The sequence below is a fragment of the Lissotriton vulgaris genome, chromosome 12, assembly GCF_964263255.1.
Source record: "Lissotriton vulgaris chromosome 12, aLisVul1.2, whole genome shotgun sequence".
NCBI lineage: Eukaryota > Metazoa > Chordata > Amphibia > Caudata > Salamandridae > Lissotriton > Lissotriton vulgaris.
In genome coordinates, this window is record NC_141700.1 from 729,727,911 (window position 1) to 729,970,090 (window position 242,180).

At 46.0% G+C, this 242,180-nt stretch overlaps 1 protein-coding gene across 4 annotated transcripts; it reads left to right on the forward strand.

Annotated features, from left to right (window-relative positions):
- Window positions 1–53,147: 53,147 nt before the first annotated feature.
- GAL3ST4 (galactose-3-O-sulfotransferase 4) lies at window positions 53,148–150,310 on the forward strand. Of its 4 annotated transcripts, none has more exons than XM_086945996.1 (4): window positions 53,148–54,004; window positions 116,676–116,786; window positions 124,961–125,279; window positions 147,448–150,310. In XM_086945996.1, the coding sequence occupies exons 2-4, from the start codon at window positions 116,680–116,682 to the stop codon at window positions 148,384–148,386; spliced, it is 1,365 nt and encodes a 454-aa protein (XP_086802122.1). In that variant the 5' UTR covers window positions 53,148–54,004; window positions 116,676–116,679; the 3' UTR covers window positions 148,387–150,310. The 4 variants fall into 4 exon arrangements, with proteins under 4 accessions (XP_086802122.1, XP_086802124.1, XP_086802123.1 ...); XM_086945998.1 differs by lacking the exon at window positions 53,148–54,004 and adding an exon at window positions 54,347–54,411; XM_086945997.1 differs by lacking the exon at window positions 53,148–54,004 and adding an exon at window positions 89,812–90,021.
- The last annotated feature ends 91,870 nt before the right edge of the window (window positions 150,311–242,180 follow it).

Sequence of the window (242,180 nt, forward strand, 5' to 3'; positions counted from 1 at the left end):
CATATTATCAAGCCCATTATCGCCGCTTTAGCGGCAGTTTCCTGCTGATAAAAGCGGCGATAATGTATCGCCCTTTCTTGATAATATGGCCCTTAGTTTCTTAGAGCCTGAAGGACTTGAGATACACACACTCCCTGTACCTCTAGACCATCCCCGCCTCATATCACACACAGACAGCACCGGACAAGGCGGCACAAAAAGAGTGACTTATGGAAGCTAATACATTGATGCTGGGTTATGAGGAGCTACAACAGTCTTTGAAGCCTTTCCTTCTTTACATATGTACGCTGTTCTAGAGCTCCTTTGATTTTGGGAGCAAGTGTGTGGCGAAATGGAAGAGCAGCTGAAAAGTACAGGTATCTCCTAGTCTTCTTATGTTTTTGAAGGAGGATGTGAATGTGCTTACAGAGTTCCATATATCTGTTCATAAGTTCCAGTTGTTTCTCTTTAGCAAGGCAAATGTGCATTTGAGGCCAAATATTCTGCAACTACGCACACGTTTTATGTAGTTTTATGCTTAAAAAGTTATTCTTATGAATATTGAAAGGTCCATTTATACTTACTGTCACATGCAGTTATTTATCTCATGCATGCATCATGTACAAAAACAAATATTTAGGCCTGGTGTTAGTTAAGTGCTTTCAGGTTTTCGAAAATATGTATAATAAGCTTGAGGTAATATGAATTTTATGGTCAATTGTGTCCCCTAACGTGAACCCCACCGTCTCCATGTACGTGCTTCAAGTACATGTAACTTCCCTCCATGACCAGATATGATGACGCAAATACATTTGCGTCCAACGTTAACTTGTCCTCTTTCAGATCCACCATGAATGGATCGATAATTCCAATCCTAAGTATGCCTTGCCAACGTCTTTTCATGGTGCACTTCCACGTTTTCCTAGCCCTGCAGAGCTAGGCCCTGATTTCTGCCATCGAGCCCTTTCTGTTCTCTACCTGAAAGCTGCAACGTGGGATGCATCCCTGACCTCTGTCCCACTCCCTGCGTGGCGAGCGGTGCCCGGCTCGGCCTGCTTGCCTGCCAAAGACAGTATTTTGCCTTCAAGTTATCGGTATAGCCGAGTTCAGCTCCTTGAAAACACATTCCAGTCTAGCAGAATAGATAAACACTTCCCCGGCTGCAGAGCAAAGGGCCCGGCCTTCCTGTCTCTGTGCAAGTAATTCACTGCTCCTGTTACCATGGTAGGCCCATGGCCCCTCGCATTATACGCAGACACGTAGACACATATGCACGCACTAGCAGTCAGTATAGAATAGCCTCTGCCCGAGAGACCTTTCCCTCTAGATAATACAGTTCCTCAAACACATGATACCAGATATGATTTGGGATTAGGTTGTTCTGACATGCCAGACTTCTGTCTCCCTTTGCAATGCTAAATGTCAAGTCCCCTTCACCCTACAGCTCCACGTCAATCACACGTCATGCTGCTGCGCGCGCATCCTTGCTAACGATTTCTGCTGACACTGCAAGATTCCGCTATGTAACCACCCACTTGTGACACTTTCATGTGACGTTTCTAGCACACACCTCTGTGTACGCCCTCGTGCACGCCTTTCTGTTACGCACATGTGTTCTTATCTCGTTTCTCTCAGCTGTTACGCCTTCTGTATCCATCACCATTATATGCATTTACTATAAATGATGTACTCTGTCAATAAAGTATTGCTCTATCCCTTCCTGATCCTTGATGGTGACAGGAACATGATACCCTGGTTCGAACCATTCCATTTTATGGAATAAAACCCTTTTAAAACTCAGATATCACGGATTTTGCCTCTTATTTACGATTGAGTTATTTTATTGAACTTTACTGCATAGAAATTCCGACGGTAAATATTTATTTACCACATTAATTTGGCGCCCGAATAGGGACCCCTCCCCCACCTTACGCGCCGGCGGTGCGTTGCAAGCCTAGCCCCCTGCCACAGTCAAGACGGACAATTACGCGTACCCGCAGGATTTCCTGTATCTCCCTCTGGCCCACGGAGGTGACTGAGACTGCGATCGACACCCAGACGAGGCGGTAAGGAGTGCGGAGGATCCCGACCAGAGCCCAGCCAAGAGCGCAAGATCCGAGGTGTTTCGAGGCCCACCAGTATCGACGTGCCAGTGACGTCACGAGTCCCGAATCGAGTCCAGTCCGGTCCAGTCCAGACGAATTTTCCGAGGCCTTCCGTTCCGTGCTTCCCGGTGAGTACCGTTGCTGGGGACGCATCTAGACGGGTGCATTACTATGTACCCGGTCAAGACGGGTTTGGGTACGCAGACCCGGTCTGCACTGTTTTAGCAGTGTATCTGTACTGTTTAGCAGTATATCAAGTATTCAAGAGTCCGATTTTATGTTTTCGTTTTAGAATTCAAGTATAGTTAATATGTGTTCGAAATGTTTCTATGTGTTTAATGTCGTGGTGTGAGTGACTGTTTGATATTCATTACCGTGATTCTGTGTCAAAAGTGTGTTCAGGTTCAAGTAGGTATCAAGTATCAAATATCAAGATGCCATTGTTTTCCAAATTAAGACAGATAGGAACTAGGAAAGGGATACTAGAGGAAGCGATTCCTGTCCCACCCAGGGACACTCCTGGAAATTTTATGTACCATAAGCATGGCTTAGATGCCATAGTATATCTAGATTTATGGGCCGATTATACCAAGAACCTAGACGAGAAATATAGATGGCCCGTTACAGGGACATGGGATGCAGATTGCATCATGAGAGTAGAAGAAGCGCTATGGAAAAAGAAAGCCAGACAATCTCAGAAAGACGCCATAGAATTGTGGCGTAAAGAATCGCATAGACGTACAGAGAAAGAACTTAGAAAAGCAGAGAAACATAGAGAAGATTCAGACAAAGCCCGAGAAAATGCATTAGTTGAAGAAGGAATACGAGTTAAAGCAGAACAAGTAGACCGACAACGAAACACCCTTATGAATGGTATGTATCCTCTTTTGGCCGAGGGTTTACCTAAGGCCACCCCGGAAATACTGAAAGATCTGCCCGCTCCATTGGTTCCGACTAAATTACGTCACAAAACGGCAGCAGACATTTTCCTTTCTTCCTATTTAGACGATGTAGCTCCTACATATACTACTGCACCTGCTCATGTACCCGTACCACCTGTACCTGCTGATGGTCTCCCACCCCATGATCATCTGCCCCCAGGTCCGCAACAGCAGATCCTTCCAGGTCCGCTACCCGCACCCGTTCCCGTTGTCTCCCCCGGTATCCAACAACCGCATCCATTGAATCCTTTCGGGACTGGCATGATCCAGGTCCCAGCTCAGCCACAGCATGTACCGACCCTACAGCCAGGTTATGCTCAAGCCTCCGGTTCAGGAGGTGCTATAGGAGGTTATCAAACACCCCCACAGATACACCGAATTACAATGAGAGATCTAGCAAAGGCTCGGACGCCGAAAGGCGTTTCGACCGAACAACTTAGAAGAGAACTTACAGACTGCAGATATGACACAGTACCTGGTACATCAGGACCCATGTTGTTAGCGTCCATACGTTTGAGACGCGTTACAGATTATTTGATGCTATTCCCAGAAATGCCAGAACATCTAGACAAATTGTACTTCTTCATTAGAACAGGAGAAGGACCGGAGTCGGTTGCTGAAGCCATGTCACATCAGAAAGTTGAGACTAAAGGTTTACTAATGCGATTTATGGTTAATTGTTTAATAAGAGAACAAGATCAGGCAGGCTTTCAGCAAAGTGAGATGAAAAGACTGATTAGATGGAGTCAGAATATGGCGGAGGGTAAACATGATAAGGAGAATAGTATACATATTATGGTTAAAAAGATCCGTAAAGAAGTAATAGAAATACATGCCCAGCGAGCACCTGAAGAAGAACTTGATTTAGAAGACCCACCTACCTCGCAAGAGGAGGAGGAACCAGAGGATCTAGCAGAAACTTCACAAGAGTCAGACAAAGACCTGATAGCATATGTAGGAAAGGGAAAATACCTTAAGAAAACAATACGTCCAGAAAGCAAAAGACTTTTTCTCTCTGCTATGTCAAATCCGAGTACTCCCGAACATATGTTTCAGGCAACCGATAAAATACTTCAAAATCGAATGGGGTACCATGTACTCAATTCCATGGATGAACAAGAACTAGCTCGGTCCGCAGTACAATGGGCTGACAATTCAAGTATATATAATGATGATGCGGTAGCACAGACGTTTTTGAACCTTTCCCCTGATGAACAAAAATTAGCTGGTATATACATGATTCAGCATCTCATTACGTTGTTTAAAGGCCAACATTCTGATCCAGGTCCCTTACCGGATATATTAGTAGAACTGCTCTCTAATAGATGGAGAGGCCTAGGTACTGATTTAATTAAAGAGATTCTAGAACATAGGCACAAGTATAGTGCTTTCCTGAAACCTCAGTTTATGTTAGCTCCACCACCCCCAGTAAGAAAAATGTTTTACTTTGACAGACAGAATCCCTTACGAGAAGTACACCCGGTCAGAAAAGACGATAACTCACTAGAACGTGTATTCGTATACACGCCCATCACTAAAATGGAATTACTGGAAATGAAGAAAATAGTGCCCAGTCATGATAAAGACCCTGCAGGTTTTCACCGAGAGATTAAAGATATGTTACTCATGGGCGATTATACGTATACAGATATCATGAAAATGTTAAAAGTACTGTTGCCTGCTGGAATTTACGAGAAACTAAAGGAAAAAGAATGGGAGGTGGGAGATACCAAGATTGATTGGGCTGCATTAGAAGTTGAAGAAAATGGACGTACCGCAGGTTTAGGCCTTGGGGATAAAGCTAAAGCATTACCAGGTTTATTAGTACAGGTTTTGCCTAGACTGTTAGCGACCAAAAAGGAAGACTGGGACGCAATCTCAGCCTGTAAACAGAAACACGATGAAGACACTAGTGATTTTTACTCTCGATTCGAGAAATGTTTTATTATTAACAGTGGCCTGAAAACAAGTAGCGAGTCATACCCACACCTCTTTGTATCAAAATTAGTCGAGAATTCCCTGCCTCAAGTTAAGAACCGTGTTTTGAAAGTAGAAAGTACATGGCAAGCAAATACGCCGTCACAAATGTTACAGATGTTACAGTACCACCAGAATAGAATTAGGGAAGAACAAGACCACGAACATAGACGTATGAAAGACACGAAAATGAAAATGTTAGTTGCTCAGTCAGTTCCAGCTGACGGTCAGAAAAAGGGTATGACGCAGCCAAATAATACGGCGGCTCCTGTTAAAGGGACCTGCAACTATTGTAAACAGCCAGGTCACTATGTGAATGAATGTACGGTTCTGAAGCACAATATAGCAACAGGAAAAACTAAAGAAAGACCACGTCAGCCTAGACAGGACCAGGTCCAACACCAAGTTCAGCAACATATCCCACAGAACGTACAGTCACCGCCTGCTACACAACAGACAGGACAGACAGTAGCGGTACCACATCCACAGGCCATTGCCGCGACACAGCAAGTTTCACAGCAGATGTACCAGTATGCACAATCCGATTATCCCGATTATCAGCGATACTCATGAAACAGCCTAGAGAGGGAGGTTGGCTTGCCTCTCATTGAAGTTCCTGTAGATCAAGAGGGTCCATATGTACATAGTCAAGTATTAGGCAAAGATAGAAAGTTTTTGATTGACACAGGGGAAAGTCGAACAACAATAAGTCACGACGAGGTTCCAGGGGCACCCCTCTCAGGCTCACAGAATGTTTCCCTTGGATTTTCAGGGCAGCCTATTGTTAACGAAGTATCGAAACCTGTTCCCTTAGCAGTTGGTCCATTGTCACGTACTACAGACTTATTGCTCACGAAGTCATGTCCAGAAAACTTGTTAGGTATCAAGACACTGAAAGCTCTAGGAGCAGTAATATGTTGTTCTCCGGAAGGCGTTAGACTGTTTTTGCGTGACTTTAAAGGTCACTATGTATTACGAGATTTTGATGTCAGATTGAAAAATGTTCCAGAACATTTGTGGGCGAAAGGCCCAACTGATGTAGGTTGTATGCACATTACACCATACCGAGTTACACTCAAGCCAGGAGTTGTACTGCCCCGGATCCGACAATACAAGTTACCACCAGATGCTGTAGTAGCTTTACTGAAAATCATTGAAGAGCTCATTACACAAGGAGTGGTTGTAGAAACCGACTCCAATCTATGTAATTCCCCTATCATTCCGATTCTTAAACGTACTGACCCGAATGCACCACCAGTTTATCGGTTGGTGATCGATTTACGAGAATTAAATAAATGTATTGTACCACAGTATCCTGTGGTCCCCGACATCTCATCATTACTGACTGCTATTGATTCGGAGGCGACGTTCTTTACTGTAATTGACCTCAAGAACGCCTTCTTTAGTGTCCCCATTGATCCGGAAAGCCAATATCTCTTCGGAGTCTGTTTAAATGGCCGTAGCTTCAAATTTGCACGCGCACCTCAAGGATTCACAGAAAGCCCCAGCATCTACAGCCAAGCATTGAAAAGACAACTTGACCGTATTCACATGCCAGTTAACACTTCCCTACTCCAGTATGTCGATGATCTATTGATCACCGCCCGAAGCGAACCTGAATGTGAACATGCATCACTGACGGTTTTGCATTTTTTGGCTGACAAGGGACACAAGGTGTCCCCTTCAAAGTTACAATTCTGTGTTCAGCAAGTGGTGTACCTTGGGCACTTGCTGTCCAAGAGGGGGAGACAGCTAACACCTGACCGCATTCAGTTAATTGCACACTTACCGCAACCCAAGACACAAAAGGAAGTGCGGGCCTTCATTGGCCTCACCTCTTACTGCAGACAATGGATTCCCCAGTACGCATTTCTAGCCAAACCACTGATACAGTTGACAACACAGGAGGCAGCGTCTTCGACTGTCCTCCCCTGGACTCAGGAACACACAGGCTTTTGATGAATTAAAGAAAGCATTATGTCAAGCACCAGTTTTGGCAACACCATGTTATAGCAAACCTTTTACACTTTTTGTTACAGAACGTGATGGCACAGCATTATCTGTCCTCACACAAGACCAAGCAGGTTCACATAAGCCGTGTGCTTATTTTTCGAGTACATTAGACCCAGTAGCCCAGGCCCTGTCTGCGTGCTTAAAATCAGTTGCAGCAACAGCCTTAGCAATCCGACAAAGTGATTCTATAGTGTTAGGACATCCCATGACAGTACAAGTTCCACACGCTGTGGAAGTTCTTTTAAACAGAACGCAGACTCAACACTTGACTATAGCACGACTGACAGGTTATGAATTGACATTGCTCCAGCCACACATAGAAATCAGACGTTGTAATATACTCAATCCTGCCACATTGTTACCTTCGAACATTACAGATCCAGTTCCACATGACTGTATAGAGATCATTAATGCAGTAACAAAGCCCCGACGAGACTTGACAGATGTCGCACTGACTAACCCAGACCTGACACTTTACGTAGACGGTTCATGTATGAGAACAAGCACAGGAGAATTAGTGGCCGCATATGCAGTGACCACTGAAACTGAAGTCAAAGAAACACACCGTATTGATACACTGTCTGCTCAAGCTGCAGAGCTCATTGCTCTGACCCGAGCCTGTATAGTAGCCAAGAACAGGAATGTTAACATATACACAGATTCGCGTTATGCATTTGGAGTCGTACACGACTTTGGTGTACTCTGGCAGGAAAGAGGTTTCTTGACCTCTCACGGAGCCAAGATCCAGCATGGTCCCCTCATTCAAGAATTATTGGAAGCAATACATTCGCCATCAGCCATAGCTATCATGAAGTGCAAGGCACATACTAAAGTTACAGATTCTATTTCCCAGGGTAACGACCTGGCCGATCGAACCGCGAAACACACAGCACTGACTCATACACATACAGCTGATATGACAAAGACAATAGTTCCGACACCAACACATTGCATGACAGTTAAGGATCCCGCACTAGATGTAATTGACATACAGACACATGCTACTCCAGACGAAATAAAGAAATGGACTGAACTAGGAGGGATCCAGACAGATCAGGGATGGATGACGAAGGGAAAAGCCACATGGTTTCTCCCCGACTCTATGGTTCAAGTTATGATCAATACTGCACACAGTCCAGCACACTTAGGAGAAAAAGCCATGTTAGACAGTTTACAGAATCTCTGGTACAATAAACATTTACGAGCAGCAGCAAAACAGAAAGTGCGTACTTGCATGATCTGTTGCCAGTTCAACCCAGGTAAAAGCATTCCTGTGGAGCAAGGTGGATTCAATCCTCCCGATCACCCTTTTGAAGTCCTCCAGATGGATTATATCCAGATGGAACGTTGTAGAGGATTCAAATACGTCCTCGTAGTTGTATGTGCACTTTCCCGTTGGACAGAAGCATATCCAGTCCCAGATTACACTGCTCCGACCACTGCCAAACAGTTGGTTCGTGAATTCTTCCCACGGTACGGTTTGCCTCGTGTCGTGTATTCAGATAACGGCCAGCCATTCTCGTCCGAGCTAATGAAGCAGGTATCACTCCTGCTAGGATATCAGTGGAAGTTCCACTGCGTCCGACATCCCGAGGCAGCAGGTCTCGTGGAACGCCACAATCAGACACTGAAAACACGTCTTGCTAAGATTTGTGCCGAGAAAGGGGTAGACTGGATAGTCGCCCTGCCAGTTGCATTGTTTTACATGAGAATGGTTGCACACTCTAGAACAGGGCTATCCCCGTACGAGGTGGTCTTTGGTAGGCCACCGAATATGTGGGGGACGCCTCTGCCTCGTAAAATCACAGATGTTGACTGTAATATGCTGACAGATTACCTTGCCTCCTTGATGTCTGCACTACAATCTTGTCGTTCACAGGTGGCTGCAGCTTTTCCCGACAACACCGAGGTGAAGCCACACCAGATTGTACCAGGCGACCACGTCTTTGTGAGGAACTTCGACAGGAGGAGTCCGCTGGAGCCCCGCTGGCAGGAGCCGAAGCTTGTTTTATTAACTACAAGGACAGCTGTTAAGGTGGAGGGCCGCAAGGGCTGGCTCCACTCGAGTCATATAAAAAAGTATCATGGACTGCCGCCAGAGACAGACTCCCAGCCCGGCCCCATTCCAGAACTTGATACGAAACTCCCCCTGGTAGAGAAAACTCCTCAGCAGGAGTATCGTTCAAAGTTGAGGTCTAGCAAGTCAGACAGTTTAATTGTTTAAGTCCTCCCCTAGGTGAAGCGGTTAGACAGGTTCCTGACATGTACAAGCTAGACCCCAATAGAGAGAGAGATAGACAGAGACAGCTCAAGAAACGGGAATATTGTAAATCTCTTCGTAGTCACTGTATTGTGACATTATTGATTATGTTTTTTCTGAGTCTTACGATTATTGCTGCAAGTTTACTGTTACACATGTATTTCCCTATCCCCATACATGCACATTTCTTTCCAAATAGCACTGTCGAGCATACTTTCAGTGAACTACCCCCGCACGAGTTATCGTACCGGCTTGCGCTGCGCAACAATACTTTCATCAGTATGTTACACCATTCACATCAGACCAGCAATGCTACGAATTGTTGGATATGTGGCCGACTCCCTCCCTATCAGAAATACAAGGGAGTTCTGCCCCTCTTCCCGTATCCGTTCACACATAATGGTTCCTGTGGTGCCTGGTTTAGTTTAATAAATTCTTTAGACTCCGATTCTGTAGTCTACCAAGGCAACTGGGTATGGGGAAATCTGAACACAGTTCTGCATAAAGTATGTTATCCTGACAAGGAGGGTCTTCCACAAAGGACAGGGACCGATCTAGAAAATGAAGTATATGGATTAGGTAATTATAATCTTAACCTCATGATTCTGAATGTCCAGTCCGATACAGGTCCAGACTTACCCTCTATGTCGGTGTTACCAGTTAAAGGCGAATTATGTGTCAGAAAGAATGGTTCGGTACCCCTAGGTCATAGTAAATGTACTACTGTGATCGATTTCAGTGATAAAGGCAAGTCTACATTCAAAGCTACCCGCCATTCCTATTTCGTTTGTGGTCATACAGCCTATATACGTCTGCCACTAGATTGGGATGGGACATGTTACATTGCATTCCTTCTGCCACCTGTTTTTCTAGCTCCATCTGATTATCATAAGAACTCCCGGCTAGTACCTAATAGATCCAAGAGAGAACTCCCGATTGTCGACTATACTGAAACGGCATGGGAACGATATACAGATCTCAATAAAGGTTTCTTTCCCTATTTAGGAGCTGTCTTCAATAGTAAATCAATACGTCACTTGACCAGAACCCTTGAAGCAGTGGTAAATGAAACTACTTCCGCCCTAGGCAACTTAACAGAGGAACAGTCTGCTATGAGACTTGTTGTCCTTCAAAATCGTCTTGTTCTTGACGTCATCCTGGCCGATAGGGGCGGAGCCTGTATATTCATCGGATCGAGTTGCTGTGTTTTCATTCCAGAAAACGCACCGTCAGTATATAAAGCCATAACGCGTCTCCATAAGATTGCAAGTCAGATACACCAGAATCCAGGAACCTGGACTTGGTCCGGTTGGTTCTGGAGCGTGTTATCAGCCTGGGGTTGGAAAGTCCTATCCTTCCTCGGAATAGCCCTTCTCATAGTATTCAGTTGTTGCCTATGTATGCAATGTGGGCCAGCGATTTGCGGCTTGTGCGCCACATCATGTATTCCTCATTCAAGTCCACGTTCTAAATCCCGCCTGAAATAGGAAGAGCAAATGGTGTTATATGAACAAATAGATGGACTAATGAAGATTGATATATCATGAAGGGTCCGTAGGGGACAAGGAGGGAATGAGGTAATATGAATTTTATGGTCAATTGTGTCCCCTAACGTGAACCCCACCGTCTCCATGTACGTGCTTCAAGTACATGTAAATTCCCTCCATGACCAGATATGATGACGCAAATACATTTGCGTCCAACGTTAACTTGTCCTCTTTCAGATCCACCATGAATGGATCGATAATTCCGTTCCTAAGTATGCCTTGCCAACGTCTTTTCATGGTGCACTTCCACGTTTTCCTAGCCCTGCAGAGCTAGGCCCTGATTTCTGCCATCGAGCCCTTTCTGTTCTCTACCTGAAAGCTGCAACGTGGGATGCATCCCTGACCTCTGTCCCACTCCCTGCGTGGCGAGCGGTGCCCGGCTCGGCCTGCTTGCCTGCCAAAGACAGTATTTTGCCTTCAAGTTATCGGTATAGCCGAGTTCAGTTCCTTGAAAACACATTCCAGTCTAGCAGAATAGATAAACACTTCCCCGGCTGCAGAGCAAAGGGCCCGGCCTTCCTGTCTCTGTGCAAGTAATTCACTGCTCCTGTTACCATGGTAGGCCCATGGCCCCTCGCATTATACGCAGACACGTAGACACATATGCACGCACTAGCAGTCAGTATAGAATAGCCTCTGCCCGAGAGACCTTTCCCTCTAGATAATACAGTTCCTCAAACACATGATACCAGATATGATTTGGGATTAGGTTGTTCTGACATGCCAGACTTCTGTCTCCCTTTGCAATGCTAAATGTCAAGTCCCCTTCACCCTACAGTTCCACGTCAATCACACGTCATGCTGCTGCGCGCGCATCCTTGCTACCGATTTCTGCTGACACTGCAAGATTCCGCTATGTAACCACCCACTTGTGACACTTTCATGTGACGTTTCTAGCACACACCTCTGTGTATGCCCTCGTGCACGCCTTTCTGTTACGCACATGTGTTCTTATCTCGTTTCTCTCAGCTGTTACGCCTTCTGTATCCATCACCATTATATGCATTTACTATAAATGATGTACTCTGTCAATAAAGTATGGCTCTATCCCTTCCTGATCCTTGATGGTGACAGGAACATGATACCCTGGTTCGAACCATTCCATTTTATGGAATAAAACCCTTTTAAAACTCAGATATCACGGATTTTGCCTCTTATTTACGATTGAGTTATTTTATTGAACTTTACTGCATAGAAATTCCGACGGTAAATATTTATTTACCACAAGCTTATATGGGCTTTCAGCCACCTCTCTACATCCATTGGTCTGTTGTTGTGTCATTCACATTTTGCTTCCTCCCACTACTGCATTTAGGATGGGGCAGAGGGCAAGCCTACTTAAGCCACTAGTTGACTTTGCTTTGAGGGACTGCATTTTGCTCTTTCACAAGGAGCACATTGGCGCAAAAGCTAGTTCTCGTCAACACCATTGGTTTTGTTTTACTTTATAATTACTTTAGTGTTGCTTTTGTGTTTAGAGCCTGATTTGATAGCAGGACACTTCTGATGCACATTCCATCTTTATCAGATCCCATCTCTTGCCAATGCTGTTGTAAATTCCTTTTGTGGTGTTTTGCTTTTCTACCTGCTGCTATTTCACAGCATACCAGATCAGACTGTATCCATTTAAACCTTTACTTTTTTATTTCTATTCTTTCGTCTTCTCCTTTCCTTTCCATTTCCTTCTTTCATTCTTGACTTGTTTCATTCTTTTTTCTTTCTCTTTCCTTCCACCTCTTTCCTTTATTTTTCTTTCCCTTATCTTCTTTCTTTCCTCATTCCCTTCTCTCTTTCTTTCTTTTTCTTCCCCTCTCTCTTTACTTCTTTCTTTCTCTTTTCCTTCCTTCTTCCCACCCTTCCCCCCCTTCCCTTCTCCTTCTCATCCCTGGCTTTTAGGTCTGTGTTAGCCAAAACCTTTCGATTTTACTAAATTATGCATATAACACAATTGCCTTTAGGGATTTCAGCCAGACTTCATCCGTTGGTGTCATTTGCATTTTCTTCCACGCTCTCCAATATACATTAAGGGGCAATGTATCAGCCCACTTCAGCCATTGGCTGACTTTACTACGGTTTATTGCACACTGCTCTTTCACAAGGAACACATCCTCATGCAGAGTAGTTCCTTTCAGTGCCAGGGAGTACTGTGGAAATGTGTTTTTTTTTAACCCCCACAGAAAATTTCTGTAGCAATTAATTTTTTTATTGATGATGGCCTAGCATATTCCCAAAGTTTTGCAAAAACAATGACAAAACAAGAATTGCCAGAAATCTGGTGGCCCTAATAGAACTATTGGCTTTGCAAATGCTTGTTTATCATGTGGCTACCAGACAGCTTTATATATCATTGTTCACCCATACAGGCTTCTGGCATATCGCCCATGGTTACAAGTTTAGCATTATGGCTCTGTTGTGACATAAAATTGTGCCTATACCACTGGGCGGCACACTATGTATATTACTGGCATTCAACTGGAATGCAAATGGGTCACGTTACTTTTTCACTACAATACCGATGGAGAACTTAAGGGCACAAATAAAATGCTCGGAATGAATGCCAAAGCGCCACTCCTCTAATGGTTTCAGCTGCCAAGCTTCTGATAATATTCTGCAAACCCACAGGTCTTTTGCTCCTGAAACCAGGCAGCTTTGGCAAAGCCAATAGGTCTGGCTTATAACTGCAAATGAAAGCCAGACCTGTTGGCTTAAATTTAGCGCGTTGTTTCTTTTTTGTCCTCGTAGCACTCTCAGACGCTCTTTTTCCTAAACGTGTCCTCCAACGCGATAATGCAGACTTGGCCCCACCTTGTATGGAAAGCTCTATTGGGATATGACGTGGTGGTGATCCATTAGAGGTAGGGCATTATCATGAGACCTCATTAGCTAAAACTCTACCATTGGTTATATTCAAGCAAGTCGGCGCAAAGTTTCAACATTTCGAGAGTTATTTGAAAATAAGTCAAGTAGATAGATATGATTAACTTATTCTGTCCAGTCCCCAGCTGTCAGTGGAGATTTCTTTATTCAAAATCTACATATGTTTTCTCACCAATGATATCATATGAAATACAAATTCCTTCTGTTTATTGTCATATAAAGATATTGATTTGACAAGTCAAAACCAGCTGCTTTTTGCCTTAGATTTATATTACGGACATGGGTGTCTTCAGGGGTATCCAGCTTTAGGTAAGGTGATCTCTCGAGAATATTGATATAACACGCTGCTGCCTTTCCCTTCTATGGCTAAATGGTGTTCCCCCTGACTTTTGCCCCCCAGGTACCGCAACTCGATAGCCTCGAAGTCATTTGCACACGTTATAACTTATGCAGAGGTGCCCCCATCGCCACTGCGATTTGTTCATGCCGGCGTTCCCATTGAAAGAGGCCAACCGGATATGTAGATGGGTAAGATTCTTCTCTTACCACCCGATATTCCCATGGCAGCAGACCATTTTTCACTCAGCGCTAACCCCGCTCTTTATCCCTGTTTTTGGTTTTTTAGATAAAAATTATTCGAGACCGAGTTCCCGCTCGTTTCCACTTCCCCCTTTTTGAACAGCGGAACTATTTTCCCTGGTACCCCAAATAAAATTAGGTAAGGACGCCTGGTTTAACTTAGTCCTTTCCTGAGAATTTTACAAACATGATATCACAGTGGCAACCATGGTTTTCTTCGACTTTCTCCATTTTTTAGAATCATTGGACCACCAAGGCAGCTTTTTAATACTAAATCCGTAACCTTCCACAACTGTGTACCTCGTCCGCCTGATGGGCAGGTGAGCGATATCATTCACGTGGTCTTCTTTTTATAAATATGGACATATTTCTTGATATCTACTCTCAAACCAGAACTATGTATCTTTTTTAGGAACGCCAACCTAAGACGCCGCAGTTTTTAGATTTCTAATCTAACCTTCCCCCGTCCTTGAAAACGCAGACGGCTAGGTAAGCTGTCTTTTTCTAAATTGTCCCCTTTTTTAGGTAAATTGATAAAATGCATTGTGCTGGTGTGCACTATATATTGGGTCTCCGTTTTGAGCAGGCGACAACAACAATTTTGATTTGTATGGTTGACCCCCACGAGGATGCTTGTTCGTCCAGAAGGGCCTAGACATAGGCTCCTGCTGGGCTGATATGCCCTTAAGTTCAAGACTGTGATTTAAACTATGTATATACTTTACTCCACTGAAGGCAACACTGTCCTTTTTCCACAAACCCTCTGGTTTTCTGTTATGTGAGTTTCTCCAAAATCTGACTATTTGCTATGAGGTATACCCACAATGTCGAGTGATCTCTGTTGAGACCTCCCCGTTAAGTGACTGCATCTCTTCTCCTTATCCCTAGGAGGATCACCCTCTCCTTCCTTTCCCTTCCTGTCCTGAAGAAGACCCTCCCAGCAAGGGGTAATTTCCCTGCACCTCATATTGGCTCGAAACGTAGACTTCTACTCCACTCCACCAGCCTTTACCGCTAGCATGATGCCTACAGCTGTCTTAAGAGCATGGTGCTCACAAAGTCTACTGAACTGATTGATACTGTGTTTGTGACCCTGGGATCAGGGGATCACACAAATAATTTTTTGTTGGGAAATTTAAAATAATTGTATAAATCGCTTTTCCCCTCTTGTTTCATTGAAAATTGTAAAGATTGTATGCACACTTTGTCATTTACATGTTCCTTTTTTCCCTGCCCCCCTTTTCCCCTCCTTCTGTGTATGGGCGCTCAATCGAAAAAATGTATTCTAATGTTTAGCCATTGAATATGGTCTTCAGTACATTGTGAATAAAAACTCTGTACATCATCCTTTTTTGGTTTTATGTATGTACATATAGTGTGTCACTATTTGCTATAGATCTTTTTCTCTCAGTCCGGGACCACTCTGTCTATAACGTTCATTCAACCAGGTCCCAGTGACTTATATGGGTCTAACCCTGTCTCTTGTAATATACCTTCATCTCTTGGCAGAGATTATCAGTGATAATGTTACTCACAGTTTGCCAGCTGGACAACACAAGAGAATATGCACATCAGTTATGCCTCCTGTATTGCACGTTGGGCATACAGGTGCTTGAGTTTCTCGATAAATGTCTCCACCTTCTGTGGAGTCCGATCATGTGGACTATGAAAAAGTGGGACCTTCTCAGTGGCTCAGCTTTCATAACTTTGGACTAAATCTGAGATTTTTGCGGATGCTGACAGACTGTCAAAAACAATGTTTGCCCATTCGCTGCCATTGTAGTCCATCCGTCACATTTAGAGCATGGCAGTTTGATGGATGAAGGTCTGTCAACCATCTTCCACCTCCGCTGCATTTTCCTTCCCCTGTTAACGGCAGTATACCCTAAATACAATGGGTGAAGCGACGGAAAGATACCACTCTGCCGTATTTAGAGTATCATTTGCGTCAACAAAGAAAATGGCGGTTCATGCTCCATACTTGTGTTGGATGTGGAAGAGAATGCATAGACAATTGCCTTAAACTCTAAATAGCAATACTGGAGGAACAACATCCTCCTCAACCAAATAGAAGGCAAGTACAACTTTTTCAACTTTTGTAAATGTACTATGTTAACTATCAGTGACAACAATTTTAGCTTTATGCACTCCAAACCATATCTAACATCAATTCACCTGCATACCTGTCTGACCATATGCAGCACACTCCATACCCATAGTAAATGTTCACCAAATACAATTTGACTACCCCCTCACCTCAAGTCATTAAGTCAATGCACATTTCTTATAAGTCCAAAAGGCCAGGCAACTATAGTGCTAAAACTGAATACATTTAAATGTTTTAGAAAATACATGTATAATAATATCTCCAAATAGGAGTATTTACCATAAATATAACAACTATTCTCAACCTAACATTCATTCCACTTTACCCACTTATCACACACCCCACAGTCCTATGGTTCAACCAGGTACCCCAAGTACATGTTTTCACTACCCATTGACTGATATTTTATCTCCGTAAAGCTGGTACATAGCATCAAGGGCTAGGCACACTCACATGCCAGACACTACACTCACATTCTTAACTGTAGTGTAGGCATACATAGTGTACTCCTGGAATTATAATGGAACCCCAGTAGCCTGAATTTATCCCATCATGTAATCACCAAAAGCATAGAGTTAAATGTAGTCACACAGACTAAGCCCACACAACAACACAACCACTTTCTTTAACACACATGAGAAAGGGAATGAACTAAATCTCCCACAGTACAACACATAGGAAATTCCAAGGTCTTGACATGGAAGCCTAGGCAACATATTGGAATATGCAATCACATAAGGCCATCATTATTACTTCTTTATAGTTTCCTCCTTATGGGGCACTCCATTCTCCAGGATCTGATTGGTGTCTGGCAACCATTTATTGGGATAGGATTGGGTGGGGGTTTTGAATTTTTTTTTGTGGGGCAGTGCCAGGTGTTTCCGAGGAAGGATGGCTATGAGAATGGTGAGGTTTGGGGGTATGAGAAAGTTTGGGGAGATGGGGGTAAGTGGGGGTTTCGGGACAGGTGGATTGGTGGAGGGATTGGGTCTGAAGGAGAAATTGGAGTGGGCTGTTGAACTAGGCCAGGACTTTGAATTGTGCCAGGTGATGTAATCGGATATGGGGTTGGGATTGGGTCAGGGGAAGAATTAGGGGTAGGTATGCTGTAAGCACTGGTGTTAACTGAGGCACTAGGAGAGAGAGAACCTCCCTATAAGACAGTCAGGGCAGAGCATATCACCCATAGATGTCAATCACGTATGTGAATTGATGCCTGACACCCTAGATAGCATGGAACAGTGCTATATGTCCCACAAAAAGATTCTTAAGAACTTCAGGTGCCTGCTCCGATGCCAGTGCTGGTGGAACGCCGAGAGGGGGAGATGTGACCTGGGCAAAAGAAACCTCGGCCCATTTACGGACAGGGTGTTGGCTTTGTACTTAGGAGAGGAGTAAGGGTACTGCTGGTGGTAGTGGCAACAACAGCAACAGATGATACAATGTGTGGTTTCACCTGCCTCCACAAGGGGATGGCTTGAGTCAGAGGATCAGATTTAGATGTTGTTCATTGCTACTGGGTCCCTTGTCTGTGACTCCACCTTCGGACTCCCAATAACTCTCCTGCGTCTCTCCACAGTCTGGCAACCTTCTCCCGGCTTGCCCTGGAGGAAGCTGAAAGCACTCACATGCACACAATGAGGTTCCACAGTGACCAATAGCAAAGCGTACACACATCAAAGAGAGCCAAGTATAAGTTATTTTACAAACACGTATTTGATATTTGATATTTCAACAGGGGACTTTCTCAGGGTAGCAACAAATTCTTGACTGCATAAATATTGAATTCTCCAATTGTGCGCCCGGTAACATTACAGTTTTTAGAATTCCCTTATGATAGAAGATTGTATTCCACTTTATTGATGTTAGCATATGCGGACGCATGAAGTAGTTAAGTAGGATTAAACATATAATATTGATAGGTGGCCCCTCACTCCTTCTCTCTCACTCTCGGGTGGTAAAATCGGCAAATGGTATATCCTTTGCTGTGCTTAGGGGTTTTTCCCTGTAGTGATTCACTCAATTAATCATAGAATTTATAAAGCGCTCTACGTACCCGTGAGGGTTTCAAGGCGCTGATTTCGTTTCATTCCAAGTTTTGCATGCTAAAATGAGGGCTAACACCCAGAATCGTTGTTAACCCTCCTCCAAATTCTGCAAATTTTCTCTTGGTCTGGCATGATCCCCCTGTCTAAATTTCAGCTGGCATTAAAAGTTAAATTTGCACAAATAAATATTGACAGCTACTCTAGGGTCTCTGGCTACACTCTGAATCCAAGATAGGACTTACCACGCGACTCGCCACGCACTCCCTTATGGAAGATGGCGTTGGTCTAAAAATAGCAAAATACGACCTTAAGGTTTTTGGACCTTCTGTTTCCCACATGTGTAGAGGAGGCATTGATGATGAAAGCAGTATGCTTGAGAAAATGGAGATGTTAACGCATCCCTGAAATATATCTCCGGAGGGAGAGAGTTGAGTTTACGAAAAGTATGTTGTTTCCGATAATGAATCTCCTCAAGAAGGTTATTCCATTTAACATAACATGTGGACTTGTAAAGTGCACATATCACCAAAGGATCTCAAGGCGCTGAATAACAGATGTATATTGTTACCCAACTCAATGGTACTCATTTTATCAACCTCAGATGGGTGAAAGGCTGAGTGGATCCACCAGGATTGGAACCTGTGACCATGCAATCAAACACAGACTGCTACAGTGGATGCATTAGTCCACTGCACCACCTGCCCGCTATGTTGTCTAAGTACGGATTCAGGCAATTAGACAACATTACAGAAGTCTTCTGCCACACAAGAGACTGAAAATAGTGCTATGGAAATGATTAAGAAAAAAGAGGCACTAGGCTATCACATTTTTTCAACTTAGAGACTGGTAGTTTTATAAAATATGTTCCAGTTACTGACTGCGTTATAAGAAGAATTGCTGAGGCAGAATAAAAATAGTTAGTGAGCCTCTTAACATTATTGCTCTGCACCTCATTCCTTTCTCTTTTTAAGATTGAGACTAGCCAGATTTTTAAAGCTACTGCTCATGCTTTTTTAATTCTTAATAAAAACATCCAGCTCTGAAACTTCTAAAAATCAAGGACGAGTACACTATGGAATTTTTCCTGAATTATACTCAACCTGCCATTTCGAATAAATGGTCCAAAACTCTATCTGAAGGGTTCCCTGTCTGTAATTATAAAGAAGAGACAACCTTACATGTTTTTTTTCTGCCCTGGCTATAAATTACCCAGACAGCGTTGGCGAAATCGACTCTGCAGGATCCTAGACTTCGTACACTGTGCTGAGGCATTTAGAGTCTTAAAGTACGACACAAATGCCTCCATTGTCTTTGCCATATCTCGTTTCTTAATTTCAATGTGCGGTACGTTGGATGTGCGGTACGTTGGATTTTTTTCAACCAGCCATTACGGACCTAGAAATTTGCATTCTTTGAATGTTTTTTTATCATTGTATCGATTCGTTCGTTTTTAACACTTTTAATGATAATATCACTTAATGTAATACGTTTTTAAATCTCTGATTGCACTGTCCTATATATCTTCCTCTCCCAGTGACTCCCAGGCAGCTTGTTTTGGGAGGATTGAGATATGATTGGCCTAGGCTCATTTCTTGCAAGATTCTAAAATGCACTTTATTATCGCCAAATGTGTCAAACTGTATAGTTTTTACTGTATCGTTTTTATTGGGTCTCTTTTTAGCATATTTTCCTCTATATGAATTAATTGCATGGTTATGTATTATCTATGGTTCATTTGTGTATACTCCCTCGGGAGAAATGTTATGAATATGTACTGTTATGGTCCATGAGACCGAAATAAAGTTGTGGAATGGAATGGAAACTCTGAGTACATACCTTTATGACAAAACAAAGGAATTGACATTTAAGACTCTCCCCTGGATAGGAACCCAGAAAAAAACTGTAGAGTTAAACACATTTAGCGACAAGAATCAATCAAAGAGCATTTGCAGAGCGCAGCACTGTCACCCCATGGGGTATCTGGGCACTGTGTCTCCATCGAGGAGCCATGTATTGAGTCTCTTTCTGAAGTCTGCCAGCGAGGGGGCTGTACGGAGCTGGATAGGAAGGTCGTTCCAGGTCTTGGCTGCGATGTAGGAGAAGGAGCAGCCACTCTGCGGCTGCGACGGATGCGGTGGGTGTGTGCAAGGGCGAATAAAGAGAAGCTAAATTGTGGCGCTTGTCCTTTCATCATAAAATAAGGGCTGCAATAGCAGAGTCCAGATATTCAGACATAGGATATACAATCTGGGACTGAAAGCTGACCCATTATGCAGGAATTATAAGGCTGAGTAAAGGGACTTTGACAGATGATAAGCAAATGCAACATGGTTCGCCTTCACACTCCCTCACCACAGGCACATGTAGGATTGGCAGGTCCACAGCACTGGCACGCAGCTCTCCACACCACTGCAGTGGTGGGCATTGGGATGCAGAGACAACTAAAGGGAAGTGGGTGCGATGGAGGTCTTTCATTCTCATGCACCTTGGCATTCATGAACACCTACATTCAGGAACATCCAAGGTGGAGAGTTTGCAGCTGAAAGATAGCTACCTTTACCTTTTGACTTTCAGCAAAGTGTGGATATAACTGTAGGGATAAACGTCAAAATTGCTGAGAAATATGAATATTTAAAAGGAAAGGACCTCTTTCCTAAACTGGGGAAATTGGTACATTAATTACTAGCTCCACTTCCAGTGCTGGCAGTATGCAAGGCGGTCGAAGAATGAACCCATTTTAGAAGGACCAGAACCAGCCCTCTCTCCATCAGAAGATTCTTGCAGCTTTGTATTGTTGCTTCGTCACAGGAAAAGGTTCCTTACTGAATAAGTGAGGCAACCGTGCAGCAACTTGGGGCCAGATGTACAAAGGCAATGTGCAATTCCAAAGTTTGCTCTACTCAAAAGTCTACCCACTCTTTTCACAGGGTGAACGCCAGTGTAATTTTTTGATAATTTTCAGACCTTTGGACACATGCAAGAGCGCCTGCATATTGTCTGCTTTTGTTCAGAGCAGCAACATGGAGCCAGGAGGGGGCTTCTCAGATTTCAGGGTCCATCTGGCCACCTTTTGTTGGAGTATCCTGGCTGGGAGCTATCTGGAGCCTCCACCTAAATGCAATGGAGGGGAATCAAAGGTACACAACTTATCACTTCACAGGCACGTAAGAGAGGCATGCTTTTGACTTTGTTCAGTCCCTGTGTATGAGATATGCATGCACTTTTAAAATGTCCGGTGTATTGGTCTGTCCCAGTGTTTACATTAATAACAATTGAAATACCACTATTTTATTTTATTTCTTTTATAGTGCTATAGTGCTACTCATCCCATTGCAGGATGTCAGAGTGCTTTACATCCCATGTACACATTATACGTTGACAATAAATCATATGTGTGTACATCCATGTACAGGGTGTGTTACATAAGACAGTGAGGGTTACAAGGTGTGGGAGCCACATGTCCTTCATAGCTCACTGTGCTATATTAGAACGTTTACAATTTATGAAATGCGAGTGACAAAAGGATCTCTGTGTTAAAGCAGGAACCCACTGACCCATTTACATAAAATACAAATCTGTCATCTGCGTATTACATATTGTGCTTTGTAGAAAATATATTAACCCTCTATGCTACTTTGATTCAAAACACAGACAAGACAAAACACAGACCTCTCCAGCAAATAGTTATCTTACCATTATTATTATTCCCTGAGATTTACTGGGCACACAAAGATCTCTGCAGCAAGTGCCTTAACCCCATAAGATATTGTAAAATGTAAACTTTGCAACCAATTAAGCAGAACATATTTACTGATGCGTTTCTCCTTGTTGCCAATTTCTTTGATGCGAAGGTTTTAAAAAATAAATGTATAAGTTGACGACCAGATTTTGCTTTGGGGCTGCATCGCTTTTTTGGCACAACCCTGGCTCAAAAATCTTATTTATTAAATATTGTAATGCACTCAAATGTACTCATGATGGACCTGCTAAACATATGTGTGAGGTCTTAAGATCTGATGTCACTTCTTGTTATGCCATGTGCGATGTCACGTGCCGTGATGTAATTTGCATACTGCCTAACTTGGTTAGTCCCCCCCCCACTTCTTTCTTTTATGACTTGTGCCCTGATAGAAATCAATTGTGGATACACAGATACAGGCGACAATAAGTACTATAAAGGGGAGGATGCTGAGGACCCCTCGCAACCAATGCTCCAAAAACAAAATCAGCAGTGGTTAGACAATGACAAGGTGTTAAAGCCTCACTCGATAAAGGTGGCAAGGGGGCAAGGCAAGGCTTTATAAATAAATAAAATCAATAAACCCTACAATACAAAATACAACTTAATCATCACTGTTGCAATGAAGTATGAATGTCCAGCTAATGTTGTGTGTTAAACTCTTTAAATAATAGATCAAACACATTCACAGTATAAAAAGCACTCTGCAAATAGTAAGTACAGGACATACAATAGATATTTGTAAGATGATAACTACTGTACATATCATGGTCAGGGAATAAAGAAAAGAGCAAAAGGGTGAGAGGTAAACTTTGGAAGGGGAGGTCAATGGCAACTCGCCTCGGTTTACTATGCAACCAAAAATCATTGAATACGTTGCCACCAGAAATTGCATAAGCAGGGGGGTTACTGGGGTTGTCCCGCGAGACTACAAGGAGAGAGACCATTCAAGATTCTCCCCATTCTCAGGGCACACCAAGGGTCTGCTGAGATGCCCCATATCTGCAATTTAAGGAGTTTCTAAGGATTAAATGCTCCACAAATTCTGCCAAAAAGCAAAAATCCAGGAGAACAGCTGTAGGCTGTCAGGGATAACACAGCAGTTATCTTGGTGTCAGGCTTTCGTCCCTTCATCTTGCTAATTGCAAGGAAAAGCGGGTGCGAAAGGGGCATGTCCTCTTCCTAGTAACTTGCAAGGAGACGTATCAATGGTTTGGGACCACTCTTGTAGTCTCAAACCATTGAAAGGTCATGTCAGCCAGAGAAGTAGGTATGCTTTCGGGGCGTGGGAGCTATCTGGTTTTGACACCTTCCAAAATGAAAATGGCAGCTGTGAGGATCAGGGAAGCAGACAGTAGTGTCAGGATTCAGGTAAGGTGACAGACCCACGAGGGATGGAGGTGCTGGAGAACAGATGGATGGAGGCTGAGACAGGAACAATAGACCACTGACTGTTGGTGATTTTCGTATTCTCCGTGGGTTGGAGTCATTTCGAGGTTATGGATGGTAGAGCCCTATCTAGCCCTGGTAGGACCTCAGTTCTGTGCCTGGCGGCATGTTGCATGGATGTATTGGATATTTGTTTACTATTTGTTGTTTTTCCCTTTGTGTCCCTTGGTCCCTTTCCCACCTAGTAATGTCACTTGTGCTGTCCCTTGTCCAGTTTCTTGTAGAGTCTTACCTGCATGTGCTCAGCAGGATCCAGGAGCCTGGATCTGATCCTGGCACGCTGCCGGCTCGCCATAGGACCATCCACTGCTGAAACACGTACGCCTTGTTTCAGGTGTCAATTGTTCTTGCCATCCATTCGTATATAATACTTACCACAGTCCCTGTCGCCAGTTGGTCCGATCTACTTGTTATCGTAAAATCCAGAAAAAGTGTTGCAGTGCCTTGAACGAAATTAAACCGCAGAAAGTGGGTGCACAGACTAGACTTTCTCTCCCACTGCCTTTCCTCTTTCTCCACAGGTATCTGGTGATCTGTTCCATCTTGTTCACAAACACAGAGCTTCAGAGACAGCAGGGACTTTCAGCAGCTCTGCAATACCAACACCTGAAAAGCAGTCCTATGGAGAGTTGCACACTCTACCATTGTCATTTTGAGTGTACCACATCTTTTTGTCATTGCAACCTAAGAGGCAGGTGTTGCAATGATGGCACCTAGGGCATGTGGATACACAGAGGGGGAGGCCCCTGCATGCCTTGAGCTCTGCATTCTCAGGTACTCACCAGGACTGGCAGAGGAAATTCTGCTTCTTAAGCACTAGTGAAGCAGGATTTCTGCAAATCCTTACGAGGGAGCTTTTTTTGTCTGCTTTATTACGAGATATTACAAAGACCCCAGAAAAGTGCCAGGTCACATCATCAATTCAGCATCTACGATTCAACCCGAATCTGGAAATTTGGAAGTGGCTTTGTGAACTTTAGTAAACAAGAAGTAGACCCTAACTAGGGTCCTTCTTTATTTACTACACCACAGCTACATTACAGCCAACATAGGAAGCATGCCTTAAACATCCTTTAAACACCCAATTTTGAAAGTGCATTTACAGCTACAGCCATGTTCTGCTAATGCTAACCATGCCTTCACGTTGTGCCTTTCTCTGACGTGTGAAGTCTCAGAGCCAAACTTGGCATTTCAGGTGAGAAATATTTGTATTTGTTTGCTCAGTAGCTACCTTTAGTAATCTGCTTCTTATGTAATGCATCTCCCTGGTTCTCTGCCTGATGCTCTAGATATATGATGTCATTTGGAATGTTATGGATGTTTGTACTTGAAGGTGGAGCTGTTGGAGAAGATGGGCTGAGCAGCCAGGAGGCTGATCCTGGTGGGGCTTATATTAAGACATACATTGGAATTTACCAAGCTGTAACTTGAAGAATAAACTACAACTACAAGAGCTGTCCACCAGACTTCATAGATTTCTACACTACTGTTCACATTTCTGTACCTTTTCGTAGGTTTTCTGCATACTTTCCCATCATGACTCTAGAATCCTGCTTCTGTGTAACTGCCTTAATTTCTATGATTTATCACATGATCTTCACTGGAGCCCTGTGAATGAAAACCTATACATTTGTGTCTTACCTTTGTAACTTATCATCTTTTAGGGGGAGTTGCCTTGTCATCTGTTCCTGTGATGCACATAAATATTTTCTTTTCTTAATAAACATTTGTATACTTCAGATCTGTGTGTGGGTGAGCTCTTGTTGGTGAGATCTTGGTCATCCCTTCACACCTTCGCCAAGCACTACTGCCTGGATTTGGAGTTGAAGGAGGGATGGGCATTTCGCTGGATCTGTGCTACAGGACTTCCTGGAATAACTGTCCATCAGAGTGCCAGGCACGGCCCGTGCAAGTAAGAGCGGTGAGGCTGGGTGGGGGAAATTTCAACAGAGGATGTCTAGAGAAAAATAAATATTTATTTAATTTTCCCTCATCATTGTCCATCGAACCCCCACCCGGCCCCACTGCTCTTACCTGCACGGGCCGCGGCTGCAGAGTGCCTACCCCATAAGTCTGAATTGGTTGTGAATCTATTCAAGAGGTAAGGATTTTGCATTAAAAAAGTTCCTTACCCTCATTAACGATGCTTGTGGTAGATACTCCATCTGCGTTCAGATTCCTCACTAATTCCTCACACTTCCTCTTTTGGTGGATGGTTTTTGATCCAAAATGATATGGTTTCAATTTTCTGATGTTGTACTACACACCTTATCTGATGTCAGTGTCGTACTACTGAGTCGGTAATATAAAAAAAATGAATCGGAAACTGATGACAATGGCGGTACTTCAAGGGGTTGGTGACTTCACGAGGACTTCGCTGCTGGTGTTGAATGGAGTGTGCACTCCCTAAAGTTGGGGAAGAGCCACCGAGAAAGGTTTTCCGGACCAGTCTGGCGCCTGGCGGAGTATTCAAAAGGTTAGGAATCTGTAGGTAGATAGTCTCCACCAGGAACATTGTTACTTGAGGTAAGTAACTTTTTATTGCACACAATAAAAACCACCACTTTTTGTATTGTGTGTGATAAATATTGTACAAGGTTGGCCCTGAAAATGGGGTGGGGGGGATTTTGGTGCTTCTCACACCAGTATCTGGATATGCTGGTATTTACCAGGAATTTTCCTCTAATGAATAGCGAGAATATTGACCTTGTGAAAGTTGTGTGGGTGTTGCGTTTTTAGCCCACCAAGTATGTAGCTATCAAGCCACCAGTAAAAGGGCCTAAATCCAAAACCATCTGAACTGCAGGATTCAAAAGGGGGGGGGGGGGTCATTTAGATTATGGATGGTCAGACGTGTTCGTGTGTTTTTTGCAAAAGTAGCTCATGGGCATTTAAGAATTTCTCTTCTCCAGGACTGTCCTGGTTTACATGATGGGCCCTGAGATAAAAAAATAAAAAAAACAGGGGGACCAGCAGAGCAGCCACACTAGCAGGGGTATAGCTTGGGGGGGGGGGCGTTTTTGGGGTGTTACACCCCTCTAATAAATGTATTATTTAGTAAATAGATGGGTACTGAAGCTTTCATGCGGTTTAGTAAGATGCCAGTTCAATTTCACCTGGGATTTTTAAACAAAAACACAGACACACACATTTTCATCTGTTTTGAAGGTCTTAAAACATGGTTATTTTAGAAAATACTGTATTTTAAGTACCCCTCACAATCCGCACTCCATTCTCTTTCTACTGGCCCTGATATGCCAGCGGGACTGTTGGAAAATCACCCCCTTCAGTCTTACCAACCAAGCCGCACCCCTGCCCCCTAGTAATGGCATTTGCCCTTGTGGCTGCTCTATCTCATGGTTTCCTCTTAACCGAGGCAGCGACAACTCCACTCTGATGAAGTCCACCTTTACCTGTCCTCTAAATTCAACAGTGGGTGCAAAATGCTGGTGGGTGGCCCATCCACCAGTTTTTGGTGTCTGCCCTCTTAGTTGCTACCTAAGGCCCTAAATCAAAGTTGTGTGGAATGGGATGTGGTACTTCCGAGGAGTGAGGTATGTATCAGGTGTAGGAAATTGATCCTATTCCTCGTTTCAGCTTGAAAATGAGACACAACATGAAATCTTGGTATTTAGCACACTGGATTCTGCAGTTTTGCCTTTCTTCTGTGCCTTTTCACCCCAGATGGTTTTCCCTGCCAGAATCTATCAAGGGAAAAAGGGCAAACCTATGAGAGTTTGATTGCCATACAACTCGTAATTACAATGCCGTTGAAACTTTTTTTTTACATAGGGGTTAGAATTTTGCCTCAAACTTGTCAAGAGGCCCTAAGACTGAGGAGATCGGTATAACCCTTAAGCGCTACAATGAGGGCATTTCCACCAGGTCCTGCTGCAGTTAGTGGTTACAGGATGTTATGCGTAGGTGGATTTGTCATTTAAGTCCCAGTGGCCTATGTACTACCGATGTCCCTTTTAACTCCTGACCATTCACAGTAGCAGTTGAGGCGAGGACAAACAAAGGATAGCAGGAGATTGGGAACTGGGGTACAGTCATTGCACCATGAAGATCAGTGTCCAGTCAGGGCTGTGGCTTTTGAAAAAGAATAGATCTTTATTTTCGTCCAGAGTAGGTGAGCAATTACAATAATATACAACTTAAATCTAGAGGACAATGACTCAAATGGACAGCTCCATGGCTATTTCAGGTTAGTAAACAAAGAATCAAAAGGGGGAGTGAAGAGGTAGTGCTAAAAAAGCACTTTGGTGGAAGCATCCTCCTCCAGTTAATGGTATAAGTAAACAACAAGGTCCACCTCTAGAAGGTATTCTGTGAGCAAGAGTATATTAGGCATACACAGTATTTGTTAAAATACCCCTCATACACCAAAAGGGCCCTTGGTGTCACGCTTCATCATCGGGGTCTTCCCGCCCCGCTGCGGTACGGGGCGTGCTGCGACTAGTGACTACGCTGGAGCACTTAGATATTGTAAGTGCTATGTGAAGTGTATTGAGTGAGTGTGAGTAGGGTCAGGAGTGATATAGAAAAGTGAGATTTAAAGGAATACCTGGCCTTATGAAAGCAAAAAAATCTTTATTAGTCATAGGCTGGTACCATTAAAACTAGTGTGGCGGAGACAATCTAGCTTAACAATGGGCTAGTTCTCCTGGTGTTGTCAACATGTTTCGAGGCTGACTGCCTCTTCGTCAGGACGGGGTCTGTCCCTCTGTCACTCACTAAGGTTGGCAACAATGTGTGCTATGTGTATATACAGGTGAATGGAAAATAGATTATAATACAACTGCAAAATGACATTCAATATTGAACAGTTATAGCCCTGTCAGTATTTCTGGATCGTGGGCTGGAATAAATAGGAGTCAGTGCCCCATGAGCCGGACTGGAAGAGGGGTACATGGAACTTCCATTAGTTCAAGAGCAGTCCTCGCATTCTCCCTCATCCGCGGCTTCAGTGGTGTTTCAGGTTAGCTCTGGGTTTAAATTCCCATATTTTAATCAAAGTAGTGTTTGTACTAGCTTGGGTGGAAAAGGAGTAACAAAGACCTCCCCACACAATAGAGCCATTTGACAGTGCTTGACCCATTGCTTCTGGAAAGGAAATTTGCATTTAGTAATTAACTCTTCACACTGCATCTGGACCAAGCCCACAGACGTAAAGGTGTAAGCCAGACCTCTAGAACCAGAACACAGTTTGGTGTTTTGGTGGGAAGGGGTCATGCAGCGTTGTCATTTGCATGATTGCTGAAGCTCTCAGAGAAAATCTTTCCATAGATCACTTGGAGTCTCCATCCTAAAATGTCCCACAGTGCTGTGCAGGAGGGTTTTGGCAGGGGTGGAGTGATGATGTGGCATCCTCGAATTGGGACGAGGTGCCCACCTTCCCGAACTTTCCATCATGACTTAAAAGCCCTGCACAAGGTAGAGAGACGTGAGAAGGCGCACTTAACTTGGGGTTGTGATGCCAGATTATGGCTCTGCTGAAAGGAAGAAGTCTCCATAACTTCTGAAAGGATGGACTTTGGAACACTGATACTTAAGCGTGCAGCCAGAACTAGGATGGGTCTCTAAAGGAGGGGGGGCGCAGTGGTGCCAGCCACCTAAGGAAAAGTAGGGGGGTTGATGTGCTAGGGGGCCCTGGAATGTCCCCTTGGGGCTTTTGTGATCTGGCCCTTGACTCCGCTGCTGACACACAAGTGCTTTGCCAGACAGCCAAAGCCAGGGGGCCCGGGCAGTGCAGGAGTGTGGCTGTTTTGCTTGTTGGCTGTGGAAGGGGCTGTGGAAGTCACCTCTGCCACAAGCTGGAGAGAGCACCAGAAGCCAAGGCAGAGGACAGTTCTGGTGAAGGGAATCTTAAAAATCAAGCTCCTCAACAAAAGTACCCTTTAGAGGTCAGGAGGCCGGAATAATATGCTCCTTGAGGCTAGAGCTGGTCCCAGAAGCAACACAAATTAAGCAAATCGACCCAACATGGCTGGAGAAAACTGCATTCGAAACTTGGTCTCCTGGGGGAATAAGGCGGGAAATAGTGCGCATAGCACTGCACTCCCAGTTCTACAAGTTCTGCCAAGGTGACCAAGCCCCTGGGGGTCAGTTCATCCCCATTTATTTATTTTGTATGTGGAGGTTGCATGTGTAGGGCCCCACCCTAAGATAATATATGGCCCTGGAGACTGCCTCCTCCAGGGCTAAACTAAAGAATATTGTCGCCAAGGGCCCCTTACCCTACACGAAAATGAGTGCTGCCATGCTTCCAGCTGACAGTGTGCTGTCCCCGCTCCTAGTAACCATGGCTAGGGATAGGAGAGGGGCACTGTTGGACCCGGCCCGTTGGGCAGGTTCACCCCTAGACTTTTTGCTTTTTACTAGCCTGTTTATGGAACCTGGTGTTGGTGATTTTAGGCCTCTGCGCACTTTTTCACTGTGGTACAGTGTAAAGTGCTTGAGCTCTCTATGAATGAATGGTGAGTGACCTGCCCTCCCATAGGAATGAATGGGGAATATGTATGCCCATGGTAGTTCCTGATGCGTGGGGAGTGCAGGGGCGAGTTTGGTATGAGCGAACTCGTGAGAATGAATGCTGCAAAATGATGTATGCGGCATGACTGTGTCTAGTCTAGAAGTACTACTTTTGGAAGTTGGCATATTTGTGTAAGTTGGTGCTGGCGTGTGATTGGCTGGTGAGCCTGGCCCAGAGTGCCTGGGACTGCTTGTGGATTGACTGTCTGGTTTGAGGATGACAGGGGCTAGAGAGCCCAGGAGGTTGTCTGAAGCCAGCCCATGGATGAAAGGCAGCATCTGCTGCCAGGGAAGTGGGAGGAGATGGCTCCTGATAGTGAAGGGCTGTGCCTGCCTAACTACAAAGCTGGCTCCACCTCCCGCTGGGCGACTGACACCTCTGTCCCTGATACTGAAGGGGACTTCCCTCTAAACCAGTCTAGCTGGTTCTCACACTGCCTGCTTCAAAGGACTTCAAAGGACTTCAAAGGCTTTTCAGTGTATAAGAAGGGGCTGTGTCCCCTTCCAAAATGTTCTTGTTTCTGACTTGAATCTACCAGGGGCGGGCGCTGCCCAGCCCCTGGATGCCTGGAGGACTGCTGGGGGACTCTTCCTGCCTGTCCCCCTGCCTGGTGCACTTCCTGGAGGACTCTTGTGTGCTGGGGGCTATACAGCTCCCTCTTTTACTCCTGGACTGCCCTGGAGACCTTGCCCTGTGATGCTGGGACCCTTCTTGATGTAGGGGTCGTTCCTGTAGGGCTTGTCTATGCCCCTAGCGCCTGGGATCGCTTTTAGCGCTGGGAGCACTTTTATCAGTTTTATAGCGCTGGGAAGCGCTTCATTTTTGCCCATAGCGCCCTAGAGCGCTGTATTTTATCTATAGCGCTGAGAAGCGCTTTGCCTGCCCTTGCGAGTGCCCACCTTGCTTGGTTTACCTTTATTTCGGCTGCCCACGCCGGTATTGCCGATATTTTAAATGCCTCCCCGCCTGCCTAGCTAGAGAGGGGCCGCCGCGCTGCCCGCGGCGACCGAGAAGCGCTTGGCCGGCAGACCAATCCGGTCGCGGCCGGCCGGAAGTCCCGCCCCCGCAGCCCGGGTGCCGAGGAATGGCGACCGCGAGGGGAGAGAGAGGAGAAGAGTGATGGCGGCCGGCTTACAGGACTCCCGTGAGCGGAGGGAGCCCTGCAACGAGAGGAGCGGCATGAGGATAGAAGCGGAGGGGGCGCGAGGCACTTTGTCGGTGCCTGCCCCCACCGCGAGGCTCCCCGACTGGAGAGAGAGCCCCGTGTGCGCCCAGGAGATGGCGGCTGGTGGCGCCGGTGCAGGGCTCCCATGCTGAGGGAGCCCTGGAGGAGCGGAGGGGGCGCGAGGCACATTGTCGGTGCCTGCCCCCACCGCGAGCGAGGAAGAGCCGCCGCCCAGAGGAGCCCCGCCCCGGAGACAGCCCGTGAGTTGGAAGGGCTGAGGGGGCTCGATGCGGCTGTTGTTGGTGCCAGAGAGTGGCACCGGGGGCGAGAGCACTAGGGCGGCCCCAGCTGGCAGTGGGCCGCCCCAACGTTTCGGCGGAGCTTGATGCTCCAAAGGCCCCATCTGTGGACACGAGTCCTGAGAGGGCTCCGGGGGCATTTCCGTGTTCATGAGTCCGAGGGACTCCAACGAAGGGGGCATATCGGGGCAGATTGTCGTTGCCCGTCCCCAGCGGGCCCAGTTGTGTTTAGAGCCACGGAGGCTCTAAGGGGCCCCTAGTTAGTTAGAGCCTGAGAGCTCCAACGTTTGGCTACTTACAGTAGCAGAGCCTGTGTGGCTCAGGTGGCGCAGATTGTTCTAGGGGCTACTGAGAGCCCTGCCACAGCTTTCTGATTCCAGCTGTCCAGCACTTTGTGGGCAGCTGCCACGTTTAGGCTTTTTGGACTTGTGACTGGCGCTGCATGGCAGCGCACCCTGACATTGGACTCAGGGCATCTTTGCCCCACAAGGCCAGTTGGCCTAGGGACTGCCACAGGTAGTGGCTTATGTAGTGTTGGCGCATTGCGATTTCTATGCTTTTAATAGTAATTGCCTACTGTGTGTTTTTGCGCTATTGACTTATGTTATGGCACCTCTGAATGTTTATGCATTATGTGTCTTCCTTTCCATGCGCTGCACCTCTGAATGGTTAGTCATCATGTGTCTTCTTGGCTGCACCCCTGAATGTATTTTATTGCATCATGTGCTCTATTCTTAACACCTCTGAATGTTTATGGCGTCATGTGTTTCTCCTTATTACTCCTCTGAATGTGTTTATGCATCATGGGTAAGGTGTTCTGGTTTATGCCCCTAAATGTGTTTATTCTTAGGTGGTTGTCTTTTCTACTACTCTGAATGTAGGTTTATTGCATCATGAGTAATGTATTCTTTCTTAGACCCCTAATGCTGTGTGATACTTAGGTGGTTCTTCTTTCTTAGTACAGGTGGTCCTAGTAAGGTCCTGGTTCCTGTTACCAGTGGTTACTGGTTGTTATCTTTGATTTATTCTAGAAGTGATTTTACATTCTACATTTTATCTAGAAGTACTATATCTGATTCAGACAGGCGCCCATGTGGCCCTGTCTGGTGTACATAATCCCTGTGAATATTGCCCGTGCCAGTTGGCACAATGTATATGCGTGATTTTATCTGATATGTTTTTACAATACAAAAGTTATTTTTATAATAACCTTGTGTGGAGTCTCTTTTGTGGTGTGCCTAGGATGTTGTTGCTGTTGTGCGCTGACGCAAATGCTTTACACATTGCCTCCGAGTTTAGCCTTACTGCTTGAGCCAAGCTACCAAGGGGGTGAGCAGAGGTTATCTTGGCGTGTGACTTCCTTGCCCTGACTAGAATGGTGGTTTCTGCCTGGCTTTGGCGTCAGCCTTAGCCTACCAGAAATAGCCAGTTCTAACATTGGTGGCAGCGGTGGGATTTGGACTTGTGTTTGCGCAGTGCCATAGCGAAAACTGGCTACATTACAAAACTCTGCAATTGGTTTTTTTCAGATAGTCACATGTTTGGGATTATTGTTTTTGATTTTTTCCTCAAGAGTGTCATTTTCAAATGTGTTTCTGCGCTTTATGTTTATTGGCAGATGAGAGAAATTGACAGGGCGGGACACCATTAGAGGGGGAGGTTCCCATAGATTAGGAATCCCTTGCTGGGTCCCGTGTCCAATCCCAAATCCTGTCCCTGTGTGGGTAGATGGAAGAGAGGGAGTGTGAGGAGAGATGACTAGCTCAGGAGGGTGGTTGTTCCCTGAGTGTAGTGGGTGTGTCTGGATTCCCCAGTGTGGTAGGATCCAGTGGTGGCAGCTTTAATGTGTCCAGTGTGTTAATTCCCATTCCCCGCTCCCAGAGTTTGGTACCTGTGTCACGTGTGGTCAGGTTGAGTGATCAGGGGTGGTAGAAACTGCCTTACCAGTCCGAGGGGGGGGGTGTGCGAATGAATGATGTGCTGAACTGGAGGAGTTGGTGTGAGTTTTCTTTTTGTTAAAGAGCTTGCATGAGAGGTGTACCTCTGGTGGTGTGCAGGAGGTCCTGCAGAGGCACTGGACAGGAAGTTGGATGTCTGGCGGTGTGCTAGATGTCTTGCAGAGGCATTAGGAAGTGGTTCCAAAAGGAGTGGCTTGTGTATCTGATGATCCTGTGAAGGGGAAGAGGTTACTGTGTAACCCAGTTAGGTCCCAGTAGTATGGTAGGGGTGTAGGGGCTCACGCCCTGTCTCAGTGGAGGCGGAGTGAGTGTGGGACGGTGTGTCCCACGTTGGCCTGAAACCCTATCTCAGGGCCTGGAGGGTTCCCTAAGGGAGCGCCAGGTCAGGGGCCTAAGCTGTACATAGGTCATTTGAGGAGGATCTTCCTGTGTCTAGAGGACGGGGAGTGTCTGTAACCAGAACTCCGGCGGTCCTAGTGTTGGGCAGTACCGCTCCTAAGTGGAGGGTGCAGAAGTCCTGGCTCGCTGAGCATTTGACCGTCTAGAGTGCTTGACCATTTGTGGGGCCTCTGGAGGTCGTTCCCCGAGGAGGGGGGAAAGCCGGGTTGGGGTTGTGGCCTGACCTGGAAGGAGTTCTGGAGGAAAGTGTGTCACTGATACGCCGCTGGCATGTGCTCTGTCTAGCCTGGGACATACTGAGAATCACCCTGTGATAGGGAGTACTGGAGGAGAGTGTGTCGCTGATATGCCGCTGGCGTGTGCTCTGTCTAGCCTGAGACATACTGGAACTGGAAGGGGGTGCAGAGGGACGGTGTCCTTACTTCTGACCCCGGTGTAACCTGAGGGTTTAGATCTTAGGTTGGGAGATTAGGAAACTTCTAGGTCAAGAGGAATCTCTACCAAAGTGGATCAACTGAAGAGACTGAGGGGGCTGCCCTTGCTGTGTGTTCTGGGGCTCACCTGCAGTTTGTTGTTTCCACCAAGGTAGAGGAAAGGGGGCTTTGCTGTGTGCTGTGTCCCCCCACCTGCTTGAAGAGGGACTGTGCTGTGTGCTTTGTACCTCAGAAGTGGAATAGTTTCCAGGTGGTAGACCAGTCATGGAGTGAGGTCCTGATCTGGTAGGAGAATTGTGTTCTGGTGTATACCCCTAAATGTGTTTATTCTTAGGTGGTTGTCTTTATTACTCCTCTGAATGTAGGTTATTGCATCATGGGTAATGTGTCCTTTTCTTAGACCCCTAAATGCTGAGTGATACTTAGGTGGTTGTCTTTTCTACTCCTCTGAATGTAGGTTTATTGCATCATGAGTAATGTAATCTTTCTTAGACCCCTAATGCTGTGTGATACTTAGGTGGTTCTTCTTTCTTAGTACAGGTGGTCCTAGTAAGGTCCTGGTTCCTGTTACCAGTGGTTACTGGTTGTTATCTTTGATTATTATTTTATGTTACATTTATTCTAGAAGTGATTTTACATTCTACATTTTATCTAGAAGGACTATATCTGATTCAGACAGGCGCCCATGTGGCCCTGTCTGGTGTACATAATCCCTGTGAATATTGCCTGTGCCAGTTGGCACAATGTATATGTGTGATTTTATCTGATATGTTTTTACAATACAAAAGTTATTTTTATAATAACCTTGTGTGGATTCTCTTTTGTGGTGTGCCTAGTATGTTGTTGCTGTTGGCACACACTATACCACCATCCTGCCCCAAGGACAAGGGCAGGAGAAGAAAGATGCTGAATGCTGGCTTCTTCGCTGACACAAGAATTGGCAGGGCAGAGTGGCAATGGGATCCCTGCTCTGCCCCCACTGTGTCGACGCGCTGGGTGCCAAGAGGGACAGAGGGCACCCAGTCTCTTACAGAAGGAATGCAGTCCTTGTGAATGAAAAAAAGGGAGAAAAACATTTAGACATTTCAGAAAGTGAAAGCCATTATTCAAATAGTCATCACCCCAGGCCAAAGGAGTGCCCTGGAATCTTCTAGAGTGCTCAAAAATCTGCTTATCTATTTCTTGCGGTGCCCCAGGAAGAGAAGAAGCACCACCAACATGATATAGGGTGTATGTGGGGCTGGCTGGAGCCCACAGGAGCCCCCAAGCCTAATTTATTTTGTATGCACCCTAAGACTCCCAGGGCCTTATATCCCTGCCCCCGGAGAGGTGTTGTTTGTTTTCCAAGGTTGAGCTTTGGTACATGGGCTCTGGAGTTCAGGGACCCCTGTTGGTGGGTCCTACAGCAGCCTTTGTAGCATATTTAAAGTAGAAGAAAGATTCTTGCACCCATTTATTTATGTTGAATATGCTTTGATGACATTGACAATCAGTGGTCTACACATTCATCAGTCATAATAAGTCTTTATCAACAAGCAACAAGTTAATTTAATAATTACATGATTTAATTATGGTTATTGGCCTAATATGTATTGCTTTATTGGCAACCCCAAAGTTCGTATCGAGTTCGGTGGTGAAGCACTGGTTTATTATGCGAAGCTCCGGTGCTGTTAATGTTGTGACATCCTGACAAAGCCAGTAGGTCTGCCTTTTTTTATAATCTACCTTGTAGAGACTACTTTGATTGTGAGATAACTGCCCAAGAAAGGAATGGGACTCAATCCCTACTGGAGTTGGTTGCCTAAAACAGGTTGGATTAGTAGTTTATAATGTTAGAAGCATTTTCAAAGTAACAGCTAGCGATTGTAGCTGCCAATGCTTGATTGTAGTTTAAATGAAAAGCAGTGATTTATTATTTGGGTATTAATTTATATCTCCAGAACCATCAGGTGGATTTTTGATTTTGTCTGTTTTGCCATCTAAAAATTCACAGAAATAAGAGCTATTTTCATAAATTTGTGTTGAATTTGCTTTGTATCCTATTTATTTCTTATTCAACTGTTTTGGCACATATAAATGATTCAGTCTTTTTCCTTTGAGAAAGCCTGACTGTTCAAAGCCACAGCTACCCATGAATAGGCTATGGTTTAGTAATAAGCCTGACTGGACCTAAGATGGATTTGTGAGTTTATTACAATGTGGGTAACAGAACCACACCATATAATAACCATCTTTTCTCACATGTGGTGAGTGTACTTCGGTATTCCTAGATTCCTCTCACATCTAGCACCAACATCCAGTTTGAAGCAGTAGTCTGGTAGAACAAAGCAGGGTTTTCAAGCAACTAGACAGTGTATAGACAAGGACTGTGTTGGCATTCTTGTTCCGTTCCTTTCACATGTATCCACAGAGTTCTATGAAAAAACCCAGAGACTAAAGTCTGGTGGGACAAAGCAGGTCCTCAGTGACCAGACAGTTGATACACAAGAATTCTTTTGACATCTGTTTACCTGCCTTCCAAGTGCGCCCTCGATGTTACATGTAAAAACCCAGCAAATCTATAATCTGAGCTGATACTGAAGCAGGACTTGACACTTGTTAATAGTGATGTTGACACGTAACCAGCAGGACAAACGTGCGCACAGGAAAAACACAGATTAGTCCCAGAGATATGCAGCAACACCACAATGGTCCCAGGAGATTGGCCCCAATAATACGCACATGGCCGGAGGATCGTGCATTCCGAAAACACCAGAAAGTTAGATGCCACATAATGTTAGGAACACTCATTCAATCAGGACACAGCACACACTACACACCCAGTGAACACTCGCTCCCCTAGACATCTGGACACGTTACCCACAGCTCTCATTGTGTCCATGCAAGGTCAAGACCTTCCTGCATTTGTCATCAGGTGGGAGTCATTTATGGCTTCATGACAAGACCCACAATCCACTCCCAAAGCAGGATCTATGAATTGTTTTATGACGCGTCAAGAAACTTATAAAAAGACATTCAAATCGGTTGTACTTTGAGTCAGTCCTGAGACCTGTTTCTGTATGCTGAACTCCCAGATGTAGTGTTTGATTAAACCCACTGTTCCTGTTTTACCAAATGCCTCCTGGTAGATACCACAGACTCCTGTAAATACCGTGTACTATCCATATGCAGCAACACGACTCAACTGTGCAAACTGCACATCTTTTACCACTTCCCAGGCACAAATGACGCCTTTACTGACCACCTCATGAAACTCATCACAGCCAAGATTTCCTCCAACCCCAAAGACATTTTCCTTGGGGATTTTAACCTGCACTGGAACGACCCCAAGGATCCTCATGTCAATGCCATCAAAGATCTCTTGGCTGACCAAGTCCTAACTCAAGTCTGCTCGCTCCCTACACACTTGAAAGGTGCCACTCTAGACTGGATCATCGTAAGGAATCAGCACTCAAGCTTATCGCTACAGACCCTTGTGACTGGTCTGACCACCATGCTATCACTTTCCTACTACCTGGCACCCTCAAGACAAGAGCACCGTGACAGGTGATTCATAAACGCTGGGTTAGAGACACCAAGAACCTTGATCCCAGGGAACTGGCAGCTCGCTGCAAGTCGGACCTCCCCACCCTTCATAACGGTCAACAACCTCAATGATCATTACTCTGTGGCTATAACTAACATTCTTGATGACCTTGCCCCGCTAAAACTAAAAAGATCCCAAATCAAAGACAGAAACCCTTGGCTCAATAGGTCTCTCAACAGCGAGAGGAGATCCCTCCAGCAGTTAGAAAGAACCTGAAAACAGCACCCCTCAACCGTACATCTGAAACTCCTCCGCCAGGCCAGAAATGCCTAAAACAGAAACATCCTCAACTCAAAAAAGAATTCTTCAGATCAGAACTGGGGAACGCCAAGAACAGATCCCACAAACTGTTTGAACTGGTCAAACACCAATCAAACAAACTGGCCAAAACATCAAAAGAAACTCCCAAGTCACTTACTTCATTGGAGGAATTCTCCTCCTTTTTCTCTGACAAAATCACAGCCTTAGGAAACGAACATAGATCCGCTACTTAATCGCAACCCTTTCCAGATCTGCCTCCTCCCTCTGTGCCGCCTCCACAGGCTTCACCCAAAAACCAAGCACACTGGACCGACTTCAAAATCTATGACGAACACTCCGTCTCGAAAATCCTTTCTACCTTAAACCCTTACAACCACTTTAATGACCCACTCCCCTCTAACTGCCTAGCTGCCACCGTCCAATCCATCATTCCTACCTGGAATGCAATAATTAACGCCTCCCTTCTTCAGGGATCCATACCCGACTCTCTGAAAGCCGGCCAAGTCCTCCCTATTCTAAAAAAAAACGTCACTGGATCCTGCCTCCCCTGACAACTTTAGACCTATTTCTAACATCCCACTCTTAGCTAAAGTTCTGGAGAAGTGCGTGCAACAGCAGCTGAGCCAGCACATCAACAATTTCCACCTACTAGATGACTTCCAATCCGGCTTCAGGCCTGGGCACAGCACGGAAACCACCATTCTCCACATCATGGATGATGCCCTCCAAGCCCTTGCCACCTAATCCTCCTAGATCTTTCCTCTGCCTTCGACACAGTCAACCACAATATACTACTCGAACGCCTCAAATTCAGGATGGGAATGGATGGCTCTGTTCTTAAATGGTTTAGGTCTTTCCTCCACAACCAGTCACAGAGATTCCTAATTAACGGTAACCTGTCTCCTCCCTACCGGGTCATGGTTGGAGTCCCCCAAGGATCTACCCTGTCCCCCACCCTCTTCAACCTTTACCTAGAACCGCTCACCGAAGTACTACACAACCCGAATATTTCTTACCACATGTAAGCTGACAACACCCAGATCTACATCAAGATCTCCTCTCTCTCGAGGAGATTCTTTCCATGAATGAAGCCTTGAAATTGACTGTCCAATTGCTCTCCTCCAATCACCTGAAACTCAATGCACAGAAGACAGAATTTCTTCTAATTTCCCCACCCAAAACCAACCCTGAGAATCAGGTATGAATTAAGGCCATCACAGCCTTAAACTGCCCTCCGACCATCGCAGACTTGGCCAAATCTCTTGGAATAGCCATGGACTGCAACTTGACCATGTGGGACCACATCAACTCGATGGCCAAATCAGCCTGATTCCACCTGAGCTACCTAAGGAAACTGAAACCCTTCCTTGATACTCCCGACCTAAAAATGGCAGTCCAAGCACTAGTCATCTCTAAACTGGAATATGGCTGCTCCACCCTCTTGGGTTTACCCAAGATCTCCCTGGCACCTTTAAAAGCCTGCCTCAACGCTGCCGCCAGGCTACTAACAGGCTCAAGGAAGTTCAACCTCATCTCACCACATCTGAAAACTCCGAACTGCTTCCTCTACAGGACAGAATCCAACTCAAAATGGCATGTATCACGCACAAGCCATTATACTCAAACTCCCCTGCATATCTTGCCCAGAAACTCGTGATTTCTGGAGGAATAAGAAACTTGCGGTCCTTACTTACAATCAGGCTTTCTCTGGGGCCGTACCAAGAATATGGAACTCCCTCCCGCCTGCCATCAGAAGATAGTAAAGGATGCCAAAACCTTCCTAATGGGCAAATTCCTCTCCTAAATTTTGCCTTTTATTTCACCCAGAGACCTTGCTCTATTTCCTCGCTAATGCATCCCCTGGAATACACAGACACTATCCTTATCCTCCCGGCACCTCAGTGCATCCCTCCATTGACCTTGGGACCTTCGTTTCTCGCAAAATGTAAATTGTACTTTGCCCCTTTTATCCCTTTGTATCCAGCCAGCCCCCCCCCAAAGTCTTTTGTATAATACTGCGGAGTCCTGTAAAGCGCTCTGATACCCTAACTGGTCATGTTTGCGCTCTATAAAACTCAAAAATAAATAAATAAAATCTTGTCTTTGTTTTTTGAAGGTAAATTCATGTTCAAGCAACACACTGCAATATTTAAAAGGATGCTCACAGCCCCCACCCTGCACATTCCGGAAGGTTGAGAGGAGACACCTCTGCCCATTCATGTCAGCCTATTGTTTGCTCCTGGGACCTAGGAAACATTCCAGACCTTTTTCACACCTATTCATATGCCAATTATTGGATGGCAGAATTGGTTGAGAAAATGCAAATGTAGCGTCCAGGAACCGAAGGCAGGGAAAATGTAACTTTCTAAGAGTTACTTTCCATACTACTTACTACAAATCTGATATAACCATTAAATTGGATTTTGTAATAACTATTACTAATAGTTGTTGAATTATTTTTCTGGCTAGTTCCATTCCTGGAATACAGTATTATGATTTGTTTCTTTTGTACTCTGATTTCCTATATAAGAAGCTAAGCCTGCCACAGTGAAAAATAGCTTTTGGGTGATAATCACTGTAAGGACATGATAACATTAATTTTCTATGTGTCCTGCTTTTAAATACCATGCACTGTGTTTGTGGGCTAGAAGGCCTACATAGGGGTGACTTATTAATATTTGAAAGGAAGATTTTGATCTGTCAAAAGGGTTTATTTTGAGAATTAAAATTGCAGTTTTTAAACTGCCACAGTTAAGCTAAAATGGATTTACACTGTCACTGTAGTGTACAATAGTTGGTTCAGTTCACTGGGGACATTCAACTTACATGCCCTGGGTACATGTTATACCATATACTAGGAACATACATATAAGTTAAATATTTCAGTTAGGAGTATACCAATGTCATCATGTTGAAGGGAGTAGCAGAGGCACTTTTATACTAGTCAACAGAGGTAAAGAGTGCAAAGTTTTCAAGCCAGAAAAAAAATATAGGATTCATCAAAAGGGAAAATAAAATCTAGGGAGACTACTTGGAAAAGGTGGCTTTGCTACTGAGTGCACTACGGTAATTCTAGTGTCCTCCCACGTGTAACACTAAAATCAAGTTTGGAGCTGGTACTGCACCCACAACAAACCTGTTTTCTCCCTTTCAAATGCATCCTAAGTGTTAAATGTAAACACAGAACAGAAATCTGGAAGGATACAAGCAAGGTCCATTAGGAATTGTCATGGCATCCTGTACTGTTCCTTTGAAGTGTGCCCACGTGTTACATTTGTCTCAACAGACCTGCCAAGCAGGATTGGACTCTGTGCTGTCAAAAGGATGCCCACAACCCCCATCCAGCATATTCTGCTGAACTCAGAACCATCATCTCTGGCCATTCTGGTGGGCCTTTGCTCCTGGGAGGCATTTCACACCTTTTTCACATCATTCAAAGCTAACTACTGGCTGAGAGAAGTTGGTGAACCAAGGCAAATTAGCCTCCAGGAACCTCAGGCAGGTAAAAGTACCTTTCGTAAGGTTACTATTCCTTAATATGTATTAAACTACGACTTCACAGTTGAAATTGATTTGTAATTACTATTAGAAATAGTTGTTTAAATATTTTTGTAGCCGGTCCCATTCCTGAGGTACAGTGTTAGTATTTTAATATGAACTCTGGTTTTCTACATCGGACAGCTAGACCTGCCACAGTTAAAATAGCTTTTAGGGTCATGCTAAGATTAACTTTCTACTTGTCCCTCTTTTAAATACCATGCACAATACATTGTGGGATTCGAGGCTTACATAGGTGTGACTTACTAATATTTTAAAGGGATGTTTTTATCTGTTAAATGGGGTCTATTTTGACAGGTTGCAGTGCATGTTTTGCACTGTTACAGTCAGGCTACAGTGATAGGCCTAAAGTAATTTGCATTGACCCTCAGGTATATTTTGTACCATATACTATGAACATATAGGTAAGTTAAATATACCAATTTGAGTATGCCAATTCAACCATGTTTAAAGGGGAGCACCAGCACTTTACTACTTCAGTTTCAGTTTCAAGTTTATTGTACGACAAAAGAACGACAGGATTGCGTGATCTCAGCATTTGGAACCTAAATGTTAGATCATTGGTTAAACATCATCAGGAGATACATGATCTTATCAAGGACGAGTCCCCTGACTTGTTTTTCTTGACAGAAACTTGGCTGCAGGACACGGACACCTCCATCCTCAATCTGGCCTTCCCCCCGGAATATTGCATCTTCACGCTTAATCGTGCTACTAGAGGGGGAGGCATTGCGATGGCCATCAAGTCGTGCTATCCGTGCGAGTGGAAAGTCTTAAAACTCCCAGGATGTGAGAGCGCTCTCTTCAAAGTTTCGATCAGTCATCACTTTACCTTCTCTGGCATGCTGATTTATCGCCCTCCGGGCTGTGACTCTGCTTTCAGGGCAGCTCTCCCTGACTTAATTAGCACTGAGGCACTAGGATGTGGTAACTTCAATATTCTTGGAGACCTCAATCTCCATTTTGACTGCCCGACCTCCCCCTCTATCAGTAGTATTCTGGCCGATTTAGAGGCCTTGCAACTTACCCAGCTGGTCACATCTTCTACGCATAGGGGAGGGCATATTCTTGATCCTTTTTTTACCAACCTAGAGGGAGCTAGGGCCTTATGCCCTACTCAGATCGCCTGGACAGACCATATGCTGGTGAAAATGCTATGCCCCACTCACGAGCTTCCTTTTATACCTCAGGATAGAACAGTACTTAGGCGACACTGGAACAAACTGAGATTGGAGGATCTTTATCATCTGCTGGAGGAGGCTCCGTTGGGCCCCATAACTGATGTGGAACACGGATACGATCTCTTCTGTGAGTGGATCACTCACGCTCTTGATTCTTTGATCCCCTTGGTCTGGTCTAAGTGTCGTACGAAAGAGCCCAGCCCCTGGTATGATAGCTCTCTAGCGCTTCTTAAAAAAACCTGTAGACAGGCTGAGAGGGTGTGGTGGAAATCGTTTGATCCTAGAATGAAGGCATGCTACCTCGCCAAAATCAAATTTACCATAGGGCGGTGTGTAGAACACGAGCAGCCTTTTATGCCCAAGAATTTCAGAATAGCTCGAATCCATCGAAACTCATCTTTAAGGTGCTAAAGGACCTGATGGCTAAAAGGGCAACGGCGGCGGAAATCTGTTCGGATTCCCACTGCGAGGACCTGGCCTCCTTCTTTCTCGAGAAAGTTCAAGCCATCTATCGAACTTTTCCGAATGGCACTCATTTCTCGGAGCCGGTCAGCCGTAGCCTGGGTGGATGTGAGTCTCTCACTACTCTGCCCTCCTTATCAACTGAGGCCTTTAACACCTTGAGCCTCAAAATTAAATCAGGATCTCCTGCAGATCCGATGAAACCGGCTCAGCTCAGGAATATGTCCCCGCTATGCCGCACTCCGGTGCTTTCTTTGATCAACCTGTCTTTATCTTCAGGTGTAGTTCCCATTAGGTGGAAACAGGCCGTAGTTACACCCATCTTGAAGAAGGCTACCCTTGACCCCCTTAAACCCGAGAACTACCGCCCTATTTCCTTGCTCCCTTGGGCTGCGAAAGTTGCCGAGGCCCATGTGAACAGAATTCTTTCTGACCATCTCACCAGGGCTAACATCCTCGATTCCACCCAGAACGGTTTCCGTGCGGGTCACAGCACGGAGACGGCCCTACTCTCTATGGTCGAACACCTGCGTTCTGTGCTTGATGCGGGTCGGACGGCGGCACTATTGCTATTAGATCTTAGTGCCGCGTTCGACACGATCTCGCACAGGATTTTGCTCCAGCGCCTAGAAGAAGTAGGTGTCACGGGTTCCGCCCTATGCTGGTTTAGTTTGTTTCTTGCCGAACAGTCTTTTAAGGTTGCGATCCTGCCCGGCCAGTCTAAATCTTATCCGTTGGAACTGGGTGTCCCATAGGGCTCTTCGCTAAGTCCCACTCTATTCAACCTTTACGTGAGGCAGCTGGCTGCGGTCGTCAAGCAATGGGGCTTGACGATGGTCTCATATGCAAACGACACGCAGCTGGCGGTCACGTTGAGTGGGGACTCTGACATGGAGGCTCCCAGGTTCCGTGACGGACTACGGGCAGTGGCCAACTGGATGAATTCCAACTGTCTCCAGTTAAACGCCAAAAAGACCGAGGTCATGGTGGTCGGCAAGCAGGCGGAGCTATGGGGTGACCGGTGGTGGCCTCCTGAACTGGGTGTGACCCCCTCTCCAGCATCGGAGATAAAAAATCTAGGGGTTTGGCTGGATCCGACCCTTAGTTTCATCTGCCACACCAAGAAGGTGGCGGCTACCTGCTACGGCATTATCAGAGCTCTAAGACCTATCCTGAAATTTTTCGACGCACCCACCAGGCAACTAGTGGTCCAAGCGTCAGTGTTGTCCCGGCTGGATTATGCTAGCTCGCTTTTGGCAGGGATTAATCAGTCGGAACTCATCCGGCTGCAGCGAGTTCAAAATGCTGCAGCCAGAGTGCTGATCGGTCTGCCAAGGCAGTGTTCTGTCTCAAACATGCTGCACTCTCTCAATTGGCTCCCTGTGAACCAGAGGTTCAAATTCAAGGTATTATGCCTTGCTTTTAAAATCCTCAAGGGTTCATCTCCCCAAATATTGGAGAATTTGTTGGTACCATATGTACCCTCACGAACCCTCAGATCCCTGGGCCAAAACCTGGCAGCTGTTCCGCTCTTCAGGCTGAGTAGAGTCGGTGGTCGTTCTTTTCGGGTGTTAGCGGCGAAGTTGTGGAACTCTCTCCCCCTCACACCCGGGCTCTTGAAGACCTTTTGCAGTTTAGACGCGCCATCAAGACTATTTTATTTGTTTAGCTTTTATTAAATTGTATCACTGTTGTTCCCTCTCTCTGGCCTTTTAACTGAGTTGTGTTTTGTGTACCTTGCAAAGCGCCGGGACGCCCCTTTGCTGGGGCAGCTGAGCGCGGTATAAGTGCGAATAACATAACATAACATAACATAACAATTAAAATTGTTGCAAATATCCAAAACAATTAAATATCTTTGCATCCATGGTTAAAACCATACTACATTAAATACTATATCCTGTTAATTACAGTGTGGGGACTCTACCAACGCATAAAATATTAAAAATACAATAGTTAAAATGTTGTCCAACATCTATGTCACCTAACCAATTAAATTCTAAATAAATCTACTTTTCAGTCCATTTATTGCACAACTTATTCCAATTAAACAGTGTCCTGTTGGTCAGACATCTCTGACCTTCTCCTGATCAGCTTGGAGTAATAGTTTTTTTACTTCTGCCAGGTATTTTACTCCTCGGCAGGCCAGGATTATGGAGGAACCGTCCATCCAGCGTATAACGGCTTGACTACACATGCGGATTTTAAGTTCATTAAAAATAGCTCTTAAGTAGTATCTCCTCCAAGTCATAACAGCTGGATAAACGCAAAAAATATGGATTAGGGATTCCTTTTGATAGCCACACAGGCGACACTGAGGTACTTGTTTGGGTTGTTTCCAGGGCGGCTGTAGCTCTTTCGAATCGTGCAAGCCCAGCCTGTAGTTTATATAAGACTTTTTTAGCTGCCAGCTAAAGTGAGATGTTAGGTATGCTTGCGGTTTCAATCATTTATAAGAAGAAATGATCGTCCACCCGTGCCTGCGTTTAGAAGTTATCATTTTGTCCTCCAGAAAGGATTTCTTTTTACTGCGTCATTAATCACTTTACTAAAAGTTGCTTTGTCTAGGCTTTTCCCTGTCTGCTTGTATTTCCAGGTCAGCCAAACAAGTTCTCAGAAAGCTTCCCCATAAGCTTGTTAATTCTTGGCCCATCTGGAGCTTGATTTCTTCCGAACATAGGCTATCCATTGAGTCTGGTTCTGCGGAACGGAATTTGTGGCAAAGCTTTATAAACCCGCTCATGCTCCGAACTTTTTGATTTTGGAGGCCGAATTCAAGCCGGACTTGGGATGGAGAGGCTGACTTTGGCAAATTAAAAACGGCTTTATAGATCCTTGTCTGGAGATCATTGAGTAACTCCTCCTCCTTGCGACACCACACTTTACTACTTGTTAGCAAGGGTAAAGTGCACAGAGTTGTAAAGCCAGCAAAAATATACAGCAAAAGTCTGGGAAGAACAATATTCAAAATATGGTCATTTTCTTAGGGGAACATAAGCAAAAAATACAAAGCATGCATTAGTATTGCATGGGTGGAGATGTTCTGTCTAATTTGTTGTGTTGAAAGTTCTGTTAGTTGGTGGTTACTAGCGTGTCGACTTCAAACTGTGTTTGGGCTGTGGGTAAAGTGCATTCTAAACATGTGTTCTGGGCAAGGTTGTGTTGGTGTTGCTTGGTCTTGGGGACTCAGAACAACTATTTAAGGCAGTTGTATGCTGTATGGGTGCATGTGGTTTGTTCTGTTCTTAGAGTACTGTTGAGGTAGCCTACAGTGCAACTCATGTAAAGATGATGGAAGTCTGAACATTTAATGTAAACCGAGGACATGGCAATAAATTAAGAGGTGGGTTTGTATGATTAAAGGGAAGGTGGAAGGTATAGCAAAGTGAGTAGATGGGAGGCAGAAAGGGGAGCTGGGACCATTGCCTCTCCGAGCTGGTTTTTGCTGTTTTCGTTCTTTTTCTACCTCCACTTAGAAAAAGACCTGAACTTTCCTGGGTCCATCTCAATTCTCTGCTACCCCAGCGCCAAGACGCATCGGCAATCGAGCGCTTTATAAAGCTTTTACTTACTTACTTACTTACATACTGGCATACAGAATCAGATTTTTCAGCAGCATTTGCTGTTTACTTGAAGTTATCTAAAGATAAAGCCAGATTATGGCATTTCAAAAGTCCTTAAAAAAAGAAAAAGCTCTAATTGTGTGTCTTATCGTTCTATGGCAGAGTTTTTCAGTCTGTGGGGTGAGCCCCCCCCTGGGGCGCGCACTCCACCCTAAAACTTCTCTTTCATTGTTGTCCACTGCTACGTCGCAAGTACGTTTGCGTCCTGCATTTCTACTTTATTTTCAAATGGTGCTTTTCCATTGAAGCACTGCATCCAATAAGCACATATGGACGTCACCACTGACGCTCCACCAATGAGGGGACAGCATCGTCGATGGCAGGAAGTACCGCAAAATTTGCGGGCATAAAGCTCCTGAATACTACTACCTTTTGGTAGTATGGTGCTTTTTCACTCCTGTCGTTTCCCTTGTGTTTGCTGCCGAGGTTATCCTGTGTTTTACAGCTGAATAGAACAGAAAAACCCTGCCAAGGTAGATAGCTAGGTCCCTGGGAGGGGATCCTAAAGATAATGGGGGTGGTGACAGACAAGCTACATATCAGAGACAATAGTACATCACATAAATTCAGTACATCTTTGTTATGAAAAATAGAATTTATTTATTAATGAATCAGTGGCTCAAACATGAGTCCATGTGCAAAATCCAAGGCAAATGTGAGGAGATAAATAAAACATTAAGAATAAGACAGGTCAAGGTTGATCTACACAGAGAACAATCCAAGGTTCATGTCCCACACACATCCACAAACAGTCATTCAGCAGACACTCACTTTCACGCTATCTCACTATGGTCAAGCACTCATGCATATTAGTTCATCGAAGTATGCATTGGCCTGCAGAAAAAGAATGTATAGACTGCTAGGACTGGGGTAACATGGAGGCAAAGCACTGAGGGTAGAACGTTTTTCCTACGACTGCATTCGAGGCCATCCATGTAGATCACGCCAACGCGCGTTTCGATGCAGGGCCTATTTAGGCTGCATCTTCATCAGGGCGACGTGGACCAGGGGGTGGGAACATGTACACTGTAAATAAGAAAGGGGTTTTAATTGTAATCAGGTCTTACTAGTGGGTACATCTTTGATAATATTATCCTTCACTTTTCAGGGATACATTTAACAACTAGCACATAATAACTAAACATTTTTCAATATGAGGACATAGATAAATACTCCAGACTAAACTGAGAGTGACCTCATATTCAGAGCATAAACACACACTTAATGTATTTTAATATAGGAATGTCCTTGAACTAGTTTTTATACCATCTGTATCTGGAGTATTTATCTATGTCCTCATATTGAAAAATGTTTAGTTATTATGTGCTAGTTGTTAAATGTATCCCTGAAAAGTGAAGGATAATATTATCAAAGATGTACCCACTAGTAAGACCTGATTACAATTAAAACCCCTTTCTTATTTACAGTGTACATGCTCCCACCCCCTGGTCCACGTCGCCCTGATGAAGATGCAGCCTAAATAGGCCCTGCATCGAAACGCGCGTTGGCGTGATCTACATGGATGGCCTCGAATGCAGTCGTAGTAAAAACGTTCTACCCTCAGTGCTTTGCCTCCATGTTACCCCAGTCCTAGCAGTCTATACATTCTTTTTCTGCAGGCCAATGCATACTTCGATGAACTAATATGCATGAGTGCTTGACCATAGTGAGATAGCGTGAAAGTGAGTGTCTGCTGAATGACTGTTTGTGGATGTGTGTGTGACATGAACCTTGGATTGTTCTCTGTGTAGATCAACCTTGACCTGTCCTATTCTTAATGTTTTATTTATCTCCTCACATTTGCCTTGGATTTTGCACATGGACTCATGTTTGAGCCACTGATTTATTAATAAATAAATTCTATTTTTCATAACAAAGATGTACTGAATTTATGTGATGTACTATTGTCTCTGATATGTAGCTTGTCTGTCACCACCCCCATTATCTTTAGGATCCCCTCCCAGGGACCTAGCTATCTACCTTGGCAGGGTTTTTCTGTTCTATTCAGCTGCTTACTTCCCCTCCATTTTTCCTGCCTATATCAGAACTAGCCCACTGGGGAACCCCCTTCTATCTTGTTGTTATCCTGTGTTTTACAGCCTCACTGGGAAGGATTTCGCTTCTGAACATTTTACATCGTCAACAAGTAAGTGAAAAGGGCATTTTTACTAGAATGGTGCCCTGTTATTTACAGCCTTAGAGCACACATTCAGTGTTGCCCAGTTCTCGAACTCCGAAGGGGGGGGTGGAGGTGGAACCGATGGGGCACGATGTGCATACTTTAATAATTTAATGATAATTGTTGTCTCCTTTCTATGAATAGCAGTGCAGGTTCAGTTAACATTAAACTGCAGAATGCTGCCATCTAGTGTTTTCCTGACTAATGCCTGAATCATACCTTTATCATGCTCCTAGGCAGGTAGTGTTTTATTAATTGTGCTTTCTAGGAATGAGGCACATATTATTTGTCATGTAATGTCAAGTAATGTAATAGGTTTTTGTATAGCGCTACTATCGCCCTACGGGCATCTTGGCGCTCAGACAAACACGGAACAACTGTACCTGCGGCTCAAGTAATGCTAACATATTGACTAACTTCTAGGAAACAATGGGGTTTTCAAACCCTTTCTAAAATCCATCAAGGAATCGCCTAACCTAAGATTCTGTGGCAGCCCATTCCATAGTTGTGCAGCTATGCTAAAGGCTCTGCCCCCCATTCTAGATAGTTTAAATCTGGGAACCGACATTAAGGCTGTGTTGCAACTAAGCTATTTGAAGTTTACCGATGGTCTGTCAATTAAATTACAGAAACAACATAACTATTGTTTAAAAAAGAACACCACTGCAGCAGTGTGAATAGCGCTGGTGCAAATAGCGCCATTGTTCTTTGCAATAGCAAGAACTTCTCACATGGGATGCAACACAACTCCCACCTGCACCAGTGACTGTCAAGACTTTGAAAGTGTTGAAAATGGCTGTGCCTGAGATGTGGAAGGCTCAAAAGCGACAGCCTGCGGGCAACAGGAACTTATGTCTCGCAGAGTTTGAATTTTAGTGAAAGAGTTGCATGCCTCAGAAAATACTTGTCTAACAGAGTGAGGTCTGTGAGAGCGAGAATACCGGACTCTGCATTCTATGCACCTCTGCATTCATGATCTAAGCATGTTCTGGTCTGAGATTAAAAAGTGTCATACAGTGAGCTTGCAAACTGATGTAATGTATGTTCAGCCACCAAGGTGTGACAACCCCCCACAACACCCAGCTTACACGATTATTCTGTTAGGAGAAGATCAGTGACCTATCAATTTTTGAAACCTCATGTAAGGAGGAAAATGAAAACTTGTGGAATCCGAGCAACACAGGAGCGCATTCGTATCCAAGTAACATATTGAATGCACCTGCTCAGGGCACAAGTCCTAAAACAAGAAGTGGGGGGACTAACCTAGTTAGGCAGTATGCAAGTGACATCTCTGTGCACGACATCACACATGGCATCAGTGGAATTGGCATCACAGAAAATGGCATCACAAGCCACGACTTTACAGGAAGTGGCATCACAAGAAGTGACATCAGATCTAAAGCCCTCACATATATGTCTAGCAGGTCTGTCGTGTGTACGTTTGAGCGCAATGCGAGGCTAATAGCTCAGTGAGCTATGGAAGATGTTATGTGACTTCAACACCTTGCAATCCCCCAGTTTTATGTGACACCTCCTGTACATTCATTTACAAACGTATATAATGTATTGTATATGTAATATGCGCGTAAAGCACTCTGACACCCTGCATTGGGATGAATAGGGTGTTACAGGCAAAAATAGTGGTACTTAAATTATTTCAACGCCTCCTCAGGTGTAGTAAACTCTATATAAATGCAATTTGCTGCATGTAAATACTGGGAAAGACCAACACTTCTGACGTTCTTACAGTGCATGCATATCTCCTAAACATGGACTGAACAAAGTGAAAAGCTGCCTTTCTTAAGTATGTGTGAAGTGCTAACCTTTGTTTCCCCTCCGCTTCATTTGCATCTAGGTGTGAGGCTCCTGACTATTTTTAATGTATTTTAATACTGAGTTATTAATCACTTACACAAAGCAACTTTCCAAAGAATAGAGTGCCACGTTACATAGGTTCTGTATAATTCTGGAAACCTTTATTATTTGTCAAAACCAATTGTGCAATCGGCAGGGCGCGACTCACAGAAAAGCACAAGCAAAGGGCGGGGCCAGTGGAGGTCGGCAGGTTGTTTGTCCTATGCATAATCATTCAATGTTTTACAACTGCTGCTCACTGCCATATGTTCTGCATGCGCACTTGTGGACATGTTTGTGAACATTATCAGCTGTTTGTTCAGTGACTCCTTTCCATGATGCATAGCTCACAAATTACTGGCCATAAGCCTTGTGTTTATATAGCATTTACTGCCCCTGACGAGGCATTGCCTTGATAAATCACCAGTAGCCCATTCCACATTAATGGAAATGTGCATGCCTGTCCTTAATGTTGCGATTAAGAAGAGTAATCTTGGAAAATTGTGTTTTGAGCTGTGGAAACACCTCTGTCATTTAACCACGCCCACTCACAAATCTGCAGTTAACTAAACCCTCTTATTGTGTTGAACATTATTTGCTGGATATGGCCCGGGATATGCGTGTGGCGGTCGAGTATGTAGAGTACCAGATTCCAAAAATTTATGTCAGGAGGTGGGGGGCCGACATTTAAAAAAATTCAGCTGGGGGGGGGCTCAATCTACAAAAGTTTGAAGACCTCTGTTCTATGGTGTCAAAAAACGATGGATGGAGGGCGGGATTTCTGTACTGGGAGTGAGTGTTTGACATTGTTGTGCCACGGTCTTCCACTTCGGCTCTCTCCCTCCCTCCCCAGGCCTCCACTCCCGCTGGTGAATCACTCAGCACTCCATATGAATAGAACTGTTGTTGAGGGAAACGGGGACAGATGCAAAATGAGTGTCATGGAATGTCTGAGTACAGGAGGTCAAGTTTAGACTGAGGGGGGGGGGGGTGTAGATACAGGGCACAGAGAGATAGAAGGGGGGGGCGAGAGAAGCTTTAGAGGGGAGACTCGGGGCAATGAAGAGAGGGAGACCATGAAAAGGAAGAGGGTTAGAGAGATTAATGGAGGTGCGATATACAACGAAACGGAAATCTGGTAAAGACGGGTCGATAGTGATAAAGATGAACTCACTGAAAGGGGGAAAAATGGAAGGCAGAAAGAGAGTGAAGCGAGAGAAGGGGAAGAGAGTAGGAGGGCCGATATAATGAAGTACGGGAGCGGGGAGGCAATTAACGAAAGAGTGAAGAAAGCTTACGAAATAAAGGGGGGTTAAGGAAAGAATGTTTAACCTAGCAAAAGAGGCAGAGGGGGCTAGGGAGGTCGGGAGCGGGAGGGGTAACGCGGAGAAGGAGGAGATACGGGGAAAGGGGGAGAATGATGAGGGGGGCAAAGAGAGTAATAAAGAAATAAAAACAGGAGGAAGAAAAATAACAAAGGGGGTTAGGCGGCGCGCGAGACCTCCGAGCCCGAAGAAGGAGTGTACATGCGTGAGAGGGGAAGCTGCACGAGACGGCAGCGCGTGAGGCAGAGCGCGAGGCTGGGGTCCGGCGCGTGGATGGGAAACGCGCGAGGCTGGGGTCCGGCGCGAGGCTGGAGCCCTGAAGCGAGGGCGCGAGAGGGCCGCGCGGGGAGGACGAGGCTCGGGGACGGGCCGGAGACCCTGCGAGCCGGCACTCCGGAGCGGGGATAACGGGAGGGAGAGGAGGGCGGGAGAGACGTAGGTGGGGGTGGGGGAGGAGACAGCGGAGGCGTTGCGGTGATTTGGGGAAGAAGGGATGGTGAAGAGGGCACGGGAACTGTAGGGGCGGAGTGGGGGCGTAAAAGACAGTTTGGGGGCACACGGCCTATTTGTATGTAGGTGAGGCTAGCGCCGAGAGGGGGCGGCGCTGGAGCGGTGGGCGCAGAGGGTCAGAGGAGGAGGGCTCAATGAAGGCCACCCCCGTGGGGGGGGCAGCCTTGTGATGTAAATACGGAGGGATAGAGGAGAGAGGAGAGAGAAGGAGAGGGAGGTCGGGGCATGCAGAGGAGGAGGAGGGGGGAGAAGGAGGCGGGGCCAGGGAGAGGACAGGGAGTAGGAAGAGCAGGGCAGTGTGGAAGACCCAGGGGCAGCCGCGGAGACCAGGAGAGGGGTGGGCTGTTGAGGATAGGACTGGCAGAGACATGTAGGAGGGTGGAAGGTAGGAGCAGGGGTGGCAAGGAGGAGGAGGGCTGAAAGTTCAGGGGTAGAGGTCCGCCCTGAACAGGAGCTCCGTCTGGGAGACCCGGCAGCACATCTGGCCGTGATGCTGCACGGCTCATCCCTACAGCAGAGGACTCATCGGCACACCCGGCCATCAGGACCGTAGGGATTACTATAAAACCCTCCCACTCACCTGGGCATACCTTGGCATATCAGGGCGCCATGCAAGCCTTATCCGTGCAGCATAGGAAGCCCGAGACTCCTCAGGTATGCGGTTAGACGCGTCAGTAGCACCGCTCGGGCTCTAAGAGGCATTAGTGTATCAGTGGATGAAGTAAAACTCGTCAACACTCCCAGACTCATCAGCTGGCCCATCGGGCGCGCAGGACGGTAACCAGCACAGCAGGGACACTGCGCGACAGACCAGCACGTGCGCCAAGACTTCTTATTCACATTGTTAATGCAACTCAGCTTCCAGGAGAACTCATCAGCACATCTGGACACGCCGAGGACTCCTCAGCACATCAGACTCTGTTATAAATCACATCATCTGCACGACTGAACTGGGTTGTAAATCTCACCAGCACATGCCTTGGACCAGAAAACCAGCTGGAAAACCCCCGAGCAGAGCAACCAGAAGCCGCCTCCCATCCCACTTGTGACCGAGGTGAGCGCTGCCATGGGAGCCTTGAGCTTTTTTATGGGGGATGAAGTGCTGGAAGTTGTGTTCACTTTTGTCATAGTCAGAGAACAGTAAAAATAATATGTTCTTTCCAACAGAGAGAGAAGTAACAGAAAGAGAGAGAACAGAGGTGGAGACACTTATGGGGATGGGGGGGGGGGGGGGGGGGGGGCAACAGACAACAATAGAAATAGAGAGAGCGAGACGCCCCAGATGAGGAAATAGAGTGACAAGCAGACCGACCAATGGAGAGAGAGAATAGCGGGGGAGGGGTGGACACACGGAGAGACACACAGAGAGTGAGACAGTGGGAGTTACACCATAGTCTGGGGCTGAGGGAGGGTGGCTCTTAGAGGGTCGCAGTGTCCCCTGCTGTGGCTGCAGCTTGCCAGGTGAGTTCGACCTTGTTAGATGGGGCGCAGGATATCTCAGGGGCGCAGGTATCAGCAGTGCAGCATGTGCAGTGGCACCCGTGCCCAGTGGTGCGAGGAACCCTCTCCACCCTAGTTAGTACTGTTTTTAGTACCAAACCAAGGGATTGGGAGAGGAGTGCAATCTTCTCGCTGGCATGATGGCCCGTGGAGCCCTTGCTTCGCCACCCGACAGTGGAGTCGCGATATTTTGTGAAGTGTGGTAGTTTATGCGATGACCTGCAAACGCTCGTCAAGTGAGACGCAGTAGTTCGAAGGTGAGGTGCAATAAGTTGTGATGTGGTTGAAAAGGTTTGTGTGGTGAGTCGCAACACTTTGTCAGATGTCGAGTGACAGCTAGAGAAGTGAGTTGCAATAGCTTGCCAGGGAGCCGCGACATGAGGTGTGATGGCTTGTGAGGTGACATGAGGTGTGATGGCTTGTGAAGTGACATGAGGTGTGGTGGCTTGTGAAGTGACATGAGGTGTGATGGCTTGTGAAGGGAGTTGCAATAGCTTGCCAGGGAGCTGCGACATGGGGTGTGATGGCTTGTGAAGTGGCATGAGGTGTGATGGCTTGTGAGGTGACATGAGGTGTGATGGCTTGTGAAGGGATTTGCAATAGCTTGTCAGTGAGCTGTGACATGAGGTGTGATGGCTTGTGAAGTGACATGAGGTGTGATGGCTTGTGAAGGGAGTTGCAATAGCTTGTCAGGGAGCTACGACATGAGGTGGGATGGCTTGTGAAGGGAGTTGCAATAGCTTGTCAGGGAGCTACGACATGAGGTGTGATGGCTTGTGAGGTGACATGAGGTGTGATGGCTTGTGAAGGAGTTGCAATAGCTTGCCAGGGAGCTGCGACATGAGGTGGGATGGCTTGTGAAGTGAGTTGCAATAGCTTGTCAGGGAGCTGCGACATGAGGTGTGATGGCTTGTGAGGTGACATGAGGTGTGATGGCTTGTGAGGTGACATGAGGTGTGATGGCCTGTGAAGTGAGTTACAATAGCTTGCCAGGGAGCTGCGACATGAGGTGTGATGGCTTGTGAAGTGATGAGGTGTGATGGGTTGTGAAGGGAGTTGCAATAGCTTGTCAGGGAGCTGCGACATGAGGTGTGATGGCTTGTGAAGTGATGAGGTGTGATGGCTTGTGAAGTGAGTTACAATAGCTTGCCAGGGAGCTGCGACATGAGGTGTGATGGCTTGTGAAGTGATGAGGTGTGATGGCTTGTGAAGTGAGTTACAATAGCTTGCCAGGGAGCTGCGACATGAGGTGTGATGGCTTGTGAAGTGACATGAGGTGTGATGGCTTGTGAAGTGAGTTGCAATAGCTTGTCAGGGAGCTGCGACATGAGGTGTGATGGCTTGTGAGGTGACATGAGGTGTGATGGCTTGTGAGGTGACATGAGGTGTGATGGCTTGTGAAGTGAGTTACAATAGCTTGCCAGGGAGCTGCGACATGAGGTGTGATGGCTTGTGAAGTGATGAGGTGTGATGGCTTGTGAAGGAGTTACAATAGCTTGTCAGGGAGCTGCGACATGAGGTGTGATAGCTTGTGAAGTGATGAGGTGTGATGGCTTGTGAAGGGATTTGCAATAGCTTGTCAGTGAGCTGTGACATGAGGTGTGATGGCTTGTGAAGTGACATGAGGTGTGATGGCTTGTGAAGGGAGTTGCAATAACTTGTCAGGGAGCTACGACATGAGGTGTGATGGCTTGTGAGGTGACATGAGGTGTGATGGCTTGTGAAGGAGTTGCAATAGCTTGTCAGGGAGCTTCGACATGAGGTGTGATGGCTTGTGAAGGAGTTGCAATAGCTTGTCAGGGAGCTGCGACATGAGATGTGATGTCTTGAGAAGTGAGTTGTGATAGCTTGTCAGAGAGCCACGACATGAGGTGTGATGGCTTGTGAAGTGAGTTGCAATAGCTTGTCAGGGAGCTGCGACATGAGGTGTGATGGCTTGTGAGGTGACATGAGGTGTGATGGCTTGTGAGGTGACATGAGGTGTGATGGCTTGTGAAGTGAGTTACAATAGCTTGCCAGGGAGCTGCGACATGAGGTGTGATGGCTTGTGAAGTGATGAGGTGTGATGGCTTGTGAAGGGAGTTACAATAGCTTGTCAGGGAGCTGCGACATGAGGTGTGATGGCTTGTGAGGTGGCATGAGGTGTGATGGCTTGTGAAGGAGTTGCAATAGCTTGTCAGGGAGCTGCGACATAAGATGTCTTGAGAAGTGAGTTGTGATAGCTTGTCAGAGAGCCGCGACATGAGGTGTGATGGCTTGTGAAGTGACATGAGGTGGGGTGGCTTGTGAGGTGACATGAGGTGGGGTGGCTTGTGAGGTGATATGAGGTTTGATGGCTTGTGAAGGAGTTGCAATAGCTTGTCAGGGAGCTGCGACATGAGGTGTGATGGCTTGTGAAGTGAGTCCCGTTAGCCTTGAAGGTGGGTCGCGATGGCCTGGAATACGGGGTGGCTGGGCAGCGTGAAAGGCTGGCCTCGCTGACATTGGCTCTTTCTTCCCTTTAAAGGGCCTCTTCCGATAGCCCCCATGTGTCCTCGCAGATAACGCCCCGCCCCGCATTGGGCTCACAAAAGCTTTCAAAGTGAGTCGCGACAGTTGCTCGGTTTGCATGATAGAGTGCGAGCGGGGATGTGATAGTCTGCAGCGTGTCACGATAGTCCGTGAGCTGAGTCGCCATCCCATGCAGGCCCAGCCACAGTAGCCTTGAAGGCAGCATGGCATGGTAGCCCCCCAGAGCAGCCCCAGGTCACACAACGGCACTCTAGGCCTTTGACCAAGAGTGGCTTTTTAGGTCGAGGACTATCGGTTCTGCCGTAAGGCAGAAACCGGAAGTCGGAGATTTAATGATTCTTAGAGTGCTGCATTTATCCCTCCCTCTTTTTGCTCTTTCTCCATTGGCTGGCTTCCTAAATGGAGGCCAGCCATTGGAGGAGAGAGCCATCCCTCCAAAGAAGCCCCGTCTTTTTCGGATTTGGGGGCGTCATTTTTGCTGTTCTTTAGACAGTGACGTCCTCCGTCACTCAGAACAGCAAAATACGCCCCCAATTCCGAAAAAATTTCAAAAGCTTGTGGCCGCCATTTTAAGTCTTCTTGTGATGAGGTAGGCTGCTGTCCTCGTTTCCCGCTGTCTTTTTCCCGCCCCCCCTCCCGCTGTCCGTCTCTGTTTCCGCCCTCCTCCCGCTGAATCGGTCGGCCGTTGTATTCTTTCCCTGCCGTGGTCTTTTTCCCGCCCCCCCTCCCACTGTCCGTGTTTGTTCCCACCCTCCTCCCGCTGATTAGGTCGGCCGCTGTGGGATTCGGTAGCTGTTCCCGGCCCTTTTTTTTTTTTTGTTGCTGCGTGCGGTTTTTCTCTTTGTTGCCTCCTTCTCCTTGTTTGTTACACGCTCCATATCTAGCGCTGTTGCTGTGGGAGGCATTTGGGTTGAGGGCTTGCAGTCACCCCTCGCTCTGCTGGGTGGCAGCCGAGAGCCTGCGCTGGGCCCGAGGAGCTCTGCCCACAGCCTGGCGAGTGCACCCGGAGCTCCGGCACCGCACACGGCTGAGGAGAAAGAGGAGGACCAGAGGAGCTCAAGGCCGAGGTGCAAGCTCCCCTCGCACGGCATCGAGTGTGTGCTGACAGCCCGCGCCCCTGCCGCCCACCCCGGGCTCTGCCCCTGCTCTGCGCGGTGACCTCCAGGTAAGCAGGTACGAGTCTCTGGGGCGGCTGTGGCACTGGCGGTGCAACCAGGAAGAGCGCGGGGACTGGCAGGCACCGGGAGGGATTCCTCTGCGCACAAGCACGGTGTGACCCTCGGTGCCCCCCTGTCACCGTCCCCACCTGCCGTGCCCTGCCTCTGTAACTCACTCTCAAACCCTGCTTTTCCGTCTTGTCCAGCTACCCACCTACCCACCTAATATCCTAAGAGTCCCGAGCCCTGGTCCCGCTCTTCCCCTGAATCCCCCCGCCCTCATAGACACCCCCGTGCCACGTTAGTGCCCGTGCACACAGGCGGCAGCTAGTTCAGTGCCTCGGAAGCGCGGCCGCTCGGGAAAGGTTGCTTTGGAGGGAACCTGAGGCCAGTGGGACATTTATTCCTATGGACACATCAGCTACACCTAGTTAAGCTAGGAACCCCTCGGTCGGGGTATTTGAGACAAAATGGTAGACATGTCAGAGAGGACTGGAGGTGTGCAGGTCCCCTCACACATCCAGGTACGGTGGACATTACAGTGGTGGGGAGCGGGGGTTTGCGGCCAGTAACATTACACGTTTATAGTCTCGATTATACGGCATGTTATGTGGCGTGATGCACGGGTGGTGTGGAGAGTACCCAAACATGTCCATCATCTCTGGTCGTGGCTGATTTGCAGTTTATTGTATACACAGCACCGTTGTCCTCCCGCTGTGTCCTGTTGTACTGTACTCTACTGTATTGTATAGTTATTTATAAATATGTGTGTAGACTGTTTACTATGTTAATGTGTAAGAGGGTTGTGTTGTGTATTGTGTCGTGCTATGCGCCATGAGAGGCCAGTGTGTGTGGGGCGCTGCTATGCACGTTTAAGAAGCGCATGTGTGCAAAAGTGTCATATTTGTGTGCCTGTTCTAAGGGAGTTGTGTGTGTGATTGTGAAGGGGTTGCTATGTGTCCGAAGGTGTGTGGCCATGGAATAGGTGTGACTGTGTAAGGGATTGTGCAGGTGTGAAGGAGTGTGCAGGTACGATTATGTAATGGGGATCGAGCTGTCCTGGGGTATATTGTGTGCACGGGCACTGTAGGTCTGCACATGCGAGGGGTGCAGGTTGAGTAACAGAGGTATGTGCGCTTCTAAGAGGGGGTGCATTGTGTTTAAGCGTGTACTATGTGTGCAAGTGCTGCAGTGCGTATCAGCATTCTAGGTGTAAATGTATAAAGGTGTAGTGTGTGAAACAGCACAGGGCGTGTAATCTGTAGATGTTTTTATGCATATGGTGCAGTGTGGGCTAATGGAAGTGTAGATATTCGTATTCACTGACACAACGTTTACTTCAAGTACGCTGCAAAGGTGGAACATGCTCACATGTATATGTCTGAGTGGATTGCGGTGTTAAGTGACTACATGGATGGCGTGGAGGTAAAAGGCTGTACTCCGTCAGACGTGTACCGTGTTCAGTGAATTAACGGATGTTGTATGAAAGAGGCCGCGGTCCCATCACACCTGTGCAGTGCTCGGTGAATGATTGATGTTGAGTGACAGGCCGGGGTCCCATTTCCAGCCCCTGGAGGGCTGAACTATGCACACACCGACATACGTGTATGCATTTCCTTTCACCATGTACAGCGTCGACGACTCCTCAGCAGACTCCTCGCGCCCCTATTCTGCCCGTTTGTTTGAAGCCCCCGATATAAGGAATCGCATACACAAGCAGGCGTGATTCTATCCCTGTTTGTATATTTTCTGCTGCACAGCTTTTCCCGCCCCCTCCCCCCGCCCCAACAACCAATAAGACAATGTCTCTTCAGAATACATTGTCATTAGTTTGCTGACTTTCAGTTTGAATTTGTATTTGTTGAACCTGTACTCGGTGTTTGTAGTACTTTGTGACAGGGGAATCAGGTTCAGGTCTTGGCGTCGGCTCAACATTCTGTGATTCTGAGCAAATCACTTAATCTCCTCGTGCCTACCAAAAAGCTGAATGTGTCCTTCTGTAATTTAACTGGTGCTCGTGTAAAGCGCTCCAATAATTTCGTGTCGAGTTCGCGTTATATAAAACTGCAAAAACCAAAAACAAAGTGTTGTGAGATAGGATAGGCGTGTTGGGGATAGATAACATGAAGAGTGAGTGTGTGTAATGGCGTATGTGCCCCATGAAGTCACTGGTGAGAGGTTGCCCCTCATAGACCCCTGGTTATGTGGGCATGCTGGTTCCCTGTTCCTCTGCCCTGGCATTTGGCACTGATCTCCCTCTGCCCAACCTGTTTGATGTCTACCCATATGAAGCATGACTGGGCAGAAATTGCATCGTTTATCAATGAAGAATTCACGGAAAGTGGTGCTAGAGGTGATAAATGACCCACCCAGTGCCCATCAGTCGTTGTGCCAACCAGAATATCCAGCTGCCACTCCATGTGCCCAGTGGCTCTAGTAGGGTGCACCGAGAACCTCTTTTCTGTGGTAGCGGGCCATGGCTGTTTTACAGTTAGTAATAATGCACATGACCTTTGTCGTCTTCCCTGTTTTCTTGCCCACACCTAAAACACTGATGCCCAGCTACACCCGCAGACATCTCTGGAGAAGACATCACTCAGTGCCAAACTTACCCCTAGATGTGGGCAACCTGATGCAGGCTGAACAGCAGAAAGCAAGCTGTGCTGAGCCCACAAAGGAAGGCAAACTGCAAGGAGAGCTGCTCTCCATTCCAACTTTAGATGTTGCCTTGCTGGCCATCTCTGCGCTCAAACTTGTGTCTTGAAAAAAAGAACAAAAACAATTTTTGTTGCGAAGCTTTTACAGCTCACCCCCCGCAGTTCCCTTCATTCCATCGAGGGGGAGTGGCAGGGCCAATACTGCCAAGCTTTCAGTGCCCGGCACTTCCGGTCAAAGGCTTCGCACCTGCACTTCTAAGCAGATCTGCTGCACTAGACCCATCACTTCTCAGCAGGTCTTGCATACTAGTACCTGCACTTCTCAGCTTCATTGGTATGCTAGCTCCTGCATTTCTCAGCAGATCTGTGTACTGTCACGAGCACTTCTCAGCAGACCTCGCATACTAGCAGCCGCACTTCTCATTGCATTTGCTTTCCCTCTTTCGCACGTAAGCACTTCTCAAAACAGGGCTGCTGCTCTTCTAATGGACCATGTAAAGTACATTCTAAGCAGGGTTGCTTCTCTTCTAATGGGACAGTGTAAACATAATTCTAAGCAGGGCTGCTACTCTTCTATCGGGACTGTGTAAACAAGCTCATAAGCAGGGCTGCTAGTCTTCTAATGGGACTGTGTAAACAAGCTTCTAAGCACGGCTGCTGCAGTAGTAGTTTATACAGGGCTTCAAGAGGTGCGGGGCTCGCCATTCGCAGACCTGTTAAAAATTAAAAACCAGCGCTGAAATACCGCCCTTCTTGACACTATGACTATAGTCATGTGACCCGAGTCTAGGCCTGGCCCAGAAGACTCTCTGAGGAGGCTGTGTGATGCTGCGGTGGCTCGAGCTCCTGCAGCTTTGAGAAGTAAGTGGGAGTCGTGGGGTGCTGCAATGAAGCCTGTGCGTGTGTGATTATGTAATTCCAAAAGAGAGCGCACTATCGGCAGATGTCACAGTGGGTGCCGGTCGGGTACAAAAATCACTGTAATTCACAAGTTTTGTAGTGTCCTGGCATGCCTGCATGTTGCTCTATTGCTAATTTATTATTTACCATGTTTGAAACTGTTCTTGTCTGCCTAATTGGGGTGAAAGGTGAAGTGGGCCTCTTTCGATTAGAACGTAGCATTTTCCCTTCCATTTCTGCTTTTGGCCATCTCTCTCCTCCAATCTCAACCATACCCATTCTTTTTATTATCTCTTTCCCTCTCACCTCCTTTTGTCTACCTCCTCCACTCTCCCTGCTCCCATTGTCGCTCTCCTCCTCTCTCTCCATTTTTTCTCTTCTTCCTTCGCTTTTTCCTTCTGATCCCTTTACCTCCACCTTTTTTGTGCTAAAAGAATGATAATACCTGTAATCAAGTGTGTGTATCCGTGCCTTCCTTTAAGTTCGCTGTGCTGGCTCTCCTGCCCCCTGGCTGTGCTTGCTCCCCTGCCCCCTGGCTGAGCTTGCTCCCCTGCACACTGGCTGTGCTTGCTCCCCTGCCCCCTCGCTCTGCTTGCTCTCCTGTGTGTGTGGCTCTGGGTGTTTGTGTGGGCTCTGGGTGTGTGTGTGGGCTCTGGGTGTGTGTGTGGGCTCTGGGTGTGTGTGTGTGTGGGCTCTGGGTGTGTGTGTGTGGGCTCTGGGTGTGTGCGGGGGGCTCTGGGTGTGTGCGGGGGGCTCTGGGTGTGTGCGGGGGGCTCTGGGTGTGTGTGTGTGGGGCTCTGGGTGTGTGTGTGTGGGGCTCTGGGTGTGTGTGTGTGGGGCTCTGGGTGTGTGTGTGGGGCTCTGGGTGTGTGTGTGGGGGGTCTCTGGGTGTGTGTGGTGGTCTCTGGGTGTGTGTGGCTCTGGGTGGGTGTGTGTGGCTCTGGGTGTGTGTCTCTGGGTGTGGGTGTGTGTCTCTGGGTGTGTGGGTGTGTGTTACTCTGGGTGTGTGGGTGTGTGTGTGGCTCTTGGTGTGTGGGTGTGTGTGTGGCTCTGGGTGTGTGGGTGTGTGTGTGGGGCTCTGGGTGTGTGTGTGGTGGGCTCTGGGTGTGTGTGTGGTGGTCTCTGGGTGTGTGTGTGGTGGTCTCTGGGTGTGTGTGTGGGGCTCTGGGTGTGTGTGGGGCGTTGGTTGTGTGTGTGGGGCGTTGGGTGTGTGTGGGGGGGCGTTGGGTGTGTGTGGAGGCTCTGTGTGTGCGGCTCTGTATGTGTGTGTGGGTGGCTTTGTGTGTGTGGCTCTGTGTGGGTGTAAATGCAATAGGTCCTGCATTTGCGAGCGATTACGCTATTGGCATTGTAAATGACAATGCCATTTATTTAACGATTAAGCTATTGGCAATGTAAATGACAATGCCATTTATTTTTTGTAGGTGGCTCTATGTGTGGATAGCTTTTTTTGTAGGTGGCTCTATATGTGGGTGGCTCTGTTTGTGTGTGGGTGGCTCTGTGATAATGACTCTGGGTGGCTCTGTGTGGGTGGCTCTGTGTGGGTGGCTCTGTATATGTGTGGCTCTGTGTGGGTGTAAAGGCAATAGGTCATGCATTTGCGAGCAATTAAGCTATTGGCATTGTAAATGACAATGCCATTTGTTTATGATTTAAAAAAAAAGTCATGAGCAATGCCAATAGCTCTACCTTTAATAATGCCGAGACCATTGCATTGTAAATGCTTGTTATTACTTCTACCACCTACGCAAAGGTCAGGCGAAAACTTTGTAACTTCGTTTATTTTCTAAATCTTTTTGCTTCGGGACATAAACAATTGTGACTTTGCGACACTTTTATGATGTATGGTACTGTTGTAGTATCAGAAAACACAGTCCACGTCTCTGTTTCCACAATGACATTGTGCAAAGAAGAGCTCCGCAAAAGATAAACTATGACCCGTCACCATTTCCATTGCACGTAATCTCGTGTAATTTGAATTTACACTTGTTACGAGTAAATCCACCCCCATTATACTATTGTTGTGTAATTATTCCTTTTGCATAAAACGTGTTGCACATGCGCACAGAAGATTAGAATATTCCTAACGACGAGATTTAAGATGCTGCAGTTTGTGGGCTTATGTTTCTTGCGCTACTTTTTCTGACCTTAAGTGTGTTCTCACCTCCATTGCATTTTACGCTAATATATAGCATCAAATGCCATTTTGCATTTCACGAGATTAGATGTAATTACCCATCATTTTCTATTCTTCCTTGGTGTTATTGTACATGGTAATCTCCGCATATGCCGTCATTGCTACCAAATAACTGCACTTATGTGTTTAGAAAGCAAAACAGAGGGAGAGATGGACACAAGGGAGTAGCCAGAAAATGAAAATATCCTCCCCCCACTTCAAACCAATGCTCTTATGGCACCAAGCAAACAAAGCAAGTCATTGCAACCCTCCCTAGAAGACCTCTTTTGTCTCTTTCATTCAAGAATCTGTCCATTCATCCTTCCATCCACCTGCTGATATCTACCATTTTTCCTTTACATCTGTCGTTCATTCATTCATTGGTGGCCTTCCACTCTGGGACCATCTCCTGTCCCCAAAGAGGCTGTAAAAAACCTGGGTGTGATGTTGGACAACTCACTCTCCATGGAAACTCATGCTAAGAGAGTGGCAGGCACCTGTTATGGTCGCCTGCGTTCTCTTAAACCTATCCTTGGATTCTTTGAGCCTTGCATCCGCCAGACTATAATTCAGGCCTTAGTCTTATCCCATCTAGACTACTGCAATGTCCTGATGCTAGGCTCCAACTTGACGGTGATAAACAGACTTCAGAGAGCTCAGAATGCCGCGGCGCGCATCCTCTTCGCTCTGCCAAAAAGATGCCACACCTCCCCTATTCTCCATCGGTTACATTGGCTTCCCGTTAAACAACGTATCCAGTTCAAAAGCCTCTGCCTAATGCATAAAATCTTGTATAATACCGCCCCTCAAACCTTGCTGGGACTCTGCTCCTTCTATGTCCCCTCGCGCGCCCTTCGTTCAGCCGACCTGTCACTGGCACGCACGACTAAGATCCGTAGGTGCCGAGCGGGTGGTCGCTCTTTTAGGCATCTGGCGCCGAAGCTTTGGAATTCGATCCCCCTTGGGGCTCGGGCCACTTCCAACCACTTGCTGTTCCGCAAACAGATTAAAACGTGGCTGTTCTCTTCCATTTAGCTCCATCCTCTTCCATCTAGCTCCACTTTCTCTGTTGTGTTGCTCTGCTTCCAGGTATGTCCGCAGCGCTGGGACGCCCCATTGCTGGGGTAGCCATGCGCTATATAAGCAGAATTAACATAACATAACATAACATCCATCACTCAGTCTTTCTTCATTCTGTCTACTTGCCCATCTATATCCAAACCTATCCATTAAACCGAGCCACTCATCCATCCTTCATTTCTCTCATCATCTGTCCATTCTCAGTTTCACTCATCCATTCACCCTTCCGCCCATCCTCCCTTTCACTCATCCATCCTTACATCCAATCTTTCATTCATTCATCCATCTACCCATCCATCCTTTCACTCTCCCATCTATCCACCTATTCACTCACATCCATCCATCCTATCACTCGCACACCTTTGCCTGCCAAGCTGCAGACGGAAGAGACCCATCAAGAACATCACCCTGGCTGTAGCTGTTAAAGGTGCGGTTCATAATGCCCCAGCATCCACCCTTTTACTCACCCATCCATCCTTTCGTTCATCCATCCATTCAGTCATCCATCCATACTTTAACTCACTCATGCATCTATACTTTACATCAATTCACCCTTTCAATCATCCATCAATTCACCCTTTCAATCATCCATCCATCCACCCTTTCATCCATCCATCCACCCTCTCTTTCAGTCATCCATCCATCCATCATCCCTTCACTCATTCATCCATCCAACTATTCATATACCTTTTCACTCACCCTTCCATCCTTTCACTTACACACCCGTCTATCCATCCTTTCACACCCTCATTCACTCACCCACCCTTTAACGTTATTTATGAGAATTGTCTGCCGGGTTGCAAACAGAAGAGACCCTTCAAGAACTCCACCCCAGCTGTAGCTGCTGAAGCAAGGGGTCAACAGCACCCCTGGGTGGGCATGTTGTAGCACCCATCCTTATGGTAACTGGTTCCTGGTTCAGGCCGGTATCTTCCTGTATTCTGCATCATCCATATTTTAGGTCTGACTTGACACAGCTGCTGTCTACAAGACCTAGTCATGCAAAATCTTTAAAATATACACAGAGTGGGGGTTTGCTCTACACACAGGAGTATCCCTTACTGGCCTCATGTTATTTGATGTTTGGTAGAGCCACTGAAAGCTCGAGCCAAGCTCGAGCCTGAAGCCTAACTCTAGCTCAGTTGGCTGAAGGTCTTGTTGAAACCTCCTTAACTTCTACTGGGGTTCCTAATCCTGTGCCATGACTCCTGATCTCATCTCACTATACCATATCTGTCCCTTTAATATAGCTCCTTCTTACTGTAATCAAATGTACCTATATTACCAGTATGATACTGCTTCATCTCTTGCTTCATTTCTCCTTGATTTTGTAAATTTGATGTTTTTTACTTTGTTATTATGCTTTTTATAACACTTGTGGCCTTATCCTATCACGATCATGTAAAGCGCTCTAATATCTCTGGGTCTAGCCAGCGCTATATAAAACGTTTAAAATAAAAATAAACGACCAACGCTTTCTTTTGCGCCCCCCCTCCTTTGAAGGTTGAGGCGTCGGGGCCAATACTGCCGACTTTGTAACTGGAGAAGCAGGTTTCGGTCTCGGAATCGGCACAACATCCTGTAAATCGGGGCAAATCACTTAATTTCCCCATGCCTGTAAGCAATGAATATTACCATGTGCACTGTAACTAGTGTTCATGTAAAACATTGAGATTTGGAATTTGAAGCGAGTTGAGGCTATATAAAACTGCAAAAAAATGAACCAAGCCGTAAAAAATATCCTTAAAATAAGGATAGATTGTCATTTTCTTGCTGATTTGTACAAAGTGAACCAGAAATCCTGGATAAATCGCGGCTTCACTGCTTAAATTGTGAGATATTGGGGAAATATTATAATAAACTAAAACACTTTTTTCTTCATTATCATGTACGAAAGCACTTTCAAATATGTGAGTTAAGAATATCAGGTGCACAGAAACATTTTGTGCTTGAATTTATAGACTATAATGTTTTAATCTGGCCCCCATACAGGGTTTACATGACAATTGTCTAGCCTCTAAGTACTTCTCAGTTCAGTGCTATGATGTGACCAATTAAAGCCAAAGCTTCGCATGTTATAGAAATACTTATTTTTGAATTTTGAAGCATATATATATATATATATATATATATATATATATATATATATATATATCCACATCTCGACGCTCCTTCTGCAACTCAGGACCCTTGGGAAGTGGCGCGCATGCTGGCAGAGCATACCGGTTGCCCAAACATTCACCAAAAGTTAAATAGACGTGCTCCTAAGATGAGTACAATCCACACTAAATTGTTGCAGGAAACTGTTAAGTCACACAACGCGTTTTGGCTGCCCAGCAGCCTTGTCACATACCCGGGCTGCTGGGCAGCCGAAACGCGTTGCATGAATAAACAGTTTCCTGCAACAATTTGGTGTGGATTGTACTCGTCCTGGGAGCGCGCCTATTGAACTTTTGGTGAATATATATATATATATATATATATATATATATATATATATATATATATATATATATATATATATATATATATATATATGCTGTTGGTGCTGGATATTACCAGCTTATATACTTGTATTGAACACAAACACGGCCTGGAAGCGGTCCGGAATTTCCTAGACCAGCGCCAAATGCGATTTGCTAGGCCCAATGCAATGATCCTTGAATTTGTTGAGTTTTGTCAAACCCACAATATTTTTCTATTTGAAGACCAGTTGTATTTACAGAGCTCAGGTACAGCGATGGGTACCTGCTTTGCTCCCAGCTACGCGAACCTGTTTGTGGGCTGGTGTGAGGAGCAGGTGCCCAGTAGCTGCCTGGTTGGGCATGACAAGGGGGAGACAGTTTGTTGGCATCGTTACATTGATGATTTATTTATTGTCTGGAACGGTGGGATGAACACAGCACAGGAATACATCAGGGTATTGAAGGACAACAACCTTAACCTCAATCAGTCCGGTGGCAGCGGAGTACTTGGACCTGAGAGTGTTCATAGAAGGGGAACAACTACACACTGCATTGTTTAGAAAGGAGACTGTGGGCAATTCAACACTCTTTGCCAGCACCAGCCATCCCCCCCAGCTAATTAGGAGCATTCCTTACGGGGAACTATTGAGGCTCCGAAGAAATTGCTCCAGGGATTCTGACTTCGAGGCGGCTGCCTCGGAGTGCCTATCACGCTTCGCAATTAGGGGCTATGGTGGGGAACTACTGCAAAGGACATTGAGGAAGGTGAGAAAGATTCCAAGAGGGACTTTATTCACTGCCAAACCCACAAGAGGGGCTGTGAAAAGGATGAAGCCACAAGCAAAGGGAAATTCAGGCTGATCACTCCCTACTCATCATGGGCCAACGACCTCAGAGCGATGCTTAATAAAAACTGGCATATCCTGCAAACGGATAATGTGCTGAAGAAAGATCTACCTGCTTATCCACTACTAACCTTCAGCAAAGCAAGGTAACTAGGAGACATGCTTGTCACTAGTCACCTGGAGAGACCTATGTTGAAGACCAACATCCTTAAAGAACAGAAAGGGTTTTATCCCTGCGGTCGCTGCAAGGCCTGTGCGGGCAGTAAAAGGGTCCTATCGTATATGATACCCGAGACAGGGAAGAAAATGTACATTAAAATGTTTATCACCTGCAGCACTCAATATGCAGTCTATTGCTTGCTCTGCCCCTGTGGCCTTCGCTACATTGGTAGCACAATCAAGGAACTGAAATTGAGGATATTAGAACATCTCAGGGCCATCGACAAGGCGGATCCCGCCTATCCGGTGGCCCACCACTTTGCTGAGGTACACGGTCGGGACCGAAATAAACTGCAATATTTTGGTTTGGACATTGTCCCACCAAATGCCAGGGGCGGCGACCGCTTAAGACAACTCCGTAGATTGGAGTCGAGGTAAATTATAGACCTCTCTACCAAGTATCCAAGGGGTCTGAACAGTGGGGAGGAAATGGCGTTCCATTTGGGAAAGTAAAGCTGTAATTTGAGAACAAATAGGAATACCAACGTATTGGCTGCAACGTATGGAAAGCCAGATGCACCAATACGGAACTTACCATCAATGAATTTAAGCCTATCTCCGAGATGTCTGCTGTAAATTGTGATTTGTGATCTGTGATTTGTAATTTTTAATTAGAACACTTATTAGTTTGCCATGATCATGTATGTGAATTTGCCACTGAAGTTAAGATGGTTCTATTTTTTCTATAACATTCGATTGATGAATTTTTAATCTTGAATTTGAATCAATTGATTTATTAAAGGTATGGATTTGAACTGCCATATACATTAATTCTTTGAATGATGGAATTTGATGAAATTTTTATTGACACAGTGCGATACATGTGTATCTTGTTATAGTGGAGTAATCAAGACGGGATGGATTAACAGAGGACACTAGCCGATCCACGGCTTTAATAAATTGTTGAATATTTAAACTTTTTATATAATTAATACCCCCTGTCCATGGACAACAGCCCATTGGTGGGCAGAACAAGTGCTTTGCACGTGCCTAATGGTCTTGTATATACAGTCCAAGATGGCGCCCACGGTGACTCTAGGAGGGTTGAGTCCTTTGTTGATGCCTATGTTCATGAAAAACTTTATTAATATGTCGAATGTTGAAGTGTTACACACACTGACGAAGGCAGCACGCCGAAACGCGTCTGTGCAGGTCCCCCGCAAATAAATCATTTGTGGTTACCACGACCTCCTTGAGTGCTGTAAGAAAAGACTGAGCGCCATATATATATATATATATATATATATATATATATATATATATATATATATATATATATATATATATATATATATTACAATGTTTGTTGTGTGCAACCGGTTTCAGGTCTTGGATATAAGATTCGAGTCAGCCCCTTGGCTCGGCTCTCCTTGCAAATTTATTGGCTCACCCACCTCCAATGTTAAGTGTATCGTTCCGCTTCCTATTGAGTGCGTGCATTGCAATACTAGGGTCTATTTTACTTTTTAAAGGTACACTGGATCATTACATTTAGTTTGTAAGATATAAGTGCCAGGGGCCATGGCATTGCTAGGAGGCCACCAAACTTGCACCACCCATTGCGGCTGCCAAATGGCAGCACAAACACTAAGTACTAAGCATCACACTCCTATAGATTAGTCCATAAACTAGTACCATTACAATGGTGTACAAACATGTACAATAAATGTAATATCCTTAATATTATCCTCGAAAATAATACACCATTTACGATTGCTACATCAGGACAGAGAATAGGCATAGAGGAAGACAATAAATTACAAAAAATAAATCGAGACCAGATGTTTTCTAAAGTTATTTATATTTGAGATGACAACAATGGCAACGAGGGCCTATGGTACCCAGAAATTATTCTATGCTTTAACCGAAAAAACGTATACACAGAAAGGTTATGGGTCCTCACCACTGGCCAGCCTGGACCTCAACAATTGAAGAAACAGAACAAAAATGGCTTGCCAGGAAACTTTTGAATCCTAATTGTAACCCACACAGCCCAAAAGTACTGCGTGGCCAGGCTATTTATTTAGCAAAACATTTATTTGAATTTACAATCACATTTCAAAATTCATAAGCCTTTTGCTTATATGTTGAATGTTTTCTTTGATCTCAATTCATTTGAAATGTATGTAATGTATGCTAAGTTACATTTTGGTGTCATGTATTCATGTTTGTGTATTTTTGGACCTATTGTGCACACATTTGTTTGTTTTTGTATTTGACTTGGCTGTTTTGTGACAGTGTTTCCTTTTTGGGCGACATGTTTTTATGAATTTTGAAATGTGATTGTAAAATCAAATAAATGTTTTGCTAAATAAATAGCCTGGCCACGCAGTACTTTTGGGTTGTGTGGTATACAATTAGGATTCAAAAGTTTCCTGGCAAGCCATTTTTGTTCTGTTTCTTTAACCGAAACACAGCATGCATGTGCAGAATTTCCCTATATTATTAACTTTATTTTTAAAGCCTAGTATTTCAGGACTTCTGGGAAAGGTACCTTAAAGTTACTACGATGTGGCCCACTATCCCAATAAACAGTGTTCTTTTGTGCCTTATAATTATGACTGCTGGATGTTTGGTATTTATTTGTCAACATTTCCATCTGTATTTGTGCATATTTACTTTTGGTCCATCTTTTTGATATTTATCCATATTTATGTTGTGTTTTGAGAATAAATTAAGTTATAAAATCATATCTTTCCACATTTAACTTTTAAACATGCACTCATACTTTGATGCACATCGTGCTTTAGCAAGTTAAGCAGCCAAATATAATAAAAGAATACACCCACAGGTAAATATTAGCCTTAATCTACAACTATATGTTGACATATGCTTGTAGTGATGTAATCTCATCCTGTTTTTAACTTTCCATGCCGTCCATCTGCTCAGCTGTTGGCCTGGAATTCATGAAAGACAGTATGTTGAGTCACTCACGACGAGCCCACTTACTGTATTTTTCCGCTTTTAAAAATAAATACAGACAGGAAAACGCGTTGTTTTCTGTCTGTATTTATCTGTAAAAATCTGTGAAAATAGAAAACTGGAAGCCTTACTTACTTATAATTAAGCCAGCAGTAAAACTAGTTTTATAGAGTTGCGCAACACGATACCTCTCTGTTCACTATGAATATCAGGTGTATGTTATTCAGGTTAGCAACCTCAGGTGGATGGGAGGGTGACAAAGTCATGCCAGGATTCAAACTCGTAAATGTAGGTCTGACGTATAGGTTTCAAATGTATTCAGGAATATACCCCACAATTAGCCATCTTTCTGGCGAAACAAATTTATTCAGGGCAATTGATGTAATTCTATTTATAATCTGGAGTAGCGATTTTGCATCAACCACCACAGCAAAGAGCAAAGGCATTTAAAAGTTATTGGGGAGGGAGAGGGGAAGTGCAAGGGTTAATGTGTGATTAAAGTAGCCCTTAGCAGGACCGGGTTTCCTGCTGGGAGGAGGAACCCATATGATGAAGCATGTCACCCAAGGGTGAGTGAGGGTTCTAGTCCTCAAGGGATGATTCCCCCTTGTTGTAATATTATAATTTAATTCACTTCATACAATATTATAAAAGAGAATTTATATTTACACATAATCTCACGTACTTACAATACAGACCCGAGGTAGTATAGTGTTGTATATGAAAGGAGCACTACCACAAAATATTAGGAGGCTTGTATTGCATTCAGTTTCTTTGTAAACAAGGATGTCCAATATAGGCCCAGGAGGGTCTGGTCCCTGCGATATTTTCATGATAGTGATCCACCATCCAAGAGAGAGGCACATGCAATTAATTTATATGTAACTCTTTAGTCAGTTTTAGGTCTCGCCTGTCGATGCGGATGCGCATCGAGCAAGCGAGACTATGGGGGCTTATCCACTCTTTATCCAACTTGCAAGGAATCGTGGCGATTCCTTTGCAGTGCCCGTGACTTTTAAGCTCAATGCGCATGCGCATTGAGCTTAAAAGCACGTGCACATCAGTTCCCTCAGCCGCACTAGGCCCCCGCTCCGCCCCCTCCCCTGCCCGCCGTGTCGCATTTCTCCTCCCCCCTCCCCTTATCTGCCTTCCCTCCGTCTGTTCCCTCTCCCCGCTCCGCCCCCTCCCCTGCCCGCCGTGTCGCATTTCTCCTCCCCCCTCCCCTTATCAGCCTTCGCTCCATCTGTTCCCTCTCCCCGCTCCGCCCCCTCCCCTGCCCTAAGCTACCATGTTTGCCACCTGCCTAACATCAACATTTACGATCTTGTTGCAGTCAGTCACTCTTTCCGAATCACAGACCTGAATCAGTGCCTCTTTCCTCCCTGCCACATTAAGTATACATGTGCCCTGTATTGCTCTCTCTGCCGTGACTTCTCTACAACGCCTCCCCAACCTCTGCTGCAACTCTGCCTCCTGTTCCAAATTGGCACACTTTTCTATCCGACGTATGTCTTCGGTATTTCTAAATCCCTAGCTCTCCTGTACCTCACTTACCCTCCGTTTACTCAATCGGTTAGCGATAACATCCTACGCATTAACTTTCCGGATCCAGGCGGAATGTTCCTGCATGTAAGCCTTACCTGAAAACTTCAAAATGAAGATCACAAACATCCGGGCGTCTCTACTTTAAGTCCATTTCTATTAAACTTCAATTTCCAAAACAAGAGAAGATTATCGGAAAACTGGTGTTAAACAGATTGACAGGATGATAGGCGTAGCTTGGAGAGTCTTTGTGGCTGTATTTTCCAGTTTACCCTGCCATTGGTTAGAAAACACATAACCCGCCCCAAAAAAGGTGGGCCAGCCAACCTTTCTGCAGCGGAAGAGGTCTCTCTCTAGCTGCCCCGGAACTGACCCTTGATTATCAGGAAAGAACGACCCAGCCGCACAGGGCCGGCGCACGCTGAGGTTTGCGCTGCCACGCACCACTTCCTGACGAATGGCCCTGTGGACTCTGGCATGCGGGAGGGCATTGGGCGTTCTTGTATAGAGGTCGATTAACTCACCGCTGCGAGGCCTCCTGTAGTGCACTGGGAGCTGCTGGCTTCCCGGTGCTTCTCTCGTTCCCTCGCTGACATGGTAGCTGGGGCAATAATCCCGTAAGCTCCCAAAGCGTCAGTGATAGAGTGTCTGACTTGGGACTAAGAGCAGTGTTTAATTTATTTTAAAAACAAAGTGTCTATGCCCGAAGCTCTGCTCAGAAGCCCACGGTTGTACGAGTAAATCTCGTCTCGCCTGATATCGAGGCGGATGGTCTTAAATACAGGTCATGACTCATTAATCCACTGCCAGACACCTTACATTCCAACCCTCCCGGTTCAGATCGAAGACTACTGATTTCAAAGCTACCCCCCAAAAACCGATTTGAACCCTCACTCACCCTCACTCACCCTCAACCCCTCACCCTCACTCACCCTCACTCACCCTCACTCACCCTCAACCCCTCACTCACCCTCAACCCCTCACCCTCACCCTCAACCCCTCACTCACCCTCACTCTCACTCCTCACTCACCCTCACCCTCACCCCCTCACCCTCACTCACCCTCAACCCCTCACCCTCACTCACCCTCAACCCCTCACCCTCACTCACCCTCACTCACCCTCAACCCCTCACCCTCACTCACCCTCACCCTCTCACCCTCACTCACCCTCAACCCCTCACCCTCACTCACCCTCACCCACCCTCACTCACCCTCAACCCCTCACCCTCACCATCACTCACCCTCACTCACCCTCACTCACCCTCACCCTCACTCACCCTCACTCACCCTCAACCCCTCACCCTCAACCCCTCACTCACCCTCACTCTCACTCATCCTCACTCACCCTCAACCCCTCACCCTCACTCACCCTCAACCCCTCACCCTAACTCACCCTCAACCCCTCCCCCTAACTCACCCTCACTCACCCTCAACCCCTCACTCACCCTCAACCCCTCACCCTCAACATCAACCCCTCACCCACACTCACCCTCACCCTCACTCACCCTCACCCTCACTCACCCTCACTCTCACTCACCCTCAACCCCTCACCCTCACTCACCCTCAACCCCTCACTCACCCTCACTCACCCTCACTCACCCTCACCCACCCTCACCCTCACTCACCCTCAACCCCTCACCCTCACACAGTGCAATAGGTCTCGGAGCATTTGAGTTAGAGCTTTTAGAAATGTTTATGGCTTTTTTTATTTGTAATTCTTTAGCATTGGCTACAGGAAACAAAAATGCTAAAGATTTACAAAAAAAAACCATAAACAATTCTGAAAGCACTAACTCTAATGCTGCGAGACCTATTGCATTTCCAATGCTTGTTTGCACTTAAAATCAGGGTTGGATCAGTTAAGAACTAGCACGGAGAAGGACTGTTGAGTGTCCTTTTAGAGGGCTTGAGTTAAGGGTGCCTCCTCCCAGCAGTCACTGTGACCTCCTGCACAGGATGATATATGCGAGAGGTGACCTTTCCTTTAGACGGCTACTGTTCGAAGGGAAAACCCACACACAAAGGGGGAAAAAAACTCCAGCGGCAATCTTTGTAAATCTGGATTGATTTTAAAAAAACGGCATTAAACTCCTCATGTGGTAAGGAAGGAGAAAAGAACCAACAAGGAGAAGAGGTAGATATAAGTAAAGATTTGCAAAGAAAATGATCCGGAGTTTATCCACTACGCCATGCCATGCTGCACCCAGAAATGCCTGCTGCCATGCTCACGCGCCACACCACCCACGCACCACACCACCCACAACCCACAGGAAACCCTCCGGTGACCAGAGGTGCGGAAGTGGCGGACAGGGGCGGCCTTAGGCATGTGCAAGCTGTGCACCTGCACAGGGCCACCAAACCCCAGGGGCCACAATGCCAATATATCCTTAATATAATACATATTTGCATGGCGGCCCCTGGCAGGGATTTGGCGGGCTCCGGCTCTGTTCCACTTTCAAACACCCTGACCCCCCCTCTTCACTGGCCTCCGTGCTCCGCCCCGCCCGGACCCCCTCTTCCAGGGCCCCCTACCTACGCTCCCTGCACAGGGCCACCATGAGCCTAGAGCCGCCCCTGTGGCGGAGCAGCGCTGGCAGCCATGGAGTTCTCTTTCCGACTGAACATGGGATGAAGCAACGCACTTCGGTGCGTTGTTGTTGCTGTCCACCGCACCGCACGAATGTGAGCGGATCCTTCCCTCCTGGATCGTCTATGGACCATAGTGCACGAGTGTGCACGAATTATACAAATGCGAGTGCATGCACTAGCTATATTTATTTATTTACATGTAGCTCCCTTTAGTCTGACTAGGCCTCAGAGGGTGTCAGAGCTCTTTGGAGAGCCTCACATACTGTAGAGATAAGTACACTCAGAAAGAAGAGTATATGCACCCTTTAACATGTTTAAAAGGCGCAGCTGAGGGCACATCTAAGTTAAGATAGAAAACAGACGTACATAGAGTTGCATTGGGCAGCGAGTGTAACGGTCGCAAATATAACTGGCTTGCCAAGGCTTATTATTTATTTGTTTTTTTAATTGCTCGATAATACGGAGTGGGTTGGAAAATGACTCCTCCAACAAGGACAAACAAAGTCATCTAACGCATTTGGCTAGTTGAAAGAAGAAAAAAAATATCCTGTGTACAAAACATATTTATCAAGAGAAAATCAAATATTATTATGGTACACCAGTCAAAATATGATCTATTCCTAACATACAATAGAAGGGGCGCACATGAGTCGATGACGTGTGGGTGATGGAGGTCTCTGTGCTTTTATACGTGGTTTTAACAATTAAGAAAATGAAACATATTCAGGCTGAACATAGGCTTTGCTGAAAAAGAGCTCAATGCAACACGGTTTTAAACAGGAGATTCACTAATATATTGGGGTAACTATATAAGCACAATCAGTCTTTCGACTCTTTAAATGATATTACCAGCTCTTCATTAGGGCAAAGCCGATGTCTGGTAAGATGGACCATATCAATTAATGAAACGCAAACATTTGATACGTTTAGCAATATTAAACCAATTTTTTTTAATGTAATTTCATTTTAGAAAAAATGTGCAATCTGAAAAACACTTGGCGATAGCAAAAAATGATGTGGATTACTAACATATTTGTAGATAATCACAATTAAGGTGAACTAGCACATTCTCTAAGGGTATGTAAACAGGGAGAAAAATAATTACAAGAATTATAACCTCAAATTAGGGAACAGTGTAGTCTCTGAGCCTAGCAGGCATGGCTCACCAGGCAACAGGATGGACAAGCCATTGGGTTTTTGGAAAGAAGGAGAGGTAAGATTGCATTCACTAATATACCTTGAAACAAAGGCCTAAAAAATGTCCCTAATGAAATAGTGGTAAATGAATCACCTGATGAAACTGTGTACATGCTGTCAGACAGCAGCGGCCCATGTAGATAAGAGCAGTGGGGCCTGATGGGGGTGGATTTCGGCAGACTAGGGAGAATTCATTATTTATTTAATTTTCCCTCATGGTCGTCTGTCAAATCTCTCTCCCCCCCCCAAACTGGCACACCACTCTTACCTGCACGGGCCACTCCTCTTGTCGGAGGAACAGTAAATCAGTGGTTCTTCCAGTCGTAGTGATTTTGATGAAAATTCATATACAAATTAAGTCAAGAGGACAAGTCACTGGTCGCTAGTTGTTTACAAAATGGCTGTTTTTTAATTGACCAATCAGAGAAAGATTGGAAAATGAAGAAAAAAAACAGTGTAAAAGCGCTGTGTTGAAGCATGGCAAACGTTTTTTTTTTCTTAAAGGAATAGATAATTGAGTTGAGGAGTCGCTGGGTGGAAGCAGCAGAACGGGTGTCTGAAAGAAGCAATAAAGAGAGAGAACAGAGTGAAAGAAAGCCACATATAACATGGGAGCAGAAGCACACGAGTGATAGAGCGTAAAATGAGTGCAGGTGGGAGGAGAGAAGAACCGGAGCAGAGAGATTGAGGCCTGGAAGAAAAGACCACCAGAGAGACAGCAGGAAAGTGCGTACTGTTTCATGGAGTGCCTAAACAAAAAGAGAAAAGAAGGTCCCTAAAAGCGAGCAGAGGAAGCATAGAAGCCAACCAATCAAAGAGATGGTAAGGAGTATATGCTCCACGGGAGAGACAAACACAAGATGAACAATTTTATTTTAATAAGAAGCAGCCAATTGAGAATGACAGGAAGCCAACCAGTGGTAGGCAATGCGCAGGCCAGTAGGCAAGACATACAAATAGCCCATTGCAAAAATAAATTAACAAACATGAAAGAAAAGCAGTAATGAAAACAGAGATTGGCCCCTTTTTTTGGGCAGATGTGCACAAGCAAAATACTGTTATTCACAGAGAAAACTGACAATGGCTGAATTGGGCTGACTCATTGCCCTATGCTGGATGATCTGATGAATGGAAACAAGATGTGAATGAGACTTGAACAGAACAGTGATTGTACAGGCCCTGTATGTATTTATGTATATGATTTGCTTTTACCAAAAAGGTAAGTAAGGCAACAAAACCTGTCTCTATGCCAGAACAAACAAGCATTTACAATGCAATAGGTCTCGCATTTGTGAGAGTTTAAGCTATTGGCAATGTAAATGACACTGCCTTTTATTTATTTGTGTTGATAATTAACACATAAATAAAAGGCATTGTCATTTACAAGCCAAAAGCTCAAACTCTTGTAAATTGGAGACCTATTTCATAAAAAAAAAAGCTGCCGTCATTGTCCCGGGCTGCTTGTAAAGTGAAAGCGTGCATGGCACTCTGAATGTTGCAGGAAAGCATGTCGTGCCTGCAGTAGGAGAAACTCATTAAAGAGAATAGTGCTTACAGACTAAATAAGACATACAGTGTAACAACAGAAGTAAAAGGGCCAGTCCTCATGGGAGGTTACAAATGAAGACAAGGCGGTACTAAGGAGGGACTAACAAGCCTATTAACGAATCAGAAGGCAGCATTTACGAAGGACAATGACACAAGCCAAAGAAAAATATGGGCGGAGAGTGGGCGAGGCTTCAAGTTGAATACAGCATGATTCGCAGAGCAGCGCATGCGCTGCCTAGGTTCGACCTAAAAAGGGGCCTGGGTCCGTATTCAGAGTTAACTATGGGAACAAGTAGAAAATGGCAGTTGGGGAGTAAAATGTGAAACAAAAGTCAAGGACTATTGAAGTACAATTCACAATTAACTTAAACAAAGAATTGTCCTAAACACACACAAACACAGAAGGTCATTAGGAAAGATTGTTCCTCTGGCTCTGATGCCTTTTGAGAATGGACTGAGACACGATACACACTTCTCATAGTGCTCCTAGTGCATTGCATGACGGGTAAAACAGTAAGACTGTTAGCTGTACATTCAAGCACTGGTGGGAGCAGAATAACTTGTCATACTGTATTAAGAAAGAGTTGTATCACAGAAATAGGCAGACAATTTTGCATTCATTGTCTGCTTAGTGATAATAATCACTTCAATAGTTTATGGACAGAAAAAAAGCAAACACACTCCTACGGTTTTTGCAGAGCACATACTCGTTCAGTCATGGAAACAATTCCCCTTCATTGATTTTCATTGTAATAAACCAAAGGGGGTATACAAACACTGAAAGGGAAGGAGTGCGGACATATCAGGCAACCTTTAATGACAACATGCAACATTTAGAAAAATGTGGCTAACAATACATTCGCAGTAGGACACTTAAAGGATCCAGGGCATACAACAGTCAACTTAAATCCAGGCAGTATGTCTCTTTTATGTAAGCATTTTGTTGAGCAAATGGCACTTGATTACTTCATTCATTCCACTTCATGCCGCGTCAAGTTCTATTCACCTGCCCCCCTTCCTGGTGTGAGGTAACCTATTTATTGTAATCAGTATTTATATGTTTTGGTCTTTATATTTATTTTATAAACCCATTGGGGCGTACTGTGCTTGGCAGAGAAACCTGTTACAATATTGGCCACGTTGAGTTGTCTGTCCCACATTAAGAAGGACACAAAACATTTAATGAAGAACACGACTGGAATTGCACCCCCTGCAAGATACATGGCAGGGCACAGACTTCCCTCTCATCTAACAGACTTAGCTTTGGTTATAGTGGCTGTATTGCAGTACACTGATTTCCTGTAGGTGCACTTAGGCTTCATGAGCGCGCTGACTGACTCTGGGCACACTGTTTCCTGTAGATGCACTTCTTTCTGTGCACACCTACTCTCTTTTGGATACTAACTCCTTATAGATGAATTAAATCCATAGGGGTGCCCTGAATGATTGTATGCCCCTATGAATGCATTGCCTCTCTCTGGCACAGGTCTTAGTGGGTCTGTTAAACCTTAGGTCGCAGCATCAACATTATCGGCGCCATCTTGCCCCCTTTTCGAGCCCATTCATGCGCGTAAGCGGCAGCCATTTTGAGTACCATGGCCTCTCTGCCCATCGTTGATAGCCAGCGCGTCTCTCTCTCTCTCCCCTGACCTCGCAAAGCACCCCCCCGCACGCTGACAGCCCCCGCTCTCACATGCCTTGGATCGTAAACCCCTCTTCTACGCAGCTCTGCCTCGGAACCTCATCCTGTTCCCAGCGCGACACCTCCCACCATTCCTTTCATGGTCCCGGATCCTTTGATAAAACCCCCTTTCCTCTGTACCCATTTGTCTTCCTCGTTCCCAGGCCGCCACCTGGCCCTGCGGATACTGTTATTGCCCCCCTCCTGTACAGTAGGAAGTTTCCCCCATCAAAGGATCCAAGAGTTGATCAAAGCCCCCACCCCATGAGATCCGATCAACCTCACACATTCCGTGAATCGGCGGAATGTCCAGCTGCGCGATAATCATCACCTGTTGTGACCGGGGTGGGGACTTCAACTGTAAATGTGTGTGGGAACGGGCCTGAAGCGGGGATTCCGAGGATGTCTTTCCTTACATCAAAGTAAATGACAGAGATGTGTTTAACGTAATAAAGCAATAAACTTGTGTATAAGAGGCCAGGCCTCAGAGATGCGGTTAGAGCACCTCGAGAAGATACCCTGTTGTCTGATTTGATGTGTTCTGCTCCGTCGGAATAAAACTTCTGTTTCCTGCCTTCCAGTCTCCAGCGCCTGCCTCTTTGTTTGGTAGCTTGAGTGGGTATAGAGGCGGCTAACGCCGGGCAACTTCGAAAAAGGTCTTCTGCCTGTACCTTTTTCTACAGGTCCTGAGTCTCTGGACACAATGGCTGTCCAGGAGCACACGGGGTCTGCATGGGTGCGTTACCTTTCTCTGGCACACCTATTAGTGGGTCCTCTCTGGACACACCGACTGTCCAGGAGCACACTGAGTCTGTGTGGGTGTGCTGCCTCTCTCTGGCACTGCTCTTTGTGAATCCTGACTCTCTGGACACACCGACTGCACAGGAGCACACTGGGTCTGTATGGGTGCGTTGTCTGTCCCAAGCACAGCTCTTAATTGGTCCTGACTCTCAGTACACAGTGACTGTCCAGGGGCTCACTGGGTCTACATGGGTGCATTGCCGTTTTATGGTGTACTCGCTTTGTATGGGAAGGCTGCCTTCCATGGGCGCAGTGATGCTCTTTCGAAGCACTGGCTCTACGTTTTGAAATAATGGTACACTGACCCTCTGCTGAATCTCAGTGTGGTCACAACACTCTGTGGGCACAGTCCTTCTCGTTGGGTGCGCTGAGTCTGTCCAGGTCCACTGTGATATGATGGCGTAGTGGCTCTGTGGGCACAGTAACTCTCTGAGCACACTGACTCCCTGCTGGGACATTGACTTTATACTGTAAACGTGTACGCGACACTGCCTCTCGGCTGGTGCACTGCCCGTCTAAGTGTGCATGAGGTGTGCACTGGCACTTGAGGGCGCACTGAATCTGTAGGGGCATCCTGATTAGTATGTTTTATGATGATGCACTGACTATGTGCACTCCTCGCGGGCACGATAACTATGCTGTAACATAATGGTGATGTGACTGTCTCTGGGTGCACGCCCTGCCTCAGTCGGCGCACTGAATCTTTAATACTGCCCTGCCCTCTTAATGGGCCTAGGGCGCATTGACTGACTCTCAGTTGGGATCGATGACTCTGTACAGGTGCACTGACTCTCAGTTGGGATCAGTGACTCTGTACAGGTGCACTGACTCTCAGTTGGGATCGATGACTCTGTACAGGTGCACTGACTCTCAGTTGGGATCAGTGACTCTGTACAGGTGCACTGACTCTCAGTTGGGATCGATGACTCTGTACAGGTGCACTGACTCTCAGTTGGGATCGATGACTCTGTACAGGTGCACTGACTCTCAGTTGGGATCGATGCCGCTGTATAGGTGCACTGCCTTTCTGTTGGGTGCACTGCCTCTGTATAGGTGCGTTGCCTCTCTGTTGGGTGCACTGTTTCTGTATAGGTGCACTGCCTCTGCATGGGTGCAGTTCCTCTGTACAGGTGCACTGTCTCTCTGTTGGGTGCACTGACTCTGTATAGGTGCACTGTCTCTCTGTTGGGTGCACTGACCCTGCATACGTGCATTGCCTCTGTATAGGTACACTGCCTCTCTGTTGGGTGCACTAACTCTATATAGGTGAAGTGTCTCTGTATAGGCGCACTGACTGTATAGGTGTGCTGCCTCTCTGTTGGGTGCACTGCCTCTGTATAGGTGCACTGACTTTGTTAAGAGCACTGCCTCTGTATAGGTGCACTGTCTCTCTGTTGGGTGCACTGGCTCTGCAAAGGTGCACTGCCTGTCTGTTGGGAGCACTGCCTATGTGTAGGTGCACCTTCTGTCTGGTGCACTGCCTCTGTATAGGTGCACTGCCTCTGTATGAATGCACTGATTTTCTGTTGGGATCACTGCCTCTGTGTAGGTGCACTGACTCTCTGTTCGGGTGATAAATGCAAAAAGAACAATTGATGGACAGAATGCAGAACTGTGTCATACATTCACCCCAGTACAGAGATCTGGGCCTAAATCCATCCGTTTTTTTGCTCACCATGCCATTCCAGTTTCGACCCAGCCATATGCAAATCAGTCTTGACCCTGTACCCAATGGGAACAGTCCAGCCCGAACTGCACGGCTAGGTCCGCCCTGGACTGAAAACAAGCATCCTAGGACTGGTTTTGGGGTTTCACCCCTCATCAGCCAGGATAGCTTGACTCCAGTGGCATGGAGACCACTCGGGGTGACAAATGCAAAAAGAACAATTGATGGACAGAATGCAGAACAATGTCATACATTCACCCCAGTACATAGATCTGGGCCTAAATCCATTGTTTTCTTGCCTACCTTGCCATTCCAGTTTGGACCCAGCCATATGCAAATCAGTCTTGACCCTGTGCCCAATGGGAACTGTCCAGCCTGAACTGCCAGGCCCTCCCTGGTTTGGAAACAAGCATTGTAGGATCGGTTTTGGGGTATCACCCCTCATCAGCCAGGATAGTTTGACTCCAGTGGCATGGAGAGCACGTCTGGGCATACCCGTCCTACTCTGGGTGACAAATGCAAAAATTGCAATTGATAGACAAAATGCATAACAATGTCATACATTCACCCCAATACAGAGATCTGGGCCTAAATCCATTGTTTTTTGCTCACCATGTAATTCCAGTTTGGACCCAGCCATATGCAAATCAGTCTTGACCCTGTGCCCAATGAGAATAGTCTAGCCTAAACTGCTAAGCCAGGCCCTCCCTTGACTGGAAACAAGCATCCTAGGATCGGTTTTGGGGTCTGTTTGGGCACTGCCTCTGTATTGCTTCATTGCCTCTCTGTTGGGTGCACTGACTCTGTAAAGGTTCACTGCCTCTGTGTAGGTGCACTGACTCTCTGTTGGGTGCACTGACTCTGTATAGGTTCACTGCCTCTGTGTAGGTGCACTAACTCTCTGATGGGTGCATTGTCTATGTATAGGTGCACTATTTTTATTTATTTATTTATTTATTTGTGTATTTTGTAAAGCGCACAGCTACCCCAACGGGGTGTCCCGGCGCTAGTGATCAGACAGCATAGAACACCAGAAACAGAGTACTAACGGAAAAGGAAGGTTTTGAGGGATCTACGGAATTCAGGTTCTGACTGGATTAGACAGAGAGAAAGCGGAAGTTTATTCCAGTAGTTTGTGGCTCCAACTTAAAAGGTTTTACCTCCAGATCTGGCTTTTTTGAATCTGGGAATGATTAGTAACTGTTTATTATTGGAGCGCAAGGTTCCGGAGTGACTGTATGGGAGAAGACAAGAAGTTAGATAGGCTGGACGTGAACCTTTATTGGTCCGAAAAGCCAAAATCATGGCTTTGAACTCAATCCTTTTGGGGATAGGCAGCCAATGTAGTTTCCGTAGATAAGGAGAGATATGATGTCTGTGTGGAATGCCGCAGACCAGACGGGCGGCGGCATTTTGGACCATCTGGAGTCTGTGACACAAACCTGCTGTCAATCCCAGGTAAAGTCCGTTGGCATAATCCAGGTGCGATGTTATAAGGGCCTGGACTACAGTTTTCCTAATATTGCTGGGCATGTAATTAATACATTTTTTTATCATTTTAATTTTAGTGAAGCAGGCGGCCGAGACTGTGTGGATTTGATTGTCAAAGGACAAACGATTATCCCACTATCTCTCCTGAAACAGTGATTCTATGTAGGGATACGATTGTACACTGACTCCCTCTGGTCTTTTGCGTTCTGCATATGTGTACTGACTCTGCTGTAAAGAATTGGCCCACTGGCTTGCCATGGGCGCTCTGACTGTGAGCGCCATGACTCTATGCTGTACTCTTATAGTGCACTGCCTTTCAATGAGCACATCGATTCTATGATGAACTGACTCTCTATGCTGTGTTATGATGGCTCCCTAACTCTTGATGGGTACACAGCCTCTGTATGACACACTGGCTTTCTACGGTGCACTGACTCTGTATGACACACTGGCTTTCTACGGTGCACTGACTACGTATGACACACTGGCTTTCTACGGTGCACTGACTCTGTATGACACACTGGCTTTCTACCGTGCACTGACTACGTATGACACACTGGCTTTCTACGGTGCAATGACTGTATGACACACTGGCTTTCTACGTGCACGGACTCGGTATGACACACTGGCTTTCTACCGTGCACTGACTACATATGACACACTGGCTTTCTACGGTGCACTGACTCTGTATGACACACTGGCTTTCTACGGTGCACTGACTATGTATGACACCCTGGCTTTCTATGGTGCACTGACTCTGTATGACACACTGGCTTTCTACGGTGCAATGACTACGTATGACACCCTGGCTTTCTACGGTGCACTGACTCAGTTTGACACACTGGCTTTCTACGGTGCATTGACTCTGTATGACACACTGGCTTTCTACGGTGCACTGACTCTGTATGGCACACTGGCTTTCTACGGTGCATTGACTCTGTATGACACACTGGCTTTCTACGGTGCACTGACTATGTATGACACACTGGCTTTCTACGGTGCACTGACTCTGTATGACACACTGACTTTCTACGGTGCACTGACTCTTTATGACACACTGGCTTTCTACGGTGCACTGACTCTGTATGACACACTGGCTTTCTACGGTGCAATGACTACGTATGACACCCTGGCTTTCTACGGTGCACTGACTCAGTTTGACACACTGGCTTTCTACGGTGCATTGACTCTGTATGACACACTGGCTTTCTACGGTGCACTGACTACGTATGACACCCTGGCTTTCTACGGTGCATTGACTCTGTATGACACACTGGCTTTCTACGGTGCACTGACTATGTATGACACACTGGCTTTCTACGGTGCACTGACTCTGTATGACACACTGGCTTTCTACGGTGCACTGACTCTTTATGACACACTGGCTTTCTACGGTGCACTGACTCTGTATGACACACTGGCTTTCTACGGTGCACTGGCAGTTGATGGGCGCACTAACTCTGTATAACACACTGGTTTTCTGTGGTGCACTGACTCTGGCTCCCTATAAGTGCACTGTCACTCTATGGCTGCCCTGCCTTCCCATGGACACTCTGCTTCCCTATGGGCTTCTCGCTCCCTATCAGTGCACTGACCCTCTACGGCCGTATTGACTTCCTATGGACACACTGGCTCCCTATGGGTCTTTCTCTCCCTATGCACTAACACTCTATTGCTGCACTGCCTTCCAGTGGACACACTGGCTCCCGTTCGGCCTCTCGCTCCCTTTCCATGCACTGTCACTCTATGGCAGCACTGCCTTCCCATGGACACACTGGTTCCCTATGGGCTTCTCGCTCCCTATCAGTGCACTGACACTCTATGGCCGCACTGCCTTACCATAGACACACTGACTTTCTATGGCCTCTCTTTCCCTATATACTGACACTGTATGACAGCACTACTTTCCTAAGGACACACTGGCTCCCTATGGGCATCTCTCTCTATATGCACTGAAACTCTATGCCTGCTCTGCTTTCCTATGGACACACCGGCTCCCTATGGGCCTCTCTCTCTCCCTATACACTGACACTCTATGGCTGAACTGCCTTCTTATGGACAGACTGGCTCCCTTCCTATATAGACACACTGGCTCCCTATGGGCCTCTCGCTCCCTATCACTGCACTGGCCTTATACAGCCGCACTGCCTTTCCAGGGACAAACTTCCTCACTAAGGGTCTCTCGCTCCTTATCAGTACACTGACACTCTGGCAGCACTGCCTTCCAGTGGAAACACTGGCTCCCTATGGGCCTCTCTCTCCCTGTGCAATGACACTCTATATGGTCGCACTGCCTTTCTATGGACACACTGGCTCCCTATGGGTCTCTCACACCCTGTGCACCTCACCTGCACTCTACCCCCAATTTCGATAGACGCCAACACAGCGCTAAGCAACCTCCTCCAATGGGTCACCAACTGCACCAACACTCTCGCCCCCCTCGAGAACACCACAAGATGACACAACAAGAAAGCCAACTGGTTCACCACGGCTCTCCAATCAATCAATCAAGCAATTTATAAAGCGTGCTACATACCCGCGAGGGTTCCACGGTGCTGGGGGGAGGGGGGCAGCAGCTAGTGGTCGAAGAGCCAGGTCTTGAGTAGTCTCCTGAAGGTCCGAGGGTCTTCTGTCCGCCGTAGGTGGAGAGGGAGGGAGTTCCATGTCTTGGCGGCGCGGTAGGAGAAGGACCTGCCTCCAAAGGTGGTTCTGTGGATGCGTGGGATGGCGGCCAGGGAGAGGTCGGCGGAGCGGAGTCTTCTGTTGGGTGCATAGAATGATAGTCGGTTGTTGAGGTATGCCGGGCCGGTGTTGTGGAGTGTCTTGTGTGCGTGAGTAAGGAGCTTGAAGGTGTTTCTTCTGTTGTCGGTGGGGAGCCAGTGCAGGTTTCTCAGGTGGGGGGTGATGTGGTCTCGGCAGAGGACGGTGAGGATCAGGCGTGCAGAGGCGTTCTGGATTCTTTGGAGTCTGCTGAGGAGTTTGGCTGGGGCTCTGGCGTAGAGGGCGTTGCCGTAGTCAAGCCTGCTGCTGATGAGGGCGTGTGTGACGGTCTTTCGTGTGTCTGTAGGGATCCATCTGTAGATCCTGCGGAGCATGAGGAGGGTGTAGAAGCAGGTTGAGGAAACTGCGTTGATCTAGTTGGTCATGGTGAGTTTCGAGTCGAGGATGACTCCCAGGTTGCGCGCGTGGATGGTCGGTGTGGGGGCGGTGCCCACCAGGAGTCGTCCCAGGCTGAGGGGTTGGGCCAGAGGGTGAGGATCTCTGTCTTGTCTGTGTTGAGTTTGAGCCGGCATTCTTCCATCCAGTCGGCGACCGCCTTCATACCGCGGTGGAGGTTGGCTTTGGCGGTGAGGGGTTCGTTGGTGAGGATCAGCTGGGTGCCGTCGGCGTAGGAGATAATGTTGAGGTCGTGGAGTCTGGTGATGCGTGCGAGTGGGGCCATGTAGATGTTGAAGAGCGTCGGGCTGAGGGATGATCCTTGCGGGACACCGCAGATCGTCTTGGCAAGAATCCAAGGGCTCCTGCCAATGAATGGAAAAGATGTGGAGGAACAGCAAAACACCAGAAGCACACTCCACCTACAAAACTGCCATCACAGCACACCATCAACTCCTCAAATCAACAAACTTCATCCAAGAAAGAATCCTCTCCAACACTACAACTCCAAGGAACTCTTCGCCATCATACAGGAATTTTCCAAACCCAACAGCGAAATAACTGACGTTCCGCCCTCCCAAGACTTCTGCAACAGACTCAGCTCCTTCTTTCACCTCAAGATCAAGGCGCTCTATGACAACTTTGATGACCAGGACCACTGCACGACCCCACCCCCAACGACGCCACCCAACAGACGCTTCTCACCTGGACCTCCGTCACGACAGAAGAGACCCTAAAGACTATGAAGAGCATCTACTCCGGAGCACCTTCTGACCCCTGCCTGCCGCACATCTTCCACAGAGCCGCCACTACCATCGCACCCGAGCAACGTCGAACTATCAACTGCTCCCTCGAGAAAGCCACATTCCCCGACAACTGGAAGCATGCCGAAGTCAACCGCCCCCTAAAGAAGCCCTCTACAGACTTGACAGACCTCAAGAACTTCAGGCCCATCTCACTGCTTCCATTTGCAGCCAAAGTCGTTGAAAAGTCTGTCAACACCCAGCTAGCACACTTCATAGAAACCAACAACATCCTAGACACCTCTCACTCCGAATTCCACAGCAACTACAGTACCGAGACTGCCCTCCTCGCCGCTACCGACGAAATCCGCACCCTCCTCGACCAAGGCCAAACATCAGCCCTCATCGTCCTGGATCTATCAGCAGCCTTTGACGCCGTCTCCCACCACATACTAGCCACCAGGCTCCAAGACGCCAGCTTCCAAGGAAAGGCCTTAGACTGGCTATGATCATTCCTCTCAGGCAGAACACAGAGAATAAGTCTCCCGCCTTTCCTCTCAGAACTGACAGAGATCAGATGCGGAGTACCCCAAGGATCCTTCCTCAACCCCAAACTCTTCAACGTCTACATGGCCCCCCTCGCAACCATTGTCAGAAACCACAGGCTCAACATCATCTCCTACTCCGATGACACCCAGCTCATCCTCTCCCTCACCAAGGAAACCAAGACCACCAGGCAAAATTTCCAAGAAGGGATGAAAGCCGTTGCGTCCTGGATGAGGAACAGCTGCCTTAAGCTCAACTCTGATAAAACAGAAGTCCTCATCCTCTGCTCCACCCGTCCGCATGGAACAACAACTAGTGGCCTTGCGCCCGCGGAAACCGACCCACCCCAATGGACCATGCCGCAACCTCAGCATCATACCCGACTCATCACTCACCATGAATCGTCAGATCAACGCAGACACCTCTGCATCCTTCAACACCCTCCACATACTACTCAAGACGTTCAATTGGATCCCCCTTACTCCACGAAAACTCACTCACAAACTCATCACCAGCAGACTGGACTACGGCATTGCCCTCTATGCTGAAATCAACAAAAAACCCCTCCGCAAAGTCCAGACCGTCCAGAACGCCACAGCCACCAATCTCAATATCCCACGGCACCACCACATCACCTAACACCTCCGTGAACTCTACTGGGTCCTAGTCGAAAGAAGAATAACTTTCAAGCTGCTCACACACGCCTACAAGGCCCTCAACAAACTGGATCCCAATAACCTCAATAACCGAATCTCCTTCCATGCCCCAAAGAGAAACCTCCCCTCAGCCGACCTCTTCCTAGCCACTGTCCAACGCTTCTACAGGACCAGAGCAGGTGGAAGATCCTTCTCCTACCTCGCAGCCAAGACTTGGAACAAACTCCCACTTCACCTCCATGAGAGACCGACACTGCACCACTCCAGGAAGGACCTCGAGACCTGGCTCTTCGAATGAGCCCAAAGGAGCTGCTCATACCCACCCCCAGCGCCTTGAGACCCTCACAGGTGAATAGTGCACTACACAAAACCCTGATCGAGTGATTGACTCTATGATCGCACTGCATAGGGACACACTGGGTCTGTCAGTCCCTATCAGTGCTCTGAGTGGCCGTGCTTCCTCTCTATGCTTTCCCAGACTCCGCGGTGGTCGCATCTGTGGATGCGCTGTGATTCTCTGCTGTATCTCTGTGGCCCGGTGACTCTCCGCTCCAAGGCGCTTGAGTCATCGACTGTGGTGGTTGGTTTTGCCACATCCGGACCGAGGCCTACTGGACGCCGTGTTCAGAAGCAAAAATAGGTCTGTGCGGAGGAGGCGTGGCCTGGCAGATTAAAATCCAAGAGAAAATATGTTGGCAGGAGCGGCTAAGGCAAGAAATTCCAGAGTTATTACAGGCCGTGCAACTCGTCCAGTCCGTCTCGGGAGGGGGGAGGTGAGGTAAGGGGGCGGGCCTGCCGGTGAGGAGCATCTGGAACCAGTCGCAGATGAAAGTAGTGGTCTTCGCTGGAGAGCGGGGTTGTTAATTACAGCCCCCTGCCCGGGCAGGAAGCCCCCTGGGGCAAGAATGCCTCGGCGTGAGAGGAATGAGGCGGCCGCTGCGGGGGCCTTCCTGTGGGCCCCTCTCGTCTCCGTGCGAGGGACTCTCGGACGCAGCTTTCCCCCTTAGGGGGCGCCATCCACAGGTCTGTCTCCAGCTCCGTGTCTGCGCTCTTCCCGCCGCTTTTCAACGCTGTTTCTCCGGGCCCCAGCCCCTCCTGCTCACACTACTTTCTAGCACTTCATCACAGCCTCTCTAGGTACACATGAATTTGTTAGTTTATTACCCGTGTGGTCGTCTGCAGTCCGTACATAATCGCGGCCCTCTTTTCTCCCCTCGAGCATAGAGACCAGACACTGCCCGCCCAGCGCTCCCCCAATAATGTGTGGCCTCCAGACTCCACGGGCTCTGTCCTGCTAACCGCAAGCCCCTGGGCGTAACGTAGGTCTTTTTTTTTTTTTAGGAGGAGGGGGGGGGGGGGGGGGGGGGATGCATTCAGCCCAATCATGATGAATATCATAACCATCTATGTGGTAACGGAAATTCGGAGCCTGGCATCGTCACATTTTGAGGGAGGGGGGCATCGTTTTGTGTTAAAGTCACTGCCATCTACCGTTCTCTCTGCCCAAGAACATGTTGTTACGTAAGTGACCGCTGCAGCCCCTCCTATGTCCCGCCGGCCCCCACCTTTCAGCCAGTCGCGAGAGTCGCTCCCTGCCCGCGCGCGCCCCGTCTGCCTCGTGCTCATGTCTCTGCTCCTCAGCCCGCGGGTGCTTCCGAGTTTTACTGCTTTATTAATTCATGCTCTGTCTGGAACGGGCCCACAGGATTGTCTCATATATTTATGGATTGCTGTCGAGGGAGAGGGGGGGATCTCCATTACTCAGATGTCTGCAATTAGTGGTCGGGGAGGGGTGGGGGAGCTCTGACGCAAGAGAGACTTCTTCAAGCACACCCCCCAGGGCAAAACATGAGAGCTTCCTCCCAGCTCCGAAAAGTAGCAGGACAGCCCTGGCCCAGCTCACCCTGTCCTGCACTTATAGCCAAGGACTATACTTCACTTTCTCTCACTTACTCCTGCAAGGAAGCAACTTGCAGGGCCGGCCTTAGGCATGTGCAAGCTTTGCACCTGCACAGGGCTGCCAAACCCCAGGGGCCGCCACGCCAATATATATCCTTAATATAATAATCCTTTGAGGATGGATACATATTTGCGAGTGGCAGGGATTTGGCGGCCTCCGGCTCTGTTCCACTTCCAAACACCCCCTCTTCACTGGCCTCCGGGCCTCTTCCGGGGCCCCCTACCTACGCTCCCTGCCCAGGGCGGCCATGAGCCTAGAGCCGCCCCTGAAGCAACTTTCTCGAAGCCAGTCCGCACTGAACTGGGCAAGAGATTTTGTGCAAGAGATTTCACAGTGTGAACACTGCCAAGGCAGAGGCTGTGTCGGTACGACCATTGGTGCCCACTTTTGAACTGGTGAACCAAGAAAGTCTCGGCGCCTGCTCAACATCCTTTGACTCTGGGCAAATCACCTAACCTCCTTGTGCCTAAAAAATGACTGTGTCCTTGTGTAACGTAATGCGACAAATTAATTATTATTTATTATTATTAATTGGGTTTTATAAAGCGCAAACAACCCGGAGGCCTCGTAGCGCTGTGTATGGTCAGACTGTAAGGTAGGAAAGTTAGAGGAACATACAGTTAAAAATGAGAAAAATTAAGCGAATAAGTAGGTTTTTAGTTCCTTCCGAAATTTTAAAAGGTTGGGTTCGCTGCGAAGGGAGATGGGCAAGGAGTTCCATGATTTTGCTGCGTTCCAAGAGAAGGAGCGTCCGCCCCATCTGGTGCGTCTGATTTTGTTAACAGTAGCTAAAGAGGCTGTGCTCGATCGTAAAGCTCTGTGGGGGAGGTAGGGGTTAGCCAAGGAGCAAATCATGGTTGGAGCGGTCTTCCACATGGCTTTGTGCATAATACACATGGATTTGAATAGCACTCTGGCTTTAATGGGAAGCCAATGCAGCTTCCTCAGAGCCGCTGTGCCCGATTCCCGTTGATTTAGACCCAATAAAAGACGAGCGGCAGCGTTTTGGGCCACCTGCATCTTTCTTGTTGTGGCGATGGGAGCCCCTAAATATAGGGAGTTCCCATAGTCCAACCGGGACAGTATAATGGCCTGCACCATTATTCTGCGTGCTTCAGAAGGGAGAAGTGGCAGCACTTTCCTCAACATACGCATGAGCCCGAAACAAGTGACGGACAGAATGGTAGCTTGTTGCAAAAAGCTGAGATTTGCATCCAGCCATATGCCCAAGCTCTTTATATGGGGTTTTGGTTGGGGCGGGGGGCCCATACATGGGGGCCAATCCATCATAGGGCTAGGGATGGTTGGATTACCTAACACCATGAGCTCCGTTTTTTCACCATTTAATTTCAAATGTGAGGCAGCCATCCACTGGGCAACCGCTACCAAGCAGTTACTTAGGTTCAAACGGGAGGAATCAGATTGATTCATAGACACAACTAATTGTGTATCGTCGGCGTAGGTCACTATGCCTACGCCGAATGAGTGCGCTATGTCTGCAAGAGGCTGCATATAAATATTAAAAAGGGTAGGGCTCAAGGCAGAGCCCTGCGGCACGCCTTGAGCCAAAGGCCAAGTTTTTGAATGGGTGGTGCCCTCAACAACCTCGAATGAACGATTTTCCAGAAAAGACTGGAGCCAATACATAGCTTTCCCAGAAATTCCCATTTGGTGGAGGCGAAGTAGAAGGATGCTGGTGTTGACAGTGTCAAAGGCGGCACTAAGGTCGAGCAACATGATTGCCGTAGTGCCGCCTTGATCCATTTGTTTCCTAGCCAGTTCGGTTACTGCCAAAAGTGCCGCCTCAGTTCCTAACTTAGGACGGAAGCCTGCTTGGGAATCATGAAGTAAATGATAGTTTTCTAGGAATTGAGTGATAGATGCATTAATATGTTTTTCTAAAAGTTTACTGACCCACGGAAGAAGAGAAATAGGTCGGTAATTGGCCATATTCTCAGGGTCCAGGGTAGGTTTTTTCAGTAATGCCCTAACTTGAGCCTGTTTCCAAGCCGTGGGTACTGAACCCGTAGTGATAGAGGCATTCAGAATATTGAGGATAACCGGTTTGATGGAGTCCTTGACCTTTAATAACTGACAGGGGGGGGCAGGATCCGTGGGAGACCCAGATTTAATTTTCAGCATGAGAGCCTCGAGAGCTTCCTCATCCAGCAGCGGAAACTCATCTAGTTTGTGAATCACAGTACTAGGTGAGATAAATCCTTCGCCCTGAGTGAGATTGGGAGCGTTAAAAGCCGATGCGATTTTCTGTATTTTATCATGGAAATATTTCGCTTGACTATCGCAGCGAGTCTGGGCTTTGCTAGGGTCAGTGGGAGTCGGAGGGATATCCATGAGAAATTTAGCTATTTGAAAAATTTCTCTAGATGAATTGGAGGCAGTGGCAATTTTTTCCTCGAAGTACAAGGCTTTGGTACATCTAATTTCTGTTTTATATTTTGTGATGGCTTCATGATGGATGGTTTTATCCATATTGCTCCTGGAGATTCTCCAATTCCTTTCCAGCTTCCTGCATACCCTTTTTAATTCTTTGAGTTGGGGGGAATACCACGGTGATGCCTTAGATTTGGTCTTTTCTTTAAGGGTTTTAATGGGTGCAATAGAGTCCAGGGAAGCATGCATCCAATTAATGTAATTCTCATACTGGGAGGTCGGGTCTGTTTCACCTTGGAAGGGAGCCGAGGAAAGAGAGTTGGCCCATTGATCCAAGGAGATTTTCGACCAATCTCTACCTAATATGGTGGTGCGATGGGGGGCCTGGAGTGGCAAGGCCGGCATCCACTGTAGAGGTATCAAAAAGTGATCCGTCCATGTGAGGGGCAGGGGGGTTCCTACCTCCAATCTATGGTCATTACTAAAGATCCCATCTAAAAGATGGCCCTTTTCATGTGTGGGTTCAAAGCCCTTCTGTACAATCTGGAGAGCCGCTAGACTGTCCAGAAGCGCCTTGGCCGAGGAATTATTAGGGTCATCTAGATGAATATTGATGTCTCCTAATAAAGAAAAGTAGGGTTTGTTAACTACCGACTCTGCGATAGTAATTAATGGTTCACATTTTACGACAATCTTCACTGGTTTCAAAAGCAGGCACATTAACTTACCTTCTCTAACGTGAAATGAAGTAAACAGTATTTGAACCGAGGCGCACATGGCATATTTATTGGTTGTGTTCACATAATGATATTTATATGAAATACATTTTCTCTACTTTTTAATGTACAAGATAAATTATGCTTAACGCAAGTATCTTTATTGCTTTTAATGCACAAGTGGGAAACCAGTGTAAAAGAAGTTTACAGTTTGTTTTAAAACAATGATTGTGACATCGAGGGCAGGCAGAGGATGGAGGTATGAAGTTGGCTAGCCAGAGGTGGAGAGCGTTGCCGCCCCTCAGGACACAGGATTCAAAGTGTTATGAGGACAGACGAAGGATGGAGGTATAAGGTTGGCTAGCCTGAGGTGGAGAGCTTTGCCGCCCCCCAGGGCAGAGGATTTGAGGGGTTATGAGGGCAGGCGGAGGATGGAGGTATAAAGTTGGCTAGCCTGAGATGGAGAACGTTGCCACCCCCAGGGCAGAGGATTCGAGGTGTTATGAGGACAGGCGAAAGATGGAGGTATAAAGTTGGCTAGCCAGAGGTGGAGAGCGTTGCCGCCCCTCAGGGCAGAGGATTCAAGGTGCTATGAGGACAGACGGAGGAAGGTGGTATAAAGTTGGCTACCTGAGGTGGAGAACGTTGCCGCCCCCCAGGGCAGAGGATTCGAGGTGTTATGAGGACAGGCGGAGGATGGAGGTCTAAAGTTGGCTAGCCTGAGGTGGAGAGCGTTGCCGCCCCCCAGGGCAGAGGATTCAAGGTGGTTTGAGGACAGGCAAAGGATTGAGGTATAAAGTTGGCTAGCCTGAGGTGGAGAGCATTGCCGCCCCCCAGGGCAGAGGATTCCAGGGGTTATGAGGACAGGAGGAGGATGGAGGTATAAAGTTGATATTCCTGAAGGTTGAGATTTGGAGAATTGATATGTGCGTCTGTGGTAATTCGAGATTGTGCAGAATTCATGTGATGTTAATCTACTTGAGTTAATAGGATTGTTCACACTATTAGTAATATTTTCATGCATATGGATAGTAGATTGTCATGCTGTGTGTAGTAATGCATATGAATAAAACATTGTCATGCCGTTCATGCAGGTTTTCCCGCCCTTATTTGTGAGACACGGCTTGTTATGTGGAATAACAGAAGTGCAGGTCACCAAGGTGGCCTCCTTCCTCTGTCGACGGCTGTGACCAGCTCCTTGCCTAGTCTTGGTGGCCCGTTCTCCCTGGCATACAGGGTTATCATTCCTCCTCTGTTTATGAGCCACAGGCCAGTCGCCACAGCAGCATACGGGGTCACTGATTTGGTAACGCACATGGGCTATGGCTCAGTCGGTATTGCAGCAATATTCACAATGGCCCCACCTGGCATATGGGGTCACCAACTTCGTACTTCATTTGGGTTACAGTCTGATCGGCAAGACAGCAATTTTCACGACAGCCACACCTGGTATACTGGGTTGCCGACTAAGTACTAGCACATAGGTGATGACCCATTTGGTGCAGCAAAGATCATGGATCATATCACAGTGTCTCCACCTTTCAGACAGGTGTCACCGACTTTCCCTGCACATGGGCAATGACCTGATGGGTGCAGCAGCCATCTCCACACACCTTGCTTCAGGGATCCACTTGCCAGGTACCCTCCACTGGTCTTTGCTCCCTCCAAAGCTCTCCTCTCCCTCTCAGGCACACTGGTCTTGGCAAGCAGGCAGATGCCGGTGCTCCCGGCTCCAAGGGCAGGTGGTCTTGGATTCCCTGGGTGATGTCCCCTCACCCAGCTGGGAGACTAGCAAGCCTTGGCTCCCAGTCTTAGTCACCAGCAGAAGTCTTGCAGAGTGTTTCCTCCTCGCACAGCCTGACTGGTTGTTTGGCAACTGAGAATTTTTGGGGTCTCAAGCTCCTCTTCTTATAGTCCATTTACAAACAATAAATGTGATTTAGAGTCTGAGTCCTTGAAGTTTATGTTGGGGGTTTGTTTCCTTTTGAAGTGCTCTCTCCTCTGTTCTCCCTTCCTCTTGAAAGCAGTCTGTCACAGCAGGAGCATTAGTGAGAGGCAGGGAGCAGAGATCATACATTATTTATTTGTTTATTTATTTGAGAGTTTTATATAGTGCTAGCTAGACCCAAAGGCATTAGAGCACTTTACAACAGTAAATGTTCACATCAAAGATAACTCGTGAGCAGATGGGTAAAAAGATTATGCCTCGGTGAGTGTGGGTGCAGACACCATTTTACCAGCCATCTAGATAATTGAGGTCAGCGTTGCAAGCCTTGGCCGCCGTTCCTGGTATTCGGCGTGCCCGTATTGGAGGCCGTTCTTTCAGACCCATGGCACCACAATTGTGGAATTCCTTGCCTATCACTCTGAGAAAGACTGGCACATTGTTAGATTTTAGGAAAGATCTGAAATCTTGGCTCTTCATTCAGTAGATCTGGTCTTCCTTTGCCTGCCCTCCTCCGCATCAGGTTAGAAGCGCCGGGACACTCCTCGGAGTAGCTGAGCGCTATACAAAGCACGCAATAACATAACATAACATAACATAACATCCGTTAGTGAGCAGGTGGACATGCATACCATATGTCAATGAGCCAGTGGAAATCGAGGCCACATGCCAGTGAGTGACGGGACACGGAGATCATAAGTCAGTGAACTGGTGGGGGCAGAGACATGTCAGTGAACTGAGGAACATGTACATCATATGTCAGTGAGCCTGTGGGTTCATAGACCGTACGTCATCGAGGAGGCAGGCGCAGACGCCATATTTTGGTTAGCTGGTGGACACAAAGTGTATGTATCAGTGAGCGGGTTGGCATGGACACCATATGCCACAGTGAGGGTGGGTGCATAGACCATACATCAGTGAGCCAGTGGAATCAGAGACCATTCACCAGTGAGTAGTGGAGCATGGAGACCGTAAGTCAGTGAGCGGGCAGGTGCAGAGATTATGCATCAGTGAGCGGGTTGGCATAGAGACCACTAGTAAGTAAGAGAGCGAGTGCTGAGACCGTACATCAGTGCAAGGTGGGTACACACCAGATGATAACTTCACGTGTAGAGTCCTTGAAGGTTGGAGCCCTGGGCCACGGGTGCAATCCTCTAGGCGCGTCGCGGCAGTGGAAGGCCTGTGATCGTGGTGGTGTGCCTGGGGTGTATCGGTAGACTCGTGAGCTAGGTGGGTGGCGGCGAGGAAGGAACAACAGTTGCTGAAGCTGAATGAAGTCAGGAAGTTGGAGAGGAATCAATGGCTGGGAGTCTGCCATCTGACTTGGGGTCGGTGTGAGAGGTGGCTGGGGCTGCAGGAAGTGCGTGGGTTGGAATTTAAGGATACTGTTGAAAGTTTGGAGGAGTGGGGGGGGAGAAGGCTGCAGCTGTAGCTTTGTTGCAGGATAGTTTACGTTTTAGGGTTTGGATTCTAACACCGACCCTAAAGACAACAGTATGCTCTACTCATGCATTGCTCTTCTAAGCCCTGGTGAACCTTGACACAGATGTATGACGTTACAATGCATGCTTTTACAACGCATGCCTTTACAACGCGGTTTTTACAACGCATAGTGCTTTGGGGCGCTGGATAGTGAATAGTTTAATTTACTATTCCAACTCCAGTCCCCGTGGATAGTATGGAAGGTGTTGGATAGTACATTAAACCTATTACCTATCCTAGAGCGCCCCCCAGCGCAATGCGTTGTAATGGTTTGCGTTGTAAAAGTTGCGTCGTAATGGTAGTGCGTTGTAAAAGTTTCGTTGTAAAGGTTGTTTACCCCTTGACACCCCCAAGTGAAGGCCAGGCGTGCTCTTTGGGGAATAACCGGACAAATCATTAATAACAGATTCAGTACCCTAAAAAAAAAGAATACCAGCTTGCCAACAAAAAACACTTTTCCAAACCAGTCGCAGAAAATCATATATATCTGTTAACGATTTTAGAAGTTGAGCAAGGCTTCCTTCGAGGACGTATATCCCAAAGCAGTGGAATGGTAACGCAAGTACATGACCCATGTTCTTTGAAGTTAAGACTCGACAATAACATGTAGTGCTCTGTTAAAAAGCAGGCGCTTTCCTCTTCCCCGCAGAATCTGTACATTCCGTCCCAGGCACACACACCCCGGTCAGGCAGAGCTGCTAAATCCACTCAGCGCCGGGCCCTGCCGAGTGAACCGTAAAAGGCATTCTTGCCAACTCCTAAGTTTGAACCTTTTGCTCAGTGGCAAGTGGGAGTTTTGAACCCTTTATTCTTGCACTCCTATGTTATTAACACCTGCATGGTCAACTTTCAGGACTCCTGAAACTGTGGAACTCTGAAGGGTCAAGGTTTACTGAGAGTTGTCGTTGTATTTCCTCTGACTCATAAATTTGGCATCGATGCCTCTTTGGAGCTCTCAAAACTTGAGTGTGTGCTTTGAAATGAGGGGTAGTGAGGTACGCGGGTGGGCAGAGTCCATGAGCATGAGGAAGGGGAGGGGGGAAGGGGGAGTTGCATTAAGCCGTAAGGGAACTGTTGGAGAAATGGATGAGAACTGCCCTCTGGAATGCGCTTTTCCAAAATACTGACTATGGGGAAACATCCTTTACAACAAAACTTTTTCCACGCAGTACCTTTACAACGCAGGATTTACAACGCAAGTCGTTACAACGACTTGCGCTGGAGGGCGCTGTAGGATAGGGAATAGTCTAATTTACTATCCAAAACGTTCCCTACTATCCACGGGGACTGGAGTTGGAATATTAAATTAAACTATTCACTATCCAGCGCCCCCCAACGCAAGTCATTGTAACGACTTGAGTTGTAAAACCTGCGTTGTAAAGGCATGCGTGGAAAAAGCATGCGTTGTAACGACATACATCCCTGACTCAGTGTTGGGGCTTTGTCTGTTGAAAACTATACTTACAACTGCTTTTAGCAGAAAGAGAGGAGAGACCCGGAAAGAGACGTGGGAACCGGAAACAGATGAGGGACATGGGTGGTAGTTGACGGGGTTGGGCAAGAGTACGGATACTGCGTGTATGGCACGTGTGGAGCAGGCGAGGAGGAGGCAGACCAGAGTCCTAGAATAGTGATGTATTAGAGGCCTAACACTCCCAGCTAGGCCGTCTGAGCCACGTGCTCCCAGCATCTGACAAGAAGCACTGACGAGATAAAACCCGCCAGTGACTCCAGGCTCTCTCTTCTTACACTTGAAATGCAGACATGGCTGCCCATCTGCATGATAGGGGCTATGAGACCTTTACTCATGCAGGGTGTCATGGTAGAGGTAGGGAGGCCCACGGCTCGAGTCGGGGGTACACGGCGTCCCCCCACTCTTTTCACAGGTTGTACGCCGTCCCCCCTGCGAAGAAGCTGGGCCCCACAGAAGTATGCTGTACGTGTCCTGGTGTTATTTTCAGACACCAGGACACGTTCAGCACGTGACGTCATTCGGTCATTTGCATATTGCCAGTACCCCCACTTCTTTTTATAGGACTTGTGCCCTGGGGAGGCCTACTAACAGAGAGGTGGTATCTGGGACACTCAGTTCGTGAGCGGGAGAGTGATGGACGAAGGCTTCTGTACAGAAGGCCAGTCTCTAGGAATGCGTCTGGTCTGGGGTGATATTTCAGGGATTCCTGGGAGAGAGGTTCGAGGGAAGGCACAATATGAGCTGCTGGTACCAATGAACGTGAATGTATTCAGTCAGGGAGAAATGTTGCAATTCGAGAGGGTAAAGAGGTCAAATTTAGGATTTTAATTACAGCAAGGCTGGACTAGAGTGACTCCCTTTTTCCAAGGCTCCCTGGATATTTGATATGGACTTCGGCTTGTACAGAATGTCGCCGCTAGACTGGTTCTTAATCTGCCATGCAGACAGTCAGTCGCACCCCACCTATAAGGCATGCTTTGGCTCCCAGTCCAAAAACATGTCCTTGTCAGATCTCTTTGCTTTGTTTGTGAGCCCCTGTCCAAGAACGGACCGTCCCATCATGAGATACCTCTTCCGTCCCTGTGTCCCAGCCCACACTCTGGCCTCATCCAATTCCAACATGGAATCGATTCCTGGGTCCAAAGGAGCGAGAACAGCGGGAGGTTGCTTCGCCCTCATGGCCGCCTCACTTACACTGGAACTCCATATTCAGAAAAACGTGCTTGTTTTGTGGCAACGGCAGTGCTTGATTTGTAAAAGAAAAGAAGTGCCAGGGCCCTCCTCGGGAGGTCACTGCAGCTTGCACCACTCATTTCCCCTGCCAGTGCTGCCAAAGACAGTACCACAACAACTGCTAACCATCACACTCCTACAAGTGAGACAGTTCAGGCTATTCCAGGTCCCCAAAGCTATAAGAATGACTCGGGCGGCAGGTATTAGTCATTTTAAATGTTTATTTAATTAATAAAAAACTGTTGTGTGCTTATCATTTACTTAGACAAACAGCACCACTATGTGACAGAGTCAGAAGTACCGGTATTGGCAATTAAGTGCTGGTGCTGAGCACCGGAAACCACTGGCTCAAATTAAGCACTGGGCCCGTTTACTGCTCGTTTACTCCATTGGTAATACTGTGCAATAACATAACTACCAGAAAAGAGGATTAACACTGTAGTCAGCATTGGGCTCTTAACGAGCCCCTCGGTGAAGAAGAATTGGTCTAAATAAACTATATGTTTTGTAGAGCCAGACTCAAGGGGTTAAATGGGGATGAAAAAACGTGGAGGTCTCTCAGAGGGGCGTGGCCGAGGTAATTCAGGGTGTGGCTTAAAAACACCTATTCTAAAAATCTGTGCTTAGCATAGAGTGCCGCCCGACTAGTATTTTGCTGCTTTTGTCATTGCATAAAGATATATCATACAACATGTAACATTTCACCTACAACAAACCAGGACTATTGGCTTTGTCGATTGGTTGTTAGTTGCATAAGATAAATAAGCAACAGCTACGGCTTCTGTATCGCATACTGATAATGCATCAATTCTGAAATGATGAGACTGTGAAAGAAATATAACGAGTCTCTTCGAAGTGACACCACAGGCAGTGAAGGCTAGCACTGCTGCAGAGTCTAGGTTTTTTGTTTCACCCCGAGAGTGAGGGCAAACATGGAGAGCCCGACAGGGACCCGTCTCAGCACCTGCTTTTAAGCACCGGCAGGACCCGGCCCACTAAAAGCCCTGTAGGTAGCGCCCACATGTCAGCTGTGTACATAAAAGGGGTAAACAACAGCGCCCGCAGTGCAGGTCCGCACCCGCCTTGGTCTCGCGCTTGCATAAACATGGACAAGAAGCGCTGACGCCCTCGGATGACGGCACCTCTCCCAGGGCCGCCGCCGCCGCCATGGGATCAGCGCCTCACCTGACCGCACACCTGCGGCCAGTGCGGGCCTTGTTCTTTTTAAAGCAGGCTTTGCCCCTGGGGTTTGGTAAACCACCGCTCAGCAGCCGCCGGCTGCTGCTCAGCAGTAACATCCCTGCTGATGCAGCATCTGTGCAGCGGTTGTCCGATGCCCTAAAAAGCAAGGATGTAGGCACGTTTCCCATATTATTGTCTGCCAGTGTAGCTTACTAGCTAAACGCAGCTGGCAGGTTAGCATTGTTATTGCCTCCAGCGGAGCCTGATGTCTGAACAGAGCTGACAAGTTGTTGCCCTATTACCTGCCAAGGAGCCTCCTGTCTGTATGTGGCTGCCTTCATCCATTCCCTTACCTGTGTGATGCCTCAGGGTTTGTGCGCCTGGGCTCATCTTTTTACCAGGTAGGTTTGGGTCGTGCACGAGAAGTGAGTGCTGATTGTTGGTGTTGCTGTATTATCAAATAAGGAATTCGACTAACTTGCATGTGTTTTGAGATCTGGATGCACACGGCTTTAGTGGGTTTGTTTATCGAATGGCATAAATATTTGGAAGCCACTGGTTTTCATGTGCTTTTCATGGTTGGGATCACTGACATAATATCGAATTCACAAATATAGAATTACCAAAATATCGAAGAAAAAATATAGAATGCAAAAATATCGAAATCCTATCTACAAACAGGTAAGCACAAAAATATTGAATCAAAAATATCGTTTTAAAAAATATAGTTAGTCAAAATATTGAATTTTTTAAAATGTCTTGAAAGAAATTTAGAATTAATGAAATAATAAATATAACATTTACTATTACCACTCCAGTGAGTGCAACAGAAGGGAAAGCGTTGGATAGCATAGGGGTAAAAATTACTATTCAATATTAAATTACTTACCTTCAATTCGATATTTTTCACCACTATATTCTGTCCATTCGATATTTTGTCCATTCTATATTTTGACTTCGATATTTTGGTAATTCTATATTTTGAATTCGATATTTTGTCTTGTTACCTCATGGTTGCCATTACTTGGATGAGTTGACCCTAAAGGCCAGTGAATTTTATGAATAGTTATGTTGTCTCTCTCTTTGTATTCCCACTGGGTTTGGGGATGGGGCATCAAGTCCCTCTTCTATTACACTGCAAATTTGAGATGTTGTGTAGCTTGTACATTAGTCAGTTTGTGTTCTTTGTAGTAATTACTTTGCTGGCATAATAGAATTTAAATGACTGATTTATGGTTTTGTTTAGGAAGTGCGTGCTGTTAGGATGTCTTAGCCCCTCATAAGGACGGTGGTATTCACCAATCACCTTTGCATTCATTGTTTTGCTTTGCTATCATGATAATATGTTGTTAGATTTAAAGCTTTATTGTACACAAAGTAAATACAAGCACATAGAGGCTTTCTTAAATATTCTTCAAAATACTAACCCGCTGTCAAAAGTATCTACTGTGCAAATATTTTGCTGTATGCGTTCTCGTCCACCATTTATGATGCAAGCTTCGTCTTCTGACACTTAGACAAAGCAGTTGTCGCTACGATGCAGCTTAACTCTGCTAGTGCACTCTGGCTAGAACAGGGAGCTTTTCCCAGAGTCCATATGAACACATCCCAAGATGTTGCGTCATCGTGACATTTTCATTTTAGCACAGCTGGTGATAATACACAGAGATATCCAACTATTACTGAACAGTATGCCTAAGATAGCATCAGGCCTGTAGGCTTTGCCAGTAATTGTTTACACTGGTGACGCATATGGAATAAAGGAACTTGTGTGCAAAACACAAAAGGATTAACATTTACTCTGCTTGCTTGACCTAGTGCTGAAACTGGAGGACTAGTCTACAGGCTTCAAAGTGGGTAGCTTGCCCCTTAGAGCACATCTCCTTCCCAGAGAATGTACTAATCAGACTAGTGAAGGAATCCAGCTCTGAGGACAATTTTGATCTCTCAAAGACATAACTTGCTTTTCCATGAAAAGGAGGATTTTCGTCAAAACGTTGACCTTCTGAGTGCAAGTAACATTCGCACAGAGTTCTTGACATTGTTTATGCCCCAAATAGATTTTACTGTAAAAAAAAATTAAAGCACCCTATAGGCTTGAATGGTTGCTGCACCAGTTGTGCCCCCATTAATTGCAGGCCTTTCTTCCTTCTTTCTCCCCCAATTAATACTTGGTGGTAAATTGTAGCTGAAAATCCATCTAAGGTTGTGTTTAGGCTCAGCTTCTAATGGGCATAGATCTAAAGAGGGGCGCATAAGAAACCTTTAGCGACAGCTGGTACTAGTTCAGTCCACTCAGGTATGGATGGTTGGCTGATGAGTTGTGTTGAGGGTTAGGTCTGTGTCCATTCTGGCGAGGTGCTGGTGGGTGCTTTGCCTCTTTGGTAGTGTGTCAAGGAGCACTGCCTCCATGCTCCAACACTCACTGCTGTTCCAGTTTATTCTACTCTTAGCAAGGCATTAATTGACTTATTTCAGTCTTTGGTAGGGTGTTTTATGCAGTGCTGAAATGTCACCTTTCTGCTGATTCACAGCACCCTGTGCTCTCAGGTCCAGAGAGGCACAAAAGAAACTAGCAGAATTGAGCACATCAAGCAGTCAGGGATGTGTGAAAGGCAGTAAGGATGGCGGCGAGCAGAGGGCATCTACTGTGGCATGCTTTCATTTACTTCCAGCCACCTGTAAACCTTGCTGCTGTTTTGGAGGCGCCGCGCCTTGTTCAGGTGATAGAAGGCCTCTTCATTAGTGCACCACCACAAGTCGGCCCCAGGGTGTAACACAGGCCCTAAAACATGGCCTTATTTCAAGGGGAGGGAGAGCGCCAAAACAGAAAAATGTCATTTTGCTTGGTGGTGGTGGTGGTGAGGGGGGGGGGCTTGTGAGTGGTTTGGGGAGAGGTCCGAAGATGCTTGCGCTTTAGTTGCTTCTACAGATTCTGCTCGACGGTTGCTGCCCATCTTCTTTAGCTGCCTGCAGTTGATGCTCTACGAATGTTACTGACGGTCTGTAATGCTGGTACTCTTGCTAAGTTTGAATTGTCCTTGCCCTATTGAAACATGAAACACATACCAGCTTCGGTATTTCTTGGTGTTTTTTTTATCAGTATCTTAAATCAATAGCTTAAAGATATTTATAAACCTATAACGATAGTATTGTTTAGAGTCAGTAACAGAAATTTAGAGAGAGAAAAATGTATAGTGATCAGAATTTACAGACAGTGAGCAGCATTTATAGAAAGCCAAAGGTATATGTAGACATCAGCAACACTTACAGGTGGTCAGCAACATTTATAGACATTCAACAAGAAAAGTAGACCGCCAGCATCATTTTCAGATGATCAGCATCTTTTATAGACAGCCAACAATATATGTAGACTCGGCATCATATACAGAGAATCATCATCGTTTAGAGACAGCCAATGAATATATGCAGACGTCAGCATTATTTACAGATGATCAGCATCGTTTAGAGACAGCCAACAATATATGTAGACGTCATCATCATTTACAGATGGTCAGCATCGTTTAGAGAAAGCTAACAATATATGTAGAGTCAGCATCATTTACAGAGAATCAGCAACGTTTAGAGATTGCAAACAGTATATGTAGAGTCAGCATGATTTACAGATGATCAACATTGTTTAGAGACAGCAAACAATATATGTAGACGTCAGCATCATTTACAGATGGTCAGCATCGTTTAGAGAAAGCTAACAATATATGTAGACGTCAGCATCATTTACAGAGAATCAGCAACGTTTAGAGATTGCAAACAGTATATGTAGAGTCAGCATCATTTACAGATGATCAACATTGTTTAGAGACAGCAAACAATATATGTAGACGTCAGCATCATTTACAGATGATCAGCATCGTTTAGAGAAAGCTAACAATATATGTAGACGTCAGCATCATTTACAGAGAATCAGCAACGTTTAGAGACAGCCAATGAATATATGTAGACGTCAGCATTATTTACAGATGATCAGCATCGTTTAGAGACAGAAAACAATATATGAAGACGTCAGCATCATTTACAGAGAATCAGTAATGTTTAGAGATTGCAAACAGTATATGTAGAGTCAGCATCATTTACAGATGATCAACATTGTTTAGAGACAGCAAACAATATATGTAGACGTCAGCATCATTTACAGATGATCAGCATCGTTTAGAGATAGCAAACAATACCTCTAGAGTCAGCATCATTTACAGATGATCAGCATCGTTTAGAGACAGAAAACAATATATGTAGACGTTAGCATCATTTACAGATGATCAGCATTGTTTAGAGATTGCAAACAATACCTCTAGAATCAGCATCATTTACAGATGATCAGCATCGTTTAGAGATAGCAAACAATACCTCTAGAGTCAGCATCATTTACAGATGATCAGCATCGTTTAGAGATAGCAAACAATACCTCTAGAGTCAGCATCATTTACAGATGATCAGCATCGTTTAGAGACAGCAAACAATATATGTTGAGTCAGCATCATTTACAGAGAATCAGCAACGTTTAGAGATAGCAAACAGTATATGTAGAGTCAGCATCATTTACAGATGATCAGCATTGTTTAGAGACGGCAAACAATATATGTAGACGTCAGCATCATTTACAGATGAGCAGCATCGTTTAGAGATAGCAAACAATACCTCTAGAGTCAGCATCATTTACAGATGATCAGCATCGTTTAGAGACAGAAAACAATATATGTAGACGTTAGCATCATTTACAGATGATCAGCATTGTTTAGAGATTGCAAACAATACCTCTAGAATCAGCATCATTTACAGATGATCAGCATCGTTTAGAGATAGCAAACAATACCTCTAGAGTCAGCATCATTTACAGATGATCAGCATCGTTTAGAGATAGCAAACAATACCTCTAGAGTCAGCATCATTTACAGATGATCAGCATCGTTTAGAGACAGCAAACAATATATGTTGAGTCAGCATCATTTACAGAGAATCAGCAACGTTTAGAGATAGCAAACAGTATATGTAGAGTCAGCATCATTTACAGATGATCAGCATTGTTTAGAGACGGCAAACAATATATGTAGACGTCAGCATCATTTACAGATGAGCAGCATCGCTTAGAGACAGCCAACAATATATGTCGAGTCAGCATAATTTACAGATGATCAGCATCGTTTAGAGATTGCAAACAGTATATGTAGACGTCAGCATCATTTACAGATGAGCAGCATCGTTTAGAGATGGCAAACAATACCTCTAGAGTCAGCATCATTTACAGATGATCAGCATCGTTTAGAGACAGACAATATATCTCGAGTCAGCATCATTTACAGAGAATCAGCAATGTTTAGAGATAGCAAACTATATGTAGAGTCAGCATCATTTACTGATGATCAGCATTGTTTAGAGACAGCCAACAATATATTTAGAGTTAGCATCCTTTACAGAGAATCAGCCTCGTTTGGAGATAGCAAACAATATATGTAGACGTCAGCATCATTTACAGATGATCAACATCGTTTAGAGACAGCAAACAGTATATGTAGAATCAGACTCATTTGCAGAGAATCAGCATCGTTTAGAGACAGCCAACAATATATGTAGACGTCAGCATCATTTACAGAGAATCAGCAACGTTTAGAGATAGCAAACAATATATGTAGACGTCAGCATCATTTACAGATGATCAGCATCGCTTAGAGATAGCCAACGATATATGTAGACTCTGCATCATTTGCAGAGAATCAGCATAATTTATAGTCCGCAAACAATATATGTTGACTCCGCATCATTTACAGAGAATCAACATCGTTTAGAGACAGCCAACAATATATGTAGACTCACCACCATTTTAGAGAATCAGCATCATTTATAGATAGCCAACAATATAGGTAGACTCAGCATCATTCACAGAGAATCAGCATCATTTATAGACCACCAACATTATATGTAGACTCACCATCATTTTCAGAGAATCAGCATCATTTATAGATGGCCAACAATACATGTATACTCACCATCATTTTCAGAGACTCAGTATCATTTATAGATAGCCAACAATATATGTAGACTCAGTATCATTTACAGAGAATCAACATTGTTTAGAGACAGACAACAATATATGTAGACTCTCAATCATTTACAGAGAATCAACATCATTTATAGATAGCCAACAATATAGGTAGACTGCATCATTTACAGAGAATCAGCATACTTTATAGATAGCCACCAAAATATGTAGACTCCGCATCATTTACAGAGAATCAACATTGTTTAGAGACAGCAAAAAAGAATTGTAGAACGTCAGCATCATTTACAGAGAATCACCATCATTTATAGATAGCCAACAATATATGTAGACGTCAGCATCATTTACAAATGATCAGCATCGTTTAGAGACAGCCAACAATATATGTAGACGTCAGCATCATTTACAGAGAATCAGCATCGTTTAGAGACAGCCAACAATATATGTAGACTCAGCATCATTTACAGATGATCAGCATCGTTTAGAGACAGCCAACAATATATGTAGACGTCAGCATCATTTACAGATGATCAACATTGTTTAGAGACAGCAAACAATATATGTAGACTCAGCATCATTTACAGAGAATCAGCATCGTTTAGAGATAGCAAACAATATATGTAGACGTCAGCATCATTTACAAATGATCAGCATCGTTTAGAGACAGCCAACTATATATGTAGACTCAGCATCATTTACAGAGAATCAGCATCATTTAGAGATAGCAAACAATATATGTAGACGTCAGCATCATTTACAAATGATCAGCATCGTTTAGAGACAGCCAACAATATATGTAGACTCAGCATCATTTACAGAGAATCAGAATCTTTTAGAGACAGCCAACAATATATGTAGACTCAGCATCATTTACAGAGAATCAGCATCTTTTAGAGACAGCCAACAATATATGTAGACTCAGCATCATTTACAGAGAATCAGCATCGTTTAGAGATAGCAAGCAATATATGTAGAGTCAGCATCATTTACAGATGATCAGCATCGTTTAGAGACAGCCAATGTGGAGAAGTGTAGCTCAATAGGAGAAGTGTGGCTCAATGGTTAGAGCGGCAGACCCTGATGCAGAGGTCTAGCCCGGTACCAGGGTTCATTTCCCCGCCTCGGCGGGTCTTGGGCTCAAAATTCCACAGACCTGATATTTCTCGCCTTGGTGCCTCTTCCAATCATGGAGTCCCACTCTGCAACTCTGGGCAGTAGCTTGCTTAATCTCCACAACGGCCCCCACAACGGTAAGGATGCCTGGCCTCCACCTTAGGGGTGCCCAGGAGTGGACGCCTCACAGGGAAAGCCAGATGGGTTCCACAGCGGTATTCGTACAAGCGCCTTGAGACCCTTGCGGGTGAGTAGTGCGCTATACAAGTATCAATTTACATTTACAATAATATATGTCGATGTCGGCATCATTACAGATGATCAGCATTGTTTATAGACAGCCAACAATATATGTAGACTCTGCATCATTTACAGAGAATCAGCATCGTTTAGAGATAGCAAACAATATATGTGGACTCAGCATCATTTACAGATGATCGGCAGCATTCAGAGACAGCCTATAATATATGTCGATGTCGGCATCATTACAGATGATCAGCAGCGTTTATAGACAGCCAACAATATATTTAGAATGTCAGTACCATTTACAGAGAATCAGTATCATTTGTAGACAGCCAGCAAGAAGTGTAGACCGTCAGCATCATTTATAGACAGCCAATAAGAAATGTAAAACGTCAGCATCATTTACAGAGAATAAGTATAATTTATAAACAGCCAAAAAGCAATGTAGAACATCAGCATCATTTGCAGAGAATCAGCATAATTTATAGACAGCCAACAAGTGAAGACCGTTAGCATCATTTATTTTATTTATTTATTTATTTATAAAACTTATATAGCGCACAAATACTGATTGGTGTCTCGGCGCTGATACCTACAATTGCAAGGAGGATCCTTGTCAGTGTTACTGATTGAAAAGCCAAGTTTTCACCTGTTTCCTAAATATTAACAAGGAAGGGCTGAGTTTGATGTGATCAGGTAGTGAGTTCCATAATTTGGACGCTGCAACTACAAAACGTCACAGGTAGTTAACAACATTTGAGACAGCAGACAACATTTACACAGACATCCACGGTTAGTGATGGTCAGAAAACTCACTGATAATAACTTTCATAGTCAGCAGCATCTACCGACATGCACATACGTCCAAATACATGACATTCCACCCATGCTCACTAACATTGTTTCTCAGAGGATTCTGTACAGGCCCGGACTGGCCGTTGAGGGCACCGGGCAATTCCCCGGTGGGCCGCATGGTTGGGGGCCGGTTTTGGGCCCCTGGGGCCGTTTTTGTTGCAGGGCCATTATGCTGCAAAAACGGCCCTGTAACAAAAACGGCCGAAAACCGGCCCTGTCACAGAGCGCGGTCCCACCTCTCCCCCCTCCCCTCTCCTCCCGGACGGGGGAGGGGGTCCGGCCGAGCACTTTGCCAGGGCCGGTTCTGGTTCCCAGTCCGGCCCTGATTTTGTAGTATTCTTGCATGATGTTTTATTCCCCATGTTTCTCTGTCCTAGCTGCTCAGCTCAGCCACCAACTGTCACTCCTCATCCAGTCACCCAGGCATTCTACTCAAGGTCCAATCATCAACATTCCATACAGAAGACACACACACAGGCTGAGCAGCTAGGACAGAGAAACATAGGGAATACAACATCATGCAAGCATACTACAGATTTAATTGGCAGAAATGAAGACTTTTGGTTTCTTCTCAAATACCAGGAAAATATTGAGTGAGTACATTTATCAGTGTCACAACACCAACTATCACAATGTATTAGCATGGGTGAGGTGTTTCCCTCTTCAGTCATGGGTGATGCATCTCTTTCAGCATCTCCTCTTCTAGTTCATTTTATTGACACCGTCAAAATCTGTATAGTTTCACAAAAATTTGTCAGCTGACACCTGTTTTGCTCATCTGTAAACTATATGAAGGCGGAAAGGTCAAACAAATGTGCATAATTTGTGGATATGTTACACTGAATGTCATTTCAGAAATATCTAAAACATTGTGCTACACATAGCAACAGTCACATCGCCCCTTTCATTTTTTTCTATTTGTAAAGAGATGGGCGCCATGCTCAAAAGGACTACTGGCAACAACACTTGCTAGCAGAGTATTTGGTAGCCACTTACCCTCTACTTCAAATTCCCCTTCCACATCTTTAGCTGATCATCACTCCATTACATGGACCCTTTGGACTGGCAAATTAAATTATTTAAGAAAAAACTTTTGATATGAATGTAAGATATGCAAAACAAGTTTTTAGGTTTCGCCTGCCGAAGGCTGCGCTCTGCGCAGCTTTTTGGCGCAGGCGAAATCTATTGTTTACCATATGTGCTTCAGGAACGTCCCCCGGCTCCCATTGGCTAGCTCCATAAATGGAGGCTAGTCATTGGGAGCCGGATCTGTCCGTCAAGGCCGGACCAGATTCGGGGGCGTTCCCGGATTTTTTCGCTCTCCACCCACTTCGGATCGTCATCGCGGCGGTGGGTGTGTGTTATTTTTTTTTGAGTCGGCATGTTTTCGTCTTTTTACAAGTGTTTGTTGTTGGAGTTGGCTGCAAGATTCGAGTTCCCACAAGGCAATCAGGTAAGGAGCATTTTGTTTATAAATGTGTTTTTACTTTGTAAGTTTACGAATTTTGACGTTTTCGCCCTTCCCGACCCCCCTCCCGCTGTCCGTTCCCACCCCCCCTGTCCATGTGCTTCATGTTTTCCCGATACCCCTCCAATGAGCGACACTTGATATAATAACACACCACCCTTTTTTCACAGTTAGAAGGTCGACAACTCTGGCCGTTACTCCACGCCCTCTCCTCCTTGAAAGCTGCACCTCTTTACAGTTTTTCCCCTCCGCTGTCCGTTCCCGCCCCCCCCGACCGCCAACAGAGGAAGACTTCCCGACCCCCCCCCCGCTGTCCGTTCCCGCCCCCTTCGTCCGTGTGCTTCATGTTTTTCCGATACCCCTCCAATGAGCGACACTTGATATAGTAACACACCACCCTTTTTTCACAGTTAGAAGGTCGACAACTCTGGCCGTTACTCCACGCCCTCTCCTCCTTGAAAGCTGCACCTCTTTACAGTTTTTAGCAACACTATGTTATTATTAAATTATTGTTTTTATTTTTATTATTGCTATTACGTGTTTGGCTTTTGTTGTTGCCTAACAGTAGTTTCAAAACTCATAGTAGAAGAGATCGATGCCGTGCATTTTAATAATGCTCACAGGAGAGGGCTTCGTGGAACACACGAGAGAGCAAATAAAAAGGGTAATCGAAGAAAATGCAGCGCAAACGGAAAACCGCAGCACCCGTAGCTTGTATGAATCCTGGCACCAGGGGAGCGCGAGGAATAATTACTTAAAGTCTGCCAAAGATGTCCCGAAAATAAAGATGGTTTTGTTTTGCCAGATATTATATGTGACTCCAGGGCTGGTGTGATGAATAATATTGCTATTCATTTCACATTTATCACCCTATTTTATTTAATTATTGGTGTATTATATTAAGTGAGTCAATGTATGTATTGTTCCACTAGAAGATCGAGTCTGAGGAAATGAAATAATAGTTAAATGTGACCCCCGCAAGTGTCTCGTCGAAAATCGTTATAATAATAATAGTTGTTAATTTACGGTTATCAATTATAACAGTTTGTTGCAGATCGCACTTGTTAGTGTCACTGTAAACATTATTCGCTGTTTTTATCTGCAATACGTTTGCTGCTATGTTATGTTTTCCAGCATCGGTTTTATTGCCTGTGCTATTTTTGGAAATATTGGTGGTGTTATTATAACATGCTTGTTGCATGACGTTACAGTTAGCTGCGTTTCATACAACAGCCGCTTCAAGCAGGAAGTCGCCCACCTGTTTGGTCCCCGTGCCAGGGCCCCCCTCCTCTTTGGTTCACGTAATCCTTTGGTTATAAGTTGCCACCACCTTGGCAAAGAGTATATAATAGCACTCCCCGCACAAAATGACGGCACCCTGTACATATGTTTGGGCTGAAAATCAAACACGCGCTGAGAAGTGACCTGAAGGCTGTGACACGCAGCGCGTTACAAAATTCCAAAAATGACCAGCAACATTGAAACCTCTTTTTGAGAAAAAAGAGTATGATTTGCATACATTTGGCTCATATATAACAGCAGCTCGTCGATATTCTTGTCTACGAGGGTGCGTTCGCAGGCCAGCGCAGCGTGAGACCCCGAGAGAAGGTTTCTGTTTTCTGCCAGTACTTTAATACTTAAGTGTCCCCGTTTCTGAGTGCGCCTCAGCAGCCCTCTCTACAGAGAAGCTGCAACCGGTGTTGATTAGCCATAAGCAGATATGTGCATATCACACATGCATTTAAGGCATTTGTTTAGCGGCGTATTCCTATTAGTAAAGCTTTGAGGCGCTGTTCTAGCCTTCATCTCCACCATGCTGTCTTTATAGAATGTAATTTCAGCAAACCACCTTAAACGTTTTGGTTCCGATTCACAAAAAAATGCGTAAAAGTAAATTAATAAATGTCCTCTCCCGCTCGAACGTGGCTTTAGGCTTTATTTGGAATCCATAACACTTTTCAGAAATATGTCTGGGGAGCTGAGTCAGTTGCAGGTGTCTGGCCATACTCCCTGGAAAGTCATGTGTCTTTTGAGTTGTATTGAACAATGTACTGAGTTTCATTAATCATGATACAGTTAATTAATCTTTTACATGATAAAAACAATGGGTTAAAAAAACAACAAGGTAAAACGAGTAGACAGAAACCATGTACATAGTCAAAGCGGACCTTTTGAAAACCTTTTTGATCAAGTCTCCACTAAGTGTGCTAAACGATTGAGAGTACTGGTCTTGAAGGTACCGAAGGGTCAGTTGATGATGACTGCTGTGCCAGCTGTTTGCTTGTTCAAGTAACGGCACAGTTACCGTTGTGCGGTCACAGTGATTGTCCAGTGATGGGACGACGCCACACAATTAAAGTGCCAGTGCTTTAAAAGTGCAACAGAGCGTGCGTGAAAAAAGCAAGCGGGCTATGGGTCTGGGTTCAAGCCATAAAATGCACTCCGATGTGGTCGGGATATAGGCGCATTTTAATAATGCTCCAGTGTGTCAGAATGTTTTAGACCCCAGCGTGAGCAGTTTCTCAGTGGTGGGATGAACTTTGCCAGGCAGACTATTACCTGGGCGCTCAAACCTTGTAAGCAGTGGCGGCTCCTGCAGGTAAACACAGTGGGGAGGGCGGGGCAGAGTCCTCGATGCAGCGAGCTCAGGGAAAGTGGTTTCACTTGTTTATTTATTTCATTTTCCCCATTCTGTCATTTGTCACTTCCAACGCCGCCAACACCCCGTCCCCACCGCACTTAGCTGCACGGGCAGTGATTGCTTGTAAGTAGAAAAGAAGGGCATGATTTTTTAAATTTTATTTATTTATTTAATGCGATTTTATATAGCGCGAACATTACCCAAAGGTGTCAGAGCGCTTTACAAAGTTGCGTTACATAAGGACTTTGGATTACATGAGTTACAAGAGATATAAACAGAGAAAAAATTGCAAATGTTCAAGGTGTAAAGTCCCTCAAAAGAGAGATATAAACAGGAAAAAAATTCACATGTACAAGTTGTAAAGTCACTCAAGGAAAGATACAAACAGATACACTCTAAAATCACATAGGAATGGTAGTAAGTACAAAGGTCTACTACATATACTAGTGGTTAGAGTTCTATATATACAAATACTAAATTCACGTAGGATTACATTTTAACAGCGATTAGACTTGGACAATTATATAATACATATATACATATTTAAGGCAGTTCAGCAAAAAGAGAAAAACAATAGAGGGTCATCAGGAGGAGTGGGCAGGGAATGAGTGATGCTATGGTAGCGACGAGTGATGCTGTGGTAGCAACAAGTGATGCTGTGGTAGCGCATAGTGATGCTGTAGTAGCGCATAGTGATGCTGTGGTAGCGCATAGTGATGCTGTGGTAACGCATAGTGATGCTGTGGTAGCACATTGTGATGCTGTGGGGGTGCTGAGTGATGCTGTGGTGGTGCGATAGACGCATACAAATTTTGTCATTTACAATGCCAATAGCTCTAACTTTGGCAAAGGCGAAACCGTTGCATTGTAAATGATTGTTTTTTTCTCTTTTAGCTTTGTAGCATTTTATGTGACATCATTCTTTTCATTGAACGAATCAAGTTGTTCTGAATGCCCTCCTCATGTGTTCTACTTTTTCACATGTGAATTCCACTATATATTAACATATACGCTTAATCAATGGGATTCGTTTGATGAACAAGTGCTTAAAACAAAAAGCATTTTGATGTTGATTACACACATTTGTATAGTGTAAATTATTAGTACGAATAAATGTACTCACCCGCTAAAGACATTTTCCTACATTCAGTGGCCCCATACAAACTAAGTTTCTCATGCACTCTTGAACGATGTGTACATGTCAAACGACCTTAAAAATAACATTGTACCATCTTTACTTGTAAATTTAAGGACCTCATTGCTATTGTTCACACCCATTTCTCACTATTTCCAAATGACCTAGATAACCTGTTGAAGTTCAAAAACAAGGCGGCCTTATCCACTCTCATCCTGAGCCGACATGTTCATATTATGCCCTGCCTCACTACACTGGAAACCACTGAAACAAAGATCACAGTTTGACACTCCTTGCCTGGTGTACACAGCTACCTATAATGCATGTCCAGGTTACCTTTCCAAGATCTACCAGCCTGACCTGTCCTCGAGGAGAATTCAGGTCAGCCAGCAATAGCCTTCCAGTGACCTGCCACGCAGGTATCCACAATACACTGCAGAACACTCCAAATACAGTGGTCCTTTCTAGAGACTATCTTTCTTTCTCACCTCAGACTCGAGATATTCTTCTAGAAGTTCTGGAGAGGCACAGCATGAAGTTCTGTGGAAGTGAATCCACTATCTACTGGTGGCCCATTGAAGCTAATTGACACACTTTATATATATATATAAATAAATAATTGTAAAATAGATTGATGACTCTTAGGTTTCACCTACTAGACAGCGCAGACTTCCTGCTTGTGAAAGACTGATTGTCAACTTAGAGTGGGCTTGCAGCCCCCGATTACTTACCATTGGTTGACTTTATTGTAACTCTCATTTATGTCCTTCTTATTTGATGGCTTGCCTAACTCTTTTGTGTTTGTCCCTCTCCTGGACCATAGCCGCTGTATCATCTTGGTGATTGGTTGACTGTATCCTTTCACTGATCACTAATGGGAAACGACTTTTTACTCTTTGGTTGAACACTCCATGAGAGTGCATTTATTTTCCAGCTCTCATCCTTGTGTGCCTCTCCCCACTCTCTGTGTTGCTCTCTCCTTCATGGCTGCTTGACGCATCATGGCTAGGATATTCCTGGCAGTGATAGGCAGTTTAAAAACAAGCCATCCAATCACCCATTCTAAAAGGGGCGGATAGTTGGATGGGTTGCCTTCTAGTTCTATGTCCTGTACTTCCTCGAGCGGTCTGAGGAAGGTGTGCAACGACAGAGTACATTTGAATACATGGGTGTAAACCTGGCGATCCACCCAACTCTAAATACATCAGGCGGACCAAGTGAAGGATGGGCAGCGAACTCTGTCGCCATTGCAGCAGAGTGCCCTGTCCGCCAAACTCTAAATTAGTCAATGTATCTAAATGCTATCTATAAATGACTGTCAGTAAATGTTTCTGTTTGCATATGGATGCTATCTGTCACTGTTACAGACTGTCTGTAAATGGTGTCTGCATATGTTGCAGGCTGTGCGGTGCGTAAATCTTGTGGACAGTGGACTGTATTTTCTGGACTGTGTAAATGTTGTCTGTAGAATAGATGTTGCAGACTGTCTATAAATGTTGTAATGATAATCTGTACATGTTGCGGACTGTCTATGGATTTTTTCTGTGCCTGTTGTTGACTGTCTGTAAATGCTTTCTGCAGAATCTTTACGTTGTAGACTTTTTGTAAATTTTGGTGTCTGCACATGTTGCAGAACGTCTGTAAATGTTAACAACGGCGTGTAAATGCTGTCACCTATACATTTTTCAGCCTGTAAATGCTGGTGATGTAAATGCATGTTGCTGACTGTCGGTAAAAGACTATGAAAAGCTCATGATGCTGGTACCTGTTCCTCTGCTCCCAATAGCCCTGTTCTCACATTTCTTCCTCTTTCTCTTTTTCCACAGGACCATGAGGCTGTGGGTGTGCTGCCGGCTCCATGTGCTGTGGGCAGCCCTGGCGGTGTGTCTGGCTGTCGGCTTCATGATACAGATTCTGGGAGTTCCCTTCCAGAAGAGGTGAGTTTTAACTCCTCTTCATCCCTGACCCGCCATTCCGTGTAAGTGCGCGCCCCATTGTCAAGGAGAGATCAGACATGACATCTGCATGGAGACCCCACATGGGGTGAGTTGCTGGAGTCTGTCCTTTGAGATCACAGGTTCTTGTTCCATGTGGAGATCCTAGCATCCCACCTGTGCCATTTGGCTGTTCAGTGTCCCAGGAACATTTACCCTATGGAGAGCCTAGGCTCTGTATCCTATGGCTTTGCAGGGGCCGTTGAGGTGAGTCACAGGGGCGTGTATCTTATGGAGTTCCCAGGGTCTAAGTTATATGGTGCTGCTGGGGCTCTTGATGTGAGTCCTTGGGGCACACACCCTAGGGAGAGCCCAGACTCTGTGCAGGGGCTGGAGAGGTGAGGCCAAGGGACATGTATCCCGTGGAGATCCCAACCTCTGTGTCATGTGTCTGTGCAGGGGCTGGAGAGGTGAGCCCCAGGGACATGTACCCTATGGATGTCCCAGTCTCTGTTTCAAGTCGCTTTGCAGCGGCTGATGAGATAAGTTTCGGGGGAGCATACCTTAAAGGATCCCACAGTCTGTGCCCTATGCTTGGTGCAGCGGCTGTTGAGGCGAGTCCCAATGGTTTATACCCTATGGAGAGTCCATCCTTGGAGATCTGTGGATGTGCAGGGTCTGGTAAATCTAATCCCAGGAACCCATACCTTTGGGAATTCCAAGGCTCTGTGTCATGTGGCGGTGCAGGGGCTGGTGATCTGAGTCCTAGGGATATGCACACTATGGAGAGTCCATCCTTTGTGTTGTGTTGCTTTGTAGAGTCTGGTAAGGTGAGCCGCAGTGACATCCATGCTTTGTGGCTCTCAGGCTCTGTGTCTCATGGCTGTGCAGGGGTTGCTGAGGTGAGCTCTCTGGGTGCTTACCCTATGGCTAGCCCAAGGTCTGTGTCCTGTAGTTAGTTCAGGGATGGTGAGATGAGTCCCAGGATCACGTATCCAATGGAGGTTCTAGGATCCCTGGCTGTGTGACCTGCAGGTTCAGACTGGTAAGGTGGGCACTCAGGCAATGGGCCGGTATCTAAGTTGCAACTGTGGGCCGTTTTTTAGGTCAGTCCTGGGCCATGAGCTGCTCTGCGAGCCATGCTATATTGGAGTATGTACTTGAAGCACTGCCCACTCGCTGCCCATATTTGTCATTGGCTTGTATCATTGTCCTTCGTAAATGCTGTCTTCTGATTCTTTATTAGGCCTGTTAGTCCCTCCTTAGTACTTCCTTGTTTGAATTTGTTACCAACCAATGAGGACTGGCCCTTTTAAGTCAATTGTTACACGGCAAGTCTTCTTTAGTCTCTAAGCACTATTTTCTTTAATGAGCTTCTCTTACTGCAGGAGGGTCTCTTGTGCGTCACCACCAGCTTGTTTATCTAACTTGTGCCACACAGGGAGCTCTTCAGGGGCCATGGAAGAGAGAAGGGGCAACTCAGCGATGCCTTCAAGCTTTTGCAGTGCAACAGGTCTCGCATTCGCGAGAGTTTAAGCTATTAGCATTGTAAATGACAATGCCTTCTATTTATGTTTTAAAAACCAAAACATAAATAAAAGGCATTGTCATTTACAATGCCAATAGCTCAAACGCGTGTAAATGTGTGACCTATTGCATTGCAGATGATTGTTTGGATAGTATGGGGGCTGATTTGGGCTTTGTCTGTGCTGTTCAGATGCTGCCCAGTGGGGGCCTAAGCAGTCTTTCTGGAGGCAGATGGGCCTCTGTTACCTTCCTTCTCCCAAGGGGGAGGCAGAGGTGTCATTTCCAATCTCTCGCTGGGCTGGCCCTTTAATGTATGCAGATGGTGCAAGGGGCCTGAGAAGTGGCCTCACCTATATTCAGGTGTGGTTCACCAGTGTGAACTAATCCATGAACAAAGCGTGCAGGCAACATTTGCATTTTTTTAAAAAAGGTTCCAGAACTTAAGAAAATATGCCTCTTTTAGAGAACTCTACCCTTTGTTTTTTGGTAAGGTGCAATCTGCAAATGTGGGCCACTTTTTTGATCTTGCCCAGGCAATTTTGTTTTCCCAATCCAACCCTGGTGGCCTGTGGTTGTTCAGGGGTCAGTGAGGTGAGTCTCAGCAGAGTGTATGCTGTGAAGGGTCGATCCTCTGTGTGCTTTTGCGTGGTAAGGGCTGTGAGGTCAGTCCAAGGGATGCACATCCTGTGGCGAGCCCAAGGTCTGTGTCTGTACTTGGTGAGAGGGCTAGTGAAGTGAGTCCTATGGACATGTCCCTTTTGGTGAGTCCATCCTTTGTGTCCTGCTGTTTTGCAGGGTCTGATGAGGTGACTCCCAGTGACGTGTCCTCTGGAGTGTCCAGGCTCTGAGTCACAGGCGCAAGAGAGTTGAGTCCCTGGGGTTCTTACCCTATGGCTATCAGAAGGGTCTGTGCCCTGTGGTTGGTGCAGGGGTCGGTGAGGTGAGTCTCAGTGACATGTACCCTTTGGAGATCCCAGGCCGTGCAGGTACTGGTGAGAAGAGTCCATGGGGTGTCTACCCTACGGAGAGTCCATCGTCAGTGCCCTTTTTATTTGTAGAGGCTGTTGAGGTGAGTCCCATGGATGTATGACCTATGGAGAACCCAAAGACTGAGTTATGCTTGGTGCGGGGGTCTGCGCGGTGATTTTAGAAACATGTTCCGTATGTGGGATCCCTAAGAATGTGTTAAATGGGGGTGCTGGAACTGGCGTGGTGAGTTCCAGGGATATATACCCTCTGACAATTACAAGCTCGGTGTCCTACTGTGATGCCGGAAAAGGAGAGATTAGTTCCATTAAAGTAGGCTTTTCTGTGATGGTGCAAGGCGGGGTGAGTACTAGCATTGTGTACCCTGTGGAGACCCCGTGCCGTGTATCTTGTGCTGATGCAAGAGTTAGTTGCAATAATGCCTAGGTATTGTTCTTATCTGACAGAGACTTCTAGGTGCAAATTCCATACCTTAAAATTATCCCCAAGCATCAGACAGGATCTGGACCATTTTAGTGAGAAGTATTCCTGCGCGCTATTGGGTGGTGTCATTCGGCTTCGCATGGCATCGTCCTCCCTGCCAGAAGTGATGTGCGCGGTGCCCATATAGGTGCCACCCAGGTTTGCTGTCGTGAGACTTTTGCTTTCTGCGTCAGTCAGTGTAAATCCGTTGAGGAGCTGCCTCCAGTCATTTTTTCAACCCTTTTGTCAAAGATTTTTGAGACATTGTCTCCTGGTGTGGCAGGGATGTCCACAAGGAAGGCTGGTTTTAAGCCCTGTGGCACCTGTCACTGGCAAATGATGGTGACAGACCCACTCCTTGTCTGCCTCTGGTGCTTTGAGCGCTACCACGATGCTAAAACCTGCATAGACTGGCACGCCATGCACCCCAGAGCCTTGAGGGAGTCGTCCCTCAAACCCGTTGATGCTCGACGTGCAACGCCTCAATGGTCTTTATCCTGTTCAAGAGGAAGTCCTGGGATCAGTCACGGAGCCACTCCAAGCACATTTCATCACACTTGAAAACTTCTGAACATTTGAGTAAGTCCAGCAAGCGCAAAAAAGAAATGAAGTAGAAGAGGTCTTCGACTTGCCATGTCCGTCGAAGTCATCTGATGAGATGAGGGAGCGTCAACATTTGAGGCCTGGCTTTGCAGTTGAACCTGTGCCTGGACCGTCTCTGCACCTCTCTGAGTTTCCAGGAGCTGGAGTGACCCACGCCCAACACTGAGTTTAATGAGGCCCTGTACCTCATATTTGGGTGGCCCGTCCCTGTTGGAACACCTTTGAACCCCATAGGCTTGGGAGAGGCCCCTACTGGTCTTCCTACCACCGGTATACCCCTGACACTAATCAGGACCCTTGGATCTATGGACGGAACTGGACTAGCACCGGTCTAACCAACCCAACCTTCCCCAGCGCAGGCCCCATTGCTGCTGTCCCCATACTCATCCCGACTCCTAACCGAAGCCATATGGCGTCATCCGACACCTACTGTAGGCATTCTATCCAGGCCAGAGCCTGTGCCCTATTCCTATGGGGTAGGACTTGGGTATGACTGGAAGAGGCCACTGGATCCTGATGAATACCAGCCTCTAGATGTCATCGAGGACACATGGTGTGAAGATGTGGCAGATGCCAGTGGACTGGACACCTCCCCAGATACTGGCTTGGTCTTTCCTCATACCATGGCTACAGAGGAGGGAGCTTAATTTGCTATGGTGGTGAGGAGGGCGGCCGGGGTCCTAGACCTTCAGCTGCTCTCCGTGGCTCTCAAGACGATCGTTCTGATGGAGGTGCTTCAGCCGGTAGTCACCCCTTCTGGACCGCTTCTTCTGTTTGATGAAGCCTAATGTACTTCCTACCTGGGTCCTGGTCCAGTCCATGAACAAGGGCTCCTGTGAATAGGACAATTGGCTGCCACCATTACTCTGCCCCATGGGACACCAACTTCCTCACCCAGCACCCCACCTTGGAGAGCTTGGTGGTTCAAGCCTCCATTTTGAGAAAATATCGTGGAGCATTCCCTAGTACTCCACTTGACAGGGAATCCAAGAGGCTGGTTACCTTGGGAAGGAAGATGTTTTCTTCCGCAAGTTTGGCACTACAGTCAGGGAACACCGCATGCCTTTTGGGCTGATACGCCCATTCGCTCTGGGACTCGGTTGTGCAGGTGCTGCCTATTATCTTGGAATGGCCTGAGCCATACTCTCCCAAGCTATTGCTGGCGGGAGGAACACAGCTATGTTCGGCATACACTGTGCGCTGGATAGGACTGACTCTTTAAGCAGAGCAGTTTCATAATCGGTGGCCCATAGGCACTACTACATGTTAAGAACAACTGGCTTTTTGGGGATGTCTAGGCCTCGCTCATGGACATGCCCTTTGAGGGTTCCCGCGCTTCGGAGACAAGGTGGACACAGCAATAGAGTGCTTCAAGGACAGAAGGGCTATGGCCCGGTCTTTGGGCCTTTCCATGGCCCTTTGCCAACTTCAGTCCACCATTCGCTCCTTTCATGGCCACCGAAGGGGCTTCAAGCTGCGTCAATACCTACCCAGCCACTATGGCATGCAAGCTTCCCAACCCCTGGGTGGCCGAGTGTGTGGTAGCACAGACCTCGTGGATCAGGTAGCCAGAGGTCGGACCAGTCCTCCACCACCTTGGCAGCCACAGCCTCCAAGCCTCTTTAGTTTGGCCTCCGGCCATCATGGGCATCCAGTGTGAGGCAGGATACGCCATCACCTGCACCACTGGAGGTCGATGGCACCCGACCACAGGGTTCTCCAGATTGTCCGAAGGGGCTAAATCCTCCCCTTCTTGACTACCCCTCTACCCATGCCACCCACTTGTGACCGGCTGATGGAGGACCACATCTCTTTACTCTGCCAGGATGTGGTGGCTCTCTTGGCCAAGGGAACCATAGAGAGGGTGCTGGCATCAGACGTAGGTCATGGTTGTTATTCCCCTTACTTTCTGGGGCCCGGGAAGGCCAGAGGCCTTTGTCCCATGCTAGACCTGCTCCCTTCAAATTTCTTGCTGAAAAAGAAGAAATTCAAAATGCTCACAGGCACTTAAGTCTTGTCTGCCTTGGACCCTGAAGACTGGATGGTGGCATTGGACTTGCAGGACGCATACTTCAACATTCCTGGCTCCACATCAACCTGTTGGAGTCTCTTTAAGCAGTGGTGAGAGCCTTGGTTAGATATGTTCGCCACCACTGATAATGTGCAATGCCAGCAGCTCTGCGTGCTGGGGTTTCCAAGGTGGCTCTCTCTCGGAGATGCTTTTTGTCTCGAGGAGTGCTTCGGCCTCCTGTAAGCCTTTCTGGCAAAACCATGTATGCCCAGCGTTCTCAAGAAAATTATCAACGACCAGGCCAAAGTCATCCTTATGGCTCCGGACTGGACTCAGAAAGTCTTGTATCCTAAGCTGTTGAGCCTTTCCATCGTTCCTCTGAGCAGGTTTCCCCATGGGAGGATCTCCTGTCACAGCAGCAGGGGATGGTTCTTTGCCCAAACCTGTCAATGCTCCACCACCATGTGTGGAGCTTGAGTGGCACCAGTTGACAGCTTTCGACCTACTGTTGATAGTCTGTAATTTTGCCAGCCTGGCTTCCCTCCATCATGGCATTTTACTCCTGCCTTTGGGGCAAGTTTGTGACATGGTGTGCACAAAAGCTGGTTGCTCCCCTAACTGCTCCCCTTTCTCAGGGTATTTTTTCTTTATTCTTTGTGTAGCTCAGCAAGGCTCTGCTTTGTGCACCCTAAAAATGGAACATCTGCTATCTCAGCATTTCCGCGATTGCCATCCCTATTCAAGTCCCCTATTATACATAGGTCTTTGAAAGGTCTTCCACATATATTCCCACCCTCATCTTGTCTCAGTGGGTGCAAAATGTAGTCTTTACCTTTCTGATGTGTGCTCCCTTCGAGCCATTACACAACTGCACTATCAGGCTTCTTACTATAAAAAAAACTTTTCTAGTGCCAATAACATCAGCCCTTAGGGTCAATGAGCTCCAGGCTTTGTCATCTTAGCCTCCGTATCTTAAGATCTACCCAGACAAGCTGGTTCTTCAGACTAGACCATCCTTGTTACCGAAGGTGGTCCCTTTTATGTAGGACAGTCTATCACCCTGCCTACCTTTTACGCTCCACATCATCTCTCTAAGGAAGAGTAGCAACTACACCGGGTGGACCCAAAAAGAGCATTGTTGCTCTGCCTTGACCTCATAAAAGAGTTCCAGGTGGATGACCATCGCTTCGTGGTGTAGGGAAGGCGGTACAGAAACAGACCATCTCACAAAGGATCGTGCTCTGTATCAAAATCTGCTACACATTGGCCAAGAAGCACCCTCCTGAGGGCTTGTGTGCTCATCCACCAGTGCCAAAGCAGCTACCACCATGTTAGCACACGGAGTCCCGGTCCTAGACAGCAATATGGGCACCTCTGCAAACGTTTACCAAGCACTACTGCTTGGACAGTCAGACCGCAGAGAAAGCCATTTTGCCTGTTTGGTCTTGCAGGACTTCTTAGTATGAAATAGTTTTGCAAACCCACCTCCAGGGATTGTTGTTTGGGTATTTGTTCTAAGGTAAGGAATCTGTGGTTAGTTGTCTCTATTAAATGAAGAAGTTACTTGCCTTCAGTAACACCTTATCTGGTAGAGATTCTATCTAGCTGCATTTTCCTTACCGACCTACCCATCCTCCCCGCTCTGCAAATGGATTTATAGATTCAGGGCTGTTCCCCTTTCAGGGCCTTATTTTCACACACCAGTGGTCATTAGTCTTTGTGGCTCTACGCTTCTGGTGGGGAAAGTTGCATAAAGAAACAGCCGTCCGTGCAGTGGGGTGGAGCCTGTATAGACACCATGGGCCTCATTTATGAAAAGTGACGCATCGCTGCGTGAAAACAGCGATGTGTCACTTTTCACTGCGCACTCCTTGCGACATTCCTGATGCGTCATAATTAATGTATGACGCATCATGTCGCAAGGAGTTACAGATACGTCAGTATTTCTGACGTATCTGTAAGCGCAAAAGTGACACATTGCTGGAGTGTGTCACAAAAGTGACGCAACTCCAGCAATGCGCCCTTTCACATGGGGAAAGCCCCATGTGAAAGGGCTTGCGTCAGTCTTACGCCTGCTGTGAGGCAGGCGCAAGATTTTGACGCAACAGCATCCTAAAAGTGACGCAGTGAAATCTCATAGATTTCACTGCGTCACTATTACGAGGCTTTTTGCGGGGGAACGCCCCCTCTGCATACATTATACCTGACGCAGGTATAATGTGGCGCAGGGGTTTAAAAAGTGACGCATCTACCTAGATGCGTCACTTTTTAAATATGGCGCAACAAGGCGCATTTTTTACACCGCTGGTGTGTCACAAAAAGTGACGCACCGGCAGAGCAAAACTGACGCAAGGCCTTCATAAATAAGGCCCCATGTACATCACTTCCTCCTACAACGCCACACAGAGTCGAACTACGCCACCTACCGACAGGCAGGGGTACTGCTCACAAAAAAAATTGGGTCCAGTCTGACCCCTGGGGATAATTCTAAGGCAAGGGATTTGCAGCTAGATAGAGTCTCTACCAGATAAGGCATTACAGAAGGAAAGTAACTTGTTAGCACAGATCTTTGACTATTCCTTCTCAGTTTGCCTCCTAGAAATGAACAGGGAGACCGCTCCTTGCCATGGAGTTTCCTGGATAGAGTGGCCAAGCCGGCAGCGAGTGCGACGTGCCAGCCCAAACTGCATGTGGTGTTCCTCAAAACTCACAAGACTGGCAGCAGCACCATCTTGAACATTTTGCACCGCCTGGGAGAACGCCGGAACCTGACTTTTGCCCTGCCCATGAAGTACCAGTTCAACTACCCTAACCCCTTCTTTTCCCGCCGTGTGAAAGGTTACAGTCCGGACTCGAAGCAGAAGTATGACATCTTGTGCCACCATATGCGCTTCTACCTGCCTGAGGTAAGTGACCCTTTCCTTCTGTGACACTAGTCTCTGCCTTGGCACCATTTCCCCTCAGTCATGGAGTAAGCTAAATAGCAGAGCATAGTTGCCCACAATGAAACCTTTGAAAACATATGGCTGAGGAATGCATTTAACCCAGATTTTCTTCTAAATATGCAGTACGTTTTAGCAAATATCCTGAATGGGATCTCATGTTATATACCATCACAAATGTCTACAACACCGGGATATACTTGAAAATGCTCAAGATAAAATAGTGTGCCTATTAGAAATAGTGAATGAATAACAGAAGAACAGTTCCTCTGATACATCAGTGTCCATATTTCCTGTGTTGCTGGGACTAGAGATCAGAGAGAGGGCTCAATTGAAGGAGCCTTCAAATGTCACATTCGGTGGCAGGGGGGTCACTAGTGGAAGCATAGAGGCTGCAGGCGAGATATGGGAAGCCTCAGTGCCAATGTTAGTGTACCTAGAGGCACATTTATGTATTGGCCATTTATGCTCCCGCACTGATTCAATGCTTTCTGTTCAGGTTTCATTAGATAATCACCATTCTGCTGCAGAGCAGGTGGCATCAACATATCGTGAAAGTGTTTTATTAAGTCAGCCAAAGAGAAAGAAGTAAATAGCAACATCCTAGCTCGAGAAGGTGGCATGGTTAAAATATGAACTTGGCATGCGTGTATCAAAATGTAAATTCTTAAGTTATGAACAGACATGAGGTTCACTGAAATCGTAGTCCATTGGTTCTGGACCCAGCTCTCCAGTGGATCCTAGTTCATCCATTCATTCCCCTCCCACGGTCTCCCAGTGACCCTCATTGTCCGAAAGGCTCCATCCTCTTGCTGTTCCACCGCAACACCCATTGATTTTGACGCTGGCCCCTATTTACAAGAGTGGTGTAAATAGGAGGCAGTGCCAACATTAAGACCCAGGGAAAACGGGTCTTAAACAGGTGAAACAAGGAGAAATACATTATTTCTCTTCGTTTTTGCTATTTCCATGAGTGCTGCTTTGTGCACACATGGAAAGTGGTTTGACTTCTCTTCAACAAATGTAATGTTGCTGATGAAACATATGACTGCTCATCACTATCGATCATTTGTATTTCTAATGCTTTCTACAATTTAACTTTTTCTCTATCTGAACAAATTCAATTCCACTTTTATAAACTTACACTAGCATTTAAAAACAGGAAAATTCATCAACTTTTTGTCGTACAACTTATGCAGTGTACATTAAAATAACATCATGTACATTATGCTACATTACACAACAACATCATACTGTGGCCACATTTCATTCATTAACACACACTCGCCATCAGCATAAAAATATGAACACTTCTAGTACTTCTAAATGATAATGAACTTTAATCTCTTCTAAACAGTACATGCAACTGGCAACGCCTGGTCACTTACCGTCACGCTATGAGACGATATCCTTTTCACACCATGCATCGCTCAGACCATGAAATGACTTTTGGACTTTAGGTCCAGGTCAGTAATTTGAGTGTTCAGATTTTACCTAGAGGTAAAGTTTAACAACATCAGCTTTTCAGGTGTCCCTCTGTGTGAAGCATTGGAACACATATTGACACCTTCCAATTTTCAAATTACCCCATTGACCACTTCAAACCTTAAATTGGGAATTACAGGCTAACCAATTATGTAGCGCCTTTCTGACTATTGTGCAACACATGTATACAATCTTGCATGCGATACCCTCACGTCTCTTATAACCTTATATTTACATCTGTATTTACCATTGCTAAGGGAAACACAAGTCACAAACATATAAAAACATGGAACTTATTCTGCATTGTCCTCACCTTAAAAAGATGGCAGTCCACGGATCTTCCCTTAAACCCTGTGCACAGGCAGAACTTCAGTGAACACAGTGTCTGCTTACCTCAATAAAATGTGCACAATTATCTATGCATCGGGAGGTAGATGGTCTTCCATTACCAGTAGTCAGGTGGGGCAAGAGGGACCTTTTAGGCTGGTTCGCCAACTGACTTAAAACCTTTTAATGAAAAAGACATGGACTCCTCTTTGGCAAAGTAAAGACAGTTCTTTACTGTCGAGACAGGGAGACAGACCCTCCTCACACACAAGCAGGCAGCCGGTCTCAATTTGCTGCTTCACAGGTAGCTCTTTTTATGCAGAATTTCCTAAATGCCTTAATACAAACCAGCAAATAATAGTTGACTCACTGGTTACATATTGAAAACTGAAAAACATTGAAAGACTTGTGATCCCATTGTGGTAAATTCTAATTACCGATGCTTAATTTCTATGCGGTAAAGTCAATAAGAATAACTCATAATAAATAAGAGGCAAAATCCGTGATATTTGAGGTTTCTCAAAAAGGGTTTTATTCCTATAAAAGGAATTGGGTGATTAGCATATTGGCTCGAGCCAAGGTGGCATACCATTCCGTCACCACATAGGTTCGGGAAGGGACTGACAGACAGAGTCAATGGTAATATGCGAATATGCAAGTATGCGACAATACATTATTGACAGGCATTCATATATATAGTCAATGCATTACAGTAGAGACATATGCAGAAGGCGTAACAGCTGAGAAGAGAGAGATAAAATGCTCATACGTAACAGAAAAGGCGTTGCAATAGGCGTGCATGAAGGCGTGTACTAGAAACGTCATTTATCATGAGGTCACAAGTAGGTGGATCCACAAGAGAATCCTGCAGTGTCAGCAGAAATACATGGCAGAGATGCGCGCGCAGCAGCATGACGTGTAATGTACGTGTAACTTGAGGGGTGAAGGGGGACTTGACACTTAGCCCTACAAGTGTAGACATAAGTCTGGATGTCAGATCAACCTAATCCCAAATTGTATCTAATATCTCATGTTTAAGGAACTGTATTATCTGGAAGGGAAAGGTCTCTCGGACAAGAGGCTATTCTATACTGGCTGTGAGTGCGTGTATGAGCGTCTACGTGTCTGCATGAGATGCGAGGGGTACGAGGGAGGGCATGGGCCTACCATGGAAACAGAGCCATGAATTACTTGCATAGAGACAGTGAGGCCTAACCCTTTGCTCTGCAGCTGGAAGGATGTTGACATGAATCTACTAGACAGGAATGTATTTTCGAGGAGTGGAGCAGATAATTCGAAGGTTGAATACAGTCTTGGCAGACAACAGGCTGAGCCGAGCACCGTTAGCCGTGCAAGAAGTAAGGCAGGGGTCACTGGTACAGAGGCAGCCTGGGCTGAGGCTTTCAGAGTCAGAAGGCAGAAAAAGGCTCAATGGCACAATTCAGGCCTACTTCGCCAGAGCTGAAAAACGTGTAAAGTATACCACAAAAAGACGTTGGCATGGCATATTTAGGAACTGAATATTCAATCCGTTCATGGCGGATCTGAAAGAGAACACGTTAACGTTGGACGCAAATGTATTTGCGTCTTCATAGTTGGCACAGGAGGGAAGTTACATGCACTTCAAGCTAGTACATGGAGTCGGTGGGGTCTAAGATAGGGGACACAATCGATCATAAAATTTATATTACCTCATTCCCTCCTTGTCCCCTACGGACCCTTCATGATATATCGATCTGCATGAATCGATCAATCTGTTCATGTAACATCATTTGCTCTTCTTTCTTCTTTTGACGTTTTGAATTTGGATGCGGAATACATGATGTGGCGCACAAGCCGCAAATCGCCGGCCCACATTGTAAACATAGGCAGCAACTGAAAACTATGAGAAGGCCAATGCCTAGGAAGGATAGGATCTTCCATCCCCAAGCGGTCAACGTGGTCCAGAACCAACCAGACCAAGTCCAGGTGCCTGGATTCTGATGTATCAGACTTGCAATTTTATGGAGACGTGTTATAGCTTTATATACCGTTGGCGCGTTTTCTGGAATGAAAACACAGCAACTTGACCCGATGACCTTACAAGCTCCACCCCTATCAGCTAGGATGACGTCAATGACGAGACGATTTTGAAGAACAACAACCCGCATGGCGGACTGCTCCTCTGTTAAGTTGCCTAAAGCGGAGGTAGTTTCATTCACTACTGCTTCAAGGGTTCTAGTTAATTTGCGTATCAGTTTACTATTGAAAACAGCACCTAAGTAGGGGAAAAAACCTTTATTGAAGTCTGTGTATTGCTCCCATGCCGTTTCAGTGTAGTCGACAATCGGGAGGTCTCTTCGGAGTCTATTGTTTACTAGATTGGTATTTCGGTGATAATCAGGAGGAGCTAGGAAAACAGGTGGCAGAAGGAATGCAATGTAACAGGTACCATCCCAATCTGGAGGCAAACGTATGTATGCGATATGGCCACAAACAAAGTAGGAATGACGTGTAGCTCTAAACGTGGATTTGCCTTGATCACTGAATTCGATCACGGTAGTACATTTACTATGACCTAAGTGTATGGAACCATTCTTTCTGATACATAATTCACCTTTGACTGGTAACACTGACATAGCAGGCAATACTGGTGCAGTTTCGGATTCAACAGTAAGAATCATGAGGTTAATTGTATAATTTCCTAATCCATATACTTCATTTTCTAGATCAGTTCCTGTTCTAGTGGGAAGTCCCTTCTTGTCAGGGTAACAGACTTTAAGTAGAACTGAGTTCAGGTTTCCCCAAACCCAATTCCCATCGTAAACAGCAATGTCAGAATCTAAGGAATTAATCAATCTAAACCATGCCCCACAGGAGCCATTGTGAGTGAACGGGTACGGAAAAAGGGGCAGAACTCCCTTGTATTTCTGGTAGGGAGGGAGTCGGCCACATATCCAACAGTTTGTAGCATTGTTAGTCTGATGGGAGTGATGTAACATACTAATGAATGTGTTATTGCGCAGCGCAAGTCTGTAAGAAAGTTCATGTGGAGGTAACTCGCTAAAGGAATGTTCGGCAGTGACGTTATAAGCAGATTGTACATGCTTGAAAATAGGGTAGTAGATGTGCAGCAAGATACTAGCGGCAATAATCAGAAGACTTAGAAAAAACATAATTAATAATGTCACTATACAGTGACTACGGAGTGATTTACGATATGCACGTTTCTTGAGTTGTCTCTGTCTATCTCTCTCTCTATCTCGATCTAGGGGATACATGTCAGAAACTAATTTAACCGATTCACCTAGGGGAGGACTTAAACAATTAAACTGTCTGACTTGCTAGATCGTAACTTTAGTCTATATTCTTCAGAGGCGGTTTTCTCAACCAAAGGGAGTTTTGAATCAGTTTGTGTAGGAGGGCAGGGCTTAGAGTCCAAGTCCGAAGGGAGTCCGTGGAATTTCTTGACGTGGCTGGAATGCAGCCACCCTTTCCTGCCCTCAACCTTTACAGCTGTCCTCGTTGTTAGAAGAACCAATTTCGGGGTTTGCCAGCGGGGCTCCAACGGACTTCTCCGATCGAAGTTGCGCACGAAGACAAAATCCCCCGGGACCACCTCGTGGGGCTTCACATCGGTGTTGTCGGGAAAAGCCGCAGCTACCTGTGAACGACAAGATTGTAGTGCAGACATCAAGGAGGCAAGGTAATCTGTCAGCATAATACAGTCAACATCTGTAATTTTACGAGGAATAGGCGTCCCCCACATATTCGGTGGTCTACCAAAGACCACTTCATACGGGGATAGCCCGGTTCGAGAATGTGCAACCATCCTCATATAGAAGAGGGCAACCGGCAAAGCAACTATCCAGTCAACGCCCTTCTCTCTACAGATTTTGGAAAGACGGATTTTTAGGGTCTGATTATGGCGCTCCACGAGACCTGCTGCCTCGGGGTGCCGGACACAGTGGAACTTCCACTGATAGCCTAACAGGAGTGTAATGTGTTTCACAAGCTCGGATGAGAATGGCTGACCGTTATCTGAGTACACGATACGGGGCAAACCGTACCGTGGGAAGAACTCGCGAACCAGCTGCTTGGCTGTGGTCGGAGCAGTATAATCTGGGACTGGGTATGCTTCTGTCCATCGGGAAAGTGCACATACGACTACGAGGACGTACTTGAAACCTCGACAGCGGTCCATCTGGATATAATCCATCTGGAGGACTTCAAAAGGGTGATCGGGAGGCTGAAATCCACCTTGCTCTACAGGGATGCTTTTACCTGGATTAAACTGACAACAAATCATGCAAGTACGCACTTTTTGTTTGGCTGCTGCTCGTAAGTTCTTATTGCACCATATGTGCTGAATACTGTCTAGCATAGCTTTTTCTCCTAGGTGTGCTGGACTATGTACTGTGTTAATTATGACCTGAACCATAGAGTCGGGGAGAAACCATGTAGATTTTCCCTTCGTCATCCATCCCTGATCTGTTTGGATCCCTCCTAATTCAGTCCACTTCTTGATTTCGTCTGGTGTGGCATGTGTCTGTATGTCAATTACATCATGGGCGGGATCCCTGACTGTCATGCAGTGTGATGGTGTCGGAAATATTGTCTTTGTCAAGTCAGTTGCATGCATTCGATTCTGAGCAGTTTGCTTAGCTGTTCGGTCTGCCAGGTCGTTACCCTGGGAGATCGTGTCGGTAACCTTTGTATGTGCCTTACATTTCATGATAGAGATTGCAGTAGGTAGATGTATTGCATCTAACAAGGCTTGAATGAGGGGACCGTGTTGAATGTTGGCACCGTGAGAAGTCAGGTAACCTCTCTCTCGCCAGAGGACTCCGAAATCGTGAACGACTCCGAATGCATAACGTGAATCAGTGTATATGTTAACTCTCTTATTTTTGGCTTGAATACAGGCTTGTGTCAGAGCGGTGAGCTCTGCTGCTTGAGCTGACAGGGTGTCGATACAATTTGTTTCTATAACTTCGGTGTCTGTTGTGACTGCGTAAGCTGCCACTAATTCTCCTGTACCTGTTCTCATACATGAACCGTCCACATAAAGTGTCAGGTCTGGATCTGATAATGGAACATCTGTCAAGTCTTGTCTGGGTTTTGTTGTAATAGTAATGACTTCAATACAATCATGTGCCAATGGATCTACTCCATTTAATGGCAATAGTGTGGCAGGATTTAATGTGCTGCAACGTCTTATTTCTATGTGTGGTTGAAACAATGTCAATTCATAACCTGTCAGTCTTGCTATGGTCAGGTGTTGGGTCTGTGTTCGATTCAAAAGGACTTCCACGGAATGTGGAACCTGTACTGTCAATGGATGTCCTAACACTATGGAATCACTCTGTCTGATTGCTAAAGCTGTCGCTGCAACTGATTTCAAACACGCAGGTAAAGCTTGGGCTACTGGATCTAATGTGCTAGAAAAGTAAGCACACGGTTTGTGTGAACCTGCTTGTTCCTGAGTGAGGACTGACAAGGCAGTGCCTTCACGTTCTGTGACAAAAAGTGTAAAAGGTTTACTGTAACATGGTGTTGCTAAAACTGGTGCTTGGCATAAGGCTTTCTTTAAGTTTTCAAAAGCTTGTGTATGTTCCTGAGTCCAAGGGAGGACAGTCGATGTCGCTGCCTCCTGTGTTGTTAACTGAATGAGTGGTTTTGCTAGAAATGCATATTGGGGAATCCATTGTCTGCAGTACGAGGTGAGGCCTATGAAAGCCCGCACCTCCTTTTGTGTTTTTGGTGGTGACATGTTTACAATTAACTGAATGCGGTCAGGAGTGAGCTGTCTCCCCACTTTGGACAGCAAGTGACCCAGGTACACAACTTGCTGAACACAGAATTGCAGCTTCGAAGGGGACACCTTGTGCCCCTTGTCGGCCAGGAAATTCAGAACTGTCAGTGATGCTTTTTCACATTCGGGTTCGCTCCGTGCGGTGATCAGCAGATCATCGACATACTGGAGTAGGGCGGTGTTAACTGGCATATGAATACTGTCGAGTTGTCTTTTCAGTGCTTGGCTATAGATGCTGGGGCTTTCTGTGAATCCTTGAGGTGCACGTGCAAATTTGAAAGATCGTCCATTTAAACTGAATCCGAACAGGTATTGGCTTTCTGGATCAATTGGGACACTGAAGAAGGCGTTCTTGAGGTCAATTACAGTAAAGAACGTCACTTCTGAATCAATAGCTGTCAATAATGAAGAGATATCTGGGACCACAGGATACTGTGGTATAATGCATTTGTTCAATTCGCGCAGATCAATAACTAATCGATAAACAGGAGGTGCATTTGGGTCAGTACGTTTAAGAACTGGAATGATAGGGGAATTACATACATTGGAGTCGGTTTCCACAACCACTCCTTGTGCAATGAGCTCGTCAATTATTCTCAGTAAAGCCACTACAGCATCTGGAGGTAACTTGTATTGTCGAATCCGTGGTAATACCACTCCTGCTTTGAGTGTGACTCGATATGGTGTAATGTGCATACAACCTACATCAGTGGGGCCTTTCGCCCACAAGTGTGCAGGTACACTCTGTAACCGGGGATCCATGTCTCTTAATACATAATGACCTTTAAAATCTCGCAAAAATAAGCGTACTCCTTCCGGAGAACAGCATATAATAGCTCCTAGAGCTTTCAATGTTTTTATTCCTAATAAGTTTTCTGGGCATGATTTTGTGAGCAATAAATCTGTAGTCCGTGTCAAAGGACCAACTGCAAGGGGAAGTGGCTGTGATACTTCATTAATAATAGGCTTTCCTGAAAATCCAAGGGAAACATTCTGTGAGCCTGAGAGGGGTGCCCCTGGAACCTCATTGTGACTGATTGTGGTCCTGCTTGCCCCTGTGTCAATTAAAAACTTTCTGTCTTTTCCTAACACTTGACTGTGTACATAAGGACCCTCTTGATCTACAGGAACTTCAATAAGGGGCAAGCCAAACTCCCTCTCTAGGCTGTTTCATGTGTACCGCTGATAGTCGGGGTAGTCATTCTGTGCGTACTGGTACATCTGTTGTGTTGTGTTCTGTGTTGCAGTAATAGGCTGTTGCTGTGGTACTGCTACAGTTTGTGATGAAGCTGGCATAGGCGGAATATGTTGTATATTCTGTGGTACTTGTTGCTGGGCCTGATCGTGTCTAGGTACGCGCGGTCTCTCCTTGGTCTTACCCGTGGAGATATTGTGTTTCAGAACTGCACAATCGTTTACATAATGACCTGGCTGTTTACAATAATTACATGTCCCTTTAACAGGAGCCGTTGAATTACTAGGCTGGGTCACACCCTTTTTGTGACCATCAGCAGGAACTGACTGGGCAACTAACATTTTCATTTTCGTGTCTTTCATACGTCTTTGTTCATGTTCTTGTTCTTCTCTAATTCTATTCTGGTGGTACTGTAACATTTGTAACATTTGTGAAGGGGTGTTAGCTTGCCAAGTGCTTTCGACTTTCAGTACTCTGTTCTTAACCTGGGGCAGTGAATTCTCAACTAATTTTGTTACAAAAAGATGTGGATATGACTCGCTACTTGCTTTCAGACCGCTATTAATACCAAAACATTTTTCAAATCGGGTATAGAAATCACTGGTGTCTTCATCGGGTTTCTGTTTACAGGCTGAATTTGCACCCCAATCTTCCTTTTTAGTACTTAATAAACGTGGCAACACTTGTACCAACAATCCTGGTAATGCTTTAACCTTATCCCCGAGCCCTTGGCCTGGTATTCTAGTATTTTCTTCGTTTTCTAATGCAGCCCAATCAATCTTTGCATTTCCCACTTCCCATTCTTTTTCTTTAAGTTTCTCATAAATACCAGGAGGCAGTAGTACTTTCAATATCTTCATAATGTCGGGATAAGTATAGTCACCCATGAGTATCATGTCTTTTATTTCACGGTGAAAACCTGCGGGATCCTTATCATGGCTAGGTACTAGTTTTTTCATTTCCAATAATTCTATTTTAGTTACGGGTGTGTACACAAACACGCGTCTAAGCGTATTGTCTGCATTCTGAACCGGGTGCACTTCTCGTAACGGGTTCTGTCTATCCAGGTAATACATTTTTCTTTCCATGACATGTGCTGAGTCGGTCTGTGGACATAAGAAGGCACTATATCTGTGTCGATGTTCTAGAATTACTTTAATTAGATCGGTACCCAGACCTCTCCATTTATTCATGAGTAGTTCTGCTAATATATCAGGCAGGGGGCCTGGGTCGGAATGTTGGCTCCTGTACAATAAAAGTAGGTGTTGTATCATGTATGTACCAGCTAAACGCTGCTCACTCGGTGTCAGGTTCAAAAACGTATGTGCTAACGCATCATCACTATATTTCTCGGAACTGTCAGCCCATTGTACGGCCGACCTCGCTAATTCTTGTTCATCCATAGAATCTAGTACATGGTACCCCATTCGTTCTCGAAGTCTGTTATCAGTAGCTTGGAATAAGTGTTCAGGAGTTCTTGGATTACACATGGCTTCTTGGAACATTCTTTTACTTTCTGGACGCACTGGGCGCATTGAATTATTAAAGGGTCTTCCTTTACCTACATATGCTATCGTTTCTCTAACTGGTAATTGTGTGTGCTTTGGTGTCTCTTCTTGTTCGTTCTCCTCCTCTGAGGATTCAAGTTTGTCTGAATCTATTTCCGGTGGTGGCTGTCTTTTTTCATGCATCTTATTTATTGCATTTCTGATTCTTCGGTACATATTATCTACACAGGCCTCTTTATCGTGATTCCCATCTGCTATATTCTGGCCCCACCTGTGGAGTGCTTTTACGTCTTCCGGGTTCATACCCGGCCTATCCACTTCCCTTATTAAACAGTTTATAAGAAACCGTAATATCTTGGCTTTAGTATCCACTTTCTGATAGGCCATGGCCTCCTTAATACTTTCAGGCCCTACTCCTGTCTGTACAAACTGATATATTCGATCTAGATGATCTACCATTCCAGGTAGTGTTAATAAGAAGTTCGTGACTCGTCGCAAACGTACTGATGCGAGCAACATTCTTTCGTCATTCTTTTTACCAGGTACTGGATCATATCTACAGTCTGCAAGACGATCTCCATATAGTGTAATATCGCCTGTTCTAGGTGTACGTTGCTGTGCTAGGTCTCTATAGGTCAGCCGATGGGCGGATGGCGGGGTCTGGAAACCTGTCGCTCCTCCGGACGCGCCTCCTGAGGCGCCAGCTCCGAAGGGGTTCGTTGGGTGTAAAGCGGGGGGAGCAGGCCCAGGAATAGGTGGAAGGACAGCTGGAAGACCAGGAGGAACGGGAGGAGGAGTAGCTTGTCGGGGAGGAAGGAGCTGACCATCTTGGCCGCCAGGAGGAGGTGTGCGTGGCGGTGCAGGATTTACATATTCTGGGGCTACATCGTCTAGATAGGAAGAAAGGAAAATGTCCTTTGCTGTTTTCTGGTGTATTTTAGTCGGGAGCAGTGGGGGTGGTAGGTTTTTCGGTATTTCCGGGGTGGCTTTAGGCAAACCCTCAGTCAAGAGGGGATACATGCCATTCATGAGTGTGTTTCGCTGTCTGTCTACTTGTTCTAATTTTACTCGGGTACCTTCCTCAACTAATACGTTTTCTTGGGCCTTCTCTGGATCCTCCCTCCTTTTCTCTTCTTTTCTAAGTGCTTTTTCTGTACGCCTATGTGATTCTTTACGCCATAGTTCAATGGCATCTTTCTGTGACTGTCTGGCTTTCTTTTTCCACAATGCTTCTTCTACTCTCATGATGCAATCTGCATCCCATGTCCCAGCAGCGGGCCATCTCTGATTCTCGGATAGTTCTTTAGTGTAGTCCACCCATAAGTCGAGGAATAAAACGGCATCTAGGCCATGCTTGTGGTACATAAAGTACCCTGGAGTGTCCCTAGGTGGAATGGGAACAGCTTCTTCTAGTACCCCTTTTCTAGTTTTTATTTGTCTTAATTTGGAGAATAACGGCATCCTGAAATCTGGCTACTTGGTTCTTACTCAGATATGAACACACTGAACACAATAATCACAATAAAGAAGATCGAACACTCACTCATACCACGACATTTTGAGACACATTAAAACATTTTGACATGAATGATGACAATTAGAATGTAACTAGCTAACTGCATAATACTAGATACACTGCTCAACAGTGCAGACTGGATATACTGCTAAACAGTACAGATACACTGTCTAAAACAGTGCAGACCAGGTCTGTGTACCCACACCTGTCTTGACCGGCACAAACTAATGCGCACGTCTAGATGCGTCCCCAGCAACGGTACTCACCGGGAAGCACGGAAACAGAAGGCCTCGGAAACCCTGGACTGGATTCGGACTGGATTCGGACTCGACTCGTGACGCAGATAATTCGGAACTTCGGAACCTGGTGGGCCTCCGTATACCTCGGATCTTGCTCTCTCAGCTAGGCTCTGGTCGGGATCCTCCGCACTTCTCACCGCCTCGTCTGGGTGTCGATCGCAGCCTCAGTCACCTCCGTTGGCCTGAGGGAGATACAGGAAATCCTGCGGGTACGCGTAGTTGTCCGTCCGGCTGTGGCAGGGGGCCAGGCCTGCAACGCACCACCGGCGCGTGAGATGGGGGAGGGGTTCCTATTCGGGCGCCAAAATGTGGTAAATTCTAATTACCGATGCTTAATTTCTATGCGGTAAAGTCAATAAGAATAACTCATAATAAATAAGAGGCAAAATCCGTGATATTTGAGGTTTCTCAAAAAGGGTTTTATTCCTTTAAAAGGAATTGGGTGATTAGCATATTGGCTCGAGCCAAGGTGGCATACCATTCCGTCACCACATAGGTTCGGGAAGGGACTGACAGACAGAGTCAATGGTAATATGCGAATATGCAAGTATGCGACAATACATTATTGACAGGCATTCATATATATAGTCAATGCATTACAGTAGAGACATATGCAGAAGGCGTAACAGCTGAGAAGAGAGAGATAAAATGCTCATACGTAACAGAAAAGGCGTTGCAATAGGCGTGCATGAAGGCGTGTACTAGAAACGTCATTTATCATGAGGTCACAAGTAGGTGGATCCACAAGAGAATCCTGCAGTGTCAGCAGAAATACATGGCAGAGATGCGCGCGCAGCAGCATGACGTGTAATGTACGTGTAACTTGAGGGGTGAAGGGGGACTTGACACTTAGCCCTACAAGTGTAGACATAAGTCTGGATGTCAGATCAACCTAATCCCAAATCGTATCTAATATCTCATGTTAAGGAACTGTATTATCTGGAAGGGAAAGGTCTCTCGGACAAGAGGCTATTCTATACTGGCTGTGAGTGCGTGTATGAGCGTCTACGTGTCTGCATGAGATGCGAGGGGTACGAGGGAGGGCATGGGCCTACCATGGAAACAGAGCCATGAATTACTTGCATAGAGACAGTGAGGCCTAACCCTTTGCTCTGCAGCTGGAAGGATGTTGACATGAATCTACTAGACAGGAATGTATTTTCGAGGAGTGGAGCAGATAATTCGAAGGTTGAATACAGTCTTGGCAGACAACAGGCTGAGCCGAGCACCGTTAGCCGTGCAAGAAGTAAGGCAGGGGTCACTGATACAGAGGCAGCCTGGGCTGAGGCTTTCAGAGTCAGAAGGCAGAAAAAGGCTCGATGGCACAATTCAGGCCTACTTCGCCAGAGCTGAAAAACGTGTAAAGTATACCACAAAAAGACGTTGGCATGGCATATTTAGGAACTGAATATTCAATCCGTTCATGGCGGATCTGAAAGAGAACACGTTAACGTTGGACGCAAATGTATTTGCGTCTTCATAGTTGGCACAGGAGGGAAGTTACATGCACTTCAAGCTAGTACATGGAGTCGGTGGGGTCTAAGATAGGGGACACAATCGATCATAAAATGTATATTACCTCTGACCTAATCCTCTAAACATTATTTATTGCAATTCTAACAATGCTAAACAAACGAAGCATTCTTTACTTGTGATTGCATGAGCATTCGAGGGAAATTCAATGTTAGTGGAGTGCTTGGTTTTATCATTGTGCACCTAAGACCTCCTTGTGTTCTATCCTAATTGGATTTCCTGCACCCATTGTCTAATCAAGTGGCAATCTATTTGGAACCACAAAATCCATGCCAGCAAGCCCTTGTGCTAAAGCCATAAATTATTTCATACTTGCTAAACATGAATTGGCCTTTAAAATGCAACAATTTCAAGTTACTTATTCCGTTGTGTCCTCAAGTGAACTCTTCACCTTCCTCTCGTCAGTACAAGATTTGAGCCTACACTGTTCTTTCACCACATACAGCTGTGTGGTTTCTGCTGGTGTCTGTTGTCGAGCTATATTTTCGTTTTCTTCAATTTCTACTGTGTGTTCAATTTTTACACTACAACAGTACCATGCATTCAGTTGATTGTTGTGAACTTCTCAGTATGGCCAGTGGAACAGGAAAATGTGTCAGGACTGTTTCAGTCGTGCCCTTCTCCTGATCAATCCTTCCTTTCTTTGCCTCCCCATGCAAAGCACTTTGGGAGGAAATGAGCAATCATAGATGTTTCTCTCTATTTAACTCCCTGTTTCCCCTACTTTCCATTCACGAGATGTGATTAAGTTGCATAGATAAAATGAATCCATGAATGGGTTGATATTCTGCCCTTGCATAGTGCTTCATACAGCATAGATCCCTTCTTGGTAATACCTATATATCTGCAGCATTAATATCTGTATTGGCCGCTATTAACAGCACTGAATCAGTGTATTACCTTAATCCTCTGCATTTTGCATTACAAACAGCAGAGCATTTGCCCCTTATGGTACTGATGGTCCCTTGTCTGCACTTAGCATACAGCTGGCCCTCTTGACTTTTAGAGGGCCATATCTTCCCAAACTCTCCCTATTTTTTAGGTCGAGCCTGGCGTACGCAGCGTGAAGCGCTGTGGTTTGACATGGGCAGGCAAACATCCTAGAGTGGCATGTGAGATCTTCATATTACCATTTGAGCAGTGTGGTATGTGCATCTGTTTAAGAATTATATTGTTACTGTGCACAAGCCCAGTTCGACATTATTTTTGCATCCCCATACACCATTTCAACCCCATACTGCCATTGAAAGTTACAACATGTCACCCTCCCTGATGAATTCCGATCTTTGTTTACCTGCATCCTAGAGCTGAAATCAACACAGTGGACTGCTCAGTCATCTCCGACGTAGGCCTAAATTGAACTGTCTATAATCTAACAAGATGCCATTTGTAAGCAACCCATCATTACCTCTTACTAAAAAGAATCGTATGTGCCTCTAGCTAATCCATATGTGTCTGACCAGACTGAGAAATGTATACCCTGACTTCCAGTTTCTATCCTTAAAGATGATTAAAAGTGACTTCCAAAGTTTGCCCGTAGGCATCTTTCTCCATCACAGTCTTTGCGCGCCACATAAAGATATACACTGCATGCTCCAGATTTCCCCCAGTACTACATGCATTTGAGATAATGCCTGATACTCCTTCCTCCTCATGTCTGTACACCATTATGCAAAACAAAGCTATTTGCACCCAAGGGGTGAAATCCCTCTAGATGGATGACCTGGACTCTTCCCCACTGAGGACCAGTGGTGCCATTGTTGCACTCCGACTGGTGCATTGTTACCAATTTACAGGCTGAGACCTGTATAAATGCTCTTAGGGAGTAGTACGTACTGCATGCGCTGCAGTGTCCCAAGAAGCAGACTTTTTACATTTGGTTTGGAAATACCCTGTTGTTGCTAAGTTCTGGTTGTCCGTGTTTGATACTATTGACTTGGGGCTAGATATATGAAGCTCAAATGGGTTCGCAATTGCCGAAATTCGCCGTTTGCGAACTCATTTGAGCAAAATAGTATGTATGTAACAAATTTTATTGCAAAATAAGGAATCGCAAATTTGCGATTCCTTATTTTGCGAGTGCATGTAAGGAATCGCAAAATTTGTGATTCCTTAAATGCAATGTATGATGCAAAAAAAATTGGTAATTGTCCCTAAGGAATCGCAAATTACCACCAACTTCAAGTTGGTGGTAATTTGCGAATTTCTTGAAAAATTCCAATTTTTGCATTTTTCAAAGTTCATGTGATGCACATACATGCCCTTAGGACATGTATGTGCACCACATGCGCACCCATGCTTATTTCAGGGGTGCAACAGGGTGTCCTTTGGACACCCCTGCACCCTTGAATTTATTCTCAATTTGCGATTAGCAAATTGAGAATCGCAAATTGAGAATAAATTCCCATTCCTTCCTATGGGCCAGGAGGCCCATAGAAATGAATGGGAAAGTATTCCTTAATTGCGAATTCGCAATTTGCGAATTCACAATTAAGGAATATCAAGAAATCGCAAAAAATGGCTACAGGGTGCTGCCTATTGCCACGAGCACCTTGAGGGATACCGGGAGGTGAAGGTCTACGAAGTCCCGCCTTAAATATTAATGGGGTCCATTCACTACCTAGTTGGCATTGACAGCGAAACGATCTCCTGTAGGCTCTGCTTGAGAACTTTGCAGCAGTGACACCCCCACCTACTTCCGGATTACACAGATTGCTGAATGTGTAATAAATTACACTGGTAGACTGCAACATTTCATGAATAATGCCTGGGAAATATCTATACCTAGATCAATTAATACTGTAGTGCATACTCACTCTTGCCCATTCCCTTTGTGAGTCTATACTGATGGGCTTTACCTTGATAGCTGTTAACGAGATCTTGATTATTTTCTATTCATGCATGCCAAGTGATATGTAGAATTATCTTCCACTATGTGATACTCACTAGTATACTGTCATGATCCTATGATATACGCTTAACCATACAGTGTTTGTATTTTGCTTGAAAATCCATACATACAAGTAAAAAAAACTACATGGCTTGCTGTGCCATATAACTGGTGATCATGGCTCACCACCAAGAACTACCACACACACTTCATCTGCCAGGCAATGAAAATATCTAATGACCTAAAACATGGGTAAACAAGTGGAAACGCCTCAGCTTTCAACCTTAAACATTAAAATCATGCATCTGACACTCAATGAATTAGTCATAGACAACACCAACCCACTAATGTGATCAGTAGACAACACGTGTAATACATCATCACAAGCGGGAACAGATAAAGGCAGTGATAACATTAGAATCCTTGGGGAAAGTCAACAACACTCCTGAAGCCAAGCCGATGGCAGAATAAGTGCTAGCTAACAATGGCAAGACATAATGCAACATAACATGTTCCATGAAGAGCATGGTGTTTTAATACTGCATTTTCTAAACAGTACTGTGGAACTAAATAACAGAAACATTAACACATCATTCATGCCTCCTAAAATGGATTATAAAAGCATTAATCATAGCCGACAATCAAGTTCCTTAAAATATCATATTTTGACAGAAAAACTGTGCTCACACTTGCCATCCAATTCACCACCCATGGATCAAAGAGAAATCCCTGCATGACTTTCAGATAAAGGCACCAAAAGAGGACATGTCACAGTGTCTCACACTAAAAGCCACACAGCCCACACATCTTAGATGCTGCCCCAAAGGTGCTGTGTCTTGTTCGAAGCAACGTGTCCAGTTGTGCTGACTGTGTCTGGACAAATCTAGAGCATGGTGTCCTCTTCTGCAGGCTTCACTTGGACTATTGTTTCCTTTTATAGTAGCTAAAGCTGCAGTGTGGTGTCTGGCTCTGCAAACCTCATCTGAGGGGCTGGACTTGACACCTGAGATACAGGGCAAACCCAAGGTAGGGTGTAGGGCCTGTGCAGCTACCTCTAGGTGGGCCCATCCAATACAGAGACCTGTCCTTGGGTCAGTGGCGTCACTAGGGGGGTGCGGGGGGTGCGGACCGCACCGGGTGACACCTTCCCCTGGGGTGACACCGTGGTCCGTCTCGACAATAATCTTGGCCGGCGGTCAGGTAAGGTTCGACAGACAGTAATATTATTTTGCACATCAAAATGCATAATAATATTACTGTCTGCCGAACGTTACCCGGCCGCCGGCCAAGATTATTGTCCAATTAGGCTAAGGCGTAGACGTAAGGACGTCAACGACGTTCGTAAACGTCACTCTCGTGTGATGTAGCTCCCGTCCCGCCGTGTTCATCAATGCCCGTGGGGTTTTGCAATTGAAGCGCCAGGTGCACGCTTGTCTTCAGCTGGTAAGTGGCACCCCCATTCTTCCCTTCGCTGTGTGTGTTAGAAGTAGAAGTATGCCCTTTGAACTGGGGGCCGGAAAAAAGGGTATAACGTCGTGCCGCAAACAGCATCTTTTAACACACAGCTTTCCTAAAGTTACAGCATGTGCCTCTGCCTTCCCCAAATTTCACAGAGCAAATTTCACAGGCTGCTGCTGCCCCAGCCCGGAGGGGCCCCCTCTGGGGCTCTGACCGCCGAGCAGAGGCAGATTGTGGAGTGCATCGAGGTGGACTATTAAAACAGCCTGGCAGGTTAGCAGGCCTCGCTACTCTTTGTGCTTCCCGAAAGATGCAGATTGGTTCATGGGAGGGGGAGGGCACTTTTGCTAAGGCCATGCATTGGAAAGGCCCGTCCAGCTGGGGCAGAGACAGTGGTCTCGCATGTGGCTGCTGATGCCATTAGCGCCAGAAAGCGCCTAGAGCACAGTCGCTGCGCTTTATATGCTTCTTAATGGTAAAGGGGAAGGGATTAACTGACTCTGCCCCAGCCTTCCCTCCTCATGCAACTCATTTCACCCTGTTTTTAGAGTGACTCCGTCCTAATCACTCTGCCCTGTCAGGGGCAGCTGTATGTTAAATATGTTCCCCATTTTCCCACTGGGAATTCTGGCTCTGTTTTTGTTTACGTTCTCTCTTTGTTTTTGGTTGTACTTTTGAGTTCTTTAGATCCACCAACCGTGGCTGCCAGTTCGATACTGCTGCCCCCAAGTGCTGAATGCATGTCCGCCTGGCATGCATGTGGCGTCCAGCATGTGTTTAAGCACCATATGTAATAGAGGGCTATAGAGTATCTCGCATTTCACTGTAGAAAGAAAAACCTGAGTTTAAATTGAGGTCACTGCAGCAAATGCAACGCCGCACAGATACTTTGATATTGCAAATGAGTTTAGAGGTAGGTACATGTGGGAATAAAGTGGTATTGAAGATTTGGTTCTGGGTAATTGTGGAATTCGAATACATTATTTTATTTGCACTACAGCACAAAGTGATGCATACGTACCGGGGCTGGGCGCTGCCCATTCTGAAAAAGTATATTATGTGTGTCCTGCTCCTTCGGTGTGAGATGTAGGAACACAGTCCTAGGATAACCTGTGCACTGTAGTGAGCGCGCTTTAAATTTAAAAACAGTTCACGCTCAGACCTGTTGATTGGCAATCCTATATATTATTGCATGAGTTACTTCTCTATATTGTATCTCTGACTGGGCTGAGCGCTGTGACTGTGATTCAAAGCGGTATCCTGTCTGCCACTGCGGTTTGTGTGGCTCAATTAAACTGCTGCAACTTTCAGCAATCTACCTTAATTAAAGCGCTTCGGTGCTCGAGCTCTATTGCACTTTGATGGTTTGTGCAAATGTAGCATGTGTATTGCTGGGGTTTGGATAGCGCTCAGAGTGTTGCTTGAAGGCGCTGCTACATTTAGGAGAGACTCAACTGAAAACCCGCCAGACGCGTTGATGTATGTGAACTGCACAGAGTTGTCTTCTAAATGACAAGCGCCAGGACAGTCCGGGTGTAAGGCGCTAGAGTTACCGACCTTTCCTCAAATGCGTCCCCTTTCTTACACTAGTTTACCATATCGTGACAGAGTGCAATGAACTTTCACTCACGCAAACCACATACACCTGCACTCCTGTGTCAAGACGAGTGGCACTGCTGCTCAGTGCGTGAGAAATAATGCACTGAAAAGGAAGAGTGGAAAGGTGAACACTGGCTCTGCACTTCTGAATATAAATAAAAAAGTAGCATACATTTTTATCTTGTAACTTTCTTTGGTGATGGAAACCAATTAGTTAATAGATTTACAGGCTCTCGAACAATTTACTTGTGCCCTGTATTATTTATTTGGCAATATTTTTGCCCTCTCGTCTTCCTTGTTAAAGAAAGTGGTTGAGTGATGTCTTGAGCAGAATGAATAGCAATTACACAGTGCCTGGTAAGACAATTGGCGTTGTAACCGTTGACAGGTGCAGAGCTACTGTTTTTAAGTAAACTCCAGTCAGGTCTGGTGAGCATGATGCGAAGCGCCACACATTGGAATGGGGCAGGCGTAAGGGTAACACCTCTGCAGTACTTTAGACTTTGGTGTAGAGGAGTGGGCTTGGAAAGGCCCCAGAAGAAGAAGGACCTCCTCCGTGGGTGCTGCACAGATGAATACATCTCCTCGAGGAGGTCCATCATGGATTCATGGGGTAAGTCGTGAGGGGGTGACACCATGAGTTACCCGCACTGGGTGACACCAACCCTAGTGACGCCACTGCCTTGGGTGATGGTGGGAGATGGGGCATAGGCATGCATAGAAATAAAGATCCTGGGCACTGTACTATACACTTAAGTATTGGAATATTTCTTAAGGTTCTCTTTGGAATTGTCTGTAAAACCTGTTTTTAGACTGTATATTTGTAAAATTATTCAGTAAATAAATCACTCAGGGCCAGATGTAGGTCACCAAATACCGGTCGGTAATGGCCGATTTTGGCCGTTACTGACCGGTATTTGGTGATTGAGATGTAGGGGGCCTTAAATTTACCGATTCAGTATATTTACAGAATCGGTAAATTTACCGATTCTGTAAATTACCGAATCGGTAAATTTACCGAATCTCAAATTTGTGACATAGGTGGCACTGAAAACAGTGCCACCGGCCCTTAAGAATTTGTTATTTACCATGACATACTATGTCATGGAAAATAACGAATTCCTGTGTACATGCACATCTGTGCATGTACACCTGTGCCATGTGGCACACATACTGCCCTAAGGGCATGTATGTGTGCCACATGGCACACAAGCCAGAATCAGGGGTGCAACAGGGTGTCAAAGTGACACACTGTCCCCCTTGCAAATTCGGTAATTTTACTGAATCGGTATTTACCGATTCAGTAATTGACATTGATTCGTATGGGCCTCAAGGCCCATAGGAATCAATGGCAATTACAGAATCGGTAAATACCGATTCATTATTTACCGAATCATACGATTCAGTAATTAATTTGGTAAAATTACCTACATCCCGATTGCCAGTTCTTAAATACCGAATTGGTATGATTCGGTATTTAAGAATCGGTAATCTGGGATTACCTACATCGGGTCCTTTCTTGAGGAAGAATCACCCCAAACCAACTTGTTGAAGGTCAGTCTCACTTGGTGCAATGAGGGAATGGTATTAAAACATTTTCAGGGCTTGCTTAAAAGGTCCCAGTTCAGTTCTGCTCAGCTGGAGTACTGTGTCCAGTTATGGAGGCCTCATCAAGAGTACTGCACCGAGCTCTTGAAGAGATGCCTCCACGAGGATAGGTTCAGCTTACAGACCATCATATATAACCTACTACAATAGCACACAGTCTGCATCAAAGAAGAGGTGACAGGTCCAGAGTCAGCATAACCTGGAAGAGAGGTATCACAGACATTTAAGTACTCAAGGCATGTAAGAAAAGCTGAGTTGGGTTAAGGGCCTAGGTTGATGCATTTAAATACTTCAATGATATTTTAAATACTTCAAGGTTATAAGTGCCACAGAAGATGGATTACAAGGGAGACATGACAGACATGTATTTGCCTTACTGGTATAATAGAGGAGAAGACGGGAACAAATAGCAGACAGTAAATAATTCAGGGGTATACGTACTCAGAAGTAGGAGAGGATATATGGTAAACCTTTTACATTCTCTCCTCCTACTCCGATACTCAGGAGTAGGAGGAGAGAATATATGGGAGATCATTAATTACCTAAAGGGTGTGAGAACAGGAGAGCAGGTGAAGTGAGTTATGGGAGAATCATTTAAATACCTCAGTGGTACTAATGCTATAGAAGAGCTGAGCATAATCCAGCAGAGATGAGGCATTAACAGGCCTGGATATAAAATACGACTTCTTGGGGGAACTTTGGAGCAAAATAAAGAAAACTTGATAAAGGGATGAAGCCTCCTTCTAGTGGAGATATGGGGTTCAATTCGGGAGCTAAAACTTGTAAAAAGTCTGCAATAGGCACAAACGTTTAAACAAAGTGTGACAGAAAATACAAAGCAGGAGGCTGAGTGGTGATTACCCTGTTCCTTCCCTTCCCAGGTCAGATGACTCCTTAATTGTGTTTTTCTTTACTTCCAGGTGAAGAAGGTGATGCCAGATGACTCTTTCTACTTCTCCATCCTGCGTAACCCAGTCACCTTGGCAGAGTCTTCCTTCACATATTACAAGTCAGTCTCATCAGCCTTCAAGAAGGCGCCCAACCTAGATGCCTTCATTAATGATCCACTGCGTTACTACAATCCCACTGAGAAGAGCAATCACTATGCCCGCAACCTTCTCTGGTTTGACTTTGGCTTTAACCACAACACCTACTTTTCGCCGGGCTATGTTAGTGGTGTGGTGACTGCTGTGGAGCGGATCTTCCAACTCATTATGCTGACCGAGCACTTCGATGAGTCACTTGTACTCCTCAAAGAGGCACTGTGCTGGAATCTGGATGATGTAGTGGCATTCAAGCTAAACTTCCGTAGTGAGGAGAGCGTCCGCTCACTGAGTGCACCGGCAGTGGCCAAGCTGAGGGCTTGGAATTCCCTTGACTGGTACCTCTATGACCACTTCAACAGGACATTCTGGCAAAAGGTGGATCAGTTTGGGCAGGCAAGGATGGCACGAGAGGTTCAGATGCTGAGGGCGAGGCGAGAGCAGTTGATGGCTGAGTGCCTGCAGGGGGGCAAGCCAGTGGAGGCTAGCCGAATCCGGGACGAGAGCATCAAGCCCTTGCAATTTGGTCAAGCCAAGATACTGGGCTGGGAGCTGAAGCCTGATCTGCCACCAGGCTCCAGAGACATATGCATACGAATGGTAACCCCAGAGCTGCAATACAAGGATCTCTTGGATGCCAAACAGTTCCCACCATTCAACATCTCCAGCACTTCCAAATATGCCGGAAAGACTCTAGCCAATCACAGTGTGCCTCTCCCGCAAGATGATGGAAGATGGAGGGACATGGCAATAAGGCAAAACCTGCTCCCAGGCAGTAAGGACTCACAAGCTAAAGACATCAGGGTGGTGAGGTGACACTCCTTGAAAGGAAGAGGATAAGCAGCGAAAAGAAAAGCATGCCAGGCAAGTCAAGTGCCATGGAATAGACACACAGAGATGCCTGACAACCTGAAGTGCGAGTTCCAGCTCAGTTTGGGGAATCAGGGAAACCATGGGCCTGGCTCTGTGAGACTGGGGCCTCTGGCCACTGCGAGCATACCAAAGAAACCAAGTGCCTGAGTCTGTGACTTTGGAGTGAAAATAGCGGATTTTCTAAGCCAAAGCAACTCCAAGCACACCACACTCTATAAAAGACTTGAATTATGGCAAATCACTCACATTACCCCCACCTATGCCCTCTCAGGAATTCTTTAAAAAGTATTTATTGCTTTGAGAATAACAATTAGTAACGTCGCTTGAGCTCCTGCACCAAATAAGCAAACAGGGTCTAGATCTCCATAGGCAGACAGCTAGACCTCACCACCAGCACTTGCACCACCATAGGAAACATGGATGTTATCGCCGTAGGATTGACCACTGAACCTCACCTAACCAGCCCTTACATCACCATAGGGAACATTGCTCGGATCTCGATAGAATGGACTACTGAAACTCTCTCATCCAGCCCCTTCACCAGCAAAGCACACAGTGCCTGAGCTCTCTATAAGGTAGGCTCCCTAGATCTGATCACCCACTTCACCAGCAAATTAAACCGTGCCTGAGGTCTCTGTAGGATAGGCCTTCAATCTAATCAATCCCATGCAAAACAGGACATTGCATCTATACAATAGACCTCTGGAAGCCACCTCTTATTTCAACACCACCATTAAAAAATGGGACGGTATTTCCGTAGACTAGAACAGTAAGTTACATCCTTATAGGACAGATGCTGGATCTCACCGTCAACTACATTAGCACTGCAACCCCATGCAATGGACCCCTGAAATTCTCCTCTACAGTCCTTTACTAGCACAGAAAGCAATGTTTGAGATCTCTGAAGCATAACTCGCTTGACCTCATATTGCTCAGATCAGCAAATCATGCCTTAGCCTCGCCTAAGACTAACCTCACCAATCCTGACCCACCACCATAGGAAAAAGCGCAGGCTAGGTACCCACAACTCACCTAATCTCTCCAGCCTCTGTACCACAGTAACAGTGCCTGAAATCATAAAAGGATGTTTCCTTGAGGCATACCTCCCCTGCCCCTGCACCATGGGATTACAGTGACTGAAGTCCTGAAGTCTCTGTAATGGACCACCAGCAACCCCTGAAACAAAATAGCAACTACATAGGATTAAGCCCTGAAGCTCAATGCATTCCCCCCAAACTCCGTGGGAAACAGGGCAAGGGAACTACAGTGGAAAAACTGGAGACTTGCTTCCAAGCTCCTGTATCATTACTGGCCCAGGATTGGAAGACACAACCCTTTAATTCTTCTCCCTAGCAACTGCAACACTTCAGCAAGCAGCCTGCTGTCTCGATATGTCCTTGTGGTTCTCACAGCCCCAACCTCCTCATTACAATAAGAACAAGACCAGATACTTCCATTGACTCACACCGCTGGAGTTCACGTCATGAAACCGCCCCACCATTGGAAACAGGGGCTGGTATTATCAGGGGGACACATGAGGTACAGAAGGGTCTTCTACACATGAGCTCTCATCAGAATAGCGTTTCCACAACTTGTTGGCATAGGGACAAAAATGAGTAAACCAAGCTTTTCATAACCACCGTCACACTATTTCATGTATACCGGTCCACTGCCAAAATGTTAATTTTCACCTGAAAAAGATGGTGGATGAGTCACACCTCTCAGCAGACTCTTACTTGGAAGATAGATTCTCATTGAACCATTTTATTTTTAACTTGACGAGATTTGTGCTGTGACCTTCCAAATGTGATTGCTAGACAGACCGCAAACTCACCTGTCACAAACTGTAATAAATATTTGTATTTTATGGTCCTGAGTGTAGTGTGGTAATTTACAACCTGCATCATTTAATTTTACATCCTTTTTAGGTCTCGCCTAGGCAGCGCATGTGATTTCTCTTCAAGACATGCTATTCCTGGAATATGGGCTTTAAGCACCGGCCATCAATTCTATTGGCTCATCTTGCTATTTTTTGTAAATGCCGTCTTTTGATTGGTGAATAGGCTTAGTAGTCCCTCCTTTTGGACTTTTGTATCCTCCCATGAGGACTGCCCCTGTCACATGTGCTCTTACTCTTCTGGTTATTTAGGAATTTTGGAGAGCACTCTTTTTTTTGTTGACCTGCTCCTGTTAAGTGTTCTATTTACTGCCTGCACAGGCTTCATGAAACGCTTGAAGCTGCTGCTTCATTTGCCTTGCTGTTTGCCCCTCTTCATTGTTTATAACGCTTGATCTCTACGTGCTGACCCTTACCCCTCTCACAAGCACTTTTTTTGGTTTTTGCACCCATCTTCGATGTTTCAGCTTTGACGCTACTTAATTTCCCTGTGCTGAACCCCACCCAGTCACTCATCATCCCCCATCCCACAACAGTTTTTTTAAATTAATTTTTTTTGCAGTGTTTTATAGCGCAAACCGACTTAAACTTATCAGAGCGCTTTACATGACCACCAGTTGCATTACAGGCAGACATATTAAATTTTCAGGTAGGGCCGATGACAAGACTCAAACCTGGTTCCCCAGCTTCAAGGTCTGCCACTCTGGCCATTACACCACATGTGACCACTGCTCTCTGCTCCTCCCTCTTTCCTCCTCCTCCTCATATGATCACTCCCTATGCCCGTCCGTATTTCATTTGCGTCGTCCATCATTGGCTGTACACAGGGAAGGGTGGGGACCATGGGTGATGGTAGCAACATGGTTTGCTCGCTCTCTCTAGGGCTGCTTAACCCATATACTAATAGAACAGCAAATAGTTGCAAGCATGTCACATGTGCAGCCTAGAGAGAACGCACAAGACTCCGGGAGCAAACCCAATAATAACAGACTAGAGTTGTAGCCATTTTGGAATGAGGCATTTAATTCATTACAAGGTGAGCATCAGTTCTGCAGTAACTTTGCAATAGGATGCGCCAAATCTAGTGCACTTTTAAATATTACTATATTGGATTTCTGTGTATTTGATAATTTTCTGTTTTTTTTCTTCTGCGTTTCATTTGCGCCATTCAACATTGGCTGCACACGGGGAAGAGCAGGAGCGATGGGTCACTGCGGCAGAGTTGTTTACTCGCTCTCTTGGGCTGCTACTCCTGTATCCGTAGGAACAGCAAACATTTGCAAACGAGTCTGAAGTGCAAGCTAGAGAAGACGTGTAAGACTCCGGGAGCATACTCAACTATAACAGACTCGAGTTGTGGCCATTTTAGAATGAGGGATTTTGTTCATTAGAAGGCGAGCATCAGTTCCACAGTAACTTTGTGATAGGATGCGTCAAATCCAATACCCTTTTAAATATTACCATATTAGGGATACCGACATGTGGAAAAGCAGTTTTCTGTAGACGATATTCAAGTACTGCTTGGCGTTAGTCGCCTCTGAACCATTCAATAAATATCAAATAAAGAGGCAGGCGCTGGAAACTGGAAAGCAGGAAACGGGTTTTTAATTTCTCCGGAGCAAAGCACGTCAGATCGGACAAACAGGGTATCATCTCGAGGTGCTCTCTGAGGTACTGGGTTTTTCGGAACCGATACTATTACAATAACCCAGCGGTGTCAGGGCAACACCCAAAGACCCCGGATTCCCCTGTCTTGGCAAACAGAGACTTGGGATACTTCTTGATGACGTCAAAGACCAAAGGTTATTGGTTGCAACCAGGGACAGAGGTCTACGAAGTACACACGGGTAGTTCGACAGAGACTGCACCACTTCAATGAACGAAACTCGGTCTTTTATGCCGAAAATTACGCCTCTGGCAACATCACAATTTACATTTGGTGCATACAAACTAACCAATGAACAAGTAGCATTTCAAAAAGTAACGAATGACGACAGTCAAAGTTAATCCCACTTTCCGTTGTCCAGCCCACCAAAACAATCGCACACATGCTTGGTTTCCTGTTCGATCAGGCCGGACAAACCCATCATAAAACTTTCACCCTAGATCGATGAACATGTCGTAAAGGAAAGGCAGAAACAGATGGAAAGGAGATAGAGCAGTGGGAACGGTGTGCCATAAAATCAGGGCACGTCCTGCTCTTTGATCTTTATCAGGCCAGCTGCTGAACAAGGAACTGGCTCAGCGGGATTCGCCCCAGGCGAGGAGTCAGTTCGGCCAGGTCAACCAGAAGTCAACTAAGGCGTACGTGTCAAGGACTCGTTCGGCCACAATCATCGGGCCTATGTTAGGGCAACCACACAAGATGGCTGCCACATACAAAATGGAACCCGAGGGTTCAAACTAAATCCTCAAATGCAGAGTATTCTCCTATATCGACTCATACGAAAACACTCAGACACGTTACACTCGCCATTTGCGGTCTGTAGAGACCAAAATCGTCCATTTCCAACGATCTTTATAAATCGGGTTTCGGAACTATCGAACCCAATTCGGGACCACGGAACCACATCTCTAACTGCATCTCTGTGGCCTGGCCTTTTATACAGTGGTTTATTGCTTTATTGCATGAAGACACATTCTTAACATTACTTTGAAGTACAGTAAGAAATCCCCGGAATCCCTGCTTCAGGCCCGTTCCCACACGTATTCACAGTAGAGGTCCACACCCTAATCTCAGTAGGTAATGACTATCGCGCAGCTGGACATTCCGTTGGGAACCGAAATGTGCGCAATCGGTCTGATCTCATGGAGGGGTGACATTGATTAATCCCGGTTCCTTTGATGAAAGGCGAGATTTTACAGTATAGGGGCAATAAACTGCATCCTCAGGGCTAGGTGATGGCCTGGAATCGGGTCGAACAATCGGGTACAGGGGAAGGGGTTTTCAAAGAGACTGTTCATGTGAAAGGGATGAAAGAGTATGTGGGTCCGGCGCTGGAAGTGGCTCCGGGATAGGGTTGCTCTGTAGGTGTGTTTATGGTTCAGCCGGGGGTGCATGGGGGCTGTCAGCGTGCGGGGGATGTTAGCGAGGTCAGGGAGACTTGCAGGCGATCTGCAGTGTACGAAGCGGCCATGGTGTCTAAGATGGCTGCCGCTTACGCGCTCGTACGGGCCCAGGTTTGGACAAGATGGCACCGGCAATGTTCACATCGAAATTTAATTTTCCACAGACAAGCACAGGATTTGTTCAAGAATCTGGCATAGTGTGTGATCTTTTCATACAGTATCATGCCTGAGATTGGGGAATGGCTATTATTTTTTATTAGGGTGCATCTGATTAACTATGGTCTTAGTTTTTCTGAATCACATTACATACCTTGTAAATTAAAACACAAGAGATGTTTTCAATATACCAAGTCTGAGAAGTTTAACTTAAGTTCTCATTTTAAAAAAGTAATTTCTTAACCAAAACCTAGAGTATAGTTCATAACAACACTCCTGCCCTTTTGGGTTCCTCTAAAATTTTTGTGACAGTGTCCCATACCTTTAAAAAACAATGGATTTAGGCCCAGATCTCTGTCCTGGAGTGAATGTATGACATTGTTCTGCTTTCTGTCCATCAACTTGTTTTTGCATTTGTCACCCCGAGTGGGATGGGTATGCTCAGACGTGAGTCCCATGCTCTCCACATCACTGGAGTCAAGCTATCCTGGCTGAAGACGGCTGATAGCCAGAAACCGGTTCTCGGAAGCTTGATTCCGGTCCAGGGAGGACCTGGCTTGGCAGTTCGGGCTTGAATGTTCCCATGAGGCACAGGGTCAGACTGATTTGCACATGGCCATATCTGAACTGGGTGGTGTGGAGTGCAAACAAACGATGGATTTAGGCCCAGATCTCTGTACTGGGGTGAATGTATGACATTGTTCCGCATTCTGTCCATCAACTGTTGTTTTTGCATATATCCATAGTGTGTCACGCATCCATGGTACCGCAGGCATCCGTAGTGTCCATGGTGTGGCATGCATCCATGGTACCATGCATCCATGGTGTGGCAGGCATCCATGGCATCAGGCATCCAGGGTGTGGCACGCATCTATGGCATCATGCATCCATGGTGTGTCACGCATCTATGGCATCATGCATCCACGGTGTGGCAGGCATCCATGATGTGGAACGCACAGTCTGCGCTGCACGCATGGGCGGTACGGGACGCTTCCATGAAGTGACGTGTGTCTATACTTCCGTCAGCTCGGCTGGAAATCTTAGTTGCCCGGTGCAAGTCCTAGGACGGGGGCTAAAGGGTGATGAGCGCGAGGCCGGCGCCCTGGAGTGCCAGTGGCGCGTGCCTTCCGCAGCGGAGCGCAACCGGGGACTGACATGACAGAAGGAAGGGCTCAGCGAGGCCAACGCACCCCTCCGAAGCACTGCCTAGAGGAAGTATAAACGAGGCCGCCAGCCCTACACCGGCACCCGGCGTCGGAGTGGATTTGAGCCAGGGCTCCGAATCGGCCGAGGGCTTCCCTCCCCCACTCGGGCAGTAGGTGGCCTCTTTTTCAGGAGCGCTAGCGCCTTCCAGCTTCTGCCTGTAAATCCTACAGCTTTTTATGAGGCTAAAGCAGGCCCTGGTAATTCCTGCCCTGCGGCAGTAAAATAACAAGGAAGCAAGACTCAGCGGCTGTGGGTTCAATAACCCTAAAGTGGAAGTAGAGCTTGTAGCGCCCAGACGTGAATGCGCTCCGTCCACAAGGAAGGTGAAAGTAGAAGCGCGGCAGGATGTGACCGCAGACCACACTAATTGCTTCTTACTCACTCCAAAGAACTGTGGCAGGGCTGCCTCAGCAACAGGTGCTGTGGTGCAACCAACAGGCGAGGCAGACCGGTCATATATCAACACTAGACGGATATGGGGCTATTATGTTGAAGAATCCACACGAAGCAGGATGTAGGGAAACTGATTTATTCAGTAAGTACAGCAATAAACTCCACCCTATGCGCGATGCCTCCGTCCAGCAGCATACTCCAACGGTGACTGAACACACGTTACGAGTAGCCATCCAAACGGACACACTGCACGAGGGTGTCACATTGAATAATAACAAGACACGTGGCCACCATACACGTGGCCCTACATTTAAAATACAACATTAATAGAACTAGCTATTCGCGCGACACACCGCGCGAATAGCGCGAGCGATCCACTTAAAGTGCCCACTACATCACCTTCCCCCTTATAACAACGGAGAGGAACAGAATTAAGCATTAAAGACAAAAGTCATGAACTCATGAGTACTTGAATGCAGTACACAACGTCAATACCTTACAAAATCATTAAATTTGCTGGGTACTCTGATGGTTCTTCCATGGGAAGAAATTACTCTTGAAGGAGGAGCATTAACAGGAGGACCACCATGACTGGTGGATGGTTGGCCCAGGTTATCAACACAGTCATCCGCTTTAACAGGGTCCTTCAACCAATGACACCAGTCTAACTCCTCTTGAGGATCTTTCCTAAAATTCTTAATAATGCTTGCTTGGTGGGGGGAAACTTTCACTAAATGGCGTTTGTTCCACCAACCTTTATTGTCGACAAAAGCTGCTCCCTTGCTGACTCTGAGTACCCTCAGAGGACGAAAAAATTTAGATTCTCCCTTTTTACCCCTGACTGGTTTTTTGATCAAAACCCAGTCATTGGTGAAAATATCTATGGATGGAGGATTATGTTTAGAATCAAATTTCTTTTTCATGAGCGTTTGACTCCTAATTACATTCTTCCGAACAGTATCAAGGTTAATGTCTTTATTTCCTGATAATTTCTGAAGCCAAGAAGGAAATAATTTAGAGTGTGAATCTCTGCTTCTCAACAAAACAAAAGGGGAAACTCCTGTAGTACAGTGAGGAGATGTATTGTAGTGCCAAACCTTCTCCTTAATGAAATTAACCACGTTTGCTCCACAAGCTAGTGCTGTTTGAACACCCTCCTTAATCACCTTGTTCCCTCTCTCCACCAAGCCATTAGAAGATGGGGAATATAAGGCAACTTTCAGCTGTTTAATGTCCAGATTACTTAAAAATTCTACCATTTTTTCAGAAACAAAATGGGTGCCATTATCGCTCACGAGCACTTTGGGGGAACCTTCAATATTGAAAACCTTTTTCAAAAATGAGATAGTTGAATTAGAATCAGGTGCCTTAACAAATTCGTGATACATCCACTTGGAATAGTAATCAACCAGTAAAATGACGTATTTACAATCCTGGTCAAGAATGGAATAAGGCCCTGAAAAATCAATGCCAACTTTTTCCCACGCTCTCTGAGGAAATTCGGTTGGCGACAAAGGTACTTTAGATGTGTGCCAATGTTTATCAGAAACTAAGCATTCGGGGCAGGAATCAATTAATCTCTTGACTTGGGTGTCTAAGGAAGGCCACCAGTAATGTTCTTTAATTCTCATAATGGTTTTAGTAATCCCAAGGTGTCCTTTATGGGCTTCATTTATAATCAGAGGCCGTAGTTTGAAAGGGGGAACAAATTTGTCGCCTCTGCGAACAATGTTTTTTTCTATAGAAAGTTCATCAGCTATCTGAACAAATCTACGTAAATCGCCCTCTAGACACCTGGGTTCAGGCCATTTATGAGTTGAATAATGTATGACTTTTTGAAGCACAGGGTCATTAAGTCCAGCATTTGTCCAATCAACTTCTGACAATACTGTAGGGAACTCCTCTACAGCATCTACTAAAGAGACACACTTAATATCTTCAGGGGCTAAGTCATCATCATCGTCTTTAATCATGGACAGTCTTGAAAGACAGTCGGCCCTGAAGTTTTTTCCACCACTAATGTGTTTGACCTCAAAATGAAATTCTTGTAGCTTACTTACTAGTCTCATCAATCTAGCTGACATACAGGAAGAATCCACTCTATCAAAGATGTAAACCAGAGGTTTGTGGTCAGTGACAAGTTCGAACTTTCTCCCCCAAATATATGTTCTGAACTTATGGACAGCCCACACGCAAGCTAATGCCTCTCTTTCGATTGTGCTATATCTTGTCTCAAAAGGTTTAAGTGAGCGGGAGGCGAAAGCAACTGTTTGTTCATTCCCTCCAACTTTCTGGGTTAATACTGCGCCCAAACCGGACATACTAGCGTCCACAGTTATGGAAGAAAGACAATCATCCCTAAATGCGTGGAGGGATTTGGCAGACACAATTAGTTTCTTAACATTGTTAAAAACTTTATCTAACTCAGGGGACCAGGTAAAACTGCAGCCCTTTCTTAACAAACTCCGTAGGGGTTCTACCAACTCAGAATAAGCAGGAACAAATCTAGCGTAGTACTCGGCTAGGCCAAGAAAGGATCTAAGGGAGTCCTTGTCTGATGGGGGTTTGGCATCTTCTATTGCTCTAACCACGGAGAATTTTGGTTTAATCCCCTCTCCAGATATAGTATGTCCTAAATAATCAAGTTCTATTACTGCAAATTTGCATTTGTCACCACGGACAGTCATTTTTTTAGACATCAAGATGGTGAGGACTCGTCTCAAAATCGTGTTATGCTCTTCTAAAGACTTAGCAAATATTAATATATCATCAAGGTAAGCCTGAACCCCGGATACTTCCTTGAATAGTGAATCCATAAGTTTCTGGAAAACACTTCCAGCTGAAGCTAGGCCGAAAGGGAGCCGTAAAAACTTAAATGCACCAAAGGGTGTAATAAAAGTGGTTAACTCTTGTGACTCTTTTGAGAGAGGTACTTGATGGTAAGCTGACTTTAAGTCAATTAGAGAGAACCACTTAGCTCCACCAAGATTAGCTAGTAATTCGTGAATCTTCGGTAGGGGGTGGCAATCAACAATAATATTTTTGTTTAAGCCGCGTAAATCGGCACAGAGCCTAATCTCGCCAGTCTTTTTGCGAGCGACTACAATAGGGGCGACCCATTGTGAGGAATCAACTGGCTTAATAATTCCTTGAACACACAGATCTTTCAAAGACTTATCCAATTCTGCACGTACACTCAAAGGGACAGATCTGACTTTATGAGCTATAGGTTGGGCTCCTGGAATAAGTCTTATTTTATGTTCAAAACCATCAACACTGCCGACATTGTCGCTGAATACAGGTTTAAACTCTTCCATTAAAAGTTTCACATCAAAAGGTTGCTCAATATGATGAAATCAATAGATCATAGTGAGATGGAACAATATCTCAAATAACTGTAAAGGTGCCATTCATTCTAAATTAGAGGGAACTCGAATTCAATGTAGAGGTCGCTTCCACCTATTTCACTAATTAAGCAACCTTTTAAGATCTAAACTTCTGTCTATGAGAAGATAAAGATCCCTAGTTTATAATAAATAAATCACCCATTGACACAGAAGAATAAAGGGAAACAAATCGTGGTACGAAAAGAATCGGTTGTTTTCACTTTCTCTATGTCTGAAATGAGTCCCAAGGATAAAACGGTAGTTACAGCTTTAAACATGGGAGGAGCTCTAGTTCAATGAGGCGAACAGGTTAGAGTATAAATGCCAATAGAACTACGGCTTGTGAATCCCTTGAATTCCTGCCGTTACAAGCCGCCCGCCGATTGGACCATCCCCAGAGGGAGAAAGAGCGCGAGTAAGGTGAGTGAGACGAGAAATGCTTCCCCTCGCTCACAATAGCTTTAAGCTATAGCAATAAGATAACCCACAAACTAATGTAAGTTTAATTTTGAACCTCTTAGGTACTCTACTCAAAGAATAGAGCCCGTCCACGAGTGAACGCGTATTATCATTCTTAATTGGTCCCCGCAGCGAAAAGGTATCGGACGAGGAAACCCGCCCTTTATGCAGCGCTATCTTTAACAGCGGTAACCACCAACGGTCCGCGTGAAAGAAACAAGATTCCTTTAAGGTATAAAGACATACCGTTTTTTCTGACCCGATGAGACTTTATTAAAAGCGAGCTGCAATAATACTTTTCCTAATATTTAAACATGTGCGGCACTTCAATCTCTTTAAATAGTTGCCGCTCTGCGCTGGAGGCGTGAATTTCTTATAGAAGGGAACGAACGAGGAAACCCGTCTTTTATGCAGCGCTATCTCCAACAGCGGGAACCCCTGACGGTCCGCGTGTAAGAAACAAGAGTCCTTCAAGGTATGAAGATAGGCCGTGTTTATTGACCCAAGCAGACTTCATTTAAGGAGGACTGTAAAAATACTTGTTCGAATATACAAACATGTGCGGTATCTCACTTTCTTTAAATAGTTGCCGCGCTACGCTGAAAGCTCGAATTTCTTAAAAGCATGTCGGATCTGGGCTGAAAATTACCTAGCAACTGCGAGATGGATTTTTAATTGCACCTTCAATGCTTCTATTTCACTAATAAGGTGAGGAAAGATGCGACTGTTAGTTGAGCTTTGCACTACTAGAAAACCTCTATGACTTATTATGACGACTAGTTGGTTTTATTTATAGCTTGGAGGGAACTCGTTTTTATGAAGATAACCACAGTGTGGTAGAAATACAGCCTGATTGAGATGGAAGCAGTGAACCCTTAAAATGAAGGTAGATAATATACCCCAAAAAAAAGATTATGTGGATGAGCATATGTCGCTCTCTAGCATGCCCTATACATAAAATATCAAATAGAAGGGTGATTAAGAAATATGTAATTATCTCTCTTGCAGGTTACACATGCCGATTTTTAGGAAATGAAAATAACGGTGCCTCAATCAGTCTGGTTTTAAATGAAGGCTTTGGCTGATAAATCTAGAAGAAAGATCGCAGTCAGGTAAAGTTATAGGACACCGATTATCTTGGTGAAAGAAAAGAGGGATTCACTCATGAGTAGTTCATACATAAAAAGATACTGTTGCAGATAGAGATGCAGTACCAGATGCATGAGCTTATAGAAGCTAGGATACCAGTTTTTAGGTGTGGTCCAATTTAATACCGAAACCCTTATAAGAAATAAATGATTCATCCTTGTTGTTACCCTTTTTCTGTAGGTTTCTTTTACTTCTTTATTCTTTTCTTAAACTTTAATCTGGGATCTATTTGCCTACCTGAGATAGAAGGTGAAATATTAAAAAATCATTGTCATCAAATCTAAATGTGAATTAGTTTTCCAATGAATATCAACAACAAAATAATTGTAAATCTTAGACAAAACATTCGATATCATGTAAATTGCACCTGTCTAGGCCTTTTCTCCCAACGTTACCCTTAATGTATAAATATATATTAAGTGCACTATGCTATGCTATGTATTAAAAAGTACTCAAAGTCAAACAATGAATGCAATCGATATTCCCATGTTAAACTGAAATGAACCAGATATCACAAAATGAAATGGATAATGACTTTTAGGTTCACTGCCATCAATCATCAATTTTGAGGTTCTAACATGAAACTGTAAACTATGACATTGAATTTTTAAACAATTATATAAGAACTAATAGTATTCTGTTCTTTGTAGACATATTGGCTGAACGTATAATTGTCCTGAGGAAGACACCACGACGTGTCGAAACGCGTTGACTCAAACCCAACAGCCACAATAACTGTAGAAAGGATATGTTTCAGTGTCTATCTAAATATGTTTTAAATTTATGTTTTCTTTTATTAGGAAACTCATCATTTTTGCATCAATAATCTATTATAAGTGTACATTTACATTGTATAAATTTATCTTTGTTTTTATTAAAAAATACTATTTTTGATATCATTATGTTTGTTTGTGTTATGGTTTAAGTTTCCAACTTTGGGAATTCTTCAGTCGAATACATAGCTTGTTTTTGTTTAACTGATAGCCTGGGTGTTTACCTTCACATTAATAATTCCTTGAACACACAGATCTTTCAAAGACTTATCCAATTCTGCACGTACACTCAAAGGGACAGATCTGACTTTATGAGCTATAGGTTGGGCTCCTGGAATAAGTCTTATTTTATGTTCAAAACCATCAACACTGCCGACATTGTCGCTGAATACAGGTTTAAACTCTTCCATTAAAAGTTTCACATCAAAAGGTTGCTCAATAGACATGCAGTCAATTCTAGAAATTGGTAACTCCCCAACCTTAACTGGATTGTCATCGCCAGGAACTAAGTATAGGCCCATACGAGCTAGGTCTTTCCAGCCAACTATGTTTTTACCCTTTTCTACTACATAGATTTTAGTAATCGTTTCTCTGCCTAGACATTGCACTAGACCCTCGAAGTAACCAATCATGTTGATGTCTTTTTCCCCTAACGCTTTAGGGTTAACATCTGGATTACATAACTTCACTTCTCTTTTCCACAAATCATAGAAGGTTGAATCCCTTAGAAGAGTAAAAGGCGAGCCAGAATCCGCCATGATTTGTAAAGGGACATTGTCAATAATAGCAGAACACAAAGGACCTTTTATGTCATCCACTAGTCCATTGTCATCTAACGTAACCACAATATTAGAAAAAGCATCAGAGCATTCATCATATACATTGGACTCAATATAATTGACCGAAGGACTTTTCTTCACATTTCTGCATACCCCTTGAAAATGACCTATTTTTTTACAGGAAACACAGCGTCTGTTCATAGCAGGGCATCCCTGGAAATTACCTAAATGATTCTTCGAACCACATCTGTAACAAATAGGTGTTTGTTTTTTTTGACCAAATTTAGGGTTTCTGTTTCTAACATTCACTGAGCATACATCATTGTTCGGGTTGGACTCAGAAGAACTAATTACATTAATACTACCTTTAGATGTCTCTGACATGACTTTGCTGGTAATTGCGGAACGTTCAATACTTAAAGACAATTCGATTACTTCATCAAGAGAAGGGTTCTTACAACCTAAAATTCTCTCTTTAATCTTCCTAGATGAACAATTAAAAACGAATTGGTCTCTGATGTAATTGTCACAAAGGGGACCAAATTCACATGTTGTGGCTAGAACTCTGAGAGCTGAAATGTATTCCTCAACCTTTTCACCCTCATTATGTTTCCTAGAATAAAAATTATGTCTTTCTAACATAATATTTGGTTCTTCAGCAAATTGTTTTTTCAACCTGGCTACAGCTTCAATGTATACGTTCCAATTGCGATCACCACTTTGGCCAGCAGGGGGAGGTATAGGAGGTATACTTTTAAAAATACGTTGAGCTGCTTGGCCCAAACAACCAAAAAGAATGGCAAATTTACGTTCAGGAGAAAAATCAACCGCATCAATAGCAACAATGTGATTTTCAAATAATGAAAACCACTCTTTCCAAATTATCTCTGGGCTTCCCGGCTTATTCAGAAAATGAGGAGGTTGTGTGATGTGTTGTAAATGAAGATTAGCCATACTGAAAACAGCTTCACAGTACAAATTTAACTTAGTAAGAAACAGTTAATAAAGCGTGCACATCTGTGTGCTGTAAATGTAAAAATGAGGCAGTTAATTTAAAGCGTGCGCATCGCTGTAGTAAATGTAAAATGAGGCAGTTAATTTAAAGCGTGCGCATCGCTGTAGAAATGCGCTGTACAAAACAAAATGTTACCATGACCTCCGAGTAGATAGTTCAAGCGTGCGCATCGCCGAAGAAATGCGCTGAGAAAGAATACTTCCGTGAACTCTATGACAGTCTCAAAATGATGTGCTGTACCATCGCTGTAGAAATGCGCTGAGAATGAATATTTCCGTGAACTCTATGGCAGTCTCAAAATGATGCGCTGTACCGTGAACTCTACAATGGATCAACCCACCAGTCAGAACTGCCACTTGAACGTCAACAACCAATGTGAATGAGCAAGAAAGGCGGTGCTCCGTGAAGTAGGAGGCAAGTCAATACACGGCTTCAGGGATTGGTGCGCCGGTAACCAAGACGAGTTGAAGGTCTCAACGAGCCAATCTCCGTGTAAAAGTTAAAAGCCAACAATTGGATGCTCAATCATGGCGCTTGAGACAGTCACGCATAACAATCGACGTACTTTGGAAACAGCTGAACAGGTCGATGAGGAGTTCGCCGACCAGATAAGAGAGTTGAATCCAAGTATTCAGAAACGAGGTAAAACGTTGCGTGGGTATGGCGTGGAGTTTAGTTCCCGATCGTCGCCAAATATTATGTTGAAGAATCCACACGAAGCAGGATGTAGGGAAACTGATTTATTCAGTAAGTACAGCAATAAACTCCACCCTATGCGCGATGCCTCCGTCCAGCAGCATACTCCAACGGTGACTGAACACACGTTACGAGTAGCCATCCAAACGGACACACTGCACAAGGGTGTCACATTGAATAATAACAAGACACGCGGCCACCATACACGTGGCCCTACATTTAAAATACAACATTAATAGAACTAGCTATTCGCGCGACACACCGCGCGAATAGCGCGAGCGATCCACTTAAAGTGCCCACTACAGGGGCATTGGCTCATTCAACTGACTTGGACCCAGGACCAAACCCCAGTGGTCCCTCCGAAGTTGTCCTCTACCTGCCCCTCAAGATGGAGGAGGCTTGCCAGAATAGCCGCTAGTCCCCCAAACAACCATGCCAGAGCCACCCAATACAGGCATTCTCCCCTGGCACCCGATGGGAGATGGGCCTTGACAACCAGGCCATGCCTTGGTCCCTTCGCACAGCCACCATCCTCCAGTATCCCCAGGGCGGTGTTATGGAGTACCCTGGCTGGCTATGGATAATCGCTGTTGCAGATGTCTTCAGCCTTCCAGTACAGACGTAGTACCACTGCCCCGGCTTCAGCTAAAGACTTAAAATCCAATTCCATCTTCAATTCGCCTGCACTTATATTCTTGATGCCAAAGTTGTCTGCCTCTTTTGTGGCCAACCTTGACTTCTCCCCCTGCCGACCCCGAATGATGATCAAAGGCACCCCACTCAGTGAAAGTAATACAAGGATGGGGGTGGGGAAAAATGCTCCGGTGGCAAAAGGGCAAGTGTCACGTCAGCAGTCGTCAGGGGCAATCAGGCAGCGATGTATGATCAGGTTGCATTGACCTATTATTTAACCTGTCCTGCCGCCCCCAATGATGATCGCCCAGGTGACCCTGTCAGTCAACCAATGGTTGCTCACTGTGTGGGACCACCGCGAAATTCAAAACGTGGCCACAGTGGCCACTGCCTTGATCGGTTCAATCTAGCCCACACCTGTCTCCAGTGGTGGCTCCTCTGTTAAGGCAGAGTAGTGTCACCCCACTGAATGGCAGCAGTGAAGGGAAGAAAGAACAGGTTCACAGCTCACTGGACTTTGGACGTTGCTTTGACTCGTCTACCGGTTTGTGTCCCCTTCGCCCCTCCCTTCCTCTTTCCATGCTGTGTCCTTCGCCCTCCTCTTCTCTTTCCCGCCTCATTACCCCTCCCCTGAATCTTTCCCCTTTCCTGCTTTTCCCCTTACGCACTTGTGCTTATTGTTGTATCTCGACCTTACAAGTAACTATATTGCCATGCTCTAATAACTGTGTAACCTTTGTAACGAGGGAACCTGTACCTATGATCGGATGCTCATGTAAAGCGCTCTGATACCGCCAGGTCTAGCCAGCGCTATATAAAACCTTTAAAGTAAAAATTAAAATAAATAAATAACAATGTTTTTATGATTTTATTTGTTCCTTTCTGCTGTGGCAGCAGGGGGCCGGGGCTGCTCTGCTCACAGAACAGGGCAGGGGAGGGGAGGAGCAGTGGGCGCACTGCAGTGCGCATGATGCTTTGGCCGGCCGACTCAGGCCGACGAAACAGTCATGCTCATTTAGCATTTAGCATGTTCTCCACCCAGGCGGCATTACAGACTGTGGTACACACAAGATTGGTCACAGTGGAAATTATTTGCAAAGTGTCAGAGAACACATGTAGAAAATACACATAGAAATATGACAACACCATAAAACAAATGCGATGAATGATTGTGATTTAATCAATTGGACAAGGGTCGTCAGAGGATCAACGGTTCAGATGACAGACTGTATGTCATAATCTACATTTTTGATAAAGTAGGTGCAATTAAATGTGACAAGTGCAAAAATTGGGATCAGGGAAAGAAAAAGAAAAAGCCAAAGTTTTTCTTTTTCTTTCCACATCAAACCTGGATGACAGTGAATTTACAACTACATCCACTGTTTATGTTTTCGCATTAATTGTATTTGCCAGAAATCTGGCAGGATAGGTTCTAAAATTGAATGTGGATGTATATACATATACGCTACCTTCCCCTTGCACACCACTTGTACTGATCCCAATTTTTGCACTTGTCACTTTTATTTGCAACTTCTGTATCAAAAATGTAGATTATGATATACAGTCTGTCATATGAACCGTTGATCCTCTGACAACCCTTGTCCAAGTGATTAAATCACAATCAGTCATCGCATTAGTTTTCTGGTGTTGTCATATTTCTATGTGTATTGTCTACATATGTGTTCTCTGACACTTAAATAATTTCCACTGTGACCATTATTTTGTGTACCACTATTTACCCGAGTCCAGTGGTCTATTGGGTTACCCCATTGTTACATAACTCACTCTGCATTACAGACTGGGTGGAGAACATGCCCGGGCCCCGGGTCCCTGTCTGAGCGCCGAATTGCAGTGATCAGACCAATCACAATGCTGCAATGCAGTGTTGTGATTGGCCTAGGGGCACCTGGATGCTTCCTGTTCAGCAGACTGAGGAAAGACGACGCGGGAGACGAGCAGTGAGAAGGTAAGGTAAGTTGATTTTTTTTCCTACATCTCTATACCGCCTCACCGCCTGCCCCGCCACCCCAGATCCGAGCCGGCCGCCACTGCCTGTCTCCGGTGCCTGCGATCCTGCACCTTGGCCCCTTGTCTATATAGTATGGGGCCCATTGCAGAAATGAAGAGGGTCCCCTGAGTCCCCCATATCTCACAGATAGTCACTGGCCTTAGCTGAAGGGTTGGGGGCGGGAGGGGGAATGCTGAGGCCTGCGTTATGCCCCTGAGCATCGTCTTTTCCCAGCTTTGTCCTCAAGTTTGGCAAGTCGGCAAATGTATAGCTGCGGATAGACCTGGGTCGGTCCCAAAGCACGAGTCGAGCCATTGACAGATTTGGCAGGCACATCGCTCAACCGACGTCATGTTAATTTAAAGATCCTTTCATTTTCTTAATGTTCTTTCTTCAACGTTTATAAGTGCATCGATCTACTACATTAAAATATGTCACTGCATAGAACAGCATTTACTGAAAGTAATAGTTTGTAAACCCGGCCTCAGTGTCCAGCTGTCCTGCGTTCAGCCGCGTGCTGTGCCTGGTGAGGCAGGGGTTAATGTGCACTTGGCCTCTCATCCGCGCCCCTCCCCAGCCCCGTCTCTGAGTGCACGGGCCGCGGCCTCTCTCCTCCAGGGTCACTGACGAGTTTGGCCTCTGAAGGAGGCTCTGTTCTGTGTTTATAAATCACGGTCACAGCTGTTAACAAGCGATAGTAACGAGGACATTATCATGTGCTTATCACTGAGCACGCGCGCCAGAGGCTGGCAGCGAAGACGGCGCGCGTCACACACAGCACAGCCGACCACTGCAGAGACCGTGAGTAACCCGCCACCGAGGAGACTGTGACAGACCGACCACAGGCAGTCTCTGAGGAGACCGTGACAGACCGGACACAGGCAGTCTCTGAGGAGACCGTGACAGACCAGCCACACAGACAGTCTATGAGGAGACCATGACAGACCGGCCACAGAGGCAGTCTCTGAGGAGGCGGTGACAGACCAGACACAGGCAGTCTCTGAGGAGATCCTGACAGACCGGCCACACAGACAGTCTCTAAGGAGACCGTGACAAACCAGCCACACAGACAGTCTCCAAGGAGACCATGACAGACCGGCCACACAGACAGTCTCTAAGGAGACCGTGACAAACCAGCCACACAGACAGTCTCTAAGGAGACCATGACAGACCAGACACAGGCAGTCTATGAGGAGACCGTGGCAAACCAGACACACAGGCAGTCTCCGAGGAGACCATGACAGACCAGACACACAGGCAGTCTCTGAGGAGACCGTGACAGACCAGCCACACAGACAGTCTCTAAGGAGACCATGACAGACCGGCCACAGAGGCAGTCTCTGAGGAGGCGGTGACAGACCAGACACAGGCAGTCTCTGAGGAGACCGTGACAGACCGGAGACCGTAAGAGACCGGTCACAGAGGAGGCGGTGACAGACCAGACACAGGCCGTCTATGAGGAGACCATGACAAACCAGACACACAAGCAGTCTCTGAGGAGACTGTGACAGACCGGCCACACAGGCAGTCTCTGAGGAGACCGTGACAGACCAGCCACACAGACAGTCTCTGAGGAGACAGTGACAGGCCGGCCACAGAGGCAGTCTCTGAGGAGACCGTGATAGACCAGCCACACAGACAGTCTCTAAGGAGACCATGACAGACCGGCCACAGAGGCAGTCACTGAGGAGGCGGTGACAGACCAGACACAGGCAGTCTACGAGGAGACCATGACAAACCAGACACACAGGCAGTCTCTGAGGAGACCGTGATAGACCAGCCACACAGACAGTCTATGAGGAGACCGTGACAGACAGGCCACAGAGGCAGTCTCTGAGGAGACAGTGACAGACCAGCCACACAGACAGTCTCTGAGGAGACAGTGACAGGCCGGCCACAGAGGCAGTCTCTGAGGAGACGGTGACAGACCAGCCACACAGACAGTCTATGAGGAGATCGTGACAGACAGGCCACAGAGGCAGTCTCTGAGGAGACTGTGACAGACCGGCCACACAGGCAGTCTCTGAGGAGACCGTGACAGACCAGCCACACAGACAGTCTCTGAGGAGACAGTGACAGGCCGGCCACATAGGCAGTCTCTGAGGAGGCGGTGACAGACCAGACACACAAGCAGTCTCTGAGGAGACGGTGACAGACCAGCCACACAGACAGTCTCTGAGGAGACCGTGACAGCCCAGCCACACAGACAGTCTCTGAGGAGACAGTGACAGGCCGGCCACAGAGGCAGTCTCTGAGGAGGCGGTGACAGACCAGACACACAAGCAGTCTCTGAGGAGACGGTGACAGACCAGCCACACAGACAGTCTCTGAGGAGACCGTGTCAGACCAGCCACACAGACAGTCTCTAAGGAGACCATGACAGACCGGCCACAGAGGCAGTCTCTGAGGAGGCGGTGACAGACCAGACACACAAGCAGTCTCTGAGGAGACGGTGACAGACCAGCCACACAGACAGTCTCTGAGGAGACCGTGACAGCCCAGCCACACAGTCTCTGAGGAGACCGTGACAGCCCAGCCACACAGACAGTCACAGAGGGGACCGTGACAGCCAGCCTCACAGGCAGTCTCTGAGGAGGTGGTGACAGACCAGACAACAGTCAGTCACCGAGGAGACCGTGACTGGCCAGCCACACAAGCAGCCTCTCTCTGAGGAGACTGTGACAGACCGGCCACACAGGCAGCCACCGTGGAGAGGTGACAGACCAACCACACAGAGTCTCTGAGGAGATCTTGACATACCAGCCACACAGGCAGTGACTGTAAGATAGTAACAGACCAGCCACACAGCCGTCCACCGAGGAGACTGTGACAGCCAGCTATGCAGGCAGTCACTGAGGAGACTGTGACAGACCAGACACACAGGCAGTCTCTGAGGAGGTGGTGGCAGGCCAGCCACGCAGAGTCTCTGAGGAGATAATTATAGACCAGCCGCACATATGCGGTCACAGAAGAGACAGTGACTTACTAGCCACACACAGGCAGTTACTGTGGTGACAGTGACAGACCAGCCACACACACAGTGACAGAGGTGTCATGACATACCAGCCACACACAGGCCATTACAGAGGATACAGTGACATGCCAGCCACAGGCAGGAGAGAGTGACACACCAGCCACACTCAGGCAGTCACAGAGGAGAAAGTAACAGGCCAGCTACACACACACAGGCAGTCATGGAGGAGATACTGACAGACCAGCCACACCCAGGCAATCACAAATATGGTAGAAACAGCGTAGATGGCAGCCATCACTATCCACAGGCAATCAGACAGTCATAGTGTAAGCACATGTAGTAAGTCACAGAGCTGGTGTTAACAAGAAGCAAACAAAAGTGACCGTAAAATCAGCAGTCACAGCAGGGTGATCATCATGTAGTCAAGGATTGTGAAACACAAAATGTTCCAAAATAGTTGCACACAGGCAGTCCCATCACAGTAACACACAGGCCATAACAGAGCATTCCTTCATACTCAATGGACACAGGCAATCCGAGGTCAGTCACACTTAGAAAATCACTGATGAGTCACACAAATACAATACACTCACACTTCGAGGCAGGCAAGCCCTTAAGTTAACAGGGAGAACCAAACCAGTGGTGAGCCACCAAGGACCTGGCTTGTCTCTGGTATTTCAGTAGACACCTTGACACTTAGCCTTCCACTTACTTGTGGCCTCTAGCTGCTGCTTTTTCCAGCCTGATCCAGTGACACCGCCGCTGCCTGGGTTTTCCCACCCGGGTTTTCCCACCCACCATTTTTCCGGCCAACAGAAGCTCCGCCCACCCCAAGACGTACTTAATGCAGAACACAGCGCTACCGCATCAGTAGGCACCTGGGCACCTAGCCTGCCACTTGCTTGTGGCCTTCAGTTTCTGCTTGTTCCAGTCTGATCCAGAGACACCACCTCTGCCCGAAATTTCCCGGCCAGGTTTTCCCACTCACAATTCTACCCGCCAACAGAAACCTCACCCATCCTAGAACCTATTGTGAGAAAGTGCCCTCTTTCTGCATGGTATGCCTCCACTTTTTGCTGAATTGCTGATGTTCTTTGACTGAGTATGCCCTGGGCTCCTGCTAATCAGGTACCAGGGCCTGTGTTCCTTCCCTGAAACTGCATTGAAGCCTAAACCCAATTGGCATCTTGGCTAAAGGCAAAGTGGCGATACATTGGGGAAGATGACCAACACCAACCAAACAAGCCTGGATCGAAGACATTTCATCCAGCCAGGAACAATTATCAACATATTGGGAACTGTTGCCCCTAACAACATGACCCAAAGACATCTGGGAACCTTTCGCATCCTACCTAAGACTGACTGATGAAGAAGGGACGACTGCTCCTGAACTCAACACAACCACTAAATAGCCTAACACAAGAACTGTTCTCTTACTGGGCAGTAGACCCTCACTGCTGTAAACTGGGCACTGCTGTAAACTGGGCCGGCTATTACTGACAGGGAGAAGGGCAGAAACCAAGAGGGTTAATAATTTCTGATGTCTGTACCCCCGAACAGATATGCACGTAGCATACTGTATTGTATCCCATGTGAACAGTGAAAATGTGTAATGTCTTTACGAAAAGCTAAGTTGGGGGGGTTGTAAGGACTTATTGAAAACCAATAAACAAATTTAAAAAAAGAAACAATGGGCCAGTTTCCTCAAGACCTCCCAAAAAGACATGGCCAGGAAAAATAGCCGACCTGGAGCTCGGCCGGCTCCCTTTATTGTCTGTTCACATCACTAGGGTTACAAGTAAGTATGAAAACCAGGGGAATCAGCCCTCCACTGATGCCAGGTTTATGGCTCCCTGTGTCATGTGTGCTCAACCCTATACTCCTCCATAAACATAAAACCAAGACAAACAAAACTAAAAACCAGGTAGAGAAGATCACAGAATATACCATAGACCTACAATGATCATTGGACAGTCTTTATATTCCTGCTACAGTCTGGGATCTTCATACGGGTTGGATTAGATACTTCGTTGTGGAGTCTGTGTCATTTCTGAGCTCATTGAAGGCACTACTTCATTGAGTGTTGCAACTGAATTGCCCAGGGCGAAGGGACATTCAGAGGAAGTTGTGCTGGATCTGGGATTCAGAAGGCATTTCCCCACCTGCAGTATCATCCACTCTGCCTATTGAAAGGCAGTGACCAGGTAATGCTTATTGCTGGATCAATCTATGAAAAAGGACACAGTGTGGGTGATGTTTCCAATCTTTTCTTGGCTATTACCTGAGTTGCTCTTATCTTAGTTTCTTGCCATTGTGAGTGTTCAAATGGCAGTCGAAGTTTGCTCACCAGGCACCGGCCTTTGGGAGCACTATCGCCTACTCCGATGGGTCTAGCTTGTCTTCGTCTACCACATTTGTAGTTTCTGGCTTTCCACCTCTCCATCTTCACTTCCAGAAGAAGGTATTACTGAGTCCAGGATAGATGGCCCGTCTACGCCCGCTTTTGGGCTGAGTGGTCGCTCCCCAGTGTCCCTGGCGACATTTGGTATCGTTGTGCTGCGCTCATTATCTATTTTGCCTCAGAATCATTGCCTGCAGTCTGCCTTGCCTGCCGCTTTGCCTTGTATGCACTTTTGATTTGCCTGTGTAACTTTTACTCTGATAGCGCGTTTTCCCCAAGCGCTCTGCTGTGCTCCCCCTCCGCCTCCATTTTGTTTGTTGTTGTCGTCCTCTATAGCCCGCCCGCCTCCCAGCTGAGCCGCCCTCCCACAGACTACAAACAGCGCTCCGTTACCTGTAAGCGCTGTGACTCGCTCTTCGCTTTTGGGCTGAGTGGTCGCTCCCCAGTGTCCCTGGCGACATTTGGTATCGTTGTGCTGCGCTCATTATCTATTTTGCCTTGGGATCGTTGTGCTGCGCTCATTATCTATTTTGCCTCAGAATCATTGCCTGCAGTCTGCCTTGCCTGCCGCTTTGCCTTGTATGCACTTTTGATTTGCCTGTGTAACTTTTACTCTGATAGCGCGTTTTCCACAAGCGCTCTGCTGTGCTCCCCCCTCCGCCTCCATTTTGTTTGTTGTTGTCGTCCTCTATAGCCCGCCACGCCTCCCAGCTGAGCCGCCCTCGCCCCTCCCCCTCCATGCCACCACCCTCCTAGCCCTTAACCCCGGCCGCTCCCCCAACTGCGTCCAAGCCGCTCCTGGACACACCCATGGACCTTTCTCATGCAACTCCTGCAAATTCTTCGGTACCGACAACAACTCCGCTACGATCACACCACAGATCCCCGTCCCCAACCACCTACAATGCATCTTGCTCAACACCCGATCGGTCCACAGGCACGCCATTGACCTCTGGAATCTACTAGACACCATCTCCCCGGACGTCGCCTTCCTAACAGAAACATGGATGAACGCCTCTTCCGCCCCAGACATCACCATTGCCATCCCAGAAGATTACAAGATCATACGCAAGGACCGTACCGGCCACACAGGAGGAGGCATCGCTATCGTCCATAAGAAATCCATCCACATCTCAACCAGCTCTGACGTCAATCTCGCTAACTCCGAACACCTTCACTTCCAGATCCACATCGACCCCAAGACCACACTCAGAGGCACCCTCCTTTACAGGCCCCCAGGACCCCGCGCACAATTTAGTGAGGACATCACGGACTTTATCACTCCACACGCGCTCCCCTCCAAAGACTACATCCTTCTGGGAGACCTCAATTTTCACCTTGAAAAGAACAACGACCACAACTCCACCACCCTTCTGGCCAACCTCGCCAACCTCGGACTTAAACAACTGGTCACTTCCCCCACCCACATCGCAGGCCACACACTCGACCCTATCTTCACCTCCAGCAATCATGTCTCCTTCAGCCACACTACGGCTCTCCTCTGGACTGACCACAGCTGCGTTCACTTTACCTACAACAAGCCCAAACCCAACAACCACCCCCAACCAACCCTGCAACGAAACTGGAACAAAATCACCATCGACCAGATCTCCTCATCGCTTCTTCTAAAGCCCCCAGCCCACTCCTCAAACCCCGACCAAGCCGCCACCAACCTCACCCTATGGTTATCCAACAGCGCCGACATCCTAGCACCACTGAAAAAACGACAAATCAAACTTGGCAGCAAGAAGGCCTCCTGGTTCAACGATGTTCTTAAGAAATCCAAGAAACTCTGCCGCTCCCTTGAGAAGGCCTGGAAAAAAGACCCAACCACCAGCACCAAGGGCGCCTTCAAAAACGCCACCCGCATACACCACCAACTGATCCGAAAGGCCAAGAAAACCGCCTTCAAGGACTGACTAGATAGCAACGCCCACAACAGCAAGGAACTCTTCAACATCGTCAAGGAATTTACCAATCCCTCGGCCAACTCTAACGACATCACCCCCTCTCAAGCCCTCTGCGACTCTCTAGCCTCATTATTCCACAACAAAATTGCAGACATCCACAACAGCTTCGACAACGAACCCGGAGACCAACCCACCCAACCATCTGCTGGACCTTCACCCCCGTCGAACATCCTTAATGACTGGAACCCAATCTCCATTGAGGACACCATCCGCCTGATGAACTCCATCCACTCAGGATCCCCCACAGACCCATGCCCTCACCACATCTTCAACAAAGCAGACTCCATCATTGCACCGCACCTCCGAGACGTCATCAACTTCTCCCTCAACTCCGCCACCTTCCCGGAAAGCTGGAAACACGCCGAACTCAGCGCCCTTCTGAAAAAACCCACAGCGGACCCCACCGAACTCAAAAACTACCGTCCCATCTCGCTCCTTCCATTCCCGGCCAAAGTCATCGAGAAAGCCGTCAACAACCAGCTCGCCGCCTTCCTCGAAGCCAACAAATCCCTCGACTCCTCACAGTCCGGCTTCCGAGCAAAACACAGCACGGAGACCGCCCTCATCGCAGCAACAGACGACATTCGAACTCTACTGGACAATGGAGACACAGTCGCCCTCATCCTCCTCGACCTCTCCGCAGCCTTCGACACAGTCTGCCATAGCACCCTTCTACAGCGCCTCAGAAACATCGGAATCCAAGGAAAAGCACTAGAATGGATCACCTCGTTCCTCACCGGAAGAACCCAGAGAGTCCGCCTTCCACCATTCAAGTCAGAGGCCACTGAAGTCATCTGCGGCGTACCACAAGGATCTTCACTCAGCCCCACCCTTTTCAACGTATACATGAGCCCCCTCGCGGCCATCGCACGCCAACACAACCTCAACATCATCTCCTACGCGGATGACACTCAACTAATCCTATCACTCACCAATGACCCTAGCACCGCCAAAACTAACCTACACGAAGGAATGAAAGAAGTAGCCGAATGGATGAAACACAGCCGTCTGAAACTGAACTCAGATAAAACAGAAGTCCTCATCTTAGGTACCTCCCCCTCCGCATGGGACGACTCTTGGTGGCCAGAAGCCCTTGGAAAAGCACCCATCCCGACAGACTACGCACGGAACCTGAGCGTCATCCTGGATTCCTCACTTTCGATGAACAGACAAGTCAACGCCGTCTCTTCATCCTGCTTCAACATTCTTCGCATGCTCAAAAAAACATTTCGTTGGATCCCCACCGAAACTAGGAAAACGGTCACCCACGCCCTGGTCACGAGCCGACTGGACTATGGAAACACCCTCTACGCCGGTACTACAGCTAAACTCCAGAAAAAACTCCAACGAATCCAAAACGCCTCAGCCAGGCTCATATTAGACATCCCACGTAAAGAACATATCTCTGGTCACCTGAAAAACCTCCACTGGCTCCCCGTCAATAAGAGGATCACTTTCCGGCTCCTAACCCACGCACACAAAGCACTCTACGAAATCGGACCAGAATGCCTCAACACGCGACTGTCCTTCTACACCCCCTCCCGCCAGCTACGATCATCCAACCAAGCCCTTGCCACTGTACCTCGCATCAACAAAACCACCATGGGAGGCAGATCCTTCTCCTACCTGGCAGCTAAAACCTGGAACTCACTTCCCACTTACCTTCGCCTTACCCAGAACCACCTTGCATTCAGAAAGCGACTTAAAACGTGGATATTTGACAAGTAATTCCCCACCCCTCCTCTAGCGCCTTGAGACCCTCTGGGTATGTAGTGCGCTATATAAATTCTCTGACTTGACTTGACTTGACATGGTGTCCTGATTCTTCCTCCATGACACATGCATTATGAGACTGTTCCAGTTGTAGTGTGTGGTATCTGGCGAAATTCTCTCAGAAACATGTAAATGGATCTTTCCACACTTTCACAAATGATGTGGATTGGTTTTGCTATAGTCTTCATAAACCTCTCAGCTTCACCGTTTGCTTGGGCCATCTAAAAGTGGCCCTCACAAGCTTCACACCCAAGTGATTTAAGATATTCTGCACCCTCGTGACCCTAAAGTGGGGATTTGTTGACAGACCAAAGCTCGCAGGTGATACTGTGTGTGGCCATGATTTCATAGTTTTAGGATGACTTGTTCTCCAGCTGTGGAGTCTGCTTTCCCCACTTCAGGGTTCTTTCGTATTTGGTCACAACGATCATGTGTCCCCCGTTCAGTCAAAATCTGCACTGGCTTTCACCCCCAGTTCTGAGGGCCCTCTTGTGCGACAATGGGTCCTGTTGATTCCTTTGGGTTTGCAGTTTGGTATTGGAGGCTGGCCCCTGCTATTTTTTCTACTAATCTGTCTAATCCTGGAAATCCTACTTTGGCGTGAAGGTGTGTCTTTGTCCTTTCTATTCCCTAAGGTCTGGTGTCTGTTATTTGTTCCAGCTAATGGGTCGGGCCTCCTAGAACCACTTGTCTTGTTCCATCAACAAATCAACGTTCCGAGGTCCCTGCTAGTTCATGTCCCCCAGCAAAGCAACGTTCTGAGGTCACTGCTAGTTCATGTCCCCCAGCAAAGCAATGTTCTGAGGTCACTGCTAGTTCATGTCCCCCAACAAAGCAACATTCCGAGGTCACTGCTAGTTCATTCCCCTCAACAAACCAATGTTCTGAGGTCCCTGCTAGTCCATGTTCCCCAACAAAGCAACATTGCAAGGTCACTGCTAGTTCATGTGCCTCAACAAACCAACATTCTGAGGTCAGTGCTAGTTCATGCCCCTCAACAAACCAATGTTCTGAGGTCCCTGCTAGTCCATGTTCCCCAACAAAGCAACATTCCAAGGTCACTGCTAGTTCATGTGCCTCAACAAACCAACATTCTGAGGTCAGTGCTAGGTCACGTCCCTCAACAAACCAATGTTCCGAGGTCAGTGCTAGTTCATATTTCACATTTTTTTAGAGTGACTAGACTCTCAATTGAGTTTTAGGTGTTTGAATTGATAGTCTTTTGTATTCTTTACCAGCGCTTGTGTCCTACGGCTTCTATGACGAGTTAAATACACTCATCAGTTGCAGCTGCTGCCACTTCCTCTTCCAGAGACATAAACTTTGGCTTGGATCTGTCAATGACAAACCAGATGTAGTCTGCTGTTTCCTTAGCTGCATCTTCCTCTTCTCATGTCACCGAACTCGGATGTCTGGATAGAAAGTTAGGATTGTTTCTGGAGCCTCCGCAATATATCAATAAAAATGTGTGCTCTTGAAGTTAAGGGATCCATTTGTCGATTCTCAGTGGGGGCTTCACTGAAGAGCCTTCAATAGCAGGACTAGCGGCTTGTGGTCAGTGACCAGTGGCAACTTGCAACGGATACCCGTGTAGCCATAGATGAACACGGGGCACCCCAATGTGTTGCTATGGCCTCCTTTTAGCTGTACATACCTCAGTTTGGTGGGATTCAGAGCCCTGCCAGTGTAAGCTACCAGGGTCCATTCTCTATAAGGTTGTAGATGGGAGAGAATAGCTCCAAGACCTGTCAGTTTGGTGTGAACTGCTTTTTTCATGTATTTTTGTGCGTGAATTTATTGGAGCATGGGTTCTGTCAATAGTGCCTCTTTTAGACTGTGGTTTGTTGCTCTTTCCCCCCACAGCATCCGGTGTCAAGTGTTCTAGATTTGGTAAATTCTTTCTAGGGTACCGTAAGGGTTGCAAGGTATGGGATGACCCCCCTGCAGTAGTTCGCCATCCCAAGTAAACTCCTTACCCAAGTTATATACATGTGAGGCATAATATTTTTTATGTTGGCTACCTTAGCAGGATCTGGTGGCCAGAGAACTAGTAGCTGAAAAGGCTGGTTTGGCTTTAGGGTGAGGCCACAATGACTGAGCGGTTGGAAGAGGTTCCTGAATGGACTCTGGTGCTTGTTGAGGGTTTAAGCATGTGCTAGAATGGTGTCACTCACGTGCCCTACTACCTCCTGAGTACCTCTCTGATGGTATTATGAAATATCGCGGAGGTGCTCAATATGCCAAAGGTGAGTCTTTTTTACCGGGATAGTCCTTTGTGAGTAAGGAAGCTGGGTATATAGTGGTGCTGGGGGTATAGGAGTACGTGGTGGTGATAGTGTTATTTGAGAGTGACTTTCGAAAACCACTGTGATCTGCTCACTTCGGCCACCAGTTCTTCTACTATTGGTGTCAAACGGCGTTGTCGCTTCATGGCAGTGGTTGGCAGGCTTAGGTTTCCTGGCAGCTGCAACAGGAAACACTTATGTTTACTCCTGTTGCGGAGGGCATTGACCTAAATGGAGGTGTTGAAATGCAACTTGATCGTTTTGTCGTTTAGGCATCCTGTTCCAGAGAACAGGCGTTGGTATTCTTAAGCGAGGTGATCTGTTTCATAGGTGTGGGCTCCATATGAAGCCTACATCAGTTGTAACTTTTTAACTGTCAGAACTCTAAAGGGTCCTTTCTCCTTCCCAGGTGACATACATTTTGGCATTCGCCATTTGACCTTGTTGAATAGGTCTGTGTTGAACATCTCACAGAGGGACAGAGGTTTTGTGCTCACATACATGAATACTTCTGCTTTGCTTCTGCATAGAAGGTGGAAAGGGCGTCAAGAGTTCATATGGGTGTTTGAATATTATGTTGATGGTGACTCAGATGTCAGGGGAGATGCGGTGTATCTGCTGACTTGAATGTGCCATCAGGTGGTGGTCTTTTGCCTTCAAGTCAGTGGTCCATGGTGTAAACTATGTGTATTACTTCCTCCTCGTCTTCGTTGTCGTCCATGTCTGTGGGGAGTGTGTAAGTCAAGACTGCGTCCATTGTTTTTCTCTTTGGGTCTTCATCCTTCTTTGTGGAGTGGCAGGGTCTAGCAAAGGTGGTTTGGTTTGCCTCAAGCCCCGCACTTGATCTCTCGCCACATGCAGAAATGTTCTCCATGCTGGCTGCACATTTTGTCTTTTGACTTCACCTGTGGTAGTGGCGGGGCGCCATTCCATTTAAAGGCTTATCTTTTAAGGGTTTGCAAGAGCTGCTTCTGTGTGACATTCTCTCACTTGCTTCATACAGTCCAAGGCACCTCCCTACTGCCAGAATGTCATTGAAGGGTTTCCCTGCCTCCTGATTGTTTTGCAGTTTCAATGTTGCGGATGCGCGTGCCTGTGTGAACAGTGCTCTGACTTCGTCAACTTTATCTGAGAGCATACATGTGCTGGCGAGCTCTTTTAGGTGTGTGGGGAGCTTGTCTACAGACCCGTCTGATTTCTGTCTGGGTTGTCTCAATGGGAGTCTTTCAGACCGGAACTTGGCTAAGAAGTTTGTCTAACACAGACATCACAGAGCCAAATCCACCAGGCTGTGTTGTCGATAGGGAGGACAGAGAGGAAAGGGTGGGTGGTGGCATTGCCACCCTGAGAAGTTCGGTGCAATGCTCCACCATCCAGCTGAACAAACTGAAAGGGGCTGAGAGTCTCGGCTTTTGCATCTCTCACCCCCAAGGTATCATTTTCAGGAGCCTTCTGTATCATCTGCCATGTTATGCAGCAGAATGTTTACATTCTCTGGAAGAGGCCATTGCCCGATTCTGTTTGTAATGCTCTAATTTTACTACTTTAGGTGATCAGAATTTGCACCTGGGTGTGGGCAACGAAAGGGTAGGGGGGGTCAGCAGAGACAAAGACTTGTACGGCTTTTATACAGAAACAATTGATGCCAGACCCCATCCATTTAGTCAGGCCAAATCCCACAATCAGCAATCCCAGTTTACTGGGAATCTGGAAGGCTTTTGAAAGGTAAGGAAGAATACAGAAGCACCGGGGCTCGAGCCTGGAACAAAGTGGACCGTGATGACTAAACCAGGATTTTATCTCAGACAGAAATGGGTAGCAGAGAGATTGAATGAGATTCAATGGGTTCTTGGCTCAGTGCTACAGCGGGTTCCCTCGCTCCTGTGAAGTCCCTGAACTCCAGGCAAAGAGGGTCCGTGGTTTTGTAAAGAACTTTCTGAGATTTAAAAGGGCTGTAAGCAGATCAAACTGAGATGGCGACGTGATTGCAGGTTGGAAGATAAACTGAGCTGTAAATTAGCTTAAAAAAGCGATCACACAGCAACTACCGGCGCTCAGTCCACCTATTATGCTGAGAAGACTAAATCAGCAAAAAAGCACTCCAAGAAATGTTTAAGATAGCAATGTATTTTGTACACCCCTTAGCCTAGAACCAGGATTTTCAGCGATGACTGAGCTCTAGGAAAAGCTGTCATCTTTTTGGGAGGAAAAGATAGGAAAGGCCCAAGCAGTTGTCAATGTCCCTGTGGTTAGTCATTAATTGGGACTCAGATTAGCTGCGGCTCATCCATTGCACACGCTTGCTCTTTAATACGTTTGAACTCCGTGTCACTGGAGCAAACCAGACAGGCCTTACAGCACTGTAAGTCAGGCTCATACGGGGACACGTGCCTTCCAGCAGTCCTCACTAGCTCCGCCTGGACTATAGCGCCTACACTGACCCATCTCTTGAATATCTCTTTGGATTCGGCTATAGTGACAGGACTTTGGAAAAAGGCTAAGCCGACTCCGCTGCTGAAAACTCTACTGCAGACCCCTAAACCCTGTTCAATTTCCATTTCCTTGCTGTTCACAGCAGCTGAAATATTAGACTGATAAATATCTAGCTTTCAGTCTATCTTTGAACAAATTATGACATGTCTCCCAGTCTGGCTTTTGCCTCTGTCACAGCGCAAAAACAACTTTGCTTGAAGTTTTCATAGCAATCAAACTCGCTGTAGGCGAAGGCAAGCTCACTCTCCTAGTCCCTCTGGATCTGCTGGCAACTTTCATCACAGTCTTGCATTCTTTTCTGCTGCAAAAGATGGCAAAGCGAGGTGTTATATGTCCTGCTTTGGACTGGATTACATTATTTCTGGAAAGGAGAGAACAGATGGTCTGGCTTTCCCCTTTCTTTTCCACTAGTAAAGGGCTTCATTACAGGTACCACGTGCTCCTCCTTGAGCCCTACCTGATTTAACATCCATATGACACCTAGCTTCGCTGATACCACCTTTTCAGAGTGGTTTCTTACTCTGATGACTCTTGATCCATTGATCCTGAGTCATCATCCACCTTGGCAGCATTTAAAAGCTGTCTTTCCGAGGTTTTTGAGTGGATCCAGGAGAGGCACGTGCAATGCAACTCTGAAGGAACAGACACTTTTGTAGTTCGGGTATGCTAAGGAAAATTGATTCAGAAACTGCTGTCCTGATGAGTTGATTCCCCACCCGGCATCCGCAGTAGTGGCTGGAACTTGGCTGTTACATTTGATGTTACTTTTTGTTTTTACTCTCAAGTTCGATCTGTAGCGGGAACTTGCGTAGCATTGCTTCGTTTCCTTAAAAAAAATCTTGACTTTGTCCCATTAGCAACACACAAAAGGTTGATCCATGCACTGATAACCTCCAGGTTGGGTTATGCCAACATCTGGACCTTGGTCTCCTTTGAACATTGATTATCAGACTGCGAGCCCTCCAAAACTTGGTGGTATGACATTCTAGATATACCATTGTGGGACTCAGTGGTGTACCATTTGAAAGTTCTTCATTGGCTCTCAGTCAAAAAGGATTTTGTTTAAAGCCCTTTTGATGACTTGTATGGCTTTTTACAAAAGTGGTCGAGTATACTTCTGTGACAGTGTTGTTTATTACCTACCATGCAGGGATTTCAGGTCAGCATCATCTCTTTTAGCTGTGATTCCCAGGTTCTGCTGCCTGAGATGGAGTGGGTGTTCTTTCCCAGTTCTAGCGCTCAAAAATGGAACCTACATTCTATCAGAGAGGAGCTTGCATTTGGAAGGACCCTCAAAAGCTGTGTATTTGCTTCACATTAAAGTTCAGTTGAGAAATCAGGCACCTTGGTTGGGACCTGCAACGCTGGGACACTCTTCCGAGTAGCTGCGCACTGTACAAATCATAACTAATAATAGTCTGGATTAGCTAGCGGGGGAAGTAAGACTCAAAGACGGTTGCCAGTGTGTCATACATGAATAATGGGCCTGCTTTCACCACACTGAGTGACAGTTAGTATAAACTTTTGCCTCCCAAATGGAGGGGCATGTCCCTTTGTTGCCCAGCAAGGACATCCTGGGCTGCAAAATATAATTTCAGTCTGTTCAGTTACAATCTCCATTTGACTGCCTGTTTGGATGGAGTCCCAGCCAAGTCAAAGGGTGGTAGTGCTGGTATAAGTGTCCTTGTGCTTTGGTCCAGACTTCTTATGTCTTTTGGAGTTTTTATGGTAATATTATGTTGCTTGTGTTGAAGTTTATGGAACTCACTTGCGGCTGGATGCCTCCTCTGTGGCAGTAGGCCTGCCCTGTACCTTGGTGGCATGCAAGCTTGAAGGCACTTACTGGCTTGCTGCACACGAGTATTCTTGTGGCTTATGCACACACTGCATTCCCTGGCAATATGGCTAGGCTGTATTGGTCGTTGTATCAGGTGGCGTGCGAGCTCTGAATTTCACATCATGACTTTTCCAGTGAGCTACTGGTGTTTTGGCAGGATCAAGGTGCATGTGAGTGGGTTGGCATTGAGTTATCGGCATGCCATTGCCCTCGTCACCACTGTAGTGTCAAGAAACACTGCTGCCAGCCACATGCCTAGGCCGCAAGGCATCCCCAAAAAGACTACAATACACACCAGTTGCAGAGTTGGCACGGCTAAGAAAAAGACCCCACCTCGAGGCAAGCCCTTTGTCCTTGCTCAAGTAAGTGGAAAGGCTGATATGAGCATGAAGACAAGGAGCGTCTACCCTCCTCCGAACCCAGTTGGATGTCTCCTATGTCAATCTGTGAACAATGCTATAACTGAAATGAGTGTCTAACCTTTTAGTAAAAATTACGATATTTTAATCATGATATTCCTTCTTTATTAAAAATTCCATCACTACAATGAAAGTTGATAGGAAAACACACCCGCGTAGCTAGGGGGGTGCGGGGGGGCGGTCCGCCCCAGGCGGCACTATTTGTAGGGCGGCCGCACAGCACTGGTGGCCCGTTGCGGCGGCCTTTATAATTTATATAGGGACACTCACTGACATTACAGTAGTGTCAGTGTACCCATATAAATTATAAGGGCCGAGAACGGGCCACAGTTTCCGGACACATCCAGGCCTGCTGACCCCACACACTTTCAACCGTTTCCTCAATTTCTTCTCACAAGGGCTAAGTGAGCGCTGCCCCTCAAAGCAATGTGTTGTTTCCCTCGTCCCCTGCGCTAATTAATTGGTGAGAAGTGCTTCCTCACACAGGGTCGGCGATGCTGTACAGCTGTGATACAAAACACTACGCTGGGAAATGCAAGAGAAATACCACTTTATGAAGGGATAGCCCCGGGCGCCACAAGCTCTAGCTACGCCCCTGGGAAAACAAGATTATGAGACTTCTCTTTTCTAGATCTCACTCACGGGTGTTCCCAAGTGATTGTCATGTATGTAAAGACAGCCATAAAGCTACCTCCCAGGTATTTATACCATTATGGATAAGAGTGGACAGCACCAGAATAGTAGCTTCAGCACGTGCACTCGAATTATGGCTTTTTGCAGGTTTCTCTTTTTATCTAAGGGTAACAAACAACGTCTGGGCACTCCTGGGAACCCTCCTCGCCTCAAAGAAAGCTCATTTGAAAGACTCTTTCCCAATTTCCAGTAAAGAAATGATCAGGCTGTTGCTGACTTTCATGGCCACGGGGCTCCTCTGCCAAGTTCCTGGGACAGCCAGAGCAGCGGCCATTTTGTACTCGGAGGCCCGTGTGTTCGAGCCTGCTCTCTGCATTCTGATTGGACGTCTCCCCTCCTGCGAGGCTGGAAATTCTATTTCTGTCGTGCTGCGAGCTTTTATCCAGACCCGCTTCTGTTTTTAATATTTAATCGCCCCCGCCTGGGCACAATGGCTGATGGCTTGTACACCATCAGGCGGCCGCAGATGTAGTAGGGCTGCGGTTTTTGATATTTTTTTTCCTTTTCAGAGGGCCGCGTCATGTCCCTCCGGGATCTGCACTCCATGCCTCTGATTAATTTATCATTGTTTTTGTTGCGCACAAACCAAGCCAAGGATGGAAGGCAGGCCCCCCGCTGTTCAGAGGGAAGAGCTAAAAATACAGAAAGTCTTTGAACCGGAAAACGACAGATATCCTTGTTTATTTCTTCTATGGAACTGATTTCACCAAGCACTCTACAAACGAATTTGTTGTTAAATCAAACGGCACTGTAGAACAGAGCCATTCATTTCGTGGTTAACGCCCAATATTTCCTTATGCTGCCTCGGGCCAGGAATTGCGAATTACACCCCCTATTTTTCTCCTCAAAAATTCAATAGAAAAAATAAGCAATCAGTGCTATAATGAGTGGGATCCCAGTTCCGGTAGATATTTTTGAGTCAGATATGGGATACAGCTAACCTAGTAAAATAGGCTGATTTTTGTCTTGGTTTAAAATCCTTGCTGACACCAGGACACAATTCAGTTTGCAGGTTTTCTTTTGCATATTTTTATAGCACGAACTCGACCCGAAGGTATTGGAGCGCTTTACATGAGCACCGTATTAACATTACACATTCAGGCACAGGGGGATTAAGTGATTTGCCCAGAATCACAGTATGTGGACGCGACCTTGAGGCTCGAACCCTGGTTTCCGGCACCAGCGTCACGCTGTTGGAAGCAGCAACTTAAAGGTGGCTAGTCAGGTTTCTTATTTTCACTTTCAGCTGGACCCAAAGCAAAGGACTGAATTAAAAATCCATCAGCTCTTCTTTTGTTCAAGTATCACCCTGGCTGGGAGCTATCTGGAGTCAATCACATAGATGCCAATGCAATGAATATATGACGATACAACGCATTTCATTACAACGCGGTATGTCACATCGCGGTTTTTACAATGCAAGTCATTACAACGACTTGAGCTGGGGGTCGCTGGACTTAGGAATAGTATGATTTACTATTCCAACTCCAGTCTACGTTCAGTAGGGAAGGTGTTGGAATAGTAAATCATACTATTTCTTAGGTTTGACCTCCATCCAGCGCAAGTTGTTGTAACGACTTGCGTTGTAATGACCGCGATCTAAAGGCCTTTCGATGCAATGCCCGCGTTGTAATGGATGCCTCCCCATTGCAATGGACGGAAACAAAGGCACACAGCTTATCACTTCATACTTAGGAGAAAGTAGCATTGAAGTCAGGTTTTTGACTTTGTTCACCACCCCCCCCCATGCCTCCCCCACATAGGAAATGTCCATGCACAGTATGAATGCTAGATGTATCTGCCTATGAGTAATAACACAAATTACTATTTTAATGGCACTTAGGGCCATATGTATCAAGCTAATTAGCATTCGCAAAGGCCGAAATTCTGCCAATTTCGGCCTTTGCGAATGCTAATTTGACAAATGGTATGTATCAAACATGTTTGATGCAAAATAAGGAATAGCAAAATTTGCAATTCCTTATTTTGCGATTGCACTTAAGGAATTGCAAATTTTGCGATTCCTTAAATGCAATGTATCACACAAAACATATTCAAAAAATGTCATTAAGGATTTGCAAATTACCACCAACTTCTAGTTGGTGGTAATTTGCGAATTCTTTTCAAAAAGCTCTTTTCCAAAAAACAAAAGGTGCCATATGTCGCCATACACGCCCTTAGGGCATGTATGTGCGCCATATGCCCCCAAATGTCTTTTTCAGGGGTGCAGCAGGGTGTTCTTGAGACACCCCTGCACCCTTGAAGAAATTCCTAATTTGCGATTAGCTAATTGCTAATCGCAAATTGCACCTTCATTCCTATGGGCCTCCTGGCCCATGGAAATGAATGGGTAATTTGCGATTAGCAATTTGCTAATCGCAATTTGGGAATGGTAAAGAATCGCTATTTAATAGCGATTTTGTACATACATACCGTTTTGCGAATTCCAAATAGCGATTCCTTAAAATTCGCTATTTGGAATTCGCTAAACGGTAGTATGATACATATGGCCCTTAGTGATTTATGTTTTATTGATTTTTTTTTATTGAGCTACGCATCCCAGCTTAGGCTGTCAGAGCCCTTTACATCACACACAGGCAGAGAATACTTCATAAAAGTGTGCAAATCAATGTACAAGAAATGTTACATAAGACAGCGAGGGTCACAGGGTGTAGAAACCACATATAAGTATTATATGTTAAAAGTGGATGGTTTGAAGAAACACAAAGATGGGATTTAAAATATAATGCAGTGATTTGTGTTTACTCTACAAAAAAAGACTATTTCTGTTCAGAGTAACCCTTCTTTTCTAACTTAAAATAACAAAAGATTGATAAAAAAAACAATAAGGCTTTCTTAATCCATGACTTGCAGTTTGCATGCAGCACCTTGATGCCGGTTCATAGCTCACTGTGCAATAATAGACGGATTGCAATTTCTGAACTGGAAATAAATAAAGGAATGCTGTGTCAAAAGCAGTAATCCATTACCACAGAGAATACAAATCTGTGATCTGCGTGCTACAAGATGTGCTAAGCCAAGCTAAACTTTCTATGATACTTCAAGAGTATAAATTGGACAAATCACATAACTCTCCGGAACTGCATTAACCACAAGAGTCGTCTTACCATTATTATAATCTCCTGAAAATTGCTGGGCACACACAGTTCTCTACATCAGGTGTCTTAATCTTATAAAACGTTTCGAAATTCAGCATCTTTGTCACCAACTAAACCAGAAGAGATTTACTTTCAAACATGTCTTTGTTGACAGTTTCTCTGCATCAGATTTTTCAAACATAAATGTATAAACTGAGTGCGAGTCTCTGCTTTGCATGTCCCTGCCCCTCGTGACTCCACCCCATTTACTCTGCCGCACTTTGACCCGCCATTTATGGGTTCCAATTCCAGCACTGCAGGCAATACATTTTAGTTCCCTGAGTGTCTGCAACCAGATCTGAGTGCAACACTAACACGTGAATGAATAGCGGGGCAGACTTAAACTTTTACCCTCCTAAGGGGGATAAATAAGTAGCAGTTAGTTGGGGGGAAGGGGTTTAGTACGTGAGGTTTATATTATACAATGGGGCAATACTCGTTTTGTTTGCTTTAGATTGATGAAAGAATCAAATAGGTCCACCAGGATTCAGACTTGCAAATTACAGCATGCACACCGATTTCACAGCAAGTAGGATCCACTGGAATTATGCGATTATGTGGCTGCATAGTGGTTTACTGCATAATTATGTATTTGCCACACAATCCATCATCTGCAGATGTTAGTAAAATAATTGTTTCTAGCTCAAACGGATCACCAGTTTCTAAAAATATGTCGACACATGTCCCCACGCCCTTCGCAAAGATTAACTGGTCATGTTTCAATATTTTATTGTTTATTTGGATGTTAAATTGGCACTAATAGGTGAAATCTTTGCCCAAACAGAGTTACCATGTGAAATCTTTGCCCAAACAGAGTTACCATGTCTGAATATGACAACAAAGTTAATACAGTCACAAAATGTGGTGCACCATTTACACCGCATAATTTGATCCTCCTGTGCCGCATAATTTGGTCCTTCCTGCTGCATGATTTCTGTGGCCTTGCCGTAAATCACTTTAACCCATTGAGCTGTCTTGCTAGCTTCGTTCCAGATGTCCTGGCACAGGAAACCGCCACTGAAAGGTAGGTCATTGAAACATTGCACAGCAGGCCTCTTTATTTGCATCAGATGTGGGCGATGAAAAATGAGTTTGATGATGGAAGTCAAGAACAAACGGCCCGCAGCGGGAAAAGGAATGTGGCAAGAAAGCAAGAGTATGCAGAATGCCAAATATGCCACTTCATTAGTGGGTCGCGTTTTATTTTTAATGTTAGGATATGCTGCCCCCTGGTGTCCACGATAGCGCACAGCACTAGATTTATTTTATGCGTGTCTGCATTTTTGTGTCCACGTGTCCCAGTCAGGTAAAGGAAAGCTCCCCTGCAATCAGGACATCTGGAATATATTTTGCAGACATCGTGCAGCCATTATGGAATAATTCTTCTGGCGTAGGTGGTGGACATTGTGCGCGTGCCTTGAAGTCACAAGGCTCCAGACTGTTAAAGAGCAAGATAATAAGGCAAGCATTGGCATAGTCAATCGGTCTCGCCTTTGGGGCCTTATAAGAAATTATTAAGGTGATCCTTACCTGTATTTAAAGGTGCTGTTTTAGTGTTAACACATTTATTATAGCGTCCTTAATTTTAATTTTGCACCTACTAAATAATATTTTAACACTATTATAAAATGTGCTGCTTTATGCATAAGGCCTGTCCACAAATATTGGGTAATTGGAAGTATGTGGTTAGTAGAGGCCTAGATTTCAAGCAACTGAAGGCACAAATGTACCACTACTATTGAGTCCTGAAATCCTGAAATGGGAAACATTTGTTAACAAATAAAGTACTGTATGACCTTAAATGCTTGTGTGCTTAGAATAGTAAGTGCTGAGCAGAAAAGCTATGCTAACTCTTACTTCCTTCCATGTATGTTATCACATTCACACACTATTGCCACATACATCACCAGATGCATAAGTCACAATTACGATCTACATACTCCTTTACATACAAATAAACTCACACTTTAAAATGCATGCATGTGACCAAGAAGTACATAATTACATACACAAGTCACGGCAGAACACAGCATTACACACAGAAAATACTGTCACAAATGTCATCAGAAACACATCACATTGCCACGAAACCACCACAGGCATGAGTCACCACCATGACAATATCACATGTACACCCCTGTAATAAGGAAAGAAAATTGCATTGCAGTCACCCAGATAAAGTAACCTGCAGCATTTTATGGGTTCTCAAGACGAAAGGGGGAGGAGAGAGTGGGAAGGAAAGAGAGGAAGAGTAAAGAGAGTGGGCGGGGAGACGGTGAAGGGTCAGGTAGAAGTAGTGCAAAGGACAGGAGCAGTAGAGGAATCTTCGAGCTTTGGGATGTTACGGCTGCACATTTGTACGCCCAGAGGCCACATCCGTTGTGTACAAGCAGCTGTAAAGAAAATTGACCTCCTCATCTTTCCACAACAAGAGATATCAAGTATAAATAAACAATAATAATCTGTTTGTAAAACATGCATAATACATGCACATTTTTTAGTTGTTTCTAAAAACCAACATTTAAAAAAATAATTTAAACAATGTATTTTATTAGGCTGCTGCGTTTTTTAGAAAGAAAACACAACATCCCCGTTAGTTGTAATGATAGAAATAGGTATTTTTTGCTCAAAAGCACAACCAAATTTATGCAAGCCGCCGGCTAACCCAGTTTCTTTCACAATGCAAAAACGTAAATACATTATTTGACAACCGTTGTGTCACTTTTGTATGTACTGCAGTTCGTCTTTTTCCAAATTGCAGTTCAAACCCACAAATTACAAAAATGGAAAGACTTATCCTTAGAAATGTCACTAGTTGGAGACGAGATGGATGCAGGCTGGCTCGCTTGCCTGGGAGGGCCCAAACTGATAAAAACAAAGCTGAGAGGCGATATGGGGGTGACCTAGTAATGGTGACTTATTTACAATGTGCACCTCAAGCGAACAGACAATATTGGCAGGGAGGAAGAGAGCACTCAGTCCTCATCTTAACCCCTACAAAGTGTGGCTGGCATTCAAGCTTGAGAAATAGGAAAGCAAGTGCTGGTTACAGGGGCGGCCTTAGGCATGTGCAAGCTGTGCACCTGCACAGGGCCACCAAACCCCAGGGGCCACCACGCCAATATACATCCTTAATATAATAATCCTCTGAGGATGGATACATATTTGTGTGGCGGCCCCTGGCAGGGATTTGGTGGCCTCCGGCTCTGTTCCACTTCCAAACACCCTGACACCCCCTCTTCACTGGCCTCGGTGCTCCTCCCACGCCCGGACCCTCTCTTCCGGGGCCCCCTAACTACGCTCCCTCCCCAGGGCCACACTGAGCCTAGAGCCGCCCCTGTTGGTTATCTGCCTTGATCCTTGCTGAAAGCACAACATACACACAACCCCCAAATTACACAAATGAAGACAAACCACACTGCAGCTCCGCCGGGAGATCATCATGATGTGCTTAAACTAGTGGAATTGTGTGGTAATAGAAATGGGACTAACCCGAGTGAGAAGTAAAATGTTTATATCGTCATTTTAGACAGTAAAAAATGAAAATAAAGTGTGCATCTGTTTAAAATATATTCTGCAACAAAAATGTGCACATGTAAAATACATACAGCAATGAAGCAAAGTAACTAAAAGAACAAGCATTGGCATAGCCAATAGGTCTCGCCTTTGGGACCTTAAAAGTGTTTAGCCAGAGCTATTGGCTTTGTCAATCAGCGCTGCATATTCTCATGAGATACTTCTTGCCAGTCTCGACCTAAAAATGGGGTATCCAGTACATCTGCCTATCTTTTCTTCTGTCACTCAAAAACCCTTGCCGAAAGACATGTATTTTGACTTGTTTGCAGCAGAATTACAGCACGGACCGTAGTGACTTAGCCAGAAAAGGGGTCGTTGTTTACTTATTCCAATTAAAATAAATATTCCATACAATAATAATGTATCATTTGTACAACACGAGTAGGAACCTGTTGCACCATGGAAAGCTATGCAGGGTAGAGAGAGATTATTCAGTCCTAGTTTTATTACCTTTCCGTACCCATAAGCATATTGGGTTATTATACAAGATGCAGTTGAACATTGCAAATTGGATTGTATGAGATGCTCACAACCAGTGTTCCCTGTAACGTGCGCGGGCGCGTGAGCGCGCACCTTGCTTACCCCCGAGCGCGCAGAGTCCCGAGGGAAGCGCGCACACACCCTGTGAGTGCTTTCACGCCGCCGCTTTTAAAACGTGAGCGGCGCAAAAACGGTAATTCCGGCTGTGGCTGCGGGCTGTTTGTGGCCCTTTGTGAAAACATTTGTTAATTGCAGCCCCGTCATGCGCTGCAATTAACAAACATTTTCACAATGGCTCACAATCAGCCCCCAACCGCGCTCCCTTAAGAGAAGACATTTTGCAAGTCCAAAAGCACGGACTTGCTAAATGTCTTGCTAATTGTCTGCTGCTGTGGTGGCTGCCCCTATCCTGAAAGGGTGGGAACCAAACTCCTTAGCTGGGAGGCCCAACGCATCCAGTGTCCTTCTCATCACTGCTATGAACTGGAAGCGGCTGAGAAATGACCCATCCCTATGTTTGAAAAGCGGCCCATCGCTGTCTTCCCCAGGTTCCAACTATAATCGCAGCAAGCAGACTGGGCAGCAAGCTGCGTCCTTAATGCAGTGTATTCTGGTCCATTTTCCCCTTCCTGCCTGGTCCGTTTTGGACCGTTGCAGCAGTATGTCCATGCCCCCACTGCCTATTTCTATGTCCCTTCTGTGGATGCATGCTGATCCTGGGTCATTGACTGATGGGGCTACCAGCTCGCTGACCCCGTAGGCCCCGAAGAATGCTAATGCGAATGCTGCGCCAAAGAGCATTATTTCATTCCTCGAGGTGCATATCCCTGCCAAGGCCCCCAAAATCCCCTGCAACGTGCTAAAGTGGATGGGGCGTCTTGCATCTTTCTGTGCCTGTTGTACCCTGCCCCAACCTCTCATTGCCATTTTTCATTGGAAAGACCTAGTTGCATCTTCCCATGCATCCATCTGTGTGTAGTAGGCCAGTGCGTTTAAGTGTGACTGGTCCCAGGTTTTTGTCTTGCCTGATATGAAAGACCACTCAATGAACCTTAGGACTTCCTCCTGCATAGCCCTCCAGCCCCCTTCCATCCCTGCCCAGGCCATGAATGTCTCCCAACTTACTGTAACGTTTGTTTGTTTTGGGGGCCAGTGCATTGTCCAGCAGTGTCTTTAACCCAGGTCCACCCATGCCCACGCTTCTGCTGGCACTGCAGTCATCTCTTTGTCTGCATCTGGAGCAAGCTCTTGGAATTTCTCCCACTGAAAACGAGAAATGGCATCCGCCACTGAATTGTCAGTCCCTAGGATGTGTCTTGCCCTAAGCGCGATGTTGCCCCTTAGCTGGCAGCTGACTAGTTTCCGTAGTAGCGTTGCCCCAGCCAGGCATTTTGCTGACCCTGTGTTAATTGCCTGCACCACTGCGTGGTTGTCAGACCATAGCGTTATCTGTCTGTTCGCTAGCTGCTGTGGCCAAATGTGGAAAGTCAACACTATTGGGAACAACTGCAATAGGGATAAGTTCTTGGTGAGCCCAGCACTCTGCCATGACTCTAGCCAGGACCCTGCCGACCATGTGTTCCTGAGGATTGCTCTAAAGCCGAAACCCCCGGCAGAGTCTGTGTAGAGCTCTAACTCACCTGCCTGCACCCATGGGTCTCGCCATATTAGGGTGCCATTGAATTCTGACAGGAAATTCTCCCAATGCCCCAGGTCCTCCCTCAGTCGTGTTGCGGACCTTGTGGTGCTTTTGTGTCATGCCCCTGGTCAGCCATGCCAATCGTCTCGCAAAGGTGCACCTTGCTGGGATCACGCGAGTGGCAAAATTCAGTTTTCCTAAAAGCTGCTGATCCATCACCGTTTTTTAGCTCACTGCACCATCCCAGCTCAGAACTTGGCTATATGCAAATTAGTCTGACCCTGGCCTAGTGCATCATGGGAACAGGGCAGACCAAACTACCAAGCCAATTCTTATACTGGGAAGGAAACAAGCTACCGGGGTTCTGAGCTGGGATGGTGCAGTGAGATAAATAACGGTGATGGATCAAGCCCTGATCTTTGGACTGGGTAAGAGTGGTCTGCTTAATTCAGACACTTTGTTCATCACCACGCCCTTTTCTGAATCGTTTTTGGCCACTATAGGTGTGGCAGGGTATACTCAGACATGAGTCCCTTTCTCACTGCACCATCAGGATTCAAGCAAGCCGGGCCGAAGACGGCTGAAATGCCAGAAACCGGTCCCCGGTAGCTTGTCTTCTTTCTGGTGAAGAATTGGCTTGGTAGTTTAGTCTGCCCTGTTCCCATGATGCACTGGGCCAGGGACAGACTGATTTGCATATAGCCAGGTTCTGAGCTTGGATGGTTTATTTTTCAGCTGATGAGCCCCAGATGCTCTGCTGCTTGGTGCAATCCCTGGTCTTGAGTGTCCAACCAATACCAGCTACACTCAAGAAATCCAGCAAATATCCCCAAAATGTTCACAATGCCGAAAAACAGGCCAAATTATTCCCTATGCTGTTGTCTCCTTTTTAAATCCTCCCACGTAGAAAAATCCCAGGGGAGAGATTGCCCCCTGTGCTGTTTGATCCTTTTCCTGCTCCTAGGCTGCCATCAGGGGGCCTCCTGCTCAGCCGATCGCAAAACAACTCCCCCTGAAGCTGCCCAGCAGTTCCGAGCCGCAGCATGTGATTGCTGCAGATCCTTTTAGCAATAAAATTTAAACACCAGGAATTGAACACTCAACCTTGAAGGCAAGAGACTAAGGGCCATATGTAGGTAGCCAAATGCCGGTCGGTAACGGGCGAAAATACAGAATTTCGTCCGTTACCGACCGGTATTTGGCTTTTGAGATGTAGTGGCCCAAAAAAGACCGATTCGGTAAATGCGAGTCGGTAATTTACCAAATCGGAATTTACGGATTCGGAGTTTACGGATTTGGAAATTACTGAATTCTTATTTACCGATTCGGTAAATAAGAAATGGTAAAACATGAGTTTTGAGATGTTGGAAACATCTAAAATACCGAATTTCATGAAATTCTGTATTTAAGAATCAGTATTTACCATGGATTGAAAGCAGGTGGTAAACAGGTGCAGGCTATAAAAAAGGCCCCAAAATGCAACAGTGTGACCAGAATGGCAGTATTCTATGTGATAGCAAGGCGGCTACGACTACAGCCATCAGGAGAGAGGGTCTTGAGAAGGGAGGAGCACGTGTAAGACAGAGGATAACGCTCTTTCAACTCACTGAGCCAGAGATACTGCAAAGGTACAGGCTACACCCCAACACCATCCTGGACTTGATCAGGGACCTCCACCCACTTTTGGAGCACCCAACCCCAAGGGCGCATGCCATCCCACCCCATGTGCAGGTGCTCTGTAGCCTACACCTGCTTGCATCTGGGAGTTACCAGGGGGTGATTGCTGTTGTAGGTGGTATGTCACAGAGCTGCCTGTCCCGTTTTTTCAGGAAGTTCCTAGAGGCTATGATGCAGAGGATGCATCATTACATCTGCTTCCCTAACACACACACGGAACTGCTGAAGACCAAGACTGACTTGTATCAAATTGCACAGTTCCCACATGTCATCAGCTGTATTGATGGCACCCACATCCCTATATGCCCACCTGCTGCCACAGAGTACATATACAGAAACAAGAAGTCAACCCACTCTATCAATGTACAGGTAATCTGTGATGCCAACAACATAATCACAGACATTGTGGCCAAGTTCCCAGGAAGTACCCACGACTCCTACATTTTTCAGAACAGTGGGATCTACACATGCATGACAGCGGGGGAATTCGGTGAAGGATACCTGCTAGGTAAAACACTGTGACACACCCTGATAGATATTGCAGATGTATGTGTGCATGTGAGTAATGGCTTTCTCATTTATAAATAGGGAATAGTGCATATGCTGTCCGCTCATTCATCCTGCCACCCTACCTCAACCCTTCAACCCCCAGCCAGAGACGATACAACGTGGCACACAAATCCACTAGGAACATTGTGGAGCGCACCTTTGGGCTGTTAAAAAGCAGGTTCAGCTGCCTTCCACAAAAGTGGAGGGGCATGGCAGTACTGACCAATCATCTGCTGTAAAATAATTGCAACTTGTGCAAGGTTGCACAAACTTGCTACAAAGAAGGGCACAGAAGTGGAATTGAGTGACTATGAGGACCACGATGATGAACATGCACTGCCTGGACCAAACATAGCAGGAGTTGCAACACCAACAGATGGCAGACAGAGACGGGCAGAGATCACAATGAACTTTTTTTGAGCAAGTAAAGAGACACAGACAGGTGGAGTATGCACCCAATGTAGTTTAATATTTGGCACTACGCAGGTACTCTAAAGCACAAATGTGCAACACAAATGTTATCCATTTAATAATGGTAGTCCTGGCTCACCTCCCCATTTAAGGTCATGGAGTGTGGGCTGTACAAGTCATTTCCGGCCACGCCTACCAGTGCCAGATGAAAGTGGCTGGCTGTCTTCACTCGGTGTTTGGGCTGTTGGCTCACCATGGCACCTGCTGCCCCTTCGTGTCTGAAGGCTCAGGCTCGTGAAAAAGGACGAATGTTTGAAACAAGTTGAGCCGCTTACAAATAGAGTGAAGACCAGAAGCTGTTTCTGCTGCATACACTCTCCTTAGAGGTTAACCCTCCATGCGGGCGTCCTCACAGAGGCAACTCTTGTGTATTTAGATTTTTTGGTGGACCTGCCGGTCGCGAGGACGAACCGCCGCTGATAAGCGGATCTTTTGCGCTCAGAGGACTGGGCATCGTTAAAGAATGGAGAGCTTAAGATTGAGTGATTGTACACTGGCAACACATCCAGCGACAGTTTTTAATCACCCATCTGTGGATTTCATTTATATTATTTGAGAATGCGGCAGCAAAAACTTGAATTATATTTTTTGATGAACACTGCAAATACCAGAATGCACTGGACTGCTTATCAAGGCATAAGTACACACCCACTGGAGACGAACATTTAATAAAGTGGAAGGTGTTCTTTATCATGGCTGCTGTATTCTGTGTCGTCAGGCTTGTGAAAAAGGACAAAAGTTTGAAACGCGTTGAGCCGCTTACAAATAGATTGACATTACAGGAAATCACATGGCAAAAAATCAGAAGTGGATCAGAGGGAGTGATCATGTGGGTTCTGACTCAGATGACATCAGTACATATGTTACATGCCATCGCTGAGTGATGTTTGTTAATGTTGGCAGTTTCAATCTTCCTAGGTTGGTTCAGTTAGTAATCACAGTGGCTGTGCACGACTGGGAAATATGTTGTTTGCATTCTTGAATGTCTGGAAGAAGAATCTTCAAAAGGTTGGTTCTGAAAGTGGTTTTTAAGCCTCTTTTTTCAAACTCTAGTGACAGGAAGCTTTCAGAAGCATAATACAATATCCTAATTGTAAAATGGCTTGGAAGGAAACTGCTTTAAATACAATCCTGCCTTTGTTTGCAGCTGAAAGCAGTTGACAGCACATGTTTGGAAGGCAGTGTTTCTGATCTGATTGCGGGCCAACTGCAGGAAGGAGTTGCAAAATCAGTGGTGCTGCGCTGCTCTGGCATGTGGAGAAGACGTTAACACGTATGCCTCTGCACAGAATACTGTGGCCCTCATTGTGAGAGGCACAGAAAGATACCTGGAATTGTCCCAGCATCAGAGGTACTGATACCAGGGGCAACTCTGGAGGTGGGGGTACATCCGGGCCATTACTTGTTGGACTCTAAGGGTCCGCTTAGAAAGAAGGAATGCCAGTTCTGATTGCTCAGTAACTCCTTATATCCCCCATGTTTAAACATGAAGATTTCACCAAATGAAATTAGTCGAAATCTCCATGTGAAAAATAACAGTTCTTTGGAAACACCGCTGATCTCATAATTCCAATGGGGAACACCACGGTTCTCATCATTCCATTGGGGGACACTGCAGATCTCATAATTCCAAAGGGGATCACCACGGATCTTATAATTCCATTTGAGAACACCAAGGATCCCATAACTCCAATTGGGAACACCACGGATCTCATAATTCCATTTGGCAACACCAAGAATCCCATAACTCCAATTGGGAACACCACGGATCTCATAATTCCATTTGGCAACACCAAGGATCCCATAACTCCAATTGGGAACAACACGGATCTCATAATTCCATTTGGGAACACCAAGGATCCCATAACTCCAATTGGGAACACCACGGATCTCATAATTCCATTTGGCAACACCAAGGATCCCATAACTCCAATTGGGAACACCACGGATCTCATAATTCCATTTACAAAACATCAAGGATCCCATAACTCCAATTGGGAACACCACATATCTCATAATTCCATTTGGGAACACCAAGGATCCCATAACTCCAATTGGGAACACCACGGATCTCATAATTCCATTTGGCACACCAAGGATCCCATAACTCCAATTGGGAACACCACGGATCTCATAATTTCATTTGGGAACACCAAGGATCCCATAACTCCAATTGGAAACACCACGGATCTCATAATTCCATTTGGGAACACCAAGGATCCCATAACTCCAATTGGGAACACCACGGATCTCATAATTTCATTTGGGAACACCAAGGATCCCATACCTCCAGTTGGGAGAACGCCACGGATCTCATAATTCTATTTGACAACTCCAAGGATCCCATAACTCCAATGGGGAACACCATGGATCCCATAATTCTGATAATGCAGGTAACTACTGTTATCGGCCACCTAGGAATTAAGAAACCACACATAACGAGGGGCTTAATGTCTAAAATGAAAATTGTTACTTTATGATTCAGAGAGAAACAAAGGCTAGAGGTATATCGAAGAGTAAGAGTGATAAAGGTAATCCATGAATTAGAATATAGCCTGCTTGGATAAAAGAGAGGAGCTGTGACAAGGATGAAAAGAGGGAGAAAAAAGAGGGGGTGTTGAAGAAAGAAAATGAAATGATAAAGAAAATGTGAGGAAGAGATAAAAGAGAAGGCAATATTTTACAAAGAATGGTAGAAGCATAGAGCGAGAGGTGGAGCAAGAGAGCGAGAATTATAACATTTGATAAAGGTGTGAGTGAACAATAAAAAATAGAGTCTGGTTTAAGTATGAATGGTAAAAGAAGTGGAGGGAGGAACAGAAAGAGAAAAGAGAGGAATGAAAAGGAGGTGAGAAGAGAGAGGGAGGAGAAGTAGGTGAGAGAAGAATGGAAAAGATTGTTTTCAAAGAAATAAAGGGAGGTAATAGCGTAGTAGCTCGGTGGAGTATGTTCATTTTTCTGTGACGGTGGGAGCATTGGCTGAGGAGCCCGGAAAGAGTGGAGCTATGCATATCACCTGAGCCCCACAGTCAGACATGGTTCAAGTGTCATAGTGCAGGCGGGGGCTACATGGGGTCAACTGTGGGGGCTGCAGTCTTTTGCCTCTTCTGACCTGTGGTCCATCCTTTAACCCCTCCTACGCTGGTGACGGAACCGTTCCGTCACGCCCCTCGGGTGGGCTGTGCTGGTGACGGAACCGTTCCGTCACGGCCCGCTCGCCACGCCTGCCCGGCGCTGATTTCGCGCCTGCACAGTGCATTCTATTGAGCGGACGGGCCGTGACGGAACCGTTCCGTCACAAGCACAGCTCACCCGAGGGGCGTGACGGAGCGGTTCCGTCACCAGCATGGGAGCGCCGCGCGCCCCACCCAGCCCCTTAGCACTGCGGCGGAATAGCCGCCGCAGCGAAAGGGTTAAAGCTGCAAAGTGGGCTAAATACACCCATCCTCCATTTGACTCTCAGGGTAATAAGGGTGAGCAGACCAGAGAATTTCAGGGAGGTGTGTGGGGGAAGAGACTCAAAATTCAAGCAGTCAAACAATAGAAACACTAAACGAATGACCAGCCCAGTGCTTTCGTTTAAGAAAAATAGAAGTCCTTTAATCACACCACAATTCATCATTGTATCTAAGAAATATGCAGCACTACAGGGAAGGAGTTTAACAGATGCTACTGGGGTTCCTACACAGAGCAATAGAAGCTTTAGATTCAAGCACTGAGCTGAGGAAAGGGGCAGCTCTCCTGAGTTCTGTGACCTGTAGGTCAGTCCAGATACTTTGACTGCAATAATCTCAACAAATCCCTGCGAAATCTGTTATTCAAGTTTTCAATCAATGCTCTGGTCAGGTGTTCACATTACCTGAGGTGACGCGCACTCAGGATCTAAGAGCGCTGGAGTGCAGCCTTCAACCCCACAGTGGGAGCAAATGCATTCTCCGTCGCAGGGGTATTCGGATGGATCGGCCGCCTTCTTTCAACAGCAGCCCTATAGAAGCTGAGGCACTCCATTCGGGCAGGTCCGGCATGCACAGCTGTGAGGATTTCCACCTCTGGTCAGTGGTGCATGGTGGTGCGGGGGCGAGATTTTGATCGATACCTTATCACTATTGATCTAAACCCCGATCTGGTCGACTGAACCTTTATTGCCTGTCATTGAGGGAAGAAAGTGCATCTCTTACCAAGTTAGTTCACCCAATAAAGGACTCCGCTCCGAAAGATCACAGACAACTTCTAGCTTTCAAAGATTTATTATATAGTCAGGATAAGCTGCAAGTACAGGCATCTCAGAATGAGATTCACAAGATACACGGGCCCAATTACATACATGTGCTCTCTGAAAACCCTCAGACGAGCAAAGAAGACTACTAATACAAGTTCTAAGAATAATAAAGCTATCAACATAGACACGTATTGAGATCTCTCCGACATTTAAGTTGGAGGAAAACCACAGGTTAGGCTGTCCCTACCCTGCTCTAGATGGTATCCCTACTTAACGAAGTCCCAACCTATCAACAGGTGTCAGCGGTGAATGACCCCCTAGGGAAGTCACCCACTCTTAGTCTCTTTGTGAAAACCTACAATTCTCCAGTCATGACCCCTCTCTGCCTACCCATCCGCTCTCTAGAGGGTCCTCAGGCATCTGCTCTAACTCCACCCAGGGGTGCTGTCCCTAATACAAAACAGTCAACAACATTTGGGACGCCCCTCGTGAGACGCCCCTCACGTGGTGTATTTTCTGGCTTTTTCCATGCTGCTTTGTGTTGGGCCTCGTGCGTAAGAGTTGACCTTGCTTCTCAGACTCTTCTCCGGCCCGCTGATACCCCTTAAAACATTCCGGAACCCTCCTCCATGTCTGGGCCTTCTCTTGAACAACCCTCTATTCATGTCTTTATAATTGGATCCCCCCTTTCTCTTGCAGACAGACATCTGCGGCCAAGATCCCAATTCTCATAGACTTCCAAAAAAGGTCTGCAACATTTCTCGGCCCAGACTAATACGTGTAAATCAAAGGCTATAACATTTTCAGGCCTACTGCATTTCTCATAATGATTATAACATTCAAATCCTACATTAGTTAATAGCATGTTAATACTCTTGTTCTGTTATCTAGTAAACACATCTATAAATCATGGCCCATCAATTCTTATTGCTAAAGCATTAGTGCAATCCATGTCGTGAAAGGAAACACATCTCTGGCCCTGAGGCCTACCACGTTCTACGTTTACCCGCATGCCATCTTACATTTTAGCAGCTACACGACATGGATTCAGGAATTATCACGTCTAATAAAATCATATGATTTCACACATTTCTGCATTAGTTCCACTTCTACTTAAATTTCTAAGTTAACTACACATTTCAGAATATAGTTGCAGGTACTATTAGCACTCATGGCATTTCTCTTCATGACTTGTGCTTACTACGTGTAAGTGTGATGTACTTATACATTTAAGTCAGTTTGCGCTCTCTCAGTTCCCCCCTTTGATGACCTCTCGGGGTCATCACTAACATTTAAACTGCAGTGATTGCTAGCATACCTCGTTTCTGCGTTTCCAGAGCCCTCAGACTCCTGTACTGATTATCTTGTATGGCAGCCAATCTCTGCAGCTGTTCCTCCCGAGCCTTTTCAATTTTCCTGGCTCTGTACCATGTGAATACCCTCACCAATCCCCACAACACGATCCCACAGATCAATATTATGATGATAGGTTTCAGGATATACCACACAAAGCTTTTGCCTAATGAGGTGAGCCAACCTCCAGCTTCATTCATCCCGTGGCCCACCTTTTCCCAGACATTTTCTCTACTCAGGTCTTCGATCTCCTTGTGAATATCAGTTATGTTCCTAATAACTTTCTCAAGGGGTTTGGAATTGTCTGGAATGTAGGTACAACATTCCTGGACCTTCAAAGCCTTACAGACTCCGCCCTCTTTTGCTAATAGGACGTCTAAGGCAAGACGGTTCTGAAGAACCATAGCCCTTATCGATTGCATCTCTCCTTCTACCAGCATTAAGGACTGAGCAGTGCTGGCAGACAACCTGTCTACGACTGTTGCCAGTCGTCTAATTTTGACATCATTAAGGATTAATCCCAACATAGGGAACACAGCTCCAAATACATCTCCGACCATTTCTGCGTCTCCTATATCTCTCCTTCCTCTCGCTGATGACTTGCCCTCGATGATCTCTAAATCTTGGGCATGATATATTTTGGGGAAGATAATTGCCAGGTAACATGATCCATACCAGTTATCGGGAAGTCTCACATAGGCATTCCTTCCACAAACAAAATATACATTTGGAATCACTTGCATTCCCTTCAGGAAATCTTTGGTGTAATACTCTAAGTTGAAAGCATGTTCACAGCTGACTTCTCCCACGTATACATTTTCATAATACGTTTTGGCTCGGTGAAGACATAACTTTCCTCTCTGCGTTCTATCTAAAGCTATTGGACCACTACTACCCTTTCTTTTATGTGCCTTCTCTTCCTCGGTCCAATCTGTTTTCCATTGTCCAGATTTTTTCAAAATCTTTTGTCTCCTGTATCGATCATCCACCTGCCCTATGAACCTTTTCTCGACTTCTGACACCTTGCATGTCAGGTTATTTCTACGGGCATGTGAAGTATCTAAAGTAATCCAAGGAATGAAGAACTTGGCCAATCTGTCTTCACTCTTCCAGTAGTCCCATTTGTTCATCTGCTTATAATTTGGGACTTCTGGCAACACTGAGTCATAATTGGAGAAGTAGTTTTCAAAACTATCTCTCCCATAGAATATACTAAGCAATAAGCTACATGTAATGCCATATGTCAGCGGGAGGTGATGATATCTAATGCCTTCATCTACAGACGCCGGCAACTGCATGCAGACGTAGCAGTCTTTTACCTCCATGGCATCCACGTATTCATATAGAAGTTTAGCGTAAGCATTTGACCTAAAGTCGCCTTGGGACTCATCTACGTGTAACCTGCGAGCTTCTGCAGCTAATAACGCTTTCTCTTTAGTGTTTTCCCCCTTTTCACCAGCAACAGTGGGTGTAGGCGTTTCTACAGCTTTCACATCGGTTACCTTTGCCTCTTCCTCATGTCCCTCTACATATGAAACTGTGACTACTAAAACTATTAATATTATCACTCCTACTATTAGTGTGCCTATTATACATTTAGCTCTGCGGTTCGAGGTGCCGGCTTCCATTTCGTCAGACAATATGGCTCTCTCGTATCTCAGCACAAAGTTCCTTTCTTCTCGTTCCTTTACAGTCTCTTTTACTCCTTTTGTCCTTAGAACCACACAACTGGAAGCTGACAACCTTCTTCGCAAAAGATCCTTTAATAGTTCAATACAGACAACCCTAGCCCTTCTCCGTCAACTCAAGGGAAGGTCCCTAAGATTCTCTGCTTCCTGGGCGCTAGGTAATCTTCTTTTTCTTCTTGCTTATTTACAAAGTCTCTAAGCATCCACAATCAGGTTTGTGCCTGCAGCTTCGACAGCATAGTTCAATATTTCCAAACGAAGATTGTGCTCTTCATGGGCTGTTATCTTGGTACCAAAATCGGGGAATTGCAATTCTGTGAAAAACATGTGCTTTATCTTACTGAGGCGGGGAGGTCTGGGGAGCATGAATGTCAGTGACCCTTCTTGTTCTATTCCGGGTACTAACAGTCGTATCTCCGCTGTGATGATGGGCTCAGAGCTGGACACCACCACCGCTCGTATCCTCCCTGTTTTCTGTTCCAAAGACATTTGTCGCCAGATATGTCCACTCAGGGGTGGAGTATCTGCGGTTAGGCACACGCACTCTTCTTGACCTTCTCAAGGCCGGTGCTTCAGCGCCCTGAGCACCTTCTTCCGGGTCTGAATCCTCTGATATCGGAGGAAGGGTTATCTCTGGAGTTGACCTCAGGCTAGAGCTCCTTCTTTGCGGCCAACTAGCTTCTCCACGTACCCTTCTACTCCTTCTCCTTCTGGTCTGTTCACTTTCTCTGTCAGACCGATCAAGGTCTGACTCGTACTCCCAGCTACTTTCTCCTTCAGTAGCGTCGTCCGTTTCGCTGTTGTGCTGACCGTATTCAGCTTGGTCAGACTCGTACCCTTCTTCTGTTGGCACCTCTACAGCTTGGCTAGCCCCCTCTATGGCTTCTCGGTCCTCAGCTAGACGTCTATGCGAGAGAGGAGCTGTTTCTTCCAGAGGTGCTGGAACCCTCCGCGTATGTGACGCGTGGATCCAATTGGGCAGGCCTCCCACCTTCACAGCAGTGTTCGTGATCAGGATGATCTGGAAGGGCCCACGCCAACGAACATCCAGGCAGCTACTCCTCACGTGCTTGCGCACAAGCACCCAGTCTCCAGGGCACAGATCGTGGCACAGGTCCTGGCACGATGGAACTTCGGCAGCCTGCACCTGAAGGGACACAGAATGAATGGCGTCAGACAGCCCCTTGCAATAATCCAGGATCATATCATCTGTGATGTTTAACAGTGCAGTAGTTGGTACAGACGGCAACCTCATTGCTCTCCCCATCAACACCTCATGAGGTGACAGCCCCGTTCTTCTATCTGGGGTACTACGGAGGCTCATAAGGACCAATGGCAGAGCGTCAGGCCAACTCAGAGACGTTGATGCACACACTTTTGCAAGTCTGGCCTTAATGGTGCTATTTATCTGTTCCACAATTCCTGAGGCTTCTGGTCGATAGCTGCAATGCAATTTCTGATCTATGTTCAGAGCCGCACAAATCATTTTCACAAGCGAGCTGTTGAAATGCGTTCCCCTATCTGATTCCAAAGAGGCCGGCACCCCGAAGCGCGGAATGAGCTCCCTAAGCAGTAACTTAGCCACTGTGAGGGTGTCGCACCTACGTGTAGGGTATGCCTCAACCCATCTGGAGAATACGCAAACAACCACCAGGACATAACGGAGGCGGTTGCACCTCGGCAATTCGATGAAATCCAATTGCATGCGATTGAATGGGCCCCCCGACCTCCCTATGTGGCTCAGTGCAACTGGTGTCTTTTTCCCTACATTCAACTGCTGACAGATCACACAACGCTGGCACACTGCTTCTGCCGCTATTCTGAACTTAGGATTGTACCACGTCTGTCTAAAGACTCTCAACATAGCGTCCCTCCCTAGGTGTACAGGACCATGTATTTGTCTAGCCATTGGGCTCACCATCTCATTTGGTAACACTGCTCTGCCATCTGCTGAGACCCAGAAATGAGCCTCACCCACCACACATCCTGCCTTTTCCCATGTTTCTTTTTCAAAATCAGGAGCATTTTCTTGCATGCACTTCAATTCATCCCAAGAGTCGACAGTCTCCAGTATCATAGCTAATTCAGTTCTTACATTTACTCCACCCACTTCCACCTCTGTGAAAGAGTACCCTTGTTCTGCACAAAACCGTGCGACTTCGTCGGCATATCTATTGCCTTGTGACACGAAGTCCATGTTTCTGGTATGTGCGGTGCATTTCACAACTGCGATACCTGCTGGGCATTGCAACGCTTCTAACAACAAGCGCACAAACTCTCCATTGCGAATGGGAGAGCCTGAAGAGGTCATGAACCCTCTTTGAGACCACAACTGCCCGTAATCATGAACTACCCCGTAACCATATTGGCTGTCGGTGTATATGGTGACTCGAATTTGGTTGCTTGCCAAGCAAGCACGCGTCAGGGCAATAATCTCGGCTACCTGAGCGGAGTGTACTCCTTCCAGGCATCCCGCTTCCACAACTCCAGTAATTGTACAAACAGCGTAAGCTGCTCTCAACTGCCCAACTTCGTCTCTTACACATGAGCCATCGACAAAGAAAATTTCGTCTGGATCAGTCAGTGGCTCATCTACGATGTCGGGTCTTGGTTTGGTGCATAGTTCAGTCACATCGAGGCAGTCATGGTCTGTACATTCATCATCGTCTATGTCATTTGGAAGCGGCATCAAGGTGGCAGGGTTCAAAACAGAGCATCTCCTGAGGGTCACGTTCTCTGCAGCAAGAATAACTTGCTCATAGCGCGTGAGCCTGCTATTGGTCAGATGCTGTGTTTTGGTCCTGGTCATCAACAGTTCAACAGAATGGGGCACGTATACCTCTAACGGGTGCCCCATAACAATATTTTCACATCTCTCAATGCTGACACCCGTTGCAGCAACGGATTTGAGACATCCGGGCAACGCTGCGGCTACTGGGTCTAAAGTAGCCGAGAAGTAAGCAACTGGTCTACGGGCATTCCCATGGATTTGGACTAACACAGACAACGCGCAACCCTCTCTCTCACAACAGTAGAGCAAAAATGGTTTATCGTAATCAGGCATTCCCAATGCCGGAGCACGACACAGGTCCTCTCGCAGCTGTAAGAATGCCATCAAACAGTCTTTGTCCCATGGTACCGGATCACTCACCTCCCTGTGCGTCAGTTTTTGCAAGGGTTTTGCTTTCAGTGAAAAGTTCGCAATCCACTGTCGGCAATAACCCACCATCCCTAGGAACATCCTGACTTCTCTCTGTGTTTTAGGCGCATTCATTTTCATGATCGCCTCTATCCTGTCTGGTGATACTTTTCGTTTGCCTTTCTCAATTCTGTGTCCCAAGTACTGCACTTCTGTCAGGCAGTACTGTAACTTTCCCGGGGACACCTTGTGCCCATTTGCAGCTAGGTGATTTAACAAAGCAATGGAGTCCTCCCTGCAAGCTTCTTCTGTTTCTGACGCCACAAGGAGGTCGTCTATGTACTGGACCAGAACTGACTTCTGGGGCAGCACTAGACTCTCAAGATTTTTCTTCAAAAGCTGGTTAAAGATCGATGGGCTCTCTGTATACCCCTGAGGAATACGACACCATGTTAGGACGCGACCTTCCAGCTTAAATGCGAAAAGAAAATGGCTTTCTTCGTCCAGAGGGATCGAAAAGAAAGCCTGACAAAGATCAATCACAGTGAACCACTCAGCTTGGAATGGTATCTGAAACAGTATCACTGATGGATTCGGTACCACTGGACAACACGAAACAACAATATTATTAATCTTTCGGAGGTCCTGCACTATCCGGAATTTCCCATTTGGTTTCTGCAAACCCATAATCGGGGAGTTACATGGACTACCCACGATTTCCTTCAGTATTCCCTGCTTAATCATGGACTCGATCACGGGCTTTATACCTGCAATCGTTTCTGGAGTTAATTTGTATTGGGGTGTTCTTGGAAACTCAGCATGTGGTTTTACCACAATTTTCACTGGGTCCACCCCTTTGACCAATCCAATCTCTTCCCCAGTGAAGTCCCATACTTCTGGTGCCACTGTCTCTCTCAAGTCCCAGGGGAGCTCGTCTACTGTCAAAGTGGGGTACAGTTCCACACAGATTCTTGAATTTGCGACTTTGAAGTCAGCATCGTCGTCATTGGTCAATACTTCCACTCCTTGCGGGGTGCAGTATATAGTGCAATTTAACTTGCACAAAAGATCTCTTCCTAGCAGACATACCGGACTAGAATCGCAAACCACAAATTGATGCTCATCGCTGTACTTCCCTATTTTTCACCTGGACTGGTTCTGTCAATTGGCTGGTTATTCTTCTGTTTGCGACCCCCTCCACTTGTATGGTCTCTCCAGACATGGGTAGGTCTGGAACTGCAGCTGATCTGATCGTGGATCGAGTGGCTCCTGTGTCCACTAGGAATGTCGTGGGGCACCCTGCTACTTCTGCCTCAACGTAGGGTCCCCTCTGATCTACCTCCAAGGCTGCCCCGAGGGTGCAGTCCTCTCTCTCCACTCTTTGTCCAGTTAGTGGATCTACGTAATAGCATTCCTCTCCACCTACAAACAGAGGCATCTGTCTATATGTCTTGCCCATAGTCCCTACTCTGGGTGGCTGTGGGAACTGGGCTCGGGGAGGAGGACCCCCCCTTTGAGCACCTTTCCCTGGTATGGCGTTACCCCTCTTGTAGGCGCACTCTGGACCTCTTCCTCCTCTAGCTCTTGTTCTCCTATTTCAACGTTATAGGGACACTCGCGTTTCCAATGCCCCACCTCGTTACACTGGTGGCACCTAGTCGTTTTCTTCAAGGCAGCTATGTCTATTCTAGGTTTAAAGGTGGAGTTCTCCTCACTACCCTTATTCTGGCTATACTGTTTCTTGCCTCCAGTACCGGTTCCTTGTTGCTGTTGCTGCGGTCCCCCCTTCCCGGCTGCCTGCATCTGTACCACCATCAGTTTCTCCTTTAGTTTCTTTGCTTTGGAGTCTATCTCATCACAGCAGTACCTGGCATACCTCAGTATTTCATCTAGGGGTTTATTTTGCCAGCAAATCAAGTGTTGCTGAATCATTAAACTAATATCTGGTCTCAAACCCAGGACGAATTTGGACACAAATTGCCCTATGTCCTTTGGATCCATTACATCCAGACCGCTATACTGTTTAAACGCTTTCAACAATCTCTCATAATATTCGTGAACTGTCTCTTTGGGTTCCTGTCTGGTTCGGTCTATTTTGACCCAATCTATGTCTTGCATTGGCACTTTCTCTTTCAGCCAAGTCATCACTCTCTCGAATTTTGCCATCACAATCTCGGACGGCCCATTAGTCTTAGCATCTCTCTCCGGCTCCGTTGTGGGCCACTCAGCGCTAACCTTGCATGCCGTCCACAAATCTCCTGGAACTACAATGTCAAACAGCGTGTTCAGATCTATCCATAGGACCTTTGATATTTTTACAAATCTCTCAACTTGCTTGTACCACTCCACTGGGTTTTCCCGCAATTTGGGGAAGGAGGTGGTAAAAGCAGCTAAGTCTCCCCTACTCCAAGGGACGTGCACATAGTTCCCATTTGCGACTTCACGCAAAGGGTATGCCTCTATTCCCTGCAGTCTTCCTGGCGTCATACCAAGCGTGGTTCTCCTGACGGTCCCCTTCTTGGACCACCTCTCTTCCCATTTATCTAGTGCCCTCCATGTCCTGATTCCAGTGATCAATTCCCTTATGTGTGTTTTCAATCCTATTGTTCTCCTCTCATCCAGGTCTCGATCTGAATAATGTAGCCTGTGGTTCCCCTGTAATGCTTTGGTCTTTGACAGGTCCACCATATATTTGCCTGCTAGTTCGACTAACTTCTCATGAATTGCTCTCGCTTTTCGAGTGATGTCCTTTGCCATGAACAGTATTTCATCTTGCTCATACATTTCCATTCTTTCCAAAGGCAGGGTACCATCTACCATGTCATCCAGGTCTGACCTTAAGCTGGCGACATCGAGCCTCTTGGCTTTCATCTCAGCTCGTAGTATCTCTTTCGAAGGGGGCTCACTGGTCTCTCTACCATCCCAACTCCTAGCCCTACGTTTGGGCTCGGGAGAGTTAATGAGTGCCCTCCCTTGCTCCCATCTTTCCAGGTCCCATGCTCGGCCATCCGATCTTGGAAGGTGATGGAACACGGGCCTGTTACCCCCTTTCTTACTCTGCTCATTCTCTCTTTCTTCTCTCTTTTCACAGTAGGACTCTCTGCTATTCTCCCTCCGGTCGCCATTCTCTCTCTGTCTAGTATCACTCAGTATCTGATATGATCCTTCTTGGTTGCCCATATTCCCTGGACTACGCTCATGTCCATCATCACAGGGACTGTGGCGCGGCCTCTCACAACTCCCATTCTGTTCTCTGGTGCCGGGCACACAGTGGGTACACTTAAAGCTGTTTCTGTACTCTTGCGTTCTCCTTTCCCCCTCACTGAGTATCGGGCGGGACACCCCTCCACTCTCGGGACCCCTGTTTTCTAGGTCTGATCTACCTCCACTCCGGGCCCAGTGGGTGCCTCCCCTACTGCCCTTCTCCCTCCCGTCCCACTCCGGGCTGCTCTCCCCAGCCCAGCAGTGAGTCCGGGCTCCGCTATCCTGGCTTTCCCTTTCAGCTTCCGCAGCTATGATGTTCCTGTGAGCCTCGACTGCCTCATCCCACTTCTTCATGTACTCATTTAGCTCCTGAAAGGATTTTCGTCCAGATCCCCTCATATCCACTGGCCATCTAAGGCCCCCAGGATCCCCTCCTTGATCCTCTGCTGTGTGCACCGGGGTGCTCCACTCTCTTGGTATCGGCATCTGACTTGGGGAATTGATCGTATCGTTCCTTCTTGCCATTTCTGTTCTTTCTCTGTCCCTCCGTACCCGTTCCTCCCCTCTAGCTCTCTCTGGGTCATATATCGATACTATAGGACCTATGGTAACAGGTACCTGTAGTGCATCTGGCAATGCGTAGGATGTGGCACACTCCGTTTCCGGCGCCCTTTGTACCACAAACCTCCCGACTACCTGCTGCACCTGACTAGGCTGGGACAGTTCTTTCTTTGCAACGGGATCCCAATCGGAACTGGGAAGTGGCCCATGCTCTCCTGCACTGCCCCCCTCCTTTTCGCTATGCTCGACATCTCCCCCTGCTCTGTTATACGGGGGTGGCCTGTCTGTCAATAATCTATTTATCAGGCTGTCCTCTGTTTCGCTCTCATCATCTTCTTCTAGGGGGCTCTTGTTCCCGGGCATCTCTAACACTGGATACAATTTATTTACTTCCATGTTATGCACCCTCCATCTTTTGGCATCCGCATCCCACTTGGCATCCTGCACTGCCCTTACCGATCGTTTCACCCTTTCCTGTCGTCTGTTCAGGTTCTTTTCGTGCGCTGCCCTAATCCATGCATTAAGGGCTTCAAACTGGGTTGGTCTAGGCAAGGGTCTCGTTGCGGTCATAACTGCTTTCAGTCGGTGTAGTACTTCTAATCTAAACATCCCGTACTTCGGGAACGTCAGTTCCTCATTTCCTTCTGTAATCTTACTCCACTCTGATATCCATAAGATCGTATGCAGCCCAACATTTACCGCCATGTAACGAGCCGGCGTACCCTCCGGCGGGGCTTCTTCCCCTTCATACGATCCCCGCCTCTCTTTTTTAAACACCGCTCTCAACCATTTAAAACACTTCATAATTGTACGCACAATTTCCAGCCTCAATACTCTGTTTGCTTCCTGATGCCAATCCACCAATCCTAGCGCGGCTTTGCTAGCTTGGCCTATCGCAGCGCGGTCTTTCTCCGGCCGGCCAATCCCAGCGCGGCACTTTCTGACGTCTTTACTAGTTGGCCTATCGCAGCGCGGTCTTTCTCCGGCCGGCCAATCCCAGCGCGGCACTTTCTGACGTCACTCGTCTCCGCTTCGCAGCAGCACCCCTCCTTTCTCAGCTCTTCTCCCGGTCATGCATGCGTCCCATTCATACACTGAAAAGAAATGACTACTTCCGACCAAGCGGTCACTTCCCTCGACTGTACGTCCACAGTCTATCTGTAATTGTCAATACAACTGACGAAATGTCTATCGTCTCTCTGATAGGTTCTTTACACACACAGTAACCTCCGACCAGCGTCCGTTACTCACGCACTCACTCTTACGTTCCCCCTATCTCGGTCTTTCGGGTGATCAATGGTACCTCATGACCCCCTTCACACTAATTGACAATTACTCTGGGTGTCCGATACACCCGAACCACTTAAGCTCTCCTTGAACTTAAGATTTCCACCGGTTGCGCGCGCTCACAACCTGTTCCACAATCTCTCTACAGGCATTCAACTCCGCCAGACATTACAACATAGATACAACACAAAAACACCGCAATCTAGCACGCATGACCCTTTATACTCACTCTCGACCGATACTGCTGCTTTTCTGGCTTACGTCATCCGGACCTTCTTCGGCAGGCGGTTCTTCCGATCATCGATCTCTAGGGGCCTTGGGGTAATCTAACCTGGCCTAGATCACCTTCCTCAAGAAGGCAACCATCCTCTATAGCTACCAACTGCGGGGGCGAGATTTTGATCGATACCTTATCACTATTGATCTAAACCCCGATCTGGTCGACTGAACCTTTATTGCCTGTCATTGAGGGAAGAAAGTGCATCTCTTACCAAGTTAGTTCACCCAATAAAGGACTCCGCTCCGAAGGATCACAGACAACTTCTAGCTTTCAAAGATTTATTATATAGTCAGGATAAGCTGCAAGTACAGGCATCTCAGAATGAGATTCACAAGATACACGGGCCCAATTACATACATGTGCTCTCTGAAAACCCTCAGACGAGCAAAGAAGACTACTAATACAAGTTCTAAGAATAATAAAGCTATCAACATAGACACGTATTGAGATCTCTCCGACATTTAAGTTGGAGGAAAACCACAGGTTAGGCTGTCCCTACCCTGCTCTAGATGGTATCCCTACTTAACGAAGTCCCAACCTATCAACAGGTGTCAGCGGTGAATGACCCCCTAGGGAAGTCACCCACTCTTAGTCTCTTTGTGAAAACCTACAATTCTCCAGTCATGACCCCTCTCTGCCTACCCATCCGCTCTCTAGAGGGTCCTCAGGCATCTGCTCTAACTCCACCCAGGGGTGCTGTCCCTAATACAAAACAGTCAACAACATTTGGGACGCCCCTCGTGAGACGCCCCTCACGTGGTGTATTTTCTGGCTTTTTTCCATGCTGCCTTGTGTTGGGCCTCGTGCGTAAGAGTTGACCTTGCTTCTCAGACTCTTCTCCGGCCCGCTGATACCCCTTAAAACATTCCGGAACCCTCCTCCATGTCTGGGCCTTCTCTTGAACAACCCTCTATTCATGTCTTTATAATTGGATCCCCCCTTTCTCTTGCAGACAGACATCTGCGGCCAAGATCCCAATTCTCATAGACTTCCAAAAAAGGTCTGCAACATTTCTCGGCCCAGACTAATACGTGTAAATCAAAGGCTATAACATTTTCAGGCCTACTGCATTTCTCATAATGATTATAACATTCAAATCCTACATTAGTTAATAGCATGTTAATACTCTTGTTCTGTTATCTAGTAAACACATCTATAAATCATGGCCCATCAATTCTTATTGCTAAAGCATTAGTGCAATCCATGTCGTGAAAGGAAACACATCTCTGGCCCTGAGGCCTACCACGTTCTACGTTTACCCGCATGCCATCTTACATTTTAGCAGCTACACGACATGGATTCAGGAATTATCACGTCTAATAAAGTAATATGATTTCACACATTTCTGCATTAGTTCCACTTCTACTTAAATTTCTAAGTTAACTACACATTTCAGAATATAGTTGCAGGTACTATTAGCACTCATGGCATTTCTCTTCATGACTTGTGCTTACTACGTGTAAGTGTGATGTACTTATACATTTAAGTCAGTTTGCGCTCTCTCAGTGGCAGTGCTTGGGGTGCAGCAAAAACATGGGCTCTCTGGGGTGGGTACCCATGCAATTCATAGGTTCAGGTTGCCTTATCTTGGGCATGTAGGCGGGTGGAAGACCCTCGGGCACACTCCCACAGCAGCCCACGTTTACTGGCCTGACCCTTCCTCAGGACTCTGTGCCTTATCTCTGCTTCAGCTGCTGTGAGGCACGTCGCTCCTTCTCCAGGTTTCCAGGTCTCGAAATTCATCACCGCTCTCCAGTATGATGTTGTTATATTGTTCTAGAGCTCGTCCTGTTAGGCTGGATGACGCTCACCTATGATGTACCTATTGTCCAATGTGGGTGATGTCATGTGTGCTGGGTGTCAGTTGGGCCAGCTGCGTCCGGCAGGGATCGTTTGGGGTTCTCCTAAGAATAAACTTACACTTGAAGATCAATTACTATTTCAAGGCTTTCAGGCACATGCATCAAGCGATTTTGGAATCGCAAACGGTGCGAATCGCAAAATTCGGCCGTTTACGATTCCAAAATCACTTTTTGGGATGCATCATTCATTACTCATGTATCGCAATTTAAGAATTCGCAATTTTTTGCGATTTCTCAATTTGCGATAGCATTTAAGGAATCGCAAATTTAGCAATTCCTTAAATGCTATGCATGATTAATTTTAATTTGCGAATTCGCAATTTTGAAGGGAAAAATTACCATGAGGTAAACCTTCATGGTAATTTGCGAAAAGTTTCAAAAATGCAAATAAATGCATTTTTTAAACTTACATGTTACACACACACATGCCCTTGGGACATGTGTGTGAGTAAAATGTACTTACATGACATTCCAGGGGTACCCCGCACCCTTGAAATTGCATTCGCATATTGCGATTCCTTAATTGCGAATTCGCAAAATGAGAATGCCTTCCCATTGATTCCTATGGGCCTCTAGGCCCATAGGAATCAATGTAAAGCGTTTCCTTATATATATTTTTATTGGCTTTCAAGAACATAATTCAAGCATGTTGTTTCGCATATTCAAAACATGGGATTATTCAGAAACAGTCAATTGGCCTTCCCCACTGTAAACACCCATTATCTCCCTAATAGTCCCACCCATCCCACCCTGTTGTGCCTCCCAACAAATGCCAAATGTGAACATAATTCAGGTGCAGACAGATGTGCCATATATGTGTTGGGACCCGACAAAAAGAACTAATTGTACCCAAAAAACAGTCCATGCATAGGAGTCCGTTCTTCCAGTATGTAGGGGCTATATAGAATTTATGATACAGGTGTCTGTTATTAGTTGTCTGCAGTCGGTGGTGGCTCCCCGTGGTGTTGGTTCCAGGTGTTTTATAATATCCACTATTGTTCGCCACACCCTAGCCAATTCCATAGACCCTCTGCCACCTCTAGCTTCTCTCATGAGCACCTCTCCTTCATAGCCTGCACACTTCTCAAGGTATTCCTACCAAACCTCCATCCGGGGACTCCTGGACCCTTCCAGTTCCGAATAATCTCCCAGTTTCCCAGCAAGAATGCTAGGTCTTGGAATCTGCTTGTGGCTTTATGCTTAGCAGTATGTGGGAGCCAACTAAGGAGGCAGTAAAAGAAACCTCTGTAAATGATGCCAGCAAGTGTGGCGGTTATGTGTATGCAGTAGGACAAAAGTGACAAACAAGGTTAGAACATATACATAAAGCCAGCACCCTCCTCGCCGCATCATGGGCAGCCAGCTGACGAAGTGCCAACATACCAGTTAACAACTTCCGGTGTCAGGTATGCGGAACACCTGTGGAATACGTAAAGGTTTATCCGTTTGAAGCAGGCGTTTCTTGATACCTTAGGTACCCTATTTAGGATTTCTGCCCAGTCTTTGTTGGGTATGGGACACCCCAAATCAGTTATCCATTTATCTCAAAGGACGGTCAGAGGGAGCAAAATTTCACCCGCATCGTTCTGTATGAGCAGGCAATAGCTTTAAAGGGGCATGCTGATGGAACAAGGTATTGGATAGTGTTGTGCTGGTTTGGCTTTGTAAGTCCTGTTCCCCAGTGGTAGTTTGGGTCCCACTTATATACACAATTTCCAGAGTGGGGGTTGGATCCACTGTCTAAAGTCCAGGACCAGCTTGGTTCCTTTTCACATTTAGTTTTCTGCCTGTAGTACAGACACAGTCTTAGTGTAAGGTGATGGCTCTCCCAGCTGCTAGTGATGACCCTGGCTCCAAGTATAGGTACCTGTAACATGAGACTAAAGGCCACAGCTGCTGTTTTTGGAACTGGGGAACCAGGTTCAAGTCCCGGTGTCAGCTCAACATCCTTTGACTCTGGACAAATCACTTGATCTACCTCCCTGTGCCTAAAAACAAAATAAATCTGACCATGTGTAATGTAATCTGGTGCTCATGTAAATCATTCTAATGCCTTTTGGACAAGTTTGTGCTATATATTATTGCAAAAGACACAATAATTGTGGCGCGCTGCACGTGGCTGTTATCAGCCTTCGCAATCAGGTCGAAGACTAAAGGAACAGGCTCTGCCCTGAATCTTGTGTCCCTCTAACAACTCAATCTGCTGACTCAACACCTTTCTCAACAAAGTGGCAGTGCTGAGAAAGGATTAGTCACCAATCTACTGCTGGCGGCTACCATAGAATTGCTAAATGCAGCTCTCTCTCCATCCCATCACTCTTCAGGATCTAGGGTTACAGCCTCTAGCTCAGGAATGCAGGCAATACACGTCCCCTGCCGGGGGAACCTGTATCACAATCTCCAAACTATGCCATGTAAAACCAGGAGCATTCCAAATGGATCCCAACGGCTCTGGCGTTCAAACCTCAGGAAGCAACATGGAGTCCAGCTGCCATTCACCATGCATACATTGACTCAAAATACACGTAGGGGACCGGTTGACATCACTAACGTGATGATCACGCTCTTTCAATATGCCTGGACCAGGGTGGACCTTCCTATGATTACATTCCAGGAAGCAACAGAAGAGAGTGATTTCTAATAATAACCGGACCATATGCTGGAGTAGGAGGAGAAACCTATAGACCCGGCCCGGTGAAATAAGTGCCGGTGCTGAGCACCGGAAAGCACCGGCACAAATTAAGTTCTAGGCCCTGGACCTGGGCACTGCATGTAAGTAGAACATTTTAAAGCAGACCTGTATGCATTGCGCTCTCACTTTGGGTCATGTTGAAAGTTTTGTCCAAATTCTACTGTTGAAAAAAACAGTATGGTGCCACCACCGCTTTCAAGAACCAGGCCCGATTCTCGATGTCAATTTTGGGCCTGGGCCTCAACATGCACGAAGGATTTCGTATGTTCTGAGGCCAAAGGAAAACAGTGGCGGCTGATGCATAATGGCGGTTGCGGGGCAGGACGGGTGGGAGGAGTTATACTACTAATGCAGGTACAAACAGCAACAATGTTAGAATAGTATCCAAGATGTTTATTGTGTGCACACTTGAGAGCATGCTTCATGACGCATGCGCGCCTATGTGTCACAGCACAGGTATATCCGTATGTTGCAACACAGTGGCCATTCTGTCTTTTAAAATAATTGTTTCTTACTTTACTCTTCCTACATGGCCAGTGGCCATGATGTACTGTTATAAAATGTGTGCTGAATGCCAGTACAAACAAGCAAGCCATTAGGTCTGCACACACCTTTCACTTTTGTACCTGATACAAGTAGTCAGTAGTTTTTTATGCAAAGCTCACTTTGGCTTTCTAGGTAGATCAGGCTTTGTGTCAAAACCTTGCGTTGTTTGCTTCGATCGGTTCCAGCGATGCCCATCTGACGCAGAAATCACAAAGAAGTTCTTGTGATGTAGAAAGTGCAACTTCGCCTCATAAAATACGTTTTGCACTGGATATATAGCATGCAATGCGTTCGCACTGGTGCAAAGCCTTAGTAAATGTTGGCCCTTATATTACAAATCTGTCCCAAGAGACCGTCACGTTAATAAATATTGCACATAGTTAAGCGCCCTTAATTTACTGAAAAAAAAAAAAATATATATATGCATATTATTAATACAACATACAAGTTTCTCCTCATGAATAAATCACATATCACAGTGGAAGCACTGAGTTACATTCATGCACCAAAATTGTCCACCTTTGGAATTTTCTTGATGGAGATCCTGCTTGTAAACTCTTCAGAGAGATGACCAGACCAGCTATTCCCTGTTAGCCAGGCCTGCACTGTAGTAAATGGTGTGATGAACAAAACTCCAGTTTTTATTACCACAGAATAGTTGTACTTATAAGGAGTAGGCACTGACAACAGGCACATACATGGAGTCAGAAGGCCTGTTTTTGGCTAAATGGGTGGGGGAGCATCACTTTCCTGTAATGGCCCCTCCTCACCAGGAAACATCCTTAACAACGCGGGCATTACCCCTCGCTGCTATTACGATGCTGCCTTTACAACGCAAGTCGTTACGACGATTTGCGCTGGAGGGCGCTATTGGATAGGGAATAGTTAATTTTCTATTCCAACACCTTCCCTACTGTAACGTGGGCTGGAGTTGGAATAGAAAATTAAACTATTCCACTATCCAGCCCTTACAGCGCAAGTCGTTGCAACGACTTGCGTTGTAAAAACAGCGTTGTAACGGCACGCGGTGTAAAAGTCCGCGTTGTAATGCCGTACATCCCTCCACACCACTAAGGCCCCAATGACAAGTTAGGTAGACGTATGAGCAGAGATTGCCATGGCTGTAATTTCTGTTATGTATCAGTATCTACTCACAATTATAGCTGCCTTATACTACAGCAGCGGCTGGCAGAGATCATAGGTAGGGGCGGGAGAGGGGGGGGATGCGGGGGAAGCGGGTATACAAAAATAAAATAAAAAAGTACCTTTCTGCCACTTCCTCGCAGCGTCCTCCTCCATAGTCCTCCCTCACTCAGCCACAGGAAGCACGCCCAGGCTTCCAGTCAACCAATCACAATGCTGCCTTAGCAGTATTGTGATTGGTCTGAGTGCCGTGTTTCGGTGCTCAGACGCTGACTGGAGGCCTGGGCATGTTCTCTACATAGGCTGTGGTGCAGCCTGCATGGAGAACATGCGAAGTGCGCAAGACTGTTTACTGTTTTGGGCGGCCCAAGAGGACGGCCAAGCAGTCATTGCGCAGGTAGGAGGGTGCTGCCGACCACTTCTCCCCTGCCCCGCCCCTCACGCAAAGCTGTGTAAGTAGGAGAAAATAAAATTATGATAACGCAAGTTATTATCATTTTATTTTCCCTTTTTTTCACCGCAAAAAAGTAGTGGGGCGACGCTCCACCGCCTTAGTGGAGGAACCGCCACTGTTTTATTAGTTAAACCCCACAGACTGGGGAATAGCTGTGACCAGGATTTAGAAGGCAGAACTTTGCATGGAATTCCAAATTCTGTGAGCCTTACAAGGCTGGAATGTCTTTCTGTGGTGAAGACAGATTTAAATCCAGGGCTGCTGCTGTTCTTAATTGTGACTCTCTCTCTCTCACCCCCCCCTCACCCCCCCCCCCCTGTCACAAGGGCTGATGGGTATCTGTAGGAACTGAATTCCCCCTTTCCATGCCTCCTCCCGGTTCCCTCTCCTACGTGGCAGTTCTCTGCAGCCCCCCCACCCTCGCCTCGTTATTAATTTAGTAACCACTTTTGTTGAGAGTAGACCAAGCATGAAATCTTAGCCGCCCGCATGGTTAAGGGGGGAGGGAAGGAATCGAGGGAACCAGGCTGACTGCATACCATGAAATTCAGAGACAGAAATAGAGGGTCAAAGTCTATTTTATATGAATTAATTATTTATTGAAGTAAATTGTGAGGGACATGCTAGAAAAAGGCAGCCAGGCCCCGCTGCTTTGTGCAGGCCTTTAAAAAGATATATGAACAGATGCAGTCCGAAAAACATCTTTTTTACAGCACCCCCAACCCCACGCTTCCCTAATAATGGTATGTTCCGTGCTGGCACCGGTTTTAGTGGAAGGTACCACTGGCTTTGAATTACCATAACCTTGAAATGTAATTTAAGCAAACAAGCGATGTTAAGAAATAAAGAAGAATAAAGAATGACAAGAAAAAAGCACTTGTATAGTATTGACCCACTAGCCCTGACAATGAAGTGCCTTTGTTTTTAGGTGGATATGTACACATGATCTGGAAAATGCGTCCCCCCACAGTGCAATGTAAATGTAAATGTATTTGAGCTTATATAGTGCACAGCTACCCACAAAGGGTTTCCCGGCGCTTGCTTAGGGAACCCGTCCTGGTATTCCCCTGTGAGATAACCCCGGCAGGGTATCCACAAGGTGAAAGCCAGGCATCCCGCCGCGAGGGGCCGTTGTGGAGATTAAGCAAGCTATTGCCCAGAGTCGCAGAGTGTGAACCCGTGAGTCGAGTAGGCACCGGAGCGAGAATTATCGAATCCGTGGAATTTTTGAGCCCAAGACCCGCCGAGGCGGTGAATTGAACCCTGGTCCAGGGCCGATCTCAGCTTCCGGGTCTGCCGCCTCTAACCCCTGAGCCACACTTCTCCACGCGAGAGAGGATTTGGCTAAAAACATCTGCCCCTTTGCCCTTTGCTGTATGCTGTTATAGATCAAAACAAAAGTGAATGAAACTGGAATATGTTAATAGAGGAAGAGGGCTGACCAGGAGCCCCATTATGTATGTGTAAAACGTGGATCATTAACTGAGGTGGGAAGAGTCCATCACAAGGAATAAGGCCACAAACATGTTAAGGTAAAACATAGTTTCTATAATTTAAACCTGGGCTCAACCCCTGGTAACTATGGCACCGAGCAGACAAGCTTAGCTTAGGAAAATGTGAAAAGTGTTTAGCAGTAACAAAACAGTTAAAAAGTCAAACCACAACACAATAAATGTCTCATAGCTCAGTTACAGAAAGAGATAAAGTTAAGGAGTAAAATGACACCTAAAGAACATAATTCCAATAAGGGGATCTGTAACTAAGACTTTTTAAAGTAATGCATTAATCAGTAGTTCTAGGACCAAGGCGCGATATCAAGCTGACTACGATGGAGTGCGGGTCCGATAACCAAGTGGGTTCATCATGGTCAAAGATTTTCTCTTTTGACTTAGGGCCTGATTTTAATTTTGGCAGATCTGGTCCCGCCGTCACTTTTACGACAGTTTTTACCGCCGCCTGCTTGACGGTCCACCTGGTCTATTTCTAATAATAATATTAATACTCAAATTTTTATAGCGCAACTAATCACCCTAGAGGCGATAGTCTGTCCGAGTGCCGCCGTCTCTGTCAGGATTTTCCTCCCACATCGACGGCATCATAGGCAAAAGTAGCAGTCGGAGGGAATCAAGCCAAGATTACTGCCAGGCCAATCACGATGTGCCTTTCAGTCGAGTAAAATGTGGTGGGGAAATCTCCAAATTTGAGATGGCGGAATCAAAGGAAATGAGGTAGGAATTAATCTTTTTTTTCTGTTTTTCACTTCTGTTTCCGTCTTGATCTCCATTGTCGATGTTCTTCCTTTGCTGCTACTATGTGACCACAACTCTAAGCAACTCAATTGTCACTGCGATCTAAAGTAAGCTTCTTTGTCACTTATCGTACTATGAATCATGTGTTAATATGTGCATTGACCTCATATATTTTTACATTACTCTTTCATGCTATTTTATCATATTTGCAATGCATAAGTGTTCATTTTACAACTTATCAAGGTAAAATATTCACGCATGTAGAGACACTTAACCCCTTCGCTGCGGCGGCAATTCCGCCGCAGCGCTGGGGGGGGGGGGCCCGAGCGGCGCTCGCATGCTCGTGACTGAGCCGCTCCGTCACGAGCCGCGGTTGCGCTGTGCTCATGACGGAGCGGTTTCGTCATGGCCCCGCCCGCTTAATAGAACACGCCGCGCAGGCGCGGCGGCATGGCCATGACTGAACCGCTCCGTCATGAGCACAGCGCAACCGCGGGTCATGACGGAGCGGCTTCGTCATGAGCATACAAGGGGTTAAAACAATTTTTTGTTGTTGCGGTGGTTGACGGTGTTGTGCTTATGGTGCCTGTGGGTGTACATTCAATAGTGTGTGTATGTTGTTAGTGTGCTATGCTGCATGTAAAAAAAAGGGGCATAACACATTAAATACATATATTTTTGAAGCAAACGCAACATATATGTGTAGTTTCACAATACTACGTGCAAGTCTTCACTCTACCAGGGATTTAATCCATCAGGAATCAGCCTCTAGGGCAAAACCATCACAACAGGTACATCTAAATTGGCTTAGCACAAACCCTCCGCCCTGAAAGCAATGAAATACTGTTAGCCAGCAGAAGAGTCTGCTGCATTCTTGGATGTGGGCCACTTACGCAACGGAAGACAGTCTGTCAAGGTGGCCTGCATTTCAGCCAGCCCACATTTAAATACAGGAGGTGTGACTCTGTCAGCTTGACAGAGTGTTTGCATCAACCACCAAGAAGGGATGATGGCAGTTCCGCCAAGATCTAAATCTGGCGCTAGGTCTCTGAGATAGAAGTCAAAATCATCCAGGGGTGCAATGCAAGCTATAACTGTTGAAGCCCTATTGAAACATATAGGCGCTAGATGAGACCCTGGTGAAGCAGTTGTATTTGGCAGGAAAAGCTCAGAGCAGGAGACATTCAGATTTTGCAGCCGTCGAAGTCCTTGCATTGGCCAGATATTTTACACATCTTTACCTGTTCAGATTTCTATCATAGGTATTGGGGCCTCTACTCTGTCTCAAACAACAGATATCTTGACCACCATACTACAAGTACATTATATCCAATGGCACTTGTAATAATGCAGACAAGATAGCCGTCACCTTTGTGACACAGTAACTCATCTGCCAAACTCTAAACTAGGCCCTTTGTCTTTTTTATGGCACATTAAATCCTTCAGTGGTACAAGACTAGAACGATATCTGGAAAAGTCCTCCCAAAAATACCCACTGTTGCCACAAAGTGCAGCTGAAGCTCCGGGAGTCACGGAAGCCTAAAAATGTTCTAATTCCCAACTTTTCAAAGTATGTGGACCAGCTACTTTTTGTCACTTCTATGGTTCCCAGGACCTTAGGGATAGCACTCAGGGGCCACTCAGGGGCCAGGACTCACTCAACTAGGCGGGTCCAGTCTCGCAGCTACTGGTAAGCTCAAGACTTCAGGAACTAGGACGCTTGCAGCTTGGTGTAGACATACAGGATGTCAGCCATCTGACCCCTGGAGTTCATTTATTAGTCCTAGGTACAAATGCAAGCACGGCCAACCCTTCAGGTCTCCAACAGCAGCTCCAGTCCATTTCTGTTCAGAGAGTGTTCTGATGAGTTGTGGGTAAGTTACCACTTTTTAGAATTTACTAGTCAGTGGGCGGGAGTAACTCCTGGGCACTATCTAACCAATGAGAACAAAGTTTCCAGGGACAACCCTTCCGACTTTTGCAGCACATCCTCTGCGCCTTACTGCAAGCTGCGCCACAGTGTACTATTCTGTGGCAAATCTAACCTGGCAGAATCTTTCTGCCCCTTAATGGAGGTTGTGCGCCAGATAGTGATGTGTTCAGGGTAATGTACAGTTCTCTCATCCTTACCTGCATCAAACTGGTGCTGGGACCAACTCTGCTCCGAATTCGGCTGGTGCCCAGTGGTGGCTCCTCCGCTAAGGCGGAGGAGCTTCACCCCCCTGAAATAAAATGATAATAATGTATAATTATTATGATTTTAGTTTTCCAATTGCAGTCAGTGGCTCTCTGGGTGGGTGGGGATGACCAGAGCAAGGAGAGGAGTGGTTTGTACTTCTCAAGTGAGCTTGAATGCTTTGCCAGCCCTCTTGTGTCAGCCAAGCAGTCCTGCACACTTTGCATCTTCTCCACCAGGCTTGCTGTACACAGCCTGATGAGGAACATGCAAAGTCTCCCAGTCCCCATCTGAGCACTAAACCGTGGTGTTTAGACCAATCACAACAATGCATTGCAGCCTTGTGATTGGCACAGGGGTGCCTGGGAACCCGGGTGCTTTCTGCTGCCGGCCAGAACTGCAGGAAGAAGGAAGATGACGAAGACGGAGGAAAGATGGCAGCTGACCGTTAAAGGTACATTTTTTTCATTTTTTTTAATTCCTGACTGTCCCCCTCCCTCCCCCCACCACCCAGGTCCTATAGCAGTCAGTACTGCTTTTGCCAACTGGTTGCAGAAGGCCCACAGAACAAAAGGCTTCGCTCCTCTCTTCCCTAGGCTTCTCTTTACACTTAACTAGCGGCCGTCCCGACGTTTTCCGGGTAAAAAAAGGCTAGGTAGCAATGGTTTTAGTATCATTGTACATTCGTCCCACATGATAAGAGACACATTTTAAAGCAGTGTCCCCAAAGGTCCGTTTTTCCGAATAGAGCATCTTGACTCCCTTTCAAGGGAAACTGTTAGAGGCAGTTCAAAGGTAGAATGTGCTGTTTTCCCAGCTGTTAGCAAAGTGGCAGCTATTCCAGATGAAGCAACAGCTAGAGCCAAATTCCCAGAAGATCGAACTTTGGCAAGTATGAGGTTGATTAGGTAAGTCTTTCCTGTGCCACCGGGGGCGTCTATTAACAATAGTTTGCCTTGCTTCTTTTTTAACACTGTCAACTATGGTGTTGTAGGCGAGTTGTTGATCGGGAACTAAGTTAGGCAAGTGTCGAGCAAGGTAGTTATTTAGCTCTGGAATATTGTGTGCGGTAGCGATATTGTGGTATCCAGTTAGGTTAGTTCGTACTGCTGGCGGCAGGCTCAAATCTTGTAAGGACTTCTCGCTTAATAGATACAGTGATTCTTCAATTTCTATAAGTCCTTGGTTTATGATTTCATTGTTGATAGCTGCCCGTGCCGACGTTGTCCGGGTATAAATTGCTGCCGGCCAGTAGTATATTGTTTTGTAGGATTTCGTTTTGACAGTATTTCTTATCTGTGACAGGCCTGTGAAACGCTCCGATTCACAGTGCACTGTTGATGCACTTAAGAGTGCGCGTTCAGTAGTGTGTGAACTCAAGTTTCCCTACTTTATATTTCTTTGCAATATTATATAGAGCAAACTCGACAACATGGCATGAGCACAATTTACATTACAGAAGAACACATTCATTTGTGGTAGGCACAGGGAGACAAAGCGATTTGCCTGGAATCACAGGATGTTGAGCTGATGCCGAGTTTCGAACGTAGCTCCCCAGCTCTAAAGTTCGCAATTCTAGAACTTGTGGCGGGAGGTGTGTCTAAAAGTGTATGTTGGTGCTGGCCATCAACGAGAGAGACCTGTGCATTTTTCAAATGGGTGGTGAAAAAATATGAGTATGTTGCTGGAGATGTGGGCCGCCGTGCCACCAATGTATTTACCGGGGGATGGTAAACACCGATTATTCCGCAACTTTCTTTCCGCATACCATCACTCCGCATACTTTCATTACGAAAGTACCATGACTCCCCAATGCCATTATAGCGCATGGCATTACATTTTATATGCTTTTACTACGCATACATTTACAACGAAATTCGTTGTAAATGCATGAATGGTAAAAGCATGTTTTTTTAATGTTTGGATAAGGTAAGTATGGGTATAGGGGTATATGTTTTGGGGTACTGAGGTATATGTTTTGGGGTGTTTGGGTATTTTAAGGGTTCAAATATAGTTTTGGGTTATGGGGTACAGGGGTAGTTTTAGGGTTTAGGGATAGGTTTGGGTTTTGGGGTATAGGGGTATTTTTAGGGTTCAGGGGTAGGTTTGGGTTTTGGGGTACAGGGGTATTTTAAGGGTTTAGGGCTAGGTTTGGGGTACAGGGGTATTTTTGGGGTTCAGGGCTAGGTTTAGGTTTGGGGGTACAGGGGTATTTTAAGGGTTCAGATATAGTTTTGGGTTTTGGGGTTTTGGGATATTTTTAGGGTTCAGGGGTAGGTTTGGGTTTTGGGGTACAGGGGTATTTTAAGGGTTCAGGGCTAGGTTTGGGTTTTGGGGTACAGGGGTATTTTTAGGGTTCAGGGCTAGGTTTGGGTTTTGGGGTACAGAGGTATTTTAGGGTTCAGGGGTAGGTTTGGGTTGTGGGGTACAGGGGTATTTTTAGGGTTCAGGGCTAGGTTTGGGTTTGGGGGTACAGGGGTATTTTTAGGGTTCAGGGCTAGGTTTATGTTTTGGGGTACAGGGGTATTTTAGGGTTCAGGGGTAGGTTTGGGTTTTGGGGTACAGTGGTATTTTCAGGGTTCAGGGCTAGGTTTGGGTTTTGGGGTACAGGGGTATTTTTAGGGTTCAGTGGTAGGTTTGGGTTTTGGGGTACAGGGGTATTTTAAGGGTTCAGATATAGTTTTGGGTTTTGAGGTATAGGGGTATTTTTAGGGTTCAGGGTTAGGTTTGGGTTTTGGGGTACAGGGGTATTTTAAGGGTTCAGGGCTAGGTTTGGGTTTTGGGGTACAGGGGTATTTTTAGGGTTCAGGGCTAGGTTTGGGTTTTGGGGTACAGAGGTATTTTAGGGTTCAGGGGTAGGTTTGGGTTTTGGGGTACAGGGGTATTTTTAGGGTTCAGTGCTAGGTTTGGGTTTCGGGGGTACAGGGGTATTTTTAGGGTTCAGGGGTAGGATTGGGTTTTGGAGTACAGGGGTATTTTAAGGGTTCAGGGCTAGGTTTGTGTTTTGGTGTACAGGGGTATTTTAGGGTTCAGGGGTAGGTTTGGGTGTTGGTGTACAGTGGTATTTTTAGGGTTCAGGGCTAGGTTTGGGTTTTGGGGTACAGGGGTATTTTTAGGGTTCAGGGGTAGGCTTGGGTTTTGAGGTACAGGGGTATTTATAGGGTTCAAGGCTAGGTTTGGGTTTTGGGGTATAGGGGTATTTTTAGGGTTTAGGGATAGGTTTGGGTTTTGGGGTACAGGGTATATTTATAGGGTTAAGATGGGTTAGTGTTTAAGGGTGTTGGGGTGTTTTAAGGAGTAAGGGTGGGTTATGATCATGGGGTGCAGGCGTATTTAAAGGGAGCAGGGTGGGATTAGCACACAATATGAGGCATGGCATGAAGGTTGGAACGTACCACACGCCCCCAGTGTTTGTCATGCCCCCAACACACACGCCCCCAGCACACGCCCACAGCACAACGCAGACACGCCCACAAGGGACTACTTTGCTGGCACGGTTCTTTTACCTTTTAAATGTATATGGTGGGCGTCTGTATAGCCTATGTCCTTCTGCTGCAACTGCCCTTTCCAACGCTGTATTGGGTGTTGTGATTGGTGTTGTGGTTCCTGAGATTACCCTTCTCAAAGGTTTGGGCTCTCTCTTTATATTATTAGTATGGATAATGAATGGGTAGGCTCCACCCTTGTCCCTTTCAAGTTAATGAAGTTCTTGAACCCTCCCCGGCTGCCTTTCCTTAGCTGATTTGTGTCACATACCTCACAATCCGGTCTTCTTGTGAAAAGGCCTACTCCATTGTTTCTGCTCTGAGAGCAGTTTTCACACCTCATTAAGGTGAAGCACTGGAAGAGGCACGTGCCAGCAGGCTAATGCTAATGCTTTTGGAGGCTCAGGCAGGTGAAGTGTAACTTTGAAAAGTTACTTTTTCTACATATAAATTAAAAAATCTGACTTCACCATAATTATTAAATATAGTGTTAGAATTATTCTAGTATCTTGTCCCAAAATGGAGATAGCAGGTTTATGATCGTAATCTGAAGTCTAGTTTTTTTCACAGATCAGTGACAGCCCTTTACAGTGAAAAACACTTTTGTGGGCTAGCCACAGTATGTAAATGTCAACATTAAAGTTCTGAATGTTTGACTTTTCAATACTAGGAACCCTACATTGTGAGCTACAAAGTTGACTTAGGGGATGACTTATTTAATATTTAAAAGTAGGGGTCATTCCGGTCAAAGGATTATTTTGCCAGGTTTCACAGGCAGGTTTAAAATTTAAAGGAGTTGATAAATTATATATGACAATTGACGATTAGCCAATGTTTTAGGGATCAGAACACATACACTGAGGCCTGGACAGCAGAAATACCAAAAATATCAGTTAGCAAAAAATGGAGGTTACCATGTATATATGTATGTATTTTATTTGCTAATTTGTTTGATCAGATGAGGTTAACAAGAATGACGCAAAAGCTATCTCTAGAACAACTCTACAGAGCAAAGTAGACTGTACATCGTTGTGTTACATCCCACAACAGTTGCATAGTGTGCTCCCCCTGGGGCCGCTATTTGTGGTGCCTTGACTTTCTGGTGTCGCCCCTTCTTGCTCGCTCGGCGTTGCTGAGGGTTTACTGTGATGTGAATGAAGGCGAGTGTTTAGAGGGGCTCCCTCCAATGCATGTTGGGCTCACCTTGTGTTTTGGTGTCTGGTTGGGCCTGTTGTTTGGTGTTGCTTTGCCATACAGCCACTCGGGAGGACTCGATAACTGCTATCGCGGCTAGAGCACCTGGTGGCACATCCGTCACATGGCAGGGGGCACATCGATCAGCTGTTAGAGGAGGTCTGATTGGCAGCGCGGCCTTCACTTAATTGAGCAAAAGTCACACAAATGATGGATGGAATATGGAACAAATCAATCATTCAACCTCAGTCAAGAGATCTGGGTTAAATCCATCGTTCTTTTGCTCATCATGCCAATCTATACGCAAATCAGTCTTGAGCCTGCTCCTCAAGGAAACGGTCCAGTCCGAACTGCCAAGCCAGGTCCTCCCTGGACCACAAACCAGCATCCTGGGACCCGTTTCGGGAGTATCACCACTTATCAGCCAGGCTATCTTGAATCCAATGGCAGAGTGAGCCCGGGACCCACGTCTGGGTATAACCAGCGCACTTAGGGCGAGAAAGCAAAAGTCACACAAATGAGGGATGGAATGCAGAATATCGGTAAAAGCAAATCACACAAATGCCCAGACATGGGTCCTGTGCTCACCATGCCACTGGAGTCAAGCTAGCCTGGCTGATGAGGGGTGAGTCTAAACTGAATGGCATGTTGTGCAATAAAACAATGGATTTAGGCCCAGATCTCTGTACTGGGGGTGAATGTTTTACATTGTTTCAGCATTCCGTCCATCAATTGTTCTTATTGCATTTGTCCCCTAACTGGGAAGAGTATGCCCAGATGTGGGTCCCGTGCTCACCATGCCACTGGAGTCAAGCTAGTCTGGCTGATGAGGGGTGATACCCTGAAACCAGTCCCAGCATGCTTGTTTACGGTCCAGGGAGAATCTGGCCTGGCAGTTCGGGCTGGACTGTTCATATGGGCAGCACAGTCAAGACTGATTTGCATTAGGCTGGGTTTCAACTGGAATGGCAAGGGGAGAAAAAAAACAATGGGCCTCATTTATGAGGCCTTGCGTCAGTTTTGCGCTGCGGATGCGTCACTTTTTGTGACGCATCTGCGGCGTAAAACATGCGCCTTGTTGCGCCATATCTAAAAAGTGACGCATCTAGGTAGATGCGTCACTTTTTAAACCCCTGCGCCACATTATACCTGCGTCAGGTATAATGTATGCAGAGGGGGCGTTCCCCCGCAAAAAGCCTCGTAATAGTGACGCAGTGAAATCTATGAGATTTCACTGCGTCACTTTCAGGATGCTGTTGCGTCAAAATCTTGCGCCTGCCTCACAGCAGGCGTAAGACTGACGCAACCCCTTTCACATGGGGCTTTCCCCATGTGAAAGGACGCATTGCTGGAGATGCGTCACTTTTGTGACACACTCCAGCAATGCGTCACTTTTGCGCTTACAGATGCGTCAGAAATACTGACGTATCTGTAAGTCCTTGCGACATGATGCGCCATACATTAAATATGACGCATCATTGGTGTCGCAAGGAGTGCGCAGTGAAAAGTGACGCTTCGCTGTTTTCACGCAGCGATGCGTCACTTTTCATAAATGAGGCCCCAGGTATTTAGGCCCAGATCTTAGTACTGGGGTGATCGTTTGACATTGCTTCAGCATTCCTTCCTTCAATTGTTCTTTTTGCACTTTACTTAGTTGAACCACGCGCCCTCTGTTCACCAAACATTTGGCCTTATTTTGTCTTTCCTGCCTTATTGAAGGAATTTCAATGCCGGCTCCTTTTCCTGAGTTCCTGTCTTCTCCACTGGGTCCTTCTTCCTGGAGTTTGAAGGAGCTTGTTTTTCCTGCTGCTTGGAGCCTTGCAACCCCTTTACAATATGCAAGGACGCGTAATGCTAAAAAGGAATCCTTTTGTCCTTGTTTGTAGTTTCCCTATCCTTTCCAGGTCAGTGAATTGTACCTTAGTTTAGGTTTTGCTCGCTTCCTTGGACTTCCTATAAGCGAGTTCACCTCCTCATTAGCCCTGTCCATAGCATCCCCCCAGGTACTCCTTCCCTGCTCCTTGGATACGAGACTGCGCTCTGTTTTCTACTTTTTTATTGTCCTTGTTGATTCCCCAAGACTGTGGCTTGATGTCCTGAGTGTATGTTCCCTAGTCTATTAATAGGAACATAGTTGTGAAACTACTTCTATGGATTAGTGGGAGTCCTACATGAAATATGATGCATTGTCATGATATGGGTGAGCATATACCGCTGATGCCTTCTTGTGACCAGGTCGGATTGCGTCACTGATAGAGACATGTGTGTACTGGTACTAGACATTTTGTTTTAAGGGACGTCTTGCTTGAACCCTATTCTTTGTTAGCCGTGACCTCTCTGGAGAAAGTATCTTGAACGTCTACCTTGAGGGAGTCATCATGTCAGGAGGATTCCTTCCTATATCCCTTAACCTTCCTTTCCCCTCACGGCTAACTGCCCACGGCTGTCTTCCATTCAGCGTGGAGGGTTAGTTCTCAAGCGAAACAACGCACTATCTCCGTTTCCACAGTAACTGGAATTCAGGTGAGTGGGACTGCGACACTTTGAAACTATCACATGTATTTTCGCTTCAGGCACTTTCCTTCTTTTTTTTAAACTGGCACTTTAAATTACTGAAAAATTTGATCAACTCAAGGAATTTCAGGAAGATGTCATTTCCTTCTTCAGGAGGATTGTGAAATGGAACAGCAATTAAATATTACATTATTTTAGTCTATTTTTTACCTGTATTCTTCCATGATTAAAAAAGAATTTATTATGTACCCAAAAAATATTTGCATCACACCCCATGAAGAAAGAACTTTTGCAGCCCACCCATTTGGGTGCCAATCTGACAAATGATGGGGCAGTGGGCATCCTAACAGGAGAGGGTCATGTCAGGTGCCACGCGAGGCCTCTCTGAAATATGCCTTAACTGCACTGCTCACCCCTTGGTGTTAAAATGTAGTTCTGTTGTCTGTGACTAAAGATTATGTCTAACATGGGTTTATGGTAATTGGCATAGCATTGTTCCATGATCTCGTTGAAACAATATGCCTCCTGTGCAGATACCTTCCTGCCATTCTTGCACTTCCATGATGAACTCCTAATATAGACCTTGAATTTGCTCTTTACACTGGACTCATCGCTTTGTGAACTATCTTGTTAGAATTTTCACAATATTCCTTGCTCCTTGGGGCAATTCATAATTGTATAATATTTTAGACCTTCTTAAACTGTGAATAGGTAAAAATGCTAATAATTCACAATCATTCAACCTGTTGCTGTAAGGAAGGGTCACCACTCCAAGGCTCTGGAATTAGAATGTAGAGGTGCTGCTATGGCTGAGAGCAGGAGACTTGTACCACTAAATAATACACTGCTGTATGCATACATGTTCATGCTAATAGACCCAATTCAGGCTGTCTCCCTCTTGAAATTGACTCTGCTTCAAAAGGCGTTTTTAAAAAGAAATGTAAATTGTACAAATTGCTTGGGGGTCCCCGACTTCCAGTAGTAATTCAGTGGGGGTCCTCAGGAGTCAAAAGTTTGGGAACCACTGCATTAGTCCACTGAGCCACCAGCCCAGTCTTATGAATATCCTGATCTTCACACAACTATGGCCCACCAAATCCATTGACCTCCCTAGTGTGTCACTTATAAACACGAGTATGTTCTGTATCACTTGAAGTACATGGATAAAGAAATTTACGATCCTCAATAAGTTTAGATATACTTATTACAGCTAAAACTTGCAGCAGGCAGCAAACAAAGGAACAAATTAAGTGAGAAAAAGCTGAACTATACCAAGAATTCAAATTCCTCGTGAAATTGCTTCTTATGTTAGGAGAGGCTGCCCTCCTGTGTTTAAAACTGTGTATCACATTTCCTTTATTAAAGCTATTGAGCACTATACATGTGGAATTCAAAGTGGTATATTAGAAGCAGGTTACTAGATAAACAGTATCACAGCAACAGAAGGACTGTAGGTGTGGCTTTTGAATTACTGATACATGCACAAAATTACGCAAAACATAATGAGTACATTGACATAATGACATGTATATATGCACATAGTCAGAGAGAGCGTAAGACACATAAACAAGCACATCTACAGACCCCTACGCACGGACAGCACTAGACCTACAAGCATCCATGCACAAGGAACAACTGGCATAAACCACTACCGCACACAACCAGCAGATACATAACTGGACAAACCAACACAGCCCTGCAAGCACCCGCACACACTGTCATAGCTATATGTATTCAACCACATATACCATCAGCACAACAGCCACTAGAGCCCACAGAACAACTGATATACAGGTACATGGGCACAACGACCAACACACAGAGACCCCCAACCCCCTCACACACACACAAACAACACACATGCAAACACAAAGAGCCAGCACAGAGTGACAAACATTGACAGGGATCAGACGGACACACAAAGCGAAAGACAGGCGAACTAGCGGAAGGATGCTTTAACTGGGGCTGACGTCATTCAGCCTTTGAACTCACTCCCTGTTGATCTCTTCTTGGAGAGGAAGGAGTGGGTGGACTGGTGGCACTCAGGCAGTCTTTGGTCTTAACCTTGGAAAAGTCGCTTCCATTGGGTGATGACAGACAGTCACCACCTCCCATGTCCGTCTAATTCTTGTTTTAAAAATCCCATTATGCTGACCCTTCAGTGTATATCTTATAACAGAGACCCTAGTAAGAAGGCTGAACAGAAGCTCTAACGTCACAGTTAGATGTGGCTTGTAACTTGGCGCCGGAAGCGTGAATTTCAAGGACCACTTCCTGGAACTGTCCTTGTGTTCCAACATGCACAGCTTGCGCCTGTAAATTAGAACATCTAAACCTAAACCCATGTGAGGACTCTGCACTATTCGCAGGTTGGATATAAATGTTTTTGGTACTAACCCCTCAGTGACCTCCTTTAAACAGCAACTGCTGAAACCAGTGAGCAGAGACATCCGCAAGTAAATATGAGCATAACGTACTACTAGTAACTTTTCCCACACAGGCAGAGGCCTCTATCACATGAGGCGGAGCTCTCCCTTTAGTAAAACATTAAAAAAAATAATTGAGTTTATTAATTTAGTTGCCAAAATACAAAAACACATCTGCACTTTTTGCTGCCATCCTGCAAGACTCCAGCAGGATCGAGAAAATCAAAAAAGGCAGGGGCCGCATTCTTCAGTTATAGGCCTGGGGGTCCACCCCCAGGGACACATTGTTTATTTAAGGGAAGAGGGTATGCAGCCTCCCTCCCCGAACCATTAGAGGCTCTGGAAAGACCACCTCCGGGAAAGGGGTCTGCATGGCCCCCCTCCACGAACCTTGAAAAGGCCCTGGGTAACCTATCCACAGGCTGCTACCTTTTTAAAAGCTACCTGCTTTATTTGTAAAGGTGCCCTGGATGGCCAACAGGGTATCCATACTATGATGCGGAAGATGCACAGCAATATGTTTGTTCTAGGGTAGACATAAAGTTAATCTGAGCTTTAGTTTTTTGGTGGTGCACAACCAGGAGGCGTCGAGGGTCCAACGGCGCCGGTTTAAATACTTAGAAAAGTGAGACTAGAGGAACTCTAGTTGCATCCCATGGTTGGCACACATGTATTTGTCTTTCCTTCATGCCAGAAAACGACTTCCATTCAGTGTTGTGTTGTTAATCATTTTATTGTTCTCTTGGTTCCGATTTCAGTGTTTAGTAAATCAGTTCAATAAATCAATTCAAACTTGATTCCAAATCATGATCATTATTATAGAGATCAGGCACTGTCCTTTAAACGTGTCCAATGCATTTCGGGCATTGATGGCATGCCTTTCGTCAGGGAATTGACAAGACAATTTCCCACTGCGGTTGGCTTCTTCACGCTGGGCTAATGCGAAATGGAAGTTATCCTTCAGCTCCTTCCCTACACTTGCCAGGACCCTCTCAACGTCCTCTCCACTCCAAGCCACCCATATTAAACACAGGCCCCAGGGAATGGGGTCTTTGGGCCCAGAATAGGCTTCAGGAGAGAGGCCACCTGGCCCACCTTGCCTTTAACTTAATTAGTGGCCCTTGAGAATAGGGTTCCCAGGGCCTTTTAAAAGTACTGGGGGCTGGGGTCCCCAGGGCCTAATAAGGCTTGTGGAGGGGGGCCACGCGGCCCCATCCCTTTTAAAAAAAAAGGCCCTGGGGGATGAGGTCCCCAGGGCCTAAGGTGGCTTGGGTAGGGGTCATGTGGGTGTTGCACGAGGATTTGATGTCAGCAGAGCACAAGTAGGGGGTACATGTGGGTAGACAGCACCCCCCCCCCCCACACTATTTTCACAGGGTGGATTCTCTCCACATTGCCAAGAGGGACTGCACTAAAAAATGCTGAATTCGTCCCACAGTAGGTTTGTAGGTTTCAGACACCGGGACACATTTAGCAGCTCCTGCACACTATCTGTTTTCATTCCAAGCAGCAACGTACAAGGGGGGAGGGTGCTTTCCTCTTTTAAGTTCCAACTGGCCCAAAAAAAGGGCAAATTTAAAGGGCCAACAGACCACCTTTTGTTTGAGTATTCTGACTGTAAACTATCTGGAGAGTCACACCTAAATCCAATGAAGAGGAAACAACGGCACATAACTTATCACTTTAGAGGTACTTAAGTGAGGCATGCTTTTGACTTTGTTCAGTACCTTTATATAAGACATATGCATGCACTGTAAGAATGTCAGATGTGTTGGCCTATCCCAGTATTCACACAAATAACAATTTAAATACCACTATTTTGTTTTATTTCTTTTATAGCACTAATTCGCCAACAGCGAAAAGGCACTAGAGATGGCGAGGGCCTGGGAGGCATTGGTGATACTATTAAAAATTCCGGACACAAACTCTGATCTGGATTCAGATGCGGCAGCTTTAGATGCGTTGCCTTGAGGGTTTGGCCCATCTTGGGAGATGGGTACTCTGGTGTCTTGCTTGGGGACTACCTCTGACAGACGAGAACTGTGTCATTGCTTGATGCTGTACTTTTGATTATTGCCAATGCAGCTGAATCATGTAATTACAAATAAATGTATATAGTGGGATACAAGGGAGGGGTGGAAGTTTGCATTGAAGCAATGCCAGGTTCATGACAAGAGGACATATACATCTTCTTTATTTACCTTTTGACAAGAGAGATTATTGCAGAAGACCGAACAGGTTGGGCGGCAAGGACATATAGATAGCAGTTTCCGGGGACTGTGATTTATAGCGATATGAGCATTTGCCTGATGTTAGTAATTGTCCTTGTTCATAAACATAAATAACATAACATACCATTAAAAAAAACATAACATAACATGTGTATTTGTAAAGCGCACATTCATCACCACAGTATCTTGGCGCTTAATAACAGATGTTTGTTGTTACCCAACTCAATGGTACTCAATTGCCTCATTGCATGCTAACCTGATTGCATATTTATTTGCATATTGAATCTATATGTGTTGTTTATATTATAACAATAAAAATATATTTAAAAAAAAAGTTACAAAAGGATCTTGGGCCAGATATACAACCATATTTTGTGTTTGCAAACAGGAAATCGGTCCGTTTGCGATGGCAAAATTTGTCTGCCCAATGTACAAACCCTATTTTGCGAGTCAGTAACCTATTACCGACTTGCAAAATACAGTTTGCGACTCGCAATTAGGAAGGGGCGTGCCAAGGCTATCCCTTCCTAATAGCGAGTTTCATCTAAATGTATGATTGTTTTGCGACCGCAATTGCGGTTGCAAAACACTCCCAATTTACCACCTACTTCAAGTAGGTAGTAAGCCACTCGCAAACGGGAAGGGGTCCCCAGGAAACCCTTTCTCCTTTGTGAGTGTGTGCGAAAATATTTTTTAAGAGTAGGCAGTGGTTCCATGGACCACTGCTTGCTCTTAAAAACTGAAACAAAAACGTTTCATTTTCTTTTTTTTTTTAATGCATCCCGTTTTCCTTTCAGGAAAATGGGCTGCATAAAAAAAACTGCTTTACTTAAAAAGCAGTCACAGACATGGTGGTCTGCTGACCCCAGCAGGCCACTATCCCTGAGAGTGCTGCCATTCCTAATGGGGTCACAAATTGTACCTGCCAAATGAATATTAATAAGGTAGGCAATTTGCGATTCCATTAGGAATCGCTAACAGTGTCTGAGACACTGTTGTAAATTATTTATTGCGAGTTGCAAATTGCGAGTTGCAAAGCAATTTGCGACTTGCAAATTGTAAGGGTCGTACAACTGACCCCTTGTGTTGCACTTTGCAGGAGACACATTAAACCTCTATGCCACTTTGATACAAAACTGGTACAAGGCAAAACACCGATCGCTTCAGCATTAACCTCCAGAGTTATCTTACCATTATTATTATTCCGTAAGGTTTACTGGACAAGCAAAGATATCTGCAGCAGGTGCCTTAACCTTATTATATATTTAAAAATGCAGACTTTGCAACCATTTAGGCAGAAAAGATTCACTGCCACATTTCCCCTTTCAGACAATTTCTTTGTGGCAGAGCTTGAAAAAACATACATGTATGAATTAAGGCCCAGAATTTGTTTCGCGGTTGCGGCACTTTTTTTGTCACAACTTCAAAGCAAAATCTCAGTTTTAAATCTTGCAACGTATCCAAATGATAGCGCTGCTAAACATATGCCTGAGGTGTTAAGATCTGCCGACACTTCTTGTTATTACAAAAAACAATTTGATGGACAGAATGTAGATCAATGTCTTACATTCACCCCAATACAAGGATCTGGGCCTAAATCCATCGTTTTTTGCACTCCACACCACCCTGGGTCAGATAATGGCTTCATGCAAATCAGCTCTGACCCTGTGCCCCATGGGAACAGTCCAGTCTGAACTACAACAGCCATATCTTTCCCAGACCGGAATCAAGCATCCGAGGACCAGACCGGTTTCGAGGTAACACCTCTCATCAGCCCGGCTAGCTTGACTCCAGTGGTGTGGAGGCTCAGGGACCCACGTCTGAGCTACCCCAGTACACTCAGGGAGAAAATTACAAAAAACAATTTGATGGACAGAATGTAGATCAATGTCTTACATTCACCCCAGTACAAGGATCTGGGCCTAAATCCATCGTTTTTTGCACTCCACACCACCCTGGGTCAGATAATGGCTTTATGCAAATCAGCTCTGACCCTGTGCCCCATGGGAACAGTCCAGTCTGAACTACAACAGCCATATCTTTCCCAGACCGGAATCAAGCATCCGAGGACCGGACCGGTTTCGAGGTAACACCTCTCATCAGCCCGGCTAGCTTGACTCCAGTGGTGTGGAGGCTCTGGGACTGGGAAAGAAAAACTAGCAAGAATAGTAGGTGCACAGGAGGCGAGGTGAAGCACTTTTTCAGTACCCACCATCTTGAAGATGGTGGGACTCTTCCAATCAGGGCTAGGACTATGCTCCCTCTCACAGGAGGGTAGCATAACTGAGGGTGTAGACACTCCAGGTAAGGTGCCCATTCCGTCTACCTGTCACTCCCTTAAAACACCCCAAAATCTACCATTTAGGTGGCTTCCCCAGATCCTGAAGTTAGTTCCTGCTGACCTAAGAAGATAGAGGATGAAGAAGACGCTGTGTAGAAAAGACTGAAGACACCCACTGACTAGGCCCCAGCCCTACCGGCCTGTCTGTAGCTTCAAAGACCCTGCAAAGAAAACAAAGCCTGTCCTGTAGCCAGCGACCTCCAAAACCCCTATGAGGACTAACTATATTTGAATTAGACCAGAACTCACAAGGACACAGTGGACCAGTCACCAAGAAACCAAGACAAAGGACTCTGGTGCTCTCTGGAACAGAGATCCATGACCACTCTGCCACCCTATTTCTCCAGCCTGAGTCCAGGTGGCCCACCGGTGCCACCTCGGTGTGCTGACATCAGTTCTTTTCGTGCCTGCTGATAGGGGACAAAGTCTGGAGGCCCGCTATCTGTGCAGGAGGGAGAGCTGAGCTGATGCTGGAGATGGGGGCCACGAGTTTCTAGTGTGCCTTGCGTAAGACCACGTGACCCGCAACGCTCCTCAGTCTACGATTACACCAGGCCCCTCATTCGACTGCCAGCACAAGCTGATCTATGCCTCCTCACGGACGCACGCGTGTGTGTGTGCGCCTGTGCGTGTATGAAAGACTATGTTCACATTTGTGTGTGGAGAAGTGTGGCTCAATGGTGGAGAAGTGTGGCTCAATGGTTAGAGCGGCAGTCCCTGATGCAGAGGTCTATCCCGGGACCAGGGTTCAATTCCCCGCCTCGGTGGGTCTTGGGCTCAAAAAATTCCACGGACCTGATAATTCTCGCCTTGGTGCCTATTCCAATCATGGAGTCCTACTCTGCAACTCTGGGCAATAGCTTGCTTAATCTCCACAACGGCCCCCACAACGCTAAGGATGCCTGGCCTCCACCTTGGGGGTGCCCAGGAGTGGACGCCTCACAGGGAAAGCCAGGATGGGTTCCACAGCGGTATTCGTACAAGCGCCTTGAGACCCTTGCGGGTGAGTAGTGTGCTATACAAGTATCAATTTACATTTTTTTTTACATTTTGCTTGTGCATGTCTGTGCCTGTGATGGTGTTGACATGTATTTGAGTGTTTTTGTATTAGAGCATGTGATTCTATGTGTGCTTGTGTTTGTGCGCGCAGATGTTTCTGTATGTGTGCTTATGTCTGTGCGTGTGATGGTGTGTGTATGTATTTGAGTGTTTTTGTTTTAGAGCATAGAATTGTATGTGTGCTTGTGCGTGCGGATGTTTCTGTATGTGCGCCCTCTGTTCACGTATGAGAGTGTGTGCGCACATTTGTTGTGTGCTTGTGCATGTCTGTGCGTGTGATGGTGTGTGTGTGTGCATGTATTTGTGTGTATGTCCTTGGGTATTTTTGTTCTGGAGCATGTGATTGTATTTGTGCTTGTGTTTTTTTTATAGTTTCTGTATGTGCGTGTCTGCGTGTATATGAGAGTGAGCGCATTTGTGTGTGCTTGTGCTTGTCTGTGCATGTTATGGTGTTTGCATGTGCATGTATTTGGGTGTTTTTGTATTAGAGCATGGGTTTTTTTGTGTGCTTGTGTTCTTGGATGTTTCTGGCTATGTGCTTGTCTGTGTGCGTCAGTGCGCATATGAGAGTGTTTGCTCACTTTGGTGTGTGCTTGTGCATGTCTGTGCGTGTGATGGTGTGTGCACGCTGGATTTGTTATTTTCTGGCGGCCGCTGTCCAGGATATTGACTTTAACTGCCTGATGCCTAACCTTAGGATGGCCACCAGTGTACAGTACAGTCCCCTGCCTGACCCCAAGATGGCTTCCATAGTGGTCCCCTACACGTTGTTTTACGTCCCTGGGACAACAATTGGACATTGACCAGACCTTGAACCTATCCCCTACCCTGCCTACACATCAGGACTTGGAACCTGCAGAATTTATCCCAGACTGTGGAGACCTAGCGATTTGACTGATGCCTGGTGGAGCTACCATATAGCTAAAGAGAAGATGGGTTGTGGACTCCCCCTCCCTGCCATCACCTACTCAGCCGGATCTTGAGTAGATTTTCCCCTCGTCTCTGTCTTGTCTTCCTCCTACCCTTTACCCTATCCCCTTACCCTTCCTGCTCCATTCACCTTGTCCCCTATGTTCTTTAAATGCTTTTCTTGATACTTATGTAACTTTTAACTGATGTAATTTGCAACATTATTGTCCCTCATGTAAAGCGCTCTGATTCCATCGGGTCTAGCCAGCACAATTTAATAACTCATTAATTAAATTTGTTCCCATTTAGTACTCTTTCTCCCTTTGTCTACCTCCCTAGCTCCTATCTCCTATCCACTCCCCCCTGAATCTCTCACCTTGCCTGCTATTCTGCCTAGCCTCCTGTCCTTTGTGCCCTTTGACTAAGCACTCCTTCTCCCCTTGTTGGGGAAATATCCAATATTTATACTCTGGAGTTTCAGCGTACCCACTGAGAGAGTCCACTGTGCCAAGGGAGCCACTCACAGCTGAGGTATGGTATGGCACCCCTTGTCAAAGCACTCCCTCTCCCCTTTTTGGGGAAGGATCCAGTGTGTAGGCCTTGGAGTCTCAGAGACCCCTCTGAGAGAGTCCACTGCGTAAAGGGAGCCTCCCGCAACAGAGATAGGGAAGTGATACCACTTCCCCTGGGATCACAGCTTACTGGACTTTGGACGTTGCTTTGACTCGTCTACCGGTTTGTGTCCCCGTCGCCCTTCCCCTACTATTTCCATGCGATGCTCTTCACCCTCCCCTCCTATTTCCCACCTTCATTACCTGTCTACTTCCCCAGCTCCTTCCCCCCTCCCCTGAATCTCTCCCCCTGCCTGCTTATCCCCTTAAGTATTTGTGCTTATTGTTTATCTTGACCTTACAAGTAAATATGTTGCCCTGCTCTAATAACTGTGTAACCTTTGTAACGATGTAACCTGTAACTACGATCTGATGCTCATGTAAAGCACTCTGATACCTCCGGGTCTAGCCAGCACTATATAAAACCTTTAAAATAAAAATAAAATAAAATTGGTCAAGAATAGGTTCCCTAGTTATCCTGATTCCAAGTCCAGCGTTGGCTGACCCCTCCTGGAATTCACAACGGCGCCTGCAGATTTGCACACTCTGAATACCATGTTTAAGTTGTCTGCCTCAGATATGGAGAACCATATATAATGTTGTTTCTTTGTACACTGTTTCATACATTCTCCAATGTTGTGTTATCTTAAAAAGCCTTCTCCAATTATACTCAGAAAACTCTAAAATATAAAATATTCACCTCGAGAAATTTTCTTTCTTCATAGTGACCCCTTCCATCCTTTGCATGCCTTCTATATCAGAGTATAGCCTCCTCTCAGTTTCCCGGCTTCCTCAACCCTTCTAATTGTAATTCTACAATTTGCTGATACCTGGTTTAATAGATCACAACCTCATTTCATAGATCACAACTTCTCTGACACTGTCCTATAAACTAACATTACCTAACCTCCACCTATCTATCTCACCACCCATTCACCTGAATCCACACAAAACCCACTATTGATCACACCTAACTGGCATTATATAATCTATCACAAAGAAACTGGAGTAAATGCATCCACTTTTTTCTTGAGAGCAGAAAACGAATCGCTATAACCAACAATAACCACCAGATTAACCACTAACCTTGGGTATCGGAGTAATGTACTACTCATCGTAAAGCACTTCTGAGCCGTGTCAGGGGGAGTAAGCAAAATATAAATCCAATTACAAACACAGTACCCGTAGCAATTTTAGACAAAATTCGAGCAGAAAGGATGGGTTGTGGCTTTTGTTCTTTGTTGTCACCTGAGGGATAGCTCTGGTGCCTAATCTATGGGTAGACAGAGAGAAAGCTCAGCTATGTGAAACTTAAACATGCCATATATATTTAACCAAAGGTGTACATCTTCTCTTTAACGCAAACACCTCTATGCTCAGTTTTTCTAAGTGCATCGTAAAACAGATGAAGAATTTATTTAACATCCAGGATGGTGTCCGCGCAGAGGCAGTAGAGCAGTACTTCCCTTGTGTAGGCATTGCATCGCTGTGTCCTAACTCTTCAAACTCATGTAGTTTGGCAGCAAAATGCTTCAGAAATCTTATTCTGCTGTCAAACTCACCATGGGGCTGTCAAAAGTGGCATAATTCTGATATTGTAAATAATAGGTTACTGACACAAAAGCATTGCACAACGAAAACACTTCTTTGTGTTCTACTTGTTTCACCATTACAGTGACCAACTGGTAACCGTATTATCTGCCTGGAGCCGTATTATGGAAAGTGTCTCGGGAGTGCAACAGGAATGTGCACCCATTTTGCACACCACACGGGCACTTTGGTATTCCAAAAAAGGTGTAGACGCTTGTGTGTCTCTTTCTGTAATACAGAGAGCCCTGCGCTATCACCAGAGGGTTTTCACTCATTTGCATGGGGGCGTGGCTCCATGCAAATGAGGTAATCCCCTTGCCTCTGTGCCCGTGCCTTATCATAGATGGGGGTGCAGAGGCAAAGAAACTGACAGAAGGCGCACTGCCAGTGCGCCCCTGATGGGAGCACTTGGGAGGTGAGAAGGGGGTCCTACGAACCCCCAGGCATCCCCTTTTAGGGAGGAGCAGCCACTCACTACATCCAACTGCAAGGGGACGCTCTCCCCTCTTAAAAGTGCAGATGGGTTGCAGCCTGCTGGGTGAAACACGGAGGGCCTGCTTCAAAGCAGCTCTGATTTTCACTTGAATGCGCTGCCCCCAGGGCAGAGTGATTTCGCAGCTGCACTGGGCGCACACTTTTCCCTGTGTGCGCCCAGCGCACCTGTTTTAAGGTGCACCGTGGCACAACTAGGCACAGTGCCCCATATGTCCACCTTGGGTCTCATTGAAAGTTGTCCCTTTCTCTACCTAGGCCAGGCTACTTGTTATAATTAATATATTCATTTGGGAACAAAAATAAGAATATCGGCATTTTTCTCAAAAGAAATTTTGGAGAAATCTGCAACAATGCACATTTTCCCTGCAGGATATTAATACAACATTGCTATTTTAGTGTATCTGACACTTTATGTGCTCGGGCTTCAGAAAAGAACTGAATGCTTTTTGTTTTCATAGCATTCGCTACAAAGAGGCATGATTTCTGTTTCTGAGTGACCTCTTTGCAGGGCATTGCCTATCAGCCACACTGCCAATCTGTTCTGGAGCTTGAAGGAATACGCGTATTCTTTGCATGCTAGAACACCATTCGCTGCATAGTTATTTCAAGGCAACTACATTTTTGCATGGCAGCTTCATGCATGGACGAGGTTATGTCATCTGATTTGACAACTGCTTTGTGTAGAGGGCTAGCAATGTCGATTTTATTTTAATTTAGGATAGCGCAGATTCCTGCCACAGTAATCAACAGGCGGCAATATTGCCAACTGATTCGTAGCCCCTCGTCCAATCTCTAGAGGAACAGAAGAAGATTCAGCAATTAAAGCCTACTACTTGCAAGTCCCACATCCCGAAATCAAGCGTGTTAACCCACTAACGCCCACATGCATCAATATGGGCTTTAGCGATTTCTAATTTGCGAAAAATAGCGATTCGCAAATTAGAAATCGCAAAAGCCTATGCATGAATATTTTTGCTTTTTTTATGCAATTCGGTAAAAATCACTATTTTTACCGAATCGCATAAAAATGCGATTTTCAAATTGCGAATTCGCAATTCCCATTCATTCCTATGGGCTGAAATGCCCATAGGAATGAATGGGAATTGCGAATTCGCAATTTGAAATCGCAATTCAACAATGCATTTTAAGGGTGGAGAGGGGGGTCCAAATGCACCCATGAAATGCACTTTTACCTATAAGTTACATACACACATGTCCTAAGGACATGTGTGTCTGTAACTTAACAGTTTAAAAAATGCATTTTTGTGAATTTTTAAACAATTTCGCAAATTACCACGAGGTTCAACCTCGTGGTAATTTGCACTTGCAATTTGTAAAATCGCAAATTTTTAAAGAATGATGCATTCCATTTAAGGAATCGCAAAATTGCGATTCCTTAAATGCAATCGCATTTTAGAAAATCGCGAAATTAGCGATTTTCAACAAAAACAAATGATGCATCTCAAAAAGCATTTTTGGAATCGCAAACGGCCGATTTGAAGGAATCACACCGTTTGCGACTCCAAAAATGCTTGATGCATGTGGGCATAAACTCAGTATTCTGAGACCTGTACATGTGTGGAGCCTCAAATAGGCATATGTTGCCGCGTTCTGATGCGCAGACTGAAAACGTACCTTTGCTCAACAGTCAGACAAAGCGCGTCTGGAATTAAAACATTTCCTGAGCTCACTGTTATTTCTTGGAAGTGGTTTTCAGACAAATGGCAAAAAGGCCCATTCACTTGAAATAACTTTGTGATAACTGGTCCTAACGTCAGACCCAATACTTTTACGCAAACAAGTTTACATGGATTTGACAAGGTTTATAGGCTGCAGACAGAGCTCTTTAAAAAGGGGATTGAAAAGCTACAATCCCCTTTTTAAAGAGCTATGTCTGCAGCCTATAAACCTTGCCAAATCCATGTAAACTTGTTTGTGTAAAAGTATTGGGTCTGATTAATATCTTTAACATAGCTGCCAAGTTTTCAGGTTGCTTATATATGACATTTCCATGG

What these genes read in the sequence shown, in the direction of transcription:
- GAL3ST4 (XM_086945995.1), top strand. Translation starts at nt 101,742, where the DNA reads ATGCCTCAGGGTTTGTGCGCCTGGGCTCATCTTTTTACCAG. An exon ending in TGGGCTCATCTTTTTACCAG is followed by an intron (nt 101,783 to 116,675) that starts GTAGGTTTGGGT and finishes CTTTTTCCACAG; the next exon opens with GACCATGAGGCTGTGGGTGT. An exon ending in TGCGCTTCTACCTGCCTGAG is followed by an intron (nt 125,280 to 147,447) that starts GTAAGTGACCCT and finishes CTTTACTTCCAG; the next exon opens with GTGAAGAAGGTGATGCCAGA.